The sequence below is a fragment of the Pseudophryne corroboree genome, chromosome 1 (assembly GCF_028390025.1).
Source record: "Pseudophryne corroboree isolate aPseCor3 chromosome 1, aPseCor3.hap2, whole genome shotgun sequence".
NCBI classification, from domain to species: Eukaryota; Metazoa; Chordata; class Amphibia; order Anura; family Myobatrachidae; genus Pseudophryne; species Pseudophryne corroboree.
Window position 1 is genome coordinate 1,148,917,788 of NC_086444.1, and position 288,358 is coordinate 1,149,206,145.

Genomic DNA, 288,358 nt, shown 5'->3' on the forward strand with positions numbered 1-288,358 from the left:
TAATAATAATAATAATAATAGTGACTGCTCACGCTGTAACCAGTCATGTACATGGCTATAACGATGTTATATGTTGTTACAACAATGTTGTTGCTGCTGGAGGAGGAAGGAAGCGTTTGTGTCACAGATGGGACCGGAGAGCTGACAACTAGGGACTGGGCAGGCTGCACGTTACCAGCAGAGGTTATTCAGAGTCAGGCAAGGAGAAGGGGGTGGCAGGATATGTGGAAAGAAGACTTCCAGGATCCTAGAGAGACATGCACCCATCGTGGGATAACAGAGGATTGTACGTGTAAACCTCTCTTTTTTTTGTGTGTTCAAAATGACGAAAAAAAGTCCGTGTCTTGTTATACAGGGGAAGCCCCTGCAGGAAATTCCCACAGCTCCAGCTGAGAGCTCCTCCTCTTGTTACAGTATATACCAGTGCAGCTCACTGGAGGCAGCAGTGTGGGGAGAGCTGCAATACAAGCACTCACCCTCCAGAGCTCTGTATACTAACTCTATATACTAATAAGACTTGTGTGTGTGATACAATATTGCTGTTCTGTTTACACAGTGCATCCTGTAGAACTGTGGACGCCTCTGACTTCATATCATTGAGTTATTGCAGTTTTGCACTTTATCATTATAATTCTCCCTTGGAATAGTTTTGTTTTCTTCACCCCCTTTTGGATTGTTGACTGACAAAGGACTCTTCCCACTGGTGGAGCTCCCCTGGCAGAATGTTCTCTATCATTGATGGGAGCACAGACCCACTGCTGGCCAGGTTTAAGAATTTGGAAGAAACTGTAGACAAGCTGCACAGAGAAAACAGGTCGCTGAAGACCAAGCTGCAGAGCTACAACACCCTCAGCACTTTCTACCACGAAGCCAGGCAGCAGAATAAGAACCTCAACAGGCAGCTGGCTGAGAAGGAGTCTGTCATCCAGAAGCTGAGGGCCAGCCTGGAGAGCTCTGCAGCTGCTGAGGACTATCAAGTGGATCCTTCTAAATCACTGGTGGAGAACTTGGTGGAACAGCTGAATAGAATGAGGAGTCAGCTGAGTGACACAGAGAGGATTTGTCAGGAAAGAGTGGAATCTCTCAACCAGGTAAGAACCGTGTCCCTCTCTGGAATAGGTAGGCTGATGCCTAGGGTCCCTTGCTCTAAGGGGGCAGCCAGCAGGCACTTCAATGCTTGATAGTGGGACTGGCTGCAATTTAAGGGGCACCAGCTAAAAAAAAATCTTACCATTGGCATCAAATTGGTCAGGACTAGCTGTGCCTGCTTCTATGTGTATATATTGTACTGTACGTCACTATATATAGTCACTATATGTGTGTGTGTGTGTGTGTGTGTATGTATGTATGTATGTATGTATGTATATATATATATATATATATATATATATATATACACATTTTTTATTATTATTAACAGATTCTTATATAGCGCAGCATATTCCGTTGTGCTTTACAATTAGAACAACAGTAATAGAACAAACAGGGCAAAAACAGACAGACATAGAGGTAGGAAGGCCCTGCTTACAATCTATAGCGCATATATATATTTTGCACTGCATAATAAATTAATGAAAACAGATTTCAGTGGTTTAACCTGAGTCTGCAGGGAGTACCCATGTCTGTGTATGCTGTGTGTACTATACTAGTCTGTTTGTTATTGTTATAGCAGCTATGCTGGGTCAGCATTGTGTAATGATGGGGCATAGCATAGAACTGCCTTGTGCTCAGTTCTTAAGAATGTCATTTTCTTGCCTGTGTGTAAGCTGTTCCCTCAGACCACTCCATGTAAGGGCAGGTGATATATTTTTTTTTTTTTTTTTAATCTCTAAGGCCAAGGCCAGTGCAGTGCTGAAGGTGAACCATTTTCTTTTTGGGAAGTTTACACCCTGCTCGGAACTGGGGTTTAGGAAACTCCTGTGTTATCAGATTCTCATGGACCTCCCATTCAGTCTTTGTTCCAAGGCATCTGTTCCCATATCCGATATAGAAAGTCCCATGTCTTAACATGTGGGGACATTCCTCAGTGTGTTTGCAGACCAAGCACCAGTGTTTGGCAGACTTGCCAGGGTACTGTAGGTCACTTCCAGTGAGAAGGCAAGGTTCCTTCCCCCAGTGAGAACTGCAGGTTACACATTTGTTTACTGGTTGCTGCAGACATAGGTTGGCTGTCACCAGTGCCGTAACTAGGCATTTTAGCGCTATGTGCAAGAAATGACATTGGCGCCCCCCCCATGTAAGACAGGGGCAGTGCGCGCCGTAGGCGCGTGAAAAATATATAGGGGCGTGGCTTTATGGGGAAGGGGCGTGGCCACAAAATAATAGCAGTTCATACTATGGTGCACAGTAGTCTCCATTATTCAAATTACGCTGCACAGTAGCGCCACTACACCAGGTAGAGCCCCTTTTATACATTACAGCAGACAGCGTCCCCCTTTTTACACATTACAGCAGACAGTCCCCCTTTTTACACATTACGGCAGACAGCGTCCCCCTTTTTACACATTACAGCAGACAGTCCCCCTTTTTACACATTACGGCAGAGAGCGTCCCCCTTTTTACACATTGCGGCACCCAGTCCCCCTTTTTACACACTGCTGCAGCCAGTCCCCTTTTCACACATTGCGGCAGCCAGTCCCCCTTTTTACACATTGCGGCAGCCCCAGTCCCCCTTTTTACACATTGCGGCAGCCCCAGTCCCCTTTTCACACATTGCGGCAGCCAGTCCCCCTTTTTACACATTGCGGCAGCCACAGTCCCCTTTTTTACACATTGCGGCAGCCCCAGTCCCCTTTTCACACATTGCGGCAGCCAGTCCCCCTTTTTACACATTGCGGCAGCCACAGTCCCCTTTTTTACACATTGCGGCAGCCCCAGTCCCCCTTTTTACACATTGCGGCAGCCCCAGTCCCCCTTTTTACACATTGCGGCAGCCCCAGTCCCCCTTTTTACACATTGCGGCAGCCAGTCCCCTTTTTACACATTGCGGCAGCCCCAGTCCCCCTTTTTACACATTGCGGCAGGCAGTCCCCCTTTTTACACATTGCGGCAGCCGGTCCCTCTTTTTACACATTATGTCCCCCTGAGAGAGAGAGAGAGAGAGAGATACTTACCATCTCCCCGCTGGCAGTCAGGCTCCTCGTGCAGCTCCCTCTGTGCAGGCATCGGACAAGGAGGAGGAGGGAGGGGGGCTGGAGCCGCAGCAGCGCTATTTCATTGGTAGTAAGCGCCGCTGCAGCATCCCCCTCTCCTTCCGTATTGGCTGCCCGGCGCTGCTGTGGATGCTGGGATGGAGGAACCGCATCCCAGCATCCACAGCAGCGCCGGGCAGCCTATACGGAAGGAGAGGGGGATGCTGCAGCGGCGCTTACTACCAATGAAATAGCGCTGCTGCGGCTCCCTGCTCCCCCTCCCTCCTCCTCCTTGTCCGCTGCCCGGCGCTGCTCTGTGCTCTCTTCTCCCTCCACAGCGCGGTGGCGCACGGCGCACACAGCAGAGGCGGCATATAATGAGTCAATTTGACTCATTACATGCCGCTGGCCGTGCGCCCTCAGGGCAACTGCGCTGTGTGCCAAGCCCACTTGGCACACACGTAGTTACGGCCCTGGCTGTCACTCTCCAGTTCTTGCAGAACAGGCTTGCAGTGTATACTGGCAACTGATCAACAGCTGGGATGGGCAACCTTTGTAACTATTAGTGTGGCTGGTGTAATACTCATTCCACATACATGGGTAATAATAGGGCCAAATCTTGTATGGAATTGAATAATGTGTATATTCCTTTACAAAATAAGGCAATCTGATAGATAAAAAGACTTTATAATATAAGATAAAAAGGCATTACATGCTATATCTAGCATCTGACAATAATGCAGTAAGGAGCTGGGGTCCATATGAGAAGGCTCAGAGACCCCCATGCTTTTCAAGGGTTGCCTAAGGCCCATCACTGTAATAGGGGCTCCTAAACCATCTGGAATGCAATTACAGAACCTCTCTTATTGAGTAATTTGACAGGTGTTACTACAATAAGAAGATATTGGCCAATCAGGGGCAGCACATCATGTGTCCAGCTGTCATATTGGAAGTTCTGCCTAAATTCAGATTCAGAATTCTATATTGGCAGTCAGCGTTTGATTGCAGTTGTGCATTCTGTATATTACAGGCTTAATTGATTCTGCGAGGAGACTATTTCATAACATTGAACAATCAATTACATTTGTGTGGTTAACAAGTTTATATGCATTTTCAAATATTATGGGGGACTTTATCAAAGCTTGGCCAGAGATAAAGTGGAAAGAGAAAGTACCAACCAATCAGCTTCTGTCATTTTACAGTCTGTTTTAAAAATGTCAGTTAAGAGCTGATTGGTTGGTTCTTAAAACTGACAGTCTTTACATGTGGAGTTTTTAATCATATTGATAGTACAATGTATCACAGGTGTTGAATTAATATATCACTGTACACATAGTAGGTTCTATACAGCTCGTGTAATAGCATAGCAGAAATCACAAAAGTAAGCTGCAGTATTTTGTTTGCATGCCCATTTTTTTATTTTGGATGATGTGTATTAAGAATCCTGTATGTTTTGTTCCTTGTGAATTGGTGTGTCCTTAATCCTGGGTGATTTCTGTGCTCTAAAGTCACTATATATAAATCAAAGCCGTTTTGTGTGGAAAGGCAGAGGGCTGATCGCGGCATTTTAATTTCCCTATGGCAAAGCCCTGATCTGCAGGTGACATTGAATGATAACCTTGTGGAACGATTTCCTTGCAATGCTACGTTGATACATACGCTGTTATTCTCAGAGTTGCACTTGTTGACTTTTGCAGGAAATCCAGAGACTACATCAACAGCTGGAGACAAGAGAACAGCCCATAGTCAGCAGGCCTCCGCATGAGAAGGACATGGAGATCGTCAGACTGCAGAAATCACTTGCTGAGAAGGAGAGAGTCCAGGCCACCAGCGAAGTTCTGTGCCGATCGCTCTCTGACGAAACGCACCAGCTCCGACGCAAGTTGGCTGCTACAGCAGAAATGTGCCAGCAGCTCGTCAAATGCATTGAAGAGACTCATCGAAAAGACAACTTGACTACAGAAGAACACGTCAGTCAGGTATGTTTAGGTTCTATGCTGTTCTGCATTATTACTTATAGTATGTTCAGATAGGCAAGTGTGATCTGGAATTCATGTGGTCCAATGTATGGATCCAATCTTGGCCTTTGCCAACCCATGAGCTGCTATCTTGGTGTATTTTCCAAAGGAGTTTAACTTTTAGTAATTATTATTACTACTTATCAACTACAATTTGCAGTTGCACTCCTACTTGAACACAATCGAGAATTAATTTGCTGTAGGAAACAAAACATATTTTTAATGTTATCTTTGGGCAACCCGGTTGCTTACGTATCGCGGTCCTGGTGTATTAATTGCAGTCCTTTCTTTATATCCCATACAGAATCAGAATAAAAGCAGTGAAAATGAAGCAGACAAAGCCAAGTTACAGGGAGAAAACCAGTTACTGAAACAGAAAGTGGTACATGTACGTATATGTAAATATTGTGATATCTTCTTTTACACACTTCCCCTTTTTCTTTACTGGAATGCATATATATATATATATATATATATATATATATATATATATATAATTACAGTATATGTGTGTATTTCTTATTTAAAGGAGCACTCCTAAATTCCTAAATACAGGTTTAATGACTCTGGACCTTTGCTACTTCTGGCAGATATAAACCACTCCTATTTATAATGGTAGTTAGCCAGAGCCAATAATGCAGATCTACATCAGAGTGTTCAGTCTGTATGTTGGGACCCACCCTTTCTTATATATAATATACAATGCATTCTAATAGAAATGTCCTCTTTTGGGTCTCAAACAATTGTGCGTAGACTCTTGGGGTCCTAGTTAAAATAATAAACAAATCCACAACATTTTGTTTCCAAAGTTTCCTTGTTCAAGCACAGGATTAGTATTTACCCCACATGAGGGTAGTGTCAAACATGACCACTTGTTATACTTGAGAAACCCTGATTTATTTCTGACTCGCCCAAGTTTTTAATGGGAATTACCATAAACATACTACAAATAACTTTCCAATTACTGTAATTTATCAAATAGGTCCTATACCATAGTCTATGGATGTTTTATGAACAATTCTAGACTACAGAGAAGCTTTGTTCAATTTTCAATCCTAAAATGACCACTTCTTCCAGGTGGAGGACTTGAATGCAAAGTGGCAGAAGTATGACGCCAGCAGGGAGGAGTATGTGAAAGGTCTCCTGCAGCAGCTGAAGGAGCTCAAGGCACAGATTGAACATCAGAAGGCTCCTCACAGCCGTCCAGATCGCCTACAGAAAGAGATCTCCCGGCTGAACCGGTTGCTGGAGGACACGATGAACGAGCACACCGAGCTACAGCAAGAGGCTGCTGAAGTGGCCATTGCCAGGATTTCTGAACGGGAGAAGATACAGATGCTGGAGCAACAGGTATGAGCACATGTTATGTTCTCACACCACTGAGGGACTTATCAAGCCTTCAAAAAAGGACAAAGGGGAGAAGTTGCCAGTAGCAACCAATCAGGTTAACTAGAATAACTAGAATCTGATTGGTTACTATAGGCAACACCTTCATTTGCCCTCTGTAGAAGTTTTTTTTAAATATCCTCCCGTATCTTGCTATATGTATCATTACAAAACAATTGTACAGTAATAGGACTTTTTATTTGCCATAAATCAGCATGGACACCTGCTTAGAAGGAGCACCATTTATAGTAACTGAGATATAATAAAATTTCTTATTCAATACTGCATGTAAAATCCTCCCTGTGGGGTTCCTGTAATTAGCTGGAGGCCAGGCCTTGTTCCTTGTAAGCAAAGAGAGACCACGGCCTGTCCTGCACAGAAGATGGCGACTGCTGTTGCTTTGTGGAAGGGAATGAGCACGTTGTATTTCAGCATTGGGAAGAATCCAGAGTTGTTTACAAGAATCAATACAATAGGTTGTCTAGTTAGACAACATAGATGACAGTGGCAGCTGGTTCCTCTAGTAACGCCGGTCTTTTCTTTCATCGTAGTTACTCGTTTACAAAGACGACTTCACATCTGAGAGAGCAGATCGAGAGAGAGCGCAGAGTCGTATTCAGGAGCTGATGGAGGAGATTTCCTCTCTGCGACAAAAGGCAAGGAGACGGGTAAGAGCTGGAAACCGTTATAATATATAGCTTACCTTGTGCTTACCGGGAATATTCACCCAGGATATTTGCTGAATGAAGAAATACTTTAATATAACCAAATTAACACTACTCTGACATTTAAATATATTCTTCTTTTTCTTCTTCTTCTCCTCCTCCTCCTCTTCCTCCTCCTCCTCCTCCTTCATCATCTCCTAGCATGTGTGTACTGCCCTCTGCTTGTGATTACATTTATAGCATTGGGATAGAATCCCTCTGTTTTGAGCCAATCTTTGCTGACCAACTAGTACTGTACAGGGCTGCAGGCTATGTTGATGCTTAAACGATGGTATTAACATAAATGTGTGAGATTATTTTATTATTTGCAAATTTAAAAAAATCTGTATTTGTTTTCTAGGATGACAGAGATTCCGCTGCCCAATTTCAGATTCAAACCGGTAACCGGAACAGAACTTACGTTAAGAAAGGAACCACCAACGTCCTGCATGGCCTAAACGCAGAGCCTGCAGAGAACAGGAGACAGACTTCCCCTGCAGAACATCTGGAGAGGCAGAGGAGCTCCAGCTCCGAACACCGAGCTCAGGACGAGCTACAGTGTCCCCGGTGCCTGAGAGTCTTCCAGGACAGGCTGGGTGAAAACTTTCTGGAGCACATCTCGGAATGCTGCCAGTGACTGTGACCCTTCTACTAGGAGTAAAACCACTACATGACACAGACTTTAATGCTTGTGATAAACTTGCTGCTATCAGTGCTGGGGTGACCACTAAGCCACCCTATGGTGTGGAAGAGATAGGGACCCCTATGTTGGGAAACTATTCCAGAAGTTCTACATGGGGATCCGGCCAGTTCCACTGCCAGCCACATGCTCAGCAGCCGCTATTTTAAGGCAGGTGCAGATCATAATAACTGACACCTGTCAGACTGACACTCTACAACCTGGGGTTGCAACCTATGCAGACTTGCAGTATAGGTGGAGTCTTTCAGATGTGATCCAGATTAGTACTGAGAATATTGGGGGAAGGGGGGGGGTGTTAGAGACTGTACTGTAGGTACCACACCCAGGACAAGGTCTCGTCTGCTGTATCTAGAGCTGTGGCAAACAATATACTGTGATTTCTAACATTTACCTCAAACTGTGACTCTGAGGACAGTGAGTACTAGAGAGCAGTCTATTAGAAGGTTAATGCTAGTTTAAACATGACCTAAGCCCATAATGACATGTATATAGGGGTCAGAGGAGAATTACTACAACCGTGTGCAGTTTACAAGGAGCGTAGTGTTATGAAAACACTGGGAGAAAGGATTTCCAAAGGGGATTCAAGACCTTTATGCTACAATAGTTTTCTGTACATCAAATTGTTTAATAGTAAATCAGAAAAGGGTTTACAATGAATGGGACTTTCATATCCTTGATCTGTATGCACTGAGACAGTTGCCTGTTGTCGGCACAGTAACCTGGACAGCAATATATAACTTTTATATTTGGATAATAAATACGTTTATATAAATATAGCGATTGTTATAAATTTTGATGTAACATGGAATGGGATATCGTATACAATGATACAGTTCTAAGAAATAACTATAGATAGGGGCATTGTGCTATGACGGACTATATTGAATGAGTTCAACACAGTTTGGTATTCTTGTGGTGAAACGCGTAGACTCCACAGGTCTTGTACCATAACATTGCATGAAGGTGCAGTATTTGTACCCCGAACCACCTCAACCCATAGTCCAGTATCTGGCTGGTTGTTGTGGGTCAATGCAAATGTTAATGCAGTTTTAGTAAATGAACTACATGAACCAAACTGGTTGTGCATATTCAGTCTGTGAGGGTGAAGGCTGTAAGAAAATATGTAAGAAAAGTATAATCGTCATTGATTTGCTTAAATATAGAATAAATTACCAGAATAGAATAATTGACCAGATGTTTACAATCCCCGAAAAAAGCGTGTAATGATGTATTTACTGTATAACTGGTGAAGGAATTATCCAATCATCTCTGCTGCTAGTGGGTCTCTGACCTCCATCTTCAATGAACTGGTTAAATTACTTATTTGCCAGTTGAACTGGTTCTTGTTAATGCTTCCTTTTTTTTTTTTTTCATTATGGATTATTTAATTATTTTTTTTGCAAATTGCACTGAATATTGTCATATTTATATTTATTTTGGTATGTGTTTATAAATGTGTTTATTTTCCTGTTATTTATTTATTACTTCCAAGAAAATTGATACTGAAATCTTATTTTTATAATAAAACACATTCCGGTAACACTAACGTTGTGTAGACTTCCTTGCAGATTTGTGTCCTAGCAATGTTTCTTTTTGGTCTTACCCACGTCTTCTCTTCTCTTTCCTAAACTTCTGCACTTGGTCCTATGCTTTATGTACGTGCCATAATTTGCGCGGTTCGTTCTTCTCACCAGAAGTCCGTATGCTCATTACGATGTATAAATATTATTATTATTATCCTCAGATGTTTTTTTGGGTGTGGATCATCAAATCGACCGTATCTAGGTCGACAATGTCTAGGTCGACCACTATTGGTCGACAGTCACTAGGTCAACAGGGATGGAAGGTCGACAGGGTTTCTAGGTCGACATGTGGTAGGTCGACAGGTCAAAAGGTCGACATGAGTTTTTTTTGTGTGTGTGTCGTTTTCTTCGTAGAGTGACTGGGAACCCCAATTAGTGCACCGTGTCCCCTCGCATTGCTCGCTTCACTCGCCATGCTTCGGGCAAGGTGCCTCGCTTCGCTCGGCACTGATTACCGTTCCAGTTGTAGTCCACGTGGATCGTTAAGTATGAAAAAGTTCAAAAAAAGAAAAAAAAATGTGAAAAACTCATGTCGACCTTTTGCCCTGTCGACCTAGCACATGTCGACCTAGAAACCCTGTTGACCTTCCATCCCTGTTGACCTAGTGACTGTCGACCTATAGTGGTCGACCTAGACAGTGTCGACCTTCAGACCGGATCCCGTTTTTTTATAGGGGATGTTTATTCATTCACTCTACTGCAGACACACACGCTTACAAATGTTTTCATACTTGTATTCATACTTTAACATTATTTCATTATATTAAAATATATTTTATTTTATGGTAAGTGCCCGGGAAGCTCTTCTATAATAGTAATAATGTCCATTATATTCATCAGCTTGCTTAAATGAATGTAAGTGTAAAGTGACCACTAAATTTGCTGTCACATCTTTGGCGTCCATGTTTGCAATGCAAAGTGATATCAAGTATTTTTCATTATGCAAACGGCTATAGGTCTTGTTTTACATCAGCCCAGATCTGTGCATGAAGTTACAAAAAGCTCCTCATTATATAAGTTTGGAGGCCTGCATAATTCACATGGTTGGACCATGCTTTGTACAAGATTTTACTTTGTGTAGAACCATAGTATCATATTTGAATGTGATTGGCTGGTCACCACACTTGTCCATTCATATACCTCTGTCCTGCATCCACCTTTTTAGATTTCTCCAGGGTCTGAAATAAATGTTGTGGTTAAAGCCAAAAGGGAACCATCCTTTAATGTAATGGATATTACTAAAACTGGAGATTTGAGATTGGGTTTGGGTTATACAGTTAAACCCCATAGATATAAAGCCTCAGTGCCACCACGTCATGTCATTATGGACCATTCACTAGCTTCATCGTTTGTGTCACAGAGAAGACTGTGGCTATTCTATCCCCTCTGACATCATCTTTGTCACCTCAAAGGCTCTGATGTCCTTAGTTAAAGCTTTACTGGAAGCTAAACATGCCCCGGGCCCTATCAGCCACATGCCAGTTGCATGGGCTGCTCCAACAGTAGTTATGCCACTGACTATAAGCAAATACCTATAATAAAGCAGTTTCTGAAGTTGTATCGCTGTCTCGTAGTGAACACATATTTCACAAGCAAAAGAAATGGATAAAAACATGAACGTCTTCCGCCAGCTTACCCCTTTCGAAAGATTGTGGGGTCAATTTACTAAGCCTTGGATGGAGATAAAGTCGACTGAGATAAAGTACCATGTGCAGTACGGATGGTGTAATGGTTAGCATTACTGCCTCACAGCACTGAGGTCATGGGTTCAATTCCCACCATGGCCCTAACTGTGTGGAGTTTGTATATTCTCCCCGTACTTGCGTGGGTCTCCTCCGGGTTTTCCGGTTTCCTCCCACAATCCAATAATATACTGGTAGGTTAATTGGCTCCCAACACAAATTAACCCTAGTGTGAATGTGATAGGGAATATAGATTGTAAACTCCACTGGGGCAGGGACTGATGTGAGTGGGGAAAAATATTCTCTGTAAAGCGCTGCGGAATATGGGTGCGCTATATAAATAACTGGTAATAAATAAATAAGTACCAGCCAATGGGCTCCTAACTGTCATGTTACAGACTGTGTTTGAAAAATGACAGGAGCTGATTGGTTGGTACTTTATCTCCATCCAAGGCTTAGTAAATAGACCCCATGGGCCAAATGTAATAGAGTGAGAGATTCGGTAAGGTTTTTCAGGTTTTTTTTTTTTAAAGTGGCAATCATTTACACTGCAAAATTAAGTTTATCTTGCTGTGTAAATGATTGCCACTTTTAAAAAAAATGCACAACCTTACCAAATCTCTCACTTTCTGAAACTCACTCTATAATGTTTGGCCCCATGTCTTTATTCACCATTGAGGCAAGGTATTATCTCTATACATCATGGTTTACTATGATGTTCGGACTCAGAGGGTATTCTCCCGCACAAAAGTAAATGGGAGAGTATACTGTGCCGTCTTCCGGAGGAGGATGCATGGAAAATCATTAGGCAGAATGTAGCACAGTCCTCCATATCCTCCTTGATTAAGGAGAATTCATATAAAGTCTATACTAGATGGTATCTAGTTCCCTCAATGTTACACAAGATTTTCCTTGCATCCTCCCCTATGTGCTGGAGGGCATGTGGCCAAATTGGTGACTTGACACATATTTGGTGGAAATGTCCTAGAATTTGTACATTTTGGAATCAAGTCGGAGCTCTTTTAGGAAACATTTTCTCAATCCCAATCTCTCTTAGCCCATTAGGCCTCCCTATTGCTGACCTCATTGCAAATACTAATAAGGGGCTGGGAGACTGGCGCTGGGGATCAGCCGACCCTGGGATCCTGGCAGCAGAATGCCAGGGGGGATAATCAAGTGCAACAAAGCCCCTTACGGGCTTGCTGCGCTTGCCACGGGATCTTTTCCCACTCTATGGGTGCCATGGACACCCACAAGTGGGAATAGTGCCTGTGGGTCTGCATTCTGTGTGCCGACATTGTGATTGTTCGAGATCCCGGTGTCATCATGGTGACCGCCAGGATCCCGAGCGCTGGTCACATGACCAGATCCCCTAATAAGCTTATTCATCACATTCTTAATGCAGCTAGGTGTGCAGTGGCCAAATTTTGTAAAAATCCTGCACCCCCGCCGCTACACATGGTCATAACTAAAATTTGGTTCATATCAACAATGGAGACGATTACTGCATGATTCCATAACAGATCTGTTCAGTTTGATATAGTTTGGGAACCCTGGTTCACGTATACTAAGACCTCTTTCCCTAAGATTTGAAGAACCACTAAAATAAATATGTAGCCTGGTGTGGGTCAAATACATGGTGGATTTATCTAGGTGCAGCACTATGGTTATCTAGCTACATTCCTCTGGACCATTGATGACATAGGTACAGTCCTCTGGTTGTCTAGGTGCAGTTCTCTGGTGAGCTAGCTGCATTCCCTTGGTGATCTAGCTGCTATCCTCTGGTGGTCTACCTGCAGTCCTCTGGTGATATAGGAGCAATTCTCTGGTGATCTAGGTGCTGTCCTCTGGTGATCTAGGTATTGTCCTCCTGGTTATCTAGCTGCAGTCCTCTGGTTATCTAGACGATGTCCTCTGGTTATCTATGTGCTTTCCTCTGGTGATCTAGGTGCAATCCTCTGGTGATCTAGGTGCAATCCTCTGGTGATCTAGGTGCTGTCCTCTGGTTATCTAGCTGCAGTCCTCTTGTTATCTATGTGCTTTCCTCTGGTGATATAGGTGCAATCCTCTTGTGATATAGGTGCTGTCCTCTGGTGATAAAGGTGCAATCCTCTGGTGATCTAGGTGCTGTCCTCTGGTTATCTAGGTGCAGTTCTCTGGTGAGCTAGCTGCATTCCCTTGGTGATCTAGGTGCAGTCCTCTGGTGATATAGGTGCAATCCTCTGGTGATATAGGAGCAATTCTCTGGTGATATAGGAGCAATTCTCTGGTGATAAAGGTGCTGTCCTCTGGTGATATAGGTGCTGTCCTCTGGTGATATAGGTGCTGTCCTCTGGTTATCTAGGTGCAGTTCTCTGGTGAGCTAGCTGCATTCCCTTGATGATCTAGGTGCAGTCCTCTGGTGATATAGGTGCAATCCTCTGGCAATATAGCTGCAGTCCTCTGGTGATATAGGAGCAATTCTCTGGTGATCTAGGTGCTGTCTTCTGGTGATCTAGGTTTTGTCCTTCTGGTTATCTAGCTGCAGTCCTCTGGTTATCTATGTGCTTTCCTCTGGTGATCTAGGTGCAATCCTCTGGTGTTCTAGGTGCTGTCCTCTGGTTATCTAGCTGCAATCCTCTGGTTATCTATGTGCTTTCCTCTGGTGATATAGGTGAAATCATTGGTGATATAGGTGCTGTCCTCTGGTGATATAGGTGCAATCCTCTGGTGATATAGGTGCAATCCTCGGGTGATCTAGGTGCTGTTCTCTGGTGATCTAGGTGCGGTTCTCTGGTGATCTAGGTGCGGTTCTCTGGTGATCTAGCTGCATTCCCTTGGTGATATAGCTGCAGTCTTCTGGTGATATAGGAGCAATTCCCTGGTGATCTAGGTGCTGTCCTCTGGTGATCTAGGCGTTGTCCTCCTGGTTATCTAGCTGCAGTCCTCTGGTAATCTATGTGCTTTCCTCTGGTAATCTAGGTGCAATCCTCTGGTGATCTAGATGCTGTCCTCTGGTTATCTAGATGCTGTTCTCTGGTTATCTACGTGCTTTCCTCTGGTGATCTAGATGCTGTCCTCTGGTTATTTAGGTGCAGTCCTTTGGTTATCTAAGTGCAGTCCTCGGGTTATCGGTGTGGTATGTTATATTGACAAGTGATAGAATGATAGAATTTTGACCAGACGTCCCTGGTGGTACAGCGATTGCTTTCCTGGTCCTGGCAGCGGCTCCAGGTTTGGCAGCCATGTGACCAGCACCTCCGACATTGACCTCTTATCCCTACCTCTAGTGCCTAACCCTAACCCCCCCCCCTCCCCACACATTAACCCTCCCAGTGGTGCCTACCCATAGCTTCACCCTCCCCCCCATATATTTCATATGTAATGCAGTTTGCAGTGTTAATGTAGAGCCTCCCTGTATACAATATTTGTTGTTCCCGCTGTATTGCTTTGAGTGCAAATATAAATATCTCTGCTTGTTCTGTCTCGAGTACAGGCTACATAAAGCTGACCATGCGAAAAAGCATCCAGTTGTCTGGTCCACGCCTACTTTACGTACAGTCTGAACTTGTGACTTGTTAATTGTCAGAGCAAGGCAGATGTTTACTGGGAATTGAAGTCTCTTAAACTGGAAGGAAAAGTTACTGGGAATTAGAGGATTTCAAGGAATAAATATATTTTCACCTTTACTGCTTCCTGGCAATGTAGTGGCCTAAGGCATTTAAGTCAGTTGTGTCTCATTGCACAATTTAGGAGGATCCAAGTTTCTCATCAGTATTATTGGCACAGCAACTTTCAAGGCCATAAAATGTGCAGGTAATCCTGACGCTGGTACTGTAGATTGTGTGGGAATTTAGGAGGATAGCGCACTGGATCTTCCACATTCATGACAGGGGCCTGATTCAGGTGTGGTTGTTGAGCGATCGCTGCTGCTTACATAGAAGCAGCAGTGATAGCAGTAATATGGTAATGCATCAGGACATGTCACACCCCTTGCTGCATTACTGATCCAAACTGCTAGGACTCCCCATCGGATCAACTGTGTCACTCATGAAGTCGAGCAAGCCGCAGGTCCGAGCAAGAGGCCATGGAATCTCCGTCATCTGATGGAGGTCCTGGCCTCGTCCCTCTCCAACAATGGCAGCGACACTCCTTTGTTATGAGAAATGATGCATGGTAATTGGTTCTGTAGGTTTTGCGCCAACATGGAACAAACAGACACAACATCCTTATAATATTAGTATAGATTCTATATATATATATATATATATATATATATATAGTGTTCACTTTAGGATTTTTTTAGGGCAGGGTGCTGATCACTGAGAAGGGCACATTTTAATTTTGAAGGGCACATTTTTGGTGTGACGCTTTGCGCACAAAGCATAGCGCATATGTCTATAGTTGTTATACATATATTTTCCCCTTAGTGTATCATACACCCATACTACATACATACAGTAGACCCATGTAACACCCAAAATCTTTCCCTGAGAAAAATACTGTATATGTCCAGTCTGCTTGAAAGAACGGCTGTAGTATATAAATAATAAGTAGATAATGAAGGTTTCTTCCACTACTGAAGTAGTTCTATTCCTTATGTGTTATAAAAACAGAAAAGTTAAGCAGAGGGTTTAAAATATATAGGTACAAAATAAGTCTGTTCTTTTACTAAGTAAACAGTGTAAGCAGTACATGCTCACTGCTTACCCTGTTCTTTCCCTCTTTATCAGAATGCTGTGTTATACAGGAGCCACAGCAGTGATGTAATTTCCTCCTCTGCTATCCCATTCGCAGAGGACAGAAATTGTGTTCCAATTTCAGAGGTGGGCAAGGAGTAGACGACAACATTGTAACATGCACTCTGACTGTTGCATTCTGTATACAAGGGGACGATTTATGGTCCTGCAGGGTGCACTGAAAAAGGGCAGGGTGCTTTTTCACATTTGAAAAATGGGCAGGGTGCAGCACCCTGCTGAAACAGCCTAGAAGAAACACTATATATATATCCCGCTCATCACTTATATATATATATATATATATATATATATATATATTCACACACACACACAGGCCCTTATTCAGTAAGGATTGCAAATTCTGCTTTTTAGCAGAATTTGTAATCCTTTGACTCGCATGCTGGGGACCGCCCATCGCTGGGCAAGGCCGCCCAGTATGCTACCCGCCGCCACCCATCTGCGACTATGCATTAATTATGATAGCGCCGCAATTACTGCGTGGTCGCAGAAATTATGGAAGCATGCCATCTTTTTGATCAGAGTGGCTGTGCATGACGTCATGCAGCCGCCCCGATAATGCCGCCACCACACCCCCGTTTGTAAGCCGCCACCCCTGCAACGCTCCATCTCCACCTTTGAAATGCAGCGTTGCCATCCCGCAAACGCCTCTGCCTGTCAATCAGGCAGAGGCGTGGCAAACACTGCGGGGCACCCGTATTTAGGGGCTAATTCAGGTTGGATTGGAATCGCAATCCAACTGGAATAATTGCGATCACCCCGCGGGTGCATGCACAGCGCACGTCCTGCGCATGTGCCCACACTTTCTGTGGGGGGGCCGCAGAAAATGCGATCGGCAGGCAAAGGCGGTTGCGGGGCGGGGTGGCGACAATGCTCCGTTTCCAGGGCAGAGACTTAGCTGGGAAAATGGTGGGCAGTGCTGCGCGAATGGGGGCATGGCGGGGGCGTGATCATGGTGGCTGAGTGACGTTACACACAGCCGACACGATCAGGAACATGGCGGTGGGCTTCCTGCGGGTGCAGCTAAGCTGCGCTGGCAGGAGGCATCCCTAATTCCTGCGTTGAAGCAGAACTTGCGATGCGATTGCAATTTCTGCTTCATCAAGGGGGGGAGGTGGCGGTCAGCATGCTGGGCGGCCTTCCCAAGCGATGGGCGGCCCCGAGCATACTAGCAAAAGGATTGCAAATTCTGCTAATTAGCAGAATTTGCAATCCTTACTGAATTAGGCCCAAAATGAGGGCACATGCGCAGGCTGGGACCTGGGCATGCGCCCGCGGGGCGAGCGTAACTATTGCGGTTGGATTGCGATTTGCCCACAGCACATTGGGCCACAGTACATTGTACATGACAAAAACTGCTTACACTGAGATTTAAGAGTGTTCTGGGAAATATTTTAAAAATCATTTGTGGTTAGAGTGACTAAGAAGATGCACTAAAGAAAAACTACAGGCGTCGCGTTTTACTTCCTCATGAACACAATCATAAGTTATAAGTCTGAGAGTCAAATACTGTGCATGAGGCACTGCCACAATCTGCATTGTAGTTCGGCGGATTTGGATTAGTAGATGATACCATCATGTGGTACGCAGTCACTATGTCGCCGATCATTATGCCGACATTCAGAAATTTGACAGAAGGTGGACATACATGGTGTTGACATGGCTAAAATGTCAGTATCATTAATATTGACATATATAAGAAGTCGACTTTGATAGAATCTCAACATTTCCATTAGCTTTAGTGTAAGGGTGTGTACACATGGTGAGATATTTTCTTTCGATTTTAACTAGTCAAAATCGCAAGAAAAGTTAGTGCAGATCGCAAGGTGAAAGTCACCTTGCGATCCCGATTCGATCCCAATGCGCGGTCCCATCGCAAGAAAAGATAGACTGTGCAGGCAAGTCAATCCTTGCTAGATCGGTGTACTATCTAGTTCATCTCACATGTCAATGACATCTCACATAAGCCAAAATCTCACATAAGCCAAAATCGTAAGCACACATAGTCCATATCTCAAGAAATGTTAGTCAAAATCGGTGGTGCTGGGCTCCGGGGAGTTCAAGGGAAATCGCAAGTGAAAATCGAGCATAGCAAGGATCTCACCATGTGTACACACCCTAAGGGTTTGCGTTACCATTAGGGTAAGGGTTAGTGTTAGGATCATCATTAGGATAAGGGTTAGTGTAGGGATATCATTAGGGTAAGGGTTATTGTTACCATTAAGGTAAGGCTTAGGGTTTGCATTACCATTAGGGTTAGAGTTACCATTAGGGTTAGAGTTAGGGATACCTTTAGGGTAAGGGTTAGCGTTTCCATTAGGGAAAGAGTTAGGGTTACCATTAGGGTAACCATTAGGAAGGGTAAGTGTTACCATTCAGGTTAGAGTTATTGTTACCATTAGGGTTAGGTTTCGAGTTACCATTAGGGTTAGTGTTAGGGTTACCATTAGGGTTAGGTTTAGAGTTACCATTAGGGTTACCGTTAGGATTAGGTTAGGAGTTACCATTAGGGTTAGTGTTACCATTAGGGTTAGTGTTAATGTTATTATTAGGGAAAGTGGTTTGCGTTACCATAAGGGTTAGTGTTAGGGTAACCATTAGGGTAAGGGTTAGAGTTACCATTAGGGTTAGTGCTAGGGTAACCATTAGGGTAAGAGTCGGGGTTAGGGTTAACATTAGGGTAAGGGTTAGCATCAGGGTTACCATTAGGGTTAGGTTTACTATAGTGTTAGAGTTACCACTAGGGTTAACAATTAATGTTAGGGTTACCATAAGGGTAAGGGTTAGTGTCTGGGTTCTGGGTAATCATTAGGGCTAATCTATATTATTTATTCATTGTATTAAATTGGCAATATGAAGTAATAATTATTGGTATTTAAAAATGTTTTTCATTAAAATACATTTTTAAACACCAATTAAAAATTACTTAATATTGCCCCTTTATTATAATTCAGAATATTGCTCTCTTAATGAAATGAAACAATTTTTCCACTATTATACTGTATTACTAAAGTTACCTTTCCCTCATAAGAGAATTATCACTGTGACAGTTTACGTCTCCCTGGCCACACCCACTTAGCACCGCTCATAGGAGCTGATTCAGCCCCGGACGCATTCCCAATTCAGTAGCAACTGACTGATGTTTTCAGGAATGCGCAGGCACCAGAGCTGCAGTGTTCTTGATGGTGCTGCAGCTGTAGTATCAGCAGCAGCCTGAATAACAGGGAGCAACAGGGAGCATTCCTGAAAATGTAATGTGAGGGTTATTCAGAGGCCTGAATCTGTGCCGTAGTTGCGATACTGATACAATGCGGCATCTTCAGATGCAGGTAGCCCGCACCGTGGCGAGCGCAGCAAACCCGCAAGGGGCTCATTTGCGCTCGCCCAGCTGCCGGCATGCTGGCGGTCGGTATCCCGGCCCCTGTATGCTGGGCGCCGGGATCCAGATCGCCGGCCACTCATACTACACACGCAAAAGGAGCCAGTATTTACCCTGCATGCAAAAACAATACATGTATTTGCACCCCTTCCATTGCAACATGGATTGCCCAGGTGCAAAACGTAGTTACTTGCTTTTTTGCTGTGTTCCAAACTCAAAATCAACCCCATTGTATTCTATGTATATTCACTCCGCATACGCACTGAACATGGGTACATGTATGTACTGTACATGTGTCCTCATTCGCTTGGTGTTTTTGCGATAGGTAGTGTGGTAAAGGTATCATGCCTTTACCAGAATTTTGCATCTTCTTACACTGCAGCTGCATATAAAGCGCTCACAGTGAACCAGTCACATCAGATTAGTGGCGCGGGCCTCTCGTATTGGACATCCGCCTTTGCCAGCGTATTTTATCGCATTAGTGATGCGAATAAGATGTGTTTTTTTTTTTTTTAAAGTCTCTGGTGGGACGCTTTGCGAGGTTAAGTTGCCCATCCAGGGCTGCCATCAGAAATTGTGGGGCCTGGGACTGGCAGAATAGGCATGGCCCCCCATCCCCTGCAGAACCTACAACTTACCGTTCTTTGTGCCGGTGGCTGGTCCCCAGAACAAGGCCACAGGATGCCAGGTGGCACCCCTAGGCACGACCACGGCGGGACAGGCCCACTGCAACAGCACAGGGAAGGAGTCCAGAGCAGGCAGCCATAGAAAAACAGCACTGGCTGTATTTGCAATTTAGAGCAGACCAGGATTTAATTGGTACTCACAGACTGGCAGCCAATCAGGAGCTGCCGCATCCTGCAAATTCAAAATGCAACTGGCACTGTCCCTCTATGGCAGACTGCGATAAGCTCCAATCCACACTGCTGCCACGCGGTCCCTCCTTGCGGTCAGGGCCCGGGACTGGAGTCCCTGCAGTCCCCTTCTGATGGCAGCCCTGCACACATCTGTAATACAGAGTCAAACCCATCTTGCTCTCATGTACACATGACCGGAAAGGTGGTAACGGAGTGTGAAGTGGATGTGTTCATGAAAATGTGTCTCATGCAGACCAGCAAAGACACACTTCTTATAAGGTGTATCTATTGTCCCTAGAATAGGGTAGATGTAAAGACTCACTTACTCTATGATGACTTTTAGCAAAGCAGGCGCATGTGCTATACACACAGTGACAGGTGCATATTGAGACGCAATGTACACTTTGTTTTATATCCAACTTGTCTCTACATCAGCCCAACTGAGGGGTCATCATGTTAAATGTGAAAGTAACTACAGAAAATAACACTTCCCCTTTAGAAGAGGAATGTACAGTAATAAATAAAAAAATAATAATTCCTTATTCCACCATGTATAAATATATAACAGAATCATGCCACTCTCATCGTCTGACCTTAGTATGAACCTTTTTTGACTCACAAAGTAGTAGTGTCTGAAATTGTACAGAAACTCCATTTCCTAATATCCTTTAAAAGGGAAATTTTAATGAAAAATAAAATTCTACATCACAAGCCAAATTTATTTTCGGCTAAACCTACAGTGAATATTGGCAAGATAAAATAATGCAACAGATTTAGCAGTGAAAGAGATAACAGACCACTGCTGTAATGGCACCTGGTTAGTGTCACCAGATTCACTACGTACCTCGTTTCCCCTCACCTCACTCGGGAGGTGGGCAAGTATGCCCCAGTCTTATGGGGACTGAGCTGCATGGAGTTGGGATTTCTGCAGGATAGCAAAAGTTTGTACTGAGCAGTAGAAGCAAAGGTCTAATATGAAGCCATGGTCCCAAGAACAAGTGCATGCTACACCCCCCCCCCCCCCCACCCCGCACCCCCACCCCTACTCCCATCCTTTCCATTTTAGAAGACACCCTTGGCACTGGCAGAGTCGCATATGACACCACCTTGGCTACAGCTCGGCATATAATGCAAAAGGTTTCATTTTACTTAGCATTTGAAGCATTTGAAACATTTGGGAGGTGTTTCCTCCCTCTGGGACTGCCCGACTGGGCGTGAATAGCAGAGAGGAATAGGAAGCCACTCCCTGACTCATCAGACATAGCCAGCTTCTATGGGCTGCAACCAGTGCAGTCCATAGAAGTTGAGGGATTGCGCATGCGCAGTGTGGCCAGCACTGGTACGCAAGCCCCGGTCCCGGCACCCCTCGGATCCATTGCGCAGGTGTCGGGACCTGGCCTACGGGCTGACTGTCTCCTCCTTTCTTCGGGCTCCCGTCTGTATGCACCATGGAACTGAAAACCCAAATACATTGAAAAAAAAAAGTTATTTAAAAACAAAAGACAAAAAACTTTTTTTTTTTGTAATAACAGCAGATATCTGCAAACTGCCAGTATCCCTGAATGTATCTAGGGGGTCCCCAGTTTTCGCTCACAAAATCAGCTCCCATAGGTTTCTGTAGACGCTGCTTTCTTGCTGAATTTACCAAGCTCACTTGGCCTCACCATTGTAGCGTATGGACTACAGATCGCAAGAGTTACTAAGGATGGGATCCAAAGGATCCCTCTCCGGCACTTTCCTCTTGTGCATATGTGGTCAGCAGATGCAGTAGTGCACCTAGCTCCTGAAGGAGAAGTGAAGTGATCGCATATAGGGACTATGAAAAGAGCTCATCCCTGCAGTTGTATTTTGATACATTCTGGTAATCAATAAATTCTTAGTGTCAATAAGATGATATAATTATTGAGTCTAGGACCTAATAATTAATAAAGATGCTCCTTAGAGTTTAAACAGGATGCAATTGGGATTTTGGAGAGACCGTTTATGATTTGTATACATTGGCTGAGGATGAAATGGACATGGCCAGTATAAACTGTCATAGGAAACCTTATCCAAAGAATATTATAGCGTGGCCTTGTTAGTGGGATATTGTTCAATGAAAGAGAGGTTTTCCAGAAAAGCGGAGAGGTGTTCCTGGTCCACGACCTGGAGATGTCTGTGTATTCAGCCAAATATGATTGTGGCTACGATTGGGGATAAGCAGTTGACTAAATGGTTAACACAATGTAAACAGATAGTGGGCGACTCACGTTAGTCATTGCAATGGGTTGTTCTGGAATGGCGCATCACAGCCAAGCCAATAATTCAATCATCCCCGTAGCATGAAAAGAGAGTTTGTAGTGTATAACTCTATAATTTAATAAAATGCCATCCTGGTATAGTATGCCTGTTACATTGAATGATGCAAAGAAGTTGGAGGGATTGTCGCCTTTTATTAGTGCCAGAAATGAGTTAGGGGACTTGCAGAGCTGGAGGCCCCTGGAACAAATATTTTCCTGTATAACAATACAATTTCAATGGGGAACGGTAATATAAGAACTTGTCTTTAAGATTACAGACAGGGTGGTACACTACACCATCTACATCCTCAGGCCCCTTACCAGAAATGTTGAGTTGAGTTCCAAGTCTAGACACATTTAGAACCACATCACTCTTTTGTCTATTTCCCCTTTTCTACCTTGTAAATGACAGTAATTTAGACAGTAAGTCACACATTACAAAATCTATAATTTCCTCATCCCATCATGTTACCAAAGGTTGATTGCAAAAATAACAAATTATGCAAAAATAAGGTGTCCAAACAAACTGATGTAATACCTACAGTATGTTACACTTTTGTGGACACTTTTGATTGGCCAAATGCATCTGAAACCCTCTCGCTTATGCTAATCAGTGATGTACTTGGTTTTTAGACTTAAGAAGTAATATACTGTTATGCATACAGTATGTTGAAAACCCTAATACACAGATAACCTGGCCACATTTAGAGAAAAGGCCAGATTGCAAGATGGCAAAACCTGTATGAACATGGTACATTTTAATATAAAGAGAAGGGAAATAGGAACTGCAGATACCTGTGACACATCCTGAATTATTACTTATTGGGAACTTTTATTGGGCAGGACCAACAAACGAGTAAGCAGGCAGGGTTAACATTAATTTTCCAATCAGTATAAAAGAAAAACAAATATGTCACATTGCCACAAAGTTTAGCGCATCCAAGTGACATGTAATATAAAGAATTTGTATACAATAAGTATCTAAGTGAACTCCTTACAACACAAAGAGCATTCTAGGGACCACCACACAGCACAGGAATAATTCTAGGGGCCATTATATAATAAACAGAGTATTCTAGTGACCGCTATGCAATAGAGAGAACATCATAGGGCTGCAATATAACACAAAAGAGCAGCATACTGAAAAATACTGACTGCAGGAAGCTATGCAATAATAAAGCATCCTACTAACTGCCATAGAACACAGAGAACAATCATTTGACAACAATAAAATGCAGGCAGCATTCTATTCAGCATCAAAGAATACATAGAGCATCCTTGTGACTGCCATAAAATAAAGAGAGCATCCAAGGAACCATCATACAATAGAGAAAGCATTGTAGCAATCAATATTCCATATACAGAACATCCTAGAAACTGCCATACAAAACAGAGAGCATGCTAGGAAGCACCATATAATACATTGAGTATCTTGGTTACATAACCACATAAATTACATGCCCGAGTTACCTGAATCCAGCCACTTTTTCTCTTTGCTTCAACCAAGTGTCATCTTCTTCTTCATTACCACACAATGGATCAGTCAGAAATCCAGTCCTGCAATAGGAACTTCTCCATCTTTCTCTTTTTTCCTCCTCCTCCTTTTTCCTCCATTATCATTCTCTATGCTTCTACTCATCCTTTTTTCTTCTTCTTTTTTTTCTTTCCTTCTTCTTTTCCCTCATTCATCCATCTTTATCCTGGTCTTTTTTTCGCTCCTTGATCCTTCAATATCTCCCTCCTCTATTATCATTTCCCACTCAAGCATCACATCATCCTAGTCATGTGCACATGGTGTACAGTGTGTGCACTTTCACAGCCTCAAATGCTACATTAAATAGGTTTTTCCCCCTACATCTCAACAAGCTCCCAGCTAAAAGGCTCTCTCTCTTTCAATCCAAGATGGCCAACTTGAGCTCTGTCTGCATAGAACAGTTTCATACTGGATATCTTGAATTGAAAACAAGGCTGGTGCTCCACTGGGAGTCAGATGACATAGGGAAGGAGACAGTGCCACCCATGTGTGTAGTCTTTGTCCAAGAGGGGCTTGGTAGTCTATGTCAAGGGTATGGGGTTGGGAGTTGGTAGTCTTAGTCCAAATGGGTGGAAATATGGTTGGGTGGGATTTTTTAGTAGCCCAGGGTGGGGTTGGGGGGGGGGGGGGGCAGGTGGTCATCTATGTCCTGGGATTGAGTACCAGTGTATATCTGATGGGGAGGGCAGTCGCAATCCTCTTGCCCAGCACGTGCTTGAAGGTTTCCATGTGGTACAGTGATGGAGAGGAGACAATTCAGCCAACGGTTGATCTAGGGTACAAAGGAGGTGGCTAAGGGGCCAACCACCAGAAGTCAGAGTGATTGGCGGCCCCATTAGAACACAAAGAAAAGTTGGGGTACAGTACATGGTCAACATGCCTCTGCCTACATCTCACAGCCCCACTCTGAATCTGAAACCCATTTCTCTCTATATCCTTAGAAACCCTTATGTTCCTGCACCCCAATATCACCATACCCCTTTATGGCACTGTACCTTCAACTTACTCATCATAAACCCATCAATCGTTTCAGCCTGAGCTGAGGACTGGGCTCTGCATCTGGTGCTGAAACTGCAGGGAAGAAGAGTCCTACACAAGGTAGAAGCAGGGGCAGCACCTAATCAGAGGGCATGATTGGGATGGACGTTGCCCAATGAAGAGGGGCACCCGAGTCCATAATTTTTAAAACAATAAAGGTGTAATTAAAGAAGAAAGTACATTTTTTAATTAGTTTTGTCTGCATAATTCAAAAGTAAAAAGAAAGAATGTCTGTTCTAAAAGAACCAGTGAAAACGTACTTACTGTCGGTAAGCAGTTGCATAGCAAAATGTGACATTTGTTCTAGTTAGGAGGGTTCAATATAGTTGCTATAATGAAAGGCTGTTTAATAATAGCACAAAGGCCCTCTCTGTTTCCTTGCTTATGTTGTTCCTTGTTTATACAATAAATAACAGTAATTAGTTACCAGAACAAATGACAATCAGCATTGTCGGACACAGTGCTTCTAATTTTAAGGATACATCCGGTGATTTAGCCATTATTATTCATTTAAATTTGTTATAAACACCGGTGGCTCCTGACTCTATGCCCCGGGGGTCTGTTGGATTGAAATGTACAAATGCGTGGGATCACAATCCCGCATATGCGCACAAATCAACTAGTAGGCTGCTAGGGGCTGCTTCGACTGCAGCCTCTAGAAGTCCGATAGGGCTGCCGCTATAGCAGGGGAGTGGTTTCCCATTGGACTGCCTGTCCAGCTGTGATTAATAGGGAGCACTTTCTTTGGGAAGGCTGTCACTGGGGTGGCTGGTTTTACTAGGGGGACTGCAGTCCTGCAGCCCTTGGAAAAATCTGCCGCTGAGTATAAGAAATCTTTTAGAAACTTCATATATCCCAACCCATATTACCAATGTACCATTTTCTTTGTATTATTTCTTCTATCAGATGTCCTGCGAAGAAATACAGTAAGTTTATCACTAAACAGTGGTGTATTGGGAACTTAAATTGGCTGAAGAAATTCATGAGCCTCATTTTGGAGGGACCAAACCAACTCTAGATGGGATCAACACAGATTTACAGTAGAGAGGGTTTAAAAGAAAATAGTAAGCTGTGTATAGGAATAATAAAAAAAATACTTAGTCATTTCTTACCTGTGGCCCAAACTCAGAGCATCTTAGTGACATGCAATACTGAGAGCATCATAGCCATATAACACCCAGAGCATCCTATTGACAATTATACAGTACAATAAAGAATCATACAATACAGACAGCAGACTACTGCGAAATACAGACTGCATCATAGTAGCTATAATAAAATACAGAAAGCATTCTAGTGACTGCCATACAATACAGAACATAATCAAGAGATGGTTGTATAAAACAAAAACATCCTTGTGGCCATCATACAATACAGAGAGAATCATAGTAAACATGAAGCATCCTAGTGACTGCCATAAAACAATCACAGCATAGAAGAGACAGTCAGATATTACAGAGATCATCCTAGTGACCAATATCCTGTACAATGCACAGAGCATTCTAGCGACCACCATACATACATACATACATACATACATACATACATACATACATACATTCATACATACATTCATACATACATACATACATACATACATACATACAGAAAGCATTCTAGGTATCCTATATAATATAGAGATCATCCCAGTGACTGCTATACAATACAGAGATAAGTTCTAGGGACAACTATACAGTAGAGATAAATTCCTAAGGACTGTCATACAACATAGAAAGCAGTCTAGTGTAAAATACTAATCCTTTTCCATCTTTCATGCTTCTTTATCCACTTACTAAGACATTGCATTCCTTCATCCTTCTGTCCTCTTGCTTTCCACTCTATCATCTTTATCCTGGTCCTTTGCACTCATTGATCCTCTTCACGTGTCATTGCATTGTGTGCTAAATCCCAGCAAGAGGAGCCAAGGGCTGATCGAGGGAACAACGAAAAAAGCAACCAGTACCATGGAAGGGGCCAGCTAAAAGGAATCCTTGGACATCAACGCCACGGTCTAATAATGACACAAGGAAAAGTCCTGATACCGTATATTGCCAATATGCTCCTGTCTACGCTTAATATTTCTAGATTAATCCTCTCCAATCTGTCCTCGCATCATAAACCCCATTTCTACATCCCCAACCCCCATTATTTTCGTGTAATAGCATCTTTTTTTAAATATATTTTTATTTAAGCAAAAGCATCATACATAGATCAAGGGAAAAGGCTGTACACATCAAAGATCAAATGAAATTTAAGAGTAAATATGAATGATATTGGGGGTGATTCATTTCAGACCTGATCGTAGATGAGATAAATTTAGCACATCTACGATTAGCTTCCCTGACATGCGGAGGGGACGTCCAGCACAGAGCTAGTCCGCCCCGCATGCCAGGTCCGACCCCGTCGTACAAGTACAAACGCATCGCACAGCAGCGATGCTTTTGTACTGTAGGAGTAGCTCCCAGCCAGCGCAACTCCTGCGCGCTGGCAGGAGCTACTCGACGCTGCCCAGGTCGCAGCAGCTGCATGTGGCTTCCCGCAGCCGCCGTGGCCTGCCCCCCTAATGGTCCGGGCATGCCTGCATTGCACGGACCATGCCCCTAACCGGCGGCCAAACGCCGCCGGCCCACCCTCTCCCGCCCAGCGACCGCCTCTGCCTGTCAATCAGGAAGAGGCGATCGCAGGTCTAAGACAGCTGTAGGCACCGGCGCATGCGCACTTCAGACCTGATTGCTGCTGTGCGAACACGCACAGCAATGATCAGATCTGAATTAGACCCATTGTCACTATGACTGCAGAGTGTAGAATGAATTGAGGAATAGTTACATAGTACAAACGTCAAGTATGAAGATGAAGATCAGTATATAAACCAATACCAAATGAGAAAGTATGCTTAAGGAGATGTGGTGTCCCAGTGCTCAGCCATCAGGCAAAATAATTGGACTGTCGTTAAGTAAAGAGCAAACCTCATGCTAGAGATGTTACTCCCTTGTGTCTCCTTATCAAAGAGTTGGACCCATTTATCAATGAGTAATAAACTCATTGTGAATGATAAAACTTGTTGCATATGAGTAATGGTGCTCCAGCCAATCAGCTCCCAACTGTCATTTTTCAAACACATGACAGGAGCTGAACACAACAGGAGCTGATTAGAGCACAATTTATCATATGCAATGTGTTTTATACTAGTGACCGCCATACAATACAGATAGCATAATAGTGACACCCATACCCTACAGAGAGCATCTCAGTGCCCAACATATAATAGAGAATATTTTTGTGACAACCACATAATCTCATGTGCTCGTTATTAATTAATCCCTTTTATATGTCAGTTACTAGGATTTTTTCAAACACATGGCAGTTAGGCTTCCCAGGTATGGATACCATAAAAAAGACAAAATAACAAGGACAAACCAATGTGTAGTAAGTAATATCAACACTTATTAACATTCATCTGGTGCCTTTAAATGATTGAAGTGGATTCAAAGCGTACCCCACTCACACTGAAAATGAAAAGTGTAAAGCACATCAGGGTTTCTTTGTGGGGGTCACCTTCATTTGTTCATGTAACACCCAGTGTGCCAGTGATGGGATCACACTCAGACTCAAGAGTGACTTGTGATAGTTTCCTGAAGAAGGCAGGAGATGCGTACCCCAACACTCACACTCCATAGACTGGTTGCAAATATGTAAAGGTATCTTTCTCTCCTTCAAGGAAAAAGGACAATCCAAAAATCGCGTACCACAACTCACAATTAGAAGAACTGTGTAACTCCTATCAAGGTATCTTTACATTTTCATATGAGGATCACAGCTGGAAATTTCTGGTATGGTCTCCAGGCGTTGGTCATGAATAAAGATAATAGAAACAGCCAATATGTAATGGGTCCTATTGATATTGAGTGTGGTATACGCAATATTTCCAACAAACTTAGATGGATTTAGGGCGTACCCCACTCACACGTGTATCAAGCACTCAAAGCATATAGCGGTTTCTTTATAGTAGAACATATACGGGGTTCAAACAGACTTCAAGAAGTAAACAGCCAATGCGTACCCCGACACTCACACTTTGGAGGCGGGTGGTAACCTCATAAAGGTATCTTTACTTTTCCCCGAGTAATAGATGATAATTCAATATGGCGTACCCCAACTCACAGTTTGATGTGTTAAAAGACTCCTATCAAGGTATCTTTGGGCTTCAAGTGGCAAATGCAGCTTGTGTATTTATATCATGTATTATTCCGTGAACCCCAGAAAAAGAAAATATAGCAATGCTCATACCAAAGTGAGTAAAAATGGGGGGTTACAGATTTTATTTAACAATACATGGAAATAAAATAAATGCATGGATGACCCTGCATAGCAGTGCATATGATGATAAAAAAGAGTAAGTAAAAACGGCAAAGAGAGATGGTAACCTCTTGCAGAAAAAACTTCTTGATGTCTTGATAAAGGCCCAGGTGTGGGCTGAAACGCGACGACAAACAGGAGTGTGAGTAGCTATTTTATCCGGATTTTTTACAATTTTTTTTTTTTTAATTACATTTTTTCTGCATTCGCTGTTTACTTCTTGAAGTCTGTTTGAACCCCGTATATGTTCTACTATAAAGAAACCGCTATATGCTTTGAGTGCTTGATACACGTGTGAGTGGGGTATGCCCTAAATCCATCTAAGTTTGTTGGAAATATTGTGTATACCACACTCAATAGGACCCATTACATATTGGCTGTTTCTATTATCTTTATTCATGACCAACGCCTGGAGACCATACCAGAAATTTCCAGCTGTGATCCTCATATGAAAATTTAAAGATACCTTGATAGGAGTTACACAGTTCTTCTAATTGTGAGTTGTGGTACGTGATTTTTGGATTGTCCTTTTTCCTTGAAGGAGAGAAAGATACCTTTACATATTTGCAACCAGTCCATCGAGTGTGAGTGTTGGGGTACGCATCTCCTGCCTTCTTCAGGAAACTATCACAAGTCACTCTTGAGTCTGAGTGTGATACCATCACTGGCACACTGGGTGTTACATGAACAAATGAAGGTGACCCCCTGCTTTACACTTTTCATTTTCAGTGTGAGTGGGGTACGCTTTGAATCCACTTCAATCATTAAAGGCACCAGATGAAAGTTAATAAGTGTTGATATTACTTACTACACATTGGTTTGTCCTTGTTATTTTGTCTTTTTTATGGTATCCATACCTGGGAAGCCTATATTTTATTGACCTGAATTGGAGATACATCTGAGAGGAAAGGATCCGTCATTCAGCCTAAAAGGGACGTTATGGTGATATCTCAATCTAGCGCTTGTGGTGTATGACAGTGTTTCAAATTGCTGGTTTTTATTTCTCGATTTAAATGTGGTGACATTTACTCCGAAATCTGTTACATCTGAGCAGCTTAGCGCCAGTTAGGACTACCCTGACATATTTTGTTTCCGACATGGCAGTTAGGAGCTGAACACAACAGGAGATGATTGGCTACAGCACCATTTATCTCATGCAACGTGTTTTATCATTTATAACTAGTTTTATCTCTCGTTGATAAATAAGCCCCATTGTTTCCAACCATTCCATATGAAAAATAAAGTGTAGTTTCTCTCTGAACAATCGAAAAGTGATGGGTTTGGGGTGGATCCATTCTTCCTTGCTGCTGCACTCAAGGGGGGTAATTCCAAGTTGATCGCAGCAGGAATTTTTTTAGCATTTGGGCAAAACCATGTGCACTGCAGGGGGGGCAGATATAACATGTGCAGAGAGAGTTAGATTTGGCTGTGGTGTATTCAAACTGAAATCTAAATTGCAGTGTAAAAATAAAGCAGCCAGTATTTACCCTGCACAGAAACAAAATAACCCACCCAAATCTAACTCTCTCTGCACATGTTATATCTGCACCCCCTGCAGTGCACATGGTTTTGCCCATCTGCTAACAAAATTCCTGCTGCGATCAACTCAGAATTACCCCCAATGTCAATAGCAGTTTCCTACAGCCCTGATTGATTCCCTGTCCTTTAGGAAAAATACCAAGGATGGACCACTCACTGGTAAATGGGCCATTATTGACAAAATGGGTTTCGGCATCTTGTTTTACCCGTCAGTGAAAGAGATTGGTCTCTCCTGAGCACACCTTGGACAATTTGGGAGCTCACTAGTCCCATCCTATATCACCTGTGCAGGGACGGGTAAGTTCTATGACACACGTTTGTTATAGGTGCTGACCAAATTAAGATAGGCTGTGAACTAAATCAGAAATAGTAAGAGTGGAAAATTGTGTTAACCACTACCACAGGCTCCATGACTGTGTACTCCTATTTTACCACAAAACACAAACTTACAACCCTGAATCCTGTGCCCTCAAAATACTCACCATGTACCCCATCTTTACAGCCTGAGCAGAGGACTGGGCACTGCACTGTGGCTGAGAATAAAGAATAGGAGAGTTTTAGGCAGAGGTGGAAACTGTGTCTCATTCCCTCGCTCTTCAGCATCTGTGGGTGTTAAGGAAACCTAATTATTCTGGACGCCCTTCTAATCCATGCCCCCTTTCCCAACATTCCAAATCAGATCAGAAGCGTATAGTGCTGGACCCACTTATCGAGCACAGACCCTGGCCAGCCCCAAGGCTATTGGCTAGAGCAGTGATTTTCAACCTTTTTTTACTCGCGGCACACCGAACAATATTTTAAAATTGCCAAGGCACACCATCAGTTCCCCACAGAAAAAAACAAAAAACACACATTGGCCCTCACAGTAAAAAAATTCCACACATACATTGGCCTACACAGAAAAAAACAATCACATTGTTCCCCACATAAATCAATCACATTGCTTCCCACATAAATCATGTTGCTCACACATAAATTAATCAACATTGCTCCCCACATGAATTATTCACATTGTTCCCCCCCATAAATCCATGAATCCTTATTTTACCCACATAAATTCTATTGTTCCCCACAGGAGAAATAAAATAACAAATATTAGCCCCTACTGGTCAGCTGTCCTCCTCCCTGTCCCTCAGTGGCGGGGGTTGTTCATAGTGGAGTGCTGCGAATACTGAGCAGCGGGGGCGGTCGGACAGGTGTGGACGTGGGTTGGCAAGGAAAGCTGTGTATGCAGGCGGGAACTGGAAGATGTGTATGCAGGTGGGTGGGCTGGGTGGGTGGTGAGACGCGGCGGCTGTGACCTATGATATCACACCGCCGCATCTTCAAGGCATAGGTCACGGCCAGAGCATGACTGATCCTCTAAGAAGAGCCCGGGCCAACAGTTCACTCTGAAGGTGCAGGAAGCTGCTCTGGCTCCGCGGCACACCTTGCAACTGGTTGCGGCACACTAGTGTGCCACGGCACACTGGTTGAAAAAGCCTGGGCTAGAGGAATGGGAGCATGTAAGCACATGTTAACGGGATTGTGGGCTAAAGGCAGGTACAGCATAGGGGTGTAAGTGAAGGGACTGCAAACAGCCATGAGTGAGACCACTGGTCACACTATGCTCCCCTTATATAGCATGCTGGCACCTACTGTATATCCCTTCAACAAACAGGGGGTCGCAGCTGCCTTAAATAAATGATGGTAATATCAACCGGGTTGGGTATGGGTGACCGGCGCTTGGGATCCCGCCAGTCACCATACTGACGCCGCCATCCCGGGAATTAGAATGCTGTTCAATGTTTAAGATGTTTATTATGTTTGTGAGTTTGCTATGTTTCACACTGTGCAAAAATAGATGTTTAGGAGAATAGTGAACACTTGTTCAATGGTTTACACATTCCCCCCCCCCCCCCTAATTACTGTAACCAACTCGTTGCTGATAAAAAAAAAAGTGATATTACATCAATGTTATGTACTTCCTTATTTTTTAAGTGTTTGTTATTCAGGCAGCGGCGCTACCGATGTACGCAGATGGCGGTTTGTTGCACATACAGTATAGCATGCTGAAGATGAAAATGTTAGCAACAAGAGGATGTGGTTAGCTCATGTCAGTGACACTTATGGATATGTGATGTAAAAAGCTGTTTACTGAATGTCTGGGGTTTCTCTGTGCTAGCTATTATCGCATTGTGATTGCTAAACATACGTGTGTGCTTATGCTGAGTTAATAGGAATTCATATTCGTAAAGTACGTAAAGCATCAAAAACATTTGAAAACAATACAGCGCACACCACTATACTTTTTTATGAAGATGTGTACTTGCTTATTCTCAAGTCATTTCTAACCTAATTGCAACAACAATAGATGCAAATTCAAAACTGCGTAATTAACCATTCTCTGTTATACTTAAGTATTTTCTAGTAATTACATTTTTATTTAATTTTTCCCTGAGTCTCAAGTTTGCCTGGAAATAAATCTTCAAGTGGCCTCACATACAGTAGGTTGAAGCGAATTGACTACAAGAGGGGCCAACACAAAAGTTGTCCGGGTTAGTGTATCATTGCCTTAAGTCAAGACCAATGCAATATGCAATAGTAGACAGAATCACAACAACGGCAGGCAACATCCATACAATACATGGAACATCCAAAAAACATATATAGGCCCTCATTCCGAGTTGTTCGCTCGCAAGCTGCTTTTAGCAGCTTTGCACACGCTAAGCCGCCGCCTACTGGGAGTGAATCTTAGCTTATCAAAATTGCGAACGAAAGATTCGCAATATTGTGAAAAGACTTCTCTGTGCAGTTTCTGGGTAGCTCGAGACTTACTCTTCCAGTGCGCTCAGTTCAGTGCTAGTCGTTCCTGGTTTGACGTCACAAACACACCCAGCGTTCGCCCAGACACTCCTCCGTTTCTCCAGCCACTCCCGCGTTTTTCCAAGAAACGGTAGCGTTTTTTCAAACACTCCCATAAAACGGCCTGTTTCCGCCCAGAAACACCCACTTCCTGTCAATCACATTACGATCACCAGAACGAAGAAAAAACCTTGTAATGCCGTGAGTAAAATACCTAACTGCATAGCAAATTTACTTGGCGCAGTCACAGTGCGAACATTGCGCATGCGCAGTTAACGGAAAATCGCTGCGATGCGAAGAAAATTACAGAGCTAACAACTCGGAATGACCACCATAATAAAGAGAGTATACCCAAAACCAATATACTATTGAGAACACTGTAAAATATACCTAGCAAACACTGTAATGTTACCGAATGTGTCTCAGTGCCTGCCATACCATAAAGAGAGCATCCCAGATGCCAATATAAAACACAGAGAGCATCCCAGAGATTAATATACTATACAGAGAGCATTCTATTAACAGATAAACAAGACATAGAGCATTACAGAGTCTGATGTTCAAAACAGGGAGCATTCCAGAGACAAATATAAAACACAGAAAGTATATAAGTGCAACCATACAATAAGGTAACCATACCATACAGAGAGTATCCCAGTGCCCAGCATATAATAGAGAATATTTTTGTGACTGCCACATAATCTCATGCGCTCGTTATTAATTAATCCCTTTTTGAACTCCAAACCACACACATATTGCACACAAAAACTAGAGATGTGCGGCTGGCACTTTTCGTGTTTTGTGTTTTGGTTTTGGTTCTAATTCCACTTTCGTATTTTGGTTTTGGCTTGGTTTTGCCAAAACCACACTTTAGTGTTTTGGTTTTGGATCTGGATGATTTTTGAAAAAAACATAAAAATGGCTAAAGTCACAGAATTTGGGGGTAATTTTGATCCTACAGTATTATTAACCTCAATAACATTCATTTCCACTCATTTCCGGGCTATTCAGAACACCTCACAATATTGTTTTTAGGCCAACAGGTTGCACCGAGGTGGCTGTATGATTAAGCTAAACGACACAAGTGTGCAGCACAAACACCTGGCCCATCTAGGAGTGGCACTGCAGTGTCAGACAGGAGGGCAGATATAAAAAAAAAGGCCCCAAACAGCACATGATGCAAAGAAGAAAAAGAGGTGCGCCGAGGCTGCTGTATGACTAAGTCAAGTGACACAAGTGTGCGGCACAAACACCTGGCCCATCTAGGAGTGTCACTGTAGTGTCAGACAGGATGGCACTTTTCAAAAACTAGGCCCCAAACAGCACCTCATGCAAAGATGTAGAAGAGGTGCAATTAGGTACCTGTATGACTAAGCCAAGCAACACAAACAATTGGCCCAACTAGGAGTGGCACTGCAGAGGCAGAGAGCAGGGCAGATATCCAAAAAAAAGGCCCCAAACAGCACATGATGCACAGAAGAAAAATAGGTGCACCGAGGTTACTGTATGACTAAGCTAAGCGACACAACCACCTGGCCCATCTAGTAGTGTCACGCAGTGGCTGAATGTCGAAAGTGACCCGCAATTGTTCGGTCCACTGACAGCATCTCCTGCACGCCCCTGCCATTTTTCAAAAATTCTGCAATTGGTGGACTTATACGGCAGTACCCCAGGACTAATACAGCAGTAGCCCTGGACTCATATGGCAGTGTCAGACACAGTGGTGGAACTACCGCCAGTGCAAGCTGTGCCTTGCACTGGGGCCCGCCACTGTCAAGGGGCCCAAAGCCAGCCGGCATGTAATGAGTCAAACTGACTCATTACATGCCGCTGTGTGCTGCGGGCCACCGCTGCCCGCCGAGGAGAAGAGCGCAGCGGCCACTGGTTGGGTGAGGGGGAGAAGGAGGAGGAAGGAGGGGGACTCGGGAGCCACAGCAGCGCAGTATAGGTGTAGGCGCGGCTGCTGCTGTCCCTCTCCTTCTCCATAGGCTGTCCTCCGCCGCTGTGAATGCTGGAATGCGCTTCCTCATCACAGTGGCGGAGAACAGCCTATGGAGAAGGAGAGGGACAGCTGCAGCAGCGCCTCCACCAATTACATTGCGCTGCTGTGGCTCCCTCCTCCACCTCCCTCCTCCTTTTTCTTCCCTGCCCGGGATCTGCCAGCACAGAGGAGCCTGACTGCCAGCGGAGAAAGTGAGTATAATCTATTTTTTCTATATATGTCTCTATCTATCTATCTATCTATCTATCTATCTATCTATCTATCTATCTATCTATCTCCCTTAATGTGTAAAAAGGCGACGCTGTCTGCTGTAATGTGTAAAAAGGGGACGCTGTCTGCCGTAATGTGTAAAAAAGGGAAGCTGTCTGCTGTAATGTGTAAAAAGGGGGACGCTGTCTGCTGTAATGTGTAAAAAAGGGGACGCTGTCTGCCGTAATGTGTAAAAAGGGGACGCTGTCTGCCGTAATGTGTAAAAAAGGGGAGCTGTCTATCGTAATGTGTAAAAAGGGGGATGCTGTCTGCTGTAATGTGTAAAAAGGGGACGCTGTCTGCCGTAATGTGTAAAAAGGGGGACTCTGTCTGCCTTAATGTGTAAAAAAGGGGATGCTGTCTGCCGTAATGTGTAAAAAGGGGACGCTGTCTGCCGTAATGTGTAAAAAAGGGACGCTGTCTGCCGTAATGTGTAAAAAGGGGGACGCTGTCTGCTGTAATGTGTAAAAAAGGGGACGCTGTCTGCCGTAATGTGTAAAAAGGGGACGCTGTCTGCCGTAATGTGTAAAAAAGGGGAGCTGTCTATCGTAATGTGTAAAAAGGGGGATGCTGTCTGCTGTAATGTGTAAAAAGGGGGGTGCTGTCTGCCGTAATGTGTAAAAAGGGGGACTCTGTCTGCCTTAATGTGTAAAAAAGGGGACTCTGTCTGCCGTAATGTGTAAAAAAGGGGACGCTGTCTGCCGTAATGTGTAAAAAGGGGACGCTGTCTGCCGTAATGTGTAAAAACGTGACGCTGTCTGCCGTAATGTGTAAAAAGGGACGCTGTCTGCCATAATGTGTAAAAAGGGGACGCTGTCTGCCATAATGTGTAAAAGGTGGACGCTGTCTGCCGTAATGTGTAAGTAGGGGAATCTGTCCACCGTAAGGTGTAAAAGGGGCTCTACCTGGTGTAGCAGCGCTACTGTGTGGTATAATTTGAATAATGGAGACTACTGTGCACCATTATATGAATTGGTATTATTTTGTGGCCCACACCCCTTCCCCACGAAGCCACGCCCCTATATTTTTTGCACGCGCCTACAACGCGCACTGCTTCTGTTTTACATAGAGCGGGGGCCCCGATGCCTTTTCTTGCACACAGCGCTAAAATGTCTAGTTACGGCACTGTTGCTAGGTATCCATTTCCCTGGCCCTGAGCAGGTCCCCCTCACCAGATCCTCTCCAGGGGTGAAGGGGTGGACTTGGATGGGATAGGGGGGGGGGGGGGGCAAAGCATTTTGTCGCACCTGGGCCCACCGCTCGCTAGTTCCGCCATTGGTCAGATAGGATGGCACTTTTCAAAAACTGGGCCCCAAACAGCACCTCATGCAAAGATGTCGAAGAGGACACCACCACTGTGAATGGTCACTGGACTGACTGATGCACAGGACACTACCACTGGTCTGATGCAGGACAACACAGTTAATTATACAGCAGCACTGGGCATATGGCAGCAGAGGACACCACCACTGTGAATGGTCACTGGACTGACTGATGCACAGGACACTATCACTGGTCTTATGCGGGACAACACAGCTAATTATACAGCAGCACTGGGCATATGGCAGCAAAGGACACCACCACTGTGAATGGTCACTGGACTGACTGATGCACAATCACTACCACTGGTCTGATGCGGGACAACACAGCTAATTATACAGCAGCACTGGGCATATGGCAGCAGAGGACACCACCACTGTGAATGGTCACTGGACTGACTGATGCACAGGACACTACCACTGGTCTGATGCAGGACAACACAGCTAATTATACAGCAGCACTGGGCATATGGCAGCAGAGGACACCACCACTGTGACTGGTCACTGGACTAACTGATGCACAGGACACTACCACTGTTCTGATGCAGGACAACACAGCTAATTATACAGCAGCACTGGGCATATGGCAGCAGAGGACACCACCACTGTGAATGGTCACTGGACTGACTGATGCACAGGACACTACCGCTGGTCTGATGCAGGACAACACAGCTAATTATACAGCATTATTGGGCATATGGTAGCAGAGGACACCACCACTGTGAATGGTCACTGGACTGACTGATGCACAGGACACTACCACTGGTCTGATGCAGGACAATGCACATTTATTGGAAAGCTGCTCAATCAGATTGTGATGTCACTCAGGTGCTAAAAGGGAGGGGTAATTCTATGTAAGAAAAAACAATTTGTGTTCCCTAATGCACACTGAGTGAAAAATAATACTACATAATAATCAGATAATACGGAGATCTTAGTTGCGTATATCTGCAGATATAGGGTTAAGCCCCCAGGCCGTTTGGCAAGGCGTCTCCGTCACTGGGGGTCCCTAATACTAGGTATGGGTCCGGGGTGCAGGACCCCATCTCGTCGGCACAGGTCAGCTACCCCAGGTCAGCACACAGGTGAAAATTAATAAGGGTTAATAAGAAGCGCATAAGTGCTATGTAAGTGAAGGGTGATTAAAATAATACAAAAATATATACAAAGTGATAGGTAAAATCATAAGTGTTAATAAAGTGTTAGGGTGTACCGACCTGAAGCCGCCCAGCCATACCAACATAGGGGCCACCGCACCCCACACCCACCCCATAAATAATAACACATATGTCTGGGTCTGAATGCCCAGTGTTAGGCCACATGATAATGGCTCCTACAACATCTGAGAGCCAGCTTACCTGGAGACACCTCTAACTTCTCCAATGGCACTCTGGAGTCAGCAATCCCTCCTAATGCTGACCCATCCATGCCTCTCCAACTATTATGCACATATATTGGCAAGCTGCTCAATCAGATTGTGATGTCACTCAGGTGCTAAAAGGGAGGGGTAATTCTATGCAAGAAAAAACAATTTGTGTTCCCTAATGCACACTGAGTGAAAAATAATACTACATAATAATCAGATAATACGGAGATCTTAGTTGTGTATATCTGCAGATATAGGGTTAAGCCCCCAGGCCGTTCGGCAAGGCGTCTCCGTCACTGGGGGTCCCTAATACTAGGTATGGGTCCGGGGTGCAGGAACCCATCTCGTCGGCACAGGCATATGGCAGCAGAGGACAACACCACTGTGAATGGTCACTGGACTGACTGATGCACAGGACACTACCACTGGTCTGATGCAGGACAACACAGCTAATTATACAGCAGCACTGGGCATATGGCAGCAGAGGACACCACCACTGTGACTGGACTGATGCAGCACAAATTACACTACCCTGAACTGATGCAGCACAACACAGCACCCTATACAGCAGCACTGGACATATGGCAGCAGGGGACACAAGCACTGTGACTGGACAGATTCAGCACAAGACACGGACACTGAGGACACTGAGAGAACGGAGACACATCCTCTCTGTACACTCTCCAATGCCAGAGTGAAAATGGCGGGGATGCGCGGCTCCTTAAATGGAATCCAAATCCCACGAGAATCCGACAGCGGGATGATGACGTTTTGCCTCGTTCTGGTTTCCGAGTCAGGCAGGAAAACCCGAGCCTGACTCTGATCCGGGCTTGGAGCGTGAGGTCCGGTAGGGTTCTGTTCTCTGAGAACCGAACCCGCTCATCTCTAACAAAAACACATACTGTATACACAGCTTTCCACACACAGCACACACATATATATATATAGCACACCACACAAATACACACATAGCTTACCACACACATTGCACACACATACATAGTACAAAACACAAATACACAGTATACCACACACACATACAGATTACGCGCACACACACGCACACATATATACAGTAGCTCACCACAAACAAGACACACACATACATAGTACAGCACACACATACATAGCACAGCACACAGCACACATATACACATTGCAAAATCATACATAGCATATCACACACACATACTGTACATACACAATATACACACACACACACACACACACACACACACTAGTGCTGAGAGCAGGAGACTGTTAGCCCCTGCTTTTCAGAATGTGAGGATGAGCATACGCAGCAACTCCCCAGCTCTCCAGTCCGTGATAATCTGTTAGAGAGCTCTGACGATCAAAGCTAACTCCTACCAAACCCCAATAGTCTCAATTATACGTACCACTTCTATACCCACTCACCTTTTAATGGTCCATCTTTCTTTTCTTTAGTACTGCCACACATGCCCTCAATTCACAGTATGCCACACAGTAGTGCCCCCAATTCACATTATGCCACACAGTATTGCCCTCAATTCATATTATGCCACACAGTAGTTATAGCAGCTGTGGCAGGTGTAAGTTTACCTGCCACAGCTGCGATAAATGGTGATAACAGATGACAGTTAAGCAAAAATTACAAAACATTATAAACAGGCCTCTAATTATGGCAAAATACTATATGTAAAAAGGGTGAATTGTTTGTACATCCGATACAAGATCATCATCTTTGTATTTCATACAGGGAATAATCAAGGGTCGATATTATGACGCATGCGCAGTTGGCGAGTTTGTGAAAGGTTGGAGGAAACAAATACGCAGTGGAACAAGATATACTGGGGAACAGGTAAGACTATCCCTGACAGCATCATGAATTTTGGATCAATTCTATTGTCTCCAGGATTCATCTATAAAACGCACTGTATTGAAAGAGAAAAAGATTGATCTTCAGTCTCCATCCCTCATCCCAGATAGCTGCAATCCTATTGTGCTTATCCTCCCACATCTTGTATACAAGTACAAAAACTACGAAGCTGTGTTGAAAAATGAGATTGAAGCAATGCCCAATAGCACAACCAGAATTCCAGGTTTAACTAAACTAAATAGAATTATTGCAGAACTGGGTATATTTCTGGTTGGAACAAACCACATATGCAGCAAGGGTTTTTTTTTTTTGGTAAGTCATTCATAGAAGTCAAACCACAAGAAGCTATACACTTTAGAACGCATATACTGTAGGTGAGAGGGAAGCAACAAATGGAAAAATAGAGTCTATGCTTAAAATATAAAAAAAGTTGTCCAAAAGCCCCAATACTGTAACCGACTTCCCTTTACACGTTCACGTGTCTAAGAGGACCTGACTAGACCCCAAGAGCTCAGCGTGAGTAAAGGTAGCAGACAGTGATTCACAAGTACTGAGTTATATAATCCTTGTTAATATAGAAAGCCACGTGCAGCAACCTATACGTGACACACATCTGCTTTTACCGAATAACTGTTTCTCAGTCACTCAGGGAAATCTTAAAAAAAAAAATGCAAATCTCACATCTAGGTAGATTTTACAAAAAATCTTAACTTTCACTTAACATTTCCTATTCTTTCTGTCAAATAGTAATATTCACAATGTTACATATATGCTGAATGACTTATTGTAAGAGATTCTTCCTCGGTTAGAAATAACGTCTTCTCATCAGCTGCAATCTTGTAAGGAGATCAGCGTGAAGATCCTTAAGATAAGTTTAGTGAAGGCTTAGTGAAAAGAAGTATGAAATTGCCAGTGCAGGTCCAATAATGGATGTTGCTATAGTAACAGATATAAAAAGAAATGGTGCTCCTAAACCTCCAATCTTATTAGGCTATTTCAAATATTAAGATAACAAGGTACAATATACCCAGTATAACAAATATATCAAAATCAAAGATACACCTCTTGAACGCACAATACAATTAAACAGATAATGGCCCTCATTCCGAGTTGATCGCTCGCTAGCTGCTCTTAGCAGCAGTGCAAACGCTAAGCCGCCGCCTACTGGGAGTGTATCTTACCTTAGCAGAAGTGCGAACGAAAGGTTAGCAGAACAGTGTTACATTTTTTTCAAGCAGTTTCAAAGTAGCTGCAGACCTACTCCTACCTTGCGATCACTTCAGTTTGTTTAGTTCCTGCTTTGACGTCACAAACACGCCCTGCGTCCGGCCAGCCACTCCTCCGTTTCCCCAGGAACGCCTGCATTTCTATCTGACACACCTGCATTTTTTAGCACACTCCCGGAAAACGGTCAGTTACCTCCCAGAAACGCACCACTCATGTCAGTCACTCAGCGATCAGCAGAGTGACTGAAAAGAGTCGCTCAACCTTGTGTAAAACTGCATAGTTTTTTTGTGAAAGAATGTCGCGCGTGCACACTGCACGCCATACGCATGCGCAGAAGTGCCGATTTTTTGCCTGATCGCTGCGCTGCGAACAACGGCAGCTAGCGATCAACTCGAAATGACCCCCATAGATAAAATCAGGGCTTAAAGTGGTCCTGGAGAGGTGGTGGAACTCATATTCCCAGCCAACCACCCCCCTTCTCCCCTTAATTAGACAGAGCTAGGGCCAGTGCTAAAGTATGGTGATGTGAATCAGCCATGGAGCAGGGGGGCCGGACAAGTCAGGACATTCTCCACGGTAACCCACTCTGTGAATAGCACAAAGCAGAGAAAATCCCTGTTTTCTGTGAAACAGGGCTTTTCTCTGGTTTATGAATAGATCCATAAGGCTAGTGGGGGTCAAGGAGAGACAGACAGAAGAGAGGGTGTCAGGAAGAGAGAGAGAGAGAGAGAGAGAGAGAGAGAGAGAGAGAGAGAGGGGTATCAGTGAGAGATAGAGGGTGTCAGGCAAGGAGAGAGAGAGAGGTTGTCAGGTAGGGAGATAAAGAGGGAGGGTGTCTGGGAGGGAGAGAGGGGAGTAAGGAAGAGAGACAGAAAGAATGTCAGAAGAGATGGGAAGAGAGAGAGAGAGAGAGAGAGAGAGAGAGGAGAGTGTGTGTGAGAGAGAAATAGACAGACGCTGGAGAGAGAGGGGGGTATATGTTGGGCAGAGAGAGGATGTGGCAGATGCTGGGCAGAGAAAGGGGGCAGATGCTGGGCAGAGAGAGAGAGGTGGGGACAGATGCTGGGGAGAGAATAGGGCAGATGCTGGAGAGAGGGGGTGGGCAGATGCTGGGGAAAGAGAGGTGACAGATGCAGGGCAGAGAGGGGGGGGTGATGCTAAGCAGAGGAAGGGGGTATATGCTGTGGAGAGAGAAGAGGGGGACAAAGTCTTGGCAGAGAGAGGGGTACAGATGATGGGGAGAGAGGGGCAGATTCTTGGCAGATAGAGGAGCAGATGCTGGGGAGAGAGGGGCAAGAGATGCTGGGGAGAGGGGGGGGACAGATGCTGGGCAGAGAGAGGGGGAACAGATGCTGGGCAGAGAGAGAAAGGAGGGGGGGACAGGTGCTGGCCAGAGAGAGAAAGGAGGGGGGGGGACAGATGCTGGGCAGAGAGAGGGGGAACAGATGCTGGGCAGAGAGAGAAAGGAGGGGGGGGACAGGTGCTGGGCAGAGAGAGAAAGGAGGGGGGGGGACAGGTGCTGGGCAGAGAGAGGGGGGACAGATGCTGGCCGGAGAGAGAAAAGAGGGGGGGACAGATGCTGGGCAGAGAGAGGGGGAACAGATGCTGGGCAGAGAGAGAAAGGAGGGGGGGACAGGAGCTGGCCAGAGAGAGAAAGGAGGGGGGGGGGGGACAGATGCTGGGCAGAGAGAGGGGGAACAGATGCTGGGCAGAGAGAGAAAGGAGGGGGGGGACAGGTGCTGGGCAGAGAGAGAAAGGAGGGGGGGGGACAGGTGCTGGGCAGAGAGAGGGGGGACAGATGCTGGCCGGAGAGAGAAAAGAGGGGGGGACAGATGCTGGGCAGAGAGAGGGGGGACAGATGCTGAGCAGAGAGAGAAAGGAGGGGAGGGGTGGTAGATGCTGGACAGAGAGAGAATAGAGGTCAGATTCTGGGGAAAGAGAGTAGGGGGGGCAGATGTTGGGGAGAGGGGGCAGATGATGGCCAGTGGTGGGGGGGGGGCAGATACTGTGCACAGACTTTACATAGAAAGAATGAAGCATGTACAGTAGCAGTGAGAGGGACAGAGGCTGCATAGAGAGGTGGCAGAGTTAGGCAGGAGTTATGGAGACAGGAGCAGTTACTGTGGAGACAGAGGAGGCAGGCTTAATATTCACAGACAAGGGCCTTACTGTGAGATCCCTCTGTTCCAGGGGTCAGAGGAGCATGTGGCAGTTCCTCCAATCAGGGGCTCTTCTAATCAGCATGTGCCGAGCTCCTCCAATCACAGCTCCGCTCATGATCTTCTGACCTCATTGCTTAGATCAGGGAGGAGGAGACTGAGGCTCGCACAGTGAGTCATATACGATCTAATTCCCCCTCCCATCCCTGTGCTGCCGGCGCCGCTGCTTGTCATCCTCGCACTTTATAGCAAATAAAATCTACCCAAAATGGGCGGGGGGAAAAAAAGTGGTTTTTTTTTGGTGAATTTGGAAGAAAGTGAATAAAAAGCATATATTTTCCTAGCCATAGAATACTTTGTGGTTCTTGCTTTTTGAACCAATCCACCATTCCAAAACAACAACAAAAAAGTATCCTTTTGGAAGGGAGTTATGCTGGGCAATCCGGAAGTGAAGGTGTCGGCTCACTCCTGTATTTTACTCCTGTATTTTAATAATCCAAAGTCGGCTTTGCTTAGTTTACAAACCATTTTGAATTATTTTCATAATGTTTTTGGTTTCCTTATAAACTTTAACAAAACGGAAGCGTTGGCATTGCATCCTAATGCTGAACTAGGATGGAAATCCTCATTCGTGTTTCGCTGGGCACAAGATTTTTTGATGTATTTAGGGTTAAGATTCCCCAGGGATTCTCTCTAATCTTTATTCAGTAAATGTTTCCTATTTTACTAACCAAATGTTAGCTGACTGAAAACTGGAGACACCTGCCTCTTTCTTATATAGGGGTATATTCAATAAGAGTCGGGTCCATTCCGACATGCAGTTGTCGGAATGGACCCGACAACCCCCATTCAATGGATGGCCAAATCCGACTGTCGGATTTGGCCGTACACAGGTCCTGTGCTGCCGCTGCTGTCAGCGGCTGCTGATGCACTGACAGCAGCGGTGCAGATGGCGGTGGCGGGCGTGAGTGGGATGGCGGCAGGGGGAGCAAGCTGTGGGAGACATGTCTGCAGCGGGGGGAGCAAAGAGCGGCGGCCGGCGGCATTAGCTGGCTTCGGGGGGACATGTCTGAGGTGGCGGGGGGAGGCGCTACAGGGATAGAGGTGCCTGGCCGTGGGACGGCCAGGCACCTCTCTCCCTGCTGCGCCTCCCCCCACCGCCGCAGACATGTCCCCCCACAGCCTACTCCTCCCGCCGGCCGCCGATCTCTGCTCCCCCCGCTGCCCGCAGCACCACTAGTCTCCTCATCTCAATCCGACTTTTTTGAAAGTCGTATTGAGATTGTCGGAAACAGGGCTAAAACCTGTCAGGTTTGGCCCCACTTCCGACAATGCACGCTGATCGGCGGCTGAAGCCGCCGATCAGCGTGCATTTCGACAAGTCGGGTTACCCGACTTGTCGGAATAAACGGGGCACTAATGAATAGGTCGGATCCCCTTCCGACCTAAAACTGTCGGAAGCTGCCGTCTTTCCGACAAGGCGGCAGCTTCCCACAGTTATTGAATATACCCCATAGGCCGTTTTCAATTATTTAAAATGGTCTCTTTTCCCAGACTTCTCTACCCAATCCAGATGCTACCTTTTCTATTGACGAAATGCAATGTTGCGTCTCTTGATAGGGCGGTAACTACGTTTATTTGGGCTGGCAAAGAATATTCCTGTGTTCTCACCCTATCCAAACTTAAAGAATTGTATCCCCATATCCACATTATGCTGTTTGCATACCTTCAATCTTGCAGCTATATTTTGAAACTCCTGTCTGAGCTACAGATTGAGCCACGCTAGTTGGACGCACCTAGTCACTGTGAGCGTCTCTGTCTGGGTGGGCGTGTGCGCCCGGACAGAAACGCTCCCCATTCACATGAATGGAGAGCGTCTCCGTCCGTCCGGGCAGGCGTGCACGCCCAGACAGAGACGCTTACAATGGGAAGCGGCTCTGTGCACTCCCAGCGTGACAAGGTGGACGGATCGCCTAGTCACGCCGTGAGTGCACGTGTGTGCCTCAGCCTGCATGAATAAGGGAGGCTCCATCTGTATCATCGGCTGATAAGACTAATCCTTTGGATATTTTAATAATGAACCCTATGGGGGGTCCAATGCTCACTTCCATATTATATGATCAGATTACAAAAAAGACTGACTTATCTCTGGTTACTATGGGCCTCGCTAAACGGCAAGATTCATTTCCTGAACCTGGTCTTCAGTATTACTGAACAAGCAAATGATCTCTTCTTCTTTTGCGGAAATGCAGTATAAAATATTACACAGGCAGGGTCGGACTGGCCCACAGGGGTACCAGAGAAACCACCGGTAGGCCCCACTGCGTGAGTGCCCACTCCTTCCTCTAGGGATCAGGTTCCAGACTGTGCACTTGTATTATAAATGGTAGATATGTTGCATTACACTGCACTAGACTATTGTGTATTTCAAGCCTCTGTGGAGGCTGGCCACACCCCCTTTGTAGGCTGACCACACCCCTAAGTATGGGCCCCCTATAACTGCATTCCCCCGGTGGGCCCTTCATGCCCCAGTCCGAAACTGTACACAGGGCTTACAACACCCCCAAATTACACTATATAATAAGTATATCGGAGAATTAAAATTGTTTTAAATGTTCACTACTGGAAGCAAATATCCTTCACTGTTTGTGGTCTTGTGATATTGTACAAATGTTTTGGAAAGCGGTACAGTCGTACATCAACGATACCTTACACAGACCATTTACAGTGAATGTGTCTTGGGTTCTGTGGAACCTTTATCCTTCCTCGGGGGCTGTTAAACCAGCAGTGGGTGTGCGACTTCTACTGGTCAAGATAGCAGCGGTGGCTAAGAAAACCATATTGTCACAATGGATTCACCCTAACCATATCTCTTTAACTTGTATGTTTCCGAGACTTATCTATGTATATCAAATGGACTAGGTTGGGTGTTCTTTAGATGCAGAATCAAGGGCTTCTAAATTTTTTGATATTTGGTTACCCTATATTTAAACATTTTCTACTATTGAAAAAGAACACATTAGAAGTTCATCTTACTACATAGTATAATATGGCTGTTCTGTAAGGCAATGCACCCCCCTTTTAATTGCCTCAATCAGGGGTATCCCAAATTGTACTGTATGTGTCCCTTAATTCGTTTTCTTATGTCTGTTGTACTGTAATGTTCTCAAACATTTCAATGTGAGGCCTGTGATGATAGGATCAGAAAGGAGGCAATATTAGACAGAGATGGTAATGAAATCAAATTGAAACAATTCTTTAAGTGCGACGCTGTGGGAGTGGTATACTGCCTAGAATGCAGCTGTGGTTTGAGATATGTGGGCATGACAACCCGCATATTCAAAAGATCCTGGAACACGTAGGCAATATAAGGAACTCTGAAACCGACCTACTCAAACATAGAAAACTTACTTCAGTTGCCAGGCATTTCCACAAATACCATAGAGGACAAACCCAAGAACTGCATGCCTTTGGCCTGGAATGGGGAAAACTGGGCACACGAGGATGGGATCTGTCCAAAGTCACCTCCAAAGGACTCAACGAAATGATCAATTTCAATGTCTTCTTCTAGACATCTCCCCAAACCTTCCCTAATCCTCAAGTAACTATGGCTAAGACATTTACAACTATCTTTATATAATACCTTTACCGCTACATCCAGACTGAGTCACTCCACTTCTACACTTACAGCTGTATTACTATCAACTCACTCATTCCCTCATGAGACTAGGTATGCACCTTTCCCAACTCCAAACTAGCGTTCATGGTCACTAAAACAATCACCCTCACAACACTTGTATTACCTGAGCATAACATATCCCCCACCCCGCTACCCTGCTGCATCCCTATATAACACCAATAATTCATTTTCAGTATTGCACTTAGCACTTTTAACATCGGTATACAACCGGTCCTTGGCAACTAGGACACTTATTCAAAACCTCTAGGTATTTTTATCATTACACATACCTAATGATACACACCAAATAATAACACCCGGATGACCTTCAAGACCACACTCTCACAACCTACTCAGCGAGCACTTCCGTTAGTATATACCTACATCATTGGACTTACATTATACTATACCACAGAGACACATGCCCTGATACCAACAGATACGTGTAGATAAAATTAGAGATGTGCGGCGGGCACTTTTCGTGTTTTGGTTTTGGCTCTGATTCCACTTTCGTGTTTTGGTTTTGCCTTGGTTTTGCCAAAACCACCCTTTCGTGTTTTGGTTTTGGATCTGGATGATTTTTGAAAAAAACATAAAAACAGCTAAAATCACAGAATTTGGGGATAATTTTGCTCCTATGGTATTATTAACCTCAATAACAATAATTTCGACTCATTTCCAGTCTATTCTGAACACCTCAAAATATTGTTTTTAGGCCAAAAGGTTGCACCAAGGTTGCTGGATGACTAAGCTAAGAGACACAAGTGGACAACACAAACACCTGGCCCATCTAGCAGTGGCACTGCAGTGGCAGACAGGAGGGCAGATATAAAAAAAGGCCCCAAACAGCACATCATGCAAAGAAGAAAAAGAATTGCAATGAGGTAGTTGTATGACTAAGCCAAGCGACACAAACAATTGGCCCATCTAGGCGTGGTACTGCATTGGCAGACAGGAGGGCAGATATAAAAAAGGCCCCAAACAGCACATCATGCAAAGAAGAAAAAGAATTGCAATGAGGTAGTTGTCTGACTAATCGAAGCGACACAAACAATTGGCCCATCTAGGAGTGGCACTGCAGTGGCAGACAGGAGGGCAGAGATTTTTAAAAAAGGCCCCAATCAGCACATCATGCAAAGAAGAAAAAGAATTGCAATGAGGTAGTTGTATGACTAAGCCAAGCCACACAAACAATTGGCCCATCTAGGCGTGGCACTGCAGTGGCAGACAGGACGGCAGAGATTTTTTTAAAAAGGCCCCAATCAGCACATCATGCAAAGAAGAAAAAGAATTGCAATGAGGTAGTTGTATGACTAAGCCAAGCGACACAAACAATTGGCCCATCTAGGCGTGGCACTGCAGTGGCAGACAGGACGGCAGATATCAAAAATAGGCCCCTAACAGCACATGATTCAAAGAAGAAAAAAGGTGCACCGAGGTTGCTGTAGGTCTAAGCTAAGCGACACAACCACCTGGCCCATCTAGTAGTGTCACGTAGTGTCACACAGTGGCTGAATGTCGAGAGTGGGCCGCAATTGTTCGGTCCACTGACAGCGTCTCCAGCAAGCTCCAGCCACTTTAAAAAAAATCTGCAATTGGTGGACTTATACGGCAGTACCCCTGGACTAATATACAGCAGTACCCCTGGACTCATACGGCAGTGTCACACAGGATGGCACTTTTAAAAACTAGGCCCCAAACAACACCTGATGCAAAGATGTCAAAGAGGTGTATTGAAGTAGCTGTATGACTAAGCCAAGCGACACAAACAATTCCAACTGGAATTATACGTCCAAATCACAGGAATTAATTGGCAAGATCACTGTAATTAATAATTATAAATCACTGAAATTAATTGGCAAAATCACTGTAATTAATAATTATAAATCACTGAAATTAATTGGCAAAATCACTGTAATTATTACATCGAAATCACTGGAATTAAATGGCAAAATCTCGCTATCGCCTGCCTAGTGAAGTGGAATCTAAATGGGATTTGTTACCGGGGACACAATACCTCCATCAATTGTCTAAATCCCACTGCACTAATGGCGGATACCGGGCGCACGTCTAACACCAACATAAGTGCCAAAGCGTCAGTTATGAGGGCTTCCATCGTCATGTGAAGCTGAACCACTAGTCATGAATATAGGCCATGGCCTCAGCCGTTCCTTGCCACTCCGTGTCGTAAATGGCATATTGGCAAGTTTACGTTTCTCCTCAGATGATTTAAATTTATTTTTTTGGTTCTTTTTACTGAACTTTGGCTTTTTGGATTTTACATGCCCTCTACTATCACATTGGGCATCGGCCTTGGCAGACGATGTTGATGGCATTTCATCGTCTATGTCATGGCTAGTGGCAGCAGCTTCAGCACTAGGAGGAAGTGGTTCTTGATCTTTCCCTATTTTATCCTCAAAATTTTTGTTCTCCATTATTTTTTGGGAGTTATATAACACAATATGCGGCACAGGAATGACTGAAATGACTGGTGGACAGGACACTACCACTGGTCTGATGCAGCACAACACAACAACACTGTAAGGGACTTGTGGTTGTTATAATTATTATACGGTAGCAGTAGACATATAGCAGCAGCGTATATCGTCACTAGAATGACTGATGAGACAGGACACTACCACTGGTCTGCTTCAGCACAACATAACAACACTGTAAGGGACTTGTGGTTGTTGTTATAATTATTATACGGCAGCAGTGGACATATAGCAGCAGCGTATATCGTCACTGGAATGACTGATGAGACAGGACACTACCACTGGTCTGCTTCAGCACAACATAACAACACTGTAAGGGACTTGTGGTTGTTGTTATAATTATTATACGGCAGCAGTGGACATATAGCAGCAGCGTATATCGTCACTGGAATGACTGATGAGACAGGACACTACCACTGGTCTGATGCAGCACAATAACACTTTATAGTACAGCTACACTGGATATATGGCAGCAGAGAACACCAACACTCTGACTGGCTGGACTGATGCAGCACAATACACTGAGTGACTACACTGGACTGGACTGAGTAGCACAACACAGCACAAGACTTGCCACCCCACTTTCCCGCCCCCACACAGACACTGGAGGACAGAGACACGTCCTCTCACTACACTCTCCAAGACTGGAGTGAAAATGGGCGCGACGCACGGCTCCTTATATGGAATCCAAATCCCGCGAGAATCCGACATCGGGATGGTGACGTTTTGCCGCGTTCGGGTTTCCGAGTCAGGCAGGAAAACCCGAGACAGGCTCGTAACCGAACTCAGAAGGCAAAGTCCGGTAGGGTTTGGTTCTCTGAGAACCGAACCCGCTCATCTCTAACTGGATGTAAGGAGCACTGCGTCTGATACAGAGTATTTACACCACACCGTATACCTATGTAATCTGTACTGGAAGTAAGGAGCACTGCGTCTGATACAGTGTATTTATTACACCACACCGTATACATCAGAAGCGCATTACCTGGGCTAAAGAAAAAAGAGAATCTATGGGGCATTGCCAAGAGAAAGATGAGAGACATGTGACCGTACAATGCAGAAGAGCTGAAGGCCGCTATTGAAGCATCCTGGTCTTCCATAACAACTCAGCAGTGCCACAGGCTGATAGAATCCATGCCACGCTGCACTGAGGCAGTAATTCATGCAAAAAACCAAGTACTGAGTACATATGCATGATTATACTTTTCAGAGGGCCGACATTTCTATATTTAAAATCCTTTTTTTATTGATTTATGTAATACAGGTTGAGTATCCCATATCCAAATATCCGAAATACGGAATATTCCGAAATACGGACTTTTTTGAGTGAGAGTGAGATAGTGAAACTTTTGTTTTTTGATGGCTCAATGTACACAAACCTTGTTTAATACACAAAGTTATTCAAATATTGTATTAAATGACCTTCAGGCTGTGTGTATAAGGTGTATATGAAACATAAATGATTTGCGTGAATGTACACACACTTTGTTTAATGCACAAAGTTATTAAAAATATTGGCTAAAATGACCTTCAGGCTGTGTGTATAAGGTGTATATGTAACATAAATGCATTCTGTGCTTATATTTAGTTCCCATCACCATGATATCTCATTATGGTATGCAATTATTCCAAAATACGGAAAAATCCCATATCCAAAATACCTTTGGTCCCAAGCATTTTGGATAAGGGATACTCAACCTGTATTCTAATTTTCTGAGATTTTGGATTTGAGGTTTTCTTAAGCTGTAAGCCACAATCATCAAAATTATAACAAAAAAAGCTTAGAAATATCTCACTTTGCATGTAATGAGTCTATATAATATATTAGTTTTACCTTTTTTAGTTGAATTACTGGAATAAATGAACTTTTGTACGATATTCTCATTTTGTGAGTTTCACCTGTATAGTACCAGTTTTGAAAATTAATTATTTCGTTCAAGCATTCTGAATTATCAGTGAACTACACATTGGCCCTCATTCCGAAATGATCGCTAGCTGCTTTCGTTCGCAGCGCAGCGATTAGTAAAAAAAATGGCATTTCTGCGCATGCGTATGGGGTGCAATGCGCACGCACGTCGTACTTTCACAAAAGCCATTGCAGTTTCACACAAGGTCTAGCAACGCTTTTCAATCGCACTGCTGGCCGCAGAGTGATTGACAGGAAGTGGGTGTTTCTGGGAGGTAACTGACCGTTTTCGGGGAGTGTGTGTAAAAACGCAGGCGTGGCTGGGCGAACGCAGGGTGTGTTCATGACATCAAAACAGGAACTAAACAGTCTGAAGTGATCGCTAGCTAGGAGTAAGTCTCGAGCTACTCAGAAACTGCACAATCTTTTTTTGTAGCAGCACTGCGATCCTTTCGTTTGCACTTCTGCTAAGCTAAAATACACTCCCAGAGGGCAGCGGCTTAGCGTTTGCACTGCTGCTAAAAGCAGCTAGCGAGCGATCAACTTGGAATGAGGGCCATTGTCTATTTGAAGTGTCAAAGTCAAATTGCATATTTCGATATTTAGAATACACTATGGCATTTAATAATGGATGCGTCAAATACGCATGCTATCAGAAGATGCATTTGTTAATAAATATCATTCTGTAACACAATAGCAAATATTTCTTACATACACTCAAATGTGTTACATCCAAAAAAAACAAACACAAATCAAATAGTGTCTTAAATATATCAGATTGTTTTATCCAAACAGGCATTGTGTCCATGGAAGATGGACCTTTGACTGATTGAATGTGTAAATACCATTGTTTGCCTCAATTGTTAACATGAACAATTGAGGTTTGGTGATGATCCCATTGATCCCGTGTTGTCATTGTCTCTAACAAACAAGATGCCAGATACAATACAATAGCTTAAGATATGCAGATTCCTGATTGTGTGCTTAAACACACATTCATGCACATCAGAATCCTGTGTGTTTCTTGTTGATCTAATCCAGCTGACCCTGAAGTGATATTCAATAAAATACAGACCAGATATTGATACTTGAATCAATAGTGATATGTTATATGCATTATGTATTCTGGCTTATAGTTTACACAGCACTGACCTGTCCCCTACACAATGAGTTATACATAGCCTTTACACAACTGGTCAACTGTATATATATATATATATATATATATATATATATAGTCCAGAAAGTTATTAGCGATACCGGATTCATGTATATTCCTGTATGATACTGTGGTCGGTTTGAACTGGTCTTTAGGTGGGAGCCCAAAGGTAAAAAACTGTTATCACATCACAAGTTTAGGTATCGCCCAGTGTTCGAGCTGACCAACGACCCACGGTGTACTGAATATGTCCCGCACCTGGACCAATGGAAGAAGATCTTACATTCCCCATTGTACTGTTATTGGAACATTGTATAAAAGGACATGCACCTGGCCCAGGTTTCAGTCACCTTTCTCAGAGGTCATCTTGTAAGACGACTGAGGCCTGGAATCCAGTGGCGCAGCGTATGTATGACGGTAACTATTACTATTGTATTGGTATAGTTGTATTGCTAATTGTACTTGCGTTTACTTCCCTGTGTCGTATATTATTGTACATATTATTGTATCTTTGAATTGTATTATGATGCTACAGTGTAGCATTGTTATCCCCTTGTGTCCGCTAAGGACTAATATATATGGTTATTGGGTTGGACCTTTAATCCAAATTTACCCCTCTGTCTCGGCTAAGTTATTTTTTTAATCTGGCGGAACGTTAGGGACTCTTCCGACACTATACTAAGGTTTAAGTGTATTATATTGCTGTAGCTATATATAAGCACCAAGGTATTACGAGAGCGCCACAAATGCTCAAAAAGAATGCTAAGTGGCGCTACGCATTGGTACGCCCGTAGCTAGGAAAAAAGTGTAACAGTTGGCGTAAAATTGAGGAAACTGCGCAACTGACTTATTGTCCATCGTTTTACTTTAAAAACAGTTTATAACAGTTGGGGGCTCTAGCCGGGTATTTACATACTTTAAAAGAAGTACCATACGCAAGACTTAAGTTTGTCAGCAAAGGGTGGGATTGACATCATCAAACTCGTGCTGGAAAAACCAAGTCTGCGTTTGTACAAAGTTTGAAAGGTGCTAACGCGAACCCACGGACAATAAGTTCAGTCTCTTGGTATATTGTAATAATCATATATTGTATTTATATTGGGTTTATTGTCATATTCTTGCTTGCCACAACCAAAAAAGGGGGTTTGCTGTTTGAATTGCCTGAATCACGGTTAAGCTGTGCGAGCATTACATTCGCACAAGCATAGGCACAGGCCCGTTTGTAAAATCAAACTCCGGTAACCATCGGAGAGTGATTCGCGTATAGTTCGGGTATAGTGCATAGGGGATTGTTGAAAAAAAAGTTGTGTAACTGTACTGTTGTGTGTTTTAGGCCCAAGCCTCTGCCACATGACAACTTGCTACACGGTATTAAGCTTGGGCCCGTACGGTGATGTGAGGTGTCCGTAACGCATAGCATGAGTGACACACGCACATGAAGCAACGTGAAAGCGTGCTCACATCGTGTGTTTGGCAACACGTTGTGCCGTACATACATAAAGAGGGTGTGACTGCATGTACACGTTGCGGTACCATCGCACGTGTGTTTGTAGTCACATACTCACGTTGCGTCACTGACGAACTTCCGGCAGTGTCTGTGAGCGTGGTTGCGTGTCTGACGCACGTGCGTACATGTGGTCGCTTACGTTCACTGCGTACGCAGTTCACGTGCAGGTCCAGCGGCGGGTTGTATGCAAAACAATACTATTAATAAGTATATTCAATTATACTATTAATACTATTTCATTTCCAGTAAAGCAATTCAAACTTATTGATTTTATTCCAAATTATTAGTTAAGGGGTTTATACTGGTGTAACCCGGTGAGGATCTGTCAACCAGAGAAAGTTTCTGTATAGAAATATAATTGTAGAAGGTATTGTTTGGGACTCACATTCACTCTCACTCTTCAAGCTGGTTAAGAGGTGACGCTAGTTAAGAAGTGGTAGTGAAGTGACGCTAGTTAAGAAGCGATAGTGAGGTTTAGGAAGCTGGTTAAGAGGCTAGAAAAAAATCGCTGGTAAGAGGCGATACACTAGTTCCAGGAAAGCAGACCCAAAGGGTCTGCCGAGTTCATACAGTTTCCCCAATCGCAGGGTACAAGGAGAACAAGTGTCTTTGTGCTGTATGATTGGTCCACACAGTCGTAGGTGAGATACGGACGTGATTGAGATTACAATTCCCTCGTAGCGTGCGCTGCTCGCTTAGATGTCGGACTAGCTGTGCCTACTGAGGAAAGAGTCTTTGGGGGTCCTCAGAAAATCGCCCACCGGCTCTGCTGACAGGGAACATCTTATTTCATCACAATGGAAAATAGAGGTTCACGCAGAGAGACCGTGCTACGTAGGGATCAGGAGCAAGACAGACCCAAATGGTCTGCCGGGTTCATCATGAAGATAAAATACAAAGTAAGCAGTTGCTCACATGGGGGAATGGGTTAAAATGACCGCTGAGAGTAAAGTAGAATTTCCGAGTGTTGGCAGTTTCGATCCGGACGTTTTACACGCTGTTAGAGATAAGGTATGCCTGCTCTCATCAGGCAAGGTGAGAATAAGGCATAATGATTGTCTCAACTTGTGGCAACAGGAAGGTCAGATACAGGGGAAAAATAGTTGTTTAGCCAATGCAAGTGCAATTAGCCTGGTAAATGCAACTGCACCACCACCTCCATACACACATGAGGGGGCAGTTACCGTCAAGGGGGAAACTAAGAAAGTGTCTGACAAAATTGTGAAGCCGTCTAACTTATAACCTGTGTTAACCCCTTTTAAGGAATCCGTGATGATGAAACTACCCTGACCTCAGCAATCTCCTATGCGATACATCTAAATAAAGGGCAGAGCCAGGCAGCCAGAGGGGGTGCTGCTTCCCAAGCGGTGGAGACGGCTGACGTCAGCAACACAGCAGGAGAGGTGGGTAAGTATGGTGCACTACACAGCACAGAGACAATAGTACCCAAGATCGTGTCTGAGAGCTTGGAGGTGGCACGGATGTTCCCCCTGCACACCCTAGACGTCCCCTATGGGAAGGCAGACAGAGAAGGGGTGACACCTGTAAGGCAAGTGAATATGTACTGTCCCTGGACTAGGTTGGAACTGCGGTCTATTATCACAGAATTCCCAGACCCCAAGAAAGATCTGACTGCCTGTCAGAAATTTATAAAGGATCTGGGTAATGCACAAGAACCCACCAATAAAGATTGGCGGGTCATGTTAAGGGCTTGTCTTCCATCCCATATTGACGTCCCGAAAATCATTCAGGATTATAAAGTGGGGGAAGATAAGTCCGTAAGCGATGTGGATAACCAGGAAAATATACATCTTATCAATCTGCAATTGGGTGTATATTTTCAGACGACGATCGAATATAGCAAGACATTCACTATCAAACAGAAAGATGGTGAATCGGCGAGCAAATATTTCAACAGGGCCTTACAATCCATATCCAAGCACACAGGTATCACCAACCTCAAAGACAGCATGCATCATAGGGAGATGGTTGTCTCTGTACTGATGGATGGCCTTAAGGAAACCTTGAAGATCAGAGTGCAGACTTCCTTTCCTAACAGGAGAGGCATGACAGTAGATACCTTGAGGGAATCTGCTATTGACCATGATAAGAACATTCACAAACGCAGGGAGATGCAGTCAGACAAGTTAATGACTGTTAGTATCCAAGCTTTTAGTAGTGCTGCAGCCAAACTGCAGCTGCGCATGCAAAATACCACATACGGGGAACCAAAGAGAAAACCTACTGTATGCTATAAATACAATAAAGAGGGTCACATATCTAGAAAATGCCCAGTGACAGGGAACACTAGGAGATACAGCACACATGAAAGTGACTGGGAACCACATAGAGAGGCACGTAGGTACCCACCTAGAAGGGACTGGGAGGAGTCAGATGGGTCCCAGTGCATACCTCTGCCTCACTTTCTAGCTGACACTATTTCATGCGTGGGTCAGGCACACCAATAGGAGGCAGGTCACACCTGTATTCTGCAGCTGGTTAGGATGACTCGACACCTTAGAGATGAACCTCAGGTATGGGTCAGCTGAAGCAAACATTTCTGGTACAGGGGTGGTACAGGTCTGTTTTAAACTCTCCCCTTAACTTAGATTTTACGGGTAACACGGTAGCAGCAGTGTGAGTAACGGGAAAAGTGCAGCATTACCCAGTGATGAAGCCAGCAGAGGTTACGATCGGGCCATTGCATACCAAGCATTCTTTCCTATTGGCTGCAGCAGCTCCGACCAACCTCCTAGGTAGAGACCTGCTTTGCAAATATCTGTGTCATCTACTGCACCCCGGATGGTGTATTCTTCGATATGCCAGGGAATCTTGCACAGGAGGTGCAAGACATGCTGGACACTCCTCATAGGTTAATGTTGCACTCTACTGTTATAGATTCAAGTCCATCTAAGGTAGCAGACATGATAGCACAAATACCGAGTTCCCTTTGGACTACAAATGGACTGGACGCTGGATTGATGGCAAATGTAGCACCAGTAGAAATCCATTTAAAATCTGGTAGGGTAGCTCCAAAAATACCACAATACCCCTAAGAACCTGAGGTCGAGCTGGGAGTATACCCTGTGATAAAACGATTGGTACAGCATGAAATCCTGGTTCGAACCTCTAGCACGGCCAATAGTCCCATCTTTCCTGTGAAGAAGAGTGGGGGGAGGGGCTTCAAACTAGTTCAGAATTTAAGAGGGGTAAACAAGGTAGTGCAGAGCCAATTCCCCGTAGTGCCCAATCCAGCCGTCATCCTTGTGCAGATCCCTTCTCACTCTACTTATTTCACTGTCATTGACCTTTGCTCTGCCTTTTTCCCCGTCCCTCAACACCCTGACAGCCAGTACCTCTTTGCCTTTTCTTACAGATGGGTACAGTATACATGGACTCGCCTCCCCCAGGGGTTCATAGACAGTCCAAGTATCTTTTCCCAGGCCTTGCATGATTGTTTACAGTCCTTCCAGCCCACAAATGGGCGGTATTAATACAATATGTTGATGACTTATTGTGTTCCGACTCATTTGAGTCTTCAGTAGCTGATACTAGACAGCTACTGGTGCATCTCTCAGAGACGGGACATAAGGTATCGAAGGACAAGTTGCAGCCATGCCAGACCAGGGTTAAATTTTTGGACACTGTCTTACCCAGGGGTTGAGACACCTCACTGATGACAGAATTCAAGCGATTAAAAACGTGTCACTGTCGCAGACTCAGCAACAGATTAGTACCTTCCTAGGTATGTGTGGATACTGTCGCAACTGGATCCCAGGTTTATCAATTCTGGCATTACCACTTCAGGAAATGGTTTCTTCAAGTAAGCCTGACTGGGTCTCTCACACCGAGGAATCTGAGCTGGCTTTTGAAGAACTGAAGGCAAGCCTGACCAGGGCCCCAGCCCTGGGAATGCCAGATTATGGGAAACCTTTAGATTTTTATGGTACGGAATCAGCTGGGTGTGCGGCAGTGGTTCTTACCCAAAAGCATGGTGATGCCCACCGACCAATAGCATACTACAGTGCCCAACTGGACATGTTAGCTCGCTCACTCCCCACTCGTTTACAAAGTGTAGCTGCATTAGCACAACTAGTAAGCAAGAGTGAGGACGTGGTGTTAGGACAAGATTTAACTTTATGCACCTCATGCAGTCTCAGCACTCCTTAATTCTGCCCAAACCTGGCATGTCTCATCGGCTCGGTTCACAAAGTGGGAGCTGGCACTGATGGCTCCGATGAACATTTCCATAAGAAGGTGCAATACGCTAAATCCAGCCACATTCCTGCCACATGTGCATTCCAAGGCACAAAGGGTGGGAGATGATGGGAATGTTGCTGAGGTAGGAGAATTTGGTGAGAATGTTGACAGACATGACTGCATGACATATTTGAATCAGATCACAGCATGTCCTGACATAAGCAGCAGCCTGTTAGGTGAGGTAGACATAACTTTTTTCACCGACGGTAGCTATCATAGACAAATGGAGATGGGAGAACTGTGCACTGGTTATGCAGTGGTAGATGGAGAAGGTATTGTAGAGGCTGAACCCCTTAGTCCACCTCACTCTGCACAAGTGACCGAACTGGTGGCACTGACCAGAGCGTGTGAGCTGGCCGAAGGGAAGTCAGGTAATATATAGACCAACTCTAGGTATGCTTTTGGAGTGGTGCATGATTTCGGGGGCCCTATGGCGCCTCAGAAATTTCATAACGGCAGCGGGCACACCAGTGGCGCATGTGACGTATATCAAAAGACTCCAACTACCAGACAGGGTGGCTGTTATCAAATGCAAGGCCCATACATCGGATAAGGATCCGGTGTCTCTTGGTAACAGCCGTGCTGATGAGGCAGAAAAATGGGCCACACACCCTGCAAATAATTTTTCTCCCCCTGTAAACATTGGTACATTTCACACGGTGTCCACACAGAAACTTATAGAGATGCAGGATTTGTGTTCCCTGCAGGAAAAGGCAGACTGGAAGTCAAAGGTATGTGTCCAAGAGTCCACCGGACTCTGGAGAGATGGACAAGGAAAACCAGTGGCCCCCAGGGTATACCTCCCTGGCCTGGCAGAGGTAAGCCACAGTCTAACTCATCTTGGCAGGGAGGGTATGTGCAAATTGGTCAGGGAATACTGGAGCGCCCCAGGGTTTGCTTTACAGGCAAGCAAGATGGCAATGTCATGCCTGAGGAAGAACATTGGAAAGGCCATCCCAACAGAGCCATCCCACATCCCTCCTGTGGAAGGCCCCTTTCAAGTAACACAAATCGACTTCATACAGTGGTTTGTATTGACAGATTTTCTAACTGGGTAGAGGCATTCCCAGATGCCTCTATCACTGCTACCTTCTTGGCCAAGAAAATATGTCAAGAGTTTGTTTGTAGGTATGGTATCCCAAAGGTTATCGAGAGCGACAGAGGCACTCACTTTACTGGGGAGGTCTTCCAAGTCATGTGCAAACTCCTGGGTATTAATAGTAAACTTCATACTCCCTACCAACCTCAAGCAAGTGCAAAGATGGAGAAAATGAACAGTACTATTAAGAACAAATTGGGTAAAGTGATGGCTGAAACAGGGTTATTATGGCCAGAGGCACTGCCCACCATGCTACACAGTATAATAACCACACCCAGAGCTCCGCTTAACTTGTTCCCCTTTGAGATATTGTTTGGGAGGCAGGCACATGTCATGATAGACCCACAGGATGATCTGAGGTATAATAATAAAGAGTGCAATATTTTGTGAAGATGAACTGACAACTAAGATTACAACAAAGAAAGTTGAAATTGTTGATACCTGACATGCCTGTTGAGAACTGCCATAATCTTGAACCAGGGGACTTTGTTATGATCCGTAATTTTTTACAATCAGGTTGCTTGATAGACCATTGGGAAGGACCATACCAAGTCTTGCTAACTGGACCACATCCTTAAAGGTTGCCGAAAGAGAGACATGGGTACACTCTTCCCACTGCAAGAAAGCCAGTAACCCGGAAGTATCCCGTGTTGAGAGCGAAGAAGAAATATCGCTAGAAGCATTGTTCCAGGAGAACTAAAAGGCAGCCGAGGTCAGACAACCTGTAAAGGAGAGCGTGAGAAAAGATCCCTGATGAGATGATGGAAGGACTCCCAGCAACAGGTTCTCTGTCCTATTTTTGGTTTTTGGTTTTTCTTTTTTGTTCTGAGACATTGTGTGGCTGCCAAGGCACGGACGGAGTGGAGCGGGGCTCTGAAAGTGCGTTAGCCGACCATAGTCAAGCTATGATAGAATCCCTAAGTAAGCCAGACATGTTATTCAAAACTAGAGTTGGTAAAAGGTCTGGGGACTACGGAGTTCAGGGACAATGTGAAGGCTTATCGTCTGATGAATACTGTGTCTGTAGATATTGTGATCCCAAGGTGGAGGAGGAGTGCATCCAGAGATGTCAGTCAACTATTAAAACCGAAACTAACCGACATTTCTTGAGTGATTACCACTCATTGGTGGGTAGGGTGCTGGTTGTGTTTGCAGGTACTGCAGAGACAGAGCAATGTTGGTCTAGTCCCATATCCTTTAAAGCTATCTGAGGTACATGCATTAGATAAGGGGAGGCCACTGGATAAGATGTACCTGTATACCAGGTCCCCTAGTCTTAAACTACACCCGTATCAAGTTGATAGATCCCTGGTGTGTTTAAACTTTACAAGTTCCAAAATACCTGGAACTTGGGAAGTGACGTGGTTTAATCAGACGATAACTTATTCTCAACATCCAGATGGAGAGCCCATCGATAAAGAAACATTGCTAAAGATCCGTACGAGTGGAAGGCATTACAGATAGATAGATATATATATACTGTCAAACAAGATAAGGTGATGGCCGGCAGAGTGTCAGCAGGATATTGTGCTAAGGGCCTGCAGCCAGAAACTTCTGCAGAATAAGTCAGGGAAGAGGGGACAGGAATGTTCTTGTGGATGTTATGCGATAAAATCATGAAGTATACTGTGCCCTATTTTCTCCCTGATGATGTCTATTTTATCTGTGGCAGACGGGCATACTAGTGGCTCTCCATGAACTACGTCAGGTTGGGTTATTTGGGCAGAGTGTTGCTTGAAGTGATGACCCTTACCCATGATGAGATGGTAAATATTCACCAAGGTGTATCTACTCCTTACCCTCATACTCACTATGAGCAAGCCCACAAAAGGGATTTAACTGTTAGAAAAGAACCCACAGCCTCAGATTTGATCCACGAGTCCTTCGGGATTCAGGTCCTCCTGGCTCTAGACATCACCCATACAGCCAGGAGGGGTCATAAATTTTAGGTATATCAAGGCCTTAGCGAGCCTGATAGATAACATAACGGAAATATGTGATGACACCTTCAGATACACCGGAAAGGAGTTGCAGGCTTATAAGAGGGAGTTAGTCCAGCACAGGATGGTTCTGAACTACCTGAGGCCATGACGAGAGGTTATTGTGTTACCCTTGCCACTCAGTATGGGGTTAAGTGCTGCACATATATTACAAGCAACACTGAAGACCCGAGAGAGATAATAGATCATAAAATGGATGAAATTCTCCAGCTTAAATGGGAGTTTAGCAGAGAACACAATTCCAGCTTAGCAGACATAGGTGAAGAAGTCAGTGGATGGGTTTCCTGGCTGAACCCCATGAATATGTTCTCTGGACTGGGAGAATGGGCTCAGGAAATAATAGCCAGTTTAGGGAAGCTGCTTCTCTGTATCTGTGGTGTTATCATAATTTTCGGTTTGTTATTTAAGTGTGTGAGGATGGTGACCTGGGGAAGGAATAAACGTACAGAAATAATGAGTGTAAGGATGAACGGTATCATGGAAGACGGGGGTTTGGTATATGACCCCAAGATGGAAACCATCATCCATTGAGGGATACCATGCCAATGTATATTGTGATTTGTGTTTCCCTTTTATGTTTTCTTCCCCCTTTCTATGCCGTTGATCATTATCCCAACAACGCCTGGATTTGGACGTCCTAAACATCCTTTATAGGTTGGATGCACACCCACATCTTACCCATGGGCCTTACGTACCCGCTGAATGTATAGATATGTTGTCTTACCCTCTTTTCTGAAATCTCCAGTTAATAATACACATAGCCGATGCAGGAACATTATCCACACATAATGACATACACATACACCCCCCCAAATGTATCATCGGGTAAAAGTGCTTCCCCGTTTATTATGAGGGCAGCTAGAAATGCCCCTTTTGTAAAAAAAATAATACATACATATATATATATATATATATATATACATATATATATATATAAACATAGAGGGTCCACACTCACGTTTGCATATGAAAAAAGTGCTGGGGTGACATCCAATGAGGGAGAGAAAATCCCACTCCAATACAGTTCCAAATTTCGGGAGCACTCACCAGTCTTCAAGTAGAAAAAGGTAATTTATTCAGACCATCAGCATATAGTTTATGTCGACGTTTCGGTCATAATTCTGACCTTTGTCAAGATACCAGTGCAATAAACTAGTGTTACCTATATACCCATATAGGTCCCTCCCTCCAATTAATCTCAGCAACTCCCCCACACCCCACATAACAAACAGTTACACATATTAAACATTCAACAAACATATATTAAAATGTATATTTTGTTCTACCTCCTTATTGGTAATCACTCACTTGCCCCCTATTGCAGCCTCCATCATGTATTTGTGCAGTCAAATCAATAGACACGGCGTGCGTTCCACCGCCGACCGCATTTCCGGTCCGTGGAACGCATCCTCCGCATTAACATACAGGACATTGTCATAGTATAGCCTCTAGCCGCGGGTCACATGATCGGCGCTTCAAGGCGCTACCTAGCAACAGATACATTAAGGCTACATGCGTTCCACCATAGACCGGACATCCAGTCCGTGGGACGCAGAAAGGCACTGCCACATAAATGGTGTGTCTTAAAGGCGCACCACACTCATATTACGTTTATGATGTACTATTGGCAACACAATATGGTATAAATCAACCTAGGCAGATTATTTGTATATAGAGAAAAATATATATATATATCTCTAACTAGGGCTGCAAAGGGAGCAAGTGTTTTACAGGAGAGAATAACCTTTAACAGGTATCATTATAAAGACCATCATATAGCAGCTTTAACTATATTCGGACCTAACTTACATATATAATGGATCCCGTCCTAATCACTAATATATATGATTCCTCAGGGATCCCATATATGCACAATAGGATCCTATTTCTCATTACAAATTTTCGGTTTCAGAACATTGTATAGGAAAAAAATGAAAATAGATAACCGTATTGTTCCATTAAATATCAAGCCATACGTGTAGTACAGAGACGGGACTGCATAAGGACACCATGTGTGGGATCAAATTGTTCAGGGTCACATAAGTAATAATTTGGTAGTTGCGAGGAGATTGTCACATATTGCGGAAACAAGTTATTAGCGATACCGGATTCATGTATATTCCTGTATGATACTGTGGTCGGTTGAACTGGTCTTTAGGTGGGAGCCCAGAGGTAAACTGTAATCACAAGATTAGGTATCACCCAGTGTTCGAGCTGACCAACTGAATATGTCCCGCCCCTGGACCAATGGAAGAAGATATTACATTCCCAGGGTCGGACTGGCCCACAGGGGTACAGGGGAAACCACCGGTGGGCCCCACTGCCTGAGGGCCCACTCCTTCCTCTAGGGATCAGGTTCCAGACTGTGCACTTGTATTATACATGGTAGATATGGTGCATTACACTGCACAAGACTATTGTGTATTTCAAGCCTCTGTGGAGGCTGGCCACACCCTCTTTGTAGGCTGGCCACACCCCTAAGTATGGTCCCCTATCACTGCATTCCCCCGGTGGGCCCTTCATGCCGCAGTCCGACACTGTACATTCCCCATTGTACTGTTATTGGAACATTGTATAAAAGGACATGCACCTGGCCCAGGTTTCAGTCACCTTTCTCAGAGGTCATCTTGTAAGATGACTGAGGCCTGGAATCCAGTGGCGCAGCATATGTATGACGGTAACTGTTACTATTGTATTGGAATAGTTGTATTGCTAATTGTACTCTGTTGTATATTATTGTACGTATTTTTGTATCTTTGAATTGTATTGTGTTGCTACAGTGTAGCATTGTTATCCCCTTGTGTCCGCTAGGGACTAAAATATATGGTTATTGGGTTGGACCTTTAGTCCAAACTTACACCTCTGTCTTGGCTGAGTTATTTTGCTAATCGGGCGGAATGTCAGGGACGCTTCCGACACTATATTAAGGTTTAAGTGTAATATAATGCTGTAGCCATATATAATCACCAAGGTATTACGAGAGCATCACAAACGCTCAAAAGGTACGCTAAGTGGCGCTACGCATAGCTAGGAATAAACTGTAACAGCGTAAAATTGAGGAAACTGCGCTACTGACTTATTGTCCATCGGTTTACTTTAAAAACAGTTTATAACAGAAGCAATATTACAAGAGAATTTATTATCCCTGCTATTATCTGCAACTCTGGGCCTAATTCAGACCTGACCGCTAGGCTGCGTTTTCGTACCGCGGGCAATCCGGTCTAAACTGCGCATGTGTATGCACCGCAATGCGCAGGTGCGTTGCACGGGTACAAAGCGGATCGCCGCTCAGTGATGGGTTTGTGTGAAGGATCCATTCGCACGGATGTTCGCAAGGAGATTGACAGGAAGAAGGCGTTTGTGGGTGGTAACTTACCATGGAAAAATGCATGTCCAAGCGTTTGCAGAGAGGGTTCCAGACGTCAATTCCGGTCCCAGACAGGCTGAAGTGATCACAGCAGCTGAGTAAGTCCTGGGTTACTCAGAGACTGCACAAAATCTGTTTGTAAAGCTCTGCTACACAGGCGTTCGCACACTTGCAAAGCGAAAATACACTCACCTATGGGCGGCGACTATGCGAACGCAGGACTGCAAAAAACCTAGCGAGCGAACAGGTCTGAATTAGCCCCTATATGTTATATGTGATGTTTGACTTTTTGTATGTGGTCACAATACTTATTGTTTTTAAAGTACAATAATAAAAGATATATTTTATAACTATAAGAGTGCCCCCAGAAAAAGAGAGTTTCTTCTGCCCCTTCTTGTACATATGTTTCTGATACTTACCTTTGTATATCAAATGAACTGGGTTGGGTGTGTTTTTAGATGCAGAATTGAGAGCTTCTACTATACCCTATATTAAAACACATTAGAAGTTCATCTTACTACATGGTGTAATATGGCTGTTCTGGAAGGCAATGCTCCCCCCTTTTAATTGCATCAATCAGAGGTATCCCAAATTGCATGTGTCTCTTAAGGCCAGTACTGATGGGAGAGATGTGCGCTGAGCGATCTTTAAGGGCCATCACTGGCGTGCGCAGCACATTTTATTAGGGGGTGCACCGTTGGAGGGGTGTGTCTAGCACCGCCTTTTGGACGTGTCTAGCACCATCTATTGATGGTCAACGCATATAAAATATCCACCCTTGTACCAATCCTAATAAAGCAGATACATTGTCATATGTTGTGGTGTGCACCAAACAAACACCCCTGATGGCACTCACTGCAATTACAGTGCTCCTCCTCAGCCTGGTCTGGATACCCCTCTCTTTCCCCTGCAAGCTGCAGTCACTCACTGACACTGACAGTCGCAGACTAGTTACTGCTGCTGCTTGAAAAACGAGTGACATGTCAATGCTGCTGCTGACCGCCTGCCAGTATTAAACTTGTCTTCCTCACGTCACATCACACTGTTTTTGTACGTGGAGGTGGAGCTGGGAATTTGAAAGCCGATGGCAGTGGCACCCTTGATTAACCCAGGCGTCCGGTCAGTAGTGCAGTCCTGACAGGGTGCAGCGCAGAGGGGACAGTAATCTGCCTGCTCGGCGATTGCTGCATCAGGCATGTGAGATCGGGGTGCCGGACATTAGGGGGTGCCTGTGCGCACCAGGCACCCCCCCTGCGCACACCTATGAGGGCCATATACACGGGAGAGATGTGTGCTGAGCGAACCGCTCAGCACACATCTCTCCCGCTGCTCAGCACAGCGCGGTGTGTGCTGAGCAATACGGGGAAAGACGGGGTGCTGCTCATTTCACCCAGCGGGTGAAATGAACGACCTGCTAGATTGAGCCTGCATGCAGGCCAATCAAGCACCGGCGATAGCCCCGCGTATCGCTATTGCTGTGGGGGGGAAGCACACACGAGTAATCTGTGCTTAAAATCTAAGCAATCTAGTCAGATTGCTTAGATTTTAAGCATGGATCTCTCCGTGAGTACCCCCCTTAACACAGACCGCTCAGCACACATTTCTCCCCCCACTCAGCGATGTGCTGAGCGAGGGGGGACGACAACGGGGGGCCGCTCACTTCACACAGTGCTGAAGTGAACGACCTGCTAGATTTAGCCTGCATGCAGGCTCAATCTAGCACCAGCGATAGTGATGCGCAGGGCCACGCATCGCTATCGCTGGGGGGCATACACACAACAGATCCGTGCTTAAAATCTAAGCAATCTAGTCAGATTGAGTAGATTTTAAAAAACGGATCTCTCCGTGTGTACCCCCCTTTAATTTGTTTTCTTAATGTCTGTTGTATCTTACAAGTAATGTCCTCATTCATTTTATATTGGTGATTACTTTATTCTTTGGGGATGGAACGGTGCCGAATTGTTTGTTATACCGCTTTCAGATCGCAAATGCCGGATCCCACCCGGTATTAGAAACCTGTCCTTACCTGGTGGATATTTTGGTGGCTTTCCGATCTGGCAATATACCGGGTCGGTTGCCATAGCAGTGGGGGGCTCAGCAGCAGCAGGGGCGGGGGTGGAGGCGGCGCTGAGAGATAAGCTCATCTCCTGCGCCGCCTCTCCCTATGCTGTGAATGGGAGCCGTGTCACATCGAAACGGCTCCCATTCACACTGCGCCTGACCCGGTATTCAATGGTATCCGTTCAGATGGTCGACCGTGTTATTGTCGACAGTCATTAGGTCGACCACTATTGGTCGACCTTGACATGGTCGACATGTACACATGGTCGACACATGAAAATGGTCGACACTTGAAAGGTCAACACATGAAAAGGTCAACATGAGTTTTTTTACTTTTTTTTCTTTTGGGGAACTTTTCCATACTTTACGATCCACGTGGACTACGATTGGAACGGTAATCTGTGCCGAGCGAAGCGGTAGCGGAGCGAAGGCACCATGCCCGAAGCATGGCGAGCGAAGCGAGCCATGCGAGGGGACGCGGTACACTAATTGGGGTTCCCCGTCACTTTACGCAAAAAACGACACCAAAAAAGGTTAAAAAACTCATGTCGACCTTTTCATGTGTCGACCATTTTCATGCTTCGACCATGTGTCAATGTCGACCATGTCAATGTCGACCAATAGTGGTCGACCTAATGACTGTCGACCATAACACATACTTGCCTACCTGACCCTCTCCATGAGGGAGAAAATACTCTGTTCCTGGACTTTCCTGGTAATGTATGATTGCCATCACCTGTGGTGAGCTGGGTAATTGATAAGGTGTGTCACCACAGGTGATGGCAATCATACATTACCAGGAAAGTCCAGGAACAGAGCATTTTCTCCCTCATGGAGAGGGTCAGGTAGGAAAGTATGCCATAACATGGTCGACCATTCATACCGGAACCGTATTCAACTTGGTAATAACTAGTGATGAGCGGGTTCGGTTCCTCGGAAACCGAACCCCCCCGAACTTCACCCATTTTACACGGGTCCGAGGCATACTCGGATTCTCCCGTATGGCTCGGTTAATCCGAGCGCGCCCGAACGTCATCATCCCGCTGTCGGATTCTCGCGAGATTCGGATTCTATATAAGCAGCCGCGCGTCGCCGCCATATTCACTCGTGCATTGGAAATGAGAGGGAGAGGACGTGGCTGGCGTCCTCTCCGTTTATTAATGTTGATGCAAATATTTGTGCTTATTGCTTAATTGTGGGGACTGGGGAGCAGCTGTATTATATAGGAGGAGTACAGTGCAGAGTTTTGCTGACAGTGACCACCAGTATACGTTGTCTGCCTGAAAAACACTCCATATCTGTGCTCAGTGTGCTGCATATATCTGTGCTCACACTGCTTTATTGTGGGGACTGGGGACCACCAGTATATTATATAGGAGGAGTACAGTGCAGAGTTTTGCTGACAGTGACCACCGGTATACGTTGTCTGCCTGAAAAACACTCCATATCTGTGCTCAGTGTGCTGCATATATCTGTGCTCACACTGCTTTATTGTGGGGACTGGGGACCAGCAGTATTATATAGGAGAAGTACAGTGCAGAGTTTTGCTGACAGTGACCACCAGTATACGTTGTCTGCCTGAAAAACACTCCATATCTGTGCTCAGTGTGCTGCATATATCTGTGCTCACACTGCTTTATTGTGGGGACTGGGGACCACCAGTATATTATATAGGAGGAGTACAGTGCAGAGTTTTGCTGACAGTGACCACCAGTATACGTTGTCTGCCTGAAAAACACTCCATATCTGTGCTCAGTGTGCTGCATATATCTGTGCTCACACTGCTTAATTGTGGGGACTGGGGAGCAGCTGTATCATATAGGAGAAGTACAGTGCAGAGTTTTGCTGACAGTGACCACCAGTATACGTTGTCTGCCTGAAAAACACTCCATATCTGTGCTCAGTGTGCTGCATATATCTGTGCTCACACTGCTTTATTGTGGGGACTGGGGACCAGCAGTATTATATAGGGGCAGTACAGTGCAGAGTTTTGCTGACAGTGACCACCAGTATACGTTGTCTGCCTGAAAAACACTCCATATCTGTGCTCAGTGTGCTGCATATATCTGTGCTCACACTGCTTTATTGTGGGGACTGGGGACCACCAGTATATTATATAGGAGGAGTACAGTGCAGAGTTTTGCGGACAGTGACCACCAGTATATATAGCAGTATGGTACGGAAGGCCACTGCTCTACCTACCTCTGTGTCGTAAAGTATACTATCCATCCATACCTGTGGTGCATTTCAGTTGTGCGCAGTATATATAGTAGTAGGCCATTGCTATTGATACTGGCATATAATTCCACACATTAAAAAATGGAGAACAAAAATGTGGAGGTTAAAATAGGGAAAGATCAAGATCCACTTCCACCTCGTGCTGAAGCTGCTGCCACTAGTCATGGCCGAGACGATGAAATGCCATCAACGTCGTCTGCCAAGGCCGATGCCCAATGTCATAGTAGAGAGCATGTATAATCCAAAAAACAAAAGTTCAGTAAAATGACGAAAAATCAAAATTGAAAGCGTCTGATGAGAAGCGTAAACTTGCCAATATGCCATTTACGACACTGAGTGGCAAGGCACGGCTGAGGCCCTGGCCTATGTTCATGGCTAGTGGTTCAGATTCACATGAGGATGGAAGCACTCATCCTCTCGCTAGAAAACTGCAGTGCCACTCCTAGATGGGCCAGGTGTTTGTGTCGGCCACTTGGGTCGCTTAGCTTAGTCACACAGCTACCTCATTGCGCCTCTTTTTTTCTTTGCATCATGTGCTGTTTGGGGACTATTTTTTTGAAGTGCCATCCTGTCTGACACTGCAGTGCCACTCCTAGATGGGCCAGGTGTTTGTGTCGGCCACTTGGGTCGCTTAGCTTAGTCACACAGCTACCTCATTGCGCCTCTTTTTTTCTTTGCATCATGTGCTGTTTGGGGACTATTTTTTTGAAGTGCCATCCTGTCTGACATTGCAGTGCCACTCCTAGATGGGCCAGGTGTTTGTGTCGGCCACTTGGGTCGCTTAGCTTAGTCACACAGCTACCTCATTGCGCCTCTTTTTTTCTTTGCATCATGTGCTGTTTGGGGACTATTTTTTTGAAGTGCCATCCTGTCTGACACTGCAGTGCCACTCCTAGATGGGCCAGGTGTTTGTGTCGGCCACTTGTGTCGCTTAGCTTAGTCACACAGCGACCTTGGTTCGCCTCTTTTTTTCTTTGCATCATGTGCTGTTTGGGGACAATTTTTTTGAAGTGCCATCCTGCCTGACACTGCAGTGCCACTCCTAGATGGGCCAGGTGTTTGTGTCGGCCACTTGTGTCGCTTAGCTTAGTCACACAGCGACCTTGGTGCGCCTCTTTTTTTCTTTGCATCATGTGCTGTTTGGGGACTATTTTTTTGAAGTGCCATCCTGTCTGACACTGCAGTGCCACTCCTAGATGGGCCAGGTGTTTGTGTCGGCCACTTGGGTCGCTTAGCTTAGTCACACAGCTACCTCATTGCGCCTCTTTTTTCTTTGCATCGTGTGCTGTTTGGGGACTATTTTTTTGAAGTGCCATCCTGTCTTACACTGCAGTGCCACTCCTAGATGGGCCAGGTGTTTGTGTAGGCCACTTGGGTCGCTTAGCTTAGTCACACAGCTACCTCATTGCGCCTCTTTTTTTTCTTTGCATCATGTGCTGTTTGGGGACTATTTTTTTGAAGTGCCATCCTGTCTGACACTGCAGTGCCACTCCTAGATGGGCCAGGTGTTTGTGTCGGCCACTTGGGTCGCTTAGCTTAATCACACAGCTACCTCATTGCGCCTCTTTTTTTCTTTGCATCATGTGCTGTTTGGGGACTATTTTTTTGAAGTGCCATCCTGTCTGACACTGCAGTGCCACTCCTAGATGGGCCAGGTGTTTGTGTCGGCCACTTGTGTCGCTTAGCTTAGTCACACAGCGACCTTGGTTCGCCTCTTTTTTTCTTTGCATCATGTGCTGTTTGGGGACAATTTTTTTGAAGTGCCATCCTGCCTGACACTGCAGTGCCACTCCTAGATGGGCCAGGTGTTTGTGTCGGCCACTTGTGTCGCTTAGCTTAGTCACACAGCGACCTTGGTGCGCCTCTTTTTTTCTTTGCATCATGTGCTGTTTGGGGACTATTTTTTTGAAGTGCCATCCTGTCTGACACTGCAGTGCCACTCCTAGATGGGCCAGGTGTTTGTGTAGGCCACTTGGGTCGCTTAGCTTAGTTACACAGCTACCTCATTGCGCCTCTTTTTTTCTTTGCATCATGTGCTGTTTGGGGACTATTTTTTTGAAGTGCCATCCTGTCTGACACTGCAGTGCCACTCCTAGATGGGCCAGGTGTTTGTGTCGGCCACTTGGGTCGCTTAGCTTAGTCACACAGCTACCTCATTGCGCCTCTTTTTTTCTTTGCATCATGTGCTGTTTGGGGACTCATTTTTTGAAGTGCCATCCTGTCTGACACTGCAGTGCCACTCCTAGATGGGCCAGGTGTTTGTGTCGGCCACTTGTGTCGCTTAGCTTAGCTTAGTCACACAGCGACCTTGGTGCGCCTCTTTTTTTCTTTGCATCATGTGCTGTTTGGGGACAATTTTTTTGAAGTGCCATCCTGCCTGACACTGCAGTGCCACTCCTAGATGGGCCAGGTGTTTGTGTCGGCCACTTGTGTCGCTTAGCATAGCCATCCAGCGACCTCGGTGCAAATTTTAGGACTAAAAATAATATTGAGAGGTGTGAGGTGTTCAGAATAGACTGAAAATTAGTGGCAATTATGGTTATTGAGGTTAATAATACCATGGGATCAAAATGACCCCCAAATTCTATGATTTAAGCTGTTTTTGAGGGTTTTTTGTAAAAAAACACCCAAATCCAAAACACACCCGAATCCGACAAAAAAATTTCAGGGAGGTTTTGCCAAAACGCGTCCGAATCCAAAACACGGCCGCGGAACCGAATCCAAAACCCGAAAAATTTCCGGTGCACATCACTAGTAATAACCCTTCTTTTTACCAGGTTGAATTACCGGGTCAGGCTACCCGCTAATTCAGCCAAAGTGCTTTCACATCGCACACTGACCCATTTCGACACGGCAATATTTGTGCGATGTGAAAGGGGTATTAATATTTTGTTTCCCTATGTGGACTACATTTGTCCGTTTGCCATGCTATGTTTTTCTGTGTCATTTATTTATCTTGTATTGCATACTTTCTCTCAATAAATATTATTTTAAAAAAAGTTTCCCTTACAAAAATTTTCATCATTAAATCTGCAGTTGAAATTATAATAAATTTTCTGAAGGCTAGTGTTTGTTGCTTTGAATAAAACATATCCAATTTTGTAAATAACTAATTTGGAAAACCTACTACATCATATGGGGAGACACCTGTTTTTAGAACCTCTCTCCAATTTCTGGAAAACTTAGGGTCCTATTTATCAATAAGTTTCAGTTATTTAAAACTCATTGCTTATGATAAATGGTGCTCCAGCCAATCAGCTCCTTACTGTCTTTTTTCTTTTTTCAAACACATGACAGTTGGGAGCTGATTAGCTGGAGAAAAAACTTGTTGATAAGTGGGACCCTAATGTTTTCTGTAGTGTAAGGATTTATTGTCTGGTGATCAATGCAAATAATTGATGTTTTACAAGTCGATGAAACAGAGGTTCAAGTGAAACAGCATTGGTGAGTTACCGTGGAGCCCTTATAACAAGTACAGCATGGACTCTGGTACTACAAGCGCACACATTCCAGCTGGAGAAAGGTCTGGTATTAAGTTTCCAGTCTACAGCTTAAAACACTTCCTCAACACAGTGTAATATATTCCATGTTTCCACAATCAGTAGTAAAATAAAAATCACTACGCCAGGTGAGTAGACACTAGCAGGTCATGTGATAGGAGTCACCATTCAGAAGCCAGGAGCGTGAGGTCACAGAGAGACTGCAGAAACTCTGACAGCAGCGCCTGTCATTCCTTTGTCCCTACATGACTGACATATATGCTAAGGAATGACACAGAGTCACCCAGCGGATGTAGTATTGCATACCTCCCAACATGACCCTCTCCAGGAGGGACAGAATACTCTGCTTCTGGACTTCCCTCTTAAATTATGATTGCCGGCACCTGTGTGGAACAGGTTAATGGATAAGAAAGGTGTGTCAGCACAGCACAGGTGATGGCAATCATATATTAAGAGAAAGGTCCAGGAGCAGAGCATTCTGTCCCTCCTGGAGAGGGTAATGTTGGGAGGTATGGTATTGTATGCCGGCATACTGAAGAACACCCCCAGCGGCACCATCATGGCTTGTCAGCTGAACTCGTTTCACCTGAGCAGAGGAAATCTCCTGGACGATGAAAGGCTTTTATTAGACTCCTGCAGCAAGATTGTTCTATCATTAGTCATCCGGCTACTATTACATTCATTTCAGTACCAGTTAAACAGTGGAAGTTTTTAAACCTACCTTGTCATTGAGAAATGTTGTGCTTTCCACTGGTATCTACAATGCATAACTGCAAGAGAAAAGGGGCTTATTTAGACTTAGGCGCAATTGCGCTCCTAACATATGCAATAAAATGTATATAGAAAAGTGAATTTATGTGTTTGTGTTGCGTGGGAGGTACCTCACCATGTGTCAGCCAGCGTACAGTATCAGCCCGTTCCGAAAGCGGAACATTGGCTTTTTCAGTAGAAATTGTATTTATTATTTATTATACAGTTTTTAGATAGATAGATAGATAGATAGATAGATAGATAGATAGATAGATAGATAGATAGATAGATAGATAGATAGCAACAGCATGTTCCATTCCACTTTGCAGTTAGGTACAAAAGAGTAATAAAACAAGTTTGGGCAATAACAGACGTACACACAAGTAAAAGGGCCCTACACACTGGCAAATAATATGCACGATATGAACGTTCTCGTTCATTAATGAATGACAACTTGTTCATATCGTGCAGTGTGTAGGCACCAACGATGAACGATGCGCGGCCCGGCGCTCGTTAATCGTTGGTGCCCCGTCGCTTATGCATGCATGCCAATATGGATGAGATTGTCCATATTAGCGCATGCATTGCTATGGCGCCGGGTGACAGGGGAGTGAAGAAACTTCACTCCCCTCCGCCACCAGGTCGCCCGTCTGCCGTATCGGAGGTCGGGCAGCTGTATTAACCTGGAGAAGTGATAAAGCAGTGATAAGCGCTAGGTGAAAACGCACCAGCCAATCATTACAGCTTTGAAAAATGACAGTTAGGAGCTGACTGGCTGGTGTGTTATCACCTTGCACTTATCACTGCTTTATCACTTCTTTTCCCTTCTCCAGGTTAATACATCTGCCCCAGAGTATCTTATCTTACGAAAGACCTGCAGTGAGTATGGCAATGTGATCTATTGTTACCGCGCCACGTTTGCAGTGTTGCCACTTCGTTGAGGTGTGTACCCAGCTTTAGACTTTATCCATATATTTTTGGCTCAAAGTTTAATTGTAAGACTCACACCACCGATGTAAGAGAAATGGTACAATGATACTTGGATTACTACAACAATGGGGGGTAATTCAGACCTGATTGCAGCAGCAAATTTGTTAGCAGTTGGGCAAAACCATGTGCACTGCAGGGTGGGGCGGGGGGGGGGGGCAGATATAACATGTGCAGAGAGCGTTAGATTTGGGTGTGGTGTGTTCAAACTGAAATCTAAATTGCATTGTAAACATAAAGCAGACAGTATTTACTAGAGATGAGCGGGTTCGGTTTCTCTGAATCCGAACCCGCACGAACTTCATGTTTTTTTCACGGGTCCGAGCAGACTCGGATCCTCCCGCCTTGCTCGGTTAACCCGAGCGCGCCCGAACGTCATCATGACGCTGTCGGATTCTCGCGAGACTCGGATTCTATATAAGGAGCCGCGCATCGCCGCCATTTTCACACGTGCATTGAGATTGATAGGGAGAGGACGTGGCTGGCGTCCTCTCCATTTAGATTAGGGTTGAGAGAGAGAGAGATTGACCTGAGGCTGTGATACTGTAGAAGAGAGTGCAGAGTTTAGTGACTGACGACCACAGTGACCACCAGACAGTGCAGTTGTTTGTTTTATTTAATATATCCGTTCTCTGCCTGAAAAAAACGATACACACAGTGACTCAGTCACATACCATATCTGTGTGCACTGCTCAGCCCAGTGTGCTGCATCAATGTATATATATATCTGACTGTGCTCAGCTCACACAGCTTATAATTGTGGGGGAGACTGGGGAGCACTGCAGTGCCAGTTATAGGTTATAGCAGGAGCCAGGAGTACATAATATTATATTAAAATTAAACAGTGCACACTTTTGCTGCAGGAGTGCCACTGCCAGTGTGACTAGTGACCAGTGACCTGACCACCAGTATATATAATATTAGTAGTATACTATCTCTTTATCAACCAGTCTATATTAGCAGCAGACACAGTACAGTGCGGTAGTTCACGGCTGTGGCTACCTCTGTGTCGGCACTCGGCAGCCCGTCCATAATTGTATATACCACCTAACCGTGGTTTTTTTTTCTTTCTTTATAGTCATACTAGTTACGAGTATACTATCTCTTTATCAACCAGTCTATATTAGCAGCAGACACAGTACAGTGCGGTAGTTCACGGCTGTGGCTACCTCTGTGTCGGCACTCGGCAGCCCGTCCATAATTGTATATACCACCTAACCGTGGTTTTTTTTTCTTTCTTTATACATACATACTAGTTACGAGTATACTATCTCTTTATCAACCAGTCTATATTAGCAGCAGACACAGTACAGTGCGGTAGTTCACGGCTGTGGCTACCTCTGTGTCGGCACTCGGCAGCCCGTCCATAATTGTATATACCACCTAACCGTGGTTTTTCTTTCTTTCTTTATACATACATACTAGTTACGAGTATACTATCTCTTTATCAACCAGTCTATATATTAGCAGCAGACACAGTACAGTGCGGTAGTTCACGGCTGTGGCTACCTCTGTGTCGGCACTCGGCAGCCCGTCCATAATTGTATATACCACCTAACCGTGGTTTTTTTTTCTTTCTTTATACATACATACTAGTTACGAGTATACTATCTCTTTATCAACCAGTCTATATATTAGCAGCAGACACAGTACAGTGCGGTAGTTCACGGCTGTGGCTACCTCTGTGTCGGCACTCGGCAGCCCGTCCATAATTGTATATACCACCTAACCGTGGTTTTTTTTTCTTTCTTTATACATACATACTAGTTACGAGTATACTATCTCTTTATCAACCAGTCTATATTAGCAGCAGACACAGTACAGTGCGGTAGTTCACGGCTGTGGCTACCTCTGTGTCGGCACTCGGCAGCCCGTCCATAATTGTATATACCACCTAACCGTGGTTTTTTTTTCTTTCTTTATACATACATACTAGTTACGAGTATACTATCTCTTTATCAACCAGTCTATATATTAGCAGCAGACACAGTACAGTGCGGTAGTTCACGGCTGTGGCTACCTCTGTGTCGGCACTCGGCAGCCCGTCCATAATTGTATATACCACCTAATCGTGGTTTTTTTTTCTTCTTTATACATACATACTACTACGACATCTCTTTATCAACCAGTCTATATTAGCAGCAGACACAGTACAGTACGATAGTTCACGGCTGTGGCTACCTCTGTGTCTGCACTCGGCAGGCAGTCCGTCCATAATTGTATACCACCTAACCGTGGTTTTTTTTTCTTTCTTCTTTATACATACATAGTTACATAGACATCTCTTTATCAACCAGTCTATATTAGCAGCAGACACAGTACAGTACGGTAGTTCACGGCTGTGGCTACCTCTGTGTCTGCACTCGGCAGGCAGTCCATAATTGTATACTAGTATCCATCTCCATTGTTTACCTGAGGTGCCTTTTAGTTGTGCCTATTAAAATATGGAGAACAAAAATGTTGAGGTTCCAAAATTAGGGAAAGATCAAGATCCACTTCCACCTCGTGCTGAAGCTGCTGCCACTAGTCATGGCCGAGACGATGAAATGCCAGCAACGTCGTCTGCCAAGGCCGATGCCCAATGTCATAGTACAGAGCATGTCAAATCCAAAACACCAAATATCAGAAAAAAAAGGACTCTAAAACCTAAAATAAAATTGTCGGAGGAGAAGCGTAAACTTGCCAATATGCCATTTACGACACGGAGTGGCAAGGAACGGCTGAGGCCCTGGCCTATGTTCATGGCTAGTGGTTCAGCTTCACATGAGGATGGAAGCACTCAGCCTCTCGCTAGAAAAATGAAAAGACTCAAGCTGGCAAAAGCAGCACAGCAAAGAACTGTGCATTCTTCGAAATCCCAAATCCACAAGGAGAGTCCAATTGTGTCGGTTGCGATGCCTGACCTTCCCAACACTGGACGTGAAGAGCATGCGCCTTCCACCATTTGCACGCCCCCTGCAAGTGCTGGAAGGAGCACCCGCAGTCCAGTTCCTGATAGTCAGATTGAAGATGTCAGTGTTGAAGTACACCAGGATGAGGAGGATATGGGTGTTGCTGGCGCTGGGGAGGAAATTGACCAGGAGGATTCTGATGGTGAGGTGGTTTGTTTAAGTCAGGCACCCGGGGAGACACCTGTTGTCCGTGGGAGGAATATGGCCGTTGACATGCCAGGTGAAAATACCAAAAAAATCAGCTCTTCGGTGTGGAGGTATTTCACCAGAAATGCGGACAACAGGTGTCAAGCCGTGTGTTCCCTTTGTCAAGCTGTAATAAGTAGGGGTAAGGACGTTAACCACCTCGGAACATCCTCCCTTATACGTCACCTGCAGCGCATTCATAATAAGTCAGTGACAAGTTCAAAAACTTTGGGTGACAGCGGAAGCAGTCCACTGACCAGTAAATCCCTTCCTCTTGTAACCAAGCTCACGCAAACCACCCCACCAACTCCCTCAGTGTCAATTTCCTCCTTCCCCAGGAATGCCAATAGTCCTGCAGGCCATGTCACTGGCAATTCTGACGAGTCCTCTCCTGCCTGGGATTCCTCCGATGCATCCTTGCGTGTAACGCCTACTGCTGCTGGCGCTGCTGTTGTTGCTGCTGGGAGTCGATGGTCATCCCAGAGGGGAAGTCGTAAGCCCACTTGTACTACTTCCAGTAAGCAATTGACTGTTCAACAGTCCTTTGCGAGGAAGATGAAATATCACAGCAGTCATCCTGCTGCAAAGCGGATAACTGAGGCCTTGACAACTATGTTGGTGTTAGACGTGCGTCCGGTATCCGCCGTTAGTTCACAGGGAACTAGACAATTTATTGAGGCAGTGTGCCCGGTACCAAATACCATCTAGGTTCCACTTCTCTAGGCAGGCGATACCGAGAATGTACACGGACGTCAGAAAAAGACTCACCAGTGTCCTAAAAAATGCAGTTGTACCCAATGTCCACTTAACCACGGACATGTGGACAAGTGGAGCAGGGCAGGGTCAGGACTATATGACTGTGACAGCCCACTGGGTAGATGTATGGACTCCCGCCGCAAGAACAGCAGCGGCGGCACCAGTAGCAGCATCTCGCAAACGCCAACTCTTTCCTAGGCAGGCTACGCTTTGTATCACCGCTTTCCAGAATACGCACACAGCTGAAAACCTCTTACGGCAACTGAGGAAGATCATCGCGGAATGGCTTACCCCAATTGGACTCTCCTGTGGATTTGTGGCATCGGACAACGCCAGCAATATTGTGTGTGCATTAAATATGGGCAAATTCCAGCACGTCCCATGTTTTGCACATACCTTGAATTTGGTGGTGCAGAATTTTTTAAAAAACGACAGGGGCGTGCAAGAGATGCTGTCGGTGGCCAGAAGAATTGCGGGACACTTTCGGCGTACAGGCACCACGTACAGAAGACTGGAGCACCACCAAAAACTACTGAACCTGCCCTGCCATCATCTGAAGCTAGAAGTGGTAACGAGGTGGAATTCAACCCTCTATATGCTTCAGAGGTTGGAGGAGCAGCAAAAGGCCATTCAAGCCTATACAATTGAGCACGATATAGTAGGTGGAATGCACCTGTCTCAGGCGCAGTGGAGAATGATTTCAACGTTGTGCAAGGTTCTGATGCCCTTTGAACTTGCCACACGTGAAGTCAGTTCAGACACTGCCAGCCTGAGTCAGGTCATTCCCCTCATCAGGCTTTTGCAGAAGAAGCTGGAGACATTGAAGGAGGAGCTAACACGGAGCGATTCCGCTAGGCATGTGGGACTTGTGGATGGAGCCCTTAATTCGCTTAACAAGGATTCACGGGTGGTCAATCTGTTGAAATCAGAGCACTACATTTTGGCCACCGTGCTCGATCCTAGATTTAAAGCCTACCTTGGATCTCTCTTTCCGGCAGACACAAGTCTGCTGGGGTTGAAAGACCTGCTGGTGACAAAATTGTCAAGTCAAGCGGAACGCGACCTGTCAACATCTCCTCCTTCACATTCTCCCGCAACTGGGGGTGCGAGGAAAAGGCTCAGAATTCCGAGCCCACCCGCTGGCGGTGATGCAGGGCAGTCTGGAGCGACTGCTGATGCTGACATCTGGTCCGGACTGAAGGACCTGACAACGATTACGGACATGTCGTCTACTGTCACTGCATATGATTCTCTCAACATTGATAGAATGGTGGAGGATTATATGAGTGACCGCATCCAAGTAGGCACGTCACACAGTCCGTACTTATACTGGCAGGAAAAAGAGGCAATTTGGAGGCCCTTGCACAAACTGGCTTTATTCTACCTAAGTTGCCCTCCCACAAGTGTGTACTCCGAAAGAGTGTTTAGTGCCGCCGCTCACCTTGTCAGCAATCGGCGTACGAGGTTACATCCAGAAAATGTGGAGAAGATGATGTTCATTAAAATGAATTATAATCAATTCCTCCGCGGAGACATTGACCAGCAGCAATTGCCTCCACAAAGTACACAGGGAGCTGAGATGGTGGATTCCAGTGGGGACGAATTGATAATCTGTGAGGAGGGGGATGTACACGGTGATATATCGGAGGGTGATGATGAGGTGGACATCTTGCCTCTGTAGAGCCAGTTTGTGCAAGGAGAGATTAATTGCTTCTTTTTTTGGGGGGGTCCAAACCAACCCGTCATATCAGTCACAGTCGTGTGGCAGACCCTGTCACTGAAATGATGGGTTGGTTAAAGTGTGCATGTCCTGTTTTGTTTATACAACATAAGGGTGGGTGGGAGGGCCCAAGGACAATTCCATCTTGCACCTCTTTTTTCTTTTCTTTTTCTTTGCATCATGTGCTGATTGGGGAGGGTTTTTTGGAAGGGACATCCTGCGTGACACTGCAGTGCCACTCCTAAATGGGCCCGGTGTTTGTGTCGGCCACTAGGGTCGCTAATCTTACTCACACAGTCAGCTACCTCATTGCGCCTCTTTTTTTCTTTGCGTCATGTGCTGTTTGGGGAGGGTTTTTTGGAAGGGACATCCTGCGTGACACTGCAGTGCCACTCCTAGATGGGCCCGGTGTTTGTGTCGGCCACTAGGGTCGCTAATCTTACTCACACAGCTACCTCATTGCGCCTCTTTTTTTCTTTGCGTCATGTGCTGTTTGGGGAGGGTTTTTTGGAAGGGACATCCTGCGTGACACTGCAGTGCCACTCCTAGATGGGCCCGGTGTTTGTGTCGGCCACTAGGGTCGCTAATCTTACTCACACAGCTACCTCATTGCGCCTCTTTTTTTCTTTGCGTCATGTGCTGTTTGGGGAGGGTTTTTTGGAAGGGCCATCCTGCGTGACACTGCAGTGCCACTCCTAGATGGGCCCGGTGTTTGTGTCGGCCACTAGGGTCGCTAATCTTACTCACACAGCTACCTCATTGCGCCTCTTTTTTTCTTTGCGTCATGTGCTGTTTGGGGAGGGTTTTTTGGAAGGGACATCCTGCGTGACACTGCAGTGCCACTCCTAGATGGGCCCGGTGTTTGTGTCGGCCACTAGGGTCGCTTATCTTACTCACACAGCGACCTCGGTGCAAATTTTAGGACTAAAAATAATATTGTGAGGTGTGAGGTATTCAGAATAGACTGAAAATGAGTGTAAATTATGGTTTTTGAGGTTAATAATACTTTGGGATCAAAATGACCCCCAAATTCTATGATTTAAGCTGTTTTTTAGTGTTTTTTGAAAAAAACACCCGAATCCAAAACACACCCGAATCCGACAAAAAAAATTCGGTGAGGTTTTGCCAAAACGCGTTCGAACCCAAAACACGGCCGCGGAACCGAACCCAAAACCAAAACACAAAACCCGAAAAATTTCAGGCGCTCATCTCTAGTATTTACCCTGCACAGAAACAAAATAACCCACCCAAATCTAACTCTCTCTGCACATGTTATATCTGCCCCTCCTGGCAGGCGTGGCGGCCGCCGGTGACGGGTACCGCCGGACAGCGATGGATTTAACGAAAAAAGCGATCGCACCGGCGATCACAAGAAGATTGACAGGAAGAAGCCGTTTGTGGGTGTCAACTGACCGTTTTTAAGGAGTGTCCAGGAGAACGCAGGCGTGTCCAGCCGTTTTAAGGGAGGGCTTCTGACGTCAGCTCCAGGCCGGATTGTTGCAGCGGCTGAGTAAGTCCTGAGCTGTGCAGAAACTGCACAAACTGTTGTTTGTGCAGCTTTCTGCACATGCATTCGGACCCCTGCAGAGAGAATACCCCCTCCCCCTGTAGGCGGCAACTACCTGATCGCAGCACTGGGAAAAAAAACACCTGCGTGCGATCAGGTCTGAATCAGGGACATGCAGTCAGGGGAGGCAGTGCCTCCCCTGTCATTAATGATGAAAAGAATAAAAAAGAAGATACTTATGACTAGTGATGTGCACCGGAAATTTTTCGGGTTTTGTGTTTTGGTTTTGGGTTCGGTTCCGCGGCCGTGTTTTGGGTTCGGACGCGATTTTTGTCGGATTCGGGTGTGTTTTGGATTCGGGTGTTTTTTTCAAAAAACACTAAGAAACAGCTTAAATCATAGAATTTGGGGGTCATTTTGATCCCATAGTATTATTAACCTCAATAACCATAATTTCCACTCATTTTCAGTCTATTCTGAATACCTCACACCTCACAATATTATATTTAGTCCTAAAATTTGCACCGAGGTCGCTGGATGGCTAAGCTAAGCGACACAAGTGGCCGACACAAACACCTGGCCCATCTAGGAGGGGCGCTGCAGTGTCAGACAGGATGGCACTTGAAAAAAATAGTCCCCAAACAGCACATGATGCAAAGAAAAAAAGAGGCGCAATGAGGTAGCTGTATGACTAAGCTAAGCGACCCTAGTGGCCGACACAAACACCTGGCCCATCTAGGAGTGGCACTGCAGTGTCAGACAGGATGGCACTTCAAAAAAATAGTCCCCAAACAGCACATGATGCAAAGAAAAAAAGAGGCGCAATGAGGTAGCTGTGTGACTAAGCTAAGCGACCATAGTGGCCGACACAAACACCTGGCCCATCTAGGAGTGGCACTGCAGTGTCAGACAGGATGGCACTTCAAAAAAATAGTCCCCAAACAGCACATGATGCAAAGAAAAAAAGAAGCGCAATGAGTTAGCTGTGTGACTAAGCTAAGCGACCCTAGTGGCCGACACAAACACCTGGCCCATCTAGGAGTGGCACTGCAGTGTCAGACAGGATGGCACTTGATAAAAATAGTCCCCAAACAGCACATGACGCAAAGAAAAAAGAGGCGCAATGAGGTAGCTGTGTGACTAAGCTAAGCGACCCTAGTGGCCGACACAAACACCTGGCCCATCTAGGAGTGGCACTGCAGTGTCAGACAGGATGGCACTTCACAAAAATAGTCCCCAAACAGCACATGATGCAAAGGAAAAAAGAGGCGCAATGAGGTAGCTGTGTGACTAAGCTAAGCGACCCTAGTGGCCGACACAAACACCTGGCCCATCTAGGAGTGGCACTGCAGTGTCAGACAGGATGGCACTTGAAAAAAATAGTCCCCAAACAGCACATGATGCAAAGAAAAAAAGAGGCGCAATGAGGTAGCTGTGTGACTAAGCTAAGCGACCCTAGTGGCCGACACAAACACCTGGCCCATCTAGGAGTGGCACTGCAGTGTCAGACAGGATGGCACTTGAAAAAAATAGTCCCCAAACAGCACATGATGCAAAGAAAAAAAGAGGCGCACCAAGGTCGCTGTGTGATTAAGCTAAGCGACACAAGTGGCCGACACAAACACCTGGCCCATCTAGGAGTGACACTGCGGTGTCAGGCAGGATGGCCCTTCAAAAAAATACTCCCCAAACAGCACATGATGCAAAGAAAAATGAAAGAAAAAATAGGTGCAAGATGGAATTGTCCTTGACCCTCCCACTCGCCTTATGTTGTATAAACAGGACATGCACACTTTAACGAACCCATCATTTCAGCGACAGGGTATGCCACACGACTGTGACTGAAATGACTGGTTGGTTTGGGCCCCCACCAAAAAAGAAGCAATCAATCTCTCCTTGCACAAACTGGCTCTACAGAGGCAAGATGTCCACCTCATCATCATCGTCCGATTCATCACCCCTTTCACTGTGTACATCCCCCTCCTCACAGATTATTAATTCGTCCCCACTGGATCCACCATCTCATGTCCCCGTGTACTTTCTGGAGGCAATTGCTGCTGGTGAATGTCTCCACGGAGGAATTGATTATAATTCATTTTAATGAACATCATCTTCTCCACATTTTCTGGAAGTAACCTCGTACGCCGATTGCTGACAAGGTGAGCGGCTGCACTAAACACTCTTTCGGAGTACACACTGGAGGGAGGGCAACTTAGGTAGAATAAAGCCAGTTTCTGCAAGGGCCTCCAAATTGCCTCTTTTTCCTGCCAGTATACGTACGGACTGTCTGACGTGCCTACTTGGATGCGGTCACTCATATAATCCTCCACCATTCTTTCAATGGTGAGAGAATCATATGCAGTGACAGTAGACGACATGTCAGTAATCGTTGGCAGGTCCTTCAGTCCGGACCAGATGTCAGCACTCACTCCAGACTGCCCTGCATCACCGCCAGCGGGTGGGCTCGGAATTCTTAGCCTTTTCCTCGCACCCCCAGTTGCGGGAGAATGTGAAGGAGGAGCTGTTGACGGGTCACGTTCCGCTTGACTTGACAATTTTCTCACCAGCAGGTCTTTGAACCCCTTGTGTCTGCCGGAAAGAGAGATACAACGTAGGTTTTAAATCTAGGATCGAGCACGGTGGCCAAAATGTAGTGCTCTGATTTCAACAGATTGACCACCCGTGAATCCTGGTTAAGCGAATGAAGGGCTCCATCCACAAGTCCCACATGCCTAGCGGAATCGCTCTGTTTTAGCTCCTCCTTCAATGTCTCCAGCTTCTTCTGCAAAAGTCTGATGAGGGGAATGACCTGACTCAGGCTGGCAGTGTCTGAACTGACTTCACGTGTGGCAAGTTCAAAGGGTTGCAGAACCTTGCACAACGTTGAAATCATTCTCCACTGCGCTTGAGACAGGTGCATTCCACCGCCTTTGCCTATATCGTGGCCAGATGTATAGGCTTGAATGGCCTTTTGCTGCTCCTCCATCCTCTGAAGCATATAGAGGGTTGAATTCCACCTCGTTACCACCTCTTGCTTCAGATGATGGCAGGGCAGGTTCAGGTATTTTTGGTGGTGCTCCAGTCTTCTGTACGCGGTGCCTGAACGCCGAAAGTGGCCCGCAATTCTTCTGGCCACCGACAGCATCTCTTGCACGCCCCTGTCGTTTTTTAAATAATTCTGCATCACCAAATTCAAGGTATGTGCAAAACATGGGACGTGCTGGAATTTGCCCAGATGTAATGCGCGCACAATATTGCTGGCGTTGTCCGATGTCACAAATCCCCAGGAGAGTCCAATTGGGGTAAGCCATTCTGCGATGATCTTCCTCAGTTGCCGTAAGAGGTTTTCAGCTGTGTGCGTATTCTGGAAAGCGGTGATACAAAGCGTAGCCTGCCTAGGAACGAGTTGGCGTTTGCGAGATGCTGCTACTGGTGCCGCCGCTGCTGTTCTTGCTGCGGGTGGCAATACATCTACCCAGTGGGCTGTCACAGTCATATAGTCCTGAGTCTGCCCTGCTCCACTTGTCCACATGTCCGTGGTTAAGTGGACATTGGGTACAACTGCATTTTTTAGGACACTGGTGAGTCTTTTTCTGAGGTCTGTGTACATTTTCGGTATCGCCTGCCTAGAGAAATGGAACCTAGATGGTATTTGGTACCGGGGACACAGTACCTCAATCAAGTCTATAGTTGCCTCTGAATTAACGATGGATACCGGAACCACGTTTCTCACCGCCCAGGCTGCCAAGGCCTGAGTTATCTGCTTTGCAGCAGGATGACTGCTGTGATATTTCATCTTCCTCGCAAAGGACTGTTGTACAGTCAATTGCTTACTGGAAGTAGTACAAGTGGTCTTCCGACTTCCCCTCTGGGATGACGGTCGACTCCCAGCAGCAACAACAGCAGCGCCAGCAGCAGTAGGCATTACACTCAAGGATGCATCGGAGGAATCCCAGGCAGGAGAGGACTCGTCAGACTTGCCAGTGACATGGCCTGCAGGACTATTGGCTTTCCTGGGTAAGGAGGAAATTGACACTGAGGGAGTTGGTGGTGTGGTTTGCAGGAGCTTGGTTACAAGAGGAAGGGATTTACTGGTCAGTGGACTGCTTCCGCTGTCGCCCAAGGTTTTTGAACTTGTCACTGACTTATGATGAATGCGCTGCAGGTGACGTATAAGGGAGGATGTTCCGAGGTGGTTAACGTCCTTACCCCCACTTATTACAGCTTGACAAAGGCAACACACGGCTTGACACCTGTTGTCCGCATTTATGTTGAAATAATTCCACACCAAAGAGCTGATTTTTTTTGTATTTTGACCAGGCATGTCAATGGCCATTTTCCTCCCACGGACAGCAGGTGTCTCCCCGGGTGCCTGACTTAAACAAACCACCTCACCATCAGAATCCTCCTTGTCAATTTCCTCCCCAGCGCCAGCAACACCCATATCCTCATCCTAGTGTACTTCAACACTGACATCTTCAATTTGACTATCAGGAACTGGACTGCAGGTGCTCCTTCCAGCACTTGCAGGGGGCGTGCAAATGGTGGAAGGCGCAAGCTCTTCCCGTCCAGTGTTGGGAAGGTCAGGCATCGCAACCGACACAATTGGACTCTCCTTGGGGATTTGTGATTTCGAAGAACGCACAGTTCTTTGCTGTGCTTTTGCCAGCTTAAGTCTTTTCTTTTTTCTAGCGAGAGGATGAGTGCTTCCATCCTCATGTGAAGCTGAACTACTAGCCATGAACATAGGCCAGGGCCTCAGCCGTTCCTTGCCACTCCGTGTCGTAAATGGCATATTGGCAAGTTTACGCTTCTCCTCAGACGCTTTTAATTTTGATTTTTGAGGCATTTTACTGATCTTTTGTGTTTTGGATTTTACATGCTCTGTACTATGACATTGGGCATCGGCCTTGGCAGACGACGTTGATGGCATTTCATCGTCTCGGCCATGACTAGTGGCAGCAGCTTCAGCACGAGGTGGAAGTGGATCTTGATCTTTCCCTATTTTTTTAACCTCCACATTTTTGTTCTCCATATTTTAATGCGCACAACTAAAAGGCACCACAGGTATACAATGTAGATGGATGGATAGTATACTTTATGGATGACGAGTGACGACACAGAGGTAGGTACAGCAGTGGCCTACCGTACTGCTATATACAGTATAATGGACCTGGTGGACACTGTCAGCAGACTGCTAAACTACTAGTATAAAAAAAAGCCACCATAGCTATACAATGTAGATGGATGGATAGTATACTTTATACATGACGAGTGACGACACAGAGGTAGGTACAGCAGTGGCCTACCGTACTGCTATATACAGTATAATGGACCTGGTGGACACTGTCAGCAGACTGCTAAACTACTAGTATAAAAAAAAAAGCCACCACAGGTATACAATGTAGATGGATGGATAGTATACTTAATGGATGACGAGTGACGACACAGAGGTAGGTACAGCAGTGGCCTACCGTACTGCTATATACAGTATAATGGACCTGGTGGACACTGTCAGCAGACTGCTAAACTACTAGTATAAAAAAAAAGCCACCACAGGTATACAATGTAGATGGATGGATAGTATACTTTATGGATGATGAGTGACGACACAGAGGTAGGTACAGCAGTGGCCTACCGTACTGCTATATACAGTATAATGGACCTGGTGGACACTGTCAGCAGACTGCTAAACTACTAGTATAAAAAAAAAGCCACCATAGCTATACAATGTAGATGGATGGATAGTATACTTTATAGATGACGAGTGATGACACAGAGGTAGGTACAGCAGTGGCCTACCGTACTGCTATATACAGTATAATGGACCTGGTGGACACTGTCAGCAGACTGCTAAACTACTAGTATAAAAAAAAGCCAACACAGGTATACAATGTAGATGGATGGATAGTATACTTAATGGATGACGAGTGACGACACAGAGGTAGGTACAGCAGTGGCCTACCGTACTGCTATATACAGTATAATGGACCTGGTGGACACTGTCAGCAGACTGCTAAACTACTAGTATTAAAAAAAAAGCCACCACAGGTATACAATGTAGATGGATGGATAGTATACTTTATGGATGACGAGTGACGACACAGAGGTAGGTACAGCAGTGGCCTACCGTACTGCTATATACAGTATAATGGACCTGGTGGACACTGTCAGCAGACTGCTAAACTACTAGTATAAAAAAAAAAGCCACCACAGGTATACAATGTAGATGGATGGATAGTATACTTTATGGATGACGAGTGACGACACAGAGGTAGGTACAGCAGTGGCCTACCGTACTGCTATATACAGTATAATGGACCTGGTGTGTCACAATCCTGACTGTAGGTTTCATATTTGGTGACTTACCCCTGCCATCTGTCCCGGATCCTGTGTCTTTTTACTCACTGAATTAAACAGCTTGTCACAACTATGTGTTTTCCTGAGTTCTCTGCCTGAAAGGTAATAGTTAATTAGCTCCACCTGTGGTGATCTCCTGTGTGAGGCTGAATTCAGCAATCTGAAGTTTAGGCCTAAAAGCCAGCATCTTATGTTTTGCAGAAGTTCAGGCTTCAGTGTTCTCTCGGTCTGCTAGGCCTCATTCTACATCACAGCCTAGGCTAGAGTAGTCACATGACAGTGACTGTTCACCTGACCCAGAGTTGTCCAATTCTCTGCCAGCCTGAGACTCTCTGCATCACCTAATCCTGCTCACCAATCACCAAGGACCAGGAAGTATAAGTCAGGAGGCTGAGTTAGAAACTGGGCCAGTTCCTTGTGTCACACTCACAGCTATGTGTGAGTCTTCAAGCTGAGCTCCCTAAAGGTAACCTTTATACTCTAGTTCCTGTGAAAACTCTGTTCCTTGTTACCCTGTTTGGTTTACTTTTGTGTTGCCACTGATGATCACTATTTCCACGAGTCTCAAAGTAAAGGCACAGCTGCAGTGGTTCATCTTAAAGGCACAGTATTATATTCCATAGTCTCAACTGAAAACCACAGCTGCCGTGGTTCATCTTTACTGCTGTTGTAGTTGTGATCTCCAGAGCTCCCGTATCCCTGCAGCATCTCCGTGCCTCAGCATCTCCGTGCCTCAGCATCTGCGTATCCCTGCAGCATCTCCGTATCCCTGCAGCATCTCTCAGTACCTCCGTGCCTCAGTACCTCCGTGCCTCAGTACCTCCGTGCCTCCCAGCACCTCAGTGCCTCAGCATCTCCGTGCCTCAGCATCTCCGTGCCTCAGCACCTCAGTGCCTCAGTTCCTCCGTGCCTCCCAGCACCTCCGTGCCTCAGCACCTCGTGCCTCCAGCATCTCCGTGCTTCCAGCATCTCCGTGTCTCAGCACCTCGTGCCTCCAGTACCTCCGTGCTTCAGCATCTCTGTGCTTCCGGCATCTCAGTGCCTCCAAGCACCTCAGTGTCTCTACGCACCCCAGTGACTCTACGCACCCCAGTGTCTCTACGCACCCCAATGTCTCTACGCACCCCAGTGTCTCTACGCATCCCAGTGTTTCCAAGCACTTCCGTGCCTCCTAGCACCTCAGTGTCTCCAAGCATCCAGTGCACTTTAGCACAGTTGTACCTGGTATTCTTCACTGATTCATCAGCGCCTTTCCAGTTCTGTCTTTCAGGAGACCTTCAGCGTTCACACGTGCCCTCTGTCTGCCGACCTAATCCTGCATGGGGAGAACCTAGATTCGGCCATCTCTGCTGCGGTTCCTCTTCCCAGTCACCGGAAGAAGCCCCGAGTCCACAACACTCCCAAACCAGGTCAGTGGTAGTATTCATATAATTCTCCAGTCGCCCGCACAGACTTCACTAACACCGGGTTCACAAAACCTCAGTCATGACAGTAGGAACTGGCCACATGGACCCGGCCGAAAGTGTTTGTCTGACGCAGGACCTCCTAAGCAATATTGCAGGACGCTTGGAAGGTCTGGAGTCGACTCAGCATCAATTAGCACAGTGTCTGCAGCGGAATTCTTTCTCCAGAGATTCTCTGACCTTCTGCACTAAGACTCCTGACCAACTGCAGTTTTTCTACCAGATGTTATTACGGTTACAAGAACTTTTGTCTAGTATTCTTTCTGTGATGCCTGATCTCTTCAGGAATACTACCAACGTTGTTGATCCTGTTTTGTCCCATCCAGTTAATAGAGTCTCTTCCTCTGTGCAAGGAAAAGTTGTTCATCAAAGCTATCCATGGCCCAAACTCTCTGAAGCTGAACGTCAGCGGCGTAGGGAGCTACACCTCTGTCTTTACTGTGGAAATTCCAGTCACTTTGTTAAAGACTGCATTCTTCGTAAGCCAGGGAATGGTGACAAATCTCAGTATCACAGTGCTCATGTCTACAAGTCATCCACAGTAGCCGATCCTGCTACTGCTGATGGGGGTATCAAGATGGCTACTCTGAAAGAGACTCAAATTTATGACTGGGGTCCGGTGATTAAAAGACCTTATCCCAAGTTAGGTGTTCAGAGAAGAATATTCAAGACATTTAGAGTCACAGAGGAGTCAGTGTCTTCAGCCCAAGGAGGGGCATCCGTGTCTTCAGCCCAAGGAGGGGCGTCCGTGTCTTCAGCCCAAGGAGGGGCGTCCGTGTCTTCAGCCCAAGGAGGGGCGTCCGTGACTTCAGCCCAAGGAGGGGCGTCCGTGTCTTCAGCCCAAAGAGGGGCGTCCGTGCCTTCAGCCCAAGGAGGGGCGTCCGCGTCTTCAGCCCCAGTGAGGGGTTCAGAGGGTTCAGCCAGGGAGTCTACAGAGCGCTGCCCAGCCAGGGAGTCTACAGAGCGCTGCCCAGCCAGGGAGTCTACAGAGCGCTGCCCAGCCAGGGAGTCTACAGAGCGCTGCCCAGCCAGGGAGTCTACAGAGCGCTGCCCAGCCAGGGAGTCTACAGAGAGCTGCCCAGCCAGGGAGTCTACAGAGCGCTGCCCAGCCAGGGAGTCTACAGAGTGCTGCCCAGCCAGGGAGTCTACAGAGTGCTGCCCAGCCAGGGAGTCTACAGAGTGCTGCCCAGCCAGGGAGTCTACAGAGTGCTGCCCAGCCAGGGAGTCTACAGAGTGCTGCCCAGCCAGGGAGTCTACAGAGTGCTGCCCAGCCCCGTGAAGTGGGGGCTCTTGCCTCAGCCCAGCCCCGTGAAGTGGGGGCTCTTGCCTCAGCCCAGCCCCATGAAGTGGGGGCTCTTGCCTCAGCCCAGCCCCGTGAAGTGGGGGCTCTTGCCTCAGCCCAGCCCCGTGAAGTGGGGGCTCTTGCCTCAGCCCAGCCCCGTGAAGTGGGGGCTCTTGCCTCAGCCCAGCCCCGTGAAGTGGGGGCTCTTGCCTCAGCCCAGCCCCGTGAAGAGGGGGCTCTTGCCTCAGCCCAGCCCCGTGAAGAGGGGGCTCTTGCCTCAGCCCAGCCCCGTGAAGAGGGGGCTCCTGCCGGTCCAGCAATACTCCAGGACCAGCCTGGTCAGTCTCCGTTGGCTCCAGCCAATTCAAGTATCCTTGGATCCAATCCAGTCCTACTCGTCCAGCCAAAGATTTCTCCAGTTTCAGTCTGTTCAAACTCATCTGGACACAAACCGATTCCAAGCATTGGTCCGAGTAAAGAACTTTTGTCTGTTGGTCCCAGTAAAGGACTTCCACCATCTAGTTCTAAAATTAGACTTCAGTCTGTCTCTGATTCTGTTTTCTTGTCTTCCAGCACTGAGTCCACAGCTTCTGCGGGGAATTCTAATACCTCTTCTCCTCGATGTCGGGATAATTCTGCTGTAGCATCTAAAGTCAAGAAAAATACCAAGGCTATTGACCTAATGTCTGAATGGGTACCTCAGTCTAATGTTGTTTCAGTGGCATCTGTTTCCTTGAGTCCAATTTCATCCTCCACTCAGTCTTCAGAACATTCAGTCAATGCTCTGTTTTCTGACCCATCGCTTTCTGAGCAAGATAATGCCTTGATGAACCAATACATTAGGAATTTCAGGAATGCCAAGAATTGGAAAACAGTACAAAGACAACAGCCTGTTGATTTTTTTAAATAAAGTATTTTTATTTCGAAGGAGAGTAGTTTGCATACAGACATTGCATAACAGGAACACATTAAACACGTAATGACATGTCCTCATCGGGGAACAGCATTCACTTTCGACTTATTTTCAAACTATGTCATTTGCTCATAGGCGCATAGGAATGTACAGTTATATATACCATTATTTTGCATTATCCGTACACTCTAGTATTCATGAAATCACATTATACTTTGTTTTGTTTCCCCCCCCCCCCTCAAATATAACTCTTACGGACAATCCGTCCGAGTAAAACCCTTTAAAAGAGAAGAAAACAATCAGAAACCAAACACAGAGAACCCCAGAAATAAAAAAATTAAAAAAACAAAGAGACAAAAAACATTATGGGGAAGAGGACGCATTGGGGGATACTAGCACTCTAAATCCTACCCTGTCCAGATGGGCACAGAGCCACTCTCTCATTCACAACCCATTGGGTGAGAGGGAAGCCTATGGCCTTAGAAGATCATAACTTGGCAAATCCAGGACCTGTTAGTAACCCTATCACCATTAAGTTGTAGGGTCTGGGACGGAGTATATGGATTCCAGCCATGGAGACCAAATTCTTTCAAATTTAGTGGAGGCATTGTGTTTCATATAAATATATCGTTCCTTAAAAACAGTGTCGTTTATTAGTGCCTTAAGAGCGGGGAGTGTAGGGCCCTTAGGGGCCATCCATAGCCTCGCAATGCTCACCTTCGCCATTGCACATATGTTGCGAGCATATAGGCCCTTGATAAAGCTAAATATTTATCTTATATAAAACCCTTTATGAGGTCTAAGAACACTGCACGCTATTTACGTATGGAGTATCGTAAGGGTACGCTCGTTGCGTAACAATCGCTTAGCCGTGGTCGAGACGCTCAAGCGTCACGTTCGCTCACGGCCAAGAGATCACAGGCAGGCACGCTATTGGCTGCCGACTAACGTAATGATTCGCTATAGCGTAGCGGCCGCTCGGGACCACGAGGAGATCACCAGCGGCGCAGACGCTCACAATGTTAAACCTTTATATCTAAACCATAAACAATGTAATATGCTGTAAAACCTTAGTGTAGAGATAGGGTGTAGATGCAACACAGTGTAACCTTATTAACTTAAAAGCTGTTTGAGCGTCACCGACGCTCTGAGAATACTTAACACTATAAGAAATACACAGATACCGTGCTTAGGGTCCAACGCCTAATATATATATATAATGAATGTTATACTTGCAAAAGAATTATTACAATACAAGTCATACACTACAATATAACATAGACTACCTAACCAGATAACTACACATGAAATACAATACAATACTATTATGTTTAAGAGAATACGAGAGAAAGAGAAGAAGAGAGAGAGAGAGAGAGATATGGCCCACAACAACAAGAAAGACAATATGATTGCGGAGAAAACTTACGCACAAAGGAAACGATCGCATGCGCCTCTGGACATCCAGCTCCCGATTTTCAGCAATGATAACCGTTGAAGAGTGAGAGCTGGATGTGATCGGCTTGTCTATTTATGCCCCACACACAATACAATTCAATGGTCCCTACAATCTCATTGTTCATTGGACACAGGAATTCCTCCTCGCATTATAACAAAAGGTCATAGGTTGATTCATACAGGTGGGCTGTGACGATTTCCAACTGCTCAGGTGGGTGGGAAACTAGGTTTCCCGCCGCATGGATAATTAAGTGCAAATAATAGTAAATGGACATAAACTTCTTATGTCCATAACTATTCGCACGAGCGATTAATCCGCTTCAAACCAACACCGGAATTTTGCTAATTAAATACTCTTCCGATGGATACTAAACACCACTGTATTACTCCTGTCTGACCCTTCGTATCAAACAAAGGGGGATTTCTCTGTTCATGAACATTCTACATTAACCAAACTTTCAGATTCTATCAAAGGGACCATGATCTACAAAATACATTATATGGTGAAAATATGTAACGATTGAGTCGCACGCTACGAACACATGAACTCTACCGTAAATGCACATACCGCGCTCCCGCGGGTGCCCGCAACAGCGAGTATGCGCACGCACGGGAGAGCGCACGCATGCGCAGCGCAGACCTGTATGAGGTGCAAATATGGCAGTGTGCATCGTGATATTTTTCTGACTTTGACAGTCCACCCTTTGGCAGTCAACAATAACTGCCACTTCCTAAAACATTTCAAAAAGAGAAAAATATATGTCAGGGGTTAATACATTTACATGGTTGGGTAGGGGAGGAGAGGAGAAGGTAGGAAAAGGGTATGACCTAGTGTGATAGCAGAAGCATGTGTGTATGAATCCGTGCTTGGGGGTCATGTATCATTGTGCCGTACGTGTTTTAAATCAAGCTTCGAGGCATTGCGAAGTATACATTTGAATTCCTTCTTATCCCGCGGTACGGGTCTGTGGATGGGCTGTCAAACTTTACCGAGCTCTTTTCGGATTTTGGTTGTAACAAAATGGGGAGCACATTTTAGTTGATGATACATGAATGGGGGAATATGTGATTGCTGATATCTGTGCCTGTATTCCCTATACTATGTGTGTAATTACCTGAAGGTTGTAGAGATGAAGAAAAGACATAATTACGGTAAATGCAGTGGTATTCTATGTCAGGTAAATGAACATTTGTCGGTTGAAGTCTTGTTCGGTGTCTGTTGAATGCAGTCTTCTTTGTGCTTTTGCCCATAAGGTGCGAGCAAAAGCTTTGTCAATGTCCATAGATTTACAAAAGTGTTGGGCTAGCGTAATTTTAAAATTTCTAGGGAAACTGGGGATCTATGGCATAGTTCATCAAAAATCTGTGTATAAGGTTGTCAAAACTTCTTCTTTAATCCATCAGTTGTCTGTATACAGGATCATCAAATTCCTCGTCCAAGTGGGTCTTTTTACCTTGGAGAAAACGGAAAAACAGGTGAAAGAAACGGACCGTAGAAATCGCATTTTCATCACATCATTGTTTCTACATTTGGGTCATAAATCAAATCCATTGGAATTACAATTTCCTCACTCCTTAAACTCATCACCCTGGTACTTCGTTTGCACTTCGTTAAAGCCTGACCGCATCTAAATATCAAGCCAATCGTTATGATAACACCTAAGATACATAGGAGAAACTTCCCTACATCCATTATGACTCCTTGAGCCCATTCTCCTAAACCGGAGAGCCAATTTCGCGGGTTCAACCATGACACCCAACCAGTCAGCTCATTACTCACAGCAGCAAGGGTGAGATTGTGTCTCCTGCGAAATTCCCACTTCAATTGGAGAATATCGTCCATCTTTTGGTCTATGACCTCGACCGGGTCCTCGGTACTATTTGTAATATATGTGCAACATTTCACACCGTACTGCGTTGCCAGTGTGACACAATATCCACCTGTTACTGCTGTGAGATAATTGAGAATCATTCTATGCTGAACCAGTTCTGTTTTATAAGCTTGAAGCTCTCTTCCAGTATACCTAAAAGTGTCATCATACATTTCTGTGATATTGTCTAACAAATTGGCGAGCGCAGATATGTATTTATAATTCAGCACTCCTCTGGCGGTGCGAGTGATGTCTAACGCAAGTAGAAACTGAATCCCGGTGGATTCATGGATCATGTCAGAGGCCGGATGCTCTGTTCTTTCTATCAGGTGCCGTTTAACTACGTGCTCGTAATGGGTGTGAGTATAAGGAGCTTGGGCAACACGGTGTATATCTTTCATTTTGGCATGTGATACAGTCATTACTTCAGGCAATACTTTTCCAATATAACACAATCCTTCCGAGTTTGGGGCAAGCCACTTATACGCCTTCCTCCCGCATATGAAATATGCATCATCGGGGAGAACATATGGGACGGAGTAGGACATAACCATATTACACATCTTCCATGTGAAATCTCCTAACCCTAATTCTCCCATATGTCTAGTACACGTATCAGCTTGTACGATATGTGCACAGTATCCTGGTGATACCTCTCCAACTCTCGTAATCCTATTTCCTAGGGTATACCTATATCGGAAAAATTTTCCTCTACTGGCTATGTGGCGTATAAGCTCTGTATCTGTCGGCATTCTATCTGCTCTATATGAAAAGGTCATGGTTTGGTTACTCCATGACACTTCCCAATTTCCCGGCTTTCGGGGATTGGAAATGTTAAAACATATGAGGGATCTATCCACATGATATTGGTGGAGCTTCAAACTAGGAGGACTGGAGATATTAAACCTCCTGTCCACCGGCCTCCCACCACTTAGCTCAAGTACCTCCCCTATCGTTAAAGGAAATGGTACTAGTCCTGATTTGCTATGACCTTGAGGTACTTGAGAGCATACCCAACAATCTGTTTGATTTAACACACTACCCACTAAGGAGTGATAGTCACTCGATGGATGCCGGTCCATGTGGATATTAAAACTGGATTGGCATTTCTTAATGCACCCATCCTCAACTACATTGTCACAGAGCCTACAGATACAGTTTTCCTCAGCTAACAATCCTTCACAATTCCTTCTATGGTCAATGCTATCGGATCGTTTTCTGATACTCGCCTTTGCTTGTTGGTTAAGTTGTTCTTGGAAAACTACGCCTCCATCTCTGTCATCAGAACTCATTCCAGAACCTCTCTCGACCTCCATGGTACTCTCGCCGGAACAGACTGCTCTGGTCAACATCATGGTCAACAGGAAAATCCGGATCACAGTCTCTTGGGGCAAGTCCATCTTATAGGAGGAAACGAAGAAGAATGAGGAGGGGGAAAAATAATTTGAGGGAGAGGGGATGGGAAGTGGAGAAAAACAATAAATGGGAACAGGGAATCGACAACTGCTTTTGATCTTGTGATTTTCAATGCTCAGGTGCCGCCTCAGTCCTCCTGGAACAGACACTCCAGTGATACAACGTCCTCTACCGTCTGTTCCTTATCACGGGACCTCTCTGGATCAGCAACCTTCTTACAATGGGACGAATGAACCCAAGTCTCTCTCTCGGCAACTTTCAATGCTGTAGTGCTAGTCAATAAGACTTGGTATGGTCCTTCCCATCTGTCAATAAGGCAACCTGAGCGTAGAAAATTCCGTATCATTACATAATCCCCAGGTTCAATGTCATGACAATTACTATCTGGTAAATAAGGAATCACTAACTTCAAATTATCATTTTGATTCCTTAGCTGTTTACTCATGTTAATCAAGTACTTTACAGTCACTTCATTGTTACACTTCAAATCATCCTGAGGGTTAATCATAACATGCGGTTGTCGACCAAACAAGATTTCAAAGGGAGACAGATTAAGAGGGGACCTGGGAGTGGTTCTGATGCTGTATAGTACAATGGGTAGAGCTTCTGGCCATGTCAATCCTGTCTCTGCCATAACTTTGCTCAGTTTATTTTTAATGGTGCTGTTCACTCTTTTCACCTTCGCACTCGCCTGTGGACGGTATGGAGTGTGCAGCTTGCTATCAATTCCCATCAACTTACACATTCCTTGAAAGACATCACCTGTAAAATGGGTACCCCTATCACTTTCAATTATTCTAGGGATACCATATCTACATACAAATTCCTGCACAATTTTCTTAGCAGTAAACATAGCGGTATTTGTGGCCGCAGGAAATGCTTCGACCCAATTTGAGAATACATCTATACAAACAAGTACATATTTCAAATTTCGACAAGGGGGTAACTGAATGAAGTCAATCTGTATTACTTAGAAAGGGCCGCCTGCAGGTGGGATATGAGATGGTTCTGATGGTATTGCCTTTCCGATGTTCTTTCTCAAACAGGTAAGGCATGACATTGCTCTCTTACTTGCATGAGATGAAAATCCTGGGGCGCACCAATATGCTCTTGCCAACTTGCACATTCCTTCCTTGCCCAGATGAGTCAGCCCGTGTGCTGCCTCAGCTAAACATGGAAGATATGCTCTGGGGGCCACCGGTTTACCTTGTCCATCCGTCCAGAGTCCTGAGGACTCCTGGCCATATCCCTTTGCCTTCCAGACTGCCTTTTCCTGTGTGGAACACAAATTTTGCATTTCACACAACTTCTGTGTGTTGATGGTATTAAATACCATCAGTTGCGTGGTGTCTGTCTGTCTGGGGGTACCAGCTGCTAACTTAGCTGCTTCATCTGCTCGGCTGTTACCAAGTGATACTGGGTCCTGGCTATATGTGTGTGCTTTACACTTGATAACAGCCACTCTGTCGGGTTCCTGTATCGCTGTTAGAAGCCTTTTGATGTGAGCTGCATGCGCTATCGGTGTACCAGCTGCCGTCATGAAATTTCTGAGGCGCCATAGGGCTCCGAAATCATGGACTACCCCGAATGCGTATCTAGAGTCGGTGTAGATATTGGCTGATTTGCCCTTAGCCAATTCACATGCTCTGGTTAGGGCGACCAGTTCAGCAACCTGGGCTGAGTGAGGTGGGCCTAGCGGTTCCGCTTCTATGGTGCCTTGGTCATCTACGACTGCGTATCCAGTACACAAGTCTCCCGAGTCTGACTGTCTGTGACAACTACCGTCCGTGTAGAAAGTTAGATCTACATCTTCCAGTGGGTTGTCACTGATGTCAGGCCTTGCGGTAAAATTTTGGGTCAAATATTCCATACAATCATGTGTGTCTTCCTTTGTGTTAAATTCTCCTTCCCCACCACTCTCATCCTCCACCCTTTGTGCCTGTCCAGGCACACCTGGGAGATATGTTGCAGGATTTAATGCACTGCATCTCCTTATGGTGATGTTTACGGGGGCCATTAGTGCCAATTCCCATCTTGTAAACCGCGCTGATGAGACGTGCCTGGTTTGGGCAGAATTTAGCAAGGCTGACACTGCATGTGGTGTATGAATTGTGAGGCTGTGACCTAGCACTACATCTTCGCTTTTCGTTACTAGCAATGCTATCGCAGCAACGCTTCGCAAGCATGTGGGGAGGGATCGCGCTACCGTGTCTAGCTGAGCGCTGTAGTATGCTACTGGCCTGCTGGCATCACCGTGCTTTTGGGTTAAGACGCCTGCCGCGCAACCAGCACTTTCTGTTCCGTACAGCTCAAAGGGTTTCCCATAGTCTGGCATACCTAATGCTGGTGCCTGCGTTAGGCACTGTTTAAGTCTCTCAAATGCCATCTCGGACTCGTCTGTATGCGAAATCCGATCAGGTTTGTTTGAGGAAACCATCTCCTGCAAAGGTAACGCTAGAATGGAAAATCCTGGGATCCAGTTACGGCAATACCCACACATTCCTAAAAATGTTCTGATCTGTTGCTGGGTTTGTGGCAGAGTCATGTCTCTAATTGCTTGAATTCTATCAGCGGTCAGGTGTCTCAGTCCTTGTGTTAGACAGTGTCCCAAATATTTTACCTTAGTTTGGCATAATTGCAACTTGTCTTTGGAAACCTTGTGTCCTGTGTCTTTAAGATGAAACAGGAGCTGTTTCGTATCCTTCAGGGATGCTTCCAATGAATCAGAACACAGTAGTAGATCATCCACGTACTGTATTAATACTGATCCACTCTCTGGTTGGAAAGACTGTAAACAATCATGCAAAGCCTGGGAAAAGATACTTGGACTGTCTATGAAACCTTGTGGTAATCGAGTCCATGTGTATTGGACTCCTCTGTATGTGAATGCAAACAAATATTGGCTGTCAGGTTGCAGAGGTACCGAAAAGAAAGCGGAGCAGAGGTCAATAACAGTGAAAAATTTCGCAGTGGGAGGGATTTGCATAAGGATGACAGCTGGATTTGGCACTACGGGGAACTGGCTCTCAACTATTTTGTTAATCCCCCTTAGATCCTGCACTAGCCGGTAACCCCTCCCCCCACTCTTTTTCACAGGGAAGATGGGACTATTGGCAGTGCTGGACGTTCTTACCAGAATGCCCTGTTGTAGCAAGCGCTCTATTACGGGATACACTCCTAACTCCACCTCTGGCTTCAGAGGGTACTGTGGAATTTTTGGAGCTATCCTACCATCTTTTACTTGTACAACTACCGGAGCTACGTTTGCCATTAATCCAGTGTCCTGTCCATCTTTAGTCCAAAGTGACTCTGGTATCTGGGATGTCATTTCCTCTACTTGGGATGGAGTCCTATTTGTCATAATGGTATGTGACATTAATTTTGACGGGGAGTCTAACATGTCTCGCACTTCCTGAGCGTGATTCTCAGGTATGTCCAAGAATACACCTTCAGGAGTACAATAAATGACGCACCCCATTTTACACAATAAGTCTCTTCCCAGGAGATTAGTCGGTGCCGATGCAGCCAGCAAAAAGGAATGCTTGGTATGTAAAGGCCCTACTGTAATCTCGGCTGGTTTGCTAACAGGGTAGTGCTGGACTACTCCTGTTACTCCTATGGCTGGAATTGTCTTACCAGTGGTTCTCATGCCCACTGTCGAATTTATCACTGATTTGGCCGCCCCTGTGTCTACAAGAAAGTTTAATGATTTACCAGCTACATTGATTGCAATTTCTGGTTCACTCCCAAGACTTGCAATCAATTTTACTGGCTGCAGATTACAGGTATGGCCACACCCCTATTGGGTATGGTGACCTCCCTGAATCCCGCTGGCAGCAACTACTTGTGAAGGGGTGAAATGGGAACTACCAGTGGCTTGCCAGTCTCTGTTCGGGGGGTATCTTTTTGTTTCCCCTGTATGTGGCTCATAACTCCGTCTCTGCGGACCTTGCTCCCAATGTCGTGTGTCGTGTCGTTGTCTAGGGGGTTGGTATGATCTTTGCGAATTTTTCGCTCTACAGTCTCGTGCTATGTGTCCCTGTTTAAGACAAAAATAACATGTTACCACATTTGACTTACCCACAGGGTTTGGTGATATAAACACAGGCTGTTTTGTGGTCAGGGCCTGTATACTTACTGACATTAACTTATCACCTTGCGACTCCCTGTGTCTGGTGATATTCCGGTCGTGATCAATAGCAGCCTCTCTCAAAGTAGCCACCGACAGACCTCGCCAACATGGTTGTGTGGTCTGTACCCTGGTCTTTAATGCCTCTTTTAAACCATCCATTAGCACAGATACTGCTACTTCTTGATGATTTGCATTGGTCCTAATGTCCTCTATGCCAGTGTACTTTGCCATTTCTAATAATGCCCGGTGAAAATAATCAGCAGCTGTTTCTGACTCTTTTTGTTTAATGGAAAAAAATCTATTCCATTTGGCTACAGCTGGGAAATACTCCTTTAACTGTAAATTTATTCTTTTTACGTTATCTTTGTTGTACACATCTGTAAGAGGTACATCCTGATCCAGTCCACAGTCAGCTAAAAATTGAGCTGCGTCGACATTGGAGGGTAAACATGCCCTCAGCAATACCTGCCAATCTTTGTTATTGGGCTCTAAAGTGTTTCCTAGGTCTCTGATGTATTTTTGGCTAGCAACTAAGTCTTTTCTGGGGTCAGGGAATTCAGACACTATGGTCCTTAATTCCATTCGGGAAAACGGGCTGTACATGGCAATGTTCCTAACAGGAGTGACTCCTGAAGTGTCCGTTTTCCCATTTGGCACTACTATTACCTTAACATGATTAATTCTAACAACATCATTCTGTGTAGGTTCTACAGCCTGTGGTGAAATAGTCTCAGCATAGTGTATGGTGCCGTACTTACCCGTTGATACGACCTCACCTGTCCCTCCGCTAGGGGGCTTTGTTACTAATCTTATGGGTTGGGCCGTGCCTACTGTCGTTTCTGATATGGTGGCTGCTAGAGAGAGCGCCGATATTGTTGCCGATTCGTCTTCCTGATCACACTCCTGGGGAAAGTTCAAAACAGGGTACAACTTGCACGGGTTAATACTTGCATGGGTTAACTTATTAACATTATCCTTAACATTTATACAGTTGCTAAGTGCCTGTTTGTTACCCCCTGATGCGTCATTCTCCGCAACCAATTTCTCTCCTGATATGTATGGTGGCGGCGGGGCCGTGGCTATCAGTTTTCTGATAGGGCCAGATCCCGCCGCCTGAGCCAATCCTCTCTGTATTTCACCCTCCTGTTGCCATAGCTGCAAATAATCATAATGTTGGATTCGTCTCTTTGCTGATTTAATGAGACATATCCTTCTCCTTAAATTCATTAACACTTCTGGGCTGAAGCTACCTACTCTTGGGAATTTCTCCCCGTCATGTACAGTCATTTTCTCCCATTCATCACATAAAATTTGTGTGTGTCTTCCGTATTTTTCACACATTACATACCTTGCCGACCCGACTGGTCGGTTTACAGAATCAACCCGAACCGAGGTTGATCGCCCCCTTCCTGAACAACTGGCCCCCATAATTTGCAGGTGTTGCTTGCTCTACCTCTGACCTTTATATCAGGGTCTTCAGCGAACCCTTACAAAAAACCAAAATATTCAAAGATAGGTTGACGGTGAAGTTTACCGAGCACCTCACTCACTCGCCCACGCCGACCAATATGCCCACACACTGATATAGTGCTGGCGTACTCGACCCAGGGCCCCTATTAACCTGAGTTTACTGGAACATGTGGGTGTGATCCGAAGAGCATTAACCCTTTCCAGTAAAGGTGGGGTTGTCGGATAATTCCTGAGTGACCAGAGAATTTCCCTTTTTGGTTAAAATAAAAAATTACACAAATCACGTTAGAATGTACAAATAGCGTTTATGACCGGGTTTGTACACAAATGGTACTGGTCAGGTTACTAACTAATGCACACAATTACGTGCGGTACAATCGTTCAGTACATAAGCAACTAATCTTATGTACGGAGCGACCAGTGGAATCGACATTCAGAAGCTGCGAATTCCTTCAGCCTGAGCTTTATTTTCCTATATGGGTGTCGCACCAACCCTTCTTTGGTGTTGTGCCTTGTCTCTATAGTGGACTTCCTTGTCTGCTGTACCTGGACCTCCTGGTCTGTTATGCGACCTCCTGGTCTGACCTCCTGGTCTGTTACAGTATGACCTCCTGGTCTGCTACACTCTAATGCTCAAATTTTATATATGTTTAACCAGAGATGCCTCCCTAGCCACCATGTATGTCACTTACACGTATGTACCTTCACGAGAACTCGATGATTTCTGTGGTTCAATCCCCAAAATTGTAAAACTTAAAAACACTCACTCATCACATACACACTTTTGTTTCTATTTCTATTTCTGCGCAGAAATTTTTTTCTTTAGACCAGATGTGTTGTAAATTTGGAGAAGGATCTGTTAATTTAAATTTCGGATTTAAAATAGATTTGCGCTACTTATCGCCTGATGCGCTACTTATCGCCTTTTGCGCTATTTATCGCCTTTTGCGTTACTTATCGCCTGTTGCATTACTTAAAAATCAACACTATCGTGTGACTTGAGTTACGTGGGCGTACCCAGACGCTCCGTTGCGTAATTTACGCTGCGTGCGTCGGCCTTTGCGTACGCGAGTCTCAGCCCTTTGTTAGAGACACGTGTACACAAAGCCAATGTCCACCGTAACACAACTAACACGTTTATCAATGTAGATGATCCTTGATCGTCTACCGCGCAACACACCAATCTCTCCTTTTACCTTTAGGTAGAGCTGTGTGTGCTTTACACTTTATCCCTTAACGCATTACTTTTACACTTTAACTATGAAATAGCGACAAATCTCTCTTAGCACGTTTTATCAATTATAAAATGGCAAACAGGAGAGTGATATATGAAAATACACGAATGAAAAAGAAATGCAGATATGTGCGTGTGTACGCAAGACAGAAATAAACAGTTTTAAAAGACACTAGCGTGTTGTTCTTACCTCCGGTTCCGGATTCCTTCAGCACCCTTTACTAAGCGAAGCAGACGCTTATCCCGTCAGCACTGCGAAGAATATGATCTCCCGCCCTTTGCTGATGGATAATGTCTGCTGAAATTTCCTAGCAGAGATATGTGAAGGACAGGACGAGCCGCCAATTGATAAAGCTAAATATTTATCTTATATAAAACCCTTTATGAGGTCTAAGAACACTGCACGCTATTTACGTATGGAGTATCGTAAGGGTACGCTCGTTGCGTAACAATCGCTTAGCCGTGGTCGAGACGCTCAAGCGTCACGTTCGCTCACGGCCAAGAGATCACAGGCAGGCACGCTATTGGCTGCCGACTAACGTAATGATTCGCTATAGCGTAGCGGCCACTCGGGACCACGAGGAGATCACCAGCGGCGCAGACGCTCACAATGTTAAACCTTTATATCTAAACCATAAACAATGTAATATGCTGTAAAACCTTAGTGTAGAGATAGGGTGTAGATGCAACACAGTGTAACCTTATTAACTTAAAAGCTGTTTGAGCGTCACCGACGCTCTGAGAATACTTAACACTATAAGAAATACACAGATACCGTGCTTAGGGTCCAACGCCTAATATATATATATAATGAATGTTATACTTGCAAAAGAATTATTACAATACAAGTCATACACTACAATATAACATAGACTACCTAACCAGATAACTACACATGAAATACAATACAATACTATTATGTTTAAGAGAATACGAGAGAAAGAGAAGAAGAGAGAGAGAGAGAGAGAGAGATATGGCCCACAACAACAAGAAAGACAATATGATTGCGGAGAAAACTTACGCACAAAGGAAACGATCGCATGCGCCTCTGGACATCCAGCTCCCGATTTTCAGCAATGATAACCGTTGAAGAGTGAGAGCTGGATGTGATCGGCTTGTCTATTTATGCCCCACACACAATACAATTCAATGGTCCCTACAATCTCATTGTTCATTGGACACAGGAATTCCTCCTCGCATTATAACAAAAGGTCATAGGTTGATTCATACAGGTGGGCTGTGACGATTTCCAACTGCTCAGGTGGGTGGGAAACTAGGTTTCCCGCCGCATGGATAATTAAGTGCAAATAATAGTAAATGGACATAAACTTCTTATGTCCATAACTATTCGCACGAGCGATTAATCCGCTTCAAACCAACACCGGAATTTTGCTAATTAAATACTCTTCCGATGGATACTAAACACCACTGTATTACTCCTGTCTGACCCTTCATATCAAACAAAGGGGGATTTCTCTGTTCATGAACATTCTACATTAACCAAACTTTCAGATTCTATCAAAGGGACCATGATCTACAAAATACATTATATGGTGAAAATATGTAACGATTGAGTCGCACGCTACGAACACATGAACTCTACCGTAAATGCACATACCGCGCGCCCGCGGGTGCCCGCAACAGCGAGTATGCGCACGCACGGGAGAGCGCACGCATGCGCAGCGCAGACCTGTATGAGGTGCAAATATGGCAGTGTGCATCGTGATATTTTTCTGACTTTGACACCCTCTCGACCAGACACAAAGTCAGAGCTACCCATTCCCAGGATGCAAAATTGCGGAGTAAGCATGGCCTCGTCCACCCCTGTGTTCCCCAGAATCGATCCGACCCCCGCCCAGAAAGCCCGCAACACCGGACAATCCCAAATGAGGTGCCAAAAAGTACCTGCAGTCATCCCACACTTAGGGCAGTCACCCACACGACCCGTCCCGAATTTGGCCAGTCTGGCCGGGGTCATATATATTCTATGCAAAAGGAAGTATTGTATCTGTTGATACCTGATGGATTTGGTAACCGTGCACGGAGTTTCCAAAGCAAGGGCCCAGTTCTCTGCTCCCATTTAACATGGAGACGTGTCAAAGGATCTATATGGAGTTTGGCGAGTAGATAACCATAAGCATGGGAAATCATCTTAACTCGACCCAGCATACTTACAAAGGTCTTAATGGGAAATGGTATAATTTTAGGGGGGGAATTGGCGAATTGGGACTGCAAGGCATGTCTGAGCTGGAGGTATCTAAAAAAATAGGAGTTAGGCAAATTAAACTCATCTTTTAGTTGTTGGAAGGATTTGAGCGTATTATCCGTATAAAGGTGATTTATGGAAATCACTGATTTAGGGGCCCAAACTTCCCTCCCCTCGAGCGCATACAGTTCAGGGAGCCATTTAGAGTACCAGAGGGGGGTGTCCGGGTCCAATCCATCAAATTTCAAAAGAATTTTTAGTGCCTGCCACACCTTCATGGCTTGGTATATAAGAGGAGGGAGGAACCGGGCCAGGCTCCCACTCAGCAACACCTGCAGGGGGGATAAGTCGGGGAAGTAGCATTGGACAAATACCCAGTGTAGAGAAGTGATGCCAGTATCCTGCACCCATGCACTAATATGAGACAGCTGAGCGGCATAGTAGTACATCTGAAAGTTTGGCAAGGCCAGACCTCCGTCGCTGCGCAGCCTGGTGAGAGTGTTCAGTTGTATTCTAGGACGTTTGCTAGCCCATATTAAAGAAGACAGGACACTATTCAATTTTCTAAAGAAGGATGGATGAATATATACAGGGGATTGCAGAACCACATATAGAATCTTAGGTAGTATTATCATTTTTACGAGGCTGACCCTGCCAGATACAGTCAATGGAAGCTTACACCAAGTCTTGGATTTACGAGTAATTTGTTGCATGATCGGATCAAGGTTCAAAGGTGTAAAGTCAGAGGGGTCATTGGTTACCTGAATCCCAAGATATTTAAATTTCGCCGTCCATCATAGCGGTAGGGAGATTTTAGGAGCAGCAGGGGGGGGGGGGGGGGCAATCACAGGCATAATAGAGGACTTAGACCAGTTAATATGAAGGCCTGAATATACACCGAACTCCTCAATCAATTGCAACACTGTAGGCATAGACCTGGTGTAATCCTGCAGAAACAACAGCATGTCGTCAGCGTAAAGGGCAATCCTATCCTCACGAGGGCCGGTATGAATGCCCACCACGCCTGGGTGGGACCTTATTAGACAGGCCAAGGGTTCGATGGCCAGGGCAAACAAGGTTGGGGACAGAGGACATCCCTGCCTGGTCCCGCGAAACAGGCGGAACGAGGGAGAGATATAGCCATTCACTGAGATCCTGGCAGTCGGGTGCTGATAAAGCAATTTAATCCATTTTATAAAATTAGGCCCGAAACCCATAGCTGTCATGACCTCCCATAGATAGGACCACTCGATACTGTCAAATGCCTTGGCGGCATCCAGTGAGACCACTACCGAGTCAGAGGGGAAGTCATATGGGATTTGTAAAATGGTATATAATCTACGTAGGTTAATAGAAGTGGACATCCCTGGCATAAAGCCGGTCTGGTCGGAGTGGATAATGGAAGTAATTACGGTGTTGAGTCGAACTGCTAAAATCTTTGCCAGGATCTTAGCGTCAGTGGGAATCAATGATATCGGTCTATAGGATTCTGGGGATCTAGGGTCTTTTCCGGGCTTCGGGATCACCATAATAATCGCCTCCGCCATAGAGGGGGGAAGTTGATCATTAACAAAAATATCAGAATACAGGGCGTGAAGCCTAGGACCGAAGAAATCAATGTGGGTCTTGTATACCTCTGAGGGGATGCCGTCATAGCCCGGTGCCTTGCCGCTGGGAGACAAGCCAATAGCCGCCGTTACCTCTTCCAGAGTTAAGGGTGCCTCCAGCATCTCAGAGGCCTCCGGGGGGAGTGTGGGTAGGGGAATATTACTTAAATAAGCGGAGAGGTCTGATGTCGAGTCTACCAGTTGTGAACTGTAGACCTCAGCATAGTAGGAGCGGAATAGCTGCGCAATTTCCGGCGTGGTGTTCACAAGGGCGCCATCGCTACCGGTCATCTGAGCAATTGTAGAACCTGGGCGGTCACTGTGCACCAATCGAGCCAACAGGCCACCTGGCCTATCGCCCTGCATGTAAATATTAGTAGCCTGAAATAGAAGCGAGCGCGAGTTTTTATCAGACAGATGAGCCACCCATGCCGACTGGGCCGCCAGCCAGCGTACCTTCAGCGCAGGGGTGCCATCCACCAAGTATCTAGATTCCAAATCCCTGGCGTCACTCTCAAGGGCTCGCTCTCTCTCCCTGCAGGACATTTTGAGGGCAGAAATACGTCTAATATACGTTCCCCTTAGGAATGCCTTAAATGAATCCCAAACCACTGTTCCGGGGGCCGAGCCTACATTGTCAGTAAAGTATCCCTCCCACTGAGTCACCTGGTCAGAGCAGTCACCTATTTGCAGCAGCCAGGATGGATGCAGTTTCCAATAAGATTGACCCCTCTGGCTCACCATAGCGAGAGTCAACACCATAGGGGAGTGATCAGATATACCCCGGGCCTCGTATTGGACGTCAACCACCCTAGGGAGAAGAATGGGGGAGAGTAGGGTCAGATCGATCCTGGAGAACGAACCATGCGTGCCAGAGAAGCATGAAAACTGTCTAGTCGTAGGGTGCCGAGCTCTCCACACATCCACCCACTGCAAATTATTCAGAAAATCAGCAAATTTAGTAGGACTAGAGCGCACCCCAGCAGCCTGCGGAGAGCGCCATCTGTCTAAAGCTAAATTCATGACATTGTTAAAGTCACCCAAGCAGATTACCGGGGTGTCCGGAGAGGAGGCTATGAATGAAGCGGCTTGCTGTAGTACATCGTACGAGAATGGGGGGGGGATATAAACCGCCAGTATGTAGTAGGGTTGGGAACTTAGTCTACATTCAAGGAACACAAATCGACCGTATTTGTCAGTCTTGACCGATACCAGCTCAAATTGGACCGATTTCCTCTATCAGGATTGACACACCCCTGGAGGAAGAGGAGTGAGAAGCGTGATAGGCCCAGCCCACCCAGGGTCTTCTAAGTGACAGTAACCTATTCCCCTCCAAGTGAGTCTCGCAGAGACATGCAACATCCGGGCCATATTTCCGAAGTGTAGTTAATACTAAGGAACGCTTTATCTTATTATTTAAACCTCGAACATTCCATGTCAGAAATTTCAAATTAGCCATAGATCTGGTAATATTCTATGTAGTAACCTAAAGATACAGTCCAGCGAATATTCCTGGAAATTGTTAGTGAGGGTAATAACAGTGCTATACTACTCAATCCCTGATTCTTAATCGACAGTATCCAATGCATCAGACATACTTCCCACATCAAAATGAATGTACTCCAAAACAAATTTAAGCATGAGAAAAATAACAAACTATAGAAAGAAAAAAACTTGTGTAAGGCACAGCAACAAGCTGTTCGCTGAACTCTCCCCCCCTCCCCGTATACCACCCCTAACTTCGGCATACTTAAATCCCAAACTATCGTTTCTATCTCTCAAGGGCTAAATACTAAACAAAACCCTTAACCAAAGTCAAGCGATCAAGAGAAAGAAAAGAAAAGTCCTGAGCCACCAACGCCAAGGGGGGGCTCCCTGGACAATGGGTAGATGCCTCTGGTTGTCCCAACCGATCATTAGACAGTGCAGGGCCTCAATCCGGGGCCATCTGGCGCGCTCCCGGAGCATATCTGTCCAGCCATTGGGCCGCCTCTCTAGGGGAATTGAAGAATTTGGTTTCCCCGTCCGCTACCACCCGGAGTCGGGAGGGGAATAGCATAGAGTAGGAGACGTTCAGGTCTCTGAGGCGCCTCTTGATAGGCATAAACTGGGCTCGATCCTTCTGGACTTCCGCGGCAAAATCAGGAAAAGCAGACACGGTAACCCCGTTTCTGGTAAGGGGGCCTTTTGTGCGTCCCAACCGGAGGACCGAGTCACGGTCCTTATAATGCAGAAATTTGGCGATGAAGGTGCGCGGAGGGGCGCCAGGAGGTAGAGGACGAGATGGTATCCGGTGTGCACGCTCCACCGTAAACTGTGCCGTGAAGGATTCAGCGCCGTACAGTTCCTTAAGCCATGACTCCAGGAAGACCTCAGGCTGGGAGCCCTCCTCCTTCTCCGGCAGGCCCACAAATCGCACATTATTTCTACGCAGCCGACCCTCCATGTCTAGTAATTTGGATTGAAGGGATGTTACTTGCTGGGTTACCGTGGAAATAGATTGTTTCATAGGACCGCACATATCCTCCAGATTCGAGACACGGGTTTCTGCCTCTCCCACTCTCTCTCGTATGCGCTGGACGTCCTGCCGAAGCAGTGAGAGATCACACTGCACTTTCTCCATCTTATCTGAAAGACGCTGTTCCGATCCAGCTATTGCCTCCAGCACTTGTTGAAGAGATGGAGCTGCGGGTGTGTTAGGGGATTCAGCAGCTGTTGCAGATGGGGAGTAGGAGTGGGACGGAGAGGCCCCCTGCGAAGCGGCCTGCGAGGCCCGTTGGTTTAGTGGGTTAGGTTGTCTGGCAAATTTCTCCAGCTTCGCCGCAGCCGTGCGCTGGCCGTCCCAAACCATGACGGACAATAGGTAGTAACAGACACTCCGGTATAATCTCAGGTCAAAAGCGTAGAAGGAGACTTCAGCAATGAGTGAATTTTAGGGTTGTAATAAGCAGAAACACATCCGCAGCTGGTCTCCAAAGTAGTAGGCAAATGTAAAAGAAAGTACTGGCAGCGTCCCAGAATATAGGTGAGAGCAGGAGCGATGCAGTTATTTAGTATGTAAAATAAGACAGCAACTGAAGTCAAAGTGTAATTTGATCCCAGGAGGTAGAAGTCACTCACCAGTTACATATCAGTCAGCCTTTAAGTGAGAGTGTTCCCTCTATGACTGGAAGCAGCAGTCCAGAGCAGTGGGTCCGGGAATCTCCAAAATTGAGGCCGGGGATCCGGAGGAGGTATAGGCCGCAAATCCGGAAGTATGCCTCCTCGGCCGTACAGACCCCGGGGAGAGCGGGGAAATCGCCTGCCGGTGCCCTGCAGCGTAGGGAAGAAAAGCAGGGTATTCAGGCACACCAAAGGGGCCAGGATATTACAGGAGGATGTTTAATCCAGGGAGCTCCCGGGATCTGCTTCCTACTCCTGTGCTGCCGTGGCCACACCCCAACAGCCTGTTGATTTAAGTGTTGGTTATGTTTCCATTGATTCCACTCCAAGTTCCTTGTGTTGTTCTGAACTTGTTATTGCAGCTTACAAAGCGGATGTAGTTACTCCCAAAGAAGATTGGTATCTTCCAATAGACTTGGACTCAGACTCTGAATTTGATCCAGTTCATGATGCTACTTTTTTCAGGGGAGGTCCCATGTTTTCTAAGGAAGTTTTTTCTTTACAGGAGATTCCACTCTCCCTGGTCAAAACCAAATGTTCCCGTAAGAAGAAGAGGCATCAACGAAGGTCCTAAATTCTTCCGTATGAATTTCTCAAGTTCCTCTAAGATTCAAGATGGGTGTCCGGAGTCCACCCTTGAAGAGGGGGATACTGTCACAATCCTGACTGTAGGTTTCATATTTGGTGACTTACCCCTGCCATCTGTCCCGGATCCTGTGTCTTTTTACTCACTGAGTTAAACAGCTTGTCAGCACTATGTGTTTTCCTGAGTTCTTTGCCTGAAAGGTAATAGTTAATTAGCTCCACCTGTGGTGATCTCCTGTGTGAGGCTGAATTCAGCAATCTGAAGTTTAGGGCTAAAAGCCAGCATCTTATGTTTTGCAGAAGTTCAGGCTTCAGTGTTCTCTCGGCCTGCTAGGCCTCATTCTACATCACAGCCTAGGCTAGAGTAGTCACATGACAGTGACTGTTCACCTGACCCAGAGTTGTCCAATCCTCTGCCAGCCTGAGACTCTCTGCATCACCTAATCCTGCTCACCAATCACCAAGGACCAGGAAGTATAAGTCAGGAGGCTGAGTTAGAAACTGGGCCAGTTCCTTGTGTCACACTCACAGCTATGTGTGAGTCTTCAAGCTGAGCTCCCTAAAGGTAACCTTTATACTCTAGTTCCTGTGAAAACTCTGTTCCTTGTTACCCTGTTTGGTTTACTTTTGTGTTGCCACTGATGATCACTATTTCCACGAGTTTCAAAGTAAAGGCACAGCTGCAGTGGTTCATCTTAAAGGCACAGTATTATATTCCATAGTCTCAACTGAAAACCACAGCTGCCGTGGTTCATCTTTACTGCTGTTGTAGTTGTGATCTCCAGAGCTCCCGTATCCCTGCAGCATCTCCGTGCCTCAGCATCTCCGTGCCTCAGCATCTCCGTATCCCTGCAGCATCTCCGTATCCCTGCAGCATCTCCGTATCCCTGCAGCATCTCCGTATCCCTGCAGCATCTCCGTGCCTCAGCATCTCCGTGCCTCAGCATCTCCGTGCCTCAGCACCTCCGTGCCTCAGCATCTCCGTGCCTCAGTACCTCTGTGCCTCAGTACCTCCGTGCCTCCCAGCACCTCAGTGCCTCAGCATCTCCGTGCCTCAGCATCTCCGTGCCTCAGCACCCCAGTGCCTCAGCACCTCAGTGCCTCAGTTCCTCCGTGCCTCCCAGCACCTCCGTGCCTCAGCACCTCGTGCCTCCAGCATCTCCGTGCTTCCAGCATCTCCGTGTCTCAGCACCTCGTGCCTCCAGTACCTCCGTGCTTCAACATCTCCGTGCTTCCGGCATCTCAGTGCCTCCAAGCACCTAAGTGTCTCTACGCACCCCAGTGTCTCTACGCACCCCAGTGTCTCTACGCACCCCAGTGTATCTACGCACCCCAGTGTTTCCAAGCACTTCCATGCCTCCTAGCACCTCAGTGTCTCCAAGCATCCAGTGCACTTTAGCACAGTTGTACCTGGTATTCTTCACTGATTCATCAGCGCCTTTCCAGTTCTGTCTTTCAGGAGACCTTCAGCGTTCACACGTGCCCTCTGTCTGCCGACCTAATCCTGCATGGGGAGAACCTAGATTCGGCCATCTCTGCTGCGGTTCCTCTTCCCAGTCACCGGAAGAAGCCCCGAGTCCACAACACTCCCAAACCAGGTCAGTGGTAGTATTCATATAATTCTCCAGTCGCCCGCACAGACTTCACTAACACCGGGTTCACAAAACCTCAGTCATGACATGGTGGACACTGTCAGCAGACTGCTAAACTACTAGTATAAAAAAAAAAGCCACCACAGGTATACAATGTAGATGGATGGATAGTATACTTAATGGATGACGAGTGACGACACAGAGGTAGGTACAGCAGTGGCCTACCGTACTGCTATATACAGTATAATGGACCTGGTGGACACTGTCAGCAGACTGCTAAACTACTAGTATAAAAAAAAAGCCACCACAGGTATACAATGTAGATGGATGGATAGTATACTTTATGGATGACGAGTGACGACACAGAGGTAGGTACAGCAGTGGCCTACCGTACTGCTATATACAGTATAATGGACCTGGTGGACACTGTCAGCAGACTGCTAAACTACTAGTATAAAAAAAAAGCCACCACAGGTATACAATGTAGATGGATGGATAGTATACTTTATGGATGACGAGTGACGACACAGAGGTAGGTACAGCAGTGGCCTACCGTACTGCTATATACAGTATAATGGACCTGGTGGACACTGTCAGCAGACTGCTAAACTACTAGTATAAAAAAAAGCCACCACAGGTATACAATGTAGATGGATGGATAGTATACTTTATGGATGACGAGTGACGACACAGAGGTAGGTACAGCAGTGGCCTACCGTACAGCTATATACAGTATAATGGACCTGGTGGACACTGTCAGCAGACTGCTAAACTACTAGTATAAAAAAAAAAGCCACCACAGGTATACAATGTAGATGGATGGATAGTATACTTTATGGATGACGAGTGACGACACAGAGGTAGGTACAGCAGTGGCCTACCGTACTGCTATATACAGTATAATGGACCTGGTGGACACTGTCAGCAAACTGCTAAACTACTAGTATAAAAAAAAAGCCACAGGAGTGTTTTTCAGGCAGACAAACGTATACTGGTGGTCACTGTCAGCAAAACTCTGCACTGTACTCTTGCTATAGCTGCTCCCCAGTCCCCACAATTAAGCAGTGTGAGCACTCAGCACAGATATATCATGCAGCACACTGAGCACAGATATGGTATGGAGCGTTTTTTTTCAGGCAGAGAAGAGAACGGATAAAAAACTGGTGGTCACTATCAGCAAAACTCTGCACTGTACTCCTCCTAACAGCTGCTCCCCAATCCTCCCCACAATAGTAAAATAAACAAGCAAAGCAATCAGATCAACTGTCTCGTATATAAACGGAGAGGACGCCAGCCACGTCCTCTCCCTATCAATCTCAATGCACGTGTGAAAATGGCGGCGACGCGCGGCTGCTTATATAGAATCCGAATCTCGCGAGAATCCGACAGCGGGTTGATGACGTTCGGGCGCGCTCGGGTTAGCCGAGCAAGGCGGGAGGATCCGAATCTGCTCGGACCCGTGTAAAAAAGGTAAAGCTCGGGTGGGTTCGGTTTCTCGGAAACCGAACCCGCTCATCACTACTTATGACACATATTCTGTGTCATAAGTATGTTCTTTATATTATTCTAATCATTTGACAATGTAAATACCTTGTAAATGAATTTCTGCGGCACCGCTCTGCCATTGTAAAAATCCAGAAGCAGGGGTCGGAGCCAATCAGAGGACTGGAAAATGCCATGAAAAATAACAATGGAAGCTGCACCAGTATAAGTGCCGTAGAGCAGCAGGGACGTGCTTTCAGCGTATATGAAAGCACGCCCCTGTCTCTGTGATTGGGCAGCAGCTGCATCGTACTGTCACTGGCAGGCCCAGCGACAGGGTGGGGGTCAAAGGGGGACACCCGTCCCGCGCCTCGATGTTGTGAGGGGCCCCAAGGTCCGGCAGCATGTCATAGATTTAAATAATATAAATTGCGGCATCGCGCCACCCGCTGGCCGCCTGTTTCGTAGTGGTAAGTAATCATTAACAGTAACGAACTTTCTTTGTTTATTTTGCGCATGCCACCCCCCCACCCCCCACCCCCTCGGCCCAGTTGTCACCATTCAGTGCTCCCAGCCCAGCGTCATGTGTCAGCCAGTCGGCCCCGTCCGGACCTCTCCTCCTCTCAGAGTCCTCCGTCCTCACCCGCCCTGTCTCTGCTGTGACTGATGCTGCCGTCTGCCTGACATGCGCAGTGGCGCCGGCAGCTATGTGACCATAAAGTGCGGCTCCTCTCCAGCACCAGGCTTCAGCAAGCGAGCCCCCCTCTTCACCGCAGAGTGTGGTTTGCAGGTAAACTCCGCTCCATTATGCCCCGCAGTGCCTAATATTGCTGCTGCAGCCAGCCACGCCTTGCACCTCCACGTCTGCCATGAAGCCCCAGACAGAGGCCCAGAACCAGAATCCCTCATCAGCAGTGCACAGTGACCGGAGCCAGTAACTCAGCATCCATATTGGGTGGATGCAGGTTTGAGCTGTGCAGCACTTGAGGTCACTGGGCTGGGTAGTGTACGGGGTGCAAGCTGTGTGATCAGAGGTCCTGGCCATTGTATCAATCCCCCCATGCTCTGTCACCATTCCATCCCTCCCCCCATGTTCAGTCCCAGGCATTGTGTCAACCCCCCCATGTTACATTCACTATTCCATCCCCCCCATGTATGATCCCTAGTGCATTCCCCCCATGTTCAGTCCCAGCCATTGTGTCACCCTCCCCCCATGTTCTGTCCCTATTCCATCCCCCCCGTATGTGGTCCCTATTCCATCCCCACCCCCCCATGTTCAGTCCCAGCCATTGTGTCAACCCCCCGTGTTACCGTCACTATTCCATCCCCCCATGTATGATCCCTAGTGCATTCCCCCCCATGTTCAGTCCCAGCCATTGTGTCAGCCCCCCCTCCCATGTTCTGTCACTACTCCATCCCCCCTCCGTATGTGGTGCCTATTCCACCCCCCACCCTGGTGTTCAGTCCCAGCCATTGTGTCACACACCTCCAATTTCTGTCACTTTTCCATCTCCCTGTGTTCTGTCCCTATTCCATTACCGCCCCCCCACCCCCCGTGTTCAGTTTCAGCCATTGTGTCACCCCAACTGTGTTCTGTCACTATTTCACCCCGCCTCTGTGTTCTGACCCAGCCTTTGTGTCACCCCCCTCTGTGTTCTGACCCAGCCTTTGTGTCACCCCCCTCTGTGTTCTGACCCAGCCTTTGTGTCACCCCCCTCTGTGTTCTGTCCCAAGCCTTTGTGTCACCCCCCTCTGTGTTCTGACCCAGCCTTTGTGTCACCCCCCTCTGTGTTCTGACCCAGCCTTTGCGTCACCCCCCTCTGTGTTCTGTCCCAACTTTTGTGTCACCCCTCTGTGTGTGGCCACTATTTCAACTCCCCCCCCCCATGGATGCATGTGCATGCATTGCATCTGCCCTTTTTTTAATCAGTATTCAGCATTTTGCATTTACTGCAGTACATTTGCCGCATCTACATGCTCCTTCCAACCCCTGTCCTGGTGCATGGAAGTACAAAATACTGGCATGTGTGTGTGGGGGGGGGGGGGCACTATAAAGAACTTTAGATGGGTGTGCACTGGCCCCTCCTCCAGACCTCAGTTAGATCCTGTGCCCAGAGGAGACTGGGTGCACTACAGGGGAGCTCTCCTGAGTTTCTCTGAAAAAGAATTTTGTTAGGTTTTTTATTTTCAGGGAGCACTGCTGGCAACAGGCTCCCTGCATCATGGGACTGAGGAAAGAGAAGCAGACCTACTTAAATGATAGGCTCTGCTTCTTAGGCTACTGGACACCATTAGCTCCACAGGGTCGGAACGCAGGTCTCACCCTCGCCGTTCGTCCCGGAGCCGCGCCACCGTCCTCCTCACAGAGCCGGAAGATAGAAGCCGGGTGAGTATTAGAAGAAAGAAGACTTCAAAGGCGGCAGAAGACTTCAGTTCTTCTCTGAGGTAACGCACAGCGGTAACGCTGCGCGCCATTGCTCCCACACACAACACACACTGCAGGCACGGATGGGTGCAAGGCGCGGGGGGGACGCGCCCTGGGCAGCAATAATAAACCTCTGGGACTGGCTAATAAGTTATATAGGCTGCGGAGGCAGTAGATTATACGATCCGCCGCCAGTATTGAAAATTTGAGCGGGACCGAAGCCCGCCGCTGAGGGGGCGGAGCTTGATCCCACAGCACTAACCAGCGCCATTTTCTCCACAGCACATGCAGAGAAGCTGGCTCCCCGGACTCTCCCCTGCTGAACACGGTGACAGAGGGAAAAAAAGAGGTGGGGGGGGCACTTATAATTGGCGCAGTGAGTGTATATTGAGATATATATATATATATATATATATATATAAAAGCACTGTTTATCTGGGAATAGATTTCCAGTGTCAGTTGGCGCTGGGTGTGTGCTGGCATACTCTCTCTCTGTATCTCCAAGGGGCCTTATTGGGGAACTGTCTCCATATACATATATCCCTGTGTGTGTGGGGGTGTCGGTACGCGTGTGTCAGCATGTCTGAAGCGGAAGGCTCATCTAAGGAGGAGGTGGAGCAGATGATTGTGGTGTCTCCGTCGGCAACGCAGACACCTGATTGGTTGGATATGTGGAATGTTTTAAATGCAAATGTGACTTTATTACATAAGAGATTGGACAAAGCAGAGTCCAGAGATAATACAGGGAGTCAATCATTGGCTTTGACGGTGTCACAGGGCCCTGCAGGGTCTCAAAAACGTCCCCTATCCCAAATAGCAGACACTGATACCGACACGGATTCTGACTCCAGTGTCGACTATGGTGAGGCAAGGTTACACCCAAGGGTGGCCAAAAGTATTCATTATATGATTATTGCAATAAAAGATGTTTTACATATCACAGATGACCCCTCTGTCTCTCACACGAGGGTACACATGTTTAAGGAAAAGAAACCTGAGGTAACGTTCCCCATCTCATGAGCTGAATGCGCTATTTGAAAAGGCTTGTGAGACTCCAGACATGAAGCTGCAGATTCCTAAGAGAATTCTTATGGCATACCCTTTCCCTGCACAGGACAGGGTATGGTGGGAATCCTCGCCCAGGGTGGACAAAGCTTTAACGCGCTTATCCAAGAAGGTGGCGCTACCGTCTCCAGACACGGCAGCCCTCAAGGATCCTGCTGATCGTAGACAGGAAACGACTTTAAAATCAATTTATACACATACGGGTGCTTTGCTCAGACCGGCAATAGCATCGGCTTGGGTTTGTAGTGCGGTAGCAGCTTGGACAGATACCTTGTCAGCTGATATTGATACCCTTGATAGGGATACCATTTTATTGACCTTAGGTCACATCAAAGACGCAGTCTTATATATGAGATGCTCAGAGAGACGTTGGGCTACTAGGTTCGAGGGCCAATGCCATGGCGATTTCGGCTAGGCGAGCACTGTGGACCCGCCAATGGACGGGTGATGCCGACTCAAAGAGGCATATGGAAGTTTTGCCTTACAAGGGTGAGGTTTTATTTGGGGAAGGTCTCGCGGACCTGGTTTCCACAGCTACCGCGGGTAAATCTACTTTTTTCCTTATGTTCCCCCACAGCAAAAGAAAACACCACGGTATCAGATGCAGTCCTTTCGGTCGCATAAGTCCAGAAGAGGTCGAGGCTCTTCCTTCCTCGCCAGAGGTAAGGGTAGAGGGAAAAGAATGCCGGCTATGGCTAGTTCCCAGGAGCAGAAGTCCCCCCCCCCCCGGCTTCTGCTAAATCTACCGCATGACGCTGGGGCTCCACTGAGGGAGTCCGCGCCGGTGGGGGCACGTCTTCGACTCTTCAACCACGTCTGGGTTCAGTCGGACGTGGATCCTTGGGCGATGGAAATTGTATCCCAAGGCTACAAGCTGGAATTCGAAGACGTGCCTCCTCACTGATTCTTCAAATCGGCTTTACCAGCTTCTCCCCCAGAGAGGGAGATAGTTTTAGCTGCAATTCAAAAGCTGGGTCAACAGCAAGTGATCATCAGGGTTCCCCTAATACAACAGGGAAAAGGGTATTATTCAACCCTGTTTGTGGTTCCGAAACCGGATGGCTCGGTCAGACCCATTCTAAATTTAAAATCCCTAAACCTGTACTTAAAAAGGTTCAAGTTCAAGATGGAATCGCTCAGGGCAGTTATCTCCAGCCTGAAAGGGGGGGATTTTATGGTGTCACTGGACATAAAGGATGCATACCTTCACGTCCCCATATATCCTCCTCATCAGGCATACCTGAGATTCGCTGTACAGGACTGTCATTACCAGTTTCAGACGTTGCCGTTTGGGCTTTCCACGGCCCCGAGGGTTTTCACCAAGGTAATGGCGGAAATGATGGTGCTCCTGCGCAGGAAAGGAGTCACAATTATCCCGTACTTGGACGATCTCCTGATAAAAGCGAGATCAAAGGAACAGTTGCAGAAAAGCGTGTCGCTCTCCCTGAGAGTGCTGCAGCAGCATGGTTGGATTCTAAATCTACCAAAGTAACAGTTGATTCCAACGACTCAACTATCTTTCTTAGGCATGATTCTGGACACGGAACAGAAGAGGGTTTTTCTCCCAAAGGAAAAAGCCCAGGAACTCCAGAACATGGTCAGAGACCTGCTAAAACCAAAAAGAGTGTCAGTCCATCAATGCACTCGAGTACTGGGGAAAATGGTGGCAACCTACGAGGCCATCCCCTTCGGCAGTTTTCATGCGAGGACTTTTCAGTGGGACCTTCTGGGCAAGTGGTCGGGGTCCCATCTTCAAATACATCAGAAAATAACCCTGTCCACCAGGGCCAGTGTGTCTCTCCAGTGGTGGCTGCAGAGTGCTCACCTTCTAGAGGGTCGCAGGTTCGGCATTCAAGACTGGGTTTTGGTGACCACGGACGCGAGCCTCCGAGGATGGGGAGCAGTCACACAAGGAAGGAATTTTCAGGGACTATGGTCAAGCCAGGAGGCTTGTCTACACATCAACATACTGGAATTAAGGGCCATATACAACGGCCTACGACAAGCGGAGAATCTTCTTCGCAACCTACCGGTTATGATTCAATCAGACAACGTCACAGCCGTGGCTCATGTAAACCGCCAAGGCGGGACAAGGAGCAGAGTGGCAATGGCGGAAGCCACCAGGATTCTGCACTGGGCAGAAAATCACGTAAGCGCTCTGTCAGCAGTATTCATCCCGGGAGTGGACAACTGGGAAGCAGACTTCCTCAGCAGACACGATCTCCTTCCAGGAGAGTGGGGACTTCATCAAGAAGTTTTTGCAGAGATAACAAGTCTTTGGGGACTTCCTCAAATAGACATGATGGCATCACGCCTCAATAAGAAGCTTCGGAGGTATTGTGCAAGGTCAAGGGACCCTCAGGCAGTAGCGGTGGACGCCCTGGTGACACCGTGGGTGTTTCAGTCGGTCTATGTGTTCCCTCCTCTTCTGCTCATCTCAAAAATATTGAGAATCATAAGAGGAACAAGAGTGCAGACAATACTCATTGTTCCAGATTGGCCTCAAAGGGCCTGGTATTCGGATCTTCAGGAGATGCTCACAGACGATCCGTGGCCTCTTCCTCTCAGAGAGGACCTGTTGCAACAGGGGCCCTGCGTGTTCCAAGACTTACCGCAGTTACGTTTGACGGCATGGCGGTTGAACACCGAATCCTAGCTGGGAAAGGTATTCCGGAGGAGGTCATCCCTACTCTGATAAAGGCTAGGAAGGAGGTGACGGCGAAACATTATCACCGTATCTGGAGGAAGTATGTATCTTGGTGTGAAGCTAAGAATGCTCCTACGGAAGATTTCCACTTGGGTCGTTTTCTCCACTTTCAACAGACAGGAGTGGATATGGGCCTAAAGTTAGGCTCCATTAAGGTACAGATTTCGGCCCTATCTATATTCTTCCCGAAGGAATTGGCTTCTCTCCCAGAAGTCAAGACTTTGTGAAGGGAGTGCTACACATCCAGCCTCCTTTTGTGCCCCCAGTGGCACCATGGGTCCTTAACGTGGTGTTACAGTTCCTAAAATCTCACTGGTTTGAGCCTCTTCAAACAGTTGAATTAAAATTTCTCACTTGGAAGGTGGTCATGTTGTTGGCCTTGGCATCTGCTAGGCGGGTGTCCAAATTGGCGGCCTTGTCTCATAAGAGCCCCTATCTCATTTTCCATGTGGATAGAGCTGAGTTGAGGACTCGTACTCAATTTTTGCCTAAGGTGGTGTCATCGTTTCATATGAACCAACCTATTGTGGTGCCTGTGGCTACGGGAGACTTGGAGGATTCCAAGTCCCTTGATGTAGTCAGGGCCTTAAAAATTTACATAGCCAGGATGGCTCGGATTAGGAAAACAGAGGCGCTGTTTGTCCTGTATGCAGCCAACAAGGTTGGCGCTCCTGCTTCTAAGCAGACTATTGCTCGCTGGATCTGTAACACGATTCAGCAGGCTCATTCTATGGCTGGATTGCTGTTACCAAATTCGGTAAAGGCCCATTCCACTAGGAAGGTGGGCTATTCTTGAGCGGCTGCCCGTGGCGTCTTGGCTTTATAGCTTTGCCGAGCGGCTACTTGGTCGGGTTCAAACACTTTTGCAAAATTCTACAAGTTTGATACCCTGGCTGATGAGGACCTCATGTTTGCTCAATCGGTGCTGCAGAGTCATCCGCACTCTCCCGCCCGGTCTGGAGCTTTGGTATAATCCCCATGGTCCTTACGGAGTCCCCAGCATCCTCTAGGACGTAAGAGAAAATAAGATTTTAAACCTACTGGTAAATCTTTTTTTCCTAGTCCGTAGAGGATGCTGGGCGCCCGTCCCAGTGCGGACATATTTCTGCATGACTTGTATATAGTTGTTGCTTACATAAGGGTTATGTTACAGTTAAGATCAGTTGTTGACTGATACTGTTTTGTTCATACTGTTAACTGGTTGCATATATTCCAGGTTATACGGTGTGTATGGTGTGGGCTGGTATGAATCTTGCCCTTAGATTAATAATAATACTTTCCTCGTACTGTCCGTCTCCCCTGGGCACAGTTTCTCTAACTGAGGTCTGGAGGAGGGGCATAGAGGGAGGAGCCAGTGCACACCCATCTAAAGTTCTTTATAGTGCCCATGTCTCCTGCGGAGCCCGTCTATACCCCATGGTCCTTACGGAGTCCCCAGCATCCTCTACGGACTAGGAGAAAAAGATTTACCGGTAGGTTTAAAATCTTATTTTTTGTTGTAGAACTACAGGTACCAGCGGGCCCATTATTTCCCCGCATGCTGGTACTTGAGGTTCTCCAAGTACCAGCAAGCGGTGGATGCTTGCTGGGCCTTGTAGTTCCACAACAACAACAAAAAATCTTTTTTTTAACACACTTTTGGCTATCAGCCCGGCGCCCAGGGGTGCTGGGGACAGCCTCGGGCTTCACCCCTGGCCCTTGGGTGCCTGGAGGGGGGGGATCCTTGATTTAAAGGGTCCACACTCCTCCAGGGATCCCCGGCCAGGGGTGACTAGTTGGGGGGGGTAATGCCACGGCCGCAGGGCCCTACATAAATGTGTCCCCCGGCTGTGGCATTATGTCCCTGGCTAGTGAAGACCGGTGCTGGTTTTAAAAATACGGGGGACCCCTACATCTTTTGTCCCCCATATTTTTGGAACCAGGACCAGACTAAGAGCCTAGTGCTGGTTGTCTAAATACGGGGAACCCCTGTCCAATTTTTCCCCCACTATTTAAACAACCAGGACCAGCTCAGAGAGCTTACTTAGTAGGGGGGACCTCACGCTTTTTTTACATTTATTTTTTAACCCATTCAGACCCTTCTCCATTAAGTTAATGGAAGCCCTGGACAACAAAATTGCATTCATGTCCTCCTCCCACTCCCTTCCCAGTCCCAAACACTAATTGTTTTTTTTTTTCTATAAAAATGTACAATATATCACAAGTATGATGAGCAGGCAGGCAGCGGGCATTGGCGGCATCGGACTGAGATGCAAATTAGTGGCGGAGGGCTGGGTCAGTTGATGGTGGGCGAGTTTGTAAGCCATTGGCGGTGGCAGCGGGCATCGGCTCAGAGGCAGAAGCGGGCATTGGCTCGGCGGCGGTAGGGGTCATCGGCAGGATTCGGCGGACATTATTGCTGTAGTGCCTCACCAGCCACTGACTTCACCGCACGCCACTGGTCTGAATCACCCCCATGGTTTTGCCCAACTGCTAACAAATTTGCTGCTACGATCAGGTCTGAATTACCCCCAATGTTTCCCAACTCAAACCCCGAAGACCCCTAAAGCTCATGTTTGTCAGTTACTATCTGCGGGAATAGGGGGATAAGATATAACCCTGCTTGTAAACATATAACTCAACTGTTCATGTGATACCCAGCTAACAGGTGCACAGGAGTGATACTGTAAACTGATTTACCTGTTACTTTTGTTTAACCAGAGTTAAGGAGGTTCTTCAGACACAAAGTAATATATAGCTGAGATTGAGAATAAGAATACATTTCACTTTATTTAAAACAATACTGTTCTTAAATTAAAATTAGTTACAGTTACAATACGACCTCAAAATACATTAATTTCATTAACACACCTTTACATACTGTGTATACAGTATAATAGACTCCTATAATAAATAAATCAGCTTATTGTGCTGGACCTCCGGATGTGGAGGTGTTTGAAACGTTAGTATTTTACAAATGTAACAATCAGAACAACATTCCTTTTCCTCTATTGCAAGTTCATATAACATAAACATATTACATTACATTCTTCTCTCCCATCAGTTTACCCATACCAATCTCATTGCATAAGTGCAGGGGCGTTCTAAGAGAGGAGGGGGCCCGTGCGCAGACTCCGGGTGGGCCCCTACCTCTCCATGGCGCCATAGGCTCCGGCACTGTGTCAGAGTCTACCTCACATGCGCCTCGCCATGGTCCAGAGACACACTTCTTACTGCACATGTGCAGCGGCCATTTTTGGTGGGATTTTTGCTGCGGCTGCAGCAGCGCACATCACAGGTCTCCAGAAAGGTACGTATTACAACAACACGGGTGCAGTGTGTGCGACGTGGGACACTGCACCCATGATAGAAACGCCAGTGCATAAGTGTATACTAGAGATGAGCGGGTTCGGTTCCTCGGAATCCGAACCCGCCCGAACTTCATGTTTTTTTACACGGGTCCGAGCGACTCGGATCTTCCCGCCTTGCTCGGTTAACCCGAGCGCGCCCGAACGTCATCATGACGCTGTCGGATTCTCGCGAGGCTCGGATTCTATCGCGAGACTCGGATTCTATATAAGGAGCCGCGCGTCGCCGCCATTTTCACACGTGCATTGAGATTGATAGGGAGAGGACATGGCTGGCGTCCTCTCCATTTAGATTAGAAGAGAGAGAGTGAGATTGAGACAGAGACACTTGATTTACTGGAGCTTAGGAGTACTAGAGAGTGCAGAGTTTACTAGTGACTGACCACTGACCAGTGACCACCAGTGCAGTTTTATTTAATATAATCCGTTCTCTGCCTGAAAAAAACGATACACAGTGACTCAGTCACATACCATATCTGTGCTCAGCCCAGTGTGCTGCATCATCTATGTATAATATCTGACTGTGCTCACACAGCTTAATTGTGGGGGAGACTGGGGAGCAGTTATAGGTGTCAAAGTCAGAAAAATATCTCTACACACACTGCCATATTTGCACCTCACACAGGTCCGTGCTGCGCATGCGTACGCTCTCCCGTGTGTGCGCATGCTCACAGTCGCGGGCACCCGCAGGCGCACGGTATGCGTATTTACGGTAGAGTTTATGTAATCGTAGCGTGCGACTCAATCGTTACATACTTTCAGTAATAATGTATTTTGTAGATCATGGTCCCTTTGATAGATTCTGAAAGTTTAGTTAACATAGCATGTTCCTGAACAGAGAGATCCCTCTTTGTATTGTACGAAGGGTCTAACAGGGGTCATACAGTGGTGTTTGGTACCCATCGGAAGAGTATTTAAATAGCAATATTCCGGTGTTGGTTTGGAGCGGATTAATCGCTCGTGCGAATAGTTATGGACATAAGAAGTTTATGTCCATTTACTATTATTTGTTCTTACTTAGTCATGCGGCGGGAAACTCAGTATCCCACCCACCTGAACAGTTGGAAACAGTCACAGCCCACCTGTATGAATCAACCTATGACCTTTTGTTATAATGCGAAGCCGAATTCCTGTGTCCAATGAACAATGAGATTGTAGGGACCATTGAATTGTATTGTGTGTGGGGCATAAATAGGCAGGCCGACCATATCCAGTTCTCTCTCTTCAACGGTTCTCATTACTGATAATCGGGAGCTGGATATCGAGGCGCATGCGATCGTTTCCCCTTGTGCGTAAGTGTTTCTCCGCAATCATATTGTCTTGATGTTATTGTGAGCCATCTCTCTCTCTCTCTCTCTCTCTCTCTCTCTCTCTCTCTCTCTCTCTTCTATTTCTCCCGTATTTTTCCCTTAATTGTATTGTATTGTATTTCCTGTGTAGTTATCTGGTTAGTTAGTCTATGTTATATTGTAGTGTATGCTTTGTACTGTGATTCTTTTGCAAGTATAATAGTCATAATACATATAATAGGTTTTGGACCCTAAGCCCAGGTATCTGTGTATTTCTTATAGTGTTAAGTATTCCCTGAGCGTCGGTGACGCTCAAGCAGCTTTTTAGTTAATCAGGTTACACCAGGTTGCACTTACACTCTGTCACCACACTAAGGTTTACTGTATATTTCGTTGTTAAAGGTATAGATATAAAGGTTTAACGTTATAAGCGTCTGCACCGCTGGTGATCTCCTCGTGGTCCCGAGCGTCCGCTACGCTATAGCGAATCATTACGTTAGTCGGCAGCCAATAGCGTGCCTGCCTGTGATCTCTGGGCCGTAAGCGAACGTGACGCTTGAGCGTCTCGACTACGGTTGAGCGATCGTTACGCAACTTGCGTACCCTTACGGTACTTCTTACGTAGATAGCGTATAGTGTTCTTAGACCTCTTAAAGTGTTTTATATACGATAAATATTTAGCTTTATCAATTGGGGGCTCGTCCAGTCCTTCACATATCTGCACCAGGTAGATCAGCAGACATTATCCCTCAGCAAAGGGCGGGAGGTTGTATCCCTCGTAGTGCTGACGGGATAAGCGTCTGCTTCGCTTAGGTAAAGGGTGCTGAAGGAATCCGGGAACCGGAGGTAAGAGCAAAACGCTAGTGTCTTTTAAAACTGTTTATTTTTCTATCTTGCGTACACACGCACACATATATATCTGCATTCCTTTTTCATTTGTGTATTTTCGTATATCACTCTCCTGTCTGCCAGTTTTATAGTTGATAAAAGTGCTAAAAGAGATTTGCTGTTATTTCATAATTTAAGAATAGAGGTAATAAAGTTAAAATATAGACAAACACACAGTTTTGCCTGGGAGATAAGGCGAAGTCAGTGTGGTGTGTGGTAGATGATCAAGGATCATCTACATTGATAAAAGTATAAATTGTGTTACGGTGGATCTTTGCTTTGCGTGCACGTGTCCCTAACAAAGACTTGCGTACGCAATCCAAAGGCCGACGCACGCAGCGTATATTACGCAACGGAGCGTCCGGTTACGCCCACGTAGCTCAAGTCACGATAAGTTGATTTTTAACGCAAAGCGATAAATAACGCCAAGCGATAAATAACGCAAAAGCGGTAAATAACGCGAGGCGAGAAATAACGCAAGTCTATTTTTGGGTGTCCGAAATTTAAATTAACAGATCCTGCTCCTAATTGGTAACACATCTGGTCTAAAGAAAAATTTCTGCGCAGAAATAGAAATAGAAACAAAAGTGTACATGTGATGAGTGAGTGTTTTTGTATTACATAAGTTTATATAACTTGGAGGTTGAACCAAAAGAAATCACCGAGTACTCGTGAGGAACATACGTGTAAGTGACATGCACGGTGGCTAGGGAGGCATCCTTAGTTAAACATACAATTTGAGCATTAGAGTATAGCGGACCAGGAGGTCGTATAAAACAAGACCAGGAGGTCAGACCAGGAGGTCATATAGAACAAGACCAGGAGGTCATAGTAGACCAGCAGGTCCAGGTACAGTAAACAAGGAAGTCCGCTATACAGTCCACAGGCACAACACCGAAAAGGGTTGGTGCAACACCCATATAGGCCATACAAGCTCTCGCTGAAGGAATTCGCAGCCGCAATTTTCGATTCCATTGGTCTTTCCGTACATAAGCTTAGTTGCTTGTGTGCTGAACGATTGGACCGCACGTAATTGTGTACAGTAGTTAGTAATCTGACCTAGTACCATTAGAGTAAAGGGGTCACAAACGCTATTTGTACATTCTAACGTGATTTGTGTAATTTTTTATTTTTTCAAAAAGGGAAGTTCGCTGGTCACTCAGGAACTATCTGACAACCCCACCTTTACTGGAAAGGGTAGTGCTCTTCGGATCACACTCGCATTTTTCAAGTAAACAAAGGTTAATAGGTGCCCTGGGTCGAGTGCGCCAGCACCATATCGGTGTGATCAGGTCGCATTGGTCGGCGTGGGCGAGTGAGTGGGGTGCTCGGTAAACTTCACCGTCTGCCTATCGTGAATATTTTGGTTTTCTGTAAGGGTTCGCTGAAGACCCTGATATAGAGATCAGAGGTAGAGCAAGCAACACCTGCAGATTATGGGGGCCAGTTGTTCAGGAAGGGGGCGATCAACCTCGGTTCGGGTTGACTCTGTAAACCGACCAGTAGGATCGGCCAGATACGTAATGTGTGAGAAATATGGAAGTCACACAGAGGTTTTATGTGATGAATGGGAGAGAATGACGGTACATGACGGGGAGAAATTCCCAAGAATAGGTAGCTTCAGCCCAGAAGTGTTACAAAATTTAAGGAGGAGGATATGTCTCATAAAATCAGCAAAGAGACGAATCAAGCATTATGATTATTTGCGGTTGTGGCAACAGGAAGGTGAGATACAGAGAGGTTTGGCTCAGGCGGCGGGATCTGGGTCGGTCAGGAAACTGATAGCCACGGCCCCACCGCCACCATATATAGCGGGAGAGAAGTTGATTGCGGAGAAAGACGCACTAAGGTGTAACACACAATCACTTAGTAACCATGTAAATGTTAAAGATAATGTTGAACCATTAACCCATGCAAGTATTAACCCGTGCAAGTTGTACCCTGTTTTGAACTTTCCTCAGGAGTGTGATCAAGAAGACGATTCGGCAACAATTTCAGCGCTCTCTCTAGCGGCCACCATATCGGAAACCACAGTAGGAACTGCTCCACCCCCGAGATTAGTAACAAAGGCCCCTAGCGGAGGGATAGGTGAGGTCGTGTCAACGGGTAAGTACGGCACCATACATTATGCTGAAACAATTTCACCACAGGCTGTAGAATCTACACAGAATGAGGTTGTTAGAGTAAATCCTGTTAAGGTAATAGTAGTCCCCAATGGGAAAACAGACACGTCAGGAGCCACACCCGTTAGGAACATTGCCATGTATTGCCCGTTTACCCGAATGGAATTGAGGACCATAGTGTCTGAATTCCCTGACCCTAGAAAAGATTTAGTTGCTAGCCAAAAATACATCAGGGACCTAGGAAACACTTTAGAGCCCAATAATAAAGATTGGCAGATATTGCTAAGAGCTTGTTTACCCTCCAATGTCGACGCAGCTCAATTCTTAGTTGACTGTGGATTAGATCAGGATGTACCTCTTACAGATGTGTACAACAAAGATAACGTAAAAAGGATAAATTTACAGTTAAAGGAGTATTTCCCAGCCGTTGTTAAATGGAACAAAATATTCTCCATTAAACAAAAGGAGTCAGAAACGGCAGCAGAATATTTTCACCGGGCACTATTAGAAATGGCAAAGTACACTGGTATAGAGGACATTAAGACCAATGCAAACCATCAAGAAGTAGCAGTATCTGTACTAATGGATGGTTTAAAGGAAGCATTAAAGGCAAGGGTACAGACCACGCAACCATGTTGGCGAGGTCTGTCAGTGGCCACTTTGAGAGAGGCTGCTATTGATCACGACCGAAACATCACCAGACACAGGGAGTCACAAGGTGATAAGTTAATGTCAGTAAGTATACAGGCCCTGACCACAAAGCAGCCTGTGGTAATATCACCAAACCCTGTGGGTAAGTCAACTGTGGTAACATGTTATTTTTGTCACAAACAGGGACACTTTGCACGAGACTGTAGCTCAAGAAATCGACAAAAGTCTTACCAACCCCCTAGACAACGACACGACACACGACATTGGGATCAGGGTCCACAGAGACGGAGTTATGAGCCACATACAGGGGAAACAAAAAGATATCCCCCGAACAGAGACTGGCATGCCTCTGGTAGTTCCCAGCTATCTCCCTCACAAGTAGTTGCTGCCAGCGGGATTCAGGGAGGTCACCATACCCAATAGGGGTGTGGCCATACCTGTAATCTGCAGCCAGTAAAATTGATTGCAAGCCTTGGAAGTGAACCCGAAATTGCAATTAATGTAGCTGGTAAATCATTAAACTTTCTTGTAGACACAGGGGCGGCCAAGTCAGTGATAAATTCGACAGTGGGCATGAGAACCACTGGTAGGACAATTCCCGCCATGGGAGTAACAGGAGTAGTCCAGCACTACCCTGTTAGCAAACCAGCCGAGATTACAATAGGGCCTTTGCAGACCAAGCATTCCTTTTTGCTGGCTGCATCGGCACCAACTAATCTCCTGGGAAGAGACTTACTGTGTAAAATGGGGTGCGTCATTTATTGTACTCCTGAAGGTGTATTCTTGGACATACCTGAGAATCACGCTCAGGAAGTGGGAGACATGTTAGACTCCCCATCAAAATTAATGTTGCATACCATTATGACAAATAGGAATCCATCCCAAGTAGAAGAGATGACATCTCAGATACCAGAGTCACTTTGGACAAAAGACGGACAGGACACTGGATTAATGGCAAACATAGCTCCAGTAGTTGTACAAGTAAAAGATGGTAGGATAGCTCCAAAAATCCCACAGTACCCTCTGAAGCCAGAGGTGGAGTTAGGAGTTTACCCAGTAATAGAGCGCTTGCTACAACAGGGCATTCTGGTAAGAACGTCCAGCACTGCCAATAGTCCCATCTTCCCTGTTAAAAAGAGTGGGGGGAGGGGTTACAGACTAGTGCAGGATCTAAGGGGGATTAACAAAATAGTTGAGAGTCAGTTCCCCGTAGTGCCAAATCCAGCTGTCATCCTAATGCAAATCCCTCCCACTGCCAAATTTTTCACTGTCATTGACCTCTGCTCCGCTTTCTTTTCGGTACCTCTGCACCCTGACAGCCAATATTTATTCGCATTCACATACAGAGGAGTCCAATACACGTGGACTCGATTACCCCAAGGTTTCATAGATAGTCCGAGTATATTTTCTCAGGCTTTGCATGATTGTTTACAGTCTTTCCAACCAGTGAGTGGATCAGTATTAATACAGTACGTGGATGATCTACTACTGTGTTCTGATTCATTGGAGGCATCCCTGAAGGATACGAAACAGCTCCTGTTTCATCTTTCAGACACAGGACACAAGGTTTCCAAAGACAAGTTGCAATTATGCCAAACTAAGGTAAAATATTTGGGACACTGTTTAACACAAGGACTGAGACACCTGACCGCTGATAGAATTCAAGCAATTAGAGACATGACTCTGCCACAAACCCAGCAACAAATCAGAACATTTTTAGGAATGTGTGGGTATTGCCGTAATTGGATCCCAGGGTTTTCCATTTTAGCGTTAACTTTGCAGGAAATGGTCTCCTCAAACAAACCTGATAGGATTTCGAATACAGACGAGTCCGAAACAGCATTTGAGAGACTTAAACAGTGCCTAACGCAGGCACCAGCACTAGGTATGCCAGACTATGGGAAACCCTTTGAACTATACGGAACAGAAAGTGCTGGTTGCGCGGCAGGCGTACTAACCCAAAAGCACGGTGATGCCAGCAGGCCAGTTGCATACTACAGCGCTCAGCTAGACACGGTAGCGCGATCCCTCCCCACATGCTTGCGAAGCGTTGCTGCGATAGCATTGCTAGTGACAAAAAGCGAAGATGTCGTGCTAGGCCACAACCTCACAATCCATACGCCACATGCAGTGTCAGCCTTATTGAATTCTGCCCAAACCAGACACGTATCATCAGCGAGGTTTACAAGATGGGAATTGGCCCTAATGGCCCCCGTAAACATCACCATAAGGAGATGCAGTGCATTAAATCCTGCAACATATCTCCCAGGTGTGCCTGGTCAGGCACAAAGGGTGGAAGGTGAGAGTGATGGGGAAGGAGGATTTAATACAAAGGAAGATACACATGATTGTATGGAATATTTGACCCAAAATTTTACCGCAAGGCCTGACATCAGTGACAACCCACTGGAAGATGCAGAACTCACGTTCTACACGGACGGTAGTTGTCATAGACAGTCAGACTCGGGAGACTTGTGTACTGGATACGCAGTCGTAGATGACCAAGACACCATAGAAGCGGAACCGCTAGGCCCACCTCACTCAGCCCAGGTTGCTGAACTGGTCGCCCTAACCAGAGCATGTGAATTGGCTAAGGGTAAGTCAGCCAATATCTACACCGATTCTAGATACGCCTTCGGGGTAGTTCATGATTTCGGAGCCCTATGGCGCATCAGAAATTTCATGACGGCAGCTGGTACACCGGTAGCGCATGCAGCTCACATAAAAAGGCTTCTAACAGCGATACAGGAACCCGACAGAGTGGCTGTTATCAAATGTAAAGCACATACATATAGCCAAGACCCAGTATCACTTGGTAACAGCCGAGCAGACGAAGCTGCTAAGTTAGCAGCTGCTACCCCCAGACAGACAGACACAACACAACTGATGGTATTTAATACCATCAACACACAAAAGTTGTGTGAAATGCAGAATTTGTGTTCCACACAGGAAAAGGCAGTCTGGAAGGCAAAGGGATATGGCCAGGAGTCCTCAGGACTCTGGACGGATGGACATGGTAAACCAGTGGCCCCCAGAGCATATCTTCCATGTCTGGCTGAAGCAGCTCACGGGCTGACTCATCTAGGCAAGGAAGGGATGTGCAAATTGGTAAGAGCATATTGGTGCGCCCCAGGATTCTCCTCTCATGCGAGTAAAAGAGCAATGTCATGCCTTACCTGTTTGAGAAAGAATATTGGAAAGGCAATACCTACAGAACCATCCCATATCCCACCTGCCGGCGGCCCTTTCCAGGTAATACAAATTGACTTTATACAATTACCCCCTTGTCGGAATTTGAAATATGTACTTGTCTGTATAGATGTTTTCTCAAATTGGGTCGAAGCATTTCCTGCGGCTACAAATACCGCTATGTTTACTGCTAAGAAAATTGTGCAGGAATTTGTATGTAGATATGGTATCCCTAGAATAATCGAAAGTGATAGGGGTACCCATTTTACAGGTGATGTCTTTCAAGGAATGTGTAAGTTGATGGGAATTGATAGCAAGCTGCACACTCCGTACCGTCCACAGGCGAGTGCGAAGGTCGAAAGAGTGAACAGCACTATTAAAAATAAACTGAGTAAAGTGATGGCAGAGACAGGATTGACATGACCAGAAGCTTTACCCATTGTATTGTACAGTATCAGAACCACTCCCAGGTCCCCTCTTAATCTGTCTCCCTTTGAAATCTTGTTTGGTCGACAACCGCATGTTATGACTAACCCTCAGGATGATTTGAAATGTAACAATGAAGTGACTGTAAAGTACTTGATTAACATGAGTAAACAGTTAAGGAATCAAAATGATAATCTGAAGTTGGTGATTCCTGATTTACCAGATAGTAATTGTCATGACATTGAACCTGGGGATTATGTGATGATACGGAATTTTCTACGCTCAGGTTGCCTTATTGACAGATGGGAAGGACCATACCAGGTCTTATTGACTAGCACTACAGCATTGAAGGTTGCTGAGAGAGAGACTTGGGTTCATTCATCCCACTGCAAGAAGGTTGCTGATCCAGAGAAGTCCCGTGATAAGGAACAGACGGTAGAGGTTGTATCACTGGAGTGTCTGTTCCAGGAGGACTGAGGCGGCACCTGAGCCGTGAAAATCTCAAGACCAAGAGCTGTTGTCGACTCCCCACTCCCTTTTATTGTTTTTCTCCACTTCCCATCCCCTCTCCCTAAAATTTCTTTTTCCCCCTTCTCATTCTTCTCCGTTTCCTCCTATAAGATGGACTTGCCCCAAGAGACTGTGATCCGGATTTTCCTGTTAACCATGATGTTGACCAGAGCAGTCTGTTCCGGCGAGAGTACCATGGAGGTCGAGAGAGGTTCTGGAATGGGTTCTGATGATAAAGATGGAGGCGTAGTTTTCCGAGAACAACATAACCAACAAGCAAAGGCGAGTATCAGAAAACGATCCGATAGCATTGACCATAGAAGGAATTGTGAAGGATTGTTAGCTGAAGAAAACTGTATCTGTAGGCTCTGTAACAATGTCATTGAGGATGGGTGCATTAAGAAATGCCAATCCAGTTTTAATATCCATATGGACCGGCATCCATTGAGTGACTATCACTCCTTAGTGGGTAATGTGTTAAACAAAACAGATTGTTGGGTATGCTCTCAAGTACCTCAGGGTCATAGCAAATCAGGGCTAGTACCATTTCCTTTAACGATAGAGGAGGTACTTGAGTTAAATGGTGGGAGACCGGTGGACCGGAGGTTTAATATCTCCAGTCCTCCTAGTTTAAAGCTCCACCAATACCACGTGGATAGGTCCCTATTATGTTTCAACATCTCCAATCCCCGAAAGCCAGGAAATTGGGAAGTGTCATGGAGCAACCAAACCATGACCTTTTCGCATAGAGCAGATAGAATGCCTACAGATACAGAGCTTGTACGCCACATAGCCAGTAGAGGAAAATCTTTCCGGTATAGGTACACCTTAGGAAATAGAATTACGAGAGTTGGAGAAGTATCACCAGGATACTGTGCACATATCGTACAACCTGATACGTGTACTAAGCAGATGGAAGAATTAGGGTTAGGAGATTTCACATGGAAGGTGTGTAATATAGTTATGTCCTACTCCGTCCCATATGTTCTCCCCGATGATGCATATTTCATATGCGGGAGAAAGGCGTACAAGTGGCTTGCCCCAAACTCTGAAGGATTGTGTTATATTGGAAAAGTATTGCCTGAAGTAATGACTGTGTCACATGACAAAATGAAAGACATACACCGTGGTGCCCAAGCTCCTTATACTCACACCCATTACGAGCACGTTGTTAAAAGGCACCTGATAGAGAAGACAGAGCATCCGGCCTCTGATCTGATAAGTGAATCCACCGGGATTCAATTCTTAATCGCGTTAGATTTCACCCGCACCGCTAGAGGAGTGCTGAATTATAAATACACATCGGCGCTCGCAAATTTGTTAGATAATATCACTGAAATGTATGATGACACGTTTAGATATACTGGAAGGGAACTTCAAGCTTATAAAACAGAACTAGTGCAGCATAGAATGGTTCTTAATTACCTCACAGCAGTGACAGGCGGATATTGTGTTACATTGGCAACACAGTATGGCGTGAAGTGTTGCACGTATATCACGAATAGCACCGAGGATCCGGTCGAGGTCATAGACCAAAAGATGGACGATATTCTCCAATTGAAGTGGGAATTTCGCCGAAAACACAATCTCACTCTTGCTGCTGTAGGTAATGAGCTGACTGGTTGGGTGTCATGGTTGAACCCGCGAAATTGGTTCTCCGGTTTAGGAGACTGGGCTCAAGGAGTCATAATGGATGTTGGGAAGTTTCTCCTATGTATCTTAGGTGTTGTCATATCAATTGGCTTGATATTTAGATGCGGTCAGGCTTTAATGAAGTGCAAACAAAGTACAAGAGTAATGAGTTTGAGGAGTGAGGAAACTGTAATTAACCTGGATTTGATTTATGACCCAACAATAGAAACAATGATGTAATGAAAATGCGATTATGCGGTCCGTTTCTTTCACCTGTTTTTCTGGTTTTTTTCTCCAAGATAAAAAGACCCACTTGGACAAGGAAGTTGACGAGACGCTATACAGACAACGGATTGACCAAAGAAGAAGTTTTGACCACTGTAGATACGGACATTTGATGAACTTTGCCATGGATCCCCAGTTTCCCTAGAATTCTTAAACTTACGCTAGCCCAACATTTTTTTTGTAAATCTAATGGCATTGACAAAGCTTTTTGCTCGCACCTAATGGGCAAAACAGCGCAAAGAAGACGACTTTCAACTGATACCGAACAAAACTTCAACCGACAGATGTACATTAACCTGACATAGAATACCACTGCATTTTCCATAAGTGTTCTTTATCTTCATCTCTACAACCCTCAGGTAATAACACACATAGTCGATAGGGAATACAGGCACAGATATCAGCAACCACATACCTCCCCTATTCATGTATCATCAACTAAAATGTGCTCCCCATTTTGTTCAAAATCCGAAAAGAGCTCGGTAAAGTTTGACAGCCCATCCACAGACCCGTACCACGGGATAAGAAGGAATTCAAATGTATACTTCGCAATACCTCGAAGCTTGATTTTACAACACGTACGGCACGATGATACATGACCCCCCAAACATGGACTCATACACACATGCTTCTGCTATCTCACTAGGTCATACCCTCTTCCCACCTACTCCTCTCTCCTCCCTTACCCAACCATGGAAATGAATTAACCCCTGACATATATTTTTCTCCTTTTGAAATGTTTTAGAAGGTGGCAGTTATTATTGACTGCCAAAGGGTGGACTGTCAAAGTCAGAAAAATATCTCTACACACACTGCCATATTTGCACCTCACACAGGTCCGTGCTGCGCATGCGTACGCTCTCCCGTGTGTGCGCATGCTCACAGTCGCGGGCACCCGCAGGCGCACGGTATGCGTATTTACGGTAGAGTTTATGTAATCGTAGCGTGCGACTCAATCGTTACATACTTTCAGTAATAATGTATTTTGTAGATCATGGTCCCTTTGATAGATTCTGAAAGTTTAGTTAACATAGCATGTTCCTGAACAGAGAGATCCCTCTTTGTATTGTACGAAGGGTCTAACAGGGGTCATACAGTGGTGTTTGGTACCCATCGGAAGAGTATTTAAATAGCAATATTCCGGTGTTGGTTTGGAGCGGATTAATCGCTCGTGCGAATAGTTATGGACATAAGAAGTTTATGTCCATTTACTATTATTTGTTCTTACTTAGTCATGCGGCGGGAAACTCAGTATCCCACCCACCTGAACAGTTGGAAACAGTCACAGCCCACCTGTATGAATCAACCTATGACCTTTTGTTATAATGCGAAGCCGAATTCCTGTGTCCAATGAACAATGAGATTGTAGGGACCATTGAATTGTATTGTGTGTGGGGCATAAATAGGCAGGCCGACCATATCCAGTTCTCTCTCTTCAACGGTTCTCATTACTGATAATCGGGAGCTGGATATCGAGGCGCATGCGATCGTTTCCCCTTGTGCGTAAGTGTTTCTCTGCAATCATATTGTCTTGATGTTATTGTGAGCCATCTCTCTCTCTCTCTCTCTTCTATTTCTCCCGTATTTTTCCCTTAATTGTATTGTATTGTATTTCCTGTGTAGTTATCTGGTTAGTTAGTCTATGTTATATTGTAGTGTATGCTTTGTACTGTGATTCTTTTGCAAGTATAATAGTCATAATACATATAATAGGTTTTGGACCCTAAGCCCAGGTATCTGTGTATTTCTTATAGTGTTAAGTATTCCCTGAGCGTCGGTGACGCTCAAGCAGCTTTTTAGTTAATCAGGTTACACCAGGTTGCACTTACACTCTGTCACCACACTAAGGTTTACTGTATATTTCGTTGTTAAAGGTATAGATATAAAGGTTTAACGTTATAAGCGTCTGCACCGCTGGTGATCTCCTCGTGGTCCCGAGCGTCCGCTACACTATAGCGAATCATTACGTTAGTCGGCAGCCAATAGCGTGCCTGCCTGTGATCTCTGGGCCGTAAGCGAACGTGACGCTTGAGCGTCTCGACTACGGTTGAGCGATCGTTACGCAACTTGCGTACCCTTACGGTACTTCTTACGTAGATAGCGTATAGTGTTCTTAGACCTCTTAAAGTGTTTTATATACGATAAATATTTAGCTTTATCATAGGTTATAGCAGGAGCCAGGAGTACATACATATTATTAAAATTAAACAGTGCACACTTTTGCTGCAGGCAGGAGTGCCACTGCCAGTGTGACTGACCAGTGACCTGACCACACTGACCACCAGTATAGTATACTATATTGTGATTGCCTGAAAAAGTTAAACACTCGTCGTGTGACTTGTGTGGTGTTTTTTTTTTTATTCTATAAAAAACTCATTCTGCTGACAGACAGTGTCCAGCAGGTCCGTCATTATATAATATATACCTGTCCGGCTGCAGTAGTGATATATATATATTTTTTATATCATTATTTATCATCCAGTCGCAGCAGACACAGTACGGTAGTTCACGGCTGTAGCTACCTCTGTGTCGGCACTCGGCAGTCCATCCATAATTGTATACCACCTACCCGTGTTTTTTTTTTCTCTTTCTTCTTTATACATACTACATCTCATTATCATCCAGTCTATATTAGCAGCAGACACAGTACAGTACGGTAGTCCACGGCTGTAGCTACCTCTGTGTCGGCACTTGGCAGTCCATCCATAATTGTATACCACCTACCCGTGGTTTTTTTTTCTTTCTTCTTTATACATACTACATCTCATTATCAACCAGTCTATATTAGCAGCAGACACAGTACAGTACGGTAGTCCACGGCTGTAGCTACCTCTGTGTCGGCACTCGGCAGTCCATCCATAATTGTATACCGCCTACCCGTGGTTTTTTTTTCTTTCTTCTTTATACATACATACTACATCTCATTATCATCCAGTCTATATTAGCAGCAGACACAGTACAGTACGGTAGTCCACGGCTGTAGCTACCTCTGTGTCGGCACTCGGCAGTCCATCCATAATTGTATACCACCTACCCGTGGTTTTTTTTTCTTTCTTCTTTATACATACTACATCTCATTATCATCCAGTCTATATTAGCAGCAGACACAGTACGGTAGTCCACGGCTGTAGCTACCTCTGTGTCGGCACTCGGCAGTCCATTCATAATTGTATACTAGTATCCATCCATCTCCATTGTTTACCTGAGGTGCCTTTTAGTTGTGCCTATTAAAATATGGAGAACAAAAATGTTGAGGTTCCAAAATTAGGGAAAGATCAAGATCCACTTCCACCTCGTGCTGAAGCTGCTGCCACTAGTCATGGCCGAGACGATGAAATGCCAGCAACGTCGTCTGCCAAGGCCGATGCCCAATGTCATAGTACAGAGCATGTCAAATCCAAAACACCAAATATCAGTAAAAAAAGGACTCCAAAACCTAAAATAAAATTGTCGGAGGAGAAGCGTAAACTTGCCAATATGCCATTTACCACACGGAGTGGCAAGGAACGGCTGAGGCCCTGGCCTATGTTCATGGCTAGTGGTTCAGCTTCACATGAGGATGGAAGCACTCAGCCTCTCGCTAGAAAACTGAAAAGACTCAAGCTGGCAAAAGCACCGCAAAGAACTGTGCGTTCTTCGAAATCCCAAATCCACAAGGAGAGTCCAATTGTGTCGGTTGCGATGCCTGACCTTCCCAACACTGGACGTGAAGAGCATGCGCCTTCCACCATTTGCATGCCCCCTGCAAGTGCTGGAAGGAGCACCCGCAGTCCAGTTCCTGATAGTCAGATTGAAGATGTCAGTGTTGAAGTACACCAGGATGAGGAGGATATGGGTGTTGCTGGCGCTGGGGAGGAAATTGACCAGGAGGATTCTGATGGTGAGGTGGTTTGTTTAAGTCAGGCACCCGGGGAGACACCTGTTGTCCGTGGGAGGAATATGGCCGTTGACATGCCTGGTGAAAATACCAAAAAAATCAGCTCTTCGGTGTGGAACTATTTCAACAGAAATGCGGACAACAGGTGTCAAGCCGTGTGTTCCCTTTGTCAAGCTGTAATAAGTAGGGGTAAGGACGTTAACCACCTCGGAACATCCTCCCTTATACGTCACCTGCAGCGCATTCATAATAAGTCAGTGACAAGTTCAAAAACTTTGGGTGACAGCGGAAGCAGTCCACTGACCAGTAAATCCCTTCCTCTTGTAACCAAGCTCACGCAAACCACCCCACCAACTCCCTCAGTGTCAATTTCCTCCTTCCCCAGGAATGCCAATAGTCCTGCAGGCCATGTCACTGGCAATTCTGACGAGTCCTCTCCTGCCTGGGATTCCTCCGATGCATCCTTGCGTGTAACGCCTACTGCTGCTGGCGCTGCTGTTGTTGCTGCTGGGAGTCGATGGTCATCCCAGAGGGGAAGTCGTAAGCCCACTTGTACTACTTCCAGTAAGCAATTGACTGTTCAACAGTCCTTTGCGAGGAAGATGAAATATCACAGCAGTCATCCTGCTGCAAAGCAGATAACTGAGGCCTTGACAACTATGTTGGTGTTAGACGTGCGTCCGGTGTCCGCCGTTAGTTCACAGGGAACTAGACAATTTATTGAGGCAGTGTGCCCCCGTTACCAAATACCATCTAGGTTCCACTTCTCTAGGCAGGCGATACCGAAAATGTACACGGACCTCAGAAAAAGACTCACCAGTGTCCTAAAAAATGCAGCTGGACCCAATGTCCACTTAACCACGGACATGTGGACAAGTGGAGCAGGGCAGGGTCAGGACTATATGACTGTGACAGCCCACTGGGTAGATGTATGGACTCCCGCCGCAAGAACAGCAGCGGCGGCACCAGTAGCAGCATCTCGCAAACGCCAACTCTTTCCTAGGCAGGCTACGCTTTGTATCACCGCTTTCCAGAATACGCACACAGCTGAAAACCTCTTACGGCAACTGAGGAAGATCATCGCGGAATGGCTTACCCCAATTGGACTCTCCTGTGGATTTGTGGCATCGGACAACGCCAGCAATATTGTGTGTGCATTAAATATGGGCAAATTCCAGCACGTCCCATGTTTTGCACATACCTTGAATTTGGTGGTGCAGAATTTTTTAAAAAACGACAGGGGCGTGCAAGAGATGCTGTCGGTGGCCAGAAGAATTGCGGGACAGGACACTTTCGGCGTACAGGCACCACGTACAGAAGACTGGAGCACCACCAAAAACTACTGAACCTGCCCTGCCATCATCTGAAGCAAGAAGTGGTAACGAGGTGGAATTCAACCCTCTATATGCTTCAGAGGTTGGAGGAGCAGCAAAAGGCCATTCAAGCCTATACAATTGAGCACGATATAGGAGGTGGAATGCACCTGTCTCAAGCGCAGTGGAGAATGATTTCAACGTTGTGCAAGGTTCTGATGCCCTTTGAACTTGCCACACGTGAAGTCAGTTCAGACACTGCCAGCCTGAGTCAGGTCATTCCCCTCATCAGGCTTTTGCAGAAGAAGCTGGAGACATTGAAGGAGGAGCTAACACGGAGCGATTCCGCTAGGCATGTGGGACTTGTGGATGGAGCCCTTAATTCGCTTAACAAGGATTCACGGGTGGTCAATCTGTTGAAATCAGAGCACTACATTTTGGCCACCGTGCTCGATCCTAGATTTAAAGCCTACCTTGGATCTCTCTTTCCGGCAGACACAAGTCTGCTGGGGTTGAAAGACCTGCTGGTGAGAAAATTGTCAAGTCAAGCGGAACGCGACCTGTCAACATCTCCTCCTTCACATTCTCCCGCAACTGGGGGTGCGAGGAAAAGGCTCAGAATTCCGAGCCCACCCGCTGGCGGTGATGCAGGGCAGTCTGGAGCGACTGCTGATGCTGACATCTGGTCCGGACTGAAGGACCTGACAACGATTACGGACATGTCGTCTACTGTCACTGCATATGATTCTCTCAACATTGAAAGAATGGTGGAGGATTATATGAGTGACCGCATCCAAGTAGGCACGTCACACAGTCCGTACTTATACTGGCAGGAAAAAGAGGCAATTTGGAGGCCCTTGCACAAACTGGCTTTATTCTACCTAAGTTGCCCTCCCACAAGTGTGTACTCCGAAAGAGTGTTTAGTGCCGCCGCTCACCTTGTCAGCAATCGGCGTACGAGGTTACATCCAGAAAATGTGGAGAAGATGATGTTCATTAAAATGAATTATAATCAATTCCTCCGCGGAGACATTGACCAGCAGCAATTGCCTCCACAAAGTACACAGGGAGCTGAGATGGTGGATTCCAGTGGGGACGAATTGATAATCTGTGAGGAGGGGGATGTACACGGTGATATATCGGAGGATGATGATGAGGTGGACATCTTGCCTCTGTAGAGCCAGTTTGTGCAAGGAGAGATTAATTGCTTCTTTTTTGGGGGGGGTCCAAACCAACCCGTCATATCAGTCACAGTCGTGTGGCAGACCCTGTCACTGAAATGATGGGTTGGTTAAAGTGTGCATGTCCTGTTTATACAACATAAGGGTGGGTGGGAGGGCCCAAGGACAATTCCATCTTGCACCTCTTTTTTCTTTTATTTTTCTTTGCGTCATGTGCTGTTTGGGGAGGGTTTTTTGGAAGGGCCATCCTGCGTGACACTGCAGTGCCACTCCTAGATGGGCCCGGTGTTTGTGTCGGCCACTAGGGTCGCTAATCTTACTCACACAGCTACCTCATTGCGCCTCTTTTTTTCTTTGCGTCATGTGCTGTTTGGGGAGGGTTTTTTGGAAGGGACATCCTGCGTGACACTGCAGTGCCACTCCTAGATGGGCCCGGTGTTTGTGTCGGCCACTAGGGTCGCTTATCTTACTCACACAGTCAGCTACCTCATTGCGCCTCTTTTTTTCTTTGCGTCATGTGCTGTTTGGGGAGGGTTTTTTGGAAGGGACATCCTGCGTGACACTGCAGTGACACTCCTAGATGGGCCCGGTGTTTGTGTCAGCCACTAGGGTCGCTAATCTTACTCACACAGCTACCTCATTGCGCCTCTTTTTTTCTTTGCGTCATGTGCTGTTTGGGGAGGGTTTTTTGGAAGGGACATCCTGCGTGACACTGCAGTGCCACTCCTAGATGGGCCCGGTGTTTGTGTCGGCCACTAGGGTCGCTAATCTTACTCACACAGCTACCTCATTGCGCCTCTTTTTTTCTTTGCGTCATGTGCTGTTTGGGGAGGGTTTTTTGGAAGGGACATCCTGCGTGACACTGCAGTGACACTCCTAGATGGGCCCGGTGTTTGTGTCGGCCACTAGGGTCGCTTATCTTACTCACACAGTCAGCTACCTCATTGCGCCTCTTTTTTTCTTTGCGTCATGTGCTGTTTGGGGAGGGTTTTTTGGAAGGGACATCCTGCGTGACACTGCAGTGCCACTCCTAGATGGGCCCGGTGTTTGTGTCGGCCACTAGGGTCGCTAATCTTACTCACACAGTCAGCTACCTCATTGCGCCTCTTTTTTTCTTTGCGTCATGTGCTGTTTGGGGTGGGTTTTTTGGAAGGGACATCCTGCGTGACACTGCAGTGCCACTCCTAGATGGGCCCGGTGTTTGTGTCGGCCACTAGGGTCGCTTATCTTACACAGTCAGCTACCTCATTGCGCCTCTTTTTTTCTTTGCGTCATGTGCTGTTTGGGGAGGGTTTTTTGGAAGGGACATCCTGCGTGACACTGCAGTGACACTCCTAGATGGGCCCGGTGTTTGTGTCGGCCACTAGGGTCGCTTATCTTACTCACACAGTCAGCTACCTCATTGCGCCTCTTTTTTTCTTTGCGTCATGTGCTGTTTGGGGAGGGTTTTTTGGAAGGGACATCCTGCGTGACACTGCAGTGCCACTCCTAGATGGGCCCGGTGTTTGTGTCGGCCACTAGGGTCGCTAATCTTACTCACACAGCTACCTCATTGCGCCTCTTTTTTTCTTTGCGTCATGTGCTGTTTGGGGAGGGTTTTTTGGAAGGGACATCCTGCTTGACACTGCAGTGCCACTCCTAGATGGGCCCGGTGTTTGTGTCGGCCACTAGGGTCGCTAATCTTACTCACACAGCTACCTCATTGCGCCTCTTTTTTTCTTTGCGTCATGTGCTGTTTGGGGAGGGTTTTTTGGAAGGGACATCCTGCGTGACACTGCAGTGCCACTCCTAGATGGGCCCGGTGTTTGTGTCGGCCACTAGGGTCGCTAATCTTACTCACACAGTCAGCTACCTCATTGCGCCTCTTTTTTTCTTTGCGTCATGTGCTGTTTGGGGAGGGTTTTTTGGAAGGGACATCCTGCGTGACACTGCAGTGCCACTCCTAGATGGGCCCGGTGTTTGTGTCGGCCACTAGGGTCGCTTATCTTACTCACACAGTCAGCTACCTCATTGCGCCTCTTTTTTTCTTTGCGTCATGTGCTGTTTGGGGAGGGTTTTTTGGAAGGGACATCCTGCGTGACACTGCAGTGACACTCCTAGATGGGCCCGGTGTTTGTGTCGGCCACTAGGGTCGCTTATCTTACTCACACAGTCAGCTACCTCATTGCGCCTCTTTTTTTCTTTGCGTCATGTGCTGTTTAGGGAGGGTTTTTTGGAAGGGACATCCTGCGTGACACTGCAGTGCCACTCCTAGATGGGCCCGGTGTTTGTGTCGGCCACTAGGGTCGCTAATCTTACTCACACAGCTACCTCATTGCGCCTCTTTTTTTCTTTGCGTCATGTGCTGTTTGGGGAGGGTTTTTTGGAAGGGACATCCTGCGTGACACTGCAGTGCCACTCCTAGATGGGCCCGGTGTTTGTGTCGGCCACTAGGGTCGCTTATCTTACTCACACAGCGACCTCGGTGCAAATTTTAGGACTAAAAATAATATTGTGAGGTGTGAGGTATTCAGAATAGACTGAAAATGAGTGGAAATTATGGTTTTTGAGGTTAATAATACTTTGGGATCAAAATGACCCCCAAATTCTATGATTTAAGCTGTTTTTTAGGGTTTTTTGAAAAAAACACCCGAATCCAAAACACACCCGAATCCGACAAAAAAAATTCGGTGAGGTTTTGCCAAAACGCGGTCGAACCCAAAACACGGCCGCGGAACCGAACCCAAAACCAAAACACAAAACCCGAAAAATTTCAGGCGCTCATCTCTAGTGTATACACTTTTCACAGTACACTAAACCACATTTCTAAAGTACCTCCCCCTCCCCCCCCAGGCCTTAACCCTAACTAGCTTCCCTGATACTCACCTTTGGGAAGTTGGCTATCGGTGTTCCAGCGCCGGTCTCCCAAGTGGTGTCGGGATTCCGGCGTCGGCTTCATGACCGCCGGCTTTTCGACTGCCGGGATGCTTAACGCATCCTGACTTAAGACATATGCAGGTCATTTAGGGGAGGGAGGTTTGCTATCTTTCTCCACAACAACCTCTGAGGTGTTAAGTACTTATAGCTGTTTAATGGACTATTCCTTGGCCCCAGCCTTCCTGTGTGTCACAAGGCGGTGGGCCAGTATATGTGCTGATGGTAATCCAGAATAGTTTATGTGTTTTGCCTCATTCTCGCTGTACAAAGATAGCCCCTGAGAGTGACTAACCCCTCTTGCTCTGCGTGGGAGGTGAAATGTGCAGCAAATCGGTGTAGAAAGAAGTTCCTGCTGGTGGTGCGGGGGTATTACCTGTCTACATAACGTGAGGTAAGAGACCTCCCTTACTGCACCTTCAATGCATCTTAGTGTATTGGCTAATATGCCTCTCTTGCTCAATTTATTTCAGTCTCTGTCTCCACCACCTGACATTTGATGGGCTAAGGGCTAAGAACAGCAATAATGTGATGCCCCTAAGTGATGTTGATGAAGTGAGGTAAGGCTCCCTGATGTTGGTTTTATATACTAGCTTGCCATGGGCTTTTCATTTACCTCAGTCTGTTGCCTTAGTGGCTTCTACCATATTATACAGCTGCAATTCGCCGACTCACTGGGTCTCCTGACACCCTCCAGCCAGCAATCATCTGCGCTGCTGTCAGTGTACATGAACCTGCGAAGCATACTTCTACCCTCCCAGAATGGCCAGGAGGCTCCTGAAAATCAGGTGTCCCTCCCGGCCCCCCGGAAAGGTGAGCAAGTCTCCCGCTTTCCCTGGGAGCCCCCGGCACTCCCCCCTTGGCCACCCACATGAGAGAACAAGTGGGCAGTCATAGGAGATATGAAGACGCGATTCGCACTGAATTGCGTCATCATAGCTTCGTCCCCGCTCTACAGTGCCTGTTTTCTTGGCACTGTATAGCGGGGGACAGGATAACGCAATCGTGATGCCACACCCCTGCACTGCCTACCTCCCATGCTGGCTATGCCCCCGGACAGCCCACCTCACCCCCGGCCAAGCCCCCATTAGCCTGCCACGCTGCCTCCTCCCAGAGGGTGCAGCAAGGTAGGCAACCATGCTGCGGAGGCTCCCTGTCTGGGGGCAGTTTTCTCTCCACAGAGCTGCTCTTTCCATCCCCTTCCTCACTTCACATGTGGCCTCTGCCAGCGGCACTTTACTGGCGCAGTCTCTCGATTCATTTCCTAAGGAGAGACTAGCTGTAACCGACTTACCTGTCTACCCCTGCCACCTGCTGCTGGCTCACCACTCCATCACACACTCCTCCCCTTTTCTGTGAGGGGGGAGCAAATATATGTGAATTAGAAAATACATTTAAAATTGACATGCAGGCAGACACAAAGACTATATAATAGATATGTGCAGGGATGGACTGGCCTGCAGGGGTACAGGGGAAACCACCGGTGGGCCCCACTGTCTGGGGGGGGCCTTCTCCTCCACTATAGATCAGGTTCCAGACTGTGCACTTGAATTGTACATTATACATGTTACCTTATACTGCACAGGACTATGGTGTATTACCAGTGGCGTGAGGTGAGGTCAGTGGCTGGTGAGGCACTACACCCATAATGTCCACTGAATCCTGCCGATGACCCCTAGCCAATGCCCGCTACTGCCTCTGAGCCGATGCCCGCTGCCACCGCCAATGGCTTACAAACTCGCCCACCATCAACTGACCCAGCCCTCCGCCACTAATTTGCATCTCAGTCCGATGCCGCCAATGCCCGCTGCCTGCCTGCTCATCATACTTGTGATATATTGTACATTTTTATAGAAAAAAAAAACAATTAGTGTTTGGGACTGGGAAGGGAGTGGGAGGAGGACATGAATGCAATTTTGTTGTCCAGGGCCTCCATTAACTTAATGGAGAAGGGTCTGAATGGGTTAAAAAAAAAATGCCTGAGGTTCTGAGGGCATGGTATGTGGAACGGCACACATTCACACACCACGCCCACTGCATCCTGGTCAAAGGCATTCCACTCCACGTTTTCGGGGTACCGTGCCAGGACCTTCGACTTAAACGTGCGCCTCAGCGGCGTCTGCTCAAAGTTCTCTCCTTCAGCGTGAACAAACACATACAAAATGGCAGCATATTAATAGGCAGAACTCATGAACCGACCTCATATAATAGAGAGGTATATTACCAGTTAGACGCAGTTAGAGATCAGCAGTCCCTCTTTTCTGAGCTGCAAAATGTGATTTTCAAAACCAAAGACCTAGCTTACTGCCGCAAAGGGCGGCATCATAATACAGCGCCTGCAACCAGATTGCATGGTGGAACCGGTCATTACACGCTGGAAGATGCTTAGCCTCAGTCAATCTCTCTGCTCCTGACACTAAGTGTCCTGTGCAGCTGTAGCTATACATGTATTAAAGTGCACAGACAAATATGCAATGTAAGACTTTTTGCTTACAAGGATGATCAGAAAATCTGTCCGTGACCTCATACAGCTGGCGGAACATTCATGGCACAAGGGCACCTTTGTAGATTTCCTTTATTCTATATATTCAGCTGGTGTGTATGCTGCCAATGATAAAATGTTAACTAAAACTAATTTAAACTAGACTAATAGTGCCATAAGTCAGACTGTAGTGCCACAGCTCTAAGAATAAGGCAATCACATTCACAGCCCAGTATAAGATAAAACTGCTGCCTTACAGGGCACTACAAAGACACTGCAGCTAATAAAAGCACAAATTAGGGCAAATGCACACAGGAAAGTGCAGAAGACTGTGAAGGTCCTGCATCCGAAGACGAAGCGTGAAATCCTAGACAGCTGTTAAACCGCAGGAGAATAAACAGAGACAGGACACGGAGAGCTCAGCGTCAGTGAGAAACCTAGAAAGCAGATGACAGGTCAGGTAGCCATCTCTCGTTAGCAGCAGACTGGCCGGGTACAGCTGGGGGGGGAGAGAGAGAGACGAACTAACCTGCTGGAGCCGGCGGAGGAGGTCAGAGGAGAGCCGCTGCTGGCTGTCAGGAGGACGGAGCCGGCGGGGGGAGAGCTGCCACCACTGCTGGCTATGAGGTGAGCGGGAACCGGCGGAGGAGGACGGGGGTAGAGCCGCACACACTGCAGGCCCACCGCTGCCTCCAACGCCAATCATCGCCGGGACCCGCCGCCTCCAGCGCTGCGTGTGGGTGATTAAACAAGTGGATCCAGCCCTGGATCCGCTGTCCAATCACAGGTGCCTCGCTGACATGGGGGTGGTGTCCCTGTCAGCGAGGCACTTGGATTAGTGCCGCTATCCTGATCTGTTTTCATGGGCTTTTACAGCCCAGTGCTAGGCTCCGCCCCCCGCACTGTCCCCGTTCCCATTATCCACGGCAGGCACTGCTATCAGTGCCTCCCAAAGTAATTTTAAGCAGGAAAATTATTAGAATTCAATAAATAAGATACTTATGACACAGAATATGTGTCATAAGTATCTTCTTTTTATTATTTTAATAATTAATCACAGGGGAGGCACTGCCTCCCCTGACTGCATGTCCCTGTGTATTACTTTGGTACATTATCATGCATGCATTAGCAGTATTTACTATATATATTTATCAAGGGGCCCAGCCCATGCACTCATGGTTAGGCAAACAAATGTGGTGACTGGCCACACCCCTTCAGGAGACTGGCCACACCTCTAAACATGGGCCCTACCACTGCATTCCCCCGGTGGGCCCTTTATGCCTCAGTCCAACACTGGATATGTGTTAGATATATTTAAACATAGAAACATAGAATTTGGCCCATCAAGTCTGCCCATATACACACACACACACTTACACACTAGGGGCGAGATGTAATGGCATCCAAGGTCGCCGGAGGTGTGGGATGCTGGTCGATTTTGGAATCTATTTTAAAGGGTCAATTACTTGCAAGTCATGGTTTTGCCTAGTAAGTGATTGCCTCTTTAAAAAAAAAAAAAACAAGATCGTCCAGCATCCTGACCTTCCGGCAATTTCAGACGCCATTACATCCTGCCGTAGGGTTCATTTTTCACTCTTGTCAACTTGCCGTTGGGCCCGGTAACCTCTAGTTATGCCCAAGAGGCAAATGTGACCCAATTCACTTGTAACATTACCACAAATTTCGTAATAATTTACATTGAGTCTCACAGTAAATGGATTTGAATGGCGAGTGTGAAGAGCAATCCATGTGTAAGCAGTGGTATTGTTTTCTGTTGGATTGCCAGTCATGATAAAGGGCCTGAGATTCAGAGATGTACACAGATCTGATGGCTTATGTTTGTAGACTATCTGCCATGTTTGTAGATCTGTGCTGCGCATCTGTGCAGATTTCTGTCTGCAATGAAGGTCGCAGAGCCCCCTAACCCGCAGCTTGATTGACATGATGTGGCCGTTTGGGGGAGAGGAAGAGGCAGCAAGGGCCTATGGGTCCACATATGGATTTAGTATGATATCCTGGCTGTCTGGATCCCGGCGGTCAGGAGACCACCGCTGGGATCCTGACAGCCAGAATGCCAGTGGCGAGTGCAGCGTGTCCCCACACGGGCTCGCAGCACTCACCACGCTTCGGGCCCAGTGGCAACCTTACCCAGGGTTATATTCCGCGGCCGTATTCCCAGTGATTTGCGCATGCACAGTAGATATGTCCGCTGGAATAAGGCTTGGGAGCCATGTTCCCAGAGACCTGCGCATGCACAGTTCCCTGTAACACATGCAAGGTAGCCCAAACAATCCTGGCTTTGTATGTCTTTTCCTGTTCTCATATTATTCATGTCGACACCAGTATATTCCTCACTTAGAAATATTAGCAAATTATAAATTGTTTATGGGGCAATGCAACAGGCAGGCCAGCACATGTGTGTGTAGATGAATGGCTCTTTCAATTGATGAAGCAACATTCCAAGAGAACAGAAAGTTTATTTTAATTACAACTGGAAACATTCCCAGACACCAAGAGATTGTTTTAGAGTCTCACTTTCAAGTAACTCAGCATGACAAACTATAGTGTGAAGATCACCATCCTTCTATAGGTTCCCCATGCCAAAATGCATTGGTTAAACAAAATGTTGACAGTCATAATCAGGGGCAAACGCAGGATTTATTCAGGGGGGTTTCCGTGGGTGTGTAGGTCATACTTGCCTACTTTTGAAAACTAGTTTCAGGGAGATTGTAGGTGTAAGCAGAATGCAGCGTGTTATGCTCCACCCAAAGGGCGTGTGTAGCTCCACCTATGGGCGTATCTATTTTTTTGTCTCACCCAAAACGGTTGCCTCCATATGGGACACAATAACCTTAAAAAATGGATTTTAAGGGGGCAGCATTTACAGTAAATCTAGTTTTTACAACAAATCTGCTAACACATGATAAGCTTAAACAATGCCATACAACACCCAAAATGAGCACCACAGACTATGTAATGGTTAGCATTGCTGCCTCATGGCACTGAAGTCATGGGTTTGATTCCTACCACGGCCCTAACTGTGTCGAGTTTGCATATTCTCCCATTGCTTGGGTGTCCTCAGGGTACTTCTGGTTTGCTGGTGGTATATTTAATTAGGCTCTCAGTTAATTGGATCCCAATATCTGCAAAGCGCTGCGGAATGTGTGTGCGCTATATAAATAACTGGTAATAATAATAATAATAATTAAAAAAATAAAACTGCATTTAAAATGTAAACATCATATCGGTCTACACAACCATTGAAAAGCAATTTCACATAAAATGGATGCAGGGAGTGACTTAACAAGCCATGTTTAGGGACATCCATGCTTGAAAATAGGGCGTGAGATCACATTTGCTCTAAAAAATAACCTATAAAATCACCTGTGCTCAAGCAAGACTATCCTTAAAACATGGATTTTCAGGGGGCAGCGATTAAATCTAGCTTCTACAATAGACCTGGTAACACATGACAAGCCTAAACAATGACGCAGACCATCCCTATCCTAACCCTCACCCTAGTATCCTAACCATAAACATTAACCCTAACACCCTGTCCCTGGACCTAATACCCTAACCCATCCGTCATTCCAAACCTCTCCCTTACCATAACCCCTAACCTTAATATCTTAACCCAAAACGCTAAACCAACCCTAATATCCTATCCCTATCCCTATAACACTGACACGATCTTATACGGCTGACCCTATACCTATAACGCTGACCCTATACCTATACAGCTGACCCTATACTATAACACTGGCAATGCTCCCCCTAGGATGACTGTCTGACAGCTTGGGCTTGCAGGTGGTTGTGCAGTACAGAAAGGGATTTGTCAGTAAAAACTGAGTTTACACTCAGCACCCACTTTATTGTTTTTTCCTAAGCCAAGCCCCGCCCTCCCTAGCCCAGGCACTATGCATCTAATCCTTGAATCGGGTTTACCTTACATTTTAAACAGGCCACCACTGCTGTGCTGCTGCTGATGTGGCCACCGCTGCCGAAACTGCCATTGCCGCTTCTGCCATGCATGCAGACAGCCTCTCCCGGCTCTGCTCACTTATGCGGCCACCGCTACACAAACCCCGGGGTGGCTAGCATTTAAGTAAAATTACGTCACATGCCGTGACATGGCCCATGCGGACACTGCCCTCGGCACTTCTGGACTGGCGCATGCGCAATCCACACTTTCACAGGGCAGTGCTGACAAATCGGGAGAGCCCAGAAGATTTGCGGGGAAGCGGGAGGCTCATGCAAAAACCGGGAGCCTCCCGCTGGAGGGTAGGCAAGGCTGATACAAACAGAGGTCACCTACACACACAGGGGTCAGTGCCACCCTACACACACACACAAACAGAGGTCACCTACACACACGGGTAAGTGCCACCGTACACGCACACATACAAACAGAGGTCATCTACACAAACACAGGGGTCAGTGCCAGCCCATGCACACACATACACACAGTGGACACCTACACACACACAGGGGTCAGTGCCAGCCCACGCACACACATACACACACACACAGGGGTCAGTGTCATCACACGCACACACATACACACAGAGGTCATCTACACAAACACAGGGGTCAGTTCCAGCCCACGCACACACATACACAGAGGTCTCATACACATACACACGGGTCAGTGCCATCCCATGCACACACATACACACAGAGGTCACCTACACACACACACTGGTCAGTGCCAGCCCACGCACAGACATACACACAGAGGTCACCTACACACACACACACACATTGGTCAGTGCCAGCACACGCACACACATACACACAGAGGTCACCTACACACACACAGGGGTCAGTGCCAGCCCACGCACACACATACACACAGAGGTCACCTACACACACATATACACACACAGGGGTCAGTGTCATCCCACGCAAACACATACACACAGTGGATACCTACACACACACAGGGGTCAGTGTCATCACACGCACACACATACACACAGAGGTCACCTACACACACACATAGGGGTCAGTGGACACACAAAGAGGTCACACACATACACACAGAGGTCAATGCCAGCCCCCCCCCCCTTACTGGTCAGTGAAAGCCCACACCACACTACACTACACAGGACAGTGGCAGCCTACACACAGTGGCAGCCTATGGAGCTGCTGATGTAGAGCCACATACACTGACCGTAGGACCGGCCATTCCTCCTCCTTCTTCAGCCTCTCCTCTGAGCTCCCAGCTGCCCCGGGCCGTCAAACTCCCCGATAGATCAGAGCTGCTTCCGCGTAAGCTCCCCCAGCCATCACTCCGCCTCCTGGATGTCCTGCAGCTGCCAACATGAGAGGAGAGAGGGGGAGGGATCCGCCGCTGTTTCCTCTGCCTCTGGAGAGGGAGCTGTGTTGTAAGTGCTCTCCATCGTGGCTGGCCCCTCACAGGCTCTAGTGGGCTGATCGGATGTGACGCTGCCCACGGAACATGGCGCTTGGCAGGATAGTTTTCATGCTCCTGCCAAGCTCCGCCCACATTGCGGCCGGACTCGCGCATGCGTGGCCGGATTTTAAAATGGGCTGCGGAATTCCGGGGGATTGGGAGGACTGTGCGGGGCACCGGGGTACAGATCGGTAAAACGGGAGACTCCCGCAGAATGCGGGAGTGTCGGCAAGCATGGTGTAGGTGTGTATCTGTGAATGTGTATATATGTATATATATATCTCCTATATAATAGCCCTGTGATTCTGTGCCTGGGTCTCTAACGCTGGGCGTGGCTAGAAGCTCTCATTTGGTTAGCAGCAGGTCTATCACACCTAGTCCACAGCTGATTGGGTGAGAATCGCCCTCCCACACAGGTTACATCCAATGGGAGCCTCTGCACTTAGGGGGTCATTCCGAGTTGTTCGCTCGGTAAATTTCTTTGCATCGCAGCGTTTTTTCGCTTAGTGCGCATGCGCAATGTTCGCACTGCGACTGCGCCAAGTAAATTTGCTATGCAGTTAGGTATTTTACTCACGTTTTTTTCTTCGTTCTGGCGATCGTAATGTGATTGACAGGAAGTGGGTGTTTCTGGGCGGAAACTGGCCGTTTTATGGGTGTGTGCGAAAAAACGCTACCGTTTCTGGAAAAAACGCGGGAGTGGCTGGAGAAACGGAGGAGTGTCTGGGCGAACGCTGGGTGTGTTTATGACGTCAAACCAGGAACGACAAGCACTGAACTGATCGCAGATGCCGAGTAAGTCTGGAGCTACTCAGAAACTGCTAAGAGGTGTGTAGTCGCAATTTTGAGAATCTTTCGTTCGCAATTTTAAGAAGCTAAGATTCACTCCCAGTAGGCGGCGGCTTAGCGTGTGCAATGCTGCTAAAAACAGCTTGCGAGCGAACAACTCGGAATGACCCCCTTTGCCTGTTGTGTTTTCACAGAGCAGGATTAGCGATGGGACTGATGGAGCTGCAGCTCCAGCCCCACACCCCAAAATAGTCCCCCTGCATCTGCAGCAACATACCCTCCAACAATTTACACAGAAAAATTGTTACAAATTCACAAAGGGGGCGTGGTCACGGGTACATCGACGTGACCACGCCCCTTTTGCTATGCTTTCAATGGAAGCTTGGAGAGTCAAAAAACGGTACAGACCATAAAAAAAAGGGACTGTACCTGCCAAAAAGGTGCAGCTGGAGGGTGTGCCACTGCATCTGCAGCAAGTCTCTGCGCTGTACATAGGGGAAAAAACAATCCTTTTACTGCTGCGTCCTATGGGGGTCATTCAGAGTTGTTCGCTAGCTGCGATCGTTCGCTGCACAGTGATCAGGCAAAAACTCGCCAATTCTGCGCATGTTTATTCAGCGCAATGCGCACGCGCGGCTTACTATTACAATGAATTATGTCGTTTTACACAGGGTCTAGCGATGCTTTTCAGTTGCACAGGCAGCCGCAGAGTGATTGACAGGAAGAGGGCGTTTCTGGGTGTCAACTGACCGTTTTCAGGGAGTGTTCGGAAAAAGGCAGGCGTGGCTGGGCGAACGCAGGGCGTGTTCGTGACGTTAAATCAGGAACTGAATGGTCTGAAATGATCGCATGCGCTGAGTAGGTCTGAAGCTACTCTGAAACTGCACAAAAAATTTTTGTAGCCGCTCTGCGATCCCTTCATTCGCACTTCTGCTAAGCTAAAATACACTCCCAGTGGGCGGCGGCATAGCATTTGCACGGCCGCTCAAAACTGCTAGCGAGCGATCAACTCGGAATGACCACCAATGTCTTGCTGCCAGTCCACCTGCCACCTCCGTCATCAACAATCCCCACTCCCTAGCCGCGGCGCACGTGGAACAAAAGCTGCTGCGGCCACTGGCATAGATGTGTATGAAAGCGGCGCAGTGGAAGGCTTTCATAGCCCTCCCTGCACCGCATACTCTCTGAGCCCCGGAGCCTCCTCTGCGTGTGATGTCACAGAAGTGCCTCCCAGCCACAGCCGCGCCCAGATCCCCAGAGGTCCTGACTCCGCAACACAGCACCTGGGCTTCCGGCCTGGAAGCCCCCGAGATGGCTAATGTAACGGATAGAGTGGGTGATATTGCGGAGGGTAATGTATGGACGCTGAATCAATGTAAAAGGTGACAGTGCTGTGCAGTACAGTGGGTGCGCAGTCAGGGCCAGTGCTAGGGTGTTCGGCGCCCCCCTACAAACTATAACTTTGCACCCTTGCATACTTTACAAATGCACAACGCACATAATGCCCCCTGTAGTAGAGACACTTACACATGTAATGCCCCCTGTACCAGAGACGCCTACACATGTCATGCCCCCTGAACCAGTCACGCTTACACATGTCACGTCCCCCTGTACCAGTGACGCTTACACAAGTAACACCCCCTGTAGCAGTGATGCTTATACACGTACTGCCCCCTGTAGCAGTGATGCTTACACACGTACTGCCCCCTGTAGCAGTGATGCTTACACACGTACTGCCCCCTGTAGCAGTGATGGGACGTACTAGGTGATTCATCAGGCTCTGCGTGCGCTCTTCACGCCATTGCAAGGGGCTTTGACCCCTTAACCATTGCATGCCCTTTGTCCGTGCAATATTTAACCACTCACACAATTATGATTGGATGTCATACTCCATATAATAAAAATATTACACGCCACAAGGGTGTGCAAGGGTTAAGGGGGCATAGCCCCTTACGACGGTGTGAAGAGCGCCCGTAGGGCGCGATGAATCACCTAGTACATATATATATATGTATGCATGTGTGTGTGTGTATATATATATATATATGTAATATATATATATATATATATATATATCTATCCGGTGAAATACAGACGAATGGAATACCGATATCCGCAGGTATTCCCACTCGGTTCGTTGCTCCACGCCACCAACCGAGTGGGAATCTAACCTGTGGCGAGCGAAGCGAGCAACCGTGCCCGCATCGAGTCCCTGAGGGTTCTCGTCACCTCGCTTCCGACAGACGGGATGCCAGTGAGAGCTGGCATCCCGTGTGCTGGTAAAACATACTGATATTTTATTTATATATATATATATAAATAATATACATAGACGTATATATATATATATATGCATTGCATACACACACACAGATATAGACATATATATATATATATATATATATACATAGACATATATATACACATAGACATAATAAGATTTTACTTACCAGTAAATCTATTTCTCGTAGTCCGTAGAGGATGCTGGGACTCCGTAAGGACCATGGGGGATAGACGGGCTCCGCAGGAGATAGGGCACTTTAAGAAAGCTTTGGACTATGGGTGTGCACTGGCTCCTCCCTCTATGCCCCTCCTCCAGACCTCAGTTAGGGAAACTGTGCCCAGAGGAGATGGACAGTACGAGGAAGGATTTTTGTAAATCTAAGGGCGAGATCCATACCAGCCACACCAATCACACCATATAACTTGTGATAAACTTACCCAGTTAACAGTATGAACAACCACATAGCCACGGTTCAACCGAAAAACTATAACATAACCCTTATGTAAGCAATAACTATATACAAGTCTTGCAGAAAAAGTCCGCACTTGGGACGTGCGCCCAGCATCCTCTACGGACTACGAGAAATAGATTTACCGGTAAGTAAAATCTTATTTTCTCTAACGTCCTTGAGGATGCTGGGACTCCGTAAGGACCATGGGGATTATACCAAAGCTCCAAACGGGCGGGAGAGTGCGGATGACTCTGCAGCACCGATTGAGCAAACAGGAGGTCCTCCTCAGCCAGGGTATCAAACTTATAGAACTTTGCAAAGGTGTTTGTCCCCGACCAAGTAGCAGCTCGGCACAACTGTAATGCCGAGACCCCTCGGGCAGCCGCCTAAGAAGAGCCCACTTTCCTAGTGGAGTGGGCCTTAACCGATTTCGGTAACGGCAATCCTGCCGTAGAATGCGCCTGCTGAATCGTGTTACAGATCCAGCGAGCAATAGTCTGCTTTGAAGCAGGAGCGCCAACCTTGTTGGCCGCATACAGAACGAACAAAGCTTCAGTCTTTCTGATTCTAGCAGTTCTGGTCACATAAATCTTCAAAGCCCTGACTACATCCAAGGACTCGGAATCCTCCAAGTCCCGTGTAGCCACAGGCACGACAATAGGTTGGTTCACATGAAAAGATGAGACCACTTTTGGCAGAAAGTGAGGGCGAGTCCTCAACTCTGCCCTATCCACGTGAAAAACCAAGTATGGGCTTTTATGTGATAAAGCCGCCAATTCGGAAACACGTCTTGCCGAAGCTAACGCCAACAATATGACCACTTTCCACGTGAGGTATTTCAACTCCACAGTTTTGAGTGGTTCAAACCAAGGTGACTTGAGGAAACGTAACACCACGTTAAGATCCCAAGGCGCCACCAGAGGCACAAAGGGAGGCTGAATATGCAGCACCCCCTTCACAAAGGTCTGTACTTCAGGAATAGAGGCCAATTCTCTTTGAAAGAAAATGGATAAGGCCGAAATCTGGACCTTTATGGACCCTAATTTTAGGCCCAAAGTCACTCCTGTTTGAAGGAAGTGAAGTAGACGGCCCAAATGGAACTCCTCCGTAGGAGCAGCTCTGGCCTCACACCAAGAAACATATTTCCGCCATATACGGTGATAATGTTTTAACGTCACGTCTTTCCTAGCCTTGATCAGGGTAGGAATGACTTCCTCTAGAATCCCTTTTTCCGCTAGGTTCCGGCGTTCAACCGCCATGCCGTCAAACGCAGCCCCTGTAAGTCTTGGAACAGACAGGGCCCCTGCCGCAGCAGGTCCTGCCTTAGAGGAAGAGGCCACGGATCCCCTGCAAGCAACTCTTGCAGCTCCGGATACCAAGTCCTCCGTGGCCAATCCGGAACAATGAGTATTGTTCTGACCCTGCTTCTTCGTATTATTCTCAACACCTTGAGTATGAGAGGAAGAGGAGGAAACACATAGACCAATCTGAACACCCAAGGTGTCACCAGAGCGTCTACCGCTACCGCCTGAGGGTCCCTTGACCTGGCGCAATACCGCTTTAGCTTTTTGTTGAGACGGGATGCCATCATGTCGATTTGAGGCAGTCCCCAACGATCCGTGATCTGTGCGAAGACTTCTTGATGAAGTCCCCACTCTCCCACTCTCTCCAGTTGTCCACCTCCGGGATGTACACCGCTGATATCGCGCTTACATTGCCTTCTGCCCAGCGTAGAATCTTTGGTCGCTTCTGCCATGGCCATTCTGCTCCTTGTTCCGCCTTGGCGGTTTATATGAGCCACTGCCGTGACATTGTCTGACTGAATCAGAACCGGTTTTCTCTGAAGCAATTCCTCTGCTTGATGCAGGGCGTTGTATATGGCCCTCAACTCCAGGACGTTGATGTGGAGACAAGACTCTAGGCTTGACCAGAGACCTTGGAAATTTCTTCCCAGTGTCACTGCTCCCCAGCCTCGGAGGCTTGCGTCCGTGGTCACCAGGACCCAGTCCTGAATGCCGAACCTGCGACCTTCTAGTAGGTGAGCACTGTTCAGCCACACAGGAGAGATACCCTGGTCCTGGGAGACAGTGTGATCCTTTGATGCATTTGTAAATGGGACCCGGACCACTTGTCCAAGAGGTCCCATTGAAAAGTCCTCGCATGGAACCTGCCGAAAGGATGGCCTCGTAGGAAGCCACCATCTTCCCCACGACCCGCGTGCACTGATGCACTGAAACCTTTTTTGGTTTTAATAGGTTCCTGACCATGGCTATGAGTTCCTGAACCTTTTCGATCGGAAGAAAAACCTTTTTCTGGTTTGTGTCTAGAATCAGCCCCAAAAAGGTCAGACGCGTTGTAGGGACTAGCTGGGACTTCGGTATATTGAGAATCCAGCCGTGTATCTGCAATGTCTTCATGGACAGAGACACGCTGTCCAGCAACCTCTCCCGAGATCTCGCCTTTATGAGGAGATCGTCCAAGTATGGGATAATTGTGACCCCCTGCCTGCGCAGGAGCACCATCATTTCCGCCATTACCTTGGTGAAAATTCTCGGGGCCGTGAAAAGCCCAAACGGCAACGTCTGAAATTGGTAGCGGCAGTCCTGCACTGCAAATCTCAGGAACGCCTGATGCGGGGGGAATATCGGAACATGAAGGTAAGCATCCTTTATGTCCAGGGACACCATCCAATCTCCCCCCTCCAGGCTGTTAGGCGGCGGGGTCCGCATGTCCGCGCGGCCCGGCGCCTAGCAACTAGGGACGCCGTGCGCGTTCAGCCGCCGGCTCCCTAGCAACGCTAGACGCTGGGCACGCTGAGCCGCACGGACCCTAGCAACGGGGACGCCACGGGCGGACCGCGTTCCCCGTTGCAGGGCCTAATTAACAAGCACACACACTTGTCCTCTGGCCGTGCAGCAAGGCAGCTGCACGGCATTTATTCCCAATCAGGCTCTAAGCAGCTGATTGGAGGACTCCCTGTTAAATACCTTCCCAGTGCTTCTCACAGACGCCGGTAATAGCTTCCTGCATGCTGCTTTGGTTTGCTGAGAGTCTGTTCCAGTCCTGCTGTATCCGGTCGTTCCTGTTCTCAGAAGTACTGTATTCGGGAGTTGTCATCTCATCCCAGGAAGTCGTTTGGTCCCCAGTAGTCCTGACTGATCACCTTTAAATATCGAGTGGTGTTTCGTGAGTTGCGGCTCTGCCGTGTGTTGCGGCTCAGCCGCTTTATCTTTATTATTCTGTTTTTGGAGCATTTGCGGAGGGTTCCGCTTCCACAAGTCCTCTCTGGAACTCGGCGGTGCCGGGTAAGAGAAGTGGACAAGTGGATATTTTGGTTGTCCTTTTCCCTGGCGGTGTTTCCGCACATATTCTAGTTTTAAGTTAGTTTGTAGCCCCTGGCCTGGTTGTTTAGTCAGAGGGCCCCTTGTTATCACCCTGTCTCGGATTTCCCTTTGTCTCTCATTAAGACCTGGGGGGGCATCGGAGTTGGGCAGACATAATCCACCCTTCAAACGTGGCTGCCATGGGCTCAAGCAACCATAGTCTCGCAGGGGATTTCTGACAGCATGGGTGAGACAACGGAGTTAGGGCGCAAGGGGCTATTTTCCATTCCCGTTCCCTTCCCCAGAATTTCGTTCCAGTGCTCCGGTCCTCGCAAAAAGATCTCCTCAGACCAGAGTGCTGGAATCATAACATTATTACCGGCCATACCAAAAAAATTTAAATTAAACAGGGCTTTAATTTTTTCCTCTCATTCAGTTTTTGTTAAAATTTTTTGGCCTCATGAATCCGACAGGTTTAGGGCCAAACCCTGGCCAGCTCTTAGTCAATTAGATTCAAGAACTTACTCAGATGGTTCAGGATCTTTCTCTTCGGGTGAGGTCGCAGGAAGATCTTTTGCGAGCCTCCCCAAAGGTAGTCCCTGAACCAAAGATGCATTTGCCTGACCGTTTTTCTGGCAATAGAAAAGAATTTTTTAATTTTAAAGAACCCTGTAAACTTTATTTCCGTTTAAGACCTACTTCCTCTGGTTCTGAATCTCAGCGGGTTGGGATTATTATTTCTTTACTCCAGGGGGATCCTCAGACCTGGGCATTCGGTTTAAGGGCAGAGGATCCTGCGTTGTTGTCAGTAGACGCTTTCTTTAAGTCTTAAGGGATTTTGTATGATGACCCAGATAGAGAGGCGTCTGCTGAAAGTCAGCTGCGCGCTCTCAAACAAGGAAGAAATCCTGCAGAGGTTTATTGTACTGAGTTTCGCCGTTGGTCGAACGACTGTGGCTGGAATGACCCAGCCCTGCGCAGTCAGTTTTGCCTCGGCTTATCAGAGTCTATTAAAGACAGTCTCCTCCAGTACCCCGCTCCTGAGACTCTCGATAAACTCATGGAGCTTTCTATTAAGATTGATCGTCGTCTCAGAGAGCGGAGGGCTGAAAGAGGAACACCTGTAAGGTCAAGTCCATGTGTTTATTCCATTCCAGAAGACATAGAGGAGCCCATGCAGATGGGTCTCTCCCGGCTGTCTCCTGAGGAAAGGGCCAGAAGGTAAAATTCCGGTCTTTGTTTGTACTGTGGTGGTAAGGGACATTTTGCTCGTAACTGTCCGAACAAGTCGGGAAACGCTTTGACCAGGTGAATTGTGAGGGGGTTCACCTAGGTCTGCAGCTTATCTCCTCGAACAACTCTCTTTTAGTCCCAGTTAAGGTTTCCTTTGGCAGCCTCAGTTCTTTGGTGTCGGCTTTTGTTGACAGTGGAGCTGCAGGAAACTTTATGGATTTAACTTGGGCTAAGGCCTTAGGCATTCCTCAGTTACCATTGGGTAGGTGTGTCACCATGCATGGCTTAGATGGGAGTCCGCTTTCCAACGGGGTTATTACTCACCGTACACCTCCCGTAGTACTTACAGTAGGAGCTTTACATTCCGAAAATATCGAGTTCTATCTAACACATTGCCCAGCAGTTCCAGTTGTTCTGGGTCACCCTTGGCTGGCCTTTCATAATCCCACCATTGATTGGCGGTCCGGGGAGATTTCACAATGGGGTACTTTTTGTGCTAAGGAATGTATTTCGTTTCCAGTTAGAGTAGCAGCTATCATTCCAGAACTCATTCCTGTGGAATACCAGGAATTTGCCGATGTATTCTCCAAAGGCAATGCGGACATTCTGCCTCCCCATCGGCCTTATGATTGTGCTATTGAGCTAATTCCTGGTGCCGCATTGCCAAAGGGAAGATTATATGCATTGTCCGGGCCAGAAACTTCGGCTATGAATGACTATGTTCAGGAGAGCTTACAGAAAGGTTTTATTAGACCATCAAAATCCCCTTTAAGTGCTGGTTTTTTCTTTGTGGAGAAAAAGGATGGCTCGCTTAGACCATGCATAGATTTTAGAGCCCTGAATAAGATCTCAGTCAAAAACACCTATCCTTTGCCGTTGATTTCTGTACTCTTTGATCAGTTACGTTCTGCTGTGATTTTTTCTAAAATTGACCTGAGAGGAGCTTACAACCTCATCCGAATTAAATCTGGAGATGAGTGGAAGACGGCTTTCAGTACTCAGTCGGGTCACTACGAATACCTGGTGATGACGTTCGGCCTGTCTAATGCTCCAGCAGTTTTTCAAGACCTCATTAACGATGTGCTCCGTGACTTCCTAGGGAAATTCGTGGTCGTTTATTTAGACGACATCTTGATTTTTTCTGAATCGATGGAACAACATATCACCCATGTGCGTCTGGTTCTTCAAAAGTTACGTGAGAATCATTTATATGCCAAGCTGGAAAAGTGTGAATTTCACGTCACGAAAGTATCTTTTTTATGGTACATAATTTCCCCTCAGGGATTTTCCATGGAACATAAGAAGCTCCAGGCCATCCTTAATTGGGCGCAACCCACCAATTTAAAAGCAATTCAGTGCTTTTAAGGGTTTGCGAATTCTTATAGGAGGTTCATTCATTCTTTTTCTGACCTGGTTGCTCCCATTGTGGCTCTGACAAAGAAAGGAGCGGATCCTACCAACTGGTCGCATGAAGCTGAGTTGTCCTTCCGGGCCCTGAAACAAGCCTTTGTCTCAGCTCCAGTCCTCAGACATCCTAATCCGGAATTGCCCTTTGTTGTGGAGGTTGATGCCTCAGAGGTTGGAGTGGGGGCTGTCCTTTCTCAAAAGGATCCGGTGTCTTTGGACTTACATCCTTGTGCCTTTATGTCCAGGAAGTTCTCCTCCGCTGAATCCAATTATGACGTTGGTAATCGGGAGTTACTGGCGGTAAAGTGGGCTTTTGAGGAGTGGAGGCATTGGCTGGAAGGAGCAAAGCATACTATTTCGGTATTGACTGACCATAAGAACCTGCAATACATTGAATCAGCTAAACGGCTTAATGCCCGGCAGGCACGTTGGGCATTATTTTTTACTCGTTTCAAATTTATAATCACTTTCAGGCCTGGTTCCAAGAATACTAAAGCTGATGCCCTGTCACGTAGTTTTCTTCCGGTTCACAATAACAATCCTGTTACCCCCATACTTCCATCTTCGGTCATCCGGGCAGGCCTCACACAGGATTTATTTACCCAGTTAAACCAGCTTCAACACCAAGCTCCTAGATTTACTCCTGCTGGTCGTCTTTACGTTCCTGAATTTTTGAGAGCTACTGTTTTAACTGAATTCCATGACAACAAGGTTTCAGGGCATCCGGGAATCACTAAGACATTGGAGTTAGTCTCTCGCTCAGTATGGTGGCCTAGTATGTCTAAAGACGTTAGGGAATTTGTTTTTTCATGTCAGGTTTGTGCACAGCATAAGGATCCCCGTTCCTTGCCTATCGGGCAACTTATGCCCTTAAGTGTCCCTCTCAGGCCATGGTCTCATATTTCCATGGATTTTGTGGTTGACCTTCCCCTTTCAGCCGGATTCCGAGTCATATGGGTGGTAGTGGACCGTTTTAGTAAAATGGCTCATTTTATTGCTCTTCCCCGATTGCCCTCTGCTCAAGGGTTGGCAGTTTTGTTCCTCCGCCATGTGTTTAGGCTTCATGGGTTACCCACTGATATTGTTTCTGATCGGGGTCCACAATTCATCGCACAATTCTGGAGATGTTTTTGTGCTTCATTAAAGATGAAACTGTCATTAACATCCGGTTATCACCCACAATCCAACGGGCAAACCAAACGAGTTAACCAGTCATTAAAACAATATCTGCGCTTGTATCCAGCCAAACTCCAGAATGATTGGTCCGAGTTTCTTCCTTTGGCTGAATTTGCTTACAATAATTCCTGTCATTCCTCCACTAAAGAGTCTCCATTCTTTTCAGTTTTTGGTTTTCACCCCAGAGCTAATTCTTTTTTTCATCATTCTCCAGTCTCCTCGCTGGCATTGACCTCCCATCTCAGAGCAATTTGGAAAAAAGTGCACCTTGCTCTCAGAAAAGCGGCCTTTCGAGAAAAGAAATTTTCTGACAGGCTCCGACGTCCTTGCACTTTTAAGGTCGGAGATAAGGTGTGGTTGTCAACTCGCAACATCAGGCTTCGACAATCCTCGGCTAGACTGGGACCCAAATTTATTGGACCATTTCTTATTATTAAAAGAGTCAACCCAGTTGCCTTTCGGCTACGTTTACCAAGATCTCTCAAGATTGGAAATACGTTTCATTGTTCCCTGTTGAAACAATACGTTTCTTCCAGTAGATTTCCTCGGAGGATCTCTCAGGGTAGATCTCCAGTGGATGTACAGGGACAACAGGAGTTCTTGGTAGAGAAAGTTCTTGATTCCAAATTGTCCCGAGGTCGGCTTTATTTTTTAGTTCACTGGAAAGGCTATGGTCCGGAGGAAAGGTCTTGGGTCCTAGATAAGGATCTTCATGCCCCTAGGCTCAAGAGGGCATTTTTTCGGGAATTTCCTCAGAAGCCTGGCTTTAGGGGTTCCTTGACCCCTCCTCAAGGGGGGGGTACTGTTAGGCGCCGGGGTCCGCATGTCCGCGCGGCCCGGCGCCTAGCAACTAGGGACTGTTAGGCGCCGAGGGTCCGCTCGTCAGTGCGGCCCGGCGCCTAGCAACCAGGGACGCCGTACGCGGACAGCCGCCGGCTCCCTGGCAACGCTAGACGCCGGGCGCACGGAGCCGCACAGACCCTAGCAACGGGGACACCACTGTCGGACCGCGTTCCCCGTTGCTGGGTCCAAAGTTAATTACCACACTTGTTTCCTGGCCGTGCAGTATGGCAGCTGCACGGCATGTTTGTAATTAGCCCTGTCTGGCACCTGATTGGAGGGCTTCCATTTAAAGGCACTCTCAGGACTTCTCACAGACGCCGGTAATAGCTTCCTGTTTGCTGTATCTGTTGCAGAGAGTGTTTCCAGTCCTGCTCTATCCGGTCGTTCCTGTCCTCAGTGGTCCAGTACTCGGAAGTTGTCATCTGTTCCTGGAGTCCTGACCGAGCACCTTTAACATCCTGTGGTGTTCGTGAGTCGCGGCGTAGCCGTGTGTTGCGGCTTGACCGCTTACTATTTATTATTTGTTATATTGAGTCTCTGAGCTTTTGCGGAGGATTCCGCTCCCACAAATCCACTCTGGTATCCAGCGGTGCTGGGTAGGAGTAACGGATTAGTGGATTTTGGTTGTCCTTTTCCCTGGCGGTTTGTCCGCACATACTTCTGGTTTAAGTTTAGTTAGCTTGTAGCCCCTGGCCTGGTTGTTTAGTCAGAGGGCCCCTTGTTATCACCCTGTCTCGGATTTCCCTTTGTCTCCCATTAAGACCTGGGGGGGCATCGGAGTTGGGCAGACATAATCCGCCCTTCAAACGCGGCTGCCATGGGCTCAAGCAACCATAGTCTCGCAGGGGATTTCTGATAACACGGGCGAGACAACGGAGTTAGGGCGCCAGGGGTTACTAGGCTTTCCTGCTCCCGTAACCAGCATTCCCTTCAAGTACTCTGGCCTTTGTCATAAAGATCTGCTCTGGTCAGAAGTACTGGAATCATAACATTATTACCGGCCACACCAAAACTTAAAATTAAACAAGGTTTGATTTTTTCCCTTATTTCAGTTTGGAAGATTTGTCGGCCTCATGAATCCCACTGGTTTAGGGCCAAATCCTGGCCAGCTTCTAGTTAGCCAGATTCAAGAACTTACTCAGATGGTTCAGGATCTTTCCCTTCGGGTGAAGTCGCAGAAAGATCTCTCAGGGGAAATCACCAGTAGATGTACAGGGTCATCAGGAGTTCTTGGTGGAGAAGGTTCTTGATTCCAAGTTGTCCCGGGGTCGGCTTTATTTTCTGGTACACTGGAGAGGTTATGGTCCAGAAGAAAGGTCTTGGGTCCTGGATAAGGATCTCCATGCCCCGAGGCTCAAGAGGGCATTTTTTCGAGAATTTCCTCGGAAACCTGGCTTTAGGGGTTCCTTGACCCCTCCTCAAGGGGGGGGTACTGTTAGGCGCCGAGGGTCCGCTCGTCAGTGCGGCCCGGCGCCTAGCAACCAGGGACGCCGTACGCGGACAGCCGCCGGCTCCCTGGCAACGCTAGACGCCGGGCGCACGGAGCCGCACAGACCCTAGCAACGGGGACGCCACTGTCGGACCGCGTTCCCCGTTGCTGGGTCCAAAGTTAATTACCACACTTGTTTCCTGGCCGTGCAGTATGGCAGCTGCACGGCATGTTTGTAATTAGCCCTGTCTGGCACCTGATTGGAGGGCTTCCATTTAAAGGCACTCTCAGGACTTCTCACAGACGCCGGTAATAGCTTCCTGTTTGCTGTATCTGTTGCAGAGAGTGTTTCCAGTCCTGCTCTATCCGGTCGTTCCTGTCCTCAGTGGTCCAGTACTCGGAAGTTGTCATCTGTTCCTGGAGTCCTGACCGAGCACCTTTAACATCCTGTGGTGTTCGTGAGTCGCGGCGTAGCCATGTGTTGCGGCTTGACCGCTTACTATTTATTATTTGTTATATTGAGTCTCGGAGCTTTTGCGGAGGATTCCGCTCCCACAAATCCACTCTGGTATCCAGCGGTGCTGGGTAGGAGTAACGGATTAGTGGATTTTGGTTGTCCTTTTCCCTGGCAGTTTGTCCGCACATACTTCTGGTTTAAGTTTAGTTAGCTTGTAGCCCCTGGCCTGGTTGTTTAGTCAGAGGGCCCCTTGTTATCACCCTGTCTCGGATTTCCCTTTGTCTCCCATTAAGACCTGGGGGGGCATCGGAGTTGGGCAGACATAATCCGCCCTTCAAACGCGGCTGCCATGGGCTCAAGCAACCATAGTCTCGCAGGGGATTTCTGATAACACGGGCGAGACAACGGAGTTAGGGCGCCAGGGGTTACTAGGCTTTCCTGCTCCCGTAACCAGCATTCCCTTCCAGTACTCTGGCCTTTGTCATAAAGATCTCCTCTGGTCAGAAGTACTGGAATCATAACAGGGACGCCGTGCGCGTTCAGCCGCCGGCTCCCTAGCAACGCTAGACGCCGGGCACGCTGAGCCGCACGGACCCTAGCAACGGGGACGCCACGGGCGGACCGCGTTCCCCGTTGCAGGGCCTAATTAACAAGCACACACACTTGTCCTCTGGCCGTGCAGCAAGGCAGCTGCACGGCATTTATTCCCAATCAGGCTCTAAGCAGCTGATTGGAGGACTCCCTGTTAAATACCTTCCCAGTGCTTCTCACAGACGCCGGTAATAGCTTCCTGCATGCTGCTTTGGTTTGCTGAGAGTCTGTTCCAGTCCTGCTGTATCCGGTCGTTTCTGTTCTCAGAAGTACTGTATTCGGGAGTTGTCATCTTATCCCAGGAAGTCGTTTGGTCCCCAGTAGTCCTGACTGATCACCTTTAAATATCGAGTGGTGTTTCGTGAGTTGCGGCTCTGCCGTGTGTTGCGGCTCAGCCGCTTTATCTTTATTATTCTGTTTTTGGAGCATTTGCGGAGGGTTCCGCTTCCACAAGTCCTCTCTGGAACTCGGCGGTGCCGGGTAGGAGAAGTGGACAAGTGGATATTTTGGTTGGCCTTTTCCCTGGCGGTGTTTCCGCACATATTCTAGTTTTAAGTTAGCTTGTAGCCCCTGGCCTGGTTGTTTAGTCAGAGGGCCCCTTGTTATCACCCTGTCTCGGATTTCCCTTTGTCTCTCATTAAGACCTGGGGGGGGCATCGGAGTTGGGCAGACATAATCCGCCCTTCAAACGCGGCTGCCATGGGCTCAAGCAACCATAGTGTCACGATCCGGGTATCTGGACGCCATTACTTACCCTTCAGATGCCTCCTAAGGCTGGCTCAGCGTTCCAGGACCGGATCCCATCTGTTATACTGATGTCCACATTCCTGCCTTCTCTCCTGTCACTCTGAGACGCTGTCACCGCGGCGCCATGTTACATCCGGAATGGCGTCTCCCGCGGCCTCCGCCGCCGTCCCTGAGTTTCTGCATGCAGGATGTCAGAGTGGCGATTACGTCAGCCGCGGCCTCCGCTGTGCCCGCGTGGTTCAAATGTGCACTCATCAGTCTGGCGTCTCCTGTTTACTGTGGCCGGCGCCGCCATTACTGTTAAAGTTCCCACATGGATTACAAACCAATCTTCCCTCCAAGTGTCTGCATGGGCGCAGCCATGTTGGATTCTGTCATCTGCTCATTTCCACCAATCTGCTGTTTGTATTGTTAATCTGCATAATTGCCTAGCCTATCCCTTCCTTGCTGCAGGTATAAGTAATCTGTGCCTGAGCAAGGAAGGCGTCAGTGCTTTGGTTGTCAAACCTAGTTCCAGTTTGTCTCTCTCCTGTGGTTGTTTTCCAGGTTCCAGTTCCTATCTCCAAACCTCCACTAAAGAGACCCGCTCCTGTCTTCCATCTGCGGTGTAGCCTGACTCTCCTATCCTTTTGGATTCATCTGCTTCCAGCTACAGATCCACCTGCTTACAGCATTCAGCTTCCAGCAGAGGTCAACTCTTCTTAAAGTGCCGGTACCCTTTTCTGCAGATTACCACTCACCACCGGTATTATTATTTCACCGCTCTCAAGCTCCATATCATTTCATATTTCATCGCTCTCAAGCTACATTTATTATTTAACTGGTTCCAGCCAGTATCCACTCCGTGCCAACATCAGTCTGGTTTCAGCCAGTACCCACAGCAGCCGTTTTATCCACAGCAGCCCAGCTCTTCCTGGAACACCAGCTGGTACGATCCTGGGCTATCTCCTTTGCTACAGTCGGGCCTGGTAAGGACTTTCCAACTAGAAGATTATAAGAACTATCTCATACTACCAGAGCCCTGTGGCCCTTGCCACCCTGTAGTACCCAGGAACTGTATTATTTCCCTGCTGAGTTTATGTTTTCTTTTATTTGCTGCTGTGTTACGGAGTATGTCATAATAAACATCATTGACTTTTACCCTGGTTGTCGTGGTCACGCCTTCGGGCAATTCTTCTACATGTAACTTACATGTCTAGGGGTCTGATACAACCTCCCAGGTTCCGTTACATCTCAGCCTCTACAACTGAGGCTGCCTCCCGTCAGCTCAGGCCCTCAGTTGTGACACATAGTCTCGCAGGGGATTTCTGACAGCACGGGTGAGACAACGGAGTTAGGGCGCAAGGGGCTATTTTCCATTCCCGTTCCCTTCCCCAGCATTTCGTTCCAGTGCTCCGGTCCTCGCAAAAAGATCTCCTCAGACCAGAGTGCTGGAATCATAACACAGGCTGGACATGACCGCCCTGAGTGATTCCATTTTGAACTTGAACTTCTTCAAGTACAGGTTCAGAGATTTCAGGTTTAAAATGGGTCTGACCGAACCGTCCGGTTTCGGGACCACAAACAGGGTTGAGTAATATCCCTCTCCTTGCTGGAGATGAGGAACTGTGACAATCACCTGTTGAATACACAATTTTTGGATTGCTGCCAACACTAGCTCCCTCTCTGATGGGGAAGCCGGCAGAGCCGATTTGAAAAATCGGCGAGGAGGCAAGTCTTCGAATTCCAGCCTGTATCCCTGAGAAACAATCTCTAATGCCCAGGGATCCACCTGCGAGTGAACCCAGACATGGCTGAAAAACCGAAGACGAGCCCCCACCAGATCTGCCTCCCCTCGGGAAGCCCCAGCGTCATGCGGTGGACTTTGCAGACGCAGGGGAGGACTTCTGCTCTTGGGAACTAGCTGTGTGCAGCTTTTTTCCCCTGCCTTTCCCTCTGGCAACAAAGGATGATCCCCGTACCTTCTTGTTTTTGTTGGAACGAAAGGACTGCATTTGATAATGAGGTGCCTTTTTTGTATGCTGTGGGGGGACATAAGGTAAGAAATTTGACTTACCAGCCGTAGCCGTAGAGACAAGATCCGAGAGGCCGTCTCCAAACAACTCCACCCCTTTGTAAGGCAAGGACTCCATATGCCGCTTTGAATCGGCATCTCCCGTCCACTGTCGGGTCCACAAGAGCCGCCTAGCAGAAATAGACATAGCATTTATTCTGGAGCTTAATAAACAAATGTCTCTCTGAGCATCCCTCATATACAAGGCAGCATCTCTGATATGCTCTATGGTCATATGAATGGCATCCCTATCTAAGGTGTCAATTTCCGTAGATAAGGAATCTGCCCATGCCACAACCGCACTACAAACCCAGGCCGACGCCATAGCCGGTCAAGCAATAGTACCGGAATGATTGTAAATGTGCTTTAAGGTAATTTCCTACCTGCGATCAGCAGGTTCCTTGAGGGAAGCCGTATCCTGAGAAGGCAGTGCCACCTTTTTGGACAAACGTGTCAGCGCCTTGTCAACTTTTGGCGAAGATTCCCAGCGTATCCTATCAGTTTGTGGAAAAGGATATGCCATGAGAATCCTTTTGGGAACTTGTGGTCTCCTATCCGGAGATTCCCAAGTCTTTTCGCACAAGTCACTTAATTCAAATGAGAATGGAAAAGTGACTTCAGGCTTTTTCCCTTTATACATGTGTACCCTCGTGTCAGGGACAGGGGGTTCCTCAGTAATATGCAAAACCTCTTTAATTTTGCATCTTCATAGTCAACACTAGAGTCAGTATCTGTGTCGGTATCTGTGTCATCGATCTGGGATATGGTGCGCTTCTGAGACCCCGAAGGACCTGGCGCCCCAGGGACAGGCATGGACTGGCTACCTGACTGATCCCTAGCTTCCGCCTTGTCTAACCTTTTATGCAATAGATTGACATTTGCATTCAAGACATTCAGCATATCCACCCATTCCGGTGTCGGCGTTGCCGACGGCGACCTGACGTTCAAGCACTCCCCCTCCACATTAAGCGAGCCTTCCTCGTCAAACATGTCGACACACGCGTACCGACACACTTCCCACACACACAGGGAACCCCTTTCCTGAAGACAGTATCCCTGTCAAGGCCCTTTGGAGAGACAGAGAGAGAGTATGCCAGCACACACACCAGCGCAATGACCCTGGAGACCAACACAAAATGTTTTTCCCCAGCAGCGCTGTATAATATGTAAACTGCCAATTATGTGCCCCCCCCCTCTCTTTTAAGCACTGTTTCACCGTGTGTAAGCAGGGGTGAGTCCGGGGAGCTTCCTCTCAGCAGTGCTGTGGAGAGAAAATGGCGCTGGTGAGTGCTGAGGGAGAAGCCCCGCCCCCTCGGCGGCGGGCTTCTGTCCCGCTCAAACTTAGTAAAATATGGCGGGGGCTCTTTTATATACATGTACAGAGCCCACCTGTATATGTATATAGTCTTTTTGCCATGCAGAGGATTATATTGCTGCCCAGGGCGCCCCCCCTGCGCCCTGCACCCTTACAGTGACCGGAGTATATGAGGTGTATGGGAGCAATGACGCACAGCTGCAGTGCTGTGCGTTACCTCAGTGAAGCTGAAGGCTTCTGCCGCCTGACGACTTCTGTCTTCTGTACTCCTAGCTCTGTGAGGAGAACGGCGGAGCGGCTCCGGGGGTGGACGCCCAGTAAGAACCTGCGTTCACCCCCTCTGGAGCTAATGGTGTCCAGTAGCCGAGGAAGCAGAGCCTATCTTTGACAAGAAGGTCTGCTCCTCTCTCCTCAGTCCCTCGATGCAGGGAGCCTGTTGCCAGCAGTGCTCCCTGTGAAAAAGTAGTAAAAGGTAGAAAAAAATCCAAACAAAAATGCTTCTAGGCAGAGAACTCTGGAGAGCTCTCTGCAGTGCACCCATCTTGCTCTGGGCACAGTGTAAAACTGAGGTCTGGAGGAGGGGCATAGAGGGAGGAGCCAGTGCACACCCAGAGTCCAAAGCTTTCTTAAAGTGCCCTATCTCCTGCGGAGCCCTTCTATCCCCCATGGTCCTTACGGAGTCCCAGCATCCTCAAGGACGTTAGAGAAATATATATATATATGTATATATATATATATATATATATATATATACACACACACACACACATGCCACACACATTCATACAAACGCACATTCATACATACACAAATACATATACATCCCTGTAAATACACACTCACACTCACACACGCACTTCATATACAGCACTGGTGGTATACATACCACCAGGGACTCGGAGCAGTGGGAGGCACGAGCAGGCTGTTCTGTGAGGAGGGAAAGAGCTGCTGCTGCTGAGCATGCGCAGCCAGCAGCTCTCCCCGGGCTTTCTCTATGCAGAGAGCTATGCAGCTCTCTGCTCCTGCAGTAGCTACGTGGTCGCGGTCGCGTTTGCGATCGCGGCTTTTGCTGAGACGGAGACACTGCTGTCTCCGTCTCACAAATAAAAATTTGGCTCATCAGGGGGGGTTTCCAGGTACTCGGAAACCCCCCCTGCTGTCTCTGTCTCACAAATAAACATTTGGCTCATCAGGGGGGTTTTCCAGGTACTCAGAAACCCCCCTGCGTGCGCTACTGATAATGCTGACATAAGAATGTCAACATCTCATCCTTGTTGCATAGCAGCCTAATACTAACTCTCCTGCCTGCAGCCTAACCCTAACCTCCTCCTGCAGCCTAACCCTAACTCTCCTGTCCACAGCCTAACCCTAACCTTCCCCTGCAGCCTAACCCTAACCTCTCCCTGCAGCCTAACCCTAACACTCCTTCCCACAGCCTAAACCTAACCTCCCCCTGCAGCCTAACCCTAACACTCCTGCCCACAGCCTAACCCTAACCTCCTCCTGCAGCCTAACCCTAACTCTCCTGCCCACAGCCTAACCCTAACCTCCTCCTGCAGCCTAACCCTAACTCTCATGCCCACAGCCTAACCCTAACCTCCTCCTGCAGCCTAACCCTAACACTCCTGCCCACAGCCTAACCCTAACCTCCCCCTGCAGCCTAACCCTAACTCACCTGCCCACAGCCTAACCCTAACCTCCCCCTGCAGCCTAACCCTAACTCACCTGCCAACAGCCTAACCCTAACCTCCTCCTGCAGCCTAACCCTAACTCTCCTGCCCACAGCCTAACCCTAACCTCCCCCTGCAACCTAACCCTAACTCTCCTGCCCACAGCCTAACCCTAACCTCCTCCTGCAACCTAACCCTAACTCTCCTGCCCACAGCCTAACCCTAACCTCCCCCTGCAACCTAACTCTCCTGCCCACAGCCTAACCCTAACCTCCTCCTGCAGCCTAACCCTAACTCTCATGCCCACAGCCTAACCCTAACCTCCTCCTGCAGCCTAACCCTAACTCACCTGCCCACAGCCTAACCCTAACCTCCTCCTGCAGCCTAACCCTAACTCACCTGCCCACAGCCTAACCCTAACCTCCTCCTGCAGCCTAACCCTAACTCACCTGCCCACAGCCTAACCCTAACCTCCTCCTGCAGCCTAACCCTAACTCTCATGCCCACAGCCTAACCCTAACCTCCTCCTGCAGCCTAACCCTAACTCTCCTGCCCACAGCCCAACCCTAACCTCCTCCTGCAGCCTAACCCTAACTCACCTGCCAACAGCCTAACCCTAACCTCCTCCTGCAGCCTAAACCCCCCTGCGTGCGCTACTGATAATGCTGACATAAGAATGTCAACATCTCATCCTTGTTGCATAGCAGCCTAATACTAACTCTCCTGCCTGCAGCCTAACCCTAACCTCCTCCTGCAGCCTAACCCTAACTCTCCTGCCCACAGCCTAACCCTAACCTCCTCCTGCAGCCTAACCCTAACTCTCCTGCCCACAGCCTAACCCTAACCTCCTCCTGCAGCCTAACCCTAACTCTCCTGCCCACAGCCTAACCCTAACCTCCCCCTGCAACCTAACTCTAAAGGGGGGTACACACGGAGTGATGTTCACTTAATTTCTAAGCAATCTGGCTAGTTTGCTTAGAAATTAAGAACACATCGCTCCATGTGTAGGGGTGCTGGCAACAGTGATGTGCGGCCCCATGCGTCTCTATCACCGGCTCTAGATTGGGTGAAATGAGCAGTCCCCCTGTCCCCATCTCCCCCCTCGCTCAGCACACATTGTGCTGTGCTGAGTGAGAGGAGAGATGTGTGCTGAGCGGTCTGTGATAGGTCGCTCAGCACACATCTCCGGGAGAAATTTCCCGTGTGTACCCCCCTTAACTCTCCTGCCAACAGTGATTGATTGATTGATTGATTTTGCACTTAGCAAATTACAAAAAGAAAGAAAGAAAGAAAGAAAGAAAGAAAGAAAGAAAGAAAGAAAGAAAGAAAGAAAGAAAGACTGCTAGAATGCTAGAACTGGTGCACAGCACATATTTTGATTATTATATTTATATTTTATTATGCAAAACAATATCATACCTCTCAACATGACCAGGGTTGGACTGGCCCACAGGGGTACAGGGGAAACCACCGGTTGGCCCTACTGCCTGGGGGCCCACCCCCTCCTCTAGGGATCAGGTTCTAGACTGTGCTGTTACTAATCTAGTACATTATCTTGCATGTACTACAGTATTTACTCTATATATTTACCTAGGGGACCAACACTTGCAAAATGGTTAGGCAAACCAATGTGGTGGCTGGGCACACCCCCTCTAGAGACTGGCTACACCCCTACACATGGGCCTCTACCACTGTATTCCCCCGGTGGGCCCTACATGCCCCAGACCGTCACTGAACGTGACCCTCTCCAGGAGGGACAGAATGCTCTGTTTCTGGACTTCCCTCTTAATTTGTGATTGCCGGGACCTGTTTTGAACAGGTAAATGAATAAAGAAAGGTGTTTCAGCACAGGTGATGGCAATCATAAATTAAGAGGGAAGTCCAGGAGCAGAGCATTCTGTCCCTCCTGGAGAGGGTCATGTTGGGAGGTATGCAGTATAAATATAATAATCGGCGGGCGCCTGGCCCCCTTCAACCTTTTGAAAATGGCCCTCCCAAAATAGCCACCGCCTCCTCTGGCATTTAAAATAACGGTCTCCTCTGAGGTGGTGGCCATTTTGGGAGGGACATTTTTAATACTTACAGCCGAGGCACTCTCAGCAGCAGGGCACATAGAATTTGGGGGTAATTTTGATCCTATAGTATTATTAACCTCAAAAACCATAATTTCCACTCATTTCCAGTCTATTCTGAACACCTCACACCTCACAATATTATTTTTAGTCCTAAAATTGCACCGAGGTCGCTGGATGACTAAGCTAAGCGACCCAAGTGGCCGGCACAAACACCTGGCCCATCTAGGAGTGGCACTGCAGTGTCAGACAGGATGGCACTTAAAAAAATTGGCCCCAAACAGCACATGATGCAAAGAAAAGAGAAAAAGAGGTGCACTGTGGTCGCTGGACGGCTAAGCTAAGTGACACAAACACCTCAATATCACAGGAATTATTAGTTCTAATCAATGGTATTATTGGTCCAAATCACTGGAAGAAAATGACAAAATCACAGGAATTATTTGTTCTAATCAATGGTATTATTGGTCCAAATCACAGGTATTATTCGTTCTAATCAATGGTATTATTGGTCCAAATCACTGGACGAAAATGACAAAATCACAGGAATTATTCGTTCTAATCAATGGTATTATTGGTCCAAACCGCTGTAAGAAAATGACAAAATCACAGGAATTATTCGTTCTAATCAATGGTATTATTGGTCCAAACCGCTGTAAGAAAATGACAAAATCACAGGAATTATTCGTTCTAATCAATGGTATTATTGGTCCAAATCACTGGAAGAAAATGAAAATCACAGGTATTATTCGTTCTGAGCACAGATATTTGCAGCACACTGAGCACAGATATGGAGCTTTTCAGGCAGAGAACGTAGCCACGTCCTCTCTGTTCAATCTCCAATGCACGAGTGAAAATGGCGGCGATGCGTGGCTCTTTATATAGAATACGAATCTCGCAAGAAGCCGACAGCGGGATGATGACGTTCGGCCGTATTCGGGTTAACCGAGCAAGGCGGGAAGATCCGAGGTTGCCTCAGACCCGTGTAAAATAGGTGAAGTTCGGGAGGGTTCAGATCTCGACGAACTGAACCCGCTCATCTCTAGTTTCAGCACAGGTGATGGCAATAATAAATTAAGAGGGAAGCCCAGGAACAGAGCATTCTGTCCCCCCTGGAGAGGGTCATGTTGGGAGATATGTAATCACCTGTAATTGTAGTAGCGATTACTTAATTGTGGTGCAAGTATTGTGTTGACTCACATTCAGCGTTGTTTGTTCCTTCCATAGGAACAAGATAGCACCGCACAGTCTCCCAGGAAGTTGCACAATGTATCTCCCCATGGATTGTCATACAGACTACAATGCTGCTGTGTGCAAGCACTGCACGTGTTTCCAGCTCTGCTTAATCCTAATGCTGCTGAAGGTGTTTTATTATCTGAGCAGCTCCCAGAAACTATCACATAAGTATAACAATTTATAATAATGAACTAAATCAAAACTTGTCAAAAAAAAGCTTTCATGGGTCAGAATATGTGGAGTTACTAGTAACTGATAAGAAACTGGAACACAGAGAACTGTAAAGCTGGGCACACACTACTAGACAATATTTTTGATGACTTGTCGTTTTGAGCCGAATCAGAATGACATCTTCCAGTGTGTATTCACTATCGCGTGCTCCCATGTGTTGTTTCTCGCATTTCCTGATCTGCCTGAAGTGCAGCCAGATCTGAAGATATCTGTAACGATTTAGTTATTTTTTTCAAATAGTCTAGTGTGTGTGCACTACCTGATATATAAAATCAGTGACGTGCGGTGGGGTGAGGCAGAGCCTTTTCTGTCATACTAACGTTTGTGCACACCTCCCAACATTGGAGCAGACGAAGGAGGGACATCTTGGTGCGCGTAGCGCGCCCACGGGTAAAAGGGGGAGTGGCCTGTGTAGAATGGGCGTGGCTTCACGGAGGGCCGCAATCGCGAGCAACGCCCCCATTTTCATCACTGAGGGGGCATGGCCAGCGCTCTGTGAGCTGCTGGCATGCCCCCTCTCCCTCTAACTCACTGGAATAGACGCTGTGCGCGTGCGCACAGCGTCTATTCACCGCTGCTCTGCTCTCAACTGAGCAGAGCAGTGAGTGATCAGGAGCCTCCCAACTGCCCCCTCCCACCGCGGGACACTGTGGCCCGCGGGAGGGACTGCGGGACAGACCCAAAAAAACGGGACTGTCCCGCGAAAATCGGGACAGTTGGGAGGTATGGTTTGTGCCAGATGTTCCAGTATGACAAATCGTACTAATATCACGCAGGCGTGTACCCGGTGCGATATGCAGAGCCGGCCCTAACCAATATGATGCCCTAGGCAAGATTTTGGCTGGTGCCCCCTAGCACCACCGCTGGTTCCGCCTCTGACCTTGCACCTCTTTCCCAGCACCTTCACCCCTCACCTATAGCAGTCCTTATTTTGGTGTTTGTACCCCATATTACAGTTTGCACATTTGGCGCACAGCCCAAAAAGGGGTGTGTTTTTGCTGGCAAGGGGAATGGCCACACAATAGTAACCCCAATTCCAATTACGCCACACAACACTGCAACTTCATTCACATTTGATCATGCGATAGTATTCATAATTCATATTACATCCCACAGAAGTATTACTTTACCTTATAAACGTTACTCCTCACAGTAGAGCCCCTTATTCACAATACATCACACTCTATTGCTCTTTACTCGCATTAAACGACACAGTAGTGCCCTTTCTATACGCAACACCACATAGTAGAGCACCTTATACACATAATGCCACACGTTTGTAATGCATTTATACACATAATTCCACACAGTAATGCCCCTTACACATATGAGACACATTAGTAATATCCTTATAAACATAATGCGCCTTACACATTATGACAACCTTTATTAATGCCCTTTTACACATAATGTCCCTTACACATAAGCCGCACATTATTAATGCCCTTATACACATAATGAAACACATAGTGCCCCCTACACATTTGCTGCACATTATTAGTGCCCCTATACACATAATGGCACACATACAGTAGTACCCTTTTACACATATGTCGCACATTATTAATGCCCTTATACACATAATGACACGCATAATGCCTCTTACACATATGTTGCACATTATTAATGCATTTTTACATGACACACATAATGCTCCTTACACATATTTCGAACACTACTGCACAACCAACCCTCTCACATGCACACAGCACTCACACATCCACTAACACTCTGCTTGGATACAGATGTGTCCTCATAAATATTGCCTCAATGCTAACATCTGGCACCTTTTTTAATGAAAATGCATCTTATTTGCATTGCTATGTGGCTAGGATGCACAAGCAGCTTCTACTGATTAAAATGATATGCAGCATGCCTATATACTGTGTGAGACTGTGGCTGTATCTGCATATGAAATGCTACACACAGAATATAGGCATGCCGCATATCATTTTCATCAGCAGAAGCTGCTGATGCCCCTAGGCATATCAAATGCCCTAGGCAATTGCCTAGTTTGCCTATGCCTATGGCCGGCTCTGGCGATATACACTTAACTTCCCTTACGATTTTGACTATATAGTCAAAATCGTAAGGAAAGTTAGTGCATATTGCACAGTGTTTACACAGCTTGCGATGCCGATGCGTGGTCCCTTGGGATCAGCATTGCAAGAAAAAAATGGACTGCGCAGGCAGCCCAACAATGACTATATCTGCGGGGACGGGCTCCATTTCTGTCGAATAGTCAGTGTCGGCCTTACAGCGCATTGTGCCGTGTGTACACGGCTTTAGATTATACTTCCCTACTCTCCCGGAATGGCCGGGAGGCTCCCGAAAATCGGGTGACCCTCCCGGCCCCACGGAAGAGCAGACAAGTCTCCCGGTTTTTAAGTTACCCCCTGCCCGGCCGTCCACTTTGTGAGTAAAGTGGGCAGTCCGGACAGTAGATGACGCGATAGTCATCATAGTCACATGGAACTCTGTAACCCCGCCCTCATTCTGCCTCTGCCCCTGCCACGCCCCGTTCCGCCCCCTCCTCTCGTCATTTTCCAGCCCAGCCCCTCCATTGAGCCGTCCTGGCAGCTCTCTCCCGGAGAGAGCTGCCAGAAAGTAGGTAAGTATGCTTTAGAGAGATTATTACATATGTGCAGGTAGTATTAACACACTGTATATTATGGTGAATACGAAGATCAGTTATCTATCATACTGTAGCCTGCAATATATAAATGATTGAGTCTGATTAGTTGTTATCTGTAACACCTCACATGGTCATCTTCAGTTTGATAAATCTTCCCCTAATGGGGGGTACACACGGAGAGATCCATGCTTAAAATCTAAGCAATCTGACTAGATTGCTTAGATTTTAAGCACGGATCTGCCGTGTGTATGCCCCCTAGCGATAGCGATGCATGCAGGCTCAATCTAGCGGGTCGCTCACTTCAGCGCTGTGTGAAGTAAGTGGTCCCCCATCGTCGTCCCCCCCCCCCCCCCCTTGCTCAGCACATCACGCTGTGCTGAGCTGGGGGAGAGATGTGTGCTGAGTGGTCTGTGTTAAGGTGGTCATTCCGAGTTGTTTGCTCGCTAGCAGTTTTTAGCAGCTGTGCAAACGCTATGCCATCTCCCACTGGGAGTGTATTTCAGCTTAGCAGAAGTGCGAACGAAAGGATCGCAGAGCGGCGGCATAATTATTTTGTGCAGTTTTAGAGTAGCTCCAGACCTACTCAGCGCTTGCGATGACTTCAGACTGTCAGTTCCTGTTTTGACGTCACGAACACGCCCTGCGTTCACCCAGCCATGCCTGCGTTTTTCCTGGCACGTCTGCGTTTTTTTGAACACTCCCTGAAAACGGTCAGTTGACACCTAGAAATGCCCACTTCATGTCAATCACTCTGCGGCCAACAGTGCGACTGAAAAGCTTCGCTAGACCTTGTGTGAAACTACATCGTTCGTAGTAATATTACTTCGCGCGTGCGCACTGCGGCGCATACGCATGCGCAGAAGTGTAATTTTTTTGCCTCATCGCTGCACAGCAAACTAATGCAGCTAGCGATGAACTCGGAATGACCCCCTAAGATCGCTCAGCACACATCTCTCCCGTCAGTACTGGCCTTTAGAGCAGTGGATCTCAATAGGCTTACCATTCTATCCCTTTAAACTGGGACACACATGAATTACACAGGTTATGCAGCTGGCTTACTTCAAGTCTCCATTTCACCTGGTTTTAGTCAGCCATAGAACCTGTCGGGCAGTTCAAGGGAGACGTATGTGACTTCTCCCCTCGGGGATGTCGCAGTAATGTATGGGGACCTTTAGGCACGTACCTCACGTGCCTAATGGGACATTCACTACTGCACGTACTGTATGTAAACATGCTTCAGATAATGAGTAATGCTAAGTAATTACTTACACCTGAGGCTAGTATTGCTCTCAGTGCAGGCCTATACAGTGTTGGTTTGGCAGAAACGTGAGATCCTGTGAATGTCTTGTGGAATCCAGTATAATGCTGGCCATACACTTGTGCGATTGCATGCAATGCATACCTCCCAACATGACCCTCTCCAGGAGGGACAGAATGCTCTGCTTCTGGACTTTTCTCTTAATTTATGATTGCCAGCACCTGTGTTGAACAGGTTAATGATAAGAAAGGTGTTTCAGCACAGGTGATGGCAATCATACATTAAGAGGGAAGTCCAGGAGCAGAGCATTCTGTCCCTCCTGGAGAGGGTCATGTTGGAAGGTATGCGATGCAATATCGGTCCTGATTTCCCTTGAAGCTCACATTGCAATAAATCACATCGAAAGTGCTTTTTTTTGTGCATTCGATGTGCGTACAATCTTGCGATATATCACCTACCCCTTACGACCGGAAATCGGGTGAAATCGGATGATCGAATGCGATCGCATGCTGGCCAAAGCACACCAGATTTATCTGCCAGATCTTTAAAAATGTAAATAGAGGGCTGGGCTATCTGGGGGATATTTAAGCTGGCAGCCATTTTAACTCTGTGCACTTCTGTTTAGAGAAGTTTGGTTTATACTAGTGATGTGCACCGGAAATTTTTCGGGTTTTGTGTTTTGGTTTTGGATTTGGTTCCGCGGCCGTGTTTTGGATTCGGACGCGTTTTGGCAAAACCTCCCTGAAAATTTTTTGTCGGATTCGGGTGTGTTTTGGATTCAGGTGTTTTTTTTACAAAAAACCCTCAAAAACAGCTTAAATCATAGAATTTGGGGGTCATTTTGATCCCATAGTATTATTAACCCCAATAAACATAATTTCCACTCATTTCCAGTCTATTCTGAACACCTCACACCTCACAATATTATTTTTAGTCCTAAAATTTACACCGAGGTCGCTGGATGACTAAGCTAAGCGACCCAAGTGGCCGACACAAACACCTGGCCCATCTAGGAGTGGCACTGCAGTGTCAGACAGGATGGGACTTAAAAAAATAGTCCCCAAACAGCACATGATGCAAAGAAAAAAAGAGGTGCACCAAGGTCGCTGAATAGCTAAGCTAAGCGACCCAAGTGGCCGACACAAACACCTGGCCCATCTAGGAGTGGCACTGCAGTGTCTGACAGGATGGCACTTAAAAAAATAGTCCCCAAACAGCACATGATGCGAAGAAAAAAAGAGGTGCACTGTGGTCGCTGGATGGCTAAGCTAAGCAACCCAAGTGGCCGACACAAACACCTGGACCATCTAGGAGTGGCACTGCAGCGTCAGACAGGATGGCACTTAAAAAAATAGTCCCCAAACAGCACATGATGCAGTATATATACTGGTGGTCAGCAAAATTCTGCACTGTCCTCCTACTATAATACTGCGCACAACTACAATGCAGCACAGATATGGATAGTATACTTGACGACACAGAGGTAGAGCAATGGACTACTGTACCGTACTGCTATATATATACTGGTGGTCAGCAAAATTCTGCACTGTCCTCCTACTATAATACTGCGCACAACTACAATGCAGCACAGATATGGATAGTATACTTGACGACACAGAGGTAGAGCAATGGACTACTGTACCGTACTGCTATATATATATATATATATATATATATATATATATATACTGGTGGTCAGCAAAATTCTGCACTGTCCACCTACTATAATACTGCGCACAACTACAATGCAGCACAGATATGGATAGTATACTTGATGACACAGAGGTAGAGCAATGGACTACTGTACCGTACTGCTATATATATACTGGTGGTCAGCAAAATTCTGCACTGTCCTCCTACTATAATACTGCGCACAACTACAATGCAGCACAGATATGGATAGTATACTTGACGACACAGAGGTAGAGCAATGGACTACTGTACCGTACTGCTATATATATATACTGGTGGTCAGCAAAATTCTGCAGTGTCCTCCTACTATAATACTGCGCACAACTACAATGCAGCACAGATATGGATAGTATACTTGACGACACAGAGGTAGAGCAATGGACTACTGTACCGTACTGCTATATATATATACTGGTGGTCAGCAAAATTCTGCACTGTCCTCCTACTATAATACTGCGCACAACTACAATGCAGCACAGATATGGATAGTATACTTGACGACACAGAGGTAGAGCAATGGACTACTGTGCCGTACTGCTATATATATACTGGTGGTCAGCAAAATTCTGCACTGTCCTCCTACTATAATACTGCGCACAACTACAATGCAGCACAGATATGGATAGTATACTTGACGACACAGAGGTAGAGCAATGGACTACTGTACCGTACTGCTATATATATACTGGTGGTCACCAAAATTCTGCACTGTCCTCCTACTATAATACTGCGCACAACTACAATGCAGCACAGATATGGATAGTATACTTGACGACACAGAGGTAGAGCAATGGACTACTGTACAGTACTGCTATATATATACTGGTGGTCAGCAAAATTCTGAGAATGTCCTCCGGGTCGCCCCATAATTGCAGGGGTAAGTTCTTTGACTTCTAACCTCTCACATTATATTGATTTAAAGTTACAGCCCTATGTCCTGCTAAACAAATCTCATTTAAAAGATTCAACAAGCCTCTTAAGACTTGTTGATAACTATGATTGGTCTAATGATAATAGATGGTTAACGGTGGACGTGCAGGCTCTCTATTCCTCTATCCCACATGATAGGGGAATAGAAGCAGTGAAGAACGTTCTGGAAAATTACCCAAAGAATACACAGTTAGAAGTTACGTTTATTATTGATTGCATTAGGTTCATTCTAGAGCATAATTTCTTTGAATTCAATGGTTCCTACCTCCTACAGAAACAGGGTACTGCGATGGAGACTAAATTTGCCCCATCGTCTGCCAATATCTTGATGGGAGAGTGGGAAAATAAATTTGTGTATGACACTGATTTTGAAAGGGTCAATATTAAATTGTATAGAAGATATATAGATGACCTTTTATTTATATGGCAGGGAGACCTGAATAGTATTGAGAGTTTCATGGATCATCTGAATAACAATAACTTTAATTTGAAGTTCACATATAAGACAGATCCAATAAACTTCGTAAACGCCAATTGAAATATCGATGGGGCTTCCCTTTTAATCTCCAAGCCTCCTTGTCGGGGAAAACCCACACCCTCAACTCATTCTCGGATCTCCCGGAATTTTGTACAGGACTGGGCATTCCGAAACCTAACCTGCGTGATTGGGACTTCCCTACTCCAGAGCTACCATCTTTCCAACCCCTGCACTCCGGAGCTCCCTGGACAGAGGTGCGGAGGAATGGGAAAAGAAGTTCCAACGGTCCCCCTCCTGATGAGGACTCACGCGTCACCTGATAGAATGATTACGGCGGGACACGGTTTCCTGGAACACAGCGTGATACCATCTCCCACTACTGATGGACCTTCATTTGATATCTCGCTGATGCTGGGGCTCGACCCCCTCCCCCCTACTATGTCTCGAGTCGTTGACTGCAAACTCATGCTCCATGATCATGAGACTTGTTGCAGCCGGCCACTCGACGTAATTCACATATTAACGAGGTTTACAGTTTACAAATAGCTAACACTATGTATGTTTATTGATTCTTGCTCTACTTCTGCCTATTGACAAGATGCCCTAGGCGGAGGCTCCCTTATCTGCCCCGCACCCGCCCTTGGCAGTAATGCCTCTTGGGTTTCCAATCCTCAGCAGGATTTCACGACCTCCAACTGGCGGACTCCTGGAGAGTCCTCCATCCCTCTGATCGAGACTACTCATTTTACTCGGCCCCGCACAATGCTTACTCTCGCCTTGATTATCTATTTCTGAGTCATAGACATCTCCCTCAACTAATAGATTCCTCCATAGGCTCGATAACCTGGTCTGACCACGCCCCAGTACATATGACCCTCTTAACTCCCCAGGCAGCCCCGGGCCAATGGACTTGGCGCCTTAATGAGTTACTACTACAGGACCAATATTGCAAAGGCGAAATAGAAAAGGCCCTGACGGAATTTTTCTCCTTTAACGACACCGATGAGGTCTCCAAGGTTACTCTGTGTGAAGCACATAAATGTACCATAAGAGGCAAACTCATACAGCTGGGGACGTTTATGAAGAAACAGAGGTCAGCACTAATCACTAAATTACTAGAACGACTTCGCCACCTCGAGTCCTCACACAAAACGTCCCTCTCGGAAACCAATTATTTAGAACTAATTGACACCCGTGCCCAATTGAAAAAAACCCTCACAGATAGTATCCAGCTCTCTGTCTCTAAATACTACCAGTGGGGCAACAAACCTGGCCGCCTCCTGGCCCAGGCTCTTAGAGCTCAACGCTCATCTCTGTACATTAACAACATAAAAGACAACGGAGGAACCCTCCGATTCAAGACCCCTGAAATTGCTGCGTGCTTTAAACAATATTATTCCCTCCTATATAATCTAGAGAACCGAGCCGACGATACAGCCACTCCCTATAACTTCCTACAGGCGAAAGCATACTTAGAAAAGGTGTCCTATCCTGTCCTAACTCCTGCGGACAGAGAGGCACTGGAACAACCCTTTACCCAGCTAGAGTTGGAGAATGCCCTGGCCTCGACACCCTCTGGTAAGAGTCCGGGGCCGGACGGCTTCACACTCGCATACTATAAACAATTCAAAGACCTCCTCTCCTCCTACCTTCTCCAGGCCTTTAACTCCATCTCCGCTGATACCCATTTTTCAAGCCAATCCCTGGAGGCCCACATCTCTGTACTGCCTAAGCCCGGTAAGGACCCCTCGGTGTGCTCCAGCTATAGGCCCATAACGTCGATGCCAAGCTGTTTGCAAAATTAATGGCGAATAGACTAAATGCACTCCTGCCCTCCCTGATCCATAACGATCAGGTGGGTTTTGTCCCGAACCGCGAGGCCAAAGACAATACCACTAAGGTTTTGAGCCTAATTCATATAGCATCCCAGGGGGGCCTCCCTACCGTGTTATTGTCTACCGACGCCGAAAAGGCTTTCGATAGAGTTAGCTGGGGCTTTATGAGGTCTGTGCTGGGGCACATCGGACTGGGTCCCCTAGCACTTGGCAGAATTATGGGACTCTACAGATCACCCACAGCCCAAGTCCGAATCAATGGATCCTTATCCGAACCCTTCTGTATAAGTAATGGGACGCGACAGGGATGCCCACTATCCCCTTTACTTTTTGTCCTCTGTATTGAAGCCTTCGTGAGGGCTATTAGGGCCAATGATTACATCACAGGCCTGAGGGTTGGAGATACAGATCACAAACTCTCCCTGTTTGCTGATGATCTATTGGCCACAATAACACACCCGATCACCTCCCTTCCCCACTTCATGCAAGAACTGACCCATTTTGGGCAACTCTCCAACTTTAAGATTAACATGTCCAAATCCTGCACCCTGAACATCTCCGCACCCCCCGACACTGTGACTGAACTTAAGCGATCCTTCCCCTTCACTTGGAACACCTCTCACCTACCCTATCTGGGTATACAACTGCCGAGAGACTTGACCTGCTTGTTTACTTTGAACTTCGCACCCCTTCTCCGGACACTCAGGGCTGATTATAGCAGATGGTATCTTAAACCACTCTCATGGCTGGGGAGAGTGAACGTTGTAAAAATGAATACTCTCCCTAAGCTGCTATATAAATTACAAGCCCTCCCCATACGGATCCCAGACTCCTGGTTCAAGTCCATACAACTCTTGATACAACAATTTATATGGTCTCGGAGACGACCCAGAATTAGCAGATCCACTATGATCCGTCCCACCCGGAGTGGCGGTTATCAATTACCAGATATTAGAGGCTATTATTGGGCAATTCTGCTTAATAGGGTTCTGGATTGGACGAGGAGTCGAGATACCAAACAGTGGGTGGCTCTAGAGGGGCTATACATGCAGCAATTCCCAGAGATCTTCCCTTGGCTCCCCTCCCTGCCCAGGACCCCTCCCACCCACCCGACTATCAACGCAACCCTCTCTTTCTGGAAAAAAAGCACGCAATTGGCCCTTCCTTTCTTCCGCTTTTGGCCCGTTGACCTCTTTTCTAGCAAACCCCGACTTCTTGCACGGCTTAACGCCCTCCCACTTTAGTGACTGGGCCCTTGCGGGCCTCTTTAGGGTGGGCCAGTTGGCGACCCCCTCAGGAGTTAAGCAGTTTTCAGAGGTGCGATTAAAATGGGACGTCCCACAACGTGACTTCTGGAAATATCTACAGCTTAGACATTTTTTGCATTCCAGGCATAGATATCTCCAGGCTTCAAGGGAACTAACACAATTTGAGAGATTGTGTGTCTCCAGGTGTACCCTCCAGCATACTGTCTCTACACTCTACAAACTGCTACAAAGCACTGATGTTCAAACACCTACATCCTTCCAGAAGGCCTGGGAGAGGGACCTGGGAATTCAATTGACGGATAAGGAATGGCGGATGATATTCCTCAAATCCCACAAAAGTTCAGTGTGCATACAAGTTAGGGAAACCCAATATAAACTACTAATGAGATGGTACAGACACCCCTTTCTCCTTCACTTCATGTATCCTGGAGTGACGGACAGATGCTGGAGATGCCTTGGCGCCACCGGCTCCCTAATGCACATTTGGTGGAGCTGCCCCCTACTTCGCCCTTTTTGGGCTGAGGTCATTTCCACCTCTCAAGATATACTCCATGCCTCTGTCCCTACTGACCCGGCCTTCTGGTTGCTTTCCCACTCCTCTATCCCATTGGCCCAGCATAAAATATCATTGCTCCGCCGCTTATCAAACGCAGCACGGGCAATCATCCCCACTCTATGGAGGTCCCCAACCCCGCCCACAAGAAAACTATGGTTCACCAGAATTAACTACTACATGAACATGGAGAACATTCTCCTGGTTTCTAGAGACAAACTCTCAGAGTTCATGGCCACGTGGCTACCATGGGTAGAATACACCTCCTCCAAAGACTACAAGGATTACATCTATGCAACCAAGTGATTTAGCATTGTACCGATCGATCACAATGACGGCACCACACCCATTTCTTAACTTGCAAGTCCCCCAGTACTGGTCACCCTCTGTCTCTTCCCCCTCCTTTTCCTTACTATATCCCTCACCCACCCTATAATTATTCTACTAACCTCACCCAGATACCATGATTGTTTTCATTGTATAGACAGAAAGCAAGTGGATACTGTATTGATGCTATAGGATGATGTACCGATGCCTTCACTTTTACAGACCCCCAGGATCTGAGGCAACCCAATACTCTGCTACCATAGGCAAAAGTGTACTTAATCCTAACCTTACTCATAGTTGCTTTTGTGTCTGAACGTGATGTAATCTTTATATTTTTCTGAATAAAAACAGAATATACAAAAAAAAAGACAGATCCAATAACCATTGATTATTTAGATCTAGAACTGAAAGGATGTAGTATAGGAGGAGTGACTACTAAAACATTTTTTAAATCTGTAGATGCAAACAGCTATATTCCCCAAAACAGCTGTCATCATCCAGTATGGAAAAATGGAGTTCCTTACTCCCAATTTGTTAGGATTAGAAAAAACTGTAGTGACATTACTGGATACTGGGAGCAATCGGCCATTTTGTATGAGAGATTTATAGAAAGAGGTTATGATGCTAGTTTTTTGAATGAAGCAAGGTTAAAGGCCTCCAAGAGATTTAAGATAGAACTCATAGAGGACAAACCATCAGCTATTCCCAATAGTTCTAATCAATGTAGACCTTTCATTACTCAGTACAGCAAAGATGCTAATAAAATACAGAAGATAATGACCAAACATTGGGGTATACTACAAAAAGACCCGATTTTGGGACCGACTCTGCCGAATAAACCTCAGTTAGTATACAAAAAAGCACGGAATTTGAAAAGCCTAATAGCACCAAGCAATCTTAAAATGGATAAGTCCCCTGATTCTTTTAGTGATCATTTTTTGGGTAATCGGTGGGGTTGTTTCCCTTGTAATCAATGCATTTGTTGCAAATTTATGCAAAAGACCTCAGTTAAATTAAAATTGGATAGTGGCAAATTCCACATTTTGAAAGATCAGGTCACCTGTACTACGGAATACGTGGTCTACAAAATTAATTGTCCATGCGGTCTTTCTTATGTAGGAAAGACCAAACGGAAATTAAAAATCAGAATTCAGGAGCATTTAATAAATATTAAAAATAAAATGATGTCGCACAGTTTACCTCGCCACTTTGCAGAAGCACACAACTCAGAAGTGGCTGGTTTAACCTTTTCAGTACTAGAACACATTAAAATTGGTATAAGGGGAGGAGATAGAGATTTATTATTAGCAAAACAAGAATCGTATTGGATATATACATTAAACACCTTATTTCCCAAAGGCCTTAATGAAGGTGTTGATATCGTTTCCTTCCTAGGCTGTTAGGTAATATCTACTCTATAGGTAAATTATAGACATTTTGTTTGTCTCCTCTTTATCTACCTATGGGTCTTTACTGGGACTCATATGTATGTTATATTTTTGATTGACATGAGATTGTTTATCCCCGGTATGTATTAGAGATGAGCGCCTGAAATTTTTCGGGTTTTGTGTTTTGGTTTTGGGTTCGGTTCCGCGGCCGTGTTTTGGGTTCGAACGCGTTTTGGCAAAACCTCACCGAATTTTTTTTGTCGGATTCGGGTGTGTTTTGGATTCGGGTGTTTTTTTCAAAAAACACTAAAAAACAGCTTAAATCATAGAATTTGGGGGTCATTTTGATCCCAAAGTATTATTAACCTCAAAAACCATAATTTACACTCATTTTCAGTCTATTCTGAATACCTCACACCTCACAATATTATTTTTAGTCCTAAAATTTGCACCGAGGTCGCTGTGTGAGTAAGATAAGCGACCCTAGTGGCCGACACAAACACCGGGCCCATCTAGGAGTGGCACTGCAGTGTCACGCAGGATGTCCCTTCCAAAAAACCCTCCCCAAACAGCACATGACGCAAAGAAAAAAAGAGGCGCAATGAGGTAGCTGTGTGAGTAAGATTAGCGACCCTAGTGGCCGACACAAACACCGGGCCCATCTAGGAGTGGCACTGCAGTGTCACGCAGGATGGCCCTTCCAAAAAACCCTCCCCAAACAGCACATGACGCAAAGAAAAAAAGAGGCGCAATGAGGTAGCTGTGTGAGTAAGATTAGCGACCCTAGTGGCCGACACAAACACCGGGCCCATCTAGGAGTGGCACTGCAGTGTCACGCAGGATGTCCCTTCCAAAAAACCCTCCCCAAACAGCACATGACGCAAAGAAAAAAAGAGGCGCAATGAGGTAGCTGTGTGAGTAAGATTAGCGACCCTAGTGGCCGACACAAACACCGGGCCCATCTAGGAGTGGCACTGCAGTGTCACGCAGGATGTCCCTTCCAAAAAACCCTCCCCAAACAGCACATGACGCAAAGAAAAAAAGAGGCGCAATGAGGTAGCTGTGTGAGTAAGATTAGCGACCCTAGTGGCCGACACAAACACCGGGCCCATCTAGGAGTGGCACTGCAGTGTCACGCAGGATGTCCCTTCCAAAAAACCCTCCCCAAACAGCACATGACGCAAAGAAAAAAAGAGGCGCAATGAGGTAGCTGACTGTGTGAGTAAGATTAGCGACCCTAGTGGCCGACACAAACACCGGGCCCATCTAGGAGTGGCACTGCAGTGTCACGCAGGATGTCCCTTCCAAAAAAAACCTCCCCAATCAGCACATGATGCAAAGAAAAAGAAAAGAAAAAAGAGGTGCAAGATGGAATTGTCCTTGGGCCCTCCCACCCACCCTTATGTTGTATAAACAAAACAGGACATGCACACTTTAACCAACCCATCATTTCAGTGACAGGGTCTGCCACACGACTGTGACTGATATGACGGGTTGGTTTGGACCCCCCCCCAAAAAAGAAGCAATTAATCTCTCCTTGCACAAACTGGCTCTACAGAGGCAAGATGTCCACCTCATCTTCACCCTCCGATATATCACCGTGTACATCCCCCTCCTCACAGATTATCAATTCGTCCCCACTGGAATCCACCATCTCAGCTCCCTGTGTACTTTGTGGAGGCAATTGCTGCTGGTCAATGTCTCCGCGGAGGAATTGATTATAATTCATTTTAATGAACATCATCTTCTCCACATTTTCTGGATGTAACCTCGTACGCCGATTGCTGACAAGGTGAGCGGCGGCACTAAACACTCTTTCGGAGTACACACTTGTGGGAGGGCAACTTAGGTAGAATAAAGCCAGTTTGTGCAAGGGCCTCCAAATTGCCTCTTTTTCCTGCCAGTATAAGTACGGACTGTGTGACGTGCCTACTTGGATGCGGTCACTCATATAATCCTCCACCATTCTATCACTGTTGAGAGAATCATATGCAGTGACAGTAGACGACATGTCCGTAATCGTTGTCAGGTCCTTCAGTCCGGACCAGATGTCAGCATCAGCAGTCGCTCCAGACTGCCCTGCATCACCGCCAGCGGGTGGGCTCGGAATTCTGAGCCTTTTCCTCGCACCCCCAGTTGCGGGAGAATGTGAAGGAGGAGATGTTGACAGGTCGCGTTCCGCTTGACTTGACAATTTTGTCACCAGCAGGTCTTTCAACCCCAGCAGACCTGTGTCTGCCGGAAAGAGAGATCCAAGGTAGGCTTTAAATCTAGGATCGAGCACGGTGGCCAAAATGTAGTGCTCTGATTTCAACAGATTGACCACCCGTGAATCCTTGTTAAGCGAATTAAGGGCTGCATCCACAAGTCCCACATGCCTAGCGGAATCGCTCCCTTTTAGCTCCTTCTTCAATGCCTCCAGCTTCTTCTGCAAAAGCCTGATGAGGGGAATGACCTGACTCAGGCTGGCAATGTCTGAACTGACTTCACGTGTGGCAAGTTCAAAGGGCATCAGAACCTTGCACAACGTTGAAATCATTCTCCACTGCACTTGAGACAGGTGCATTCCATCTCCTATATCGTGCTCAATTGTATAGGCTTGAATGGCCTTTTGCTGCTCCTCCAACCTCTGAAGCATATAGAGGGTTGAATTCCACCTCGTTACCACTTCTTGCTTCAGATGATGGCAGGGCAGGTTCAGTAGTTTTTGGTGGTGCTCCAGTCTTCTGTACGTGGTGCCTGTACGCAGAAAGTGTCCCGCAATTTTTCTGGCCACCGACAGCATCTCTTGCACGCCCCTGTCGTTTTTTTAAAAATTCTGCACCACCAAATTCAAGGTATGTGCAAAACATGGGACGTGCTGGAATTTGCCCATATTTAATGCACACACAATATTGCTGGCGTTGTCCGATGCCACAAATCCACAGGAGAGTCCAATTGGGGTAAGCCATTCCGCGATGATCTTCCTCAGTTGCCGTAAGAGGTTTTCAGCTGTGTGCGTATTCTGGAAAGCGGTGATACAAAGCGTAGCCTGCCTAGGAAAGAGTTGGCGTTTGCGAGATGCTGCTACTGGTGCCGCCGCTGCTGTTCTTGCGGCGGGAGTCCATACATCTACCCAGTGGGCTGTCACAGTCATATAGTCCTGACCCTGCCCTGCTCCACTTGTCCACATGTCCGTGGTTAAGTGGACATTGGGTACAACTGCATTTTTTAGGAGACTGGTGAGTCTTTTTCTGACGTCCGTGTACATTCTCGGTATCGCCTGCCTAGAGAAGTGGAACCTAGATGGTATTTGGTAACGGGGGCACACTGCCTCAATAAATTGTCTAGTTCCCTGTGAACTAACGGCGGATACCGGACGCACGTCTAACACCAACATAGTTGTCAAGGACTCAGTTATCCGCTTTGCAGTAGGATGACTGCTGTGATATTTCATCTTCCTCGCAAAGGACTGTTGAACAGTCAATTGCTTACTGGAAGTAGTACAAGTGGGCTTACGACTTCCCCTCTGGGATGACCATCGACTCCCAGCGGCAACAACAGCAGCGCCAGCAGCAGTAGGCGTTACACGCAAGGATGCATCGGAGGAATCCCAGGCAGGAGAGGACTCGTCAGACTTGCCAGTGACATGGCCTGCAGGACTATTGGCATTCCTGGGGAAGGAGGAAATTGACACTGAGGGAGTTGGTGGGGTGGTTTGCGTGAGCTTGGTTACAAGAGGAAGGGATTTACTGGTCAGTGGACTGCTTCCGCTGTCACCCAAAGTTTTTGAACTTGTCACTGACTTATTATGAATGCGCTGCAGGTGACGTATAAGGGAGGATGTTCCGAGGTGGTTAACGTCCTTACCCCTACTTATTACAGCTTGACAAAGGGAACACACGGCTTGACACCTGTTGTCCGCATTTCTGGTGAAATACCTCCACACCGAAGAGCTGATTTTTTTGGTATTTTCACCTGGCATGTCAACGGCCATATTCCTCCCACGGACAACAGGTGTCTCCCCGGGTGCCTGACTTAAACAAACCACCTCACCATCAGAATCCTCCTGGTCAATTTCCTCCCCAGCGCCAGCAACACCCATATCCTCCTCATCCTGGTGTACTTCAACACTGACATCTTCAATCTGACTATCAGGAACTGGACTGCGGGTGCTCCTTCCAGCACTTGCAGGGGGCGTGCAAATGGTGGAAGGCGCATGCTCTTCACGTCCAGTGTTGGGAAGGTCAGGCATCGCAACCGACACAATTGGACTCTCCTTGTGGATTTGGGATTTCAAAGAACGCACAGTTCTTTGCGGTGCTTTTGCCAGCTTGAGTCTTTTCAGTTTTCTAGCGAGAGGCTGAGTGCTTCCATCCTCATGTGAAGCTGAACCACTAGCCATGAACATAGGCCAGGGCCTCAGCCGTTCCTTGCCACTCCGTGTGGTAAATGGCATATTGGCAAGTTTACGCTTCTCCTCCGACAATTTTATTTTAGGTTTTGGAGTCCTTTTTTTACTGATATTTGGTGTTTTGGTTTTGACATGCTCTGTACTATGCCATTGGGCATCGGCCTTGGCAGACGACGTTGCTGGCATTTCATCGTCTCGGCCATGACTAGTGGCAGCAGCTTCAGCACGAGGTGGAAGTGGATCTTGATCTTTCCCTAATTTTGGAACCTCAACATTTTTGTTCTCCATATTTTAATAGGCACAACTAAAAGGCACCTCAGGTAAACAATGGAGATGGATGGATTGGATACAAGTATACAATTATGGACGGGCTGCCGAGTGCCGACACAGAGGTAGCCACAGCCGTGAACTACCGCACTGTACTGTGTCTGCTGCTAATATATAGACTGGTTGATAAAGAGATAGTATACTCGTAACTAGTATGTATGTATAAAGAAAGAAAAAAAAACCACGGTTAGGTGGTATATACAATTATGGACGGGCTGCCGAGTGCCGACACAGAGGTAGCCACAGCCGTGAACTACCGCACTGTACTGTGTCTGCTGCTAATATATAGACTGGTTGATAAAGAGATAGTATACTCGTAACTAGTATGTATGTATAAAGAAAGAAAAAAAAACCACGGTTAGGTGGTATATACAATTATGGACGGGCTGCCGAGTGCCGACACAGAGGTAGCCACAGCCGTGAACTACCGCACTGTACTGTGTCTGCTGCTAATATATAGACTGGTTGATAAAGAGATAGTATACTCGTAACTAGTATGTATGTATAAAGAAAGAAAAAAAAACCACGGTTAGGTGGTATATACAATTATGGACGGGCTGCCGAGTGCCGACACAGAGGTAGCCACAGCCGTGAACTACCGCACTGTACTGTGTCTGCTGCTAATATATAGACTGGTTGATAAAGAGATAGTATACTCGTAACTAGTATGTATGTATAAAGAAAGAAAAAAAAACCACGGTTAGGTGGTATATACAATTATGGACGGGCTGCCGAGTGCCGACACAGAGGTAGCCACAGCCGTGAACTACCGCACTGTACTGTGTCTGCTGCTAATATATAGACTGGTTGATAAAGAGATAGTATACTCGTAACTAGTATGTATGTATAAAGAAAGAAAAAAAAACCACGGTTAGGTGGTATATACAATTATGGACGGGCTGCCGAGTGCCGACACAGAGGTAGCCACAGCCGTGAACTACCGCACTGTACTGTGTCTGCTGCTAATATATAGACTGGTTGATAAAGAGATAGTATACTCGTAACTAGTATGTATGTATAAAGAAAGAAAAAAAAACCACGGTTAGGTGGTATATACAATTATGGACGGGCTGCCGAGTGCCGACACAGAGGTAGCCACAGCCGTGAACTACCGCACTGTACTGTGTCTGCTGCTAATATATAGACTGGTTGATAAAGAGATAGTATACTCGTAACTAGTATGTATGTATAAAGAAAGAAAAAAAAACCACGGTTAGGTGGTATATACAATTATGGACGGGCTGCCGAGTGCCGACACAGAGGTAGCCACAGCCGTGAACTACCGCACTGTACTGTGTCTGCTGCTAATATATAGACTGGTTGATAAAGAGATAGTATACTCGTAACTAGTATGTATGTATAAAGAAAGAAAAAAAAACCACGGTTAGGTGGTATATACAATTATGGACGGGCTGCCGAGTGCCGACACAGAGGTAGCCACAGCCGTGAACTACCGCACTGTACTGTGTCTGCTGCTAATATATAGACTGGTTGATAAAGAGATAGTATACTCGTAACTAGTATGTATGTATAAAGAAAGAAAAAAAAACCACGGTTAGGTGGTATATACAATTATGGACGGGCTGCCGAGTGCCGACACAGAGGTAGCCACAGCCGTGAACTACCGCACTGTACTGTGTCTGCTGCTAATATATAGACTGGTTGATAAAGAGATAGTATACTCGTAACTAGTATGTATGTATAAAGAAAGAAAAAAAAACCACGGTTAGGTGGTATATACAATTATGGACGGGCTGCCGAGTGCCGACACAGAGGTAGCCACAGCCGTGAACTACCGCACTGTACTGTGTCTGCTGCTAATATATAGACTGGTTGATAAAGAGATAGTATACTCGTAACTAGTATGTATGTATAAAGAAAGAAAAAAAAACCACGGTTAGGTGGTATATACAATTATGGACGGGCTGCCGAGTGCCGACACAGAGGTAGCCACAGCCGTGAACTACCGCACTGTACTGTGTCTGCTGCTAATATAGACTGGTTGATAAAGAGATAGTATACTCGTAACTAGTATGTATGTATAAAGAAAGAAAAAAAAACCACGGTTAGGTGGTATATACAATTATGGACGGGCTGCCGAGTGCCGACACAGAGGTAGCCACAGCCGTGAACTACCGCACTGTACTGTGTCTGCTGCTAATATATAGACTGGTTGATAAAGAGATAGTATACTCGTAACTAGTATGTATGTATAAAGAAAGAAAAAAAAACCACGGTTAGGTGGTATATACAATTATGGACGGGCTGCCGAGTGCCGACACAGAGGTAGCCACAGCCGTGAACTACCGCACTGTACTGTGTCTGCTGCTAATATAGACTGGTTGATAAAGAGATAGTATACTACTAATATTATATACTGGTGGTCAGGTCACTGGTCACTAGTCACACTGGCAGTGGCACTCCTGCAGCAAAAGTGTGCACTGTTTAATTTTAATATAATATTATGTACTCCTGGCACCTGCTATAACCTATAACTGGCACTGCAGTAGTGCTCCCCAGTCTCCCCCACAATTATAAGCTGTGTGAGCTGAGCAGTCAGACAGATATATAATATATATAGATGATGCAGCACACTGGCCTGAGCCTGAGCAGTGCACACAGATATGGTATGTGACTGACTGAGTCACTGTGTGTATCGCTTTTTTCAGGCAGAGAACGGATATATTAAATAAACTGCACTGTGTGTCTGGTGGTCACTCACTATATAATATATTATGTACTCCTGGCTCCTGCTATAACCTATAACTGGCACTGCAGTAGTGCTCCCCAGTCTCCCCCACAATTATAAGCTGTGTGAGCTGAGCAGTCAGACAGATATATAATATTATATATAGATAATAGATGATGCAGCACACTGGCCTGAGCCTGAGCAGTGCACACAGATATGGTATGTGACTGAGTCACTGTGTGCTGTGTATCGCTTTTTTCAGGCAGAGAACGGATTATAAATAAAAGTGGTGGTCACTGGTCACTATCAGCAAAACTCTGCACTGTACACTACTGAGTACTCCTAATGCTCCCCAAAATTAGTAAATCAAGTGTCTAAACGGAGAGGACGCCAGCCACGTCCTCTCCCTATCAATCTCAATGCACGTGTGAAAATGGCGGCGACGCGCGGCTCCTTATATAGAATCCGAGTCTCGCGATAGAATCCGAGCCTCGCGAGAATCCGACAGCGTCATGATGACGTTCGGGCGCGCTCGGGTTAACCGAGCAAGGCGGGAAGATCCGAGTCGCTCGGACCCGTGAAAAAAAACATGAAGTTCTGGCGGGTTCGGATTCAGAGAAACCGAACCCGCTCATCTCTAGTATGTATAATATGGTAGATAAGTTTTCATCTCCCAGTAAATTCTGTTATCTTTGTATTTCTCATGTTCCATTTAAAAATACTATTGTAAAGGTTTTGGGAAAAGAATGTCTTACTCTCCATGACATCTAAATCTTTCATGAAGACTTGATTTCACTATACAATTGGATATGGAAGAGTGATTAGTATATTATATTTTAATAACATGGTCCCCATTTAATATCTCCTCTGTTGGGCGGTGTTTAGTAAATACACTGTGAAAGGTAGAATAATCAGCAGCTAAAGACTCTATGTGAGTCCGGAAGAGACGCTGTGCGCTCCACTACCAAAGTGTGTGGAGCACACAGTGGTGTTTTGGCATCCCATCGCGGCTATACGCGAGTCCGGAAGTGACGCCATGCGCTCCACTGTTACTATGGATGGAGTGCACGGTGAATCCGGAAGTGACGCTGTGCGTTCCGCCATCGTTATGAGTGGAACGCACAGCGGGAATAGGATATTATATTTTACTATGGGCCCGTTTTTGACAGTGGGAATCTGCTTCCCTGGTCTTAATTTAACATTGTGCAGGGAACATTGAGCTCTAATGCCCAGTGTGGCCATCTTTTACTATCCAGGTAGAGGGACAACGAGGGGTGGAAGTCCATGCGTTCCACCCTCAAAATTAAGCTGGCTATTAGCTCCAGAAGAAATTAGAATGCATTTTATGGTTGAATCAGATGCATATTTATATTCACTAGATTATACACCTGATAACTATCGGTCTAATTGTCATCCATACAATGTACTATAGTTGACCAATCAACAGAGGGAGGAAGTGATGTAATACCCTTAGGGGTTTTTAAATAGGCCTCAAGAATACTACCCAAATCACTTGACATTCAGGAGAGGAGGTAGTCACACAGGTTCAGAATCCTTATTGTAAGTAATACTTATGACCTTTAATTAAATAGGATTAATGGTTAACTAGGTTCTCAATAAAATGTATTTGGTTTCAGTTGGATGTTGTATCCCACTGGATATTGTGGAGCCCTTTTAGCTAATTTGGTGTCATCGTGTTGAAATCTAAAGTAAGTTCCATATGAATTAAATGATATCTATATGAACTAAGCCTTATAGACCCTAATGAATGTGATTAACATTCTTTCTCTAACGTCCTAAGTGGATGCTGGGGACTCCGTAAGGACCATGGGGAATAGCGGCTCCGCAGGAGACTGGGCACATCTAAAGAAAGCTTTAGGACTATCTGGTGTGCACTGGCTCCTCCCCCTATGACCCTCCTCCAAGCCTCAGTTAGATCTCTGTGCCCGAACGAGAAGGGTGCACACTAGGGGCTCTCCTGAGCTTCTTAGTGAAAGTTTTAGTTTAGGTTTTTTATTTTCAGTGAGACCTGCTGGCAACAGGCTCACTGCATCGAGGGACTAAGGGGAGAAGAAGCGAACTCACCTGCGTGCAGAGTGGATTGGGCTTCTTAGGCTACTGGACATTAGCTCCAGAGGGACGATCACAGGCCCAGCTTGGATGGGTCCCAGAGCCGCGCCGCCGGCCCCCTTACAGAGCCAGAAGGCAGAAGAGGTCCGGAAAATCGGCGGCAGAAGACGTCCTGTCTTCAACAAGGTAGCGCACAGCACTGCAGCTGTGCGCCATTGCTCTCAGCACACTTCACACTCCGGTCACTGAGGGTGCAGGGCGCTGGGGGGGGGCGCCCTGAGACGCAATAATAAACACCTTGGATGGCAAAAAATGCATCACATATAGCTCCTGGGCTATATGGATGCATTTAACCCCTGCCAAAATACATAAAAAAATGGGAGATAAGGCCGCCGATAAGGGGGCGGAGCCTATCTCCTCAGCACACTGGCGCCATTTTCCCTCACAGCTCCGTTGGAGGGAAGCTCCCTGGCTCTCCCCTGCAGTCACTACACTACAGAAAGGGTTAAAAAAGAGAGGGGGGCACAAATTAGGCGCAGTATTAACTATACAGCAGCCTAAAGGGGAAAAACACTTATATAAGGTTATCCCTGTATATATATAGCGCTCTGGTGTGTGCTGGCAAACTCTCCCTCTGTCTCCCCAAAGGGCTAGTGGGGTCCTGTCCTCTATCAGAGCATTCCCTGTGTGTGTGTGCTGTATGTCGGTACTTTTGTGTCGACATGTATGAGGAGAAAAATGATGTGGAGACGGAGCAGATTGCCTGTAATAGTGATGTCACCCCCTAGGGGGTCGACACCTGAGTGGATGAACTGTTGGAAGAAATTACGTGACAGTGTCAGCTCTGTATAAAAGACAGTGGTTGACATGAGACAGCCGGCTACTCAGCTTGTGCCTGTCCAGACGTCTCATAGGCCGTCAGGGGCTCTAAAGCGCCCGTTACCTCAGATGGCAGATATAGACGCCGACACGGATACTGACTCCAGTGTTGACGGTGAAGAGACAAATGTGACTTCCAGTAGGGCCACACGTTACATGATTGAGGCAATGAAAAATGTTTTTACACATTTCTGATAATACGAGTACCACCAAAAAGGGGTATTATGTTCGGTGAGGAAAAACTACCTGTAGTTTTCCTGAATCTGAGAAATTAAATGAGGTGTGTGATGATGCGTGGGTTTCCCCCGATAACAACTGATAATTTCTAAAATGTTATTGGCATTATATCCTTTCCCGCCAGAGGTTAGGGTGCATTGGGAAACACCGCCTAGGGTGGATAAAGCGCTCACACGCTTGTAAGGGCTCTATCCTCTCCTGAGATGGCCGCCCTTAAGGATCCTGCTGATAGAAAGCAGGAGGGTATCCTAAAATGTATTTACACACATACTGGTGTTATACTGCGACCAGCAATCGCCTCAGCCTGGATGTGCAGTGCTGGGTTGGCGTGGTCGGATTCCCTGACTGAAAATATTGATACCCTAGATAGGGACAGTATATTTTTGCCTATAGAGCATTTGAAAGATGCATTTCTATATATGCGTGATGCACAGCGGAATATTTGCCGACTGGCATCAAGTCTAAGTGCGTTGTCCATTTCTACCAGTAGAGGGTTATGGACACGTCAGTGGTCAGGTGATGCGTATTCCAAACGGCATTTGGAAGTATTGCCTTATTAAGGGGAGGAGTTATTTGGGGTCGGTCTTTCAGACCTGGTGGCCACGGCAACAGCTGGGAAATCCACGTTTGTACCCCAGGTCGCCTCTCAACATGAGAAGACGCCGTATTATCAGGCGCAGTCTTTTCGTGGATAAGCGGGCAAAAGGTTCCTCATTTCTGCCCCGTGACAGAGGGAGAGGAAAAAGGCTGCAGAAATCTGCCAGTTCCCAGGAACAGAAACCCTCTCCCGCCTCTGCCAAGCCCTCAGTATACGCTGGGGCTTTACAAGCAGAATCAGGCACGGTGGGGGGCCCGTCTCAATGAATTTCAGCGCGCAGTGGGCTCACTCGCAAGTAGACCCCTGGATCCTTCAGGTGATATCTCAGGGGTACAAATTAGAATTCGAGACGTCTCCCCCTCTCCGTTTCCTAAAGTCGGCTTTACCGATGTCTCCTTCTGACAGGGAGACAGTTTTGGAAGCCATTCACAAGCTGTATTCCCAGCAGGTGATAATCAAGATACCCCTCCTGCAACAGGGAACGGGGTATTATTCCACACTGTTGTGGTACCGAAGCCGGACGGCTCGGTGAGACCGATTCTAAATCTAAAATCTTTGAACACTTACATACAGAGGTTCAAATTCAAGATTGAGTCACTCAGAGCAGTGATTGCGAACCTGGAAGAAGGGGACTACATGATGTCTCGGGACATCAAGGATGCTTACCTTCATGTCAAAATTTACCCTTCTCATCAAGGGTACCTCAGGTTTATGGTACAGAACTGTCACTATCAGTTCAGACGCTGCCGTATGGATGGTCCACGGCACCCCGGGTCTTTACCAAGGTAATGGCCGAAATGATGATATTCCTTCAAAGGAAGGGAATTTTAGTTATCCCTTACTTGGACAATTCCCTGATAAGGGTAAGATCCAGGGAACAGTTGGAGGTCGGTGTAGCACTATCTCAGGTAGTGTTGCTGCAGCACGGTTGGATTCTCAATACTCCAAAATCGCAGCTGGTTCCGACGACTTGTCTTCTGTTCCTAGGGATGATCCTGGACACAGTCCAGAAAAAGGTGTTTCTCCCGGAGGAGAAAGCCAGGGAGTTATCCGAGCTAGTCAGGAACCTCCTAAAACCGAGCCAAGTCTCAGTGCATCAATGCACAAGGGTTCTGGGTAAAATGGTGGCTTCCTACGAAGCAATCCCATTCGGCAGATTCCACGCAAGAACTTTCCAGTGGGACCTGCTGGACAAATGGTCCGGGTCGCATCTTCAGATGCATCAGCGGATAACCCTGTCACCAAGGACAAGGGTGTCCCTCCTGTGGTGGTTGCAGAGTGCTCATCTTCTAGAGGGCCGCAGATTCGGCATTCAGGACTGGGTCCTGGTAACCACGGATGCCAGCCTGCGAGGCTGGGGAGCAGTCACACAGGGAAGGAATATCCTGGACTTATGGTCAAGCCTGGAGACATCACTTCACATAAATATCCTGAAGCTAAGGGACATTTACAATGCTCTAAGCTTAGCAAGACCTCTGCTTCAAGGTCAGCCGGTGTTGATCCAGTCGGACAACATCACGGCAGTCACCCACGTAAACAGACAGGGTGGCACAAGAAGCAGGAGGGCAATGGCAGAAGCTGCAAGGATTCTTCGTTGGGCGGAAAATCATGTGATAGCACTGTCAGCAGTATTCATTCCGGGAGTGGACAACTGGGAAGCAGACTTCCTCAGCACGACCTCCACCCGGGAGAGTGGGGACTTCACCCAGAAGTCTTCCACATGATTATAAACCGTTGGGAAAAACTCGACAGGTATTGCGCCAGGTCCAGGGACCCTCAGGCAATAGCTGTAGACGCTCTGGTAACACCGTGGGTGTACCAGTCAGGGTATGTGTTCCCTCCTCTGCCTCTCATACCCAAGGTACTGAGATTGATAAGATGGAGAGGAGTAAGCACTATATTCGTGGCTCCGGATTGGCCAAGAAGGATTTGGTAACCGGAACTTCAAGAGATGCTCACGGAGGATCCGTGGCCTCTACCTCTAAGAAGGGACCTGCTCCAGCAAGGACCCTGTCTGTTCCAAGACTTACTGCGGCTGCGTTTGACGGCATGGCGGTTGAACGCCGGATCCTGAAGGAAAAAAGGCATTCCGGATGAAGTCATCCCTATCCTGATCAAAGCCAGGAAGGATGTAACCGCAAAAACATTATCACCGCAATTGGCGAAAATATGTTGCGTGGTGCGAGGCCAGTAAGGCCCGACGGTGGAAATTCAACTGGGTCGATTCCTACATTTCCTGCAAACAGGAGTGTCTATGGGCCTGAAATTGGGGTCCATTAAGGTTCAAATTTCGGCCCTGTCAATTTTCTTCCAAAAAGAACTAGCTTCAGTCCCTGAAGTTCAGACGTTTGTAAAAGGGGTACTGCATATACAGCCTCCTTTTGTGCCTCCAGTGGCACTTTGGGATCTCAATGTAGTTTTGGGTTCCAAAAGTCACATTGGTTTGAACCACTTAAATCTGTGGAGTTAAAATATCTCACATGGAAAGTGGTCATGCTGTTGGCCCTGGCCTGGGCCAGGCGCGTGTCAGAATTGGCGGCTTTATCCTGAAAAAGCCCTTATCTGATGTTCCATTCGGACAGGGCGGAATTGAGGACTCGTCCTCAGTTTCTCCCTAAGGTGGTTTCAGCGTTTCACCTGAACCAACCTATTTGTGGTGCCTGCGGCTACTAGGGACTTGGAGGACTCCAAGTTGCTAGACGTTGTCAGGGCCCTGAAAATATATGTTTCCAGGAGGGCTGGAGTCAGGAAATCTGACTCGCTGTTTATCCTGTATGCACCCAACAAGCTGGGTGCTCCTGCTTCTAAGCAGACTATTGCTCGTTGGATTTGTAGTACAATTCAGCTTGCACATTCTGTGGCAGGCCTGCCACAGCCAAAAATCTGTAAATGCCCACTCCACAAGGAAGGTGGGCTCATCTTGGGCGGCTGCCCGAGGGGTCTCGGCTTTACAACTTTGCCGAGCAGCTACTTGGTCAGGAGCAAATACGTTTGTAAAATTCTACAAAATTGATATCCTGGCTGAGGAGGACCTGGAGTTCTCTCATTTGGTGCTGCAGAGTCATCCGCACTCTCCCGCCCGTTTGGGAGCTTTGGTATAATCCCCATGGTCCTTACGGAGTCCCCAGCATCCACTTAGGACGTTAGAGAAAATAAGAATTTACTTACCGATAATTCTATTTCTCATAGTCCGTAGTGGATGCTGGGCGCCCATCCCAAGTGCGGATTGTCTGCAATACTTGTACATAGTTATTGTTACAAAAATCGGGTTATTATTGTTGTGAGCCATCTTTCAGAGGCTCCTCTGTTATCATGCTGTTAACTGGGTTCAGATCACAGGTTATACAGTGTGATTGGTGTGGCTGGTATGAGTCTTACCCGGGATTCAAAATCCTTCCTTATTGTGTACGCTCGTCCGGGCACAGTATCCTAACTGAGGCTTGGAGGAGGGTCATAGGGGGAGGAGCCAGTGCACACCAGATAGTCCTAAAGCTTTCTTTAGATGTGCCCAGTCTCCTGCGGAGCCGCTATTCCCCATGGTCCTTACGGAGTCCCCAGCATCCACTACGGACTATGAGAAATAGAATTATCGGTAAGTAAATTCTTATTTTTAGATTGGTCCACCCAGCCCAATTGGACCATTAAATAGTTGGTGATACTCTATTTCTTGATTTGGAATGTGAGTATTGTTATATATTCTAGTGAGAATTAAATTCTTCTTTGCTCTCTAGCTATTTGACACTATACATCTTTTATAGAAATATTGACTATTAATTTACCATACTGAAGGAATATCAGATCCTTAATGAGGACTACCTTTAGGTATTGTCAAGTATGTGATTTATTAGACTAATTATGAAATTAGACCTTGAACCCATCCTAATTCAAATCACTTTATGAAGTTATTATTTAATTCCTTTTAGAATTACTTATATTAAAAATTATACTGTACTACAGAGAAGGAACTCTCTACTCGTAGTGGGGGATTTACTCAAATTATTTTCACAGTAAGTAGTCACTAATCTATTTAGATATTCTTAATTAATATATATAAATTAGGGCCCTTATGGGCCTGAAAGAAATTGGAGAGTATCTTCTTCTTTCAATGCCTAACAAAGAATTTGGAGATTTTTCTCCTCTTTCAATGCTATATAAAAGTTTTTGTTGTAAAAATGATGAATTGTTTTTTTGGATGATACATATAAATCTGTAAAAATGTGATGATACCAATTGATTTTATGTCTGCTCTTTTGTTCTTTCCTCCTTTTTCCTCCAGTGACAACACCAGCCACGACTTGTACCCCTGATGAAGTCCACAGCGGACGAAACGCGTTGGGTTTTATGAAAAATATTGTACTATGAAGTACTGTTTTATGGATTATTGTACAACATTGTAAACATTATTGTTTTATTAAATTAATTGTTTTCCGGGTCATGCTGGTTTAGAATTTTATTTTATTTAAATAACTGTATTGCTGAGCGCCCTCTGAATATTATACTCTCAGCATATATATATATATATATATATATATATATGCCGAGAAATTTTGAAAGAAGCCGGGAGCGCCAATAGTGCATTAAAAGTGTAACAATTTATTTATAACACATCCAAATACGATGATCAAATAAAACCCGTACCATAAAAGGCGGTTAAACCACCGCTTGTATAACCAGCATGAAATTATCCCACAATACAACTCAGCATACGTGATTCAGTATCCATACGTCAGACCACGTCCATACACGTTTCGTCATCAGACTTCGTCAGTGGCGAAGTCTGATGACGAAACGTGTATGGACGTGGTCTGACGTATGGATACTGAATCACGTATGCTGAGTTGTATTGTGGGATAATTTCATGCTGGTTATACAAGCGGTGGTTTAACCGCCTTTTATGGTACGGGTTTTATTTGATCATCGTATTTGGATGTGTTATAAATAAATTGTTGCACTTTAAATGCACTATTGGCGCTCCCTGCTTCTTTCAAAATTTCTCGGCAGGATCATTACCCGTCCGGAATCGGGTCTCTGGTGGGGAAGCGACAGCTGGAAATCCAAGAGGTGCACACTGATAAAGACTAATCGACCAGTGAGACTGGGTGTCAGTGATTGTGAGAAACTGTTGATTCTTGTTCAGCCTGGGACTTGTAGTTCCACGGGACTTTTAACCTTTCCTTGTCCTTTGCGCTCACACATTTTTTCCTGTTAATATATATATATATATATATATATATATAATAAGAATTTACTTACCGATAATTCTATTTCTCATAGTCCGTAGTGGATGCTGGGGACTCCGTCAGGACCATGGGGAATAGCGGCTCCGCAGGAGACAGGGCACAAAAAGTAAGCTTTTAGGATCACATGGTGTGTACTGGCTCCTCCCCCTATGACCCTCCTCCAAGCCTCAGTTAGGTACTGTGCCCGGACGAGCGTACACAATAAGGAAGGATCTTGAATCCCGGGTAAGACTCATACCAGCCACACCAATCACACCGTACAACTTGTGATTTGAACCCAGTTAACAGTATGATAACAACGAAGAAGCCTCTGAAAAGATGGCTCACAACAATAATAACCCGATTTTTGTAACAATAACTATGTACAAGTATTGCAGACAATCCGCACTTGGGATGGGCGCCCAGCATCCACTACGGACTATGAGAAATAGAATTATCGGTAAGTAAATTCTTATTTTCTCTAACGTCCTAGTGGATGCTGGGGACTCCGTCAGGACCATGGGGATTATACCAAAGCTCCCAAACGGGCGGGAGAGTGCGGATGACTCTGCAGCACCGAATGAGAGAACTCCAGGTCCTCCTTAGCCAGAGTATCAAATTTGTAAAATTTTACAAACGTGTTCTCCCCTGACCACGTAGCTGCTCGGCAAAGTTGTAATGCCGAGACCCCTCGGGCAGCCGCCCAAGATGAGCCCACCTTCCTTGTGGAGTGGGCATTTACAGATTTAGGCTGTGGCAGGCCTGCCACAGAATGTGCAAGTTGGATTGTGCTACAGATCCAACGAGCAATCGTCTGCTTAGACGCAGGAGCACCCATCTTGTTGGGTGCATACAGGATAAACAGCGAGTCAGATTTTCTGACTCCAGCCGTCCTTGAAATATATATTTTCAATGCTCTGACAACGTCCAGCAACTTGGAGTCCTCCAAGTCGCTAGTAGCCGCAGGCACCACAATAGGCTGGTTCAAGTGAAAAGCCGAAAACACCTTAGGCAGAAACTGAGGACGCGTCCGCAGTTCTGCCCTGTCCGAATGGAAAATCAGATATGGGCTTTTGTACGATAAAGCCGCCAACTCTGATACTCTCCTGGCTGAAGCCAGGGCCAGTAGCATGGTTACTTTCCATGTAAGATACTTCAAATCTACCGATTTGAGCGGCTCAAACCAATGGGATTTGAGAACATCCAAAACTACGTTGAGATCCCACGGTGCCACTGGAGGCACAATCGGGGGCTGTATATGTAGTACACCTTTGACAAAGGTTTGTACTTCAGGCACTGAAGCCAATTCTTTCTGGAAGAAAATCGATAAGGCCGAAATTTTAACCTTAATAGACCCCAATTTGAGGCCCATAGACAATCCTGCCTGCAGGAAATGTAGGAATCGACCCAATTGAAATTCCTCCGTTGGGGCCTTCTTGGCCTCACACCACGCAACATATTTTCTCCAAATGCGGTGATAATGTTGTGCGGTCACTTCCTTCCTGGCTTTAATCAAGGTAGGAATAACTTCCTCTGGAATGCCCTTTTCTTTTAGAATCCGGCGTTCAACCGCCATGCCGTCAAACGCAGTCGCGGTAAGTCTTGGAACATACAAGGTCCCTGCTGAAGCAGATCCCTTCTTAACGGTAGAGGCCACGGCTCTTCCGTGAGCATCTCTTGAAGTTCCGGGTACCAAGTCCTTCTCGGCCAATCCGGAGCCACGAGTATTGTTCTTACTCCCCGTAGCCGTATAATTCTCAGTACCTTTGGTATGAGAGGCAGAGGAGGAAACACATACACGGACTGGTACACCCACGGTGTTACCAGAGCGTCCACAGCTATTGCCTGAGGGTCTCTTGACCTGGCGCAATATCTGTCCAGTTTCTTGTTGAGGCGGGACGCCATCATGTCCACCTTTGGTTTTTCCCAACGGTTCACAATCATGTGGAAGACTTCTGGATGAAGTCCCCACTCTCCCGGGTGGAGGTCGTGTCTGCTGAGGAAGTCTGCTTCCCAGTTGTCCACTCCCGGAATGAACACTGCTGACAGTGCTATGACATGATTTTCCGCCCAGCGAAGAATCCTTGCAGCTTCTGTCATTGCTCTTCTGCTTCTCGTGCCGCCCTGTCTGTATACGTGGGCGACTGCCGTGATGTTGTCCGACTGGATCAACACCGGCTGACCCTGAAGCAGCGGTTTTGCCAGGCTTAGAGCATTGTAAATCGCTCTTAGCTCCAGTATATTTATGTGAAGAGACGTCTCCAGGTTTGACCACACGCCCTGGAAGTTTCTTCCCTGTGTGACTGCTCCCCAGCCTCGTAGGCTGGCATCCGTAGTCACCAGGACCCAGTCCTGTATGCCGAATCTGCGGCCCTCTAACAGATGGGCACTCTGCAACCACCACAGAAGAGACACCCTTGTTCTTGGTGTTATCCGCTGATGCATGTGCAGATGCGATCCGGACCATTTGTCCAGCAGATCCCACTGAAATATTCGTGCGTGGAATCTGCCGAATGGAATTGCTTCGTAAGAAGCCACCATCTTTCCCAGGACTCTTGTGCATTGATGTACTGACACATTTCCTGGTTTTAGGAGGTTCCTGACAAGTTCGGATAACTCCCTTGCTTTCTCCTCCGGGAGAAACACCTTTTTCTGAACAGTGTCCAGAATCATTCCCAGGAACAGCAGACGTGTCGTCGGGGTCAATTGAGATTTTGGAAGATTCAGAATCCACCCGTGTTGTTGAAGCACTACTTGGGTTAGTGCTACTCCGACTTCCAGCTGTTCTCTGGACCTTGCCCTTATCAGGAGATCGTCCAAGTAAGGGATAATTAATACGCCTTTTCTTCGTAGAAGAACCATCATTTCGGCCATTACCTTGGTAAAGACCCGAGGTGCCGTGGACAAACCAAACGGCAGCGTTTGAAACTGATAATGACAGTTTTGTATCACGAACCTGAGATACCCTTGGTGTGAAGGGTAAATTGGGACATGCAGATAAGCATCTTTTATGTCCAGGGACACCATGAAGTCCCCTTCTTCCAGATTCGCTATCACTGCTCTGAGTGACTCCATCTTGAACTTGAATTTCTGTATGTACAGGTTCAAGGATTTCAGATTTAGAATAGGTCTTACCGAACCGTCCGGCTTCGGTACCACAAATAGTGTGGAATAATACCCCTTTCCCTGTTGTAGGAGGGGTACCTTGACTATCACCTGCTGAGAATACAGCTTGTGAATGGCTTCCAATACCGTCGCCCTTTCTGAGGGAGACGTTGGTAAAGCAGACTTTAGGAACCGGCGAGGGGGAGACTTTTCGAATTCCAACTTGTAACCCTGAGATACTACCTGCAGGATCCAAGGGTCCACCTGTGAGCGCGCCCACTGTGTGCTGAAAATCTTTAGTCGACCCCCCACCGCCCCTGAGTCCGCTTGCACAGCCCCAGCGTCATGCTGAGGGCTTTGTAGAAGCCGGGGAGGGCTTCTGTTCGTGGGAAGTAGTTGCTTGCTGCAACCTCTTACCCCTTCCTTTGCCTCTGGGCAAATATGACTGTCCTTTTGCCCGCTTGTTCTTATAGGAACGAAAGGACTGCGGCTGAAAAGACGGTGTCTTTTTCTGTTGGGAGGTGACCTGAGGTAAAAAAGTGGATTTTCCGGCTGTTGCCGTGGCCACCAGATCCGATAGACCGACCCCAAATAATTCCTCTCCTTTATACGGCAATACTTCCATATGCCGTTTGGAATCCGCATCACCTGACCACTGTCGCGTCCATAAACTTCTTCTGGCAGATATGGACATCGCACTTACTCTCGATGCCAGAGTGCAAATATCCCTCTGAGCATCTCGCATATAAAGAAAAGCATCCTTTAATTGCTCTATAGTCAATAAAATACTGTCCCTATCCAGGGTATCAATATTTTCAGTCAGGGAATCCGACCACACCACCCCAGCACTGCACATCCAGGCTGAGGCTATTGCTGGTCGCAGTATAACACCAGTATGTGTGTATATACTCTTCAGGGTAGTTTTCAGCCTCCTATCAGCTGGATCCTTGAGGGCGGCCGTATCAGGAGACGGTAACGCCACTTGTTTTGATAAGCGTGTGAGCGCCTTATCCACCCTAGGGGGTGTTTCCCAGCGCGCCCTAACCTCTGGTGGGAAAGGGTATAATGCCAATAACTTCTTTGAAATTAGCAGTTTTCTATCGGGGTTAACCCACGCTTCATCACACACATCATTCAATTCCTCTGATTCTGGAAAAGCTACAGGTAGTTTTTTCACACCCCACATAATACCCCCCTTTGAGGTACCTGCAGTATCAGAGATATGCAAAGCCTCCTTCATTGCCGTGATCATATAACGTGTGGCCCTATTGGAAAATACGTTTATTTCTTCACCGTCGACACTAGATTCATCTGTGTCGGTACCTGTGTCGACTGACTGAGGTAAGGGACGTTTTACAGCCCCTGACGGTGCCTGAGACGCCTGGACAGGTACTAACTGGTTTTCCGGCCGTCTCATGACGTCAACTGACTTTTGCAGCGTGCTAACATTATCACGTAATTCCATAATTAAAGCCATCCATTCCGGTGTCGACTCCCTAGGGGGTGACATCACCATTACCGGCAATTGCTCCGCCTCCACACCAACATCGTCCTCATACATGTCGACACACACGTACCGACACACAGCAGACACACAGGGAATGCTCTTATCGAAGACAGGACCCCACTAGCCCTTTGGGGAGACAGAGGGAGAGTTTGCCAGCACACACCAAAGCGCTATAAAAATGTATATAAACAACCCTAAAAGGTGTTGTTTCTGTTATATGCGCTTAATATATAAAAATATCGCCAAAATATGCCCCCCTTCTCTGTTTTACCCTGTTTCTGTAGTGCAGTGCAGGGGAGAGTCCTGGGAGCCTTCCTCACAGCGGAGCTGAGCAGGAAAATGGCGCTGTGTGCTGAGGAGAATAGGCCCCGCCCCCTAAAACGGCGGGCTCTTCTCCCGGAGTTTGCGATATATGGCAGGGGTTAAATACATCCATATAGCCTCAAGGGCTATATGTGATGTATTTTAGCCATAGAAAAAGGTATTATACATTGCTGCCCAGGGCGCCCCCCCCAGCGCCCTGCACCCTCAGTGACCGCTGGTGTGAAGTGTGCCGACAACAATGGCGCACAGCTGCAGTGCTGTGCGCTACCTTATGAAGACTGAAAGTCTTCTGCCGCCTGTTTCCGGACCTCTGGACCTCTTCAACTTCGGCATCTGCAAGGGGGGTCGGCGGCACGGCTCCGGGACCGGACTCCATGGCTGGGCCTGTGTTCGATCCCTCTGGAGCTAATGGTGTCCAGTAGCCTAAGAAGCAAATCCATCCTGCACGCAGGTGAGTTCACTTCTCTCCCCTAAGTCCCTCGTAGCAGTGAGCCTGTTGCCAGCAGGACTCACTGAAAATAAGAAACCTAAAAAACTTTTTCTAAGCAGCTCTTTATGAGAGCCACCTAGATTGCACCCTGCTCGGACGGGCACAAAAACCTAACTGAGGCTTGGAGGAGGGTCATAGGGGGAGGAGCCAGTACACACCATGTGATCCTAAAAGCTTACTTTTTGTGCCCTGTCTCCTGCGGAGCCGCTATTCCCCATGGTCCTGACGGAGTCCCCAGCATCCACTAGGACGTTAGAGAAATATATATGAGCGCAAGGTCCACGGCACTCCCAATTCCCAAAGGTCAATGTGACACAATGATAAAGCCGGTGCCCTCCCTGGTAACAGCAGCGCTGTGTCCAATATTGAATGCAGAATCGAGCGGCACTCTCGGCGTAAAAATAAAGACAGACAAGCAAGTCTGGTGTTCGTTCAACGTTTCAATGTCAAAGCGGCATTTTCGTCAGGATATACATACATATGTATGTATATATATATATATATATATATATATCTTGACAAAGGTCCACACCAGGACCGAAACGTTGATGTTCTGTCATGATCATTTCATTAAAAGTCTGCATTAAGAAGACTGCTGAGTGTAGTGTTTATTGGCCCTCATTCCGAGTTGGTCGGTCGCAAGGCGAATTTAGCAGAGTTGCTCACGCTAAGCCGCCGCCTACTGGGAGTGAATCTTAGCTTCTTAAAATTGCGACCGATGTATTCGCAATATTGCGATTACTAACTACTTAGCAGTTTCAGAGTAGCTCCAGACTTACTCTGCCTGTGCGATCAGTTCAGTGCTTGTCGTTCCTGGTTGACGTCACAAACACACCCAGCGTTCGCCCAGGCACTCCCACCGTTTCCCCGGCCACTCCTGCGTTTTTTCCGGAAACGGTAGCGTTTTCAGCCACACGCCCCTGAAACGCCGTGTTTCCGCCCAGTAACACCCATTTCCTGTCAATCACATTACGATCGCCGGAGCGAAGAAAAAGCCGTGAGTAAAAATACTTTCTTCATAGTAAAGTTACTTGGCGCAGTCGCAGTGCGAACTTTGCGCATGCGTACTAAGCGGATTTTCACTGCGATGCGATGAAAAAGAACGAGCGAACAACTCGGAATGAGGGCCATTGCTATTGGATTTGATTGGTGACCACAAAGGTTCCCCTTCATTGGATGCACCCCAGCAAGCACCTAACAATTGTGAGTGTAGATAGATAGATAGATAGATAGATAGATAGATAGATAGATAGATAGATAGATAGATAGATAGATAGATAGATAGATGCCTTGTCCTTTGGTATTCTATTCCTATATACAGTATTGGAGTTTTCCAGAGAAGTCTTCTATAAGGAAGAACACTTTCATGTTTTAAATCAGATTGCGTTAACTCAAATAAATGAGTTGGCTTCCGGATGACTTAATATCCTGTTTGATAGGTGGTAAATATGTCAGATTATTATCAAGTATGAATCCAGTTTTAGATTATAAAAATGTTTACCATCTGCCAACATGTGTGTGCTGTAACTGCCGTGTCCAAAAAAAATGGGTGTGGCCAAATGCCACATGGGGCGTGGCCAATGAAAATGGGGGCGTGATACACATATGGGGGAGGGGCAGATACACGTATGACCCCAATAGTGCCAGATACACGTTGCCCCACAGTGCCAGATACACGTTGCCCCACAGTGCCAGATATACATTGCCCCACAGTGCCAGATACACATTGACTAACAGTGCCAGATACACATTGCCCCACAGTGCCAGATACAGAAATGCCCCCAGAGTGCCAGATATACATTGCCTCGCAGTGTCAGATACACGTTGCCCCACAGTGCCAGATATACATTGCCCCACAGTGCCAGATACACAAATGCCCCCACTGTGTCAGATATACATTGCCCCCCGTGCCAGATACAGAAATGCCCCTACAGTGCCAGATATGCCCCCAGTGCCAGGTATACATGCCCCCCTGTGCCAGATATCCCCCAGTGCCAGGTATACATGCCCCCCCAGTGCCAGATATCTCCCAGTGCCAGGTATACATGCCCCCCTGTGCCAGATATCCCCCAGTGCCAGGGATATATGCCCCCCAGTGCCAGATATCCCCCAGTGCCAGGTATATATGCCCCCCAGTGCCAGATAGAAATGCCCCCCCAGTGCCAGATACACCCCAGTGCCAGATAGAAATGCCCCCCCCCCAGTGCCAGATATCCCCCAGTGCCAGGTATAACATGCCTCCCCCCTTCCCCCGCTCACCGCTGCCACTGGCCGCTGCCGTCCTGTGTGAGGGAAGGAGAGCGCAGCCTGTGCCTCTCCTTCCCCTCAGTCTCCGGCGGGTGTCTCACAGTTTAATTCAGCGCCGATCTGTGAGCCAATCAGAGCTCGCACCGCGAGCTCTGATTGGCTCACGGATCGGCGCTGAATTAAACTGTGAGACACCCGCCGGAGACTGAGGGGAAGGAGAGGCACAGGCTGCGCTCTCCTTCCCTCACATCAGCGGCGGTGCGAGGAGCGGCGGCCCGTCGGTGTGGGTACGGCGTACCCACGGCTAAATTCTTACGGGTACGCCATACCCACCCGTACCCGCCCACTTGCACCACTGGTATCGTCTGTACCTCTGAACAACTTTAAATTGTGATTTTCCTAAGTACCTTCAGAGAGTAAATTGTATTTTTAAATACATAGGAGGCTAAATGAACATTATCTTGATTCAAGAATTTGCCTGTATCCTGTGGCCATCAGTAAAGCACTAAGGGATCTATTCCTGAAGCAGTGAAAAGAGTGGAGAAAAGGACCAGTGGAGAGGTTGGGTGTAGTAGGGTATGCCGGCGTCCGGGCTCCCGGCGTCCAGCATACCGGCGCCGGAATCCTGACTGCCGGCATACCAACAGCTGGGCGAGCGCAAATGAGCCCTTTGCGGGCTCGCTGGGGGTTCCAGCATTGGACCTTCACACTGCATCCTTGACCCGGCAATATGCCAGGTCGGGTTGCCATAGCAGCGGTGCGCACAGCCGGCATCGGGGGTGGAGATGAGCTCATCTCCGCGCCGCCTCTCCCTATGTAGTGAACGGGTCCCGGGACGCGTCGACCCAGCAACCCGTTCACACTGCCACTGACCCAGTATTCAACCTGGGAATAACACTGCTTTATTCCCGGGTTGAATTACTGGGTCAGGTGACCCTTTCACACAGCACACGGGGGGGGGGGCTGGGGGGTCGTGCACATCACACATTCTGCATCCATACATTATACTAGGGGTGGGCAAAATCGGATGCGGCCCGCAAACCGATCCTGCCCGGCCCACTGCCTCCCACCCAGTGCCAGATTAAGGTCCACATGGGCCTGGAGCTGAAATTTATGAAGGGCCTAATTTGTGAGCCACTGTAGTGGATGTGATCAGTGCTGCAGGGGTGTTACTAGTGATATAGGGGTTGTGACCAATGTTGTGGAGGTATGGTCGGCATAGGGGGTGCAGTGTGTGCTGTAGGGTGTGACTATAACCTGCCTTCAAAAGCCTCTATCCCCCCAATTTGTCCATTCTGTATTATGTGGAAATTGCAGTTTCAGCTTATTTTAAGATAAGCTTTCATATATTTTATCTCCTGTATGTTTGTTACCTGCATTTTATATTGTAGATATTGGTGGTCATTCCGAGTTGTTCTCTCGCTAGCAGTTTTTAACAGCCGTGCAAACGCTATGCCGCCTCCCACTGGGAGTGTATTTTAGCTTAGCAGAAGTGCGAACGAAGGGATCGCAGAGCGGCTACAAAATAATTTTGTGCAGTTTCAGAGTAGCTCCAGACCTACTCCTAGCTTGTGATCACTTCAGACTGTTCAATTCCTGTTTTGACGTCACGAACACGCCCTGCGTTCGGCCAGCCATGCCTCCGTTTCCCCAGCCACGCCTGCGTTTTTATCTGGCACGCCTGCGTTTTTCTGCACACGCCCTGAAAACGGTCAGTTGACACCCAGAAACGCCCACTTCCTGTCAATCACTCTGTGGCCAGCAGAGCGACTGAAAAGCTTCGCTAGACCTTTTATGAAACTACATTGTTTGTTGTAATAGTACGACGCGCGTGCGCATTGCACCGCATGCGCAGACGCGCCGATTTTTTGCCTGATCGCTGTGCTGCTTCCGAAATCTGCTAGCGAACAACTCGGAATGACCCCCATTGTTAAATAAAATGGTGTCTAAAAATCTAAAAAAAATATTGGAGTTGTATATGTATTTGTGGAACTCGCCGTAGCTTCTAACTCCAACTAGCACAGTATTTTATTAGATATGCAGTGTTAAAACGTTACACGTGATGTCTTGCCTATTTTTTCATTTCATGTATCATGAATCATTATTGGTCAACTGACCGAGCCGACTGCTAATGCCAACCATTTTTTTTTTTTTACGTTGATTGTTGATTCTTTAACACTATAAGGCACTTGGGAAGGGATGTAGTTACAATGCCACCAGACGGGAACCCAGCGGTCGAAATACCGATGCCAGAATCCCGAATGGAGACATTATGCTGGCATCAAAATCCAGACGGAGCTCAGGATCCTGGCCAGGGGCGGAACTACTGGCGGGGCAGGTAGTGCATTGCACTGGGGCCCCGCCGCACTGAAGGGCCCACAGCCGCCGGCCGGCATTTAGAACAGATTGACATGCGGACGAACGTCCGCATGTCAATCTGCGGTCTCCTCTCCCTCCCTGCTGTGGTGCCTGCTCCCCCGGCCCCCCCCCCCTATGTGTTGGAGGGACACGAGCGCATCGCGCGTCTCTCCTGTGTCCCTCCTGGCTCTCCCCCGGCCGATCTAAGGAAGCATGTGCCGTTCGTGAGCTCTGATTGGCTCACGAACGGCACTTCCTTCATTAGACCGGCCGGGGGGAGAGCCAGGAGGGACACAGGAGAGACGCGCGATGTGCTCGTGTCCCTCCAACACATAGAGGGGGGAGGGGGGGCCGGGGGAGCAGGCACTGCGGCATATACCTGGCACTGGGGGGACATATACCTGGCACTGGGGACATATACCTGGCACTGGGGACATATACCTGGCACTGGGGGGACATATACCTGGCACTGGGGACATATACCTGGCACTGGGGACATATACCTTGCACTGGGGGGGCATATACCCGGCACTGAGGGCATGTACCTGGCACTGGGGGGGCATATACCCGGCACTGGGGGGGGGGGGCATATACCTGGCACTGGGGGCATATACCTGGCACTGGGGGGGGGCATATACCTGGCACTGGGGGGGAGGCATATACCCAGCACTGGAGGCATATACCTGGCACTGGGGGGGAAGCAGGCACTGGGGGGGAATATCTGGCACTGGGGGCATATACCCGGCATTGGGGGGGCATATACCCGGCACTGGGGGCATATACCCGGCACTGGGGGCATATACCTGGCACTGGGGGGGGAAGCAGGCACTGGGGGGGAATATCTGGCACTGGGGGCATATACCTGGCACTGGGAGCATATAACTGGCACTGGGGGGGCATGTACCTGGCACTGGGGGCATATACCTGGCACTGGGGGCATATACCTGGCACTGGGGGCATATACCTGGCACTGGGGGGGAATATCTGGCACTGTGGGAGAATATCTGGCACTGGGGGGGCATATACCCGGCACTGGGGGCATATACCCGGCACTGGGGGCATATACCTGGCACTGGGGGGGAAGCAGGCACTGGGGGGAATATCTGGCACTGGGGGCATATACCTGGCACTGGGGGCATATAACTGGCACTGGGGGGGCATGTACCTGGCACTGGGTGCATATACCTGGCACTGTGGGGGAATATCTGGCACTGGGAGCATATGTGGCACTGGGAGCACGGCCCTAGCAACAAGCACTACCCACTAGCAACGAGCATGACACCCAGTGCATGAAACCCCTGGCAACGAGCATGACATCCTGGCACCGTGCATGGAACCAAGTGCATGAAACCCCTGGCAACAAGCAGGTAATTTAAAAGTAATTAGAAGCCTTACTGTAGAACTTAATGTGTAATGGGCATTACGGTGTGTGGCATAATGTATCACGGACATTGCGGTGTGTGTCATACTGTGTCACAGACATTGTATGTGCTATAATGTATCACGGACATTGCAGTGTGTGGCATAATGTATCAGGTATTACGGTGTGTTGTATACTATGTCACGGGCATTGTGGTATGTGGTATAATGTCTCAGGATCATTGTGGTGTGTGTCATACCGTGTCACAGACATTGTATGTGCTATAATGTATCAGGGGCATTGCAGTGTGTAGCATAATGTATAACGGGCAATGCGGCGCACGCATTTTTCTACCTTTGCTAGTGCCAATTACGGGGTGTATGGGGGGGGGGGGGGGGGCGCCGAAGGATTTTTTGGCTTGGGGGAGAAAAATTTCTAGTTACGCCACTGGTCACAATGACTCATTGTATGTCATGCCGCAGGCGCACACCAGCGCTCCCGTGACCCGCACGTCATATGGAACGATTCTGGCCACCCGCACACGAAGGAGGGAGGAGGGTCCGTCCCTCCCTCCCTCATATACAAACAGGTCACAGTCTCTCAGTGAAGGAGAGAGCCGCAGCAGCGCTTTGTTACTGGTGGAGGCGCTGCTGCTGCTGCTCCTCTGCTTTACTATAGGCTGTCTCTGAGAACAGCCTATAGGGAAGCAGAGGGGCAGCAGCAGCAGCGCCTCCACCAGTAACACAGCGCTGCTGCGGCTGCCTCCTTCACCTCCCTCCTCCTTCTTCTCTACTGCCCGGGAAGCTGCACCGAGGAGCCTGAGCCAACAGAGAGGGTAAGTGTAATTCTTTCTTTCTTTCTTTCCTTCTTTCTTTCTTTCTTTCTTTCTTTCTTTCTTTCTTTCTTTCTTTCTTTCTTTCTTTCTTTCTTTCTTTCTTTCTTTCTCTTTCTTTTTTTATTTGTTGGGACTGCCTGCTGCAATGTGTAAAAAGGGGGGACTGCCTGCCGCTATGTATAAAAATGGGGAATCTGCATGCCGCAATGTAAAAATGGGGAATCTGCCTGCCGCAATGTAAAAATGGGGAATCTGCCTGCCGCAATGTAAAAATGGGGAATCTGCCTGCCGCAATGTGTAAAAATGGGGAATCTGCCTGCCGCAATGTAAAAATGGGGAATCTGCCTGCCGCAATGTGTAAAAATGGGGAATCTGCCTGCCGCTATGTATAAAAATGGGGAATCTGCCTGCCGCTATGTATAAAAATGGGGAATCTGCCTGCCGCTATGTATAAAAATGGGGAATCTGCCTGCCGCTATGTGTAAAAAGGTAGAATCTGCCTGCCGTAATGTGTAAAAAGGGCACGCTATCTGCCGTTATGTGTAAAAGTGTATGGTGTCTGCCGTAATGTGTAAAATGGGGACGCTGTCTGCCGTAATGTGTAAAATGGGGACGCTGTCTGCCGTAATGTGTAAAATGGGGACGCTGTCTGCCGCTATGTGTAACGAGGGCACGCTGTCTGCCGCTATGTGTAACGAGGGCACACTGTCTGCCATTGTGTAAAAAGTGTATGCTGTCTGCCGCTATGTGTAACGAGGGCACGCTGTCTGCCGTTATGTGTAAAAAGTGCACGCTGTCTGCCGTTATGTGTAAAAAGGGGAATCTGTTCGCTGTAAGGAGTAAAAGGGTCTCTACCTGGTGTAGTGGTGCTACTGTGCGGCGTAATTTGAAGAATGGAGACTACTGTGCACCGTTTTATGAATTGGTATTATTTTGTGGACACACCCCTTCCCCACGAAGCCACGCCACTATGTATTTTTGCGCGCCTACGGCGCGCACTGCCCATGGGGTGGACTTGGATGGGATGGGGGGGGGGCCCAAAGCATTTTGTTGCACCTGGGCCCACCGCTTGCTTGTTCCGCCACTGATCCTGGCGTCAAAATACTGCTGCCTGGAATCCCGAACGTTCTTTTAGCAGGACGTGCTTGTGTCCCACCCCGGGGGATGGGAGATTAGGTTTAGGCATTAGAAGGGGGGTTTGGGTTAGGGTGCATTATTATTGATACCTGTGCGCTTACTTCTCCACTTGTTTAATAGATAGATAGATAGATAGATAGATAGATAGATAGATAGATAGATAGATAGATAGATAGATAGATAGATAGACAGACATAATAACTGTATATTAGGAGAGGAAGAAAAGCCGATTTCAGTGTGGGAGCAAGTGGTTCTGGACAGAACTGTGACGGGGAATAGGGCGGGAATATTTGCAATGGATGTGCAGGACGACTAAGCTGTTGGCATACCTCCTAACTTTACCTCCACAGAAGGAGGGACAGCAACGAATGCCTTCGGCGCGAGCCCGAATTTAGGGGCGTGACCTCACAGTAAGGGGGCATGGCCTATCAGTTAGGGTGTGGCCTCATGGCAAACGCCGCTATTGAAAACCACGCAGCCCATTTTTGTCATTATGGAGGCATGGACAGTGCTCAGTGAGCTGCTGGCCATGCCCCCTGCCCCTCTCTGTCGGGGAATAGACGCTGTACGCATGCACACAGCATCTATTCACCGCTGCTCTGATCAGAGCAGCGAGTGACTGGGGGGGGGGGGGGATCTCCCAACTTCCCCCACCCGCGGGACACTGCGACCTGCGGGTGGAACAGCAGGACAGACCGTGAAAAACGGACTGTCCCGCCAAAATGGGGACAGTTGGGAGGTATGTGTTGGGGGAGTCGGAAAGAAGCTGCAGTGGGAGAGGGATCATAGCCGCACCTGGAGGTGGTGGTGGTGGAGAGGGCTATGAAGTAGAGGAAATGGTGCCAGCCAGAGGGAATGCGGTCAAGATCCCGCCGGACGGAATCCCGGCGGTCGAAATACCGACATCGGAATCCCGACCGGCACAATCCCGACATATTCTCCCTCCGTGGGTGTCCACGACACCCATAGAGGGAGAATATAATAGTGTGCCAAGTGTAGCGAGGCCCCGTGCCCGCAAGAGGCTGTGTTCCGCTCACCACCCCTGTCGGGATTGTGCTGGTCGGGATTCCGGTGTCGGTATTTTGACCGCCGGGATCCCGTACAGCGGGATTTCGTACTGATCCCAGCCAGAGCAGGGGCGGAGACTGTTAAACTAGTGTGTGTGTGTGTGTGTGTGTGTGTGTGTGTGTGTGTGTGTGTGTGTGTGTGTGTGTGTGTGTGTGTGTGTGTGTAGAGATTTGGCAAAAAATGACAAGCTAGACAGCAATACATTACTAGATGGATAGCTAGATAGATAAATAATATATAGATAATATAATTAGGCACATGTTCAGTCAGAGGCAGTGCATACCTTTTCCAGAGGCACTGCAGGACACTGACATCCCTTCTCTGAGCAGCAGCGGCTGCAGCCCGTCACCTGTGATCAGTAGCTGCTGGGTAGCCCAGTCACAGCAAGTGTCAGGGCCGCCTTCACGGAGCAGAGCTGGGTTGGCTGCTGCATACAGTGCACACTTGCACAGCAGTTATTCAAGCGGTAATGGGGCGGCGGCGCGGACGTAGTTACCATTTCACGGCGGGATGCGATGTCCCGACGGGGCCCTGGATGTGACAGGATGCGGGGGGGGGGAGGAGGAGGAGGAGATGATGCAACGCCGTCACGATGCTGCCGCGCTGGAGATTCAGATACTGTGCGGCGCAGGGAGGGCTTGTGAAGCCTTCCACTGTGCCGCTATTAGCACAATTATTAAGTCCGTCTTTTCAACCCCGGGCAAGAAAAGCAGGGGAAAGGGGTTTGCTGTTTCAGTGGGCGGGGCCTTAGGCTGCTGTAACAGGAAAGAAAAACATTCCTGTGTACAGCAGCGCAATGCAGCAGATGCTGTGGGCCTATTTTGATGGGGCGGCCTGGAGCTGCAGCTCCATCCGCCCCATTGTTAATCCGGCCCTGCTCCCACCAGCGAGCAATGACAAGCGGCCCGACCGGCTGAGCTGCTTGTCATTGCTCTGCACTGCAGTACCTCCAAGCTGCCAGCGGCGCCTCTCTCCCCTGCTGCTCCTGCTGCTGCGTTGTAGCAGCCTCCTCCAGAGTCCCTAGTGACAACGGCTGTGTTCAGCCGAGAAGGGGGCGGGGCTACATGCGGGCCTCAGGGGGCGGGGCTACACGGGACCTCAGGGGGCGGGGCTACACGGAACAAGAGCTTGACTGCTACAGATCCATCCTTCCTGCCACTGCCAGCCAGATCAGTAAGTTTATGGGAAAAGTGAAAGAAAGTGTGTGTGTGTGTGTGTGTGTGTGTGTGTGTGTGTGTGTGTGTGTGTGTGTGTGTGTGTGTGTGTGTGTGTGTGTGTGCATATATTTGTGTGTGCGGGCAGTGGTGTCAGACTGTTTTTAGGTTTGGGGGAGATCTTTAGCTCTCGCTGTACCAACCCCTCCCGTGTTCTGTCACCATGTCACCCCCATGTTCTGTCACTATGTCACCCCCCCCCCCCATTTTCTGTCACTGTGTCACCCCCCCGTGTTCTCTCACTCTCACCCCCCGTGTTCTGTCACCATGTCACACACCCCCGTGTTCTGTCACTATGTCACCTCCCCGTGTTCTGTCACTGTGTCACACCCCCCGTGTTCTGTCACTGTGTCACCCCCCCCGTGTTCTGTCACTGTGTCACCTCCCCGTGTTCTGTCACTGTGTCACACCCCCCGTGTTCTGTCACTGTGTCACCTCCCCGTGTTCTGTCGCTGTCAACCCCACCATGTTCTGTCACCATGTCACACCCCTGTGTTCTGTCACTGTCACCCCCACCGTGTTCTGTCACCCCCCCTCCCCGTGTTCTTTCACTGTGTCACACCCCTCGTGTTCTGTCACCGTGTCACACATCCGTGTTCTGTCACTGTCACCCCCACCGTGATCTGTCACTGTGTCACACCCCCCGTGTTCTGTCACTGTCACCCCCCTCCCCGTGTTCTGTCACCGTGTCACCCCCACCATGTTCTGTCACTGTCACCCCCCCTCCCCGTGTTCTTTCACTGTGTCACACCCCCCGTGTTCTGTCACCGTGTCACACATCCGTGTTCTGTCACTGTCACACCCCTCCCCGTGTTCTGTCACTGTGTCACCCCCACCGTTTTCTGTCACTGTGTCACACACCCGTGTTCTGTCACTGTCACCCCCCCTCCCCGTGTTCTGTCACCGTGTCACACCCCCCATGTTCTGTCACCGTGTCACACATCCGTGTTCTGTCACTGTCACCCCCACCGTGTTCTGTCACTGTGTCACACCCCCCGTGTTCTGTCACTGTCACCCCCCTCCCCGTGTTCTGTCACCGTGTCACCCCCACCATGTTCTGTCACTGTCACCCCCCCTCCCCGAGTTCTTTCACTGTCACACCCCCCGTGTCCTGTCACCGTGTCACATATCCGTGGTCTGTCACTGTCACCCCCCCCTCCCCGTGTTCTGTCACTGTGTCACCCCCACCGTTTTCTGTCACTGTGTCACACACCCATGTTCTGTCACTGTCACCCCCCCTCCCCGTGTTCTGTCACCGTGTCACACCCCCATGTTCTGTCACCGTGTCACACCCACCGTGTTCTGTCACTGTGTCATACCCCCCGTGTTCTGTCACCCCCACCGTGTTCTGTCACCGTGTCACCCCCACCGTGTTCTGTCACTGTGTCACCCCCACCGTGTTCTGCCACCGTGTCACACCTTTCCCCAGGGGCCATATGACACTGGATAATTTGCTTGCTGCACAATAATTATCCTAAATAAAATGTTAATGTGTAAAAAAGCTCTCTACCTGCCGTAATGTGTGTAAAAGGGGCTCTACCTGGTGTAATGCGTGTAAGTGGCGCTGTGTGGCGCAATTTGAATAATGGAGACTATTGTGCAGCCTAATATGAATCTGTATTATTTTTTGCACACACCCCTTCCACATGAAGCCACGTCCCTATATTTTAGGCAAGTGGGGCGAGCTGCTATTTTGTATGTGGCCCTCGGATACTGACAGGAAATGTCAAGTGGCCCCTCAGCTGAAATAATTGCCCACCCCTGCATTATACTCACCTGTCCAGAGTCCATTGTTGGCACTGCAGAAATCACTGTGAAAATGGCACGGGGGTAGACTCTGGCACAGTGCATAGAGAATGCACACAGGCCCCCTCCTCTCTTAAACTGCCCCTGGTTCACACCAATCCTAAGTATCTTCTGAAAGCTGAGGGGTAAATTTACTAAAGGTTCTAAAAATGAAAAGTGGTGATGTTGCCCATAACAACCAATCAGATTCTGTCTATCATTTCTCTATTGCATCATAGAAAATTATAGACAGAATCTGATTGGTTGCTATGAGCAACATCACCACTTTTCATTTTTAGAACATTTAGCATAGTTAAGTAACATAGTTACATAGTTTCTATGGCTGAAAAAAGACTATTTGTCCATCAAGTTCAACCTGTTAGTGATCTCCTACACCGTAATAGTTTTAAGACTAATTTAACTGTGGTAAATGTTTAGCCGTTATACCAATTCTTTTTTTTATTTTTATTTTTTATTTTAATACTATAGTGCATGATTTACCCACCATAACCCTGTATATCTGCCATTACTACTCTTTCAGGCAGGGAATTCCAAATATGTATTGTCCTTACTGTGAAGAATCCTTTCCATCTCTGTGTGCGAAATCTCCTCTAGCCTAAGTGGGTGTCCACGTGCCCTTTAAGATGATCTTACCATAAACAATTCCCCCGCTAGCTCTGTTTTGACCCCTTATATATTTGTAAATGTTAATTATGTCCCCTCTTAATCTCCTTTTTTCCAATGTAAACATGCCACACCTTTCCTCGTATTCTAGTGTCTCCATCCCCTTAATCAACTTGGTCACCCGTCTCTGTACCTTTTTTAGTTCTAGGATATCCTTTTAATAGTATGATGCCCATGATTGTGCACAGTATTCGAGATGTGGCCTCACTATTGATTTATATATTGAGAGTATAACCCTTGCATCAATTCCCTGTTTTATGCATGAAAATACCTTGTTTGCCTTTTTTGCGGGTGTAGTATGGTATGCTGGCGACCTGGCTCCCGGCGAGCAGCATACCGGCGCCGGGATCCCGACCGCCGGCATACCGACAGCGTGGCGAGCGCAAATGAGCCCCTTGCAGACTCACTGCGCTCACCACGCTGCAGGCATGGTGGCACGCTATTTATTCTCCCTCCAGGGGGGTCATGGACCCCCAAGAGGGAGAAAAAGTGTCGGTATGCCGGCTGTCGGGATTTCGGCGCAGGTATACTGTGCGCCAGGATCCCGACAGCCGGCAAACTGAAGACCACCCTTTTTTGCTGCATTCCTGCTTTGGATACTACGGCTCAGTTTGTTATCTATGTGAACACCTAAATCGTTTTCCAGCACAGAATCCCCTCGTTTTTTCCCATTTAGTATGTAGGTAGTATTTTTGTTCTTTCTACCAAAGTGCATTACCTTACATTTGTCTATATTGAACCTCATTCTTCATTTTGCCCCCATGTTTCCAGTTTAAATAAGTCATTCTGAAGAGACTCAGCTTTCCCCTCTGAATTTATAATCTTACACAGTTTGGTATCGTCTGCAAAAATTGACACTGTGCTCTCTAGACCTACTTCTAGATTGTTTATGAAAATGTTGAACAATAGTGATCCAAGTACAGACCCTTGTGGCCAGGGGTGTAGCGAGGGTGGCTCCGGTGGAGCATGAGCTCCGGGCACCAGAAAATCTAGAGGGCGCGCTGCTAGCTCCCACCCTCCCTCCACCCACTATACCGCGGGCCACTGTGCAGGCAGCCACAGAGCAGGGGGAGGAGAAGCAGAGGAGTGCACACTGACTCAAAGACTAGGTAGGGAACAGGGCAGGCCAGTGGAGACAGCAGGAGACACTACAGCCAGCACATGCCGGAGCTCTTCCGCCCTCTTTATATGTCTCACTGTCTGCTTGTAGCTGTGCAACAGGGTTACTTCTGTCCTGCTACACCACTCTGTGCCCCAGCTGCTGCAGCACCTCTCCCTGCATTGATGCTGCTGCAGCTCCTCTCTCTGTGTTAGCTGCAGAGTAACATATATGCGGCTCTACTGTGGCGTAATGTGTATAAATGACACTACTATGGTGTAACATGTATCAGATGCTCTACTGTGCGGCATAACGTGTATAACGGACCCTACTGTGCAGTGTAATGTGAATAACAGACAATACTGTGCGCTGCAATTTGAATTGGCACTATTCTGTGGCCACACCCCTTCACCATGTAGCCACACCCCTATATTTTTGTTGTGCGCCTTCGCTGCACACTGTCCCTATTTTAAACATGGAGGCGTCCAAAGGAAACTTTTGCCCTCAGATCCACAAGGTCCAGAACCGGCCCTGACACAGATTTAGGATTTTTAAATATTGTTTCTTTTCAAATGTAACATGCATCCAATTCAGTATAGAAGAGGGGGCGCCAAAACATACCTTTGCTCCATGCACCATGGAACCTAGCTACACCTCTGCTTGTGGCACACCACTTAGTTCTTCAGTCCAGGCACATCGAATCATAGATCTGTATGGAATGCAGACACTTAGGGGTAAATTTACGAAAGAGAGTATAGGCCCTTTAAAAGGCAAGTTGTGCATCCTAATCAAAGATGACAATGACAGCGGAAAAATTAAACAAGTTTTTCTCATCTGTATTCACAGGAGAGGACCAGATGGCAGGATTGACGCATAACCTCACTAATCAGATAGTAGGTGAATGATGGAGTACAGGACAGAGGGGCAATCAGAAAGCGGGTGGGTGATAAAGTACAGGACAGAGGTGCAAACAGATAGCTAGTAGGTGATAAAGTACAGGACAGAGGGGCAATCAGATAACGGGTGGATGATAAAGTACAAGACAGAGGGGCAATCAGATAACGGGTGTGTGATAAAGTGCAGGACAGAGGGGCAAACAGATAGCAGGTGAGTGATAAAGTATAGGACAGAGGGGCAATCAGATAGTGGGTGATAAAGGGTAAGACAGAGGGGCAAACGGGATGGGTGATAAAGCACAGGACAGAGGGGCAAACATATATAGGGGATGGGTGATTTAGGACATAAGGGCAATCAGTTAGCGGGTGGGTGGTAAAGTACAGGACAGGGGGGCAATCAGAAGTAGAGTGCCTGCCTGAGAGTGGGTGGGTGATCATTATGCTCCATGTTTTATTGCTGCTTGTCACTACCGTTTTGATGGCTTTGAAAAAGGTCAAAGTTTGGAACCAAAATGTTGGCATCTATGTGTCGCATAGATCTGGCACCCAGCTTTCAAAAATTGTTCCACTAATACTACACCTTCATCATCATTATATTATTTTTGTAATATCCCGAGAGCCTGCGTCCCTGGCAGAGGGTAAGTGGGAAGAAGGTGGAACTCCCAGAACCATAATATTGAGGCTGAAATTGTCCTGACAGCATTGAAAGTAGTGTATTGAGTCTAAAAAGTGTAATTTTACAAATAATAATAATTTTATATATATATATATATATATATATATATATATAAATAAACTGAAAGACAGACAAGATCAGTGGGGGTTGAAATGAGCGAGGGGCTGTGGGATTTTTTTTTACCATGTCTAAAATTCCCTACATGGCTGAATGTCATTCACCCAGTTCACCCTTTATTCATGTGTTTGTTGAATCAACATGTACAATAGACGGCGAAAGACGCTGTGATCGGCATCTAGTGGAAGTGAACTGTCATTTAGTTCTACATTTGGACTGCCAGTGGTTAACCGAGGGAAATTTTCATCTGACATTTAAATAGGAAGCTTTCAGAACCTTGCTAGATCCTGCGAGGTCACAGTCTATTCTCGCAACCACGGGATATTTTAGGTACTTAATTGAGTGGGTTAATCTTAAAATGGTGGGAGATAGAGGGGATGTTACATGTAGTCTAATATTTCAAACTGACTCTAAAATTACTGTGTCTTTAACATCATTCTGAATCACAATTTGCAACTTATAGCCTTGTGACATATTGTTCATTTTCTCATTTGTGACAGTTGTTAAAAAAAATTATAATACAAATAAATAATAAATTATATAAAAGATGTATTTGGACTTGAATTGTTTCATATGCATTATATGAAATATATTGAGTTGACTGTTTATTTGTTGCATTCTACATGACTATCTAAGATACCAAATGCTCCTTTGCATTACATATAATCTGTTTTTCTCTTACGTCCTAGAGGATGCTGGGGTCCACATTAGTACCATGGGGTATAGACGGGTCCACTAGGAGCCACTGGCACTTTAAGAGTTTGAGAGTGTGGGCTGGTTCCTCCCTCTATGCCTCTCCTACCTGACTCAGTTTAGAAAATGTGCCCGGAGGAGCCGGTCACAGCTAGGGGAGCTCCATAGGAGTTCTTTTAGTTTTATTATTTTAAATAGAGTTTAGGCACAGGGAGGCTGCTGGCAACAGCTTCCCTGCTTCGAGGAACTAAGGGGGGGAGTAGTGTCCGCCCTGCGAGGTCTGAGCCACTATCTCCGCTGACAGGACACTGAGCTCCTGAGGGGATCGAACGTTCCCCGCCACAGGGGATCGCTCACCCCAGCAGCATGCCGCCACCCCCTTACAGAGCCAGAAGATCAGTGGAGAGTTAGTCACCGGACCCTCTGGCAAGCGGGGAGCCGGTGTGAAGATGATGACAACAGGGTATGGAGTGCAGTACTATCTGCGCTCCAGGGCTCAGCGGTACATAGTGCGGCGCTGTGAGGGGCGCCCTGAGCCAGCGCCTACACCCTACACTGACCACCAAGCCTGTCAGGGTCCAAGGATCGCTGCCAGCACTTTTCCTCAGGCCAGTATAAACTACAGGAGAGCGGGTAGCAGTGCCATGAAAGGGGGCGGCACTACTCAGAGCGGACCCAGCAGCATTCATCGCCATTTTCCTGCCTGCAGAAGCCCTGTCAGGGAGAGCTTTCCCTCCAAATCAACTACAGCTATCTTGTACGGTACCAGGGGGTTGTAGAAGGGAGGGGGAGGCTGTGTAAAGTCTGTGTAGCCTATTAAGGTGCACAGACAGCACTGGTAGTTTCATTAGTTCTACCTTAAAAAGCGCTGTGTGTGGGTTGGCTCCAATCTCTGTGTCTCTCTGTGGCATACTTGGGGGGAAACTGTGTCTGACATTTTCCTGTGTGTGTGGGTGTTTACTATCTCACATAGGGGGTCATTCCGAGTTGATCACTCGCTAGCTAGTTTTAGCAGCCGTGCAAACGCTATGCCGTCGCCCACTGGGGAGTGTATTTTAGCTTAGCAGAAGTGCGAACGCATGTGCAGCCGAGGGCATATGCATGCGCAGAAATGCCATTTTGTAGCCTGATCGCTGCGCTGCGAACAACGGCAGCTAGCGATCAACTCAGAATGACCCCCAGGTCTAGGGACTCTGTAATATGCTGCAAAAGATGTTTCCTCTCAGGAGGGATCCATTCCATGTACACAGGATTATAATGCTTTGTCTCAGATCCCCATTGTTGAAGTTGATACTAGGGATGTGCACTTGAAATTTTTCGGGTTTTGTGTTTTGGTTTTGGGTTCGGTTCCGCGGCCGTGTTTTGGGTTCGACCGCGTTTTGGCAAAACCTCACCGAATTTTTTTTGTCGGATTCGGGTGTGTTTTGGATTCGGGTGTTTTTTTCAAAAAACCCTAAAAAACAGCTTAAATCATAGAATTTGGGGGTCATTTTGATCCCAAAGTATATTAACCTCAAAAAACATAATTTCCACTCATTTTCAGTCTATTCTGAATACCTCACACCTCACAATATTATTTTTAGTCCTAAAATTTGCACCGAGGTCGCTGGATGACTAAGCTAAGCGACCCTAGTGGCCGACACAAACACCTGGCCCATCTAGGAGTGGCACTGCAGTGTCACGCAGGATGGCCCTTCCAAAAAACACTCCCCAAACAGCACATGACGCAAAGAAGAAAAAAAGAGGCGCAATGAGGTAGCTGTGTGAGTAAGATAAGCGACCCTAGTGGCCGACACAAACACCTGGCCCATCTAGGAGTGGCACTGCAGTGTCACGCAGGATGGCCCTTCCAAAAAACACTCCCCAAACAGCACATGACGCAAAGAAAAATGAAAGAAAAAAGAGGTGCAAGATGGAATTGTCCTTGGGCCCTCCCACCCACCCTTATGTTGTATAAACAGGACATGCACACTTTAACCAACCCATCATTTCAGTGACAGGGTCTGCCACACGACTGAGACTGAAATGACGGGTTGGTTTGGACCCCCACCGAAAAAGAAGCAATTAATCTCTCCTTGCACAAACTGGCTCTACAGAGGCAAGATGTCCACCTCATCATCATCCTCCGATATATCACCGTGTACATCCCGCTCCTCACAGATTATCAATTCGTCCCCACTGGAATCCACCATCTCAGCTCCCTGTGTACTTTGTGGAGGCAATTGCTGCTGGTCAATGTCTCCACGGAGGAATTGATTATAATTAATTTTAATGAACATCATCTTCTCCACATTTTCTGGAAGTAACCTCGTACGCCGATTGCTGACAAGGTGAGCGGCGGCACTAAACACTCTTTCGGAGTACACACTTGTGGGAGGGCAACTTAGGTAGAATAAAGCCAGTTTGTGCAAGGGCCTCCAAATTGCCTCTTTTTCCTGCCAGTATAAGTACGGACTGTCTGACGTGCCTACTTGGATGCGGTCACTCATATAATCCTCCACCATTCTTTCAATGGTGAGAGAATCATATGCAGTGACAGTAGACGACATGTCCGTAATCGTTGTCAGGTCCTTCAGTCCGGACCAGATGTCAGCATCAGCAGTCGCTCCAGACTGCCCTGCATCACCGCCAGCGGGTGGGCTCGGAATTCTGAGCCTTTTCCTCGCACCCCTAGTTGCGGGAGAATGTGAAGGAGGAGATGTTGACAGGTCGCGTTCCGCTTGACTTGACAATTTTGTCACCAGCAGGTCTTTGAACCCCAGCAGACTTGTGTCTGCCGGAAAGAGAGATCCAAGGTAGGTTTTAAATCTAGGATCGAGCACGGTGGCCAAAATGTAGTGCTCTGATTTCAACAGATTGACCACCCGTGAATCCTTGTTAAGCGAATTAAGGGCTCCATCCACAAGTCCCACATGCCTAGCGGAATCGCTCCCTTTTAGCTCCTCCTTCAATGCCTCCAGCTTCTTCTGCAAAAGCCTGATGAGGGGAATGACCTGACTCAGGCTGGCAGTGTCTGAACTGACTTCACGTGTGGCAAGTTCAAAAGGTTGCAGAACCTTGCACAACGTTGAAATCATTCTCCACTGCGCTTGAGACAGGTACATTCCACCTCCTATATCGTGCTCAATTGTATAGGCTTGAATGGCCTTTTGCTGCTCCTCCAACCTCTGAAGCATATAGAGGGTTGAATTCCACCTCGTTACCACTTCTTGCTTCAGATGATGGCAGGGCAGGTTCAGGCGTTTTTGGTGGTGCTCCAGTCTTCTGTACGTGGTGCCTGTACGCCGAAAGTGTCCCGCAATTCTTCTGGCCACCGACAGCATCTCTTGCACGCCCCTGTCGTTTTTTAAAAAATTCTGCACCACCAAATTCAAGGTATGTGCAAAACATGGGACGTGCTGGAATTTGCCCATATTTAATGCACACACAATATTGCTGGCGTTGTCCGATGCCACAAATCCACAGGAGAGTCCAATTGGGGTAAGCCATTCCGCGATGATCTTCCTCAGTTGCCGTAAGAGGTTTTCAGCTGTGTGCGTATTCTGGAAACCGGTGATACAAAGCGTAGCCTGCCTAGGAAAGAGTTGGCGTTTGCGAGATGCTGCTACTGGTGCCGCCGCTGCTGTTCTTGCGGCGGGAGTCCATACATCTACCCAGTGGGCTGTCACAGTCATATAGTCCTGACCCTGCCCTGCTCCACTTGTCCACATGTCCGTGGTTAAGTGGACATTGGGTACAACTGCATTTTTTAGGACACTGGTGAGTCTTTTTCTGACGTCCGTGTACATTCTCGGTATCGCCTGCCTAGAGAAGTGGAACCTAGATGGTATTTGGTAACGGGGGCACACTACCTCAAGAAATTGTCTAGTTCCCTGTGAACTAACGGCGGATACCGGACGCACGTCTAACACCAACATAGTTGTCAAGGCCTCAGTTATCCGCTTTGCAACAGGATGACTGCTGTGATATTTCATCTTCCTCGAAAAGGACTGTTGGACAGTCAATTGCTTGGTGGAAGTAGTAAAAGTGGGCTTACGACTTCCCCTCTGGGATGACCATCGACTCCCAGCAGCAACAACAGCAGCGCCAGCAGCAGTAGGCGTTACACGCAAGGATGCATCGGAGGAATCCCAGACAGGAGAGGACTCGTCAGAATTGCCAGTGACATGGCCTGCAGGACTATTGGCATTCCTGGGGAAGGAGGAAATTGACACTGAGGGAGTTGGTGGGGTGGTTTGCGTGAGCTTGGTTACAAGAGGAAGGGATTTACTGGTCAGTGGACTGCTTCCGCTGTCGCCCAAAGTTTTTGAACTTGTCACTGACTTATTATGAATGCGCTGCAGGTGACGTATAAGGGAGGATGTTCCGAGGTGGTTAACGTCCTTACCCCTACTTATTACAGCTTGACAAAGGCAACACACGGCTTGACAAATGTTGTCCGCATTTCTGGTGAAATACTTCCACACCGAAGAGCTGATTTTTTTGGTATTTTCACCAGGCATGTCAACGGCCCTATTCCTCCCACGGACAACAGGTGTCTCCCCGGGTGCCTGACTTAAACAAACCACCTCACCATCAGAATCCTCCTTGTCAATTTCCTCCCCAGCGCCAGCAACACCCATATCCTCCTCATCCTGGTGTACTTCAACACTGACATCTTCAATCTGACTATCAGGAACTGGACTGCGGGTGCTCCTTCCAGCACTTGCAGGGGGCGTGCAAATGGTGGAAGGCGCATGCTCTTCACGTCCAGTGTTGGGAAGGTCAGGCATCGCAACCGACACAATTGGACTCTCCTTGTGGATTTGGGATTTCGAAGAACGCACAGTTCTTTGCGGTGCTTTTGCCAGCTTGAGTCTTTTCAGTTTTCTAGCGAGTGGCTGAGTGCTTCCATCCTCATGTGAAGCTGAACCACTAGCCATGAACATAGGCCAGGGCCTCAGCCGTTCCTTGCCACTCCGTGTGGTAAATGGCATATTGGCAAGTTTACGCTTCTCCTCCGACAATTTTATTTTAGATTTTGGAGTCCTTTTTTTTACTGATATTTGGTGTTTTGGATTTTACATGCTCTGTACTATGACATTGGGCATCGGCCTTGGCAGACGACGTTGCTGGCATTTCATCGTCTCGGCCATGACTAGTGGCAGCAGCTTCAGCACGAGGTGGAAGTGGATCTTGATCTTTCCCTAATTTTGGAACCTCAACATTTTTGTTCTCCATATTTTAATAGGCACAACTAAAAGACACAGAGGTAGCTACAGCCGTGGACTACCGTACTGTGTCTGCTGCTAATATAGACTGGATGATAATGAGATGAAATCAATATATATTATATCACACTAGTACTGCAGCCGGACAGGTAGATATATTTATTATGTAATGACTGATGACGGACCTGCTGGACACTGTTAGCTCAGCAGCACCGCAGACTGCTACAGTAAGCTACTATAGTAGTATGTATAAAGAAGAAAGAAAAAAAAAACCACGGGTAGGTGGTATACAATTATGGATGGACGAGCGACTGCCGACACAGAGGTAGCTACAGCCGTGGACTACCGTACTGTGTCTGCTGCTAATATAGACTGGATGATAATGAGATGAAATCAATATATATTATATCACACTAGTACTGCAGCCGGACAGGTAGCTATATTTATTATGTAATGACTGATGACGGACCTGCTGGACACTGTCAGCTCAGCAGCACCGCAGACTGCTACAGTAAGCTACTATAGTAGTATGTATAAAGAAGAAAGAAAAAAAAAAACCACGGGTAGGTGGTATACAATTATGGATGGACGAGCGACTGCCGACACAGAGGTAGCTACAGCCGTGGACTACCGTACTGTGTCTGCTGCTAATATAGACTGGATGATAATGAGATGAAATCAATATATATTATATCACACTAGTACTGCAGCCGGACAGGTAGATATATTTATTATGTAATGACTGATGACGGACCTGCTGGACACTGTCAGCTCAGCAGCACCGCAGACTGCTACAGTAAGCTACTATAGTAGTATGTATAAAGAAGAAAGAAAAAAAAAACCACGGGTAGGTGGTATACAATTATGGATGGACGAGCGACTGCCGACACAGAGGTAGCTACAGCCGTGGACTACCGTACTGTGTCTGCTGCTAATATAGACTGGATGATAATGAGATGAAATCAATATATATATATATAATATCACTAGTACTGCAGCCGGACAGGTATATATATTTATTATGTAATGACTGATGACGGACCTGCTGGACACTGTCAGCTCAGCAGCACCGCAGACTGCTACAGTAAGCTACTATAGTAGTATGTATAAAGAAGAAAGAAAAAAAAAAACCACGGGTAGGTGGTATACAATATTATATATATATATTATATACAATTATATATATATATATTAAACTCACTGGTGGTGATTATTAAACTGGTGGTCAGGTCACTGGTCACACTATCAGCAACTTGCAAGTAGTACTCCTAAGCAGACAATCACAATATATATTATACTGGTGGTCAGTGTGGTCACAATGGCAGTGTGGCACTCTGGCAGCAAAAGTGTGCACTGTACGTTATATGTACTCCTGAGTCCTGCTCTCAGACTCTAACTGCTCCCCACTGTCAGTGTCTCCCCCACAAGTCAGATAATACAGTCACACTATCTATCACTTCAGCAAGTAACTACTAGTACTCCTCCTAATGCTCCCCAAAATTACTACTGTGTCTCTCTCTACTGTCTCACTCTCTTCTCTATAAACGGAGAGGACGCCAGCCACGTCCTCTCCCTATGAATCTCAATGCACGTGTGAAAATGGCGGCGACGCGCGGCTCCTTATATAGAATCCGAGTCTCGCGATAGAATCCGAGCCTCGCGAGAATCCGACAGCGGGATGATGACGTTCGGGCGCGCTCGGGTTAACCGAGCAAGGCGGGAAGATCCGAGTCGCTCGGCCCCGTGTAAAAAAAACTGAAGTTCGGGCGGGTTCGGATTCCGAGGAACTGAACACGCTCATCTCTAGCTGATACTGAGACTGAAACTCAGATGTTGAAGAAGTCTATGGCAGTTTGGTCAGGCTCTGTCCCTATTCCTGCAAAATCCCCTAGCGTGTTCCCACAGAAATGTGCACTTGCCCAAATTATGCAAGATGACATGGATACCGATTCTGCTACATCAGGCAGTGATGGGGACGTGCTGAGGGGGGCAGCATCCCTTGCAAAGGGGGTGCAGCTCATGATTGAGGCCATTAGAGATGTGTTAAATATTACTGACACCACACCTGAGCAGGTTGAGGAGGCTTACTTCACTGATAATAAGAAAGCCCCGCTAACCTTTCACGCGTCTAAAGAAATAAACACTATATTTGAAAAATCCTGGGAAAACCCAGAGAAAAAATTCCAGATCCCAAAAAGAGTTCTGGTTGCTCTTCCCTTCCCTGAGGAAGATAGGAAAAAATAGGAAAACCCACCAATTGTTGACACGTCTGTCTCCAGACTGGTTAAAAAGGGTGGATTTACCTGTCCCTGGTTCTACCGCGTTGAAAGAACAGGCTGATCGTAAGATTGACACTACACTCAAATCCATATACACTGCTTCAGGAGTGGCCTTAAGGCCCACTATTGCCTGTGCATGGATTTCTAAAGCCATAGTGTAGTGGTCAGGCACAGTACTAGAGGATTTGGATACAATGGATAGAAGTGACATTGAATTGTTTTTGCGTAACATACAGGATTCTGCGGGGTTAATGGTGGAATTCGTGATAGCCCTTGGTAAGCTGACTGCACGAATATCTTCCATGTCGGTATCAGCTCGCAGGGGACTCTGGCTACGCCAATGGTCTGCAGACGCGGAATACAGGAGAAGTGTGGAGAACCTACCATACACAGGTCAGGCTCTTTTTGGGGAAGCGTTGGATGCGTGGATTTCCTCGGCAACCGTGGGTAAGTCACCTTTCCTTCCCTCTGCTACTCCTTCTACAAAGAAACCGTTTCTTCAGCTGTGCAGCAGTCCTTTTGGACTGCTAAGACAAAAAAGCACAAGCCTTCTACCACTTATTTTAGTGGTGGTCGGTGCAAAATCCAAATAGCCTGCCCCCGCAGACTCCCAAGACCAGAGACCTGCTTCTGGTTCCTCAAAATCCTCAGCATGACGGTGGACCTCAAAGCCTGGAGGACGGGCTGGTGGGTGCGAGACTCAGACGTTTCAGCCACGTCTGGGTGTCATCGGGCCTGGACCCCTGGGTACAGGTTATTGTGTCTCAGAGGTACAGACTGGAGTTTCAAGAACTCCCACCTCACCGATTCTTCAAATCAGGCTTGCCAGCTTTGCTTACAGACAGGGCTATCCTACGGGAAGCCATCCTAAAATTGGGAAAATCACAGGTCATTGTCCCAGTTCCACCTCATATGCAAAACAAGGGTTATTATTCAAACCTTTTCGTGGTACCGAAACCGGATGGTTCGGTCAGACCAATTTTGAACTTGAAATCGTTGAACCCTTACCTGAGGGTGTCCAAATTCAATATGGAGTCTCTCAGAGCAGTGATTTCATGTATGGAGGAGGGAGAGTTTCTGGTATCCCTGGATATCAAGGATGCGTACCTCCACATTCCGAAAGGCAGCGTCCAGGGAGAGGTTGTTGCAGTCCATTGTTCTCACGACTCATCTGCTCAGGGAACATGGTTGGATCCTGATATTTCCAAAATCACATTTGGAGCCGACCAGGAGGTTGTCTTTTCTGGAAATGATCCTCAACACAGAAGCGCAGCGGGTGTGTCTTCCGGGGGGAAAAGCGTTGATGATACAGAATATGTCTGTCGCCAAAAGCCAGGATTTCACTCCTCTGGTGGCTACGACTACCTCACCTTCTGGAGGGCCGCAGGTTCGTGACTCAGGACTGGATCCTTCAACCCACGGATGCAAGTCTCTGGGGCTGGGGCGCAGTCACTAAGGGGGACACCTTCCAAGGAAGGTGGTCAAGCCTGGAATCCAGCCTACCAATAAACATTCTGAACCTAAGAACCATCTACAACAGTCTTCTCCAAGCGGCCCATTTTCTGCGAGATCGAGCCATTCAAGTGCAGTCGGACAATGTAATGACAGTGGCTTACATAAACCGACAGGGCAGAATGAAGAGCAGAGCTGCAATGTCAGAGGTAACAAGAATCATCCTCTGGGCAGAAAAGCACGCGTTGGCGCTGTCAGCAATCTTCATTCCAGGAGTAGACAATTGGGAAGCGGACTTCCTCAGCAGACACGATCTCCATCCAGGAGAGTGGGGACTCCATCTGGAGGTGTTCACGGAGGTAACACATCTTTGGGGTGTACCTCAAATAGACATGATGGCCTCTCGTCTCAACAAGAAGCATCGGCAGTATTGTTCCAGGTCGAGGGACCCGCAAGCCGTTGCGGTGGACACCCTAGTGACTCCCTGGGTGTTCAAGTCGGTGTACGTGTTTCCTCCACTTCCACTCATTCCAAGAGTTCTTAAACTCATAAGGAGAACAAGAGTTCAGGCGATCCTCATTGCTCCGGACTGGCCAAGAAGGGCTTGGTATACGGATTTTCTGGATCTACTGCTAGAAGAGCTGAGGCCTATTCCTCTTCGGGAGGACCTGCTGCAGCAGGGGCCGTTCGCTTATCAAGACTTACCGTGGCTACGTTTGACGGCATGGAGGTTGAACACCAGATATTAGCTCGGAAGGACATTCCGAACAAGGTTATTCCTACCCTGATACAGGCTAGGAAAGGAGTAACGTCTAAACATTACCATCGTATTTGGAAAAAATATGTATCTTGGTGTGAGTCCAAGAAGTTTCCTACGGTGGAGTTTCAACTGGGACAATTTCTCCTCTTCCTGGAAGCAGGTGTGGATATGGGCCTGAGGTTGGGATCTGTAAAGGTCCAGATTTCGTCCCTATCCATTTTCTTCCAGAAACAGTTGGCTTCCCTCCCGGAGGTTCAGACTTTTCTGAAAGGGGTTCTGCACATCCAGCCTCCCTTTGTGCCACCTATGGCGCCCTGGGATCTTACAGTGGTGTTACAGTTCCTCCAATCGGATTGGTTTGAACCTCTACCGGAGGTTGAGGTCAAATTTCTCACATGGAAGGCTGTCACTTTGTTGGCCTTGGCTTCTGCTAGACGTGTGTCAGATTTGGAGGCTTTGTCTTGTAAGAGCCCCTACTTGAGCTTCCATGAAGATAGAGCTGAGCTCCGGACACGTCAGCAGTTCCTTCCGAAGGTTGTGTCGGCATTTCCTATCAACCAACCTATTGTGGTGCCAGTTGCTACTGACTCCTCAATTTCATCAAAGTCCTTGGATGTTGTAAGGGCTCTGAAAATCTATTTGAAGAGGACTACTCGCCACAGAAAATCGGACTCTCTGTTTGTCCTGTATGATTCCAAGAAACTTGGGTGTCCTGCTTCTAAGCAGACAATCTCTCGCTGGGTTAGGTTCACTATCCAGCATGAGTATTCTACGGCAGGATTGCCGTGTCCTACGTCTGTTAAGGCCCACTCTACTTGTATGGTGGGTTCTTTCTGGGCGGCTGCCCGGGGTATCTCGGCTTTACAGCTTTGCCGAGCGGCAACTTGGCCGGGGTCAAACACGTTTGCAAAGTTCTACAAGTTCGATACTTTGACCACTGAGGACCTGAAGTTTGGTCAGTCAGTTCTGCAGGAGCCTCCGCGCTCTCCCTCCCGTTCTGGGAGCTTTGGTACATCCCCATGGTACTAATGTGGACCCCAGCATCCTCTAGGATGTGTCACGATCCGGGTATCTGGACACCATTACTTGCCTTTCAGATGTCTCCTGAGGCTGGCTCAGCGTTCCAAGGCCGGATCTCATCTGTGTCCACATTCTGCATATCCCTCCTGTCACGCTGAGACGCTGTCACAGCGGCGCCATGTTTGAATCCTGCATGGCGTCTCCTGTCCTCTGCGGCCGGCGCCGCCATTACTGTTATGTTTCCACATGGTTTCCAAACCAGCTTTCCCTCCAAGTTCTAACATGGGCGCAGCCATGTTGGATCCAATCACATGTCTCAGTTCCACCAATCCACTGCCTCTGGAAATCTGCATAATTGCCCAGCCAATGCCTGCATTGCTGCAGGTATAAGTATCCTGTGCCTGGGCCAGGAAATCGTCAGTGCTTTGTTTGTCATACCTTGTTCCAGTCTCTCTCTCCTGTGGTTGTTTTTCCAGGTTCCAGCTCCTGTCTCCAGCATCCACTAAGAGACCCGCACCTGCCTACCATCCTGCGGTGCAGCCTGACTCTGCAGTCCTCCGTGGCTGATCCAGCTTCCAGCTGTTAACCCATCTGCTTCCAGCAGATTCCAGTATCCTTAAAGTGCCGGTGTTGTTCCAGCGGATTCCTACTTATCAGCAGTATCCACTACCACCGGTAACCATCCTTCAACTCCTCTGTTTCCACGCTCCCTAGCATCTTACAGTTTCCACTCCGTATATCATCACCTGGCTGGTTCCATCCAGCATTCACTCAGTGACTTTATCACCTGGCTGATCCCACTCAGCATCCACTCCGTGTCTTACCACCTGGCTGGTTCTATCCAGCAAACACAACAGCTGATTCAAGTTACCAGCTTCATCTATTCCATCTACTGGCATGTTCCTTGGTTATCTGCACTACTACAGCCAGGCCTGGTAAGGTTTTTCCATCAAGGACTTTAACAGCTGTTCTTAACCTACCAGTGCTCTGTTACACCTTCCATGGTCAAAGTGTTCCAGGAATATTATTTATTGCCACTGTCATCATTTTCTGTCTGTTGTTACACGGAGTTTGTCAATAAACTTTTAATTTACTTTTACCTGGTTGTCATGGTCACACCTTCGGGTTTCCTTTTAACACTTACATGTCCAGGGGTCTGATTAAACCTCCCCGGTTTAAGTTCCTCTCAGCCCCTACAACTGAGGTTTCCTCCTGTCAGCTAAAACCCTCAGTTGTGACAGTAAGCACTGACCATATGAATCCAGCCGGAGACCAGGATCAAGCGGTTAGGCCGATGCAAGAACTGGCAGCCCGACTTGAACATCAGGAGGCTGCACAAGGCCATATCATCTGCTGTCTCCAGGATCTCTCTACGCGGCTGGATGGGATTCAAACGATCCTCTGTGAACCTGACACGTCCGGTGCGTCCACCACAGTGACACCAGCTGTAACCCCACCCACCTTGCCCATTTCCATTCCACGTCTTCATCTTCCAACGCCAGCAAAATTTGACGGATCTTCAAGGTTCTGCAGGGGATTTCTCAACCAATGCGAAATCCATTTTGAGCTTCAACCTGGCAATTTCCCCAGTGACCGTACTAAAATTGCCTATATCATCTCCCTTCTCAGTGGCTCAACCCTTGACTGGGCATCACCTTTATGGGAGAAGTCTGATCCCCTGCTGTCCTCCTATACTGACTTTGTGGCAACATTCAGGCGCATCTTCGACGAGCCAGGCCGGGTAACCTCTGCTTCATCTGAGATTCTCCGTTTACGCCAGGGAACACGTACTGTGGGACAGTATCTAATACAGTTCCAAATCCTGGCATCCGAACTGGCATGGAACGACGAGGCCCTGTATGCTGCATTCTGGCATGGCTTATCTGAGCGCATCAAGGATGAGTTAGCTACCAGAGACTTGCCCTTTAAGTTGGATGAGCTAATTTCATTATGCACGAAGGTTGATCTACGGTTCAGCGAAAGAGCAATTGAGCAGGGAAGGTCATCCACTCCAAAATCCTCTGCTCCTCCTCCTCGTCAACCGTCTCCGTCCGAAGATGAGCCCATGCAAATTGGTCGTTCCCGTCTATCCCCTGCTGAGCGCCGAAGACGTCTTTCCGAGTTCCTCTGTCTCTACTGTGCAGCTCCGTCTCACGCAATCAATGCCTGTCCCAAACGTCCGGGACTTCAAGTCCTAGCTCGCCAAGGAGAGGGCCGGCTAGGAGTAATGCTCTCCTCTCAATCTCCTCGTGATTGTAATCTCCCAGTCTCGCTTCAAATTGCTCAACGTTACAGGAACGTCATTTCCCTCCTTGATTCCGGAGCAGCTGGGAATTTCATAACCGAAGCTTATGTTAAACGGTGGTCCCTACCCACCGAGAGACTTTCCTCGTCCATCTCCTTGACTGCCGTGGATGGCAGCAAGATATTTGACGCAGTTATTTCTCTAAGGATTCTACCAGTTCGTCTGAGAGTGGGAGTTCTTCATGCAGAATTTATTTCCTTCCTAGTGATTCCAAGAGCCACACATCCAGTGGTTTGGGGCCTTCCATGGCTCCGCCTCCACAATCCATCGATTGACTGGACGACTACGCAGATACTAGCATAGGGTCCCTCTTGTGCTGAGACCTGTTTGTCCAAAGTGCTTCCTGTTTGTTCTTCTTTCCCCAGGTCGTCTGATGTTCCACCTCCTCCATATCAAGACTCCACGGACGTGTTCAGTAAAGCTTCTGCTGATATCCTTCCTCCTCATAGAGAATGGGACTGCCCAATTGATCTCATTCCAGGGAAGGTTCCACCTCGAGGCCGAACTTATCCGTTGTCAGCCTGAGATGCACTCCATGGAGGAGTACATCAAAGAGAACCTGGCGAAGGGTTTATCCGACCTTCTTCTTCTCCAGCTGGCGCAGGCTTCTTCTTCGTTAAGAAGAAAGACGGTGGTCTGCGGCCGTGCATCGACTACAGAGGTCTGAATGACATTACCGTCAAGAACCGGTATCCTTTACCCTTGATTACAGAGCTCTTCGATAGAGTCAGCGGAGCAACCATCTTTACAAAGTTGGATTTGAGGGGTGCCTACAATCTCATCCGGATCCGTGAGGGTGACGAGTGGAAGACCGCCTTTAACACCCGTGATGGACATTATGAGTACCTCGTCATGCCCTTCGGATTGAGCAATGCTCCAGCTGTCTTCCAGCATTTCGTCAATGAGATCTTCAGAGACATCTTATACCGCCATGTCGTGGTATATCTAGATGATATCCTCATCTTTGCCAATAATCTAGAGGAACATCGTTTTTGGGTAAAGGAGGTTCTGTCCCGTCTCCGTGTCAATCATCTCTATTGCAAATTGGAGAAATGTGTTTTTGAAGTTAAATCCATTCCGTTTCTAGGTTACATTGTGTCCGGTTCCGGACTAGAGATGGATCCTGAGAAACTACAAGCAATCCAGAATTGGCCGATACCCTTAACCCTCAAAGGGGTCCAGAGGTTCTTAGGGTTCGCCAATTATTACCGAAAGTTTATACGAGACTTTTCCACCATTGTGGCGCCTATCACTGCATTAACCAAGAAGGGTGCTAACCCGTCCAAGTGGTCTGAAGAAGCTACGCAAGCTTTTCATCTCCTAAAGCAATGTTTCATCTCTTCACCAGTTCTGAAACAGCCCGACATCGACTCTCCTTTCATCTTAGAGGTGGATGCCTCCTCCGTTGGAGTAGGAGCGGTGTTATCCCAGAAGGCTAAAGATGGCCATCTACATCCTTGCAGTTTCTTCTCCCGGAAGTTCTCCCCAGCTGAGCGCAACTATGCCATTGGCGACCAGAAGTTGCTAGCCATCAAGCTCGCTCTAGAGGAGTGGAGATATCTGTTGGAGGGAGCTTCTCATTCAATCACTATACTTACCGACCACAAGAATCTTTTATATCTGAAAAGCGCACAATGTCTTAACCCTCGTCAGGCCAGATGGACACTTTTCTTTTCCAGGTTCGACTTTAAACTCCAGTTCTGTCCGGGTTCTCAGAATCGCAAGGCCGATGCCCTTTCCCGCTCATGGGAGCAAGAAAATGAGTCGGAGTCTGCGGACAAGCAACCTATTATTAATCCGTTGGCATTCTCCACGGTAGGGATGGACTCTACGCCTCCACCAGGGAAAAGTTTTGTGAAGCCGGTTTTAAGGAAGAAGCTCATGCATTGGGCCCATGCTTCCCGTTTTGCCGGACATACAGGCATTCAGAAAACCCTTGAATTTATTTCTAGGTCCTACTGGTGGCCAACTCTGAAGAAGGACGTCATGGAGTTTATTGCTTCTTGCCCGAAGTGTGCCCAACACAAAGTCTCCCGCCAGTCGCCTGCAGGGCAACTGGTTCCATTATCTGTTCCCCGTCGACCGTGGATCCATTTGTCGATGGACTTTGTTACAGACCTGCCTATGTGCAACAAGTTTAATACCATCTGGGTGGTAGTTGACCGGTTCACCAAGATGGCACATTTCATACCCCTCACCGGCCTTCCGTCAGCTTCCAAGTTGGCTCAAGTGTTTATCCAAGAGATCTTCCGACTTCACGGTCTTCCTGAAGAGATCACCTCCGATCGTGGAGTACAATTCGTAGCCAAATTTTGGCGAAGTTTGTGTCAAGCCCTCCAAGTCAAGTTAAAGTTTTCTACAGCTTACCATCCTCAGACTAATGGTCAGACCGAGAGGGTGAATCAGGACTTGGAGGCCGTCCTCCGCATTTATGTGTCTTCCTCCCAAGATGACTGGGTTCAACTCCTTCCTTGGGCCGAGTTTAGCCACAACAATCAATACCATTCCTCATCTTCTTCAACACCATTCTTCATCAATTATGGATTCCACCCTAAAGTTCCAGAATTCCAACCGCTTCCAGCAACTTCTGTTCCAGCAGTGGATGTCACCTTGCGTCAGTTTTCAAATAACTGGAAGAATGTCCGCGCGGCCCTGCTTAAAGCCTCATTCAGGTACAAGAAGTTTGCCGATAGGAAGCGTAGAGCGGTTCCTGCTCTCAAGGTGGGTGATCGTGTATGGTTGTCCACGAAGAATTTGAGGTTGAGAGTTCCCAGCATGAAATTTGCACCTCGTTTCATCGGTCCTTTTAAAAAATTGAACAAGTCATCAATCCCGTTGCTTACAGACTCCAGTTACCTCCCTTCTTGAAAATACCCAGGACATTCCATGTTTCCCTGTTGAAACCGCTGATCCTGAATCGGTTTCATTCTGCACTTCCTCCAGCTCCTAAAGTTCAGACTCAACGGGGAGTCGAGTATGAGGTGGCCAAGATTCTGGACTCACGTTTCCGTTACGGTCAGTTGCAGTATCTTATTGACTGGAAGGGCTATGGTCCTGAAGAACGCTCTTGGACCAATGCCTCAGATGTCCATGCTCCTGTCTTGGTCCGGAATTTCCACTCGAAGTTTCCTCTAAAGCCTAAGAAGTGTCCTGGGGCCACTCCTAAAGGGGGGGGGTGCTGTCACGATCCGGGTATCTGGACGCCATTACTTGCCTTTCAGATGTCTCCTGAGTCTGGCTCAGCGTTCCAAGGCCGGATCTCATCTGTGTCTACATTTTGCATATCCCTCCTGTCACGCTGAGACGCTGTCACAGCGGCGCCATGTTTGAATCCTGCGTGGCGTCTCCTGTCCTCTGCGGCCGGCGCCGCCATTACTGTTATGTTTCCACATGGTTTCCAAACCAGCTTTCCCTCCGAGTTCTAACATGGGCGCAGCCATGTTGGATCCAATCACTTGTCTCAGTTCCACCAATCCACTGCCTCTGGAAATCTGCATAATTGCCCAGCCAATGCCTGCATTGCTGCAGGTATAAGTATCCTGTGCCTGGGCCAGGAAATCGTCAGTGCTTTGTTTGTCATACCTTGTTCCAGTCTCTCTCTCCTGTGGTTGTTTTTCCCGGTTCCAGCTCCTGTCTCCAGCATCCACTAAGAGACCCGCACCTGCCTACCATCCTGCGGTGCAGCCTGACTCTGCAGTCCTCCGTGGCTGATCCAGCTTCCAGCTATTAACCCATCTGCTTCCAGCAGCCTGCTTCCAGCAGATTCCAGTATCCTTAAAGTGCCGGTGTTGTTCCAGCGGATTCCTACTTATCAGCAGTATCCACTACCACCGGTAACCATCCTTCAACTCCTCTGTTTCCACGCTCCCTAGCATCTTACAGTTTCCACTCCGTATATCATCACCTGGCTGGTTCCATCCAGCATTCACTCAGTGACTTTATCACCTGGCTGATCCCACTCAGCATCCACTCCGTGTCTTACCACATGGCTGGTTCTATCCAGCAAACACAACAGCTGATTCAAGTTACCAGCTTCATCTATTCCATCTACTGGCATGTTCCTTGGTTATCTGCACTACTACAGCCAGGCCTGGTAAGGTTTTTCCATCAAGGACTTTAACAGCTGTTCTTAACCTACCAGTGCTCTGTTACACCTTCCACGGTCAAAGTGTTCCAGGAATATTATTTATTGCCACTGTCATCATTTGCTGTCTGTTGTTACACGGAGTTTGTCAATAAACTTTTAATTTACTTTTACCTGGTTGTCATGGTCACACCTTCGGGTTTCCTTTTAACACTTACATGTCCAGGGGTCTGATTAAACCTCCCCGGTTTAAGTTCCTCTCAGCCCCTACAACTGAGGCTTCCTCCGGTCAGCTAAAACCCTCAGTTGTGACAGGATGTAAGAGAAAATAGGACTTTAATTACCTACCAGTAAATCCTTTTCTCGTAGTCCGTAGAGGATGCTGGGCGCTCGCCCAGCGCTTCGTGATCCTGTAGTGGTTACTTTGTTCAGTACTGCTTAGTTCTTGGTTTAGTACTGTTTTGTTACTTGGGTAAGTAATATTGTTCAGATGTTGCTGATGTTTCAAGCTAGTTAGCTTGGTTTGCCTTGTATGTGTGAGCTGGTGTGAATCTCTCCACTATCTGTGTAAAATCCTTCTCTCAAAGTTGTCCGTCTCCTCGGGCACAGTTTCTAGACTGAGTCTGGTAGAAGGGGAATAGAGGGAGGAGCCAGCCCACACTCTCCAACTCTTAAAGTGCCAGTGGCTCCTAGTGTACCCGTCTATACCCCATGGTACTAATGTGGACCCCAGCATTCTCTACGGCCTACGAGAAAAGGATTTACCAGTAGGTAATTAAAATCCTATTATTAGAGTCATGCACTTTCAAGTGTTTAAAGGGGTCTTTGGAATATTTTTCCTGTAACACAGTAGTGGCGCACGCAAGGGGGGTTTATGAGTACCCAGAAACCCTGGTGACAGACAAGTTTTTTTCCAAAATGGAGGCAGCACTACAGTGACTGTCTCAGCACGATCAGAGTGGTGCTCCTCAGACAGGGAGCTATAGATATAGCACATATACGGCTGATGTAACTAGTGCACATTTATTACGTGAGAAGGAATTAACACTGGACAATGCTATACACATATGCATGCTGCATGAGCAGTGCAATAGAGTTTAAAAAACAGTCCGATGTATGTGTGAATTTCAGCGGTTCTTATGAATGAAACAAATAATTTGCTTTAAAAAAAAATCCTACTAAGCTTATGGCAAACCAAATAATTTTGCACACTGGTGTAGGTCCAAGCCTAAAGCGGATGACAGACAACCTAACACTGCTCACTGTTCACACTGTGGACGCACCACCAGAAAACACCCCAGACACTGGTCTCCACTGCAGGAGTATTTACTTCAAGGCTGAAAAGGGTGAAATATTTACCACCATCATATATAAGTAGACAAATAATGCCTTCAAAATAAAATTTGACACTGGCACAAGTGTAACGTCATGAAACCGTGAACTCCTTCAAGACCATGGGCATGGCCAAGCTGCAATCCACAAATTTCCCACTGCAGTTTCATACAGAGGACAGTACTGTCAAACCACTTATAGGTTTGCCAGGCAGATAAATTTAAGTGCTAATGTGCATGTCCAGAGTTAAAAGACTTTGCTGATCTGTTCAGTTGTAATACCCTAGGGAAACTCCCAGTCACTTATCACATGCGTTTAGAGAACTGTTACTCACATAGTATACACTCCCAGACGTGTGCCTCTGGTCATGAAGGACAGTGTAGATAAATCACATGACAGCAACAGGTGCCATTTCTCCAGTGGTAGAAGCCACCTCATAGGTGTCGGCTATGGTTGCCGCAGTAAAAAAAGATGGTTGAGTACTCATCTGCATTGAACTTGTGCATCTGATGAGATGGCATCACCCTCTCAGAACTGAGCAGCAAGTACTGTAGGTGATATGCCAAATGCAAAGATTTTTACCATTCTGGCAGGGCCAGCCTGAGGCCAAGTTTTTTGGTAAGTGAATATATACTTTGGCACCTCCGGAGTAACGAAGGCATGTGCATGAAAAAAATAAGTGGGTGTGGTCTAATGGGAAAAGCCCAGTTGTAGTGCCCCTTACACATTATGCCCACTGTAGTAGTGCCCCTTACACATTATGTCCACTTTAGTAGTGCCCCTTACACATTATGCCATAGTTGTAGTGCCCCGTACACATTATGCCCACCATAGTAGAGCCCCTTATACAGTATGCCCACCTTAGTAGTGTCTCTTACACATTATACCCACAAAAGTAGTGCCCTTACATATTATGCACACCTTAGTAGTGCCCCTTACACATTTTGCCCACAGTTGTAAAGCCCCTTACACTATGCCCACAGTTGTAGAGCCCCTTACACATAATGACCAGTTGTGCCCCTTACACTATGCGCACAGTTGTAGTGCCTGTGCCCCTTACACATTATTCCCACAGTTGTAGTGCTGCTTACACTATGCCCACAGTTGTAGTGCCCCAGGATGAGAAGCAAAAGTCACCTGTTCCCTTCCTGTAGCATCACAGCTGGCACAGGGACGAGCATCAGCCTGGGCACATACCTCACCCGCAGCCTCTGTCAATTATTATGTCAGGGATAGGCAGCAACTCAGTCCCTCTTCATCCTTCCCGCCACAGCAGAAAGTGTTATTTGTGCCAGTGTCAGGCACCACACTACAGTACAGTGAAGAAACTCAAAATAATCTACAGCTCCCAGCAGCCCTTATTTGTAGTCTCTTCACTGTACTGTACTGTAGTGCGGTGCCGGACTTCGGCGCCAATAACTCTTCATGCTGTGCACGTTTCCACTCTGGCCAGGTACTATCCAGGGGGTCAGACAATGTAACATGACACTGGCGCAACTGAGGTAGGGCGACCTCCTCTATGCGGTATCCTACTCAGCTGCGTTGCCAGCATATGTCTAAAACTGGACCTGCATTCTGGATACCAAATGTAGATTTTGGCAGATCTCATTGGACAAGGAATCTCCCATGCTCACAATGTTCATGATACTTGTGGGCAGGTATGCCTTCCTCTGTAAGCCCTATGGTATATGCACAGGCAGAAAGGTATTCCAAGTATGTGCTGCAGGGGTCGTAGTAAAAAAGGAAACAGATTTTGGAATAGAGATGGTCAAATGTCCAACTTTTGTCAACTTCTTCTGCAGCATTGTATCAGCAAATCCACACTTGGGGGGAAATGTTAGACATGGTTTTGCAATCAAAATGATTTCCACTTTAAAACATCAGGCAGACTCGCCAGCATCTCGCCGATGCATGCATCTAGCAGGCTATTACATTTCTTTCCAGGGATCCAGGGGTGGCACAAGGGGCAGACTGACAGGGTGGTTGCCCGGTGCGCTATAGTCTGATAGGGCACAGCCCCAGTCAGCCCATCCCCTCAGGCTCAGCATTCTTCTGCCTTTCCTCATGCCCATCAGCTCCCGGCAATCTCCTCCTGTGTCCAGCCCACCTCCTCTCTAGCCCATCAGCTTGTTGGTCCATACTGCTTGTTGCCTGCAGCTTGTTTATGGGCTATGGTGCTCTGCTTTGGCTACAGGCAGTACACAGGGAAGACTGCACTTGCTTTGTACCTCCAGCTATTTATATATATTTTATACACAGAGATGTGAACTAGGGGTGTGAGCTGGGCCAAATCTTGGATTTGGGGTTTTGGTTTTGAATCTGTATCTCCTGTGTGTTTTAGATCTGGATTGGTTTTGGATCTGGGTTTTTTTTTAAATCATAAAAACAGCTAAAATTACTGAATTTTGGCCTCCTACAGTATTTTTAACCTTAATAACATTAATTTCCACTCATTTCCAGTCAATTTTGACCACCTCACCGACATAGGGTGTCATTCCGATTTGATCACTAGCTGCTGTTGTTCGTAGCGATCATGCTAGAAATCGGCATTTCTGCACATGCGTATGCACCGCAATGCGCATGCGCGACGTACAGGTACAAAGTCCTTTGTAGTTTTGCACAGGTTCTAGCGAAGCTTTCAGTCGCACGGCACAACGCAAGAAGATTGACAGGAAGGGGGCGTTTCTGGGTGTCAACTTCATGGAGTGTTTGGAAAAACGCAGGCGTGCCGGGGAAAACGCAGGCGTGGCTTGGCGGGTGTGTGGTGTCAAAAGCCATCCCTCCAATGTTAGAATCAACGCACACGAAGAGTAAGTCCAGGACTGGTCTTGTTTTGCACAAAATGTTTTTGTAGGTGTTCTGCTACACAGGCGTTCGCACTTCTGCAAAGGGAAAATACACTCCCCAGTGGGCGGCGACAATGCGTTTGCACAGCTGCTAAAAACTGCTAGCGAGCGATCAGCTCAGAATGACCCCCCCTAGGCCAAAGCCTGGCTTAGCAACAGGGCAGCGGCACAAACACACGGCAGTTATTTCTGTTTAAAAATGTAATGTATTGACAATAACCAATCGAACCAACTCGCAAGTACTATCAATAGAAAACAATCCAACACAGAAATGTCCTGAGAATCGTGTGTAGAATTTCATTGCTCTAAAGTAGTTACCAAAAAAGGCAAAGAAAAAAATCCAGGAACTATGTGTAAAATAGCAACAGCAGACATTGATGCACTCTACACAAGTGCATATGCCCCCAGCACATGCCTATTCTCAGTCCCCAGTCTGTACCTCGCTCCTGGGGGCCCTGGGTCACTGCTGACTGGCACCGTGTGCCCATGTAAAGCACCGATCAATCAGCGTTTTTGTTGAGTAGCTCCCCAAAATCTCCCCAATCACAAAAAAACAGCATTCCGTATCTGCCTAGTACAGTGCGGAATACTTTGGGACACACAGTTAAATATTAACCAGGTTACAGTGCTGGTCAGATACTGCCCTGGTTGGATAAAGTGCAGTTCAGATGCAGTGCGGGTTACAGTGCAGGTTGGATACAGAGCGGAATGAAAGATATATTTTAAGTGTTACAAGTGTGCGCAATTAAAAGCAAAATCATGCAGAAGAAATACACGCAAAATAGAGTGTTCATCCAACACTCAAGAAAACTGAATGATATTCTAGAAGATTTTTTACGTGCTTAATCCTGCGCTATTCTGCTTAAACCATGAACAAACATATACCAAAGGCTGTGCATAAGAAAAATAAACATGCAAAAATGGTGTATACATGCAAAGCACCACCTCCAAATGAAAGTAAAATACTGAGCTTTTATAAATGATGAATGGATCACAGGCTTCTGTGAGTGGCTCCTTAGTACATATCGAAGGTAGTACCACCCAAGAATTTCTGAAATAAAAAAAATCGTGCTGCCCTCATAAGGTGTTAACCATTGCAGGGGGGGTCAGCACAGAGAGTAAATGATAGTGCAGTATTTTGTATAAAATGGAGAATGTTTTAATACAAATTGCACTTACAACAGATAAGAATAAAAATCACATATAAACATCCTTTCATGGCGACACTGGAACACTACAAGCATATCACCAAAGTCCTGCTGATGTATTTCAGGAAGGGATTAGCAGCCACAGTTTCGGAACCTGTAGAAGCTTCTCCAGAGTGGCGATGCAGGGTGAATGAGTGTCCGACCAGCAGGAGTTTGTAGAGACCACACTTAACGCGTTTCGGACCTCGCTGGGTCCTTCGTCAGAAGTGTGGTTACAGTCCCAGAGTGAATCTTTTAAAGGTTTGTTAATTACTACAAAGTATCATCAGCGGTGCGGGATCTTCATTTCCTATTTCCCGACCGGAAATTATGTCATCTTGACGTCGGCGGTGCGTTCCACGGACATCCATCAAGCGCACTCGCCGGAAGTAGGAAGTGCTGCTCTCTATGTGTCAGCGTTGCGTTCCACTGCCATTCATAGAGTCCCCACATATATTACGGAGTGAGTTCAGATACGTCCAATACTTTAATGCGCTGACAGTATAGGTGGCAGATGTTGGTGACAAGATAATGTCCATATTAATATTAATATTCAGACATAACCTGCCAAAGATATGGAATAAATGGTGATACATACATTCAAGGTTGGATGATTTCTTATTGTTAGCCATCACCATAGCAACATCCATAAAGTGACAGTGCATGTTAAACAATATATGTTAAAAATATATATTAAAAAAGAGGAAATCTTTTATATTCATTATGTTAAGAAACACCCCAATTCGAATTCGTTATTCAAGCCATTAGGAATAAGGGTTTTCAATAGGAATATCCACCGCATCTCTGCTCTGGACAACCTTTTCTCTACATCTCTAGTTCTTAATTTTGGCAGGATTAGTTCTATACCACAGAAGAATTTTAAATGACATTACTTTTTGTCATGACATTTTTTTTAAATGTGACGACACAGTATGTGTATCTAAACCTTTTCTAATGTTGTATATGTGCTCGGCCAGCCTGGTTTTTAAAGCTCTAGTTGTCCTGCCTACATAGTACAGGCCACAGCTGCAGCCGAACACATATACAACATTACGTGAGTTACACGTGATAAATTGATTAATGGTGTAAGTGTTACCATTAATAGTTAATTCTTTAATTTTACTGGTCTCGCTTTTAACTGTTCGACACATAAGGCAGCACCCACATCGGTGGAAGCCCTTAGTTCGAATGCTCTGACGAGATTCTACATCTAGGCTACTCCTCACAAGTTTATCTTTTAGAACCGGAGCCTTCCTATAGATGAAGGACGGTACTGATGGGAGGGTGTCAGCAAGAATTTGATCCTGTAGTAAGAGTTTCCAATTTGTTCTAAAAATATTTTCTATACTTTTAAAATTATTACTGTACTGGCTGATAAAGGCCCATTCATATTTATCACTTTTTCTATTTTCACAGACCTTGGTCCTCAACAGGTCTTCTCTTTCTATATTGTTTATTTTAGTTCTTGCTTTCTCAATTGTGCCTGAGGAATAACCCTTCTGTTTAAAACGTTCTGAGATTTCATTCAACTGTAGATCACAAACTTCTTTGTCAGTGCAATTTCGTTTGACCCTTGAGAACTGGCTGAACGGAATTCCCTCCAGCCAGTTGTCATGGTGCAGGCTCGATCTCTCAATAAAACTATTAATATCGGTCGGTTTTCTATAATTTTTAGTTTTAATGATACCTTGGTCAATATAAATGCAAAGATCCAAAAAATGGATTTCCTTTTTACTATGTGAGGACGTAAGTTTTATTGCCATATTGTTCTCATTAAGTTGGTGAAGAAACGTAGTCAATGACTCTTCATCACCCTTCCATACAAATAAAATGTCATCTATATACCTCTGCCAGGACACCAGGTTCGCCACCAGCTCGCCATCCTTCCATATCTGGCGGTCCTCCCAGTATGCCATAAACAGATTGGCGTAACTGGGTGCGAAACTGGTGCCCATAGCAGTGCCAACGACCTGTAGGTAGAAATCACCATCAAAAATAAAATAATTGTTGGCAAGTATAAACTCTATTCCTTCTAAGATAAAAATTTTTGTCGGTTGGTCCAAATCACTTTTTTCTAAGAAAAAGGAAACTGCTGTTAATCCCCTTTCCATCTCAATTACCATATATAGTGTGGTGACATCAGCACTACATAAAATTTGATCAGGCTCCCAAATGTGATCCTTAAGTTTTCTAAGGACATCCCCTGTGTCTTTCAGATAGGCTTTCGTTGAAGTTACTAACGGTTGTAGGTAATAATCAATTACCGCAGAAAGATTTGAGGTGATACTATTACAGCCCGAAATAATCGGGCGACCAGGAGGGTTGTTACAATCTTTGTGAACTTTTGGGAGGGTATATATTGTTGGAATTGTGGGATTTTTTATGTTAATGAAATCTACTTCACTTTGTGTCAATACGCCATTTTCCATGGCTTTTTGTATAAATGCTCCCAACGCTTTCTCAATTTTCATTGTAGGGTCACTTTTTAGTTTCCTATAAGTAGTTCCATTATTGAGTTGTAATTAGATATTAATGAAGAAAGAGTCCTTAAGAAGGGACTTAAGTTTGCTCCCTCGCATCAATCTAATCCTTTCGATATTTATGTAGATGTACAGAAGTTCGTCAGGAAACTGGCAGTAAAACGTTTCTTCCTGAATAAGGAGAAAGAAGCACCGAATATATGCACTGTGGAAACAACCAAAAAGTCCAAATTCAAACCCCCATCCACTTTTTACCCGACTCACTTTAGGGGAAGCTGTGTTGACTGCTTCAACAAGGTTGTTTGCAGTGAAATAGATACATTGTTGATGAATAGAAATAAAAAGGGCCCAAATAAATGTCTAAATCTTACTAGAAAGGAGTTTAAAGCCATCAAATCCTTGAAGGAGGACCCTGAACTAATAATAAAACCCGCCGATAAAGGCGGGGGTGTTGTCCTAATGGACAAAAGTAAATATGTGGAAGATATTCACAAACAACTCAATAATGGAACTACTTATAGGAAACTAAAAAGTGACCCTACAATGAAAATTGAGAAAGCTTTGGGAGCATTTATACAAAAAGCCATGAAAAATGGCGTATTGACACAAAGTGAAGTAGATTTCATTAACATAAAAAATCCCACAATTCCAACAATATATACCCTCCCAAAAGTTCACAAAGATTGTAACAACCCTCCTGGTCGCCCGATTATTTCGGGCTGTAATAGTATCACCTCAAATCTTTCTGCGGTAATTGATTATTACCTACAACCGTTAGTAACTTCAACGAAAGCCTATCTGAAAGACACAGGGGATGTCCTTAGAAAACTTAAGGATCACATTTGGGAGCCTGATCAAATTTTATGTAGTGCTGATGTCACCACACTATATACGGTAATTGAGATGGAAAGGGGATTAACAGCAGTTTCCTTTTTCTTAGAAAAAAGTGATTTGGACCAACCGACAAAATTTTTTATCTTAGAAGGAATAGAGTTTATACTTGCCAACAATTATTTTATTTTTGATGGTGATTTCTACCTACAGGTCGTTGGCACTGCTATGGGCACCAGGTTCACACCCAGTTATGCCAATCTGTTTATGGCATACTGGGAGGACCGCCAGATATGGAAGAATGGCGAGCTGGTGGCGAACCTGGTGTCCTGGCAGAGGTATATAGATGACATTTTATTTGTATGGAAGGGTGATGAAGAGTCATTGACTACGTTTCTTCACCAACTTAATGAGAACAATATGGCAATAAAACTTACGTCCTCACATAGTAAAAAGGAAATCCATTTTTTGGATCTTTGCATTTATATTGACCAAGGTATCATTAAAACTAAAAATTATAGAAAACCGACCGATATTAATAGTTTTATTGAGAGATCGAGCCTGCACCATGACAACTGGCTGGAGGGAATTCCGTTCAGCCAGTTCTCAAGGGTCAAACGAAATTGCACTGACAAAGAAGTTTGTGATCTACAGTTGAATGAAATCTCAGAACGTTTTAAACAGAAGGGTTATTCCTCAGGCACAATTGAGAAAGCAAGAACTAAAATAAACAATATAGAAAGAGAAGACCTGTTGAGGACCAAGGTCTGTGAAAATAGAAAAAGTGATAAATATGAATGGGCCTTTATCAGCCAGTACAGTAATAATTTTAAAAGTATAGAAAAGATTTTTAGAACAAATTGGAAACTCTTACTACAGGATCAAATTCTTGCTGACACCCTCCCATCAGTACCGTCCTTCATCTATAGGAAGGCTCCGGTTCTAAAAGATAAACTTGTGAGGAGTAGTCTAGATGTAGAATCACGTCAGAGCATTCGAACTAAGGGCTTCCACCGATGTGGGTGCTGCCTTATGTGTCGAACAGTTAAAAGCGAGACCAGTAAAATTAAAGAATTAACTATTAATGGTAACACTTACACCATTAATCAATTTATCACGTGTAACTCACGTAATGTTGTATATGTGTTCGGCTGCAGCTGTGGCCTGTACTATGTAGGCAGGACAACTAGAGCTTTAAAAACCAGGCTGGCCGAGCACATATACAACATTAGAAAAGGTTTAGATACACATACTGTGTCGTCACATTTAAAAAAATGTCATGACAAAAAGGAATGTCATTTAAAATTCTTCTGTGGTATAGAACTAATCCTGCCAAAATTAAGAACTAGAGATGTAGAGAAAAGGTTGTCCAGAGCAGAGATGCGGTGGATATTCCTATTGAAAACCCTTATTCCTAATGGCTTGTATAACGAATTTGAATTGAGGTGTTTCTTAACATAATGAATATAAAAGATTTCCTCTTTTTTAATATATATTTTTAACATATATTGTTTAACATGCACTGTCACTTTATGGATGTTGCTATGGTGATGGCTAACAATAAGAAATCATCCAACCTTGAATGTATGTATCACCATTTATTCCATATCTTTGGCAGGTTATGACTGAATATTAATATTAATATGGACATTATCTTGTCACTAACATCTGCCACCTATACTGTCAGCGCATTAAAGTATTGGACGTATCTGAACTCACTCCGTAATATATGTGGGGACTCTATGAATGGCAGTGGAACGCAACGCTGACACATAGAGAGCAGCACTTCCTACTTCCGGCGAGTGCGCTTGATGGATGTCCGTGGAACGCAGCGCCGACAACAAGATGACATCATTTCCGGTCGGGAAATAGGAAATGAAGATCCCGCACCGCTGATGATACTTTGTAGTAATTAACAAACCTTTAAAAGATTCACTCTGGGACTGTAACCACACTTCTGAGGGTTATTATGGAGCTTAGGTCACAGCTAGCAATACTATACTACATTTTCCGTAGTTCAATTAGATCAGGCATGGTACCAAAGGACTGGAGCACAGCTGAGGTAGTGCCTTTATTTAAATAAGGAACTAAAAATAATCCTGGTAACTATAGACCAGTTAATTTAACCTCTATAGTGGGTAAAATATTGGAAAACATTTTGAGGGACTGCATATACGATTATCTGTGGGCTACTAAGTTTATTACCAAAAGTCAGCATGGGTTTGTAAGGGACAGATTATGTCAAACTAACTTAATTAGCTTCTACAAGTAAGTGAGCGAGAATCTTGACCAGGGAAAAGCAGTGGATGTGGTGTATTTAGATTTTGCAAAAGCCTTCGATACAGTGCCTCATAGGAGGCTGATCATCAAATTAAGGGACCTTCGCCTAGGAAATATTATTTCTCTAACGTCCTAGTGGATGCTGGGGACTCCATCAGGACCATGGGGATTAGCGGCTCCGCAGGAGACAGGGCACAAAAATAAAGCTTTAGGATCAGTGGTGTGCACTGGCTCCTCCCCCTATGACCCTCCTCCAAGCCTCAGTTAGGTTTTTGTGCCCGTCCGAGCAGGGTGCAATCTAGGTGGCTCTCCTAAAGAGCTGCTTAGAAAAAGTTTTTAGGTTTTTTATTTTCAGTGAGTCCTGCTGGCAACAGGCTCACTGCATCGAGGGACTTAGGGGAGAGAAGTGAACTCACCTGCGTGCAGGATGGATTGGCTTCTTAGGCTACTGGACACCATTAGCTCCAGAGGGATCGAACACAGGCCCAGCCATGGAGTCCGGTCCCGGAGCCGCGCCGCCGACCCCCCTTGCAGATGCCGAAGATTGAAGAGGTCCAGAAACAGGCGGCAGAAGACTTTTCAGTCTTCATGAGGTAGCGCACAGCACTGCAGCTGTGCGCCATTGTTGTCAGCACACTTCACACAGCGGTCACTGAGGGTGCAGGGCGCTGGGGGGGGGCGCCCTGGGCAGCAATGTATAATACCTTTTTTATGGCTAAAAATACATCACATATAGCCCTTGAGGCTATATGGATGTATTTAACCCCTGCCAGATCTCACAAACTCCGGGAGAAGAGCCCGCCGAAATAGGGGGCGGGGCTTATTCTCCTCAGCACACAGCGCCATTTTCCTGCTCAGCTCCGCTGTGAGGAAGGCTCCCAGGACTCTCCCCTGCACTGCACTACAGAAACAGGGTAAAACAGAGAGGGGGGGCATTTTTTTTGGCGATATTACTATATTTAAGCTGCTATAAGGATACAACACTTATATAGGGTTGTTCCCATATATATTATAGCGCTTGGGTGTGTGCTGGCAAACTCTCCCTCTGTCTCCCCAAAGGGCTAGTGGGGTCCTGTCTTCAATAGAGCATTCCCTGTGTGTCTGCTGTGTGTCGGTACGTGTGTGTCGACATGTATGAGGACGATGTTGGTGTGGAGGCAGAGCAATTGCCGGTAATGGTGATGTCACCCCCCAGGGAGTCGACACCGGAATGGATGGCTTTGTTTATGGAATTACGTGATAATGTCAGCACATTACAAAAATCAGTTGACGACATTAGACGGCCGGCAAACCAGTTAGTACCTGCCCAGGCGTCTCAGACACCGTCAGGGGCTGTAAAACGCCCTTTACCTCAGTCGGTCGACACAGACCCAGACACGGACACTGAATCTAGTGTCGACGGTGAAGAAACAAACGTATTTTCCAGTAGGGCCACACGTTATATGATCACGGCAATGAAGGAGACTTTACATATCTCTGATACTGCAAGTACCACAAAAAGGGGTATTATGTGGGGTGTGAAAAAACTACCTGTAGTTTTTCCTGAATCAGAGGAATTGAATGACAGATAAAAAAGTGCTAATTTCAAAAAAGTTATTGGCATTATACCCTTTCCCGCCAGAGGTTAGGGCGCGCTGGGAAACACCCCCTAGGGTGGATAAGGCGCTCACACGCTTATCAAAACAAGTGGCGTTACCGTCTCCTGATACGGCCGCCCTCAAGGATCCAGCTGATAGGAGGCTGGAAACTACCTTAAAAAGTATATACACACATACTGGTGTTATACTGCGACCAGCCATCGCCTCAGCCTGGATGTGCAGTGCTGGGGTGGTCTGGTCGGATTCCCTGACTGAAAATATTGATACCCTGGATAGGGACAGTATTTTATTGACTTTAGAGCAATTAAAGGATGCTTTTCTTTATATGCGAGATGCTCAGAGGGATATTTGCACTCTGGCATCGAGAGTAAGTGCGATGTCCATATCTGCCAGAAGAAGTTTATGGACGCGACAGTGGTCAGGTGATGCGGATTCCAAACGGCATATGGAAGTATTGCCGTATAAAGGGGAGGAATTATTTGGCGTCGGTCTATCGGATCTGGTGGCCACGGCAACTGCCGGAAAATCCACCTTTTTACCTCAGACCCCCTCCCAACAGAAAAAGACACCGTCTTTTCAGCCGCAGTCCTTTCGGTCCTATAAGAACAAGCGGGCAAAAGGACAGTCATATCTGCCCCGAGGCAGAGGAAAGGGTAAGAGAGGGCAGCAAGCAGCTCCTTCCCAGGAACAGAAGCCCGCCCCGGGTTCTGCAAAGCCCTCAGCATGACGCTGGGGCTTTACAAGCGGACTCAGGAGCGGTGGGGGGTCGACTCAATAATTTCAGCGCGCAGTGGGCTTGCTCACAGGTGGACCCCTGGATCCTGCAGGTAGTATCTCAGGGTTACAGGTTGGAATTCGAGAAGTCTCCCCCTCGCCGGTTCCTAAAGTCTGCTTTGCCAACGTCTCCCTCAGACAGGGCGACGGTATTGGAAGCCATTCACAAGCTGTTTTCTCAGCAGGTGATAGTCAAGGTACCCCTCCTACAACAGGAAAAGGGGTATTACTCCACACTATTTGTGGTACCGAAGCCGGACGGCTCGGTAAGACCTATTCTAAATCTGAAATCTTTGAACCTGTACATACAAAAATTCAAGTTCAAGATGGAGTCACTCAGAGCAGTGATAGCGAATCTGGAAGAAGGGGACTTTATGGTGTCCCTGGACATAAAAGATGCTTATCTGCATGTCCCAATTTGCCCTTCACATCAAGGGTACCTCAGGTTCGTGGTGCAAAACTGTCATTATCAGTTTCAGACGCTGCCGTTTGGATTGTCCACGGCACCTCGGGTCTTTACCAAGGTAATGGCCGAAATGATGATTCTTCTGCGAAGAAGAGGCGTATTAATTATCCCTTACTTGGACGATCTCCTGATAAGGGCAAGGTCCAGAGAACAGCTGGAGGACGGAGTAGCACTAACCCAAGTAGTGCTGCAACAACACGGGTGGATTCTGAATTTTCCAAAATCTCAGTTGACCCCGACAACACGTCTGCTGTTCCTGGGAATGATTCTGGACACGGTTCAGAAAAAGGTGTTTCTTCCGGAGGAGAAAGCCAAGGAGTTATCCGAACTTGTCAGGAACCTCCTAAAACCAGGAAAAGTGTCTGTGCATCAATGCACAAGAGTCCTGGGAAAGATGGTGGCTTCTTACGAAGCGATTCCATTCGGCAGATTCCACGCACGAACTTTTCAGTGGGATCTGCTGGACAAATGGTCCGGATCGCATCTGCAGATGCATCAGCGGATAACCTTATCGCCACGGACAAGGGTGTCTCTTCTGTGGTGGTTGCAGAGTGCTCATCTGTTAGAGGGCCGCAGATTCGGCATACAGGACTGGGTCCTGGTGACCACGGATGCCAGTCTGAGAGGCTGGGGAGCGGTCACACAGGGAAGAAACTTCCAGGGAGTATGGTCAAACCTGGAGATATCTCTTCACATAAATATACTGGAGCTAAGAGCGATTTACAATGCTCTAAGCCTGGCAAAACCCCTGCTTCAGGGTCAGCCGGTGTTGATCCAGTCGGACAACATCACGGCAGTCGCCCACGTAAACAGACAGGGCGGCACAAGAAGCAGGAGAGCAATGGCAGAAGCTGCAAGGATTCTTCGCTGGGCGGAAGATCATGTGATAGCACTGTCAGCAGTGTTCATTCCGGGAGTGGACAACTGGGAAGCAGACTTCCTCAGCAGACACGATCTACACCCGGGAGAGTGGGGACTTCATCCAGAAGTCTTCCACATGATTGTGAACCGTTGGGAAAAACCAAAGGTGGACATGATGGCGTCTCGCCTCAACAAAAAACTGGACAGGTATTGCGCCAGGTCAAGAGACCCTCAGGTAATAGCTGTGGACGCTCTGGTAACGCCGTGGGTGTTCCAGTCAGTGTATGTGTTTCCTCCTCTGCCTCTCATACCAAAAGTACTGAGAATCATACGGCAAAGGGGAGTAAGAACGATACTCGTGGCTCCGGATTGGCCAAGAAGAACTTGGTACCCGGAACTTCAGGAGATGCTCACGGAAGATCCGTGGCCTCTACCTCTAAGACGGGACCTGCTTCAGCAGGGACCGTGTCTATTCCAAGACTTACCGCGGCTGCGTTTGACGGCATGGCGGTTGAACGCCAAATTTTAAGGGAAAAAGGCATTCCGGAAGAGGTCATTCCTACACTGGTAAAAGCCAGGAAGGAGGTGACTGCACAACATTATCACCGCATCTGGAGAAAATATGTTGCGTGGTGTGAGGCCAGGAAGGCCCCCACGGAGGAATTTCAATTGGGTCGATTCCTACATTTCCTGCAAACAGGATTGTCTATGGGCCTCAAGTTGGGGTCCATTAAGGTTCAAATTTCGGCCCTGTCGATTTTCTTCCAAAAAGAATTGGCTTCAGTTCCTGAAGTCCAGACTTTTGTAAAAGGAGTACTACATATACAGCCCCCGGTTGTGCCCCCAGTGGCTCCGTGGGACCTTAATGTAGTTTTGGATTTTCTCAAATCCCATTGGTTTGAGCCACTCAAATCGGCGGATTTGAAATATCTTACATGGAAGGTAACCATGCTACTGGCCCTGGCTTCAGCCAGGAGAGTGTCAGAATTGGCGGCTTTATCGTATAAAAGCCCATATCTGATTTTCCATTCGGACAGGGCAGAACTGCGGACGCGTCCTCATTTTCTGCCTAAGGTGGTGTCAGCGTTTCACCTGAACCAGCCTATTGTAGTGCCTGCGGCTACTAGCGATTTGGAGGATTCCAGGTTGCTGGACGTTGTCAGGGCATTGAAAATATATATTTCAAGGACGGCTGGAGTCAGAAAATCTGACTCGCTGTTTATACTGTATGCACCCAACAAGCTGGGTGCTCCTGCTTCTAAGCAGACGATTGCTCGTTGGATTTGTAGCACAATTCAACTTGCACATTCTGTGGCAGGCCTGCCACAGCCTAAATCTGTCAAGGCCCATTCCACAAGGAAGGTGGGCTCATCCTGGGCGGCTGCCCGAGGGGTCTCGGCATTACAACTCTGCCGAGCAGCTACGTGGTCGGGGGAGAACACGTTTGTAAAATTCTACAAATTTGATACCCTGGCTAAAGAGGACCTGGAGTTCTCTCATTCGGTGCTGCAGAGTCATCCGCACTCTCCCGCCCGTTTGGGAGCTTTGGTATAATCCCCATGGTCCTGACGGAGTCCCCAGCATCCACTAGGACGTTAGAGAAAATAAGATTTTACTTACCGATAAATCTATTTCTCGTAGTCCGTAGTGGATGCTGGGCGCCCATCCCAAGTGCGGATTGTCTGCAATACTTGTACATAGTTATTGTTACAAAAAAATCGGGTTGTTCTTGTTGTGAGCCGTCTGTTCAGAGGCTCCTACGTTGTCATACTGTTAACTGGGTTCAGATCACAAGTTGTACGGTGTGATTGGTGTGGCTGGTATGAGTCTTACCCGGGATTCAATATTAGAGATGAACGCCTGAAATTTTTCGGGTTTTGTGTTTTGGTTTTGGGTTCGGTTCCGCGGCCGTGTTTTGGGTTCAAACGCGTTTTGGCAAAACCTCACCGAATTTTTTTTGTCGGATTCGGGTGTGTTTTGGATTCGGGTGTTTTTTTCAAAAAACACTAAAAAACAGCTTAAATCATAGAATTTGGGGGTCATTTTGATCCCAAAGTATTATTAACCTCAAAAACCATAATTTACACTCATTTTCAGTCTATTCTGAATACCTCACACCTCACAATATTATTTTTAGTCCTAAAATTTGCACCGAGGTCGCTGTGTGAGTAAGATAAGCGACCCTAGTGGCCGACACAAACACCGGGCCCATCTAGGAGTGGCACTGCAGTGTCACGCAGGATGTCCCTTCCAAAAAACCCTCCCCAAACAGCACATGACGCAAAGAAAAAAAGAGGCGCAATGAGGTAGCTGTGTGAGTAAGATTAGCGACCCTAGTGGCCGACACAAACACCGGGCCCATCTAGGAGTGGCACTGCAGTGTCACGCAGGATGGCCCTTCCAAAAAACCCTCCCCAAACAGCACATGACGCAAAGAAAAAAAGAGGCGCAATGAGGTAGCTGTGTGAGTAAGATTAGCGACCCTAGTGGCCGACACAAACACCGGGCCCATCTAGGAGTGGCACTGCAGTGTCACGCAGGATGTCCCTTCCAAAAAACCCTCCCCAAACAGCACATGACGCAAAGAAAAAAAGAGGCGCAATGAGGTAGCTGTGTGAGTAAGATTAGCGACCCTAGTGGCCGACACAAACACCGGGCCCATCTAGGAGTGGCACTGCAGTGTCACGCAGGATGTCCCTTCCAAAAAACCCTCCCCAAACAGCACATGACGCAAAGAAAAAAAGAGGCGCAATGAGGTAGCTGACTGTGTGAGTAAGATTAGCGACCCTAGTGGCCGACACAAACACCGGGCCCATCTAGGAGTGGCACTGCAGTGTCACGCAGGATGTCCCTTCCAAAAAACCCTCCCCAATCAGCACATGATGCAAAGAAAAAGAAAAGAAAAAAGAGGTGCAAGATGGAATTGTCCTTGGGCCCTCCCACCCACCCTTATGTTGTATAAACAAAACAGGACATGCACACTTTAACCAACCCATCATTTCAGTGACAGGGTCTGCCACACGACTGTGACTGATATGACGGGTTGGTTTGGACCCCCCCCAAAAAAGAAGCAATTAATCTCTCCTTGCACAAACTGGCTCTACAGAGGCAAGATGTCCACCTCATCTTCACCCTCCGATATATCACCGTGTACATCCCCCTCCTCACAGATTATCAATTCGTCCCCACTGGAATCCACCATCTCAGCTCCCTGTGTACTTTGTGGAGGCAATTGCTGCTGGTCAATGTCTCCGCGGAGGAATTGATTATAATTCATTTTAATGAACATCATCTTCTCCACATTTTCTGGATGTAACCTCGTACGCCGATTGCTGACAAGGTGAGCGGCGGCACTAAACACTCTTTCGGAGTACACACTTGTGGGAGGGCAACTTAGGTAGAATAAAGCCAGTTTGTGCAAGGGCCTCCAAATTGCCTCTTTTTCCTGCCAGTATAAGTACGGACTGTGTGACGTGCCTACTTGGATGCGGTCACTCATATAATCCTCCACCATTCTATCAATGTTGAGAGAATCATATGCAGTGACAGTAGACGACATGTCCGTAATCGTTGTCAGGTCCTTCAGTCCGGACCAGATGTCAGCATCAGCAGTCGCTCCAGACTGCCCTGCATCACCGCCAGCGGGTGGGCTCGGAATTCTGAGCCTTTTCCTCGCACCCCCAGTTGCGGGAGAATGTGAAGGAGGAGATGTTGACAGGTCGCGTTCCGCTTGACTTGACAATTTTGTCACCAGCAGGTCTTTCAACCCCAGCAGACCTGTGTCTGCCGGAAAGAGAGATCCAAGGTAGGCTTTAAATCTAGGATCGAGCACGGTGGCCAAAATGTAGTGCTCTGATTTCAACAGATTGACCACCCGTGAATCCTTGTTAAGCGAATTAAGGGCTGCATCCACAAGTCCCACATGCCTAGCGGAATCGCTCCCTTTTAGCTCCTTCTTCAATGCCTCCAGCTTCTTCTGCAAAAGCCTGATGAGGGGAATGACCTGACTCAGGCTGGCAGTGTCTGAACTGACTTCACGTGTGGCAAGTTCAAAGGGCATCAGAACCTTGCACAACGTTGAAATCATTCTCCACTGCACTTGAGACAGGTGCATTCCACCTACTATATCGTGCTCAATTGTATAGGCTTGAATGGCCTTTTGCTGCTCCTCCAACCTCTGAAGCATATAGAGGGTTGAATTCCACCTCGTTACCACTTCTTGCTTCAGATGATGGCAGGGCAGGTTCAGTAGTTTTTGGTGGTGCTCCAGTCTTCTGTACGTGGTGCCTGTACGCCGAAAGTGTCCCGCAATTTTTCTGGCCACCGACAGCATCTCTTGCACGCCCCTGTCGTTTTTTTAAAAATTCTGCACCACCAAATTCAAGGTATGTGCAAAACATGGGACGTGCTGGAATTTGCCCATATTTAATGCACACACAATATTGCTGGCGTTGTCCGATGCCACAAATCCACAGGAGAGTCCAATTGGGGTAAGCCATTCCGCGATGATCTTCCTCAGTTGCCGTAAGAGGTTTTCAGCTGTGTGCGTATTCTGGAAAGCGGTGATACAAAGCGTAGCCTGCCTAGGAAAGAGTTGGCGTTTGCGAGATGCTGCTACTGGTGCCGCCGCTGCTGTTCTTGCGGCGGGAGTCCATACATCTACCCAGTGGGCTGTCACAGTCATATAGTCCTGACCCTGCCCTGCTCCACTTGTCCACATGTCCGTGGTTAAGTGGACATTGGGTACAACTGCATTTTTTAGGACACTGGTGAGTCTTTTTCTGACGTCCGTGTACATTCTCGGTATCGCCTGCCTAGAGAAGTGGAACCTAGATGGTATTTGGTAACGGGGGCACACTGCCTCAATAAATTGTCTAGTTCCCTGTGAACTAACGGCGGATACCGGACGCACGTCTAACACCAACATAGTTGTCAAGGACTCAGTTATCCGCTTTGCAGTAGGATGACTGCTGTGATATTTCATCTTCCTCGCAAAGGACTGTTGAACAGTCAATTGCTTACTGGAAGTAGTACAAGTGGGCTTACGAATTCCCCTCTGGGATGACCATCGACTCCCAGCGGCAACAACAGCAGCGCCAGCAGCAGTAGGCGTTACACGCAAGGATGCATCGGAGGAATCCCAGGCAGGAGAGGACTCGTCAGAATTGCCAGTGACATGGCCTGCAGGACTATTGGCATTCCTGGGGAAGGAGGAAATTGACACTGAGGGAGTTGGTGGGGTGGTTTGCGTGAGCTTGGTTACAAGAGGAAGGGATTTACTGGTCAGTGGACTGCTTCCGCTGTCACCCAAAGTTTTTGAACTTGTCACTGACTTATTATGAATGCGCTGCAGGTGACGTATAAGGGAGGATGTTCCGAGGTGGTTAACGTCCTTACCCCTACTTATTACAGCTTGACAAAGGGAACACACGGCTTGACACCTGTTGTCCGCATTTCTGGTGAAATACCTCCACACCGAAGAGCTGATTTTTTTGGTATTTTCACCTGGCATGTCAACGGCCATATTCCTCCCACGGACAACAGGTGTCTCCCCGGGTGCCTGACTTAAACAAACCACCTCACCATCAGAATCCTCCTGGTCAATTTCCTCCCCAGCGCCAGCAACACCCATATCCTCCTCATCCTGGTGTACTTCAACACTGACATCTTCAATCTGACTGTCAGGAACTGGACTGCGGGTGCTCCTTCCAGCACTTGCAGGGGGCGTGCAAATGGTGGAAGGCGCATGCTCTTCACGTCCAGTGTTGGGAAGGTCAGGCATCGCAACCGACACAATTGGACTCTCCTTGTGGATTTGGGATTTCGAAGAATGCACAGTTCTTTGCTGTGCTGCTTTTGCCAGCTTGAGTCTTTTCATTTTTCTAGCGAGAGGCTGAGTGCTTCCATCCTCATGTGAAGCTGAACCACTAGCCATGAACATAGGCCAGGGCCTCAGCCGTTCCTTGCCACTCCGTGTGGTAAATGGCATATTGGCAAGTTTACGCTTCTCCTCCGACAATTTTATTTTAGGTTTTGGAGTCCTTTTTTTACTGATATTTGGTGTTTTGGATTTGACATGCTCTGTACTATGACATTGGGCATCGGCCTTGGCAGACGACGTTGCTGGCATTTCATCGTCTCGGCCATGACTAGTGGCAGCAGCTTCAGCACGAGGTGGAAGTGGATCTTGATCTTTCCCTAATTTTGGAACCTCAACATTTTTGTTCTCCATATTTTAATAGGCACAACTAAAAGGCACCTCAGGTAAACAATGGAGATGGATGGATTGGATACTAGTATACAATTATGGACGGGCTGCCGAGTGCCGACACAGAGGTAGCCACAGCCGTGAACTACCGCACTGTACTGTGTCTGCTGCTAATATATAGACTGGTTGATAAAGAGATAGTATACTCGTAACTAGTATGTATGTATAAAGAAAGAAAAAAAAACCACGGTTAGGTGGTATATACAATTATGGACGGGCTGCCGAGTGCCGACACAGAGGTAGCCACAGCCGTGAACTACCGCACTGTACTGTGTCTGCTGCTAATATATAGACTGGTTGATAAAGAGATAGTATACTCGTAACTAGTATGTATGTATAAAGAAAGAAAAAAAAACCACGGTTAGGTGGTATATACAATTATGGACGGGCTGCCGAGTGCCGACACAGAGGTAGCCACAGCCGTGAACTACCGCACTGTACTGTGTCTGCTGCTAATATAGACTGGTTGATAAAGAGATAGTATACTCGTAACTAGTATGTATGTATAAAGAAAGAAAAAAAAACCACGGTTAGGTGGTATATACAATTATGGACGGGCTGCCGAGTGCCGACACAGAGGTAGCCACAGCCGTGAACTACCGCACTGTACTGTGTCTGCTGCTAATATATAGACTGGTTGATAAAGAGATAGTATACTCGTAACTAGTATGTATGTATAAAGAAAGAAAAAAAAACCACGGTTAGGTGGTATATACAATTATGGACGGGCTGCCGAGTGCCGACACAGAGGTAGCCACAGCCGTGAACTACCGCACTGTACTGTGTCTGCTGCTAATATATAGACTGGTTGATAAAGAGATAGTATACTCGTAACTAGTATGTATGTATAAAGAAAGAAAAAAAAACCACGGTTAGGTGGTATATACAATTATGGACGGGCTGCCGAGTGCCGACACAGAGGTAGCCACAGCCGTGAACTACCGCACTGTACTGTGTCTGCTGCTAATATATAGACTGGTTGATAAAGAGATAGTATACTCGTAACTAGTATGTATGTATAAAGAAAGAAAAAAAAACCACGGTTAGGTGGTATATACAATTATGGACGGGCTGCCGAGTGCCGACACAGAGGTAGCCACTGCCGTGAACTACCGCACTGTACTGTGTCTGCTGCTAATATAGACTGGTTGATAAAGAGATAGTATACTCGTAACTAGTATGTATGTATAAAGAAAGAAAAAAAAACCACGGTTAGGTGGTATATACAATTATGGACGGGCTGCCGAGTGCCGACACAGAGGTAGCCACAGCCGTGAACTACCGCACTGTACTGTGTCTGCTGCTAATATATAGACTGGTTGATAAAGAGATAGTATACTCGTAACTAGTATGTATGTATAAAGAAAGAAAAAAAAACCACGGTTAGGTGGTATATACAATTATGGACGGGCTGCCGAGTGCCGACACAGAGGTAGCCACAGCCGTGAACTACCGCACTGTACTGTGTCTGCTGCTAATATATAGACTGGTTGATAAAGAGATAGTATACTCGTAACTAGTATGTATGTATAAAGAAAGAAAAAAAAACCACGGTTAGGTGGTATATACAATTATGGACGGGCTGCCGAGTGCCGACACAGAGGTAGCCACAGCCGTGAACTACCGCACTGTACTGTGTCTGCTGCTAATATATAGACTGGTTGATAAAGAGATAGTATACTCGTAACTAGTATGTATGTATAAAGAAAGAAAAAAAAACCACGGTTAGGTGGTATATACAATTATGGACGGGCTGCCGAGTGCCGACACAGAGGTAGCCACAGCCGTGAACTACCGCACTGTACTGTGTCTGCTGCTAATATATAGACTGGTTGATAAAGAGATAGTATACTCGTAACTAGTATGTATGTATAAAGAAAGAAAGAAAAACCACGGTTAGGTGGTATATACAATTATGGACGGGCTGCCGAGTGCCGACACAGAGGTAGCCACAGCCGTGAACTACCGCACTGTACTGTGTCTGCTGCTAATATAGACTGGTTGATAAAGAGATAGTATACTACTAATATTATATATACTGGTGGTCAGGTCACTGGTCACTAGTCACACTGGCAGTGGCACTCCTGCAGCAAAAGTGTGCACTGTTTAATTTTAATATAATATTATGTACTCCTGGCTCCTGCTATAACCTTTAACTGGCACTGCAGTAGTGCTCCCCAGTCTCCCCCACAATTATAAGCTGTGTGAGCTGAGCAGTCAGACAGATATATAATATATATAGATGATGCAGCACACTGGCCTGAGCCTGAGCAGTGCACACAGATATGGTATGTGACTGACTGAGTCACTGTGTGTATCGCTTTTTTCAGGCAGAGAACGGATATATTAAATAAACTGCACTGTGTGTCTGGTGGTCACTAACTATATAATATATTATGTACTCCTGGCTCCTGCTATAACCTATAACTGGCACTGCAGTAGTGCTCCCCAGTCTCCCCCACAATTATAAGCTGTGTGAGCTGAGCAGTCAGACAGATATATATAATATTATATATAGATAATAGATGATGCAGCACACTGGCCTGAGCCTGAGCAGTGCACACAGATATGGTATGTGACTGAGTCACTGTGTGCTGTGTATCGCTTTTTTCAGGCAGAGAACGGATTATAAATAAAACTGGTGGTCACTGGTCACTATCAGCAAAACTCTGCACTGTACTGAGTACTCCTAATGCTCCCCAAAATTAGTAAATCAAGTGTCTCTCTAATCTATTCTAAACGGAGAGGACGCCAGCCACGTCCTCTCCCTATCAATCTCAATGCACGTGTGAAAATGGCGGCGACGCGCGGCTCCTTATATAGAATCCGAGTCTCGCGATAGAATCCGAGCCTCGCGAGAATCCGACAGCGTCATGATGACGTTCGGGCGCGCTCGGGTTAACCGAGCAAGGCGGGAAGATCCGAGTCGCTCGGACCCGTGAAAAAAAACATGAAGTTCTGGCGGGTTCGGATTCAGAGAAACCGAACCCGCTCATCTCTATTCAATATCCTTCCTTATTGTGTACGCTCGTCCGGGCACAGTATCCTAACTGAGGCTTGGAGGAGGGTCATAGGGGGAGGAGCCAGTGCACACCACCTGATCCTAAAGCTTTATTTTTGTGCCCTGTCTCCTGCGGAGCCGCTAATCCCCATGGTCCTGACGGAGTCCCCAGCATCCACTACGGACTACGAGAAATAGATTTATCGGTAAGTAAAATCTTATTTTGCACATGGATAAGTAATTGGCTGGATAAATAGAGTACAATGAGTAGTGTTCAATGGGATGTTTCTCGAGCTGGGCACCAGTAGTCAGCAGAATACCGCAAGGGTCTGTACTTGGCCCACTACTGTTCAATATATTTATCAATGATCTAAGTATAGGCCTGGTAAACAGAGTGTCAATCTTTGCAGATGACACTAAACTGTGCAAGTTAATTAATTCAGAAAGCGATGTGGAGTCTCTACAGAATAACTTATTTTCTCTATCGTCCTAGTGGATGCTGGGGTTCCTGAAAGGACCATGGGGGATAGCGGCTCCGCAGGAGACAGGGCACAAAAAGTAAAGCTTTTCCAGATCAGGTGGTGTGCACTGGCTCCTCCCCCTATGACCCTCCTCCAGACTCCAGTTAGATTTTTGTGCCCGGCCGAGAAGGGTGCAATTCTAGGTGGCTCTCATAAAGAGCTGCTTAGAGAAAGTTTAGCTTAGGTTTTTTATTTTACAGTGATTCCTGCTGGCAACAGGATCACTGCAACGAGGGACAGAGGGGAGAAGAAGTGAACTCACCTGCGTGCAGGATGGATTGGCTTCTTGGCTACTGGACATCAGCTCCAGAGGGACGATCACAGGTACAGCCTGGATGGTCACCGGAGCCGCGCCGCCGGCCCCCTTGCAGATGCTGAAGTAAGAAGAGGTCCAGAATCGGCGGCTGAAGACTCCTGCAGTCTTCTAAAGGTAGCGCACAGCACTGCAGCTGTGCGCCATTTTCCTCTCAGCACACTTCACACGCAGTCACTGAGGGTGCAGGGCGCTGGGGGGGGGCGCCCTGGGAGGCAAATGAAAACCTATTAAAAGGCTAAAAATACCTCACATATAGCCCCCAGAGGCTATATGGAGATATTTAACCCCTGCCTGTATTCACAAAATAGCGGGAGACGAGCCCGCCGAAAAAGGGGCGGGGCCTATCTCCTCAGCACACGGCGCCATTTCCTCTCACAGTTCCGCTGGTCAGGACGGCTCCCAGGTCTCTCCCCTGCACTGCACTACAGAAACAGGGTAAAACAGAGAGGGGGGGCAAATTTAATGGCAATATCTTGATATATATAAAGCAGCTATAAGGGAGCACTTATTATAAGGCTATCCCTGTCATATATAGCGCTTTTTGGTGTGTGCTGGCAGACTCTCCCTCTGTCTCCCCAAAGGGCTAGTGGGTCCTGTCTTCGTTTAGAGCATTCCCTGTGTGTCTGCTGTGTGTCGGTACGTGTGTGTCGACATGTATGAGGACGATATTGGTGTGGAGGCGGAGCAATTGCCAAATATGGGGATGTCACCTCCTAGGGGGTCGACACCAGAATGGATGCCTTTATTTGTGGAATTACGGGATAGCGTCAACTCGCTTAAGCAGTCGTTTGACGACATGAGGCGGCCGGACAATCAATTAGTGCCTGTCCAGGCGCCTCAAACACCGTCAGGGGCTGTAAAACGCCCTTTGCCTCAGTCGGTCGACACAGACCCAGACACAGGCACTGATTCCAGTGGTGACGGTGACCAATCAACCGTATTTTCCAGTAGGGCCACACGTTATATGATTTTGGCAATGAAGGAGGCGTTACATTTAGCTGATACTACAGGTACCACTAAACAGGGTATTATGTGGGGTGTGAAAAAACTACCTATAGTTTTTCCTGAATCAGAAGAATTAAATGACGTGTGTGATGAAGCGTGGGTTGCCCCTGATAAAAAGCTGATAATTTCAAAGAAATTATTGGCATTATACCCTTTCCCGCCAGAGGTTAGGGAGCGCTGGGAAACACCTCCTAGGGTGGACAAGGCGCTAACACGCTTATCAAAACAAGTGGCGTTACCTTCTCCTGAGACGGCCGCACTTAAAGATCCATCAGATAGGAGGATGGAAAATATCCAAAAAAGTATATACACACATGCAGGTGTTATACTACGACCAGCTATAGCGTCTGCCTGGATGTGCAGTGCTGGGGTAGTTTGGTCAGAGTCCCTGATTGAAAATATTGATACCCTGGACAGGGACAATATTTTACTGTCGTTAGAACAAATAAAGGATGCATTTCTTTATATGCGTGATGCACAGAGGGATATCTGCACACTGGCATCACGGGTAAGTGCTATGTCCATTTCGGCCAGAAGAGCTTTATGGACGCGACAGTGGACAGGCGATGCGGATTCAAAACGGCATATGGAAGTTTTGCCGTATAAAGGGGAGGAGTTATTTGGAGTCGGTCTATCAGATTTGGTGGCCACGGCTACAGCCGGGAAATCCACCTTTCTACCTCAAGTCACTCCCCAACAGAAAAAGGCACCGACTTTTCAACCGCAGCCCTTTCGTTCCTTTAAAAATAAGAGAGCAAAGGGCTATTCATATCTGCCACGAGGCAGAGGTCGAGGGAAGAAACAGCAACAGGCAGCTCCTTCCCAGGAACAGAAGCCCTCCCCGGCTTCTACAAAAGCCTCAGCATGACGCTGGGGCTTCTCAAGCGGACTCGGGGACGGTGGGAGGTCGTCTCAAAAATTACAGCGCGCAGTGGGCTCACTCGCAGGTAGATCCCTGGATCCTGCAGATAATATCTCAGGGGTACAGGTTGGAATTAGAGACAGATCCACCTCGCCGTTTCCTGAAGTCTGCTTTACCAACGTCCCCTTCCGAAAGGGAGACGGTTTTGGAAGCCATTCACAAGCTGTACTCTCAGCAGGTGATAGTCAAGGTACCTCTTCTACAACAAGGGAAGGGGTATTATTCCACTCTATTTGTGGTACCGAAGCCGGATGGCTCGGTAAGGCCTATTCTAAATCTGAAGTCCTTGAACCTGTACATAAAGAAGTTCAAGTTCAAGATGGAGTCACTCAGAGCAGTGATAGCGAACCTGGAAGAAGGGGACTTTATGGTATCCTTGGACATCAAGGATGCGTATCTCCACGTTCCAATTTACCCCTCACACCAGGGGTACCTCAGGTTCGTTGTACAAAACTGTCACTATCAGTTTCAGACGCTGCCGTTTGGTTTGTCCACGGCACCTCGGATCTTTACAAAGGTAATGGCCGAGATGATGATTCTTCTTCGAAGAAAAGGCGTATTAATTATCCCATACTTGGACGATCTCCTAATAAGGGCAAGGTCCAGAGAACAGCTAGAGATGGGATTAGCAATATCTCAAGAGGTGCTAAAGCAGCACGGATGGATTCTGAATATTCCAAAATCCCAATTAATGCCGACAACTCGTCTGCTGTTCCTAGGGATGATTCTGGACACGGTTCAGAAAAAGGTTTTTCTTCCCGAGGAAAAAGCCAAGGAGTTATCCGACCTGGTCAGGAATCTCCTAAAACCAGGAAAGGTGTCTGTACATCAATGCACAAGAGTCCTGGGAAAATGGTGGCTTCTTACGAAGCAATTCCATTCGGCAGATTCTATGCAAGAATTTTCCAAAGGGATCTGTTGGACAAATGGTCAGGGTCGCATCTTCAGATGCACCTGCGGATAACCCTGTCTCCAAGGACAAGGGTATCTCTTCTGTGGTGGTTGCAGAGGGCTCATCTATTGGAGGGCCGCAGATTCGGCATACAGGATTGGATCCTGGTGACCACGGACGCCAGCCTGAGAGGCTGGGGAGCAGTCACACAAGGAAGAAACTTCCAGGGAGTGTGGTCGAGCCTGGAAAAGTCTCTTCACATAAACATTCTGGAACTAAGAGCAATCTACAATGCTCTAAGCCAGGCGGAACCTCTGCTTCAAGGAAGACCGGTGTTGATCCAGTCGGACAACATCACGGCAGTCGCCCATGTAAACAGACAGGGCGGCACAAGAAGCAGGAGTGCAATGGCAGAAGCTGCCAGGATCCTTCGCTGGGCGGAGAATCACGTGATAGCACTGTCAGCAGTGTTCATCCCGGGAGTGGACAACTGGGAAGCAGACTTCCTCAGCAGACACGATCTTCACCCGGGAGAGTGGGGACTTCATCCAGAAGTTTTCCACATGCTAATAAACCGTTGGGAAAGACCAATGGTGGACATGATGGCGTCTCGCCTCAACAAAAAACTGGACAGGTATTGCGCCAGGTCAAGAGATCCGCAGGCAATAGCTGTGGACGCGCTGGTAACACCTTGGGTGTACCAGTCGGTGTATGTGTTTCCTCATCTGCCTCTCATACCAAAGGTATTGAGAATCATAAGGCAAAGCGGAGTAAGAACGATACTAGTGGCTCCGGATTGGCCAAGAAGGTCTTGGTACCCGGAACTTCAAGAGATGGTCACGGACGATCCGTGGCCTCTACCTCTAAGACAGGACCTGCTTCAGCAGGGACCGTGTCTATTCCAAGACTTACCGCGGCTGCGTTTGACGGCATGGCGGTTGAACGCCAGATCCTAAAAGGAAAAGGCATTCCAGAAGAAGTCATTCCTACCTTGATTAAGGCAAGAAAGGAAGTCACCGCGAAGCATTATCACCGCATTTGGCGGAAATATGTTGCGTGGTGCGAGGATCGGAGTGCTCCGACGGAGGAATTTCAACTGGGTCGTTTCCTACATTTCCTGCAATCAGGATTGTCTATGGGTCTCAAATTGGGATCTATTAAGGTTCAAATTTCGGCCCTGTCAATATTCTTCCAAAAAGAATTGGCCTCAGTTCCTGAGGTCCAGACTTTTGTCAAGGGAGTACTGCATATACAGCCTCCTGTGGTGCCTCCGGTGGCACCGTGGGATCTAAATGTAGTTTTAGATTTCCTCAAATCCCATTGGTTTGAACCACTAAAAGATGTGGATTTGAAATATCTCACATGGAAAGTGACTATGTTACTGGCCCTGGCGTCCGCCAGGAGAGTATCTGAACTGGCGGCTTTATCTTATAAAAGCCCTTATTTAATTTTCCATTCGGATAGGGCAGAGCTGCGGACGCGTCCGCATTTTCTCCCTAAGGTGGTATCAGCGTTTCACCTGAACCAGCCTATTGTAGTGCCTGCGGCTACAAGCGACTTGGAGGACTCCAAGTTGTTGGACGTTGTCAGAGCTTTAAAAATATACATTTCAAGGACGGCTGGAGTCAGAAAATCTGACTCGCTGTTTATACTGTATGCACCCAACAAGTTGGGTGCGCCTGCTTCTAAGCAGTCGATTGCTCGTTGGATTTGTAACACAATTCAACTTGCACATTCTGTGGCAGGCCTGCCACAGCCTAAATCTGTTAAGGCCCATTCCACAAGGAAGGTGGGCTCATCTTGGGCGGCTGCCCGAGGGGTCTCGGCATTACAACTCTGCCGAGCAGCTACGTGGTCAGGGGAGAACACGTTTGTAAAATTCTACAAATTTGATACCCTGGCAAAGGAGGACCTGGAGTTCTCTCATTCGGTGCTGCAGAGTCATCCGCACTCTCCCGCCCGTTTGGGAGCTTTGGTATAATCCCCATGGTCCTTTCAGGAACCCCAGCATCCACTAGGACGATAGAGAAAATAAGAATTTACTTACCGATAATTCTATTTCTCGGAGTCCGTAGTGGATGCTGGGCGCCCATCCCAAGTGCGGATTATCTGCAATACTTGTACATAGTTATTGTTAACTAATTCGGGTTATTGTTTAGGGAGCCATCTTTCAGAGGCTCCTCTGTTATCATACTGTTAACTGGGTTTAGATCACAAGTTGTACGGTGTGATTGGTGTGGCTGGTATGAGTCTTACCCGGGATTCAAAATCCTCCCTTATTGTGTACGCTCGTCCGGGCACAGTACCTAACTGGAGTCTGGAGGAGGGTCATAGGGGGAGGAGCCAGTGCACACCACCTGATCTGGAAAAGCTTTACTTTTTGTGCCCTGTCTCCTGCGGAGCCGCTATCCCCCATGGTCCTTTCAGGAACCCCAGCATCCACTACGGACTCCGAGAAATAGAATTATCGGTAAGTAAATTCTTATTTAAACTTGAAACCTGGGCATCTAAATGGAGAATGAGGTTCAATATAGAAAAAATGCAAAGTTATGCATTTTGTGACAAAAAACACACTTGCATCCTACACTGTAAATGTGGAAAATATTGGGGTAACTATGGTGGAAAAAGATTTGGGGGTGCTCATAGATAAAAGGCTTAATAACAAGTACACAATATCAAAATGCAGCAAAGAAGGCAAGTAAAGTGCTTACGTGCATTAAATGGGGCATTGATACAAGGGTGTAATTCTGCCGCTGTACAAATCATTGGTACGTCCGCACCTGGAATATTGTGTTCAATTTTGGGCACCATATTATAAAAAAGATATTGGGGAACTAGAAAGAGTTCAAAGGCGAGCTACTAAATTGATTAAAGGGTTAGAGACACTGGAGTACGAGGAAAGGCTTACTAGGTTAAATATGTATACACTGGAAAAGAGGCGTCTAAGAGGAGACATTATTAATATCTTCTTCAAACATATAAAGGGTCATTACAAGGAATTGGCAGGGGACTTGTTTATTAAAAGAACTCTGTATAGGACACGTGGGCACTCGCTGAGGCTAGAGGAGAGAAAATTCCATACACAACGTAGGAAAGGGTTCTTCGCGGTAAGGGCAATAAAGATTTGGAACTCCCTGCTGGAGTAGGTAATAATGGTAGACTCTGTAAATGCATTTAAAACGGATTGGACAAATTTCTAACTGGAAAATGTATCTAGGGCAGGGCCGGTGCTAGGGTGTTCGGCGCCCCCCTGCAAACTATAAATTTGCGCCCTCCCATTTTCCTTTGGCGCGCGCCGGGAAAAGGGGTGTGGTCTCACAAGTAAGGGGCATGGCCACACAGTAGTACCCCCATTTAAAATTACGCCACAATGTAGCACAATCTTATTAATCTTATACGTAATGCCCCACCCGTAGTAGTAGCGTCCTTATACGTAATGCCCCACCCGTAGTAGTAGCGTCCTTATACGTAATGCCCCACCCGTAGTAGTAGCGTCCTTATTTGTAATGCACCCCAGTAGTAGTAGCATCCTTATACATAATGCCCCCCCAGTAGTAGTAGCATCCTTATACATAATGCCCCCCGAGTAGTAGTAGCATTCTTATACATAATGCACCCACAGTAGTAGTAGCGTCCTTATACGTAGTGCACCCCCAGTAGTAGACGCGTCCTTATACGTAATACCCCCCAGTAGTAGTAGCATCCTTATACATAATGCCCCCCCAGTAGTAGTAGCATCCTTATACATAATGCCCCCCCCAGTAGTAGTAGCATCCTTATACATAATGCCCCCCCAGTAGTAGTCCTTATACATAACGCCCCCCCAGTAGTAGTAGCGTCCTTATACGTAATGCCCTCCCGGTAATAGTAGCGTCCTTGTACATAATGCCCTCCCAGTAGTAGTAGCGTTCTTATACGTAGTGCACCCCAGTAGTAGTATCGTCCTTATATGTAATGCCCCCAGCCCCAGTAGTAGTAGCGTCCTTACACGTAATGGCCCCCCCAGTAGTAGCGTCCTTACACGTAATGGCCCCCCCAGTAGTAGCGTTGTTACACGTAATGCCCCCCTGTAGTAATAGCGTCCTTATACGTAATGGCCCCCCAGTAGTGGCGTCCATAGAGCGCTCGCACAGACATACCTCACACACACACACACACTTCTCTCTCACCCTCCACTTACCTAATCCAGTCTCCCTCTGTACAGCAGCCAGGTCCGTGTAGCTCCGCCCCCTTATGGGCCGTTTAGCCACGCCCCCTACCATCCCGTGTAGCTCCGCTCCCTTATGTCCCGTACTCGGCGCTCTCACACAGATGAGATGAGGTGAGGGAGGAGGCGTATCATGCTGCAGGTGCCCGCTGCCAGTGCCTGTCATACAGTGACAGACACAGCAGTGGCAGCAGCAGCAGGAGGGGGGACAGGGCGGCGCAGCAGGGAAGGGATGCAGAGTAGGGGAAGCGCCTATCCGTCCCAGCGCCTCCCTGCACTGCATCCCTTCGCTGAGCGGGTAGCGCCGGGCCTGATCTAGGGCTACAACATTTAACATTTTGACATTAAATATCTGGGAGCAGTAAGAATCATAGTTGTCAATTTGTACTAAACAATTACTTCAGCAGGCGCATTATAATATGATCAGCTTAACACAATACAGGTTGAACCCGATGGGCTTTTTGCCTCTTTTCAACCTCACTAACTATGTAACTATAATACATTGCAGTTTAGAGTGTGGGTCGGATACAGTACAAGTAGCATACAGTGAGGGTTGGCTATAGTGCAAGGTCAGATACAGTACGCGTTGGATACAGTGCGAGATACAGTGCAGGTCAGATACAACAATATGCACTCACTGTGGCTGTGAGTGTCTGTGTTGTCCTCAGTGTGGGCCTGTGCACAGTGTGGGGTGTCCTCAATGCAGTTTGCCAGCAGTGTCAGCAATGTGAGGGTACTGGTGGTGTCCTCAATGTGGGTATGTCGGCGCTGTTGGCAGCGGGGAGGGGTTTAGGCATTGTCAGCAATACAAGGGTGCCGGCTGTGTCCTCAGTGCAGGGGTGCCGACGGTGTCCTCATGCAGGGGTGCCGGCAGTGTCGGCAGTGTGGGTGTCCCAGTGGTGTTCTCAGTGCAGTGGTGATGACGGTGTCCTCACTGCAGGGGTGCCGGCAGTGCAGGTATCCCAGTGGTGTCATATGTGCGGGGGTTCTGGCAGAGTGGGCTCCGTCCTCAGTGTGGAGGTGTCGGCAGTGCGGGGGTGCTGGCTGTGTCAGCAGTGCAGGAGTGCATACAGTTTCCTCAGTGCAGGGTTGCCTGCCATGTCGGCAATGCTGGAGTGCTGGAGGTGTCCTCGGTGCAAGAGTGCTGGCAGTGTCTTCAGTCCAGGGGTGCCGGCAGTGTCAGCAATGCGGAGTGTCGGCAGTGTCGGCAATGCTAGAGTGCATACGCAGCCAGATCTGTGTTCATCTCTGCACATGCTGAGTGCCGCCCAGCACAGGGCAAGGCCTCCCAGCATGTGTGGGGCCGCCCCCCAATGCGTCCGCAATGTAATTGCGAAAGCATTGGATCTAGGGTTTCAGAGCTGCTGCGTGTGATGTCACGCAGCTGCCCCAAAAATGGTCCCAACACGCCCCATTCTGTATGCCATGTACCCCCAACGGCGCAACGACACTCCTCCGACAGCCGCCACTGTCAGTCACACTGCGGGATGCAGCCGCAATGTGTAAGGTGTGCATGCACACTGCAGGTAGTGCACGTGCACAGGCCAGATAGATGCAGCCGCTGCAAGCAAATGCGCAGCTGTGTCCATCTCTGAATAACCCCCTTAGCACATCTGCCCCTATGTCACATTGTAGTGACCTCAGTTCACTGTACTGGGGTCATTACAATATGGCATAATGTGAAAAGGGGTCACTGCAATATGGTATAAAGGGGGTTATGCAGGTGCAGTTGCTCCTGCAACCATCGTCGCAAAGTACCAATTTTCAGCACTTTGCACATTCACAGGACCAGTTCTGCACGTGTGTGAATGGGTCCTGCTGCATAGGTGTCTTTGATTGACAGTCTGATGCCATTTTGGGGGGCGGGTGACGGCCTCTGTTTGTGAAAACTGTTTGTGAAAACGGAGGCACGTCACCGCCGTTTTGGGGGTGGGAAGAGGCCAGGGATCTCCGTCATAGGATGGAGATTTCCTGGCCTCTGTGTCCAGAGGCGTCGGAACTGGGGGGGCAAGGGGGCAGCACGCCCCCCCCCCCCCCCCCCCCCAAGCATAGAGAGGCGCCGATCAAGATACAGGAGGAGCGGAGGAGCGATGTGCGGTCACTTGAAAGACCGCACATTACATCCTCCGCTCCGTGCAGTGAGCGTCCCAGGTCCAGTGCGGCCCCTCTCCCGTCATTTTTAGGCATTTTTTTTAATTGTTATTGCTGCCGCTGCGCTGCTAGTCACACAGCAGCAGTGGCAGCAGCATAACTGCAGCCAGAGGAGCTCCGCCTCCTTGAGCTCTGCTCTGTGAGGTGCGAGCTATCTGGCCATCAGCATGAGGGGGAGGAGGTCAAGAAAATACCACCACACAACCAGCGCACAAATCCTCCTTTTAGATGGATCAAGGAGTTTGAGTCTTCTTGTTCAATAGTTTTGTGACTCAGTAGCCTTCAATACCTCAAAACAAAAAGACATATATACATAGTGTAATACTGTATTGTCCTTAATATATGAATGTCTGTATTTAAGTGGTTACTCGTACCCCTTAAGGTGGTCTACAGATATGCAGACAATTCAGCTTTTAAGGAAAGGTAGATACAGTAGGGCCAAACAGCTTTTTCTCCCGGTAGCTTCTCTCCAGGGGGTATCCCACTTACTCAAAACAAAAGACACATATACATAGTGTAATACTGTATCTCAATAAATAAATGTCTGTGTTTAAGTGGTTACTCGTACCCTTTAAGATGGTCTACACATTTGCAGACAATTCCGCTTTTAAGGAAGAATAAACACAATGGAGCCAATCAGCTTTTCCTCCCGGTATCTCTTTCCAGAAGATATCCCGCTCACAATCATAAAATTAAGAAGAGAAAATCTCCATAGTGTAAAAACTTCAAATAATTTATTAAAACATATTGTGGAACAGACTCTCCCTGTATCCACACAGTACAATCCGAAAATGCAGTTAGTGGGACTCCTACCAGATGTTGTTGTCCACTAAAAAGTAGACAATTTGGACATGGAATGGGAGTTACAGGCGTCCCTGGATCTCAGCCTCCAATTCCTGGGTAGGGGGTCCCTCTGTCTGATCACTTTCCTTGCCAACGCGTTTCGATACGTAGTATCTCTCCCCGCGCGATGGATGAAGGCGGCGGATCTACAGAGCTCGGAGCCAGAAAGGTGAGCGGGACTGTGCGGCTGGCTGTGGACTGTGCGGCTGGAGGCATCCCCGGGGACAGCGTGGAGGAGAGAGGGAAGAGGCGGCTGGACAGCGGGGGAGGGGGAGGAAGCTGCCTGTGATACTGTAATCATCCCCGGTGATGGGGGGATACAGGGGAGAGGAGGCTGTCTATGCTGCTGGAAGGCATCCCCTGCCCCTGTCATCGTGCAGTGGGAGGGGGAGGGGGGGTTAGGAGGTGGACTGTGCCCTATCATCCACTATACCCCTGTCACCCTCACCATGTCACCTGCTATCCCCCGTCACCCTCACCCTGTCACCCGCTATCCCCCCGTCACCCTCACCATGTTACCCACTATCCACCCGTCACCCTCACCATGTAACCTGCTATCCCCCTGTCACCCTCACCATGTCACCCGCTATCCCCCATCACCCTCACCATGTCACCCGCTATCCCCCGACACCCTCACCATGTCACCCGCTATCCCCCCGACACCCTCACCATGTCACCCGCTATCCCCCCGTCACCCTCACCATGTCACCCGCTATCCCCCCATCGCCCTCACCATGTCACCTGCTATCCACCCATCACCCGCTATCCACCCGTCACCCTCACCATGTCACCCGCTATCCCCCCGTCACCCTCACCATGTCACCCGCTATCCACCCGTCACCCTTACCATGTCATCCGCTATCCCCACGTCACCCTCACCATGTCACCAGCTATCCCCCTGTCACCTTCACCATGTCACCCGCTATCCCCCCATCACCCTCACCATGTCACCTGCTATCCACCCGTCACCCGCTATCCACCCGTCACCCTCACCATGTCACCCGCTATCCCCCCGTCACCCTCACCATGTCACCCGCTATCCACCCGTCACCCTTACCATGTCATCCGCTATCCCCACGTCACCCTCACCATGTCACCAGCTATCCCCCTGTCACCTTCACCATGTCACCCGCTATCCCCGTCACCCTCACCATGTCACACACTATCCCCGTCACCCTCACCCTGTCACCTGCTATCCCCCGTCACCCTCACCCTATCACCCGCTATCCCCCCGTCACCCTCACCATGTCACCCACTATCCCCCGTCACCCTCACCCTGTCACCTGCTATCCCCCGTCACCCTCACCCTATCACCCGCTATCCCCCCGTCACCCTCACCATGTCACCCACTATCCACCCGTCACCCTCACCATGTAACCCGCTATCCCCCTGTCACCCTCACCATGTCACCCACTATCCCCCCGTCACTCTCACCATGTCACCCACTATCCACCCATCACCCTTACCATGTCATCCGCTATCCCCACGTCACCCTCACCATGTCACCAGCTATCCCCCTGTCACCTTCACCATGTCACCCGCTATCCCCGTCACCCTCACCATGTCACACACTATCCATCCGTCACCCTCACCATGTCACCCGCTATCCACCCGTCACCCTCACCATGTCACCCGCTATTCCCCCGTCACCCTCACCATGTCACCCGCTATCCACCCGTCACCCTCACCATGTCACCCGCTATCCACCCGTCACCCTCACCATGTCACCCACTATCCCCCTGTCACCCTCACCATGTCACCCGCTATCCACCTGTCACCCTCACCATGTCACCCTCTATCTCCCTGTCACTTTCTCTCCCTGTCACCCACTATCTCCATCACCTAGTACCCCCGTCTCCCTCACCATGTCACCCACTATTTTTATGTCACCCAACGTCTTTCTGTCACCCACTATTTCCCTGACACTTTCTGTCTCCCTGTCACACCTCCTTGCTGAGAAGTGCTGCTGTTGCTGCTGGCTGCAAGCGCTTGTCACTGAGACAGGCAGCAGCTGCGCCGGCAGCATGAAATGCAGCTCTCCCCTCTCTGCCTCCTTACTGAGGGAGCCGCACTGTCCTGCTTGTTGCTGTCGCTGCTGCCAAAGCCTGTCTCACTTACCACAGGCAGCTCAGCAGTGGCGCCGGCGGCATGAAGAGATGTGCCGCCCACCCGCCCAGGTCTCCGAGTCCCGAGCTCCGCCTCCCTAGCGGGCTGCTCTAAATCAAAGGGATCTCCGCAGCACACAGACAGAAACCCACGTGTGACAGGCTGCTGCCTTTTCCTAAAGAAGTGAGGAGGCACTTACACTCCAAATATATGGAAATCGGCAGTTGGGGGGGTGGGGGGTGGCTCTCCTCTAATAAAGCTATTTTTATAGGCCTCTTCCCTCACTCTCCTTGTAAGTCCACCCTCGGCGCCCCTGCCCTCACCCTCCCTGTAACTCCCTGTCAGCATCCCTGCCCTCACCTCCCCTGTAACTCCCCCCTCAGCATCCCTGCCCTCACCCTCCCTGTAACTCCCCCTCAGCATCCCTGCCCTCACCCTCCCTGTAACTCCCCCTCAGCATCCCTGCCCTCACCCTCCCTGTAACTCCCTCTCAGCATCCCTGCCCTCACCCTCCCTGTAACTCCCTGTCAGCATCCCTGCCCTCACCTCCCCTGTAACTCCCCCCTCAGCATCCCTGCCCTCACCCTCCCTGTAACTCCCCCTCAGCATCCCTGCCCTCACCCTCCCTGTAACTCCCTCTCAGCATCCCTGCCCTCACCCTACCTGTAACTCCCTCTCAGCATCCCTGCCCTCACCCTCCCTGTAACTCCCCCTCAGCATCCCTGCCCTCACCCTTCCTGTAACTCCCTCTCAGCATCCCTGCTCTCACCCTCCCTGTAACTCCCCCTCAGCATCCCTGCCCTCACCCTCCCTGTAACTCCCTGTCAGCATCCCTGCCCTCACCTCCCCTGTAACCCCCTCTCAGCATCCCTGCCCTCACCCTCCCTGTAACTCCCCCTCAGCATCCCTGCCCTCACCCTTCCTGTAACTCCCTCTCAGCATCCCTGCCCTCACCCTTCCTGTAACTCCCTCTCAGCATCCCTGCTCTCACCCTCCCTGTAACTCCCCCTCAGCATCCCTGCCCTCACCCTCCCTGTAACTCCCTGTCAGCATCCCTGCCCTCACCTCCCCTGTAACCCCCTCTCAGCATCCCTGCCCTCACCCTCCCTGTAACTCCCTCTCAGCATCCCTGCCCTCACCCTACCTGTAACTCCCTCTCAGCATCCCTGCCCTCACCCTCCCTGTAACTCCCCCTCAGCATCCCTGCCCTCACCCTTCCTGTAACTCCCTCTCAGCATCCCTGCTCTCACCCTCCCTGTAACTCCCCCTCAGCATCCCTGCCCTCACCCTCCCTGTAACTCCCTATCAGCATCCCTGCCCTCAGCCTCCCTGTAACTCCCTGTCAGCATCCCTGCCCTCAGCCTCCCTGTAACTCCCCCCTCAGCATCCCTGCCCTCACCCTCCCTGTAACTCCCCGTCAGCATCCCTGCCCTCACCCTACCTGTAACTCCCCCTCAGCATCCCTGCCCTCACCTCCCCTGTAACTCCCTCTCAGCATCCCTGCCCTCACCCTACCTGTAACTCCCTCTCAGCATCCCTGCTCTCACCCTCCCTGTAACTCCCCCTCAGCATCCCTGCCCTCACCCTACCTGTAACTCCCCCTCAGCATCCCTGCCCTCACCCTACCTGTAACTCCCCCTCAGCATCCCTGCCCTCACCCTCCCTGTAACTCCCGTGGCCACTACTAAAAGTCACCTTGACGCCAGCACTGCACTGGTCACTGCTAGTGCTTGACCTACTCTCCCTGCTACATGGGGCACATGGTGGGAAATTAGAGTGACATGGGAGAGCTGAAGTGCTAATTTTGCTGTTCTGTGTTCAAATAGTCGCCACCTCCAAGGGGAGTGTATATTTGCTGCTAAAATCCACAAAAATCCACTGTGTGCAGTCTGTGCGCAGCCCAGGACTTACTCCTACAGTGCGATCAAATCAGGCTGATCGGGGCCGGAGCTGACGTCAGACACCCTCCCTAAAAATGCTTAGGGACACCTGCGGTTTCCGGACACTCCCAGTAAACGATCAGTTACCACCCACAAACGGCCTCTTTCTGTCAATCAACTTGCGAACGCCTGTGCCAATGGATTTTTCGCATCATCCCCTCCCTGACCAGAGATGCCCTTTGTTGCTGTCCAATGCGCAGTTAATACCTGATTGCCCGCTGTGCGAAAACATACAGCAGCTATCAGATCTGAATGACCCCCTTAGTGTGGATCTGGCCTTCTCAATGTATTTCAGTTGGATATGGCCTTTAGCGATTCAGCAATTTAGGGGCACCAAAATGAGATTATATCTTGCCCCCCCCCAACCTAAAAACGTTCTGACACCCCTGTCTGTGACGGACGGCTTGCGCGGCACCATGGATGCCATAAGATGCCAATGGTGGGTGGTTTGATCCGATGCTGCATCCTAGGACGCAGTTCGGATAACAAGTGCAGCATGTAACAGACGCCTCCTGTCGCATCAACATACCAAGAAAGCAGCAGTGATAGCTGAACCAACCGCACCTGAATGACTCCCAAAGTGAATTGAACTAAGTCTTGGAGAGTGATAAAGTGGGGACCGAGATAAAGGGCCAACCAATCAGCTCCTGTCATTTTTCAAACACAGCCTGTAACATGATAGTTAGGAGCTGGTTGGTGTGTACTTTATCTCTCTCCATTTTATCACTCTTCAAGGCTTAGTGCATCTGCTGCAATAACACTACTGCACCCTTTCAGCAGCTAGTTTGTCCCACTCTTCCTGAGCAAACCACTTCAGCTGTCTCAGGTGTGATGGGTGCCTTCTCCAGGCTGCGGATTTTAGTTCTTTCCATAGATGTTCCATAGGATTCAGGTCAGGTCTCATGGCCAATATGGCCCCCCAACGTGTATCAGGTTGGCTATCACTGCCCTGGAGGATGGTCCTGTAGGGAAACCAGACAAACACTGTATACTGTCTAAGCATTTTCTCCTGACAGGAACCTGGCGCATACGGTATACTACAGTTCTCTATCAAGGCACGACAACAGGAGGGACTAAGGGTACAGAGGTACTGGGCCCCTAGCTCCAGAGGGTCCCGGCGCACCGTGTAGTCAATGCCTGGCTGATCAATCAATAGGGTTATCAGGTTGGGGATTCAGTATTTCAGAGCTGCTACAGCAGCAATAGAGGCTGCATTTCCCAGCAGCACCCACTTCCGGAACCCACCAGGTAAGCCAGACTGCTGAGAAGAAGGGGGCCAATGGAGAGAGGAGGGAGGAGAAGTGTATGGCTGGCATCGAAGAGCGTTCAGTGCACCCACAAGTAATGTTAAAGAAAGGTGGAATAGAGGACACTACAGAGCAGTGGCTGCCAGTGAGTCCTTCCACACAGCCCACACTCTACAGCAGGAACAGTGCCGACCACAGATATTGGTCCACCACAGGCAAAACAAACACACATATTGGCCCCACAAAAAACACAATGGCCCCCACAGTAATAAAATAAAAATCAAACACATTAACCCCATGATAAAAAAATAAAAATAAAACACATTAGCCTCCATAGTAAAAAAATAAAACACATTAGCCTCTATAGTAAAGAATAAGACACATTGGGCTAGATGCATCATCGCTCGGAGAATGATAAAATGGAGAAAGAAAAAGTGGCAGCCTATCAGCTCCTAACTGTCATGTTACAGGCTTTGTTTGGAAATTGGCAGTTAGGAGCTGATTGGCTGGTCATTTATCACTCTCCATTGTATCACTTTCCAAGTGATGATGCATCTGGCCCATTAGCCCCTACAGTAAGAAAAAATAAATAAAGCACACATTAGTTGCCCCCAGCCCCCCACAAAAAGACTTATCTGACCGGTCTGCAGAATTCTTATTCTTACTATTAATAATAAAAATAATAATAATAATAGTAATAGATAAGAGGTAAATTAAATAGAACATTCAACTCTAGCAGTGTGTGACATCACTGCTACTCTTAACCTCTAGATGATTTTGATAAGAGGGAGGATGGGAGGGCAGGGGTGATGAGCTGGGCTGTTTAGCATCTCGGCATTCAAGGCCCAGGTACTGGGAGGCTTGGACAAATCTGGTATTTGTGACCACGCCCCCTCAATAAACATAACTCTCTGCACCCTGCTAAGGGCATTTGCATGCAGTGTGCACTGCGCCACTGATTGGAACAACTTAGGGTATGGGTCATTGGGTCGACACACATTAGGTCGACATGCATTTGGTCGACCACTAAATGTCGACATGCACTAGGACGACAGGCTCGTTAGGTTGACATGTGCAAGGTCGACAGGTCAACATGGGTTTTTTGACTGTTTTTGGTGTCGTTTCTTTGCACAGTGACGGGGAACCCCAATTAGTGCACCGCGTCCCCTCGTCATGCTTCGGACAAGGTGCCTCGCTGCGCTCGGCACAGATTACCGTTCCCATTAGTAGTCCACGTGGATCGTAAAGTATGAAAAAGGTGTCAAAGTCAGAAAAATATCTCTATGCACACTACCATATTTGCACCTCACACAGGTCCGTGCTGCGCATGCGTACGCTCTCCCGTACGTGCGCATACTCACAGTCGCGGGCACCCGCAGGCGCACGGTATGCGTATTTACGGTAGAGTTTATGTGATCGTAGCGTGCGACTCAATCATTACATATTTTCACTATATAATGTATTTTTTAGATCATGGTCCCTTTGATAGATTCAGAAAGTTTGGTTAATATAGAATGTTCATGAACAGAGAAATCCCTCTTTGTTTGATACGAAGGGTCAGACAGGAGTAATACAGTGGTGTTTAGTATCCATCGGAAGAATATTTAATTAGAAATATTCCGGTGTTGGTTTGAAGCAGATCAATCGCTTGTGCGAATAGTTATGGACATAAGAAGTTTATGAACATTTACTTTATTTGCACTTTATTACCCATGCGGCGGGAAACCCAGTTTCCCTCCCACCTGAGCTGTTGGAAATAGTCACAGCCCACCTGTATGAATCAACCTATGACCTTTTGTTATAATGCGAGGAGGAATTCCTGTGTCCAATGAACAATGAGATTGTAGGGACCATTGAATTGCATTGTGTGTGGGGCATAAATAGAAAGGCCGATCACATCCAGCGCTCACTCTTCAACGGTTATCATTGCTGAAAATCGGGAGCTGGATGTCCAGAGGCGCATGCGATCGTTTCCTTTGTGCGTAAGTTTTTCTCCGTAATCATACTGTTTCTCTCTTGTTATTATGGGCCATATCTTTATCTCTCTTCTCTTTCTCTCATTTTTCTCTTAAACTTAATTGTATTGTATTTACTGTGTAGTTACCTGGTTAGTTAGTCTGTTATATTGTAGTGTATGATTTGTATTTGTATTAATTCTTTTGCAAGTATATCATTCAAAATATATATATATTAGGCGTTGGACCCTAAGCCCAGGTATCTGTGTATTTCTTATAGAGTTAAGTATTCTCAGAGCGTCGGTGACGCTCAAACTGCTTTTAAGCTAGTAAGGTTATACTGTGTTGCATTTACACCATATCACTACACAAAGGGTTTACTGCATAATACACTGTTTATGGTTTAGATATAAAGGTTTTACATTGTGAGCGTATGCGCCGCTGGTGATCTCCTCGTGGTCTCGAGCGGTCGCATCGCTATAGCGAATCATTACGGTATTCGGCAGCCAATAGCGTGCCTGCCAGTGATCTCTTGGCCGTGAGCGAACGTAACGCTTGAGCGTCTCGACCACGGCTAAGCGATTGTTACGCAACGTGCGTACCCTTACGGTACTTCATACGTAGTTAGCGTACAGTGTTCTTAGACCTCATAAAGGGTATTATATAAGATAAATAATCTGCTTTAACAATTGCGGGCTCGTCCTGTCCTTCACATATCTGCACTAGGTAATTACAGCAGACATTATCCAGCAGCAAAGGGCGGGAGATCATATTCCTCGTAGTGCTGTTTGGATAAGCGTCTGCTTCTCTTAGTAAAGGGTGCTGAAGGAATCCGGGAACCGGAGGTAAGAACAACACGCTAGTCTCTTTTAAAACTGTGTATTTTTCTGTCTTGCGTACACACGCACGCATATCTGCATTTCTTTTCATTCGTGTATTTTCGTATATCACTCTCCTGTTTGCTATTATATAGTTGATAAACGTGCTAAGAGAGATTTGCCGCTATTTCAAAGTGTAAAAGTAAAGGTAATATAGTTAAAGTATAGACAAACACACAGCTCTGCCTGAGAGACAAGGCGAAGTCAGTGTGGTGCGCGGTAGATGATCAAGGATCATCTACATTGATAAACGTATAAATTGTGTTACGGTGGATCTTTATTTTGCGTACACGTGTCTCTAACAAAGGACTGAGACTTGCGTACGCAAACCAAAGGCCGACGCACGCAGCGTATATCACGCAGCGGAGCGTCCGGGTACGCCCACGTAACTCAAATCACAAGTTTTTTTTTCGCTTCTCAACGCGATAAATAGCGCAACGCGGTAAATAACGCAAGGCGATAAATCGCACAAATTTATTTAAAATTCGAAATTTAAATTAATAGATCCTTCTCCTAATTTGTAACACATCTGGTCTAAAGAGAAATTTCTGCGCAGAAATAGAAATAGAAACAAAAGTGTACATGTGGTGAGTGAGTGTGTTGTATACAATTTTACAGGTTGAACCACAAGAAAAGTCGAGTTCTCGTGAAGTACATGCGTGTAAGTGACGTACATGGTGGCTAGGGAGGCATCCCTGGTTAAAACATACAATTTGAGCATTAGAGTGTAGCAGACCAGGAGGTCATACTGTAACAGACCAGGAGGTCATAGCAGACCAACAGGTTCAGGTACAGCAGACAAGGAAGTCCGCTATACAGTCCACAGGCACAACACCAAGAAAGGGTTGGTGCAACACCCATATAGGCCATACAAGCTCTGGCTGAAGGAATTCGCAGCCGCAATTTTCGATTCCACTGGTCGCTCCGTACATAAGATTAGTTGCTTATGTGCTGAACGATTGTACCGCACGTAATTGTGTGCATTAGTAAACCTGACCGGTACTATTTGTGTACGAAGGTCATAAACGCTATTTGTACATTCTAACGTGATTTGTGTAATTTTTTTTATTTTAAGGGAGGTTCGCTGCTCACTCAGGAACTATCCAACAACCAATAGTTACTGGAAAGAGTAAGTGTTCTTCGGATCACCCTCACAGGTTCCAGTAAATAGAGGTTCAGGTCGCAGGGGCCCTGGGTCGAGTACGCCAGCACCATATCGGTGTGATCAGGTCGTATTGGTCGGCGTGGGCGAGTGAGTGGGGTACTCGGTAAACCGCCACCGTCAGCCTATTTTGAACATTTTGGTTTGCGTAAGGGTTGGCTGAATAAAGCAACACCTTCGAACTATGGGGGCCACTTGTTCAGGTAGGGGGCGATCAACCTCGGTTCGGGTTGATTCAGTGAACCGACCAGTCGGGTCGGCAAGATACGTGATGTGTGAAAAATACGGTTCACACACGGAGGTTTTATGTGATGAATGGGAGAGAATGACGGTACATGACGGGGAGAAATTCCCAAGAGTAGGTAGCTTCAGCACAGAAGTGTTAACGAATTTAAGGAGATGGATATGTCTCATTAAATCAGCAAAGAGACGAATCAAGCATTATGATTATTTGCAGTTGTGGCAACAGGAGGGTGACATACAGAGAGGATTGGCTCAGGCGGCGGGATCTGGCTCAATCAGAAAACTGATAGCCACGGCCCCACCGCCACCATATATATCGGGAGAGAAATTGGTTGCGGAGAATGACGCACTAAGGTGTAACACACAAACACTTAGCAACTGTGTAAATGTTAAAGATAATGTTAACCAATTAACCAATGCAAGTATTAACCCGTGCAAGTTGTACCCTGTTTTGAACTTTCCTCAGGAGTGTGATCAAGAAGACGAATCGGCAACAATTTCAGCGCTCTCTCTAGCAGCCACCATAGCAGAGACCACAGTAGGCACAGCTCCACCCACGAGATTAGTAACAAGGGCCCCTAGCGGAGGGATAGGTGAGGTCGTATCTACAGGTAAGTACGGCACCATACACTATGCTGAAGCCATTTCACCACAGGCTGTAGAACCCACACAGAGTGATATTGTTAGAGTTAATCCTGTTAGGGTAATAGCTGTTCCAAATGGGAAAACTGACACATCAGGAGTCACCCCTGTGAGGAACATTGCCATGTATAGCCCATTTTCCAGAATGGAATTAAGGACCATAGTGTCTGAATTCCCTGACCCTAGAAAAGACTTAGTTGCCAGCCAAAAATACATCAGAGACCTAGGTAACACTGTAGAGCCCAACAACAAAGACTGGCAGATATTGCTGAGAGCATGTTTACCCTCCAATGTTGACGCAACTCAATTTTTAGCTGACTGTGGATTAGATCAGGATGTACCTCTTACAGATGTGTACAACAAAGACAATGTAAAAAGAATAAGCTTACAGTTAAAGGAGTATTTCCCAGCCGTAGTTAAATGGAACAAAATATTCTCCATTAAACAGAAGGAGTCAGAAACAGCTGCAGAGTATTTTTACAGAGCATTATCAGAAATGGCAAAATACACAGGCATAGAGGACATTAAAACAAACATAAACCATCGAGAAGTAGCAGTATCGGTACTGATGGATGGTTTAAAAGAGTCATTGA

The 288,358-nt window shown here is 47.0% G+C and overlaps 1 protein-coding gene and 1 long non-coding RNA gene across 3 annotated transcripts; one reads left to right on the forward strand and one right to left on the reverse strand.

The window, feature by feature from the left end:
* Nucleotides 1-161: 161 nt before the first annotated feature.
* Nucleotides 162-9,447, forward strand: TNIP2 (TNFAIP3 interacting protein 2). Its single transcript, XM_063924576.1, has 6 exons — nucleotides 162-1,091; nucleotides 4,829-5,110; nucleotides 5,454-5,537; nucleotides 6,227-6,499; nucleotides 7,087-7,203; nucleotides 7,601-9,447. Exons 1-6 carry the CDS (start codon nucleotides 723-725, stop codon nucleotides 7,874-7,876), a joined length of 1,401 nt encoding a protein of 466 aa, XP_063780646.1. The 5' UTR covers nucleotides 162-722; the 3' UTR covers nucleotides 7,877-9,447.
* A 17,345-nt stretch (nucleotides 9,448-26,792) lies between these two features.
* Nucleotides 26,793-219,520, reverse strand: LOC135002272 (uncharacterized). 2 transcript variants are annotated; one of them, XR_010203578.1, is made up of 4 exons: nucleotides 218,821-219,520; nucleotides 73,939-73,987; nucleotides 31,405-31,455; nucleotides 26,793-27,038 (listed from the first exon to the last, which is right to left on the reverse strand). It is a non-coding gene; the product is annotated as an uncharacterized LOC135002272 (long non-coding RNA). The 2 variants fall into 2 exon arrangements; XR_010203532.1 differs by lacking the exon at nucleotides 218,821-219,520 and adding an exon at nucleotides 147,137-147,417.
* Nucleotides 219,521-288,358: the final 68,838 nt, after the last annotated feature.

Excerpts from the sequence above, each read along its gene's own strand:
- TNIP2 (XM_063924576.1), top strand. The coding sequence starts at position 723 with ATGTTCTCTATCATTGATGGGAGCACAGACCCACTGCTGGCCAGGTTT. Across the intron at positions 5,538-6,226 it reads TGAAACAGAAAGTGGTACAT|GTGGAGGACTTGAATGCAAA; the intron begins GTACGTATATGT and ends CACTTCTTCCAG. Across the intron at positions 7,204-7,600 it reads GACAAAAGGCAAGGAGACGG|GATGACAGAGATTCCGCTGC; the intron begins GTAAGAGCTGGA and ends TTTGTTTTCTAG.